This window comes from Aedes aegypti, chromosome 3 (assembly GCF_002204515.2).
Source record: "Aedes aegypti strain LVP_AGWG chromosome 3, AaegL5.0 Primary Assembly, whole genome shotgun sequence".
Lineage (NCBI taxonomy): Eukaryota > Metazoa > Arthropoda > Insecta > Diptera > Culicidae > Aedes > Aedes aegypti.
Window position 1 is genome coordinate 23,922,770 of NC_035109.1, and position 263,750 is coordinate 24,186,519.

General features: G+C 38.5%; 15 protein-coding genes and 3 long non-coding RNA genes across 24 annotated transcripts in view; 6 read left to right on the forward strand and 12 right to left on the reverse strand.

Moving 5' to 3' along the window:
• Positions 1-598, reverse strand: part of LOC5576650 (stress-associated endoplasmic reticulum protein 2) — an 8,286-nt gene extending 7,688 nt beyond the window's left edge. The window contains exons 1-2 of one of the 2 annotated variants that reach the window (XR_002501104.1): positions 343-598; positions 143-246 (exon numbers count right to left, since the gene is read on the reverse strand). The gene's annotated coding sequence lies outside the window, so the exon portion shown is untranslated. The remainder of the gene's footprint in view (positions 1-142; positions 247-342) is intronic. The other variant, XM_001656139.2, reaches the window with a different exon arrangement.
• Positions 599-14,204: 13,606 nt separating this feature from the next.
• Positions 14,205-14,863, reverse strand: LOC5576653 (40S ribosomal protein S23). Its single transcript, XM_001656140.2, has one exon. The coding sequence runs from the start codon at positions 14,794-14,796 to the stop codon at positions 14,365-14,367; it is 432 nt and encodes a 143-aa protein (XP_001656190.1). The 5' UTR covers positions 14,797-14,863; the 3' UTR covers positions 14,205-14,364.
• Positions 14,864-20,209: 5,346 nt separating this feature from the next.
• On the forward strand, positions 20,210-137,778 carry LOC5576657 (G patch domain and KOW motifs-containing protein). Its single transcript, XM_001656141.2, has 4 exons — positions 20,210-20,575; positions 20,638-21,220; positions 136,877-137,009; positions 137,089-137,778. The coding sequence occupies exons 1-4, from the start codon at positions 20,427-20,429 to the stop codon at positions 137,703-137,705; spliced, it is 1,482 nt and encodes a 493-aa protein (XP_001656191.2). The 5' UTR covers positions 20,210-20,426; the 3' UTR covers positions 137,706-137,778.
• On the reverse strand, positions 36,311-36,879 carry LOC110677900. The gene is made up of 3 exons (XR_002501272.1): positions 36,813-36,879; positions 36,686-36,754; positions 36,311-36,624 (listed from the first exon to the last, which is right to left on the reverse strand). It is a non-coding gene; the product is annotated as an uncharacterized LOC110677900 (long non-coding RNA).
• On the reverse strand, positions 43,034-44,471 carry LOC5576655. Its single transcript, XM_001656142.2, has one exon. The coding sequence runs from the start codon at positions 44,392-44,394 to the stop codon at positions 43,132-43,134; it is 1,263 nt and encodes a 420-aa protein (XP_001656192.1). The 5' UTR covers positions 44,395-44,471; the 3' UTR covers positions 43,034-43,131.
• LOC5576651 lies at positions 54,683-56,363 on the forward strand. The gene is made up of 2 exons (XM_001656143.2): positions 54,683-55,748; positions 55,804-56,363. The coding sequence occupies exons 1-2, from the start codon at positions 54,735-54,737 to the stop codon at positions 56,248-56,250; spliced, it is 1,461 nt and encodes a 486-aa protein (XP_001656193.1). The 5' UTR covers positions 54,683-54,734; the 3' UTR covers positions 56,251-56,363.
• Positions 67,625-69,342, reverse strand: LOC5576652. Its single transcript, XM_001656144.2, has 2 exons — positions 68,227-69,342; positions 67,625-68,171 (listed from the first exon to the last, which is right to left on the reverse strand). The coding sequence occupies exons 1-2, from the start codon at positions 69,277-69,279 to the stop codon at positions 67,725-67,727; spliced, it is 1,500 nt and encodes a 499-aa protein (XP_001656194.1). The 5' UTR covers positions 69,280-69,342; the 3' UTR covers positions 67,625-67,724.
• Positions 81,676-99,445, reverse strand: LOC5576654. 4 transcript variants are annotated; one of them, XM_021849803.1, is made up of 4 exons: positions 99,354-99,411; positions 98,736-98,979; positions 82,205-83,106; positions 81,676-82,149 (listed from the first exon to the last, which is right to left on the reverse strand). In XM_021849803.1, exons 3-4 carry the CDS (start codon positions 83,015-83,017, stop codon positions 81,727-81,729), a joined length of 1,236 nt encoding a protein of 411 aa, XP_021705495.1. In that variant the 5' UTR covers positions 83,018-83,106; positions 98,736-98,979; positions 99,354-99,411; the 3' UTR covers positions 81,676-81,726. The 4 variants fall into 4 exon arrangements, with proteins under 4 accessions (XP_021705495.1, XP_021705496.1, XP_021705497.1 ...); XM_021849804.1 differs by having other exon boundaries at positions 98,736-98,876; positions 99,354-99,405; XM_021849805.1 differs by having other exon boundaries at positions 98,736-98,825; positions 99,354-99,400.
• On the reverse strand, positions 87,292-89,346 carry LOC5576656. Its single transcript, XM_001656146.2, has 2 exons — positions 88,022-89,346; positions 87,292-87,965 (listed from the first exon to the last, which is right to left on the reverse strand). Exons 1-2 carry the CDS (start codon positions 89,282-89,284, stop codon positions 87,549-87,551), a joined length of 1,680 nt encoding a protein of 559 aa, XP_001656196.1. The 5' UTR covers positions 89,285-89,346; the 3' UTR covers positions 87,292-87,548.
• LOC5576660 lies at positions 125,147-126,483 on the forward strand. The gene is made up of 2 exons (XM_021849807.1): positions 125,147-125,897; positions 125,960-126,483. Exons 1-2 carry the CDS (start codon positions 125,340-125,342, stop codon positions 126,413-126,415), a joined length of 1,014 nt encoding a protein of 337 aa, XP_021705499.1. The 5' UTR covers positions 125,147-125,339; the 3' UTR covers positions 126,416-126,483.
• On the reverse strand, positions 126,403-128,048 carry LOC5576661. Its single transcript, XM_001656148.2, has 2 exons — positions 126,940-128,048; positions 126,403-126,876 (listed from the first exon to the last, which is right to left on the reverse strand). Exons 1-2 carry the CDS (start codon positions 127,840-127,842, stop codon positions 126,442-126,444), a joined length of 1,338 nt encoding a protein of 445 aa, XP_001656198.1. The 5' UTR covers positions 127,843-128,048; the 3' UTR covers positions 126,403-126,441.
• A 16,923-nt stretch (positions 137,779-154,701) lies between the features above and the next one.
• On the forward strand, positions 154,702-167,515 carry LOC5576664 (sodium-coupled monocarboxylate transporter 1). Its single transcript, XM_001656151.2, has 10 exons — positions 154,702-155,197; positions 156,814-156,973; positions 165,435-165,500; positions 165,570-165,621; positions 165,717-165,784; positions 165,966-166,120; positions 166,189-166,438; positions 166,502-166,882; positions 166,939-167,120; positions 167,177-167,515. The coding sequence occupies exons 1-10, from the start codon at positions 154,995-154,997 to the stop codon at positions 167,418-167,420; spliced, it is 1,761 nt and encodes a 586-aa protein (XP_001656201.1). The 5' UTR covers positions 154,702-154,994; the 3' UTR covers positions 167,421-167,515.
• Positions 167,516-175,535: 8,020 nt separating this feature from the next.
• Positions 175,536-180,022, reverse strand: LOC5576665 (exonuclease 3'-5' domain-containing protein 2). 3 transcript variants are annotated; one of them, XM_021852590.1, is made up of 4 exons: positions 179,986-180,022; positions 179,802-179,851; positions 176,047-176,690; positions 175,536-175,945 (listed from the first exon to the last, which is right to left on the reverse strand). In XM_021852590.1, the coding sequence occupies exons 3-4, from the start codon at positions 176,643-176,645 to the stop codon at positions 175,771-175,773; spliced, it is 774 nt and encodes a 257-aa protein (XP_021708282.1). In that variant the 5' UTR covers positions 176,646-176,690; positions 179,802-179,851; positions 179,986-180,022; the 3' UTR covers positions 175,536-175,770. The 3 variants fall into 3 exon arrangements, with proteins under 3 accessions (XP_021708282.1, XP_001656202.1, XP_001656203.1); XM_001656152.2 differs by lacking the exon at positions 179,986-180,022 and adding an exon at positions 179,919-179,950; XM_001656153.2 differs by lacking the exon at positions 179,986-180,022 and having other exon boundaries at positions 179,802-179,964.
• Positions 180,023-181,896: 1,874 nt separating this feature from the next.
• Positions 181,897-182,532, forward strand: LOC110679497. Its single transcript, XR_002502530.1, has 2 exons — positions 181,897-181,957; positions 182,055-182,532. It is a non-coding gene; the product is annotated as an uncharacterized LOC110679497 (long non-coding RNA).
• Positions 182,533-188,197: 5,665 nt separating this feature from the next.
• Positions 188,198-210,510, forward strand: LOC5576666 (exonuclease 3'-5' domain-containing protein 2). Its single transcript, XM_001656155.2, has 4 exons — positions 188,198-189,043; positions 199,956-200,425; positions 207,368-207,857; positions 209,700-210,510. The coding sequence occupies exons 1-4, from the start codon at positions 188,373-188,375 to the stop codon at positions 210,382-210,384; spliced, it is 2,316 nt and encodes a 771-aa protein (XP_001656205.1). The 5' UTR covers positions 188,198-188,372; the 3' UTR covers positions 210,385-210,510.
• A 7,903-nt stretch (positions 210,511-218,413) lies between these two features.
• LOC110679873 lies at positions 218,414-219,680 on the reverse strand. The gene is made up of 4 exons (XM_021855888.1): positions 219,675-219,680; positions 219,269-219,604; positions 219,040-219,202; positions 218,414-218,982 (listed from the first exon to the last, which is right to left on the reverse strand). The coding sequence occupies exons 1-4, from the start codon at positions 219,678-219,680 to the stop codon at positions 218,522-218,524; spliced, it is 966 nt and encodes a 321-aa protein (XP_021711580.1). The 3' UTR covers positions 218,414-218,521.
• Positions 219,681-220,388: 708 nt separating this feature from the next.
• Positions 220,389-221,829, reverse strand: LOC110679875. The gene is made up of 5 exons (XM_021855908.1): positions 221,818-221,829; positions 221,637-221,735; positions 221,476-221,580; positions 221,053-221,190; positions 220,389-220,971 (listed from the first exon to the last, which is right to left on the reverse strand). Exons 1-5 carry the CDS (start codon positions 221,827-221,829, stop codon positions 220,645-220,647), a joined length of 681 nt encoding a protein of 226 aa, XP_021711600.1. The 3' UTR covers positions 220,389-220,644.
• A 321-nt stretch (positions 221,830-222,150) lies between these two features.
• LOC110679320 lies at positions 222,151-222,969 on the reverse strand. Its single transcript, XR_002502389.1, has 3 exons — positions 222,775-222,969; positions 222,618-222,702; positions 222,151-222,539 (listed from the first exon to the last, which is right to left on the reverse strand). It is a non-coding gene; the product is annotated as an uncharacterized LOC110679320 (long non-coding RNA).
• Between the last annotated feature and the right edge of the window lie 40,781 nt (positions 222,970-263,750).

The window sequence follows — 263,750 nt, forward strand, 5'->3', positions numbered from 1 at the left end:
TGAACACCCCTCGCCTAACCAGCCTACTGCCTGCTGCCTGCCACTACGCATATGACGAGAAGAGCCAAGATAAGCCACAAAATAGCCAACTCAACAAGCAGCGCACACTTTGTTAAAACTAAAACGACAAATTTCTACTTACCAAATCTGGGGCCTTCAATAGAAGCTGCTCTCGCCTGCTTGGTTCCGGAGATTTGTGGTCGGGAGGTTGATTATAGCAGCAAATAAGCAATAGATGTTGCAAGTCTAAACGAAGGGAAAAACCCATAATTACTACTTTCACCCTCTTCGGAATGTGCCCCATTTCTTGGCATAGAGCCGTGGCCACCGAATCCAACCTACCTTGTTTTCTCTGGTTCCTCCTTGATAGCTGTGAATTCTCGGGAGGTGTACAAAAAAAAGGCAATTTTTAACGAAGACCGGACCTTTCTCGAAGCGCAAACAACACCACGTAGTATCGCGAGTCGGACGAAAAGTGATCCACGACACGAAAGAAGTCAAGTTGCGTTGTGCTTTTTTGGATTTTTGCCGTGCTGGACTGTCTCTCGTCGAAGATTGGCTGGAATTTGCGAACGAGAGACGTTTCTTTGACACCTCATCAGTTTTCGTCGGCTGCGGGCCAGGGGTTGTCTGACGTGGTGATGACAGACGGTTGTCTCGGTTGAATCGTGAGCTGCAAGCAAATTTTCGACTTGTGCGAAGATTACAAGTTGGTAATGGTTCGAGCTCAGTTTGGGCAGACGAGCACTGTAAAAAAAATGTAGGGGAAGACGGGGCAAGAGCGCCCGGGTAAGGCAAACCTGAGACGAGACTCGCGAAGACAGTCTTCTTTTTCTGTGATTGCTGAGTTTTTTTCTTATTCCACTTTGTGTTTATACAAACACTGAGAAAAAAACACACGTTTGATCCGTGTGTTCAAAATTATGGATCGATTCATGAACGTCCACGCAGCGAACTGGACTATCGAATTTCATACATTTTGCCTTATGAAAGGTGGAACGGTTATTGCAATACGAACGCTTTATGTATCGTTTTAGCATCACTCCACATCAAGGCGTCGATAGGCGCGTGGTGTACGCTCGGGCCTATCGATCGCAAGGTTCTTGGTTCGATTCCAGGTTGCCGCATAAACGTTTTTTGTTTTCAAATTCTGGTTTCATAAGGCAAATTTATGAAAATCAACCCGATTTCTTGTGGCGAATTTTCATAAGGGGTTCCTATGTTTATCGATAGTCCATTTGCCTGAGTGTCTATATTGATTTGTTGTGATTTTCTTACAAACTTCGTGTGTGTTACACATTAAATTCTTTAGTTTTGGTTCATGAACTGATTCATCAACCGACAACATGAATTTCATAATTTTCCACATAAGTTCCTGAAGCACTCCATTTCAAATTCGTATGTGTCAACCTATGGGTGCATAGATCATCACCCAACACGGATTCAGTGTGTTTAACTTATAAGTATGACTAGTAGATTCACTGAGTAGAAATAAATGGCGACAATCTTATTTTAATATGGTTTTTACATTGCCATAATAAGAAATACCTCTTTTGTAACAGGGGTATAAATATTAAGGTTGTTAAGAAAATTTTCCGGTTTGCGGTAGCCGCAGAGTTCTACCGCAGGCTTCGAAATCATTCCATCATTGAAGCAAAAAATTCAATCATAGTATGCATGAAAGAGAAAACGTATGAAAAATAGCAACAAACAACAATCATCCAGACGGTATCCAAGGTATCATTGAAGCCTACTGATGATTTACCAGTGCAAATCAGTGATGTGACAGCTGCGGTAGCTTTTCATTGAATCGTAAAACGGAAAGTTTTCCCTGAAATTGCAATAATCTAATTCCAGCTTCATTTTCGCAAAATTTACAAGTAGAAAGTAGGCGTTGTGAAGCATTGCATTTGCCACCGAAAAGTGAATCTTGTAAGAGACTGTAATATAAGCCTAAGGTAACTTTACTCTTCAATATTCACTATAAAAATGACTATAGTCTATAGACTATCCAGGTTTTTAAAAGCGATAATGGCTGCCGCAAACAGGCTCGTTTTCTGGTAGGGACATGTCGAATTGACGTTTGGCTTGGGACGTTTTCTATTGAACGGACCCAAGCTAAACGTCAAATCGGCATGTCCCTACCAGAAAGTGAGCCTGTTTGCGGCAGCCATTAGCGCTCGTAAAAAGCTGGATAGACCATATATGGAAAGTAAGACGCTGAGATCGATCATTAGGGTACACTTGCTAGTTTCGAAAAATTGTTGAACAGACAAGGAAAGCGACTTTTTTCTTTAAGGATATATGAACGTAATGACCAATAAATACTTTTAACAACAAAAATGAAATTAACTAGAACTACTACTAAATGGCCTAATTTTGTTAAGACTTGACGACAATTGACATTTAAGACTCTAATCTTACGTAAAAGACAGGAGTACCGTAAAATCGGGTGTAATTGATCAGAAGGGTGAAATTGATCATCGAATCACAGGATTTTATTTATTCGTAATGGAGCAAAAATATCAATGTAAGCTGCAGTAAGTGAACGTTGTTTGTCGTAACTATTGTCGAATTGTGTGTTGTGAAGTTTTTTGCGTTAAAGAATGTTCATTACTATGAAAATAATGTAAAATTTCAAAATCATGCACAGTGAAGTATTGACAAACACCTATGAACTTCTATTTCTAAGCAAGGATTTGAACATGGTATAAACCTGAAAGTTTGTGAGGATGCTTGAGATATATCCCCATATCAGATTTCATCACCAAAACTCGTACCAATTAGCTCATGTGGTTGAAAAAAAAATGAATTTCTGTTAGGTATCATTGAATTCCTTACGGAATTGCATACATTTAAGCGTTTTCCGCGTAATTCTTGAAATTTAACTATTCGTTATTTATATAAATATTGCATTGTTAAGAATTTGACAAGCATATTCGGGTTCAGGGAGCTCAAATTTATAATGTAGAGTTGTTTTGAGAACTACCAATAATGGCATTGACAAGTGATCAATTTCACTCCGAAATGAGATCCCCTGATTTTTTATTTTAGATATATTTGTTAAGACTAAAATGACATTTGTTAGAAAATTTCGGTACATGAGTCGAAGAGGCTCATCTTCGTACTTGTTTTCCTGCATTTAGTTGTTTTGCTTTGTTAATATTATAGAAAACATACTAGAAAAAACGTGGAAAACGATCAATTTCACCCGAAATTACGGTAATCAGAATAGCACTTGAATGACAAAATATTCAAAACCATTTCGACTAGACAGTATTAGTAATGACACTACTACACTACTATTTCAAACAAATTCTGATGGAGCTGCTGATTTTCACAATGTTTCCTTTGCTCAGAAGCAAGGGAATATGGGTACTTTTCAAAAACTACCACGTCACAATACTAATAAAAAAAAGCTATGTATGTGGGCGCCATCGCCTAGTCCGTCTGAGTATTGGTCCTGGTAGAGGGGAAACTTGGCAAAAGCCAGAGCGAGAGTTCAGCCTTGACAAGTTAAGCTGTCAGGCAGCTCCAACTGAATACCATACAAAAAAAAATAAAGGACTTAGTTTTATGATTTTGTTAATATGAACATTGTTTTTTTACTTCCATTTTCTATGTGACGTAATCAAAGGTGGCATTGATCAGTTTCTTGAATAATTATTTAAAACTAGTGGTCCCGGCAAACTTCGTCTTGCCATCAAGTAGGCTGTTGAAAACCGATATGAATCGTTCCATACAAAATGACAGTTCCGTTCATTCTCGTTTTTCCTACTTTCCCGGTGAGTATCCTGGAACTTTTATACACACAAACACGTCGGAACCCCTGACGAACAAAATGGAGAAAGAATTATCCAAATCCGTTGCCCCGTTCGTGAGCCATTTCGTGACATACAAACACCATTCCATTTTTATTTATATAGATTTCAAATTTCGGCCTTAAGATGATTGTATAGACGTGGCCAAGGACTTTATGCACTCAATATTGCCAGTATTGCCTCTGATTGAAATAAATATAAATTTTAGGTTGACAAAATCGGGCCAATAAGGATGCTAAAATCGGGAGTAGACAAAATCGGGTTATTACTGTATAACTTTGTGAAGGAGCTGAATAATATTAGCACATTTGCTCAAAAGGACACGCGGCGATCCCCAGAGGAAAGGAACAACCGCGGTTTTGCTCTCTTTTTACTTCATTCTTATAGGAGATAACATTGCGGTGATTCATCAAACGCGGTTGTTCCTTTCCTGTATCATTCGCCGCGTGGAATTTTGGGCAAATGCGCGTTTTTGGAAACTTTACAACAGCCGCGCGGTGTATCATATCCAGCGCACCAGTCAATACCGGTGTTATGAATGTTTGCGCCTCGGAACAAATGATCGCTGACATACTGACGAAGCCATTAGCAAAAGTCAAGCTGCAGCTGTTCCGAAAGAAGATTGGCCTTCAGCAATTCGAGCTTGAGGAGTGAAGATGTCTGATGAAGCAATTCGATTGAAGACACCAATCACGGTGTACTGGTGATATACACGCAGCGAACTGGACTATCGAATTTCATACATTTTGCCTTATGAAAGGTGGAACGTTTATTGCAATACGAACGCTTTATGTATCGTTTTAGCATCGCTCCATATCAAGGCGTCGATAGGCGCGTGGTGTACGCTCGGGTCTATCGATCGCAAGGTTCTTGGTTCGATACCAGGTTGCCGCGAAAACGTTTTTTGTTTTCAAATTCTGGTTTCATAAGGCAAATTTATGAATTTCAATTCGATTTCTTGTGGCGAATTTTCATAAGGGGTTCCTATGTTTATCGATAGTCCATTTGCCTGAGTGTATTCCGAAAACTGATAGCTAGGGTAACTAATATAATTTGGACATGTATATAATTTGGACAGGCTAGTCGTTCTATGCTCATTTTCAATGAGATGGCGAGGAATATATGTACGGGAAATCATGTATTGCATTATTAATACACTATGCTACTTATTAATGATGACCATTTTCATAACAATTACAAATTGGCTTCAAAAATATCAAAATTGTAAATTGTATCAACAGAACACCTGTGAAACCTACGAATGCAAGAGGATGTGCATTTCAAGAACATACATTAAATGCAATAATAGCGCTCAGAATTGACATTCATAAAAAGTTTAAAAGTGGCAACATGATAAAATATGTCTAAAATTTAAGCTAAGTTTACCTAAAATCTTAACATGAGTATATGAGGCATAAATCAGGTGATGTCCAAAATAGATTATGGTTTTTGTTCAGTTGATATAATTTGGCCATCTGATGAAACACACAGGAATGTACCATGCATGCATACTTGCAGGCGTTTTTTCGTGAATCTGGTGATATTTGCTTGCATTAAATGAAATTACTGATTATCACTAATATATACATCCAATAAGTGAAAAAAATGCTGAAGTCACTTGTAAACTCTTAACATTTTATGTTATGATCGTCTTTTTAAGAAACCATTGTATGGATATTGAGATAGCGCCCCTGTCCAAATTATATTCACATGAGGGTGTCCAAAATGTATATTTGGTGTCCGAAATGTATAACAGACAGGCCACCAAAAAACGCTATTTTGGAAGCTAATACTATAGTTTGTAAGCTTTTTCTTCCCAGAAACTCAAAATACAATGGGACATTAAGCATATAAGTAACATTACGTAATAAAATATTAGTATCTAATGCAGTTAATCGATCGCCGTTTCCAGACATATCCTTAGCTTGTCCAAAATACATAATTTACCCTACTTGAAGACGTCATTCCTATCCATCTCGAACAAATTTGCGAAGAAATGATCTAGTGGTCCGTAAGGTATATGGTACGATAGGAGTGACGTCACATGTTTACAATCAAACTTGATATTTACATCAGTAAAGAACCTGCCTTATTAATTTTTATGTCGTGACATCAATCATAGTACACGCAAACAAATTTTGTTGTATAATCTACCGAATCCATAGTAGAATTAAGAACAGCACCAACGATTTTCAACCGACTACAAAATTCTGTAAAGTTTTACTACACTGAGCAGTGTAGTAAATGTGACTATGTCTATAGTAGCCTCAACTACAAAGCATTGTATTTCAATCCGTGACACCCACCGTACAACGCAGTATGGTGAAAAGTACAATGCCAAACTTGTCAAATCTAGAATATTTCTAGTCATAAATACTACAACTCTGGTCAAATAAACAGCATATATTTTCTTGTTGACTATGTTATGGTAGAGTTAACAGATTAATGTAGTCGGTTGAAAATCGTTGGTGCAGTTCTTAATTTTACCATGGATCCAGTAGTTTCTACAATAAAATTCATTTCAGTGTAGTCTATTATAATAGAACTTAGGGTCGATTTCTTCACCCTCGCTTAGGCCTTAAACCTAGTTTAACTATATGGGTAAGCGTGGTTTACTGCTTGAGCGAAGGTGAACCACGCTTACCCATATAGTTAAACTAGGTTTAAGGCCTAAGCGGTGGTGAAGAAATCGGCCCTTAGAGAATAAAATTCAGTTTATGCCAATCACTCAATACACTGAAATGAATTGCATTGTAAGCCGAACGTTGTTTGAGTAGTTAAATTTAAATCGCATGGTTGTCGTTGAAAATACCATAGAATCAGTGAAAGTAACTGCAATTTCATTGTTTTGAGAATGTTTATAGTCATCTAAATATGTTAAAACCACAGACAAACAGACGTCACACTCTCATCATTGTCCATCGACCACCTTTTTAACGGTCGATTCAAAAATATGGTAGGTGACCAATCCGCCATCCGCAGCGCTCGCATCGTTTTTGTTCGCGTTTGACGTTTGCACACTACCGCCATCTGTTGGCCCGTCGGCCAAATACAATAATTTTAGCATTGGGCGCACATGTCCTCGTGACTATGATTTTGATCGAGATTTGTTCTAAGTGTTACGTCTGTTTGTCTGTTTTAAAACTAACGACTAACTGCAGTCGAAACAAATATGCAATTTGACAACATTTTATAGTATACACAGCTACATTGGTTTTAACTTTGAGCATGCATCATTGTTTGAGTGTTCGATGTTGTAAATTTTACCATATTCACAGTACAATTAAGAATGTGTGACCAACAAAATTCAACCGAAGTGGCTTGACAGTCAAATCAACTGTAACAAGGTAGTAATTTGTCTGAGTGTTTTGTTACGCACGAGCCGCCATTTTATCATTCATTGCCATTTGCGAGTAAAACCGTACGGACATTTTTCAACACCTTTGAAAATTGTGGAAATTCGTGCGAAAATGGATAACAAAGAAGATTGTGAGGTGAAGTTGGTGGAGCTGATTATCACTAATCCGGAGGATATCGAATTAATCGATGGTAAGGCTAAAAATTATCATTATTTTTACATTTTAAGATTACTTTTCTATTGTTGTGTTGTTTATTTTGGATGTCGGTTCGGACTCGCAGGCGACGCAGAAGCTGTAGTTACCAAGTTCCAGTAAATAACGTGGCAACTTCATCGGCAGTCGTATCACCGAAACGTAAACTGATACAGACAAGTGCTTCGAGAGCATGTTGTTTGTAACAAAATAACGAAAAAAAAAACATAAATCATCGAGATTATTTTATTTTACCATGAAAATACTATCAAGAAAGCTATTTTACTATGTTGTACTGCCGTGAATCGCAAGTCAGTCCCATCTGTAAAAAGTAGGCATTGAGAAAATGGGCTGTGAAGTTTCCAAACTCGTTTTCCATACGAATATTCAAAAAACTCCAGAGGATTGGAACATGTTCCAATCTTAATGAAACTTTCACAACTTGCTTTTTACTACGATATCTTTCCGAGAAAAATATAAAGATGATCGAAACATGGTTCATTTTTGTGTTACACGGTGCGGAAATCTGTAGTGGGACTGACAAGCGGTTACTTTTCATAATGGGACAATTTGACTTGCTGTTTTTTACTATTTTTTCCGAACAAAATAATATAATCTCATTAGTGCAGCTGAAAAAGAATTGAAAGAGATGTTGAAAACTGAGCTCAACTCAATTTTGAGGAAAATGCAGATGGGACTGACTTGCGATTCACGGCAGTGTAGTGTTTCTATAGAAATATAGATATAGAAACGAAATTTCTGTACGTCATAGTGAGCCGAGATTCTGCTGTCACGAACTGTCACTGTGAGCCCGGATCTTAAACAACGGACAAACATGGAAAAAGCGCGTAATTGATCAAAACATATTTTTGAATTACATCAAATGTGACAAAAAATCGATTGATAAGCTATTCATGCCTGTTCAAAAGTAATGTCACGATAGCACCTTTTATTCTGATTGAATATAAAGTATTCAAATACGCATAATTTTACTTTTTCTAATAAAAACGAAAATAAAATGCATAGAAAACTTTGGCCCTTTTTTCATGTTTGTCCGAAAAGTTCGAAGGTACACAACAAAACAAAACTAGCGATTTTCATCAAGTCTGCCTTGATTGTCGTTGACAAGCTGGAGTTTTCTTGCAGTTTGAAAAAAAAATGTGTCATATTTCGTGTGTAGTATCGGTGCCTCCCTCCCAGGAAATATCCATTCTAACATTTACTACAACATGATATAAATTGTATATAATTACTTGAATATTACAATTACTGGCTAGTCTTGTTCATAATTTACTATGGTCAAATGAACTAGCTAATAGTACAGCTAACAGTTAATTTTACTACAATGTGATCAAAATTACTATCTTCATCTTAAACTGCAATGGTAGTAAAATATACAATAAATTTTGTTGTTTTAAAGTTAAAATGCTGTTCTGTTGATAGTAACCCCTAAAATGGTATTTTTAACCACAAAGCTTGTTTCAGTGTAGCTTCGGTTGTATTTCTTTCACCCTACACAAGCAGGGGTGGTAGCGGTCAGACATCAAAATAATAGTGACTTTAGTGACTAGAAATATGAAAAAAGTGACCAAATAGTGACTTCATAACTACAAACAAAATATATGTTCATAAACGAAAATATGGTACTTATTATCAGAAAGATTACTAAATCTACATTTTAAGTAAAATTTAAAATAAATTTGCTTTACACGTATACAAACATGTCATCGAACTACAAAAGATATGAAACATCAACAAGGGGCAGAGTTTGGTAAATTTTCACATCACGTAAATTTTGGGGGCAGGGTGAATAAAAACTGGCCATTTTTTAATCCTTGTTGAGTATTCAATACACTGCGACCAGTTAGATCTATTGTGACACAAAAAATATGCACAAAGTGACATTTCAGTTTTGTCACGCCCACTTTTCACCGAAGATTGTTATCTTGAACTTTCCCAATTAAGCCAAACTGAAGGCAATTTTATGCAGCACATAGACTAAATCACGAGCAACACCTTTGCAAGGGCAAGTTGGTTGAATATGTTGCATCAGCAGAATTCGAAATGTGCTTGGATCAGGGCATAATAACACCGGAATAGAACAGTAGCCTGAAACTTCAAATTTCGGATTCCATTCAGTAGAAAAGAACTCTTGGAAGTTCCAAATTCATTAACTCCGAAGAAAGAAACTCGTGAACGCATTTATTGCAAAATAATTCATCATTATTGGATTATTCGCCAAAATGCATTGAAGTTTTCTATATGCCATAGAATCGCAAAAAAAATCTGGAAAAAATGCTTTGCGCTTTTCTAGAGAAATTCCAGGAGTTCGACTGTAAATTTACGACGGTAGTTAAAATAAGAATAATTGACGATATCCTCAAAAAATGTGGATAACTTTTTTGAACGTTTCTGTGGAATTCCTTGAATAAAGAATTTAAAAGTAGCAGAAGGAAAAATGTCAGTGAGAATTTATGCTAAAATTACCGCTCTTTTTCCTAGGTAGCTCCGAAGCTTACAATTAGTTTTTTTAAACATGGGAAAATTTAAATCAGGTAAATATTATGCCATTGTAATTAGAAAATCTAGTTCTCGTTCATTATTCGAAGTATCTTGAAAATCATATGACAAAAGACTAAAAATTAACACTTTTTTAATTGATTCCGAATGCTTGTTTAACCACCCTTAAGAGGAACGCCTATTTGGATTAGAATACTTAATTCGCGAATGAATGTCTGGCTCATTTTGTTCAAATTTGTAGTCAATCTTTTGGATTCACGGAACGAATTTTGTTGAATTAGTGAGTTTAATTTCTGAATAAGTTTCTGAGTTGGAAAGAAGTTTAAGGCTTCTTTCCTGATAGAATGTTGTTGAAATTTATCAAAAGCTTGGCCAGCTTCTGACTGTTCGTCGTTGATAACTTCAGAAATACAACCATAAATTCAGTTAGCAGTTTTGTCAGAAATTTGTCCAGGTTTTCTGTCCAACTCCTTCGCCAGTAAATTCAGCCGACATTAATATTTGTAAGTTTTGAAAAAACTATTATCACACATTTCACACATAGTCTAACGAATAAATTTCAAACATTCTGCAATTTTATCCTGAATATATCCATAAAGTTAGCAAAGAATGCCTTTTCTCGGCACTTTGATATTTAGATCAAAATATGTTTTAGGGATCATGCACAAATTACGTCACGCTCCAAGGGGGGGAGGGGGTCGAGCCAAGCGTGACAAGCCTTACAAAATTTTCGCAGGACTCATACAAAAAGTGTGACAAAGGGGGGGAGGGGGTCAAAACAGTTGAAATTTACCGTGACATAATTTGTGTACCATCCCTTATCAGAATAACAAAAACCAGTAAAACATTATTTGGGTTTCACGCCGAGGACCTGGGATCGAATCCCATCCCCGAGTCACTAAAAAGAAATTCAGTGACGACTTCCTTCGGAAGGGAAGTAAAGCCGTTGGTCCCGAGATGAACTAGCCCAGGGCTAAAAATCTCGTTAATAAAAAATAAATTATTTGGGTTTAGGAAGTTGATTCAGTTTATCATTACTTTATCATCAGATTACGAAAAAAGTGACTCTAGTGACCTTTTTGCTAAAAAAAATGACTTTAGTGACTTTTTGTTGCAAATATTGACTTTTTAGTGACCAGGTCGAAAATAGTGACCAAATCACTATTTTCACTATCACTATCACTATCAAAAGTGACCTGCTACCAGCCCTGCACAAGAATATATTGGTCCTGGTTTTCTTAAATCAATACAGAGTCAGAATTTGGGCGAATGTGAACACTAATACATTGTCAGTAAAATCGGTTTGAAGTTCAGCGGATATAAATTCAATTCTATATTACGTTTCCGATCGATTTAATCGCATGATGCATTTTTGTATGATCCATTACAATATTACTTTTGTAACAAACCATTTGATTTATTTTCATATTATGAACAACATGTTAAAATAAATAAAAAAGCATCATGCGCCATTCATCAAAATTGAGGATTGTTGCGCCCCTCGGTTTTTCGTCTCCTTCAGTTTGACAGCAGCGATTGCGCCTTTCTACCTCATCCTTCTGGTTTGACTATCATCAGCTTCGCCGTTTTGCTACGCTCTTTCACACGAACCTTCTTCACTATCGACCTTCTGCACCAGGGCCGTACATTTTCATTTCATTGAAAGCATTTTCAGTCCCCAACTGACTGACTCAAGCTTGCCTTTCAGTTGAAACTCTACTGTTTCGTTTCAATCCGACGAACCTTTCCTTTCATCGCAGCAAGCGTAGTCTCTCATCTCTTTCGTGCTGCTTATGCGTCGCGCGTCATAAATCGGAGCCTCACCGCAGCGAGCTGGTCTTTCAATCGGTAGTCTCTAACTTTAGGAGCTGATTAATTCAAATGAACGACGTGGTGGCCCGTATAGTATCTCTATCTTAATTAATTACTCAACAAGTTACATAATTACACTGCAAAAAATAGGTAAAATGCAATTTGAAACATTTTAATAGATTTCAATGAAATTAAATGAAACGAAATTCTTATTCTTTCATTTCACCTTTCTTGTTCGTTGCTTTCAATTCGGATAACGAAACGAATGAGTGTGGAACGAAAAACGAAGCGATGCAGTTGTTCGTCACCATCAAGACGACACAACCAAGCCTTCGTGTTTCACAAAATGCTTTCGAAAATGCACAGCACTGTTCTGCACACTCAGTTTTAAATGCCCCCTGCTGCCACACTCAATCGCAAATGCGCCCGGTTATCGCAGGGGGGAAGGTGGGCGAAATTGACATCAGAGTTCGTATCGAAAGAGAATATCAAATGCGCCTTTATGTTTTTCTCATTTATTTCGTGAAAAACGTTATTTTTAAGAAACAGTTGTGCAGTATATGATTGTAGTTTATCAAATAAACTGTTAGGTGAATAAAACTCAATTTGTTTACATTTGTCAGTTAGGCCGTTGTTCTGGTACTGTATCGAAATATTCGTTCGCATATCTTCCCAAACTCGTTTCCTAAGTTTGGTAAACTTTTCTTTAATAAAGATTCCCAAAGAAAATATTATATTTTCCGTTAGAAGCTTTCTTGAAACTTTGATTTCCAATATGTTTGTCGTTAGATTAACAAACATCTGTTTGATGCTGTTTGACTTTGAAAAATTGACCCAGCCATTAGTTTATTTATCATCAGTTCACGAGAATAGTGACTTTTTAATGCAAGCAGTGACTTTTTAGTGACCAGGTCGAGAATAGTGAATCACTAAAAACTGATTCACTACCAGCCCTGCAATAGATTTGGAAGCAATCCTAATATTCGGCCGAATAATACCGACTAATTTCTCTAAAATTATATTATTAATGCTGGATAAAGAAAAAAAAACTAGTTTGCTTAAGTAGGCAAAGCTTCTACGGTGAAAATTTGAACGGATTATGAATGAAAAAACGGGGCCCAGATAGCCGTAGCGGTAAACGCGCAGCTATTCAGCAAGACCAAGCTGAGGGTCGTGCAAAAATGGTCATTGGCATAGTAAGCATAATAAAGGAAGAACGTGAGCAGGTTTCTCAAACCAAACAATATCGAAAGAATTGAAAGTGCTGTGCTAATATATGTTAACGGTTAAAATTAAAAGCATTGCATACGCATCAAACTAGTCTAGTGATTCCTTACAGCCCCAGAAAAATGATCATAAAGCTATCAGTACACTATGGCAAATATTTGGCATTGATTGATACAGAGCCAAACAAATGTTTGTCATCGCATAGATTTGGTTAGTGTTGAAACCTGTTTGTCCTTTGGTTCATACCTAGCGAAATATTTGCTCAATTAGCAAAGCTTATAATGTTAGCTTAAGGCTCATTTGCAGAGAATGCCTTGTGTATTGAGCAGCACCGCAGATCGGAGAAATTCTCACATTTTTGTTAATATATGGCATCTAACTCCTTTCATACAAAGCAACGAAAATTTTAATGTATCATCATTTGAATAAATTCTTTGATTTTCTAACTTTTCTTAATTAGTTAATTTTGTTACTATTCGGCCGAATAACAGAATTCATTATTCGCAGACCGCAAAATCAAAATAATCGAGATATTCGAGAATTGCTGGCACCATTGATAGTGGAATTGCTGGAACGATCCCTGAAGTAGTCCCTAAATGTTCCAGATAGAAATCTCTTCAGAAATCTTTGGAAGAATTCCCGAGAAATCTGAGCAAAAATTCCGGAAGAACCTATGAAATAGTCACGTTATAATCGAAATGTATCTCTAAATACTTTAGAATGTTGCACCAGGATTCACTACAAACAGTATAAGTAAAAACTTTAGATTTCAAAAACCTTCCAATGAAGTAGTGACCAAGTCTTCCTGACCTGCCCAGCTCACAACACAAACCAAATTGAAAAACAAAGCTCCGATTTAGAATCATTCACTATTGACTGCGAATAACTTCTATTCAAATGGGAATCCATTAACAGACCACCGGAGCCACTTTTCTTTTGATTTCTGGAAAGCAAAATCAATGAGGATCTAATTTCCACTAAATTGTTTTTGACAATCAGTTGTTCAATTTTATAACGTTCCTGGAGATAATTCCTAAGGTTCTTCCGTTCTGAAACTACAGGAAAATCTTCCAGTGGCCAGCTCCCACAATAGATTTATCCTTAAAGATCCGTCTAACTTGTAAACAATCACTTGCACTTGCGATTTCCGACGACCACACAAATATTCACCAGAACCCCAAGGCGAATGCCGCTTCAGGTATCCGGCCCTCTCACCTGACCGTTCCAAAACAGGGCCATATTTCTCTCCGATGCAAACACAAACGCCAACAAATTCCGGATTCCGGTAGGTTCAACTTTCACAGAAGCTTGTATTTGGATTTTCCTCCACTTGTTTACAGAGACGCATACTTATCCGTAAATCTAACTCGTTATATTCCTAGAGAATCCGAAAGTTCGACCAGCGGATTCCGTTTTTTGTTTTCTTCCCCTTCTTACGATCGTGGACGTTCCTTCTTCTCCTTGTACAGGGCCAGCAGCGAAACGTTGGCCACCTTGACCACCTTGAAGCGGACTCCGGGAATGTCACCGACGGCGTGACCCTTACGACCGAAACCGGCCACCAGGACCTCGTCGTTTTCCTCGATGTAGTTCAGGCAACCATCCCGGGGAACGAAGGCCGTAATCTTCTTGCCGTTCTTGATCAGTTGGACACGGACACACTTGCGGATGGCAGAATTGGGCTGCTTAGCTTCGACGCCGACCTTTTCCAGGACGATTCCCTTGGCGTGGGACGCTCCGGCAAACGGGTTGGACTTCCAGCGCGTTCCCAAATGGGCCTTCTTGTAGTCCTTATCGGCCCAGCGCTGGTCCCGGCGGTGACGGATGTGCTTCCGAGCGGTACGGATTCCACGTGGTTTACCCATTCTGCGTAATGGCGTCTGAACCGAGCGAACACTTGAATAGAAAAGAGCTCCCCAACCGGCGGTGACAGGCACTGTCAATGATGCACGCCCAGGATTGCCAACTGAAGTGTCAGCTTGACAGGTGTCATGTCAACTTGTGAGGGGAGTGCGTTCAATGATTGCTTTGAACGCCCTTTTTGTTCAATCCCGCCATACATACGCTAATTTATTTCTACTCAGTGATTCTTACACTGAAACAAGCTTTGTTATAAAAAAAACACCATAGACCAATCCAGTTGCCTGCGTAGTAGTGCAATGTTGACGAAATTTTCTTTGTTTGCTGTGAGAACTGTCACAACATTGCTTTTGTTTGCTGTGAGAATCCAAATATAAACAGAATTGCTGCAAAACAACCACTTCCTTGTTGGCCTGCCGTTGACCGAAAGCTGAATGACGTCAAACAAACATCGATACGTTTTCATTCTGAGGAAATCGACTTGTGTAAGATTAATTGTGCGTTGGTGTTCGTGGCAGTTTGCTTGGGGACCTCTATTTTAGGGATTTTGGTTATCAAAGGGATGCTTCAAATATTACGTAACGCAAAATTATTATTATTATTATTATTATTATTATTATTGCGCACTTTGTTCACTACTGGACTCCGCACTTCATAAGTGCGACAGCTCATGGAGTGCGGGATGAAGTGCGAAACGTCAAACGAAATGTCATGTTGTTTTGTTTTGATCGTGTCTGCTGCTAAAAGTGATTGTGTAAAGAAGCATTTGATGCGAAATTCAAAGTATTTAAATTATGTTTAATCAAGTTTCTAACAACATTATTTCGAATATTCAGTACCGGAGAGCTAGCTTAAATACAAAATACCACTGTTTGTATGGCTACTATTTTCTGGGTTTGTCTAGAGCCCGGTTATCCGTCGTCTACCGGAAAAGTAAAACTACGATCTCATGCTGGATCCACGAATATGAAGAAGGAGGATTTCTCACGGAAGCGCAAAGAGCAAGGGTGTTCCGGAAGTTCAACGTCGAACACCGAAACTGGATCATTCAACTTTACCTCTCACAACCCGTGCTTTTCTTGGACGAATGCTGTGAACTCTTCTTAAAGCGTTTCAACATAACTATCAGCGCTGCTAGTGTTTGTCGTATATTGCATGCGGAAGGACTAACATGGAAAGTCTTGGAAAGAAGGGCCATTCAAGTAAGAGAAGATCAAATCTTTCATTTCTTTGCTGAACTTTGTTCTATAGAATGGGATCTGTATAACTTGGTCTTTCTCGATGAAGTGTCTTTAGATAGCAGAGATATGCTTCGTAATCGAGGTTATGGAGTAAAGGGCAAGAAAATTATTTTCCGAGGTGAATTCGTGCGGCGACCGAGGGTTTCGTTTCTTTGTTTTTTGGGACTGCAAGGGATGCTAGATAGCTTCCAGACCGAAGGAACTTTCACACGACAAATATTCTTCCAATGTTGTCGATCGTTTGCCCTGAATAACGAAAATGTTCGTAGTTATCCCGGTCGTAATTCCATATGGATCATGGATGGTGCCAGAATCCATTGTGATGAAAACATCATATACTATTTGCGGTCTATTGGAATCATACCAATATTCCTCCCACCATACTGCCCATTCTTTAATCCAATAGAGATTATTTTTGGTCTTACGAAATCTCACATGCACCGACAGTACAAGGAAAACAGCAATGAAAACGCCTCACATATAGCTATTTCGGCATTTACTGCATATTCAACATTTGACTGTACCAATATATATCGACATTGTGGATATCTACCTAACGGAATTTTTGATCCCAGTATTGGACTTAAGCAGAATACAAATAATTTTGATTTCGATGCATCAGAGAACTATGATCACAGTTAAAAATAAAAAAAAACGAAATGCAATAAATATGGAATATGTAATCATTCAAATAACTTTATTGAACATTGAACTTGAAAATAAAGGCCCAAACGCAATGATAGCGGAACCGCAACGGAAACGGAATTGGTTTAAGTCGACAAGCATGCTATATTTAGTTCATACTGGCGAACCAATTTCGTTTCCGATGCCGTTCCGCTACCATTGTGTTTGGACCTTAATGCTTACATATGATCAACATCTAACATATCCGAAACGTTTCCAGAAATAATGCGACTAAACTCATTTTCTTCGGGTCTTACTGCAGAACTCATAGCATCCACAAGGCTTGAATTTACTGACGTTCGAGTGCGCAAATCCACTACACGATTTTTCAGGCGCTGTGCCATAAATAGCAGCTGTTCAGCATCTTCCTCCAGTGCTTCCAACGCCGAAACAAACCCTTGGTTGATTGTGTTGGCCACAGTCAAGCCACTCCGAACAGACTCTAACTTGACAGCTTCGGAAATCGGAACGCTCCGAAAGAATTTTAGAAGATGTTGTGGTGGCATTTGAGACATCCTATGGTCGCGTTCGTGTGCCGGCCCTGCATGGATGTAGTTCGCCCACAATCTCCACGCACTTGATTGGGCTTGAAAATGATGATCATGTTTACGTCGAAGTTCCTCAGCCAATGAAGTTAAAGCCTGGGTGTTTGGCGCACCTGACCTATCCGCATTTTGATGACGCACCAGCTGCTTTTCGACAACTTCCCACAGCGACTTGCATGAAATTGAGGTAGAATAAACATGCACGTGGATGCGTATTTGTTTCGATCTCCAGCTAGCAAGTAGTTTGCTATTCACCTTTTCAATGTTCACTCGCTTTTTCTGGCTTTGGTCCTGAAGAACAATGAACTTGGTCATGTCCTCGAACACTGGTTCTTCATCAGCCCATGTTGGAACTTGCACTCCGTTGTTTTCAATAAAAATCACTTCGCGACACAAAACAGTTTTAGACGTTTCCCAGATGCCTGTTAAGATTTCGTTAACAGTGTTTCCCGAAATCTGTCTGGTTGCAACTAATCCTCCAGATGTTTCCCCTCTCCTCCAATGTTTGGCGGTCAAAAACGAGCAGTAAATTCAAATCTGTAATCGATTTGAGCCTGCGATTCCAAGAATTTTTAAAAAATCCTGAGGATTGAAAAGTCCTTAAAATTTTCGTTATTGCAACTTTAAGGCGCAAAAGAAAATGGCACAAACGTCATAACTGAAAAAGCAGTTTTTTCCTTTTAAAACAACAAATTGATGAAAATAAAAACACACAGCCTTTTTATTTGGCAAATAAAAGAGCTGTGTGTTTTTATTTTCTTCGATTTGTCTATTCAAAAAGAGAAAACTGCTTTTTCAGTTTTGACTTTTGTACCATTTTCGCTTGGGCCTTAACGAGTTGTTTTTCATTTGTTATTTTATGTTTATAAAAAAGTACCATAAGACAAATCTTTATATGCTACAAGAGAATTAAAAAGTTCTTCAAACTTTCGCTTATTATATTATAATAGAAAAAATACAATGAAACAAATGTACATTTTCTGATGTAAACTACGTTAATAAAAGAAAAACATGACAAACAATATAATTTGAAAATAAATGTTTATCCACTAACAACGTAAAAGATTAAAAAAGGATATGATTTTATTTATTGGGGGTTTACGAGCTTTCTTAAATCTTTTACGTCATGATGGATAAACTTTTCTTATATTTATATAGACTCCCTTTTCATATATACTGCTTCACGTTTAAAAAGTTAATCAACGTGTAAAGATTGAATTGTATTCAACTTGTCTGCGTTGCAATTCAATTCTCAATAATGCATCATCACGGTGAAATGCGCACTATTGGGAATCGAGTTGCGACGCAGAAAATTGATTGCAGATTAAACGGATCAACGAGAAGCAGTATATAACACTGCTTATTATACGTTAACAATCTTTTTATTGACCTATTCAAAACCTATTCTTTCAATATTTATAGCCAAAACCGAGATATTTCCAAATATTTGTACTAAAAGAGCATTCTTCTTTATTGGTAAATTTTACCCAAAGATAGGTATATTTTACTCAAGTTTGACTTAAATTTAAGCATTCGAATTTACCTAACGGATGGTATCGGGCATATACCCAAAATTAGGTATTTCCACTTAAACTCAAATTTGGCTTATTGGGCCAAACTCTCATTGTGGGTTGAAACAACCCAAATTTGAGTAGAATGGTTTTTCCGTGTAGTAAATGTGACTATGTTCATAGTAGCCTCATAAGTGGGCTATAGCCCACCTAAAACGAAGACAAACGTCATTTTCTGACATAAGAAGCAATTTATCAATGTTGGTAGCTCTGTTTTTCTTTTGTTCTATGTTATTTGACAGCTCGAAACTCAGCCCGATTAGTGGAAGTCTTTCACTAAGTGGGCTACAGGCTTAGTGCAACGAACGAAAGTTGACTGTAGTCGGTTGAAAATCGTTGATGCAGTTCTTAATTTTACCATGGATTCAGTAGTTTCTACAATAAAAATCATTTCAGTGTATGCGACAATATAGGCCTTTTCGCCGAGCGGTGTCACGAACACGTGCGCAAATTTGCTGGTTGAAAATATTGCCGTTTGATTTTGCTGGGAACAGCTGATCTTTGTTTATATTTTCAACCAGCAATCTTTAAGTAGTGTTGGTGTCATGTAACGTGTATGTACACGAACGCAGAAACCACTATGTGACAGGACCGTCTATGCATTTGTTTACATCGGTAGAGGACCGGTGCATACACGAAGTGTCATTTTCATAGAAGAACTGTGCTTCCCGATCAGCTGTTTTGGAACGTCATGTGAATCTAGGACAGGACGTGACAGCTCAACTGCCCCGTTGTTTTTCAGTTGATAACCTTGACGATACAAAAGCCAGTGCTACCAGTATCCTTTTTAAGTAAATCTTGCGAAAAAATTCAAATATCATGAATAAAAATTTGGTTGTATCTTGCACGCTTCATTCATTTTGTGCAATAGAGGATGTATGCTTATTTAAAAATCAAGTTTATATTTAAAAACGGTGAAATTTTTATAGTAAATTTACACCATTTCCAATATATTGCTTTCAATTAGGTATTTTTTATTCATTTTATCGTTGTTGGAGCACATGCTGTATACCTAATATCGATTATAAATGGATTTGAAACAAAAATTTCATGAAAAAGTTTCAATCTCTTGATAGAAACTCTAATTTATGAACTAGCAACACGACCAGGCTAGCAACAAAGTGCCCTGTTGCAATCCAGCTCATCGATGTGTAAGTAGACCAGTGAGAAGTGGTCTCTTTTGACTGGCAATTGGTTTCGTTTTTGTACTTTGACCTGACGCGTCTTGTCCTAGGTTTGAATAAGTTTTCGAGATTTGAATTTTTGAAGAATTACGACAAATAACATTTGGTGTGTAAAATGAATACGTTCAAAGCCTGTTTTAAGCCCGCTCGGCATTCATTAATCCCGCTCGAATTGTCATTCTTGACATCGATTTGTTTCTGTTTTGCGTTTCATCGTCCCGGCCCGGCGTTGTTTTGGCTCAGCAACGGAGCAAAATCGAATGCGCTACGCTTGTTCCTCTGTAAATCCTCCGTTCGTTCCGCGAGTTGTTTACCGGTTTCCGCAGTTCCGTGATCGGTTCCGGGTTTAAAGTGAAGTGCTTTTCTATGTGTTAGCTTGTGTGTCGTGTTTTTTCTTTCCCGATATAATTATGGAAGCGAAAAAGATCAGTTTCGGCTTCAGCAAGATCAAGAAGCCGAATCTGGCCGGCCCTTCGGCAATCGGTTCCCAAAAGAGCAAGGATGGTGATAAGGTTGAGCTGATATCCTGCCTGGAGGGCCAGGCGATAAAGATTGTTGGGTGAGTTTGAGCTCTTTCAGTTATCCTTGTGAGGATTGTGATTCTGATTTTATATATTTCAGCAAGGAGAATGACGAAGCTGGGCCTCCTCCTTTGGTGATTCCGCTGAGGGAACAGGATAAAACGACCATTCCGGATCGTTTAGCAAAGCTGCAGGATATCATCGAGGGGAGAGAAGGGGATCAAAACGGTGTGAACAAAGATGTGGAAGTGAAACCGGTTCCGGTCGGGAATGAATCGCTTGAGCAAAGGGCGGCGCGAGAAATTTTGGAAGACTTGCAGGAACGAAAGTCCCGTGCCAGTGAGAAAGACAGTATGGTTGTCCCTTTGAAGCCGGAAGATTTACCCCTGGATGGTGGTCGTGAGTCCACGATGGATGATTACGAATCGGTGCCGATTGAAAAGTTCGGTTTGGCAATGTTGAGGGGGATGGGTTGGAAGGAAGATCCCAATGCTCCGAAGAAGAGTGATAAGTTTCCGGAAGGGCCGGTGCAGAGGCCCAAAGGGATGGGATTGGGAGCGGAACGGGCGCCTAAGGATAAAAGTCGGCAGTTGATTCCCCCGGCGAAGGATGAAGTGCTGGTGATGAAGAAGGGAGCGTTCGTGAAAGTGCTGACAGGGAAGCATAAAGAGACCTACGGAACGGTGAGTACTCGATATTTATTGATCTTATTAGTTTACGGTTGGTAATAGGCAGAGGCGTCGCGTCCACATGTGCAACATGTGCACTGCACAGGTGGGAGCTCGTTCATCCTAGACACCTACCAGTATGTACTACTTTTAAAGTGCAATTCGATAATTTTCTCAATAAAATTAAATTTATTTCTTTTCAATTATCTCTCATTTATAGCTTGCAACGGAATTTTCATCTAGCAAAATATCTGTTGTTAAATTTTTGCTATGCAAATGAAATGAAAATGCTGTTTCGTGCGACGCACGATCTGGGACCTAAGTTTTTCTTCGCGCTCATCGCGATGCATGCTACGCAACACTTTGTTCCACGCTACACTTTGTTGCTGTGACGTTGAAAACCAACGCGTGCACTCTCATCGGGAAACGCGCTGCCTTGTATCGTACACGCAGTTCGGTCTATGTGGTAGAAAGAATTTTGAACCGCAAATGAGAGTGTGTAAGTAGCCAAAGCGTAAACTCTGGCCGGTGCACAGTCTTGCCACATCAACCAACTCGATCAGTGCAAGCGTGCGGATGAGAGAGATAAGAGAAAAATCAATCTACGGGAGAGATATATTTCGCGTGCTCTTTATTACCCTAGCGCCTTCAGCATTACCACGCTTGGGGTATGAAAGCAGGTCAGGTGCGATTTGTCAGGCGGCTGTCGGTAGGATGTTTTTTTTTCAAGCTTGGCACTCTGTACTCGCGCTGCTATTTTCTGTACAATACTGGTTAAAAACCTCGCTTTTAACATACAATATTAGCACGGTGGTACTTGCAAGCGATAGTCAATCGGATGACAACCTGAAAATTAACTCAAGAGCAATTGTACCCTCCATCATCGCCAGCATCTTGACGCTTGTGGTCTGTTTAAAAAGCGAGCATGTTTCATGATGCGTGCCCTCAGAACACGATGCTACCGATTTTTTAATTCTATGTAAAGATATGTAAGCTATGATTACGGTTTAACAATATTAGCTAGAATCCAGTGCAAATCGTCACTTATGACCCGCATACCTAGAATTATTTTCATACTCAATTTTACAATTTTACCATAATGATGACTAATCCTTAAAATTGAAAAAATGTTGATTGAGTTGATAAATTAAACTAAACAACTCGATTAGTCTTAAATATTTTGAATCAACTGAAAGATCAGAAGAAAATTGTATTTAAAAAAAAACGGTCAGTAGCCACTGGTTTATTAACTTAAAAAATGGTTTGAACCCAAGGTACCTAATAATGACAAACATAAAATGACACTAAATTATAAGTGCACAGGTTGATAATTAGACCACGCGACGCCTCTGGTAATAGGACACTTATTAACGATCAACGCTCCGTCATCGTAATCATCGTCATCATCGAAACTTCAAAAGCAGTTTTTTTGTTCAAAACTGAATATTATTCTATGAAAATGTGTTCACTGTGTTTCGGTTGGAGAATAGAATACAGTGAACACATTTTCCTGTAAACATTCTTGGTTTTGAACGAAAAAACTGCATTTGAAAATTCCGAAATCAATGACGGATCCTGCCCCCTTAAGTGACTTGATCTCTATTTTAATGAAAGGTTCTAAAATGTATATTTTTTAACGGAAGGTCTCTATTTTAACCAAAATGGTATCTTTTTTTCCTTGCTCTGCTTGTTGTGAATTCTGCTGTCAAATGCTAGAGGTTCCAGAGAAACCTTCAGAGACTATTACGTGACTATTTTACAAGTTCTTCAAAAATTTCTTCTCAGATTCCACGAAGAACAGCATCAGGAATGGCTCTAATAGTTTCTACAAAGATTTCTTCTTGTAGAATTTTATAGACTCCCTCCGAGATCTCTTCAGAAATTCCTCTAGTGAATTTTCCACCAGAAATTTCTACAACGGTAGTTCAAGACACGCTTACAGGAATTTCCACAGAATTCGTGCCAGGAAATCACTCCAACGTTTCTTTCTCTACCTAATTTTTACAAGAATTGCTATATAAATTTCCCCAGAGACTAACTCAGGGGCTCCTCCAGTTTTTTTTTTAATCTATTAACTATATTTTTAGCCCTGTGCTAGTTTACTCGGGACCAACGGCTTTGCTTCCCATTCGAAGGAAATCGTCACTGTAACCTGTACGATCATAAGTCATTATGTCTGGGATGGGATACGATCCCAGATGTTCGAAAGAATTTTTCAGTTATTTTTCCATAGTTTCCTTAAGTAATTCATCCACATTTACCCCAGGAATCAGAGGCGTCCCGTGAGGAATTTGATTACCTGTGCACTGACTCGCACAAACCGTTTATTTTTAATTATGAATACGAATTATTCAATTGATTTTTTAAAATGTATTTCAGTACCAAATAAATACACCTTAAAATGTAATTTCCAATACTGTATGTATAAAAATGTATATTTTCAGTGAAAATAACCTTTATATACGTAAATTTCAAGCATTGTTCGTATTTTGCGAATTGAGAAAATAAGTTTAATATCATATTATTAATGCAAAATTTAAAGTACCGTGATGCTACCATATTTCGCGCACGCTCCTAATTTCGCTCACTGCCATTTTATCCATATTTGTTGATACATATTGGACCATCTAATTGCATGTTATGTAACCATGGCTGAAGTAGATATGTTCAAAATACTAGCCAACAAAAATGTCTTTCGCAAAACATGTTTAAAATGTCAGTGAGCGAAATTAGGAGCGCGTGGATTTCGCGAAATTCCGAATTTCCATTGTTCTTATTGTTGTTATTCTTTATAATAATTTTTATTATTTACAGCTTGTTAATTGTATTACGATATCTTAGCTTTTTGACGATGTCCAGCGCTCCTTGTATACTTTTGTTGATACATCAAGGCTAAGTGAAACGATGACTGACTGGTGAACGCTGAAACCCACTTTACGCCCACCGCAATTTATCAGTTGTATTCACACATAGTTTATAAATCAATTCAAAGCCACATAAATTTGGTTTATATAATAAGATAAAACAATCAATTTGGCCAATATGTTTATAACATCTAGTTTTGGGAGTTTTGGTTCCAATCAATATTGCGCCTAGTATCGCGCGACACCTGGAAGCTCCATGCAACATACATACACACAAAGCATGTATGGCGTTGACGCTTTCTCTTCCAACAGCAGACGTCGTGACGCCAGTTGCGCGCGCTTAGGGTTGTCGCAAATTAATCGATTATTTCGATTAATCGAGTTCGGTTTTGCGTCGTCCGATTGATTTTGCTGACGAATTCGCGCGTGTTTTCGTCGCCGGAGTTATGATAACATATTTTTTCTTGAAAGCGTAACTTTTATGTAATATTAAAACAAACTTTGTATGGTTCGTCACTATAAGTGTCGGCATTATGCTTTTTTCTTATACAACTACAATATACATATATTTTTCTCTTTTTGACATTACTAAAAATTATCTCTTGAATTGTTCGACATTGTGAATGTTGACGTATTTTCTAAAACTTCTACCATATCGAGACAAAATGCACAGTAATACTCATATGTAATTTTCAAACAAACTATGTATGGGTCGTCACTACAAGTGTTGGCATTATTCCTGTTTCATTTAAGTTAAAATATATACATGCAATTTCCAGTTTTCGTCATTAATAAAAACGTCTTTTGAATTGTTCGGCATTATAGATGTTGACGTATTTTTTCCAAAAACTTCTCGAGAAAAAAAATACAAAACTAGCTTTAAATATAAGTCGTATGTTTCCCCCTTGTCCATGGATCGCATCACCGACCAGAGGTGACTCCCAGATCTTTTCCTCCCTCACTAATAAACACCCTTCCCGTGGTGATTGTGGAGATGCAGAGGTATTCTCGGTCTCTAGAAGCAACAATCATTACACCCTAACATTCCTTCCCCATCCCAACTGACTGTAAGGACTTGGCCGGCGCCGTTATTGATCAATAATATTAGATCTGCTAAAATTGCACTTCGAGAGTAAGCGGAAACTCCCATCCCTTATTCATTTGGATCGTAGTGCAATTCTTACCAGTTCCGATCAATCACGGAGTAGCAAACATTGACATCTACAGTCAGTGTATGCTATGCTATGCTATTTCGATTAATCGATTAATCGACTCACTAATCGATTAATATTTCATCGATACCTGGCGCACTCAATAATCGAGATAATCGATTAAATGACATAGATTATTTGTCGATTTTTGCCAAAAAAAAATGTCCAATTCAAACGACGATGATCTTTTCCTGTAGCTGTGTACGAAAATTTATCGTACAATCATAAAACCACGAATATGCTCATAGATCTAGCAGTTATTCATTTTTATATTCTCTGTGCATTAATCCCAAATTGTCGAGATTTTTTTTTCCGATGGACACAGTCCTACAGTCCCGTCAGCATTTTTGTCAAATTTGAGTTCATTCAAGTTTTCAACATATTCCTATGATCTTTCAGCCACACTAACATTTTGTTTTTGCCACTACATAGTTTGTTCGGTAAAATTTGAAAAAAAAAAAAACACCGAGTCGAATTGTCCCATAATGAAATGAGACCTTATTACAAATCCATTGCATAGTTTTACAACGTGTTATACACAAATTTGCGGTGTTCTGATCAGTGATCACTTTCAACGTTTTCTTAGTCTTCCCAAAGTATATTTTGAGATTCTCCCACATTTTTGAAAGAATGTTTACAATGAATTTATCAAAAATTCTCATAGATTTTTTTTTTGCTTTCTTTGTACATCGGGGTAATTTTTAGCCATTGGCACTGAAAAGAGATAGTTCTGAATTTTCCTTACTTTAGAAAACGAACATAACATATTTCAATGACCTCGGGGAGCGGCGCTACAATGCTTTTAAACGTTCTCAAAATTCCATTTTTGAACTAGTTTTTTTTTCGCTCTAATGAAAAGGTATGAGACCCTTGAATAGAGTTCTGAACAGTTTTTTTTTTGTGAAATTGTCATGCTGTACACAAGGAAGTGGTATACACCTATGGTCAGAATTTATAAACGAGTATGGCTCATATTTTCATTCTGATTGACAGGAGTATAATCAAATCATGGTTTTGGCCATGTGATATCAGTTCTGGTAGATCTCTGTGTGCACATTTTCTGAACATCATGTTGTAAGTACCATCATTCGACAGCCCAAAATCTATTATTTTTATCATTCTTCAGAGAAACGTCATACCATAGAGCAAATATGAAATAGGTTATATCCGAATCCTTTATTTTACGACAAAACACAAAAATAGAACGAAATTTATATTTTTTATCCAAAAGTAAATAAACGTAAAACCTGCGTCCAATAACCAGGTTCATAGAATCAGTACAGATAGGGCTATAGAAGATTCTCCAGAATTTTTAACAAATATCTCATGAAGAATTTGCGGAATGTTTCTCCCGGCAATTTATCCAGGAATTCCTTAATTAATAGATAAATCCAAAAACTGCTCCAGGAAACACATTGCGAAGATAAAAATCATTATCCATAGAGATCTCCAGGAATCTTTAGAGCTGTATAATTCCTGTAGATGTCTCTAGGAATTCAATGTGAAGCTAAAATATGAAACCCCTTCAATTTTTTTTTCAAGGATCGCTTCCTTTCCTAAATTACTTCGTGATACATCCAGGCATTTCTTCAAATGATTCTTAGAATTCTTCCAGGAAGTTGGTAGAGATTGCCCCGAATTTCATTTCAAGCAATCAATTATGTTTTTTTGGAGATTCCAGAAATTATTTTCAAAACGACTCCTCCAGGCATTTTTTCAAAAAAAATAAAGCAAAAAATACTGTCTAATAAATCTCCAGCGATTCCCAAAAAAATTCCAAAGTATTTCTCTATCACTTCGTTCCAGGATTCCTATGGAACACTCTACAAGAAAACCCTCATGTATCCGTAGGGGAACTGGGGGTAAAATGAACACCCTAAGCAATTTTCTTGTTTTCTTGCGTATGAAGCTCTCAGATTATTTTTCAATTGCTCAGAATTGAAGAAGGATGTTTATGCAATGGATGCAATGGAATGAAGAAGGATGTTTATGTGATGGAAATAGAATTTTATCAACATTATTATAATTTTGAAAATTTATTTCCACAGAGTCAGTGTTCCAAACATATACTTGGGGGTAAAATGAACATACAATGGGGGTAAAATGAACATGTAGTGGGGATAAAATGAACACCATTCAAATTGAACGGGTGGCGGTATGATTCTCGGCATCTGGTATATGATCAATGTATATCTCACATACTTTAAAGATATGGTGTGCTACGCAGTTCAATAGATTTTTGATGATTTTAGTCATCAAAACCTTAAATTCCACGAGTGAAAATTTAAATCATATGAGAAAACGGAGAGGCGTACTTTGTTTTTGTTTTTTTTTTTTTTTTTAGCTTTTGATAGTTCTAGATCGCGCTAGAGTTGTCGAAATAGTTCCTTAGTCTGAGGATTAAGGATGGTACTATTTTTTGCATAGATTTATAGCAGAATTACCGTAAAACACAAACCTGTTAATTTTATCCACAGTTCCCCTACACAACGTCCTCTAGGTGCACTTGCAGTATTTACCCTAAGAATCCTTACAGAAAATCCTCCAAGAATTCCACCAGAAGTTGTCCACAGATTCCCCCTGAATTCTAGGAACTTGAACAATTCCTGTCCCCAAGGGACCCAAAAATCCCCAAATTTCAGCTCGCACAATGTGGCATTCTTTTGGGGTGCCCTCCGACACTCTGGTTTTGTAAGCGCATTAAAATGTTGCGATAGTGGTTCCTACCGATGGAGTTGGATGAGATTTGTTTGACGTTATTTGGACCGAATGATCTTGTTCTAGAAATAAAAAGCAATTTTGGAAACTACTGAAGAAATTCCTGGACGAACTCTAGAAAGAACCACAGGGAAATGTTTTGGAGGACCCAAGTGATATTTGTGGAGCAATGTTTAGAGAAATCCCTAAACAAATTTCTAAAATAATTATTGAAGGCATCCCTAGATGAATTTCAAACAATATACTTGCAGCCATCTCTGAAGACATTTCAAAAGGATGCCCATAAGTAATCCACATAAGTTCTACTGGAGCAATTTATAAAGGATTCCTTGGATGAATTATTTGCATACTTGCAGGAATTTCTAGAGGAATCCCAAAAGATATTCATAGTAAAATCCGAAGAAGAAAATTTGTAGCATCGAAAAAGAAACGGCTCGAATAATTCCAAAATTCTTAAGAAGCAACTGACATAAAATGCCTAAGGGAATCTTTAACAGACATTCTGAAAAAAAAAATGCAAAAAAAAACTACAAAAATCTCTTAAGAATTTCTGAAGTTAAATCTGGAATAATATGTTCAGGAGGAATCTTTGGAAGCATGAATGACGTTGTAATTATGGGAGAAATTCATAATAAAATTCCTGTCGGTAGCATCCCTGACGATTCTTCAAAGAGGCTATGGTAAAATTCCTGCTGCAATTGTTTCAAAGTCATTGGTCATTTTTGCTCTCAGTGATATTTTGTTCAATACATAACCTTAACAAAGGACCATCAAAAAGAAAATTTCCAGGTTTCTTGAGGAAAAAGAAGACATATTCAGATCTTACTCTAAGAATTCTACCAGAAGTGTCCATTGATTTTCTCTCCCATTTTTTTTAATTCTTCAAATGAATTCATATAGGGTTCAATTCTAAAAATTTACCCAACATTTCCTTAGGGATTTTTCTTGTAGATTTCTCCAGCAGTATTGCTTAAAAATTTTCTCAGGTCGAAAGTCTTTGAAAAGTATCAAGAAATTTATTTTTAAATCACCGTCAAGTTACTATTTCCCGTGAATTTAAAAATAGCTGCACTTCAAAAAATGGTATATATAAGCCAAATAATTTAAAGGGAACTAGACTACAAATACGAAGCGTTGCACGCAAGAAAAAAAAAATTCGTGATGCATAACAAAAAAATACTCAAAAATTATGTTTACTAATGTCATGTTAAGGTCGCCTCGTTCCGTTCTATGTCACCATTTACCGTGCGTCTAGTTTTTTTTGCCCACTTATTTTTAAAGGTATTCAAATCTTTATTCACAAGTTAAAAAAATGGCATTTTTCATTGTTATGAAATTTGATCAAAAACTAAATATAAAGTACCATAACGACAATAATTCCAATGTTACTCAATAATTTCATGCCTTTTTATATTAATGCGCGGTAATTGCAACCATACATTATGAAAAGAGTCCATACACCTTGCATTTGTGTCTCGACCTAAACGCAATAAAAAAATCTAATTTGTATAAAATCACATGGCTCATACGATGAAATACATCTTACTAGTGATACTACATCGAAAATTCCCGCTCCAACCGATGAAAATTTTTCGTCAAACGAAAAAAACATCACTACATCGCTGCAATATATTTCATGTTGTTCTTATCCTTATGTTTGCGATTGTTCAGTTTGTGCAGCCAGTGTTGCTCAGACTCATTTCCCCGAAAATAACATTTTCCGAACTACGAAGCCACGAACTACTACAACCATGCTCTATCCTCCTAAGATAGAAAAGCAGATGGTTAAGCTTGAGTACTGCACACAAAATCGATCAATTTTGATCCCAGAGAGCCACAATTCAAGTTTCGGTGAAATGAAATGAGTGAGTGGTTGAGTGCGAATCATTTCACCGAAACTTGAATTGCGGCCCACCGAGATCGAAACTGTCGGATCCCATGTGCAACACTCAAGCCCAACCACCTTCCCCTCCATCTCAGGAATACAACGCACAGTTATAACAGTTCATGGCTTCACAATTCGAATTTCGGGGAAATGAGTCTGGTCAACACTGTGTGCAGCCTATTTTAGCTAGGGACGATGTTAATTTTCAAAAATATCGATAGTTTTGTACGACTACAATACTGCCGTTCTACGCATATTTGTTCCGCTGTCCATAAGGTTTACATAGAACATGGGACAAGTAGGCGTAGAACGGCAGAATATATCTGTTATTTTTCCAGACAAATTGATTTGAATTTCTAAAATAAACAAATCCTAAGGATTGTTCCATAAATTTCCCGAGGGATTTTTTTTTTTTTAAACTTATTTAGCAATTCCTCTATTAATTCCTCCACAAATTTCTCTTGGAACTTCTCCAGCATTTAATCTTAAGATTACTCCTTTCAATCTTCCAAACATTTATCTAGTGATTTCTCATATAAACTCTTCAGAGTCTTCATGGATTCTCTTTTTTTAAGTTTTTTTTTACACCAAACATAACACCAATATCACAGCAATTATTGAAAACACAAATTTCCTGTTCTGTCTGATGTTTTTAAAAAAAAGCTACATAATATATGAATGATTTTTTTATTCAATTATCTTTGGAATTGATCAAGAATATCTTTTTATACTTTTTCAAAACAATTGAGTTCTTTCAGTAAACTCCATATGAATATTTTAACGATTAATTAGAATTTACAAAAGTTTTATTGAAGGTTACTTTAAAATTTTCTCTAGAATTTGCGTTTATGTTTATGTCTAGAACTAATCTAATATTTTCTGAAAAAAAAACCTTGACATTTCTCTGGAGACATCCTTAGAAGAATGACTGGGTAATTTTATTTATTGCAATTTTAGAGATAACTTTCTTTTCGACATTTGAACAGAAAGCTACACACTACTTATTTCCAAAAAAAAAAATCTTCAAAATACTCTTAAAGAAATGCCTGGTCAGATTTTATGATGAATGGATCTCATATCCCATTTTTCCTGTTAAGTTTCTCTTTGTTTTCTTAATTTCTGTTTGGTTTCTTATTGTTTTATTTCTGGTTCCAGTTTGGTTTCATTTTTCAGAAAAGAACTTAAAAGTTCCACTATTATACCAGTCTTGGTTTACATGAGAACGGGTCAACAGATTTGCATGTTTTTTTTCACTGGTGCATTTGTCCATGATGTGCAATAAAAAAAAACGAATAGATTAATAGTAAAAATTCTATTAATCTTTGCCGTCTTTCTCCTTGCAGAATTGTGAAAAAAATATTCCAGAGGTAGAAAATTCTGAAGTAACCTAAACAAAACTTACCTGAGAAAACTGAATATCAATCTAAAAATGTTTAGTAGATATTTAAATTCTTGAAAAATTATCCAAAAGTTCATTCGAAAATAATTTTAGTTGTTCTGATAAATACGAATTGTTTTAGAAATTCTTTAAGTTATTCCCTACAATTTACATTGAATCATGACACAAAATATCAATGGACACTCGATCAAATTATTCTCCAGGAATTAGGAAAGCAAAACAGAAATTGTCTACAATGCTTGGGGTTCATGTATGTTTTGAATAAATGGGTCAGTTCTATGTGTTTTTTCATCTCCATTATAGAAATCATGAAAAAATGGGAGAGGAAGGGATTAGCTTCAGAATTATAAACATAGGCCATAGGTTCTACGAATATACTGAATTACTAAACATACTGAAGTTCATCTTGATTTAAAAAAAATAACTTAAAGAAACAATTTACTAACCCATGAACCTCATCTTCATGCTTCGGAAATTGGATCAGATCTATAAAATTTTTGAAGAATTTGATCGTGCTATTCGAATGAATGAAACAGACTTAGAGGAACGAAACATCTGCTCACACTTGTCATCATGTTCAAAACATAGTATTACATTTTGCCCAATCCGTTTTAACTTACTCCGGTGTACCATATAGCAGCAAGAACTCATATAAACAAAAAAAATGTCGATTAATTCGATTAACCGGAAAATACTGGTCGATTAATCGTTATCGATAATCGGTATTCTTGGACTGTAATCGATTACCAACTAATCGATTAATTGTGATTTTGCGACAACCCTACGCGCGCTTGCTCAATTCTCGCAAACCAATGCGAGTGTCATGGACAATTTCTCTCTCGGGTGCACAAATTTGAGTGAACCAGATTTTACCTATACAACGCCACTGTTGCTCTAGAAATGCCAATACAAATGCACATTCCTGCTGTGTCCATACACGCACAAGAAAGAGTGCACGGCTAAAATGGACATTCTCTGCAATACGATGGAGACGCATGGCAGTTTGTCTTATTTGCTTTGCTGTTTTCGCTTGCTGGTTGAGCAAGGCCATGGGAGGTAGAATCAAACGGTGGAGACTGGCTTTGTTCACTGAGGGCGATGCACTAATTGAAGGTGAAGAAAACAAAGAACATTTTAAAGCAACTACACATTATGAATGTTGGAAGTATTAAGAATTATAATATATTTAATTTGTTAAGCGAAGTATGCACTTCAACGGAAAAGTAATCGCCTATCTCTATGCGTGGGAAATTTCTTGCAAGAAATGCTCAAGAAAAGCATTTTACTTTGATCGCAGTACGCAGTTGAAAAGAAATCTCGATTACTTTTTCAAATCGGCGTAAGTAACTTTTATATGGTTTTGAGAAAATTAATTAGGAAAAATCACAATCTATCTTCTAAAACTGTTTTAAAATGAATCATTTTTTAACATTTTTTTGCCGTGTACTTCGCTCGAATTTTGCATACACTCAGCTCACGTTCAAAAAGTAGGTAGTTTCTATTATTTCCCACAAAAATAATTATAAGAAAATGATAAGCCGTTTCATTCAGTTACTTTCGACGTTTTTCTACCAGTGTAAAATCGGCTCAAGTAGTGTTTTGTTTTGATTCGTGGTTAAGTCACTTTGTCTCTCCATACAGCGGGGCGGCGAAAGTAGTGGTTAGGTTGCGAAAGTTGAAAATGTTACTTTCGTCGTTTTGTAAATCCGGAAATTAAACGTTCTAGAAGTGAAAAGTTGAGTTGGTACAGAGCGGTACGTGTAGAATTCCGCCTGCTTAACACGTGGGATCGATAAAGTAAGTTTGTATACTTTTTTGTCTTGAGTCTGTATGAATAAGTTTTCGAGAAATGTCAATTCAAATGGAGCTCACTGTAGGAAATTTCTTGACCATTTCTTGGGCAGAAATTTTTGCTTTTCTTGAGCGGAACAGCATACTTTGATTGTGCAGTGCACTAAGTGCACCTTAGGACGAGACGCCTCTGCCAGGAATTGCTCCAAAAAATCCTTCAGGGGTTATCTGAATTTCGGGAATAGTTTATTATTACTATTCCCAGAATTCTTTATAAAAATCTTCCTTCGTGAAGTTCATCTTGGAAATTATCTAGGGATTTATCTAACATTTCGTCCAAAGATTACTCCTTCTGTTTTTCCAAACACTTTTTCGTGTGTTTTCTTAAGTGAAAACTCAATGGCTTCTTAAAAAGTTCATTTAAGGTTTCACACAAGCTAATACTACAGTAATTAATCGTGTTCCAGCGTGGCTCGTTCGGAATCGACCCACAGCTTGCTCATCTGTAGATGGACACAGAATCACGATAACTGCTCTTTGGGGAAGACAAGCACCAGTTTTGGCTCCAGCCAGGTTCCACGATATGCAGCACTTCAAACACGTGACTCAAGCGAAACACTTTCCATGGAACAAAGCACTCATTCGACTCGAACAAGTAACCACTTGATTGGGCGAAAATATGACTAAAAACGCATTCATACTGACTAAAACTAATTTTATTAACTATTTTATATAAAGCTTTACAATTCGCTAAAGGCTTTCTTCTTCTGTGACAATTTTTTTCACTTCTGATCATTTTATTTGAATTTTCCCGCTTGCTTGCTACGATTGTGGGTGCGCCGTTGCCACGGCAACCTGCTCACCTTCCGCTGAATGGTTCGCGGCACTGCTTACCTTGGACACAAGGATCGCAAAATCCGATGGGTTTGGTTATAAATTGATTCCTTCAACCATGTCGTGCTGTATTAAGTTTGCCATCGCCTGTTCGCTGAGGTGGCCAAGACGGCGATGCCACAAGTCACTAGTCTCAGTTTTACATGCGTTCGCTACTGGCGGTTCCCCGCTGATTTCCAGCTCGTACAAGCTGCTCTTCAAATGGGCCGTTGCAATCACCTGGTTGTTACGTCGTTAATATTTACCTGCACCCCTTTGTTGCTACGGCCATTGATCACAACCTTCGCCTTTGCAACGAGAGACTCGCCGTCCTTGGCAACTTCAACATTGATGGGCTTGGACAATCTTGATAATGACAAAAAAATCCGGTTTCATTTACTAAATGGTCGCTTGATCCGGAATCTAGCTTGAATATGAGCTTCTTTTGTGACACTTGCCACTGAAGGATTTCCGTTTCGGTTTACCTCTCTGTCCAGCTAACGCTGTCGACTTTTCCGTCGTATCCTGCTGCCGGTCCCGCTGTTTCACCTCTTCTGCCAAAAGACGTTGCTTCACCGTATCAAGGGTTACATCGTCACCGCCTAGGTTCTCGATCAACGTGATCAACGGATCATAAGACTCGGGAAGAGTCACAAACAACGTCATGATTAGGTGAGTTTCCGCCAGTTCCGCGTCCGCTAATTTTAGTTGCCGGATCAGGTCCTCAAAAACTACCAGGTGACTTAGCATGGAATTTCCATCCTTCATTCTCAACCGTCCCAGCCGCCGTTGTGTCCGCCGGGGGATCTTCCGTCAAGGTCTTTACCACTCCGTTTGCGCAGTGGAAGCGTACTGGGCCCATAACCTCTTGAGTGGACACCTTCTTGAAATGGAAGAGCTTCGGAGAACTTGAATTGAAAGACTGTTGTTGATGCAAGCAAATGACAGAATGACCTTTATTGAAAAATTAACAAGCTTTTACAGGGGATAGGCAAAATGATTGAGATAGGCAACATTTTGCCTAAATTCAAATGCTTATAACTTTATCAGGGTGTCTACTACCTGGAAAAACCTGGAAAACCTTGAATTATCAGGGAATTTTATTCAACCTGGAAAAACCTGGAATTCTCAGGGAATTCCGCCTCCACTCAGGGAAATTATTTTGAAACAGCAATAGATGGTATAAAATGTCGTTTTTGTGACAAAAAATGTCCTCAATTTAAAAAATTTTCGGCTGCGCCGCTATAAAAACGCTAGTTGATATGTTCAGTCTTTTCAACGATTTTTAATTAATCAGCGTAAAACATATTTAGACAAGGACACTTAAGATTAGCAAATTGGTAAAGGCAAACAGCTCCAATTAGGTGTCGTTCATAAGCAGTTGATAAGTTGAAAAAAATCAAAAAATTTTACAAAAATGTTTTTTTGTCTTTTATACCAAAATAATAAACTTTGTAAGGAAAGATCAAAAATTACAATAGACACGAAAAATATTGCATTTCTCAAGTAAGCAAATTTTCTTTTAGAGTCTAGATTACTGTTCAAGTCTCTATTTTTGGTTATGGTCTCTAAAGTCTATTTTAATAAAAAATTATCTCTAAAATCCCTTGTTAATCTACTTGCAGTGAATTCTGGTGCAAAATTATATTATAACTATTAGGCTTTTAGGCGACTAATCCACAAGTTCTTGATTCTCGCGAGGAATGCTTCAGTCATTCTAGTAATTTTTCCAGTGATTTCTTCTTGAATACTTTCAGAACTGTCTCCCCAGATACTACCAGCGATTTCAATGAATGCTTAGAGGCATTTCTTCAGAATTTGGTCCAAAAATTCTAGAGCACTCTAACGCTTCCTCAAAAGTTTATTCCAGAGTTTTTGGAAAAAAATGTTCCGACATTTTCCTACAAAATCCTAAAATAATTCCTAAGCCGTTTTTTCATTTATTCCAGGCATTTCAATAAGGATTTTTTCAAATATTCATCTACTGTTACTCTCAGGAATTGCTCCAAAAATCCAAAAATATATATTGAAGATATATAAAACAAGATTCATGGAACAATTACTAAGAAAGTTCATGACAAATCTCAAAACAAACTCATGAAGAGATCTGCGGAGTAATATGTGAAAGAAATCTATACTAAATCGAGCTGTTATACTTGTCGTAATGTCATAAGAAATTCCAAACAGGGCCTTAGGTCTATAAAGCTTTTATTTGTAACACGGTCATACTACTAACCCTGATTTCCCCAAAGAAAAAAATACCGAAACGCTCTCCAGAAATCCTGAATCCCATTTTAAGGGAAATAATATTTTTTCCTTTAAATCGAATAGACTATTTTTTTTATGACTGATGATTTAAGGCACTGTTGGGATTTGCCAACTAATTGCACGGGATAATTTCCGAAATAATAATACCGGTAGGAACAACCGGGACAATGGGTATTACGTTCGTAATTGGAGTATTATTATATTCCTGGAATGGCATTTTACTTAAATTAGTCTACAATTTTATATGGCGATGTTACCATCAAAGATCAAACGGAGTTAAACAATTTTTTACCATTACTACTTACGTTTAGTCCCACTGTGCAGGGTCCACGGTAAGTTTGTACAAAGGGTCAATGATAAAGATCGATGCTTGGCGCTGTCTATGCTATCTTCTGTGATCGTACATATATCTGTACCGGAACAATATCGTGTAAATACTCAATTGGAACTACTTTAACTATTTATAATTACCTTGCATGTATGTTTAGAGTAGCGTAGCTTTAGGTTAGAATGAATTCATTTAGTTTTAAGCCGGCACTACTGTAGAGAAATGGTTTTTCAATAACTTCAAGTAAGCACTAATTCAATAATAGTTTACCTATAAGTTGCCACGTTACAAATCAACGTAAATATACAATAAAGTTATGTTTAGATTTAGTTAATTTATTGGTTTGCACAACATCTAATTCAACGTGGGGTTGTCTTCTGTTCGCTCTATTGTTCCTACAATAACATATTGCCTATGACGTTCGGCCAACGTTCTAGAGAAAAGAGGGACTGTACTATACCTGGTTGGGCTGGTATGAGTGGGCCAGATCGTTGGATGGAAGATGCGCAGCTACGCCAGGGGCGTACTCAACACTCCCCCCCGGTACGCCGGTTCCCTAAACGGCTTACAGTTCGTCGCGCCGTACATCCAACACCGCCAACTTGGCTACCGGACGCTCGAACACTCCGGTTGCAGTCTGTACGGTTGCGGCCCGGATTTGTTTGTCCTTTTGGTTGATGCTGGTTCCGATGACCTTGCCCTTAGGCCAGCAGTTGCGAGGCAGCTTCGGATCGACGATCACAACGACGTCGCCAATGGTGATTGGTTTCGTATCGGTGTACCATTTTGTTCTTCGCGTGATCTCCGGCAAGTACTCAGTAAGCCAACGTTTCCAGAACAGGTTGGCTAGTTGTTGAGACATCTTCCAGGACCGCCGTAGAGTCATTCCGGTGTCATCTAGGGTACATAATGGTTTCGTACCGTCGGATGTTCCCAGGAGAAAATGATTAGGTGTGAGAGCGGGTGCGGATTCGTCGTCGACCGGGACGTGAGTTAGGGGCCTTGAATTAACGGTGCTTTAGATCTCCATTAGAAGGTTTTGTAGTACCTCATCGTTAGGCTTATGCGGAGGTCGAATTGCCATTAAGTTACGCTTCACGATACCGATCAAGCGTTCCCAACTACCACCCATGTGTGGTGACGCTGGAGGGTTGAACTTCCATGTAGTCTCAGTACCGAATTATCTCATCATATGCTCCTGGTTAATCGTTGTTGCCGCATCTCTCATTTCACGACTCGTTCCGATGAAGCAAGTGCCGCGATCACTGTAGATCGTTTTGGGTGTGCCTCGACGTGCTGCAAAGTTGCGAAGACCCATGATGCACGAATCAGTACTCAAAGTGTACACCACTTCGATATGGATTGCACGCGTAGTCAGGCATGTAACCAGCATGCCCCATCGTTTCTCCACGCGGCGTCCTACAACGACTTCGAGGGGGCCGAAATAGTCGACGCCAATATGGGTGAAGGGACGGGCGAATGCGTCGAGTCGCTCTGAAGGAAGGTCGGCCATTATAGGTGGCTGCGGTGCGGCGCGGTGGTTTTTGCAGTGTTGGCAATTGTACCGTACCTTGGCGTAGGCCACTCGTACACGGGAAAAAATTCTGTGGTAAAATTTACTATTTTAGCTGACTACGCCCATTCTTGAAACTACCATGCAATTTCAGACCAATTTACTATGTTTACGGTACATCCCACCACATTACTGGCACATTTGACAGAAATAACTTACAACAATCTGATCTCGACTACAGACATGGTAAAATCAAGCGCATATCTGGTCTGCTGAGAATTGCCGGTGCGAGCGCTTAAGTTAACCCCCTAAAATGGTAGTTTTTACCGCACAATTTTTTTGCGTGTAGTCGCGGTATGAGCCTATGCATGCTATAAAACGTTTGACTTTTACTGTGCGCCCTGTTTTCAAATTGCCCGTGAGAGAGAGCGAGACAGCACCAACACACGGCGCACAGTAAAAGTCAAGAGAACAAAAGAATTTATGGCACGTACAGAGGCTCATGCAGTATCTTTGGCGGAGCTCATTTATAGCGGTTTGGTGGTTAAGGTGGTTATACTTATAGTGATAGTGTGCGATAATAAGTTTGGTGGTATGGTGGTCTCGTGGAAGGATAATTGGGTTCTTAGCGTCTTCGGTGACTTGAAAACAGGCGTCGATTCTTCCTCGCATCCGCATCAATCCGTCGTTATCCATCCAAGGAGATAGTTTAAACAAGGAACTGGTTTTGGGAATGGGTTTCGACGGCTTCTGCAGAATTGCTATTTCGTCTTGGTAGGCTTCTCGTTGAGCTTGACGAATCACGTAGCGTTCGGCGATCTGCTTTTCTTCCGTGGAAGGAGGCCCAAGAATGGTGGACTTCTTCTGGACCTTCAGACGACAGTTCGTAACGAAACGGTGCACGAGTGCGGCTACCTTTATCATCTGCTTCCAGCTGGAGAGTTCTGTTGATGTCTTGCTACCTTTCGTTGATTGGCACGGCCATAATTCTTCCGAATGCTGTAAAAACTCTGGCCCGATGAACCACCTGGACTCTGGTGTCATGTCCGGAAATTTCTCCCACTTCGTGCCTTCGTCAGCTACGTTAAGCTTTGTTGGGACCCACCGCCATTGTTTCTGGTCCGTAGCTTCCAGAATCTCGCCAACACGGCTGGCAACGAAAGGTGTGTAACGACGATGGTCCGAGTTTATCCAGCAGATCACATCCCTGGAGTCCGAGTGAAAGAACTGCTTACTTGGAGTGATTGACAGAGATCCGGTGACCTAAATACTAACATAATCTTAAAACACAACTCCTTCGCAAGATCTTGATAGAATACTAAAAATTCTTAGTAGGATGCTCAAAAACAGTTATTTCAAATTTGTTTTCCAAAATAATTATGATTAAAAATGGATTTTTTTTGGCCCGCCGTACAATATTATTGCTGGAATGTGGCCCGCGGCTCAAAAAGGTTGGGCAGGCCTGGCTTAAACGGATGTTAGGTTCTCCAGATTCGTGCTCTTGAAAATTTGAGGTTTGGCTTCGATTCATCTTCACCTTAAATAAAAATCGCCTTTTTCCTGTATATAAGGTACAGCGGGGGAAGTGTATCAGTGGGGTAAGTGGATCATTCGTCAATATTAAGCATAAATACTTGAGCATGTTCAATGTTTTCGCGCCATTGCTTCGTATTAGGTTATATTCTTACGTCCACACTGATACTATTGCAATACTGGTACTACACATACACTAACACAAGCAAACTTATTAGCTGCAAAATTTAATTAATTTCAACATTGTTTTTCATCAATCAAAAATCCATTGTATCTCTGTCTAATATCGAATTCTATTAGTTTTTTCGACACATGGTGAGCATTTCAGTTCTAATTGAATGAATCACAATGAAAGATATGTGATTTTTATAAATAAATACAGATATATTGTACAAGATACACTTACCCCTACTTTTTAATGGGGTGGGGTAAGTGGATCAAGTATTATTATCATATATTGGCAGACCGCTAACGAGAATTATAACAAGATTTAATATCCGCAAATGTTGTTTTCCTTCATTTTATTCATTCCCAGCTTAAATTTGTCAAATTGACCATAGAGAATTTGAATTAATCCACCTAAAAGTTTTTCTAACCTTTCTGATAAAATAAAATTTATATAAATAAACATAAACAAATAATAATTTCAAAACTCACACGAAACTTTTCGTGGTTTATCTAAGCTGAGTAGAAAAAGAGCAAAATATACTAATTCTCCAATTGAAAACATATTGTCGTATCTTATTTGACCATATAAATTATTCTAGGCAGATGACACAAACATGTTCATAAATAGAATAAAAAGATTTCAGTTTGTTATTCAAAAATAAATGTAACTAATATTTTCAAACTACGAGTGTTTATCGAAAACATCGTTAGGAATAATCCTACAATGCTTCTATTTAACTTTTGTGTATAAATGAATGAATTTTCTCCAAATTATTCTAGTTACAATGTTTTTTTGTTGTGCGAATTAGTGTAAAATAATGTAAACATATTTTTAAATATATTTTGATTAAATGAAGATTTTTCTGTATCCACTTACCCCACGGTACCTTACTAAAAACAAAACCGATAATTGTTTTTTTTTTTTGAAGCGAAAAATACTTTGAAATTTATTGTTCAATAAATTTATTTTCAAGGATACTTTTCATTTAAAAAACAGTTTTTTTGCCAACTAAAATTGACTATTTGGGTATTTTGGAGGATTTGCTCATCCTGGAATTATTTTTTAAAACCTGGAAATCTCAGGGAATTTCATTTCTGTAAATGAGTAGACACCCTGTTTATGAAAAATGGATGAAATTGGATGCATCTGGAAGCAGTCGACGGCAAATTTAGTCCAGTTTTAGGAACTTTCTTGGCCATGCACATTGGCCACTGGACACCGGAGATGTTCCGGATTTTCTGAGGTCATGTCCAAATGTCATTTTTTCTGTCGCTTGTATTTTTGTGCGGTGTAAAGTTAGATAGATGTTTACAATTTTCCTAGAAACTAGAACTAATAGGAAGTTGAATGCCACTGGACGCATTTTCACCATTTTTTGATGTTTATACCCATATTGATGTGTTTTCGGATGTTTTGAATTGGCCACATCCCCCGGGGCACCTGGAACCTACTATAAAGTAGTCATGGCAGCCGGTGATGCTGGAAATGCTTCGGAAAGCATAACCTTTGAAAATCATGAAGTTTGATGTCCATATTGATATGGTTCCGGATATGTTCCTAATTGACCACTTCCCCCAGGGTACCTGGAACCTTCTATAGAGTGGTCTGTGCATCTAATGGTTCTGAATACGCTGCAGGAAACATCATTTTACAGGTTGGTGTCCGTTTGGATATAGCTCCGGATAATATTTACATGATTGGGAATACAAACATGACTAACCATGCTTTCCGGAACCAGTTTTACGGAAATGGTCATATTTCTGAAGATTTCCAACCAATCTTAATGCGTCCGGTGGCATTCAACTTCCTATTAGTTCTAGTTTCTAGGAAAATTGCAAACATCTATCTAACTTTACACCGCACAAAAATACAAGTGACAGAAAAAATGACATTTGGACATGTCCTCAGAAAATCCGGAACATCTCCGGTGTCCAGTGGCCAATATGCATGGCCAAGGAAGTTCCTAAAACTGCACCAAATTTGGCGTCGATTGCTTCCAGATGGATTCATCCATTTTTCATAAAGTTATAAGCATTTGAATTTGGGCAAAATTTTGCCTATCTCAATCATTTTGCCTATCCCCTGTATATCTAGGAATTGCTAAGGGGGTTATTGGCTTGCTAAGGCGCTAGCTGTTTTAATTGGAGATGAAGCGCCGCCGTATCGCTAAGGCTGATGAGCTGGATGCCTACTTGATTACACCCCCTCTCAAACAGTTAATCCTCAGACCCTTGAAGCTCCTTGAAAGACCCTTGAAACTCGAGCACTCGACACTGAAGAAGTCTGTAAGTCGCAGACGAAATAGGCCTATATGTCAAGATAAGCAACACATATTAGAGTTTAAAGGTATTTGCTCGCCTTCTAGTGATTTTAGTATTTTATTTTTTGCAAAAGGTGAAGTGTTAAAGTTCAATTAGTAGTTTTAAACATACTCTAATAATCCTTCCCCTAAGTTTAATTAAAAAGTGTAGTATTTAGAATTCCCTGGAAAAATTTCTTAGGAAATTTTTCAATAAATTTTGAAGGACTTTCTGGACGAATCTTAAGAAAAATATCTGTAGTAATTCTTGAAGGTATTCTTAGAGAAATTAGTGAACGACAATTTTGGAGGAAATCCTATTAAACAGTAAAGGCAGCCCTGGAAAAAAATACTGCTTGAATGCTTAAATATTTCCTAAACAAAAATCTTGGAACAAATGCTAGCGAAATCGATGGAAGAATCACTGGCTGGATTCCTTTAAAACTTCCTTGAGAAATTTATTAAAGAATCTTTGAATGATTTCCTGAAGACTTTCCGGATGAAATCTCAGGAGTGAATTCTGAGGTTATCCTTAAAAAACAGGGGGAAATAATGTTTAGAAATCTTGGATTATTTATTCAGGAAGTCTTTAGATTTACTAAATGAATTCCTGAAGGAATTTTCGGAATACAATCTGAAGAGAATTTTGGGTAAATCTGAATTGTTTTTTTTATGAAATTCCTTAAAAAATACATACAGTAAAACGAGCAGTAATACTTGTCGTGATGTCACGAGTCGTTGTTCCTTTACAATTTTTAGAAATATCCTTATCTTTTGATTTTTTTTCTTGGTTCCTGTTCGGTCTCTTTTTAGTTTTTTTAGGCATATTGTCTCTAAAGTTCCTATTTGATTGGCAAACAAAGCTCTCATTTAATAACTGTGGGAGTGCTCCTAAGAACACTAAGCTGATAAGCAAGCTCTGCTCCAGTTGGGCTATATCGCCAACACAAAGAAGAAGAACAAGTCTCTTCGTTTTTTTCTTGGTATTTTTGGTCTCTTCTAATTCCTTCTTGTACTCTTTTTGGTTTCTTATTTTAGGCATCTGATTCAGGTCTCTTAAAGTTCCCTGTATTATTTATTCTAAATCGTCGAAATGAGCCGAGTCGCGACAAATGTCCTTCATCAGCTGTTTGTATCGATTGAACTGCGGCTGGAACTCAGCTTTAGACCGATCCGCGGTTTTATCGAAGAATTCTTCGGGGAGTTGCGATAGGATGGGAAAGGCAAAGGTAGACATCGTGAGAACCTGGGCCCCGAAGAGTTTCATTTGCTCGTGAATCGCCTCGAAGGGGAAGGATTTTTCCGGTTGTCCACCCAACGCTCGGAAGGTTTTGGCGAACGAAGTGTAGAAGGTGTCTATCAGATCATTGAAATGTTCTCTTCGCAGGTCGATTTCACCACAAAGATAGAGGAAAGACAGTAAGTCCAAAATCGGTGAACCGTATCGGGCCATTTGCCAATCTAATAGCACTATTTCCTGGACTCGATTGGTGGACTTGTCATATCCAAACATGACATTGTTAGTCCAACAATCGCCATGGTTGAAAGCACCATACGGTTCGGCCTTTTGGCTCGCCATGAGCGTCTCTGTCTTTTCCCAAATGCAATCCTTCAGCTCCAAGAACCTGTCCCTCCAACGCCTCTCGTCAGCGTCTTCTTCGATGAAAATCGATGCGGCCAGTTCGCAGTTCCTCCGGGCCAAGGGCTTGGTCTGCTCGGTCATCATGACAATGCTCAGCAAGTCATTCAAACGTTTGAACCTCTCGAAAACTTCCGGCTTCTGTTCCCTCAGAGCAAAGGAGCACGCATTCATCTTCCCAAGGGCCACCATGAGCACCTTCACGTGGTCATAATCTACCAGCACGTACTTATCCTTGAGCTCCAAATCTCGCTCCACCAAATCTTCCATGATCAGCATCGATTCCCCTTGATCCGCATCGAACGAAGCCCAGTAGCATCTTGGGAAGTTCCAGAATCCCACCTCGTCACCTCGCCACAGTCCTCGGGCCAGCTGCAGACGTTCGAATTCCGGCAGCACCTCGTTGTAAACCAGCACTTCCCTCTCGAACAGTAGCATCGAGTTGAACTTCTCGCGCTGAACCGGATCGTCCAGGGGAATCTTGCAGATCAACTTCAGCTCCTGATCGCGTAATAACTTCGTTCCGTCCAACAGGCGATCACCACGAATGGTAGCGCGCACCATCTGTCCAATGAATCCATCACCCGTCTTGGAACCGGGTTCGAACCGGATTTCGTACGTTCCTCCGACAAAGCTATGATCCCACGCAATCTCCTCCAGCTTACTGCGGACGTAAGAGGGGACCGATGGATTAGACATGTTACGTACTTCTGTGAGTAATAGCTGGTGTAGGTACTTGATCGTTGTACCTCACCCTGACATAGACTGACTTCAGAGAATGGTGTGCTGATGAATGGTAAACGTTGATTTTCGCCTTTATCTGTGTGTACACAGCGCGCGCTGCAGAGTCGTATTGTTTCAACGACTACGGCCAGAGGTTCCCAAATTTTTCAAAACCGTGGCACCCTTAACAATTTCTTGGAGTTGGCACGGCGTATCAATATAAAATCCATTGAAAGTGACCTAGACAACCAGAGACCGTATTATAATTTACGTTAAAAGTAGTTTTGTTGTATGAATTACATCATACCGGCACATTTAGTCACCATTTAAATTGTTTGATTCACGAGTTTTATCGCATAAAACACTATTTTCTGAGATTATTTTTTTTTTCGATCCGTATGCACGTACAAAGTAAGTCGAGTTGATCCATAGTAGCTGTCAAATCTATTATAGTTGTTATCATAGAAAAATTGTCATAAGATTACAGATAAGTTCGCAATAAAATTCATACACTAGCATTGTCTGCCAATTTTCATCATCACTTTTGTACGTATGAGGCCTTTTGTCGACATCATATACATAATCCTTGCACATATAAGCATCGTATACCTGTTGATTTGGTTATACATACATTTTCGTTGTCTGGGGAAGAACCTTTCATCACATGTCAATGCCTTGGGCTCCATAAGTATCACTTTAATCGAAAAATACTGTGTTATGGTTAGCATACGGCTGGCCGCAGTCAGTGTTTAGAGATTTTGCCTCTATTTAAATGCAAGTCTTCAAAAAGTATCCATTTTCATTTTTATCATAATTTGTCTCTAATATCATTATTTTCTTCTTTCTCCTGGATTCATGGAGTTTAATTCTAGAGGTTATTGGGGTCTTCCTTAGCCGAGTGATTAGAGTCCGCGGCAACAAAGCAAAGCCATGCTGAAGATTTGGGTTCGATTCCCGGTCTGCCCAGGATCTTTTCGTAATGCAAATTTCCTTGACTTCCCTGGGCCCGATTTACGTATGCAAAAATGGCAAGTTTGGTAAAGAATGTTCTCAGTTAAAAACTGCGGAAGTGCTCATTGAACACTAGGTTGAGAAGCAGGCCCTGTCCCAGTGAGGACGTAATACCTAGGAGAAGAAAAATTCTAGAGGTTCCAGAGAAACCTTCAGCGACTGTCCCACAATTATTCTCCAGAAATTTCTTTTGAGATTCCCCGAGGAAGAACTGCAGAAAATTTTCTAGTGACTTCTCCAGAGATTTCTTCTGGAATACTTTCAGCAGCTCCTCCAAGCATTTTCTGGAAGAGTTCTTGTAAAGATTTCCCACAATTCCTAGGAATTTGCTCAGAAATTCCCCCACGAAGTTATGTGGAAAAATTAAGGGAATTAATCTGTAATTTGCTTCTGGAGATCAACGTAACTACTTCCAGTTATTTCCACAGGAATTACTCAAAAAAAAAAAAATCCATATACTATTCTAGAATTTTAGCAGATCTCGATGTCTTACAAGAAAATCCTCAAATTTGATTCAGGGCTATTTTTAGAGACCTGGTCTCTATTTTAATAAGTAGATGAAAAAACCGAATTTAGTACTATACCATTCAATTCCACTAGAGTTTGTATCCTGTGACAGATACGTGTATTTCGACCTCAACTGTAAGGCCGTTCATAATAGGCATTCGGACAACAGTTTTCCAAATGTATATTCCGCTGGAAAATCGAATGATTTTGTATGTTTCATAGGCGTACTATGAAGTAAAGACATTGAACTTGTTGTGAGACTCCACAAAATGTATATCCGTCTGAGATATCATTGCGGAAAAGCGTCGAGAATGAATTTCAGCTACTAAGGTGTCCATTACTAGCATTGAAACCCTATTTTAATCAAAATAGTTCATTAAGAATCATTTTTCCTCATTATGCTTATGCACTGTCGGAAGAATTTCTATGGGTATCTTTGTGAGACCTCTTGAAGTGCCAATAGAGAATTGGGTTGAAGTGGATCCTCCAGAGGTCGATTAGTGTATCCTCCAGATATTTTTCCACTAATCGACTGATCCTATCGTACGTCTTTTCATCCATGGTTGCTCCTATAAATTGCTGAAAAAACTCCTCGAGGATGTTCTAGGAAATCTATGAAGAACTTTTCTAAGAATTCCTCTACATTTTTCTAGAGAATTCTCCACTATTTCATCCATGGATTACTTCCGCAGCTTTTCCAAAAATGTCTTAATTTATTTCTAATAATAAATCATCTTGAAATCTTCAACAGTTTATTTAAGGATCCACATGTAACACTACAGTATTTCATAGGGAATCCCCCGATCATCCCTACATAAATCTCCTTAGGGTTACCGTCCGATGTTTTTCAAAGATTTCCTTCAGAAAATCCTCAAGCTTCATGTGTATAACAATACTTATCAACAAATTTCATAACACTTTCGATGTTCAAAAGTTCTTTTTCGTTTGTTTAGAAAAGTATTGTATTTTGCCATATAAGAGAAACGAAGTATTTTGTATGAAGACTGCAAGCATGTTGAAAAAATCTATTTAATCTCAATTTAATCGTGAAATTTCAACCGAATTATATCTGAAATAAAAAATTGAAGTCCTATTTTACATGCTTGATGGATTAGATCACGTAAAAGTTTAATAAACCATTCCTTAAATTTCATGTAAACATCAATAAAACAAGTATTTTATACAACTTTGGCGACCTGTAGTCAAAAATTGTGACGTGCTGGAACATTTCTGAAACGGCATCAGATTCAGCAACCCCAAATCTACTGGAGACACATAATTTGATTCTTGAGACACGCAAAAATGTCATTTTTGTTGCGCTGTGTAATCATTCGATGTCGAAAAATCTAACAAATCTCTTAAAATGTTTTTCATTTCCTCGCATTCCTCATCATCGCTGATCATTTTCGCTGTTATGGTAATAAGCACTTGGTCCACTCTGACTGCATTTATTGATTTTTATTGATCATCCAAAGCAGTGTTGATATACTTACTCTCAAATCTCAATCAATACGCTCTCCCGTGAGAGAAAACTCATTAGAGATCTCCTTCGCAAATCTCTCGCTTGAGATTTTGATGCAAAATCACTCAAACCGTAAAAAATGATTCAGTCGCGAAATCCGCCAAAAATTCGTGACACCCGAATGTTGTTGTTCACGTTAGAAACGATTACTACACCAGAATAACAAGAAATTATTGCCATGTGTGAGTATACTGTGGTAAAACGAGATAATGAGTCAAAAAAGTGAACCAACTCATCCATGATTTTTTGACTGCTGAGTTGCGTGATTGGCGTGAGAAAACTCAGGCGTGAGTTATGAGAAATTGAGTTTTTCACAACACTTTACATCATTCATCAAATCTGATCAAAGTGAAACGGAGGGAAGGTAATTTCGCTTCTAATGAGAAAATAATCCTATTTTCCCAAGTTTTGCACTTGGTTCCCTCAGACTTAACACCGACCAATTTATCTAGAAATCCGCGTAAATTCCTCCAGGCATGGGAAACACTTACTCGATTGTTGCGTTTCCCTCGCTGACTTCCACACGCAATCAAGAGCGAGGTTGCCGTTTCTCGTACCAAGCTGAGTGTTTCAATTCCCAATGCGCTTTCTACTTCTTCGCCGAGCGATACATTAGACAAAAACGGCAACAGAATGATTCACTACCGACTCCGAGTGCCGAAAGCATCCGATTGCAGTAGCGAATTCACTCACTCACCCGAACGCTACTGATAAATAGCAAAGTATCTGCTTCCCCCGAAAGCTTAGCGACAGCCGAACGCTACTAGGGTAAGCGCATCCCGAAGAATCGCAAACGATTGAGATAACCCGAAAATCAAAAGACTCACGAAGCGGAGAGAGAGCCAATCCGCTCTCAACTGGGAGACCCGTAAGAACGCGTTCACCATTCAATTACGGATTTCGCGTTCACTGAACTATTCCGCCGGGTGTATTTCCAGTCAGTGTGCGCTCATCAGCACTCAAATACGAATGCCACTCCAATCGGAATCGGAATGTAAATAATAATTCGCTACTGCAATCGGATGCTTTCGGCACTCGCAGTCGGTAGTGAATCATTCTGTTGCCGGTTTTGTCTAACGTATCGCTCGGCGAAGAAGTAGAAAGCGCATTGGTAATTGAAACACTCAGCTTAGTACGAGAAACGGCAACCTCGCTCTTGATTGCGTGTGGAAGTGAGCAAGGAAAACGCAACAATCGAGTGAGTGTTTCATATGCCTGGTACTATTTTATGAAATTTTTCAAATATTTTGTGTAGGACTTTCTGAAGAAATCTTGAGAGGAGTCTCTGGTTTCTGAAGGTATCATTACAGGGTGATTACTATTTCCTGTCAGTAAAATAAGTAATCATAGAAAAAAGATGGTTGTATGATTTTTTATTACCAGTGCATATCCAGTTCTGGACATCTATAACATTTGCCTTCACTATACATAAATAACATATTTATTTTTTACCTTAATTTCCAGCCACATGCGTTGTTTCAGAAGCATTACAGTAAACACGCACGTTATTCAGAAGCACATATTTTAGCTAAAAAAGATATATTTTTTTCGCTAAAATTTTCAATAATCATTCTTATGCTATTCCCTAGTAAGTCTAAAAGATTGTTGTAACATGCTGTTTCAATCAGGCAAATTTTTCAGCGGAGTTTAGTCAAAAATACATATCTGTGGAAAACATGCGTGCCAGGTGCAATGCCTTTAAAACAACATATATGACTAAAAACCAAGGTAAATGAAAAAAGATTTAATCTTTACATTGTCAAAACAAACTTTATAGATGAACAAAACATGATGTACACTGGAAATCAAAATTCATACATAGATACATCTTTCATCTACGATCATTTACTTTACTGACAGGAATTAGTAATCACCCTGTAGAGGAATTCCTAATAGAAATCTAAAAAAAATCCTCAACGACAATTTCGTAGAAAATCTTAAGAAATCAGTGGAAGCATTGCTGGAGAAATTACTGGTTGAATTAATGAAGATGCCTTTAACAGATATCATGGAAAAATCCTAGCGGAATCGATGGAAAAATCACTGCATGAGCAACAGTGAACTATCCCTAACTCGATATTTCATATCTCAATATCGAGTTAGATAACCATAGTAGAATATAGTTTTCATAGATTCTTCGATGGTCCTTTGTTGCACTTATTCAATATCATGTAATAGAGGTGAGGAGAAAGGCGCTGTATGACTTTATTAGTGCAGTGTAATTTCAAAATAAACAATGCGTGACGTCATACGAGTTCATTGGGAAATGCTTGGAGTGAGCACAACGCGCTCCCTAATCAAGAGACAGGAATAGAATGGAAAACCTCTAAAGCAGACAACTAAGAGAAAAAAATGTAAAACTTCATTCAAATATCATCTTTCATTGCATATCTGTGAATGTCTCTACTTCTTCCAATTAATAAAATTTCATCATTTGTTTAAATAATTATGATCATGGTTTACGGCTAACCAGCCGAGTGGAAGTTTAACAACTACCAATATAATTTGCAATTGGATTAAATGGACAAATTGATGTAAAATTTGCGAAAAAGTTACACGTCTTCTCGGTGAAAATCGAACTAATGACTCCCTGTTCTCTAGCTTCTCTTTTTCGCAAATTCCACATCTATTTGTCCATTTAATCCAATTGCAATTTTTCGGTAGTTGTTAAACTTCCACTCGGCTGGTTAGCCGTAAACCACGATCATAATTAATTAAACAAATGATGAAATTTTATTAATTGGAAGAAGTAGAAACATTCACAGATGTGCAATCTGAAAAGAATGATATTTGAATAAAGTTTCCTGCGACGAATTATGCTATGTTTCTGTTTGAATAACAGCACACAGAACAACCTTGATAACAACAGTGTTGTTAGTAACGATACCTTGAAATGGTTCGATAACAAACGGTATGTCGTCACGTATTGCTGGGATTACACAAACGCATCCCCTCACCTCTATTATAGCACATAGACATTTATTTTATCTTCCGTAACTCGATATCTTCCCAACTCGATGTTCCTTTCGATTATGGAGACTTACTGTATTCTCCTTCTTCTTCTTCTTCTTCTTGGCTTTAACGTCCTACTGGGACATAGCCTGCTTCTCAGCTAAGTGTTCTTATGAGCACTTCCACAGTTATTAACTGAGAGCTTTCTTTGCCAAAGTTGCCAATTTCGCATTCGTATATAATGTGGCAGGTACGATTATACTCTATGCCCAGGGAAGTCAAGGAAATTTCCAGTATGAAAAGATCCTGGACCGACCGGGAATCGAATCCAGATACCTTCAGCATGATTTTGCTTTGTAGCCGCGGACTCTAACCACTCGCCTAAGGAAGGCCCCAGACTTACTGTATTATGAGACGTAGAATTCTCATTCTGTGTATGAAACTTTGCAGGAATACCTGAAAAAGAATCTCTGTAATAATTTCAGGAATTGACCTAAACAAATCAAGATAAAATTTTAAGGTATCCTTTAAAAAAAATGGAAGATTGCCATAAGAAGGCCGTTAAACAATTGATAAATGAATTCCTGAAGAAATCTTCAGAGTAATATACCTGACGGAAACTGGGGCACTGATTAAATTCTTGGAAAAATTTTGAAAAAAAAAACCGTCCACTAAGTCCGTTTACAGCAGATTAGATTACAAATCGTACAACGAGTTACAAAAATTATGTAATTCGCCATACGATTTGTAACTCCTAATACTTGTCGAAATTCAAATATTTGAAAATATCTCATAAAAACTATTATGTTCTGGTTCTTGTATGACCTCTTTTTCCAGGCATGATGTCTCTAAAGTTTCTATTTTCAAGGCACTCAGTCGCTACCAGCCCTGTAGTATGCTTTTCTCAGCGCAACTCCATTGATTCGTTATTACATTTAAAATAAAATTCACTTTCAATTATGGGTTTTGAACAACGTTGGGATCTTTAGCCGACAATCCAATATCAGAAAAATTTGCAAATGAAATATGAAATCATGGAGATCGTTTTTAATAAGTCAACATTAACCTAGCTTCAGAATTTTACTGTATGGACCCCATAGTGCAAATTTTATCTCTACTTTTGCCAATATTCAGACGGAATAGGCTATGTTGCCCGCTTTAACACTATTTTGTTTGAATATTGTGCAGAAGTAGTTTTATTGAATTGTTTTTGCTTCAATTTCCCTCCCGTAGTCATGTTTGTATAGTCAGCCTTTAGTCCTGAGCAATTCAGATTCTTGTTTACGCTTGGAGAAGCGACATGAACATATATGTTGTCAATGAATGCAGTTCTTGGAAATAACATACATAGCTATGTTGTAGTCTATGTCGACAAATTGTAGCACAAATGTCATCTCCAAGCATTTTTGACAATGATAGACGGAAAACGTTGGTCGAATATCAAAACGATAGCGATTTGATGGAAGATCTTTTTCCCGAATAAACGTTATTGAAGTAAAAAACAAGATATGATACAATTTTACGAAATAAATGATTTAATTTAAGGTAAAACAGTTTGGAATCTAACTTCTAAGATACATAGTGCGTTCATTAGCAGTCAAATTCCAAATTAAATGAGGTACCATCAGATAGTGCTTCACCTCCAGAACAACTTTAATAAAGACCCCAAGTTTCTATATTATCTGGATTTTAAGATATGACGATTTCAAACTGTGGTTTCCTCGAACCGTACATAGTGCGTTCATTAGTATGCGATTTCCATGTAAATTTGTTGATTTTACCGTATTATAAAGGGCCATACTGTAAATAAAAACTGTCGAGTATTGTTCTTAAGAAAATTCTTGAGGAATACATTTTGGTTTGGTGTAGATAGATATCTTTGTTGCAAAATGATAGCATATAAATCACAACTGTTGTACAAAGTACAACAGCGCGACAGCCCGAAGGTTAAAATAAGAAGATCAGGAACGTTTGCCTACTATTTCTCAAGTTTTGTGCCTTTGAAAACGTGGGAGTTCCGAGATGTTTCACCTTGACTAGCCATCAAATTGCCACTATAACTATTGTTTCAATAGTTTTTTTGAAGCATAAATTTGACCGTGTTAGAATAAGCTTCCTAAAAATCAACAGCAATAAAAAAAAATCATATATTTCACCGCCCCTTGACAAGTGCTACATCGCACAGTTTGGGAAGCACTGGACCATGGCGATGGGGAGGTGGTAGAAGAGTTGAAAATGCTTAGCAAAGCAGCGATAATTGTACGGCGACGGCTATATAGGATGAGATACGATAAAGGAATCACCGGGCTTGAACAGAAATTGAACATGTCCCGCCGCCTGGTGATAATGTACGGAAGTGCGATTGGGAGAAATTGTCATTCAATAGTGTATTACGCATCGGAGAGTGAAGGGTTAGCCCCCTTCCAAGGGCGTAGCCAGAAAACATGTCTTTCCCTTGAATTTTCTAATAATTGTCCTAAGTTCTGATAAACTTCTTGGGATGCTAAAAAAAATCGATATTTTCTATAACTATAACTATAAATTTCCGTACATTGTAGGCTCTCTGAGTTTTTTCATTCCTTTATTTCGAACATTACATTTATTTCTTATATTAACCTAAAGTGTACGATTTGACAGATAGCTTTGGATTATTCTTACAATGTATGTTGGGAAATTAAAGTTTTTTAACTTTACAATCAAGCTTCCATACCAAACACGGTCGAATGCTTTTTTATGTCTAGAAGAGCAAGACTAGAAGAATAGCTTTCGGATTTGTAGGAACGAATCAAATTTGTTACATAGAAAAAGCATTCGACAGTGTTTGGCATGAAGGTTTGATCGTAAAATTAAAAAAAAACTTTAATTTTCCAACATACATTGTTAAAGTAATTCAAAGTTTTCTGTCAAATCGTACACTTCAGGTTAATTATCAGAACTCCAGATCTGAAAGACTTCCTGTAAAAGCTGGTGTTCCTCAAGGCAGCATTTTGGGACCAATGTTATACAATATTTTCACATCTGACTTACCATCTTTGTTTGCGGATGAAACAGGCCTCTCTGCCAAAGGACGAAGCCTGCATGTCATCTGTAGTCGATTGCAAAAAAGTATTTTTTTTCTTCATACTTGCAAAAATGGAAGATTTCTCCTAATGCTTTCAAAACTCAACTAATAATATTCCCACATAAACCAAAAGCTCTTTATTTGAAACCTTCAAGTTGTTACGTCAAGTTGTTGTCACGATGAGAGGAATACCAATAAATTGGTCAGATGAAGTTAAAATTTTGAAAATGATTCTGAGGCTTTCTCCCTGGTATAACATTGGAACAAATTTCAAATAAAATAATTAATCATTTCAGGCAAAAATCGTTACAATCTTCCATTGAAACGATTAATGCGTATTTAAGTTAAGTAAATTAAAAACGTGTTTTTTTCTCTCATAAGCAGGTGAAATCAACTCACCTGTAAATAATCTGAACTGCTACGGCAAATGAAATGTAATATGTTGTTAACAAAATGTTAATAAATAAAATCTTAAATTTGTTTTACCAAATTAGGATGATAGTGTTGTCTAACACAGAACACCTAGATATAAGAAATGAATCTAATGTTTGAAATGATACTAATAAAGAAATTAAAAAAAAAAACAAATTTGTTACTAATGTTGTTGAGCTAATGAACGTTACTTGGGCACAATGAGGTCTTAGTCTATGATCCACTTTTCGTTAACTTGACTTGTTTTTGGTTCAGACTTCATGAAAAGTTTCGAAGTGACCACCAATACGAAATAATGACTCCAGGTTGCTTCTATAAGTTCTTATGTTACGTAAATGTGTGAGCAATCGAGAGAAGCGTAGATATACTCCGTGATTTTTCGAATCGAGGATTCAACTTTTTATTTAAAATGATACCTGTTGAACTTGAACTGATAGTTGGAATATTAACATAACCTAGGTGAACCAGGAGATGGATTCACAATTTTACTGCCTCATCCACACTTTAGATGCTGCCAGATCGATACGGTTGAAAATACGATCTGTTAATGATTGCGTGATTTCACAAGTATAACGATGAATTGCAAAAATAAAGTAGCTACATCAAAAACAGACAAATCATGTCAACACCTTCACATGGACCACTATCTATCTAATCTTTGCCTAAGTTCCAGCAATCATCTTACAGTTCTGAGCTTTGATAAACGAATTAGTTGAGATAACGCCACAGATATCGCCAGGTAGTCCCAATCGTATTGAATAAAAATGAAAGGTCCGATTGAAGTAGCAGTTTCAGTACGGCTTCAAGTTTCGGTCCAAGAACACATACAATATGGGTGAAGAAACTGCATTCCAAGAAGATTCCGTTCCGTCCTCTACAGTGTCGACGGAGCCCGTCGTAATCGTGGAAACGGTGGAGGAAGTCAAACCCACGATTGAAGCGAATGCCGAAGGCAATGCCGTAGAAGATTCGATTCCTCGAGAGGTTCAACCGGAAATGGCCTCAACGGCAAAGCAACCTGTTGCATCTGGAATGACCTACGAGAAGCGGTCGGATGGAATGCCACAGTTCATGTATGATGCCGTGGCGCGGATCGCTCCCGAGCAAGGATTCACTCCCGGTCAGTTCGAGATCCGCTTCGAATCCGGTTCTGGTAAGGGTGATGGCTTCATAGCGGAAATGTTCCGAGCCACGATCACTGAAGGTGATCGCAAGTTGGTAGTACTGTGCAAGATTCCTCCGATTAACGATGCCCGTCGACACCAGTTCGAATCGATTTCGGTTTTTGATCGTGAAGTCACGGCGTACTCCAACTTGCTCCCGATCATGTACGAATTTCAACGGGAAAAGGGCGTTACCGAAGAGATGGACATTGGGTTCTTCAATGCTCCGAAATGTTATCTGGCTTATGCCGACGCACCGAAGGAAGAATCCGTCATCATTATGGATGACTTGCGCCTGAAGGACTATCGAATGTGGAATAAAATGGTCCCTGTGAACTACGAGCACACTCGTCTACTGATGATTCAACTCGGTAGACTGCATGCCGTGTCCCTAGCGCTGAAAGATCAACGACCGGAAGTGTTCGAACAGTTCAAATTATCTGATCCGTTGAGTGCCATGATGGGTGCCAACCAAGGATTCACAATGATGATGAATGCTTCTCTTGACCGAGCTCTTACTGTCCTGGAACCTCACGAGGAGAAGGCGCGGCAAAAGTTGGCCAAGCTCAAGGAAACGTTGTTTGACGACCTTGTGACCTTGACAAACTCGGAAATCGCCGGTCCGTATGCCGTTCTGGGACACGGCGACTGCTGGATCAACAACATGATCTATTCCTATAAGGTAATCTACGCATACTCGAATATCCACGGTTTAAACTAATCTGAATCCATTTCAGCGAGGCGTACCAACCGGAGTCGTCCTGCTCGACTGGCAAATCTGCCGCTACGTATCGCCCGCTCTCGACCTGCTGTATTTCATTTTTGGATGCACGGATGAAGCGTTCCGTCGGCAGCACTACGACGAAATGATCCGCATCTACTACGATTCGTTGAAGCAGCTGCTGGAGAAACTCGGCGGAGATCCCAGCCGGCAGTTCCCGTACACGGCCCTGCTACGGCAGCTGAAGGCCTGCGGCAAGTTCGGAATCCTGATGGCGATGTTCATGGTGCCGATGCTTTGCATTGACAACCAGGACCTGCCCGATATGGACCAGTTGGCGGAGAAGCACCTAGATTCGCAAGAATTCGACGCATCGTTTATTCATGACGTCAAATCCGAAGATAAGTACAAGACTCGCATGGCAGCCGTCATTCGGGACCTGATAAGATACGGGTATCTGTAGGGAATGTGTGGGCTTCGACGAAATAGGCGAATGAACTGTGAAGATATCTGATATAACTTGCAAAGCAATTTCTAACAAAATTCGGCTGACAGACAGATGATATGAAAATTAAATAGAAGTTCCTATCTTTTGTTACCTTCAGAAATTTCGCCCTTTAAGCTTATTATCAGGGTCTTATGCATCTTGTCGTTAGAAGCTTGGAATGCTTCACCTTAGAAGCTAGAAAACCTTCACCTCAGAAGAATGTAAAGCGTCTCCTCTCAAGCATGAGAAGCTTTTTTTTTCAAAGGCATGAAAAGCTTCTCCTCAAAAGCTTTTTCCCAGAAGTTTGAAAGTCTTCTCCTCTGAAGCTTGGTATTGGGATGCTTTACGTCAGAAGCTTTGAGAGCTGCGGTCCAGAAGCTTAGAAAGTCGGTATTCAGAGGCTCGTAAAGCTTCTTTTCAGTAGTTTAGGAAGCTTCTCCTTAGAAGCTGGGGAAGCTTCTTATAGGCTTGGTAAACTTCTGCTCAAAACCTTGGGAAGCTTTTTCCGAGACACATGGGAAGCCTCGTTGCAGAAACTTGGGAAGCTTGTCCTTATAGGCTTGGTAAGCTTCATCTCAGAACCTTGTAAAGCTTCTGCTCAGAACCATAGGAGGCGTCCTCTCAGAGGCTTAGGAAGTTTCTTCTCAGAAGCTTGGGAAGTTTGTTCTCAGTAACTTTCAAGAAGCTTGAAAAGAACATGAAAAGCTTTGCCTCAAAAACTTGGAAAGCTTCTCTTCAGAAACTTGGAATGATTCTCCTCAGATGCTCAGAGCTTCTTATCAGAAGTTTCGGAAGCTTGAAAAATTTCTCATTAGAAGCTTGAGCACCTTCTTCACAGAAGCATAGAAAACATCTCCTCAGAAGTCAGGAAAGGTTATCTTCAAAAGCTTAGAAAGCGTTCACTCAGAAACATACAAAACTTTCCATAAGCTCAGAAAGCTTCTCCTCAGTCCCGCTGTCAATTGTTGGTCTTTATATTATTCATTAATGACAGCCGGCGCTAACTTCAGTTAAGTCATGCAGCATTTCTTAAAAGCGAAGAGGCTCGACTCTCGTCCAGTCCAGGATCTTGTCGTGATCGAAATCATGTGAGCCACACCATATACGAATGCAAAATGGCAACTTTCGCAAAGGAAGCTCTCTGACAAGTGGAAACGCTCGTGTAACACTATGCTGGGGAGTAGGATATGTCCCAAATGGGATGTAATGCAATAAAGCCAAGAAAATAAAGTAGAACTAGTGAGGCTATTTTGAGTTCTGTTGAGTAACTCCGGCATTTAGTTCCAGAATCAGGCTTGATAGAAACTCCTCTGCGATGCAAAGAGAAGGCAAATTTGCCGTTTTTGTGAGGAGGAAAAAATGAACCCAAAATTTTCAACATAGATCCTCAAGCGATTCGACTGAGAGTAAAAAAAAAGCAAGGATTTTTTTCTGGTACTCTCTCTTGTTACGATGCTCACCTTTACTCACGCTTCAAAAGAACTCTTGAGCGTCCCGCTCGAACAAGACAGTTCTCTTTGATGAAATTTTACTCTGGTGTGTTTTGTGCTGTATCTTCCTCGCTCATTTTTCGTTGCATCTCTGCTTAGCATTTTTTCGCTCTCTCGCAAAGAGGTAAAGGCAGCACGCTGCTCTAGAGTATGTCACCGAACTCTGATGATGTTGAGGAGTATTATCAATCCTGTCCGGAATACAACTATTTTGAAGAAAGAATTATCTTAAGGCACAAAAACGCAAATTAGAAGTATACTCTCATTATGAGATTTATAAAATCCAACATTTTGATTTCGAAAGCTTTATTTTAGCTATATTATTGAAATTCCTATTACACTGGGTGGGTCCTTGTGAGAATCCTTAAACTATTTCATTATGAATCCTGAAAGGATTCTAATGAGCATCCTGGAGAAGCTTATGAGAATCCTAAATGGATTCTTCTAAGAATCCTAGAAGGCTTCTAATGAAATCCCGAGAAGCTTTCTGACAGAAATCCTGAACCGTTTCTTGTGACGATACTGGAAAGTTCCTGATGAAAAGCCTTCTGATGAGAATCCTGGAAATATTATAATGAGCATTGGAAGAATCCAGGATTTTCAGGTGAGATCTCTGCAATGTTTCTGATGAGATTCCTATGCGGTTTGGCAAGACTCGTGGAAAGATTTAATGTAAATACTGGAAGAATAACGATGAAAACCTAAGAAGAATTCTGATAAAAATCCAAAAATGGTTTCTGGTAACACCTACAAAACCTGGTGAAAAGCATGCCGAAACGCCTCCAGCAAGTCCTTAAGGCCAAAGGAGGACACATTTACTATTAAATTGCTTTTTATTTTTCTTAAATCATCTTTTCTAGGGCCAAGAAGGAAGTGGGCACTTTATTTTGTTACTATTTATTTTTCAATACAAATTGATTTTCTTTCTCTTTGAGTGAAATTCTTTTTTTTTATCAAAATTTCGTAAGTGCAACTTTAAAAGAATAAAAAAAAAAATATCAAAAAAGATTTAAGTGTGTTAACTTTAATATGAACCAAATCAATGAGAGAAATTCGAAAACTGGTGAGGTGGGCACTTCATTTTGCCTATCAGTGTATCTGCATATAACACCCCCATATAGATGGCTCTTTTGATAACAATCAATCAATGCTTCAACTTAGCCCAATATCTCGAATCAGTATTTCCACATCTAGACGTTGCATTTTTCAAAAACATAATTATAATTCTGTTGGGATCGAAAATCGGAGATACACACGATTTTGGGAACCAACCGTTATCGGATAGATCAACTGTAATTAGAAGATAAAGTTTAAGTTTAGATATGAATAAGTTTAGCACATAACAAATTCCGAATTGACTACACTCACCATTTTTGTTTGCTTTTCTTCCCTAGTAGCTTTCCGTCCTTTACCTTTTTGAGAACTCCTTGCACAGACTTCTAATTCAGCATGTTTATAGTTAATGAGGGTTTGAAATCCAGTATTATTTTCCAAAACTTACTATTTCGTTGACCGTATAACATGTCGCTGCACAGGGCACTATGGCTTATCAGGTGGCCAATAATCAAAAAAGTGATGTGCCCCAAATTTCAGTTATTGTTCGCCATTTCATTGTAAACATGTCTGCTAAGAAATCCCCAAAATATTAGGACATGATTTGCATTGCACACTCAGATATGAGGTGCCAAAGTTGAGCCTATGGAGAAAAACTTGTTTTTATTACAAAAACTCAAATGAATATAACTTTTTTTTCTATAATACTTACGTAAAATGTTTTTACACCATTTGAAAGCTTACAAAAAAGGCTCCCTAGAAAAAAAAAAAGCTTCAAAATAGTGACTTTTATGATGTTTTTTATAAAGCGGTTAAAAAAATCGAATAAGCTTATAGTAAACACATCGAGTACTTTTTTGTCCCAAGTTGTCCCAGGCTTAAATTCAGTTCCAAGGATACTTTGAGATGTAAACTAAAGGATCGTGAAGAATTTAGCTGCACAAATTTGCACTTTTTTAATTTAAGGCTTTTTGAATTTTTCCAATATTTTTAACCATTTTCTATTGAAAACAGCTAAAAACTAATTCAGAAAATAACTGAATTTCGCTAAATCATTCATATCATCATTATTTATGTAAGTTTTAATATTTATAATGGTTTGCACAACGTTAATCGCATAAATGGCTTATATGCATTATTAGTAACAAAGTTTAATATTTCGCTATAGGCCCTATTCAAAAGTTAGTCTCCAAAACTTGTTTTTGAAAATAAAACATCAAATTTGTATCATAAAGCTCATAAGTACGACACGAGATGGAAAAAAATATTTTTGGCCGCCAGTCTGTATGGAAACCGCCCATAGTGCAGGGTTCCGTGTTGGTGCACGTTCTTTATCTATCCGTGTCTGTAGATTGTCTTTTTGTCCAACTCCAGTTTTCGCTCGGAAGCGGACGAAATTGTCAAAAAAGAAAGAAAGGAGTAGAGCACACAAGGAGCAGGGGCGACCAGATTAGAATAATTCTTGACAACACTGTTTCTCCAACCAATCAAGAGTCAATCTCTCGACTACCTGTCTCAGATGTTTGTAAACAAAACGGCCAGCCCTTCCTCACCTGCCCTGTCTGGTTTTCTCTACAAAGTGAGCATAATAGGACACCTTAGAGAATTGGACCCGCCTTGCATTTGATAGCTCTCTGATATCTGTCACATCTTCTTTTCTTTCATCTCACCTCTCGCTGTCAATGTTAACTAACTTACACTAGTGATCCTTTATATGAGAGATAAGCGGAAGTAAAATAGAATGATTTGGCAACAGACCAGCAGTGCTGAGTTTGCACGGCTTCGAGAATAATATTGTAACACAAACATGACTTCTTCATTGCTAAAAAGTGTATTTTGTTTCATTATAGATTTTTGAGCTACACTTCTAAACTAATAAACAGTAGAAAGAATCTACAACTAAATATCGCATGGACAAAAAATCAAAAAATGAAAATATTTCATATATTTTGTTCGATTTATAACAATTTTCACCGAAATAATTTCAAGCGAATTACATTACTTCTCAGGAAAAGTTTAAAACAAACATAACGCATGTTCGTTTGGCTCACGTTTTGACAGCTCTCTCCGCTCGATTGGCTCACACTTTGACAGAAATATCAGCTTCCGCGTATCTCTCTTATAAAGGATCACTAACTTACACATGCTTCATCGGCGCGACAGTGCTGCCAGAACAAACCCTGATTTTTTACGACCCCCTGACAATGGTCATAAAAAGAGGTTCTTGAGTGTTCAAGATTATCCAACAATTTCTTGGAGTATAGAGCTTCAGATTTACAAGCAAAAACCGTGGTCTCGGAGAGTTACGACTAATATCAATAATCTTAGGTATATGTTCAAACAGCTATGCTATTCCAATTTTCAAATCCAAATTCAGAAAAAAAATATCCAAGAACTCTAAGAAGAAAGAAACTTTTAGATTTTCTATCATTACTATGCTTGTAGATCAGAAATCAAATTTTAAAAGGAGTTCATAGATCAGCGTATTTCAAATAAAATTTTAGTATAAGGTACAATGGGGGAAGTGTAGCAGTGGGGTAAGTTTTCGCACCATTGCTTCGTTTTAGGTTATATTCTTACGCCCACACTGAAACTATTGCAAAACTGGTACTACACGTACACTAACACAAGCAAACTTGTTAGCTGCAAAAAGTAATTAATTTGAAAATTGTTTTCCTTCAATCAAAAATTTATTGTATCTCTGTTTAAAATCGAATTCTATTTTTTTTTTCGACACATGATGAGCATTTCAGTTCTAATTGAATGAATCACAATGAAAAATATGTCATTTTTATAAATAAATACAAATATATTGGACATGGTACACTTTTTTAATGGGGTGGGGTAAGTGGATCAAGAACAATAATCATTTATTGGCAGACTGCTTACGAGAATTTTAATAAGCTATAATATCCGCAAATGTTGTTTTCTTTTATTTTGTTCCATTCCCAGCTTGAATTTGTCAAATTGACCATAGAAAATTTGAATTAATCCACCTGAAAGTTTTTTAACCTTTCTTGTATAAAAAAAATATAAAAAGAATAAAAATTTCAAACTTCACACGAAACTTTTCGTGGTTTATCTAAGCTGAGTTGTAAAAGAGCAAAATATACTTATTGTCCGATCGAAAGCGTAGTATCGTACCTTATTTGACCATATAAATTGTTCTAGACAGATGATACACATATATTCATAAATAAAATAGAAAGATTTCAGTTTGTTATTCAAGAGTAAATGTAACTAATATTTTTAAACCAAGAGTGTTTTTCGAAAATATCTTTAAGAATAATCCTACAATACTTGTGTATAACTTATGCGTATAAATGGATGAATTTTCTCCAAATTTTTCTAGTTACAATGTTTTTTTTTTTTTTGTTCAAATTAGTATGAATTGATATATACATACTTTTTATAATATTTTGATTTAGGGTCGGTGTTCCCTTAGTGGACGGTCCCCTATAGTCGCACTAGTGGCTTTTTACGGCCGTTTCACTGGTAATCGTAGCAAAATAATTTTTGACATGAAGATCAGTAGCTATTTATCTAAGTACCATTGTCACACAGCTCGATTTTGTTCAATAAATGATCGAAATAAATAGTTTTGCTTAAAATTTTAGCTTCCTTGCACCTATAGTTAACCTATTGTTCCTATAGTAGCACTACTAAGAGAAACTATTTTGTTTTTAAACAAGATAGTTGATAAATTAGGAACTTTTTTACATCAATCGAACGCTTTTGATCCACACTTCAAAGGAAAAATATAAAAGTTTTGTAAAAATACGGTTTTGACTTGTGTTTAGCCTATTCCGTGAGGCTAGTGCTACTATAGGAACAGAAATTAGGAATAATGCTACTATAGGCACATGTGTTCCTAAAGTGGCACAAGCGATAATAAATACAAAAACATGAGTTTTCTTATGTTTCATAATGTTTCCACAAAGCCGAGATAAAAAGCTTTCAGATGATCTAAAAATAACTCCGCAGGCTTTATTTTTCGATTTTATACGAATATTTGTTCTTAGCTATGCGGCTATTGGTACATCGACCCTAATAAAGATACTTTTTAATTTTAAAGTATTAAAATGTAACATTAGTAGCACTAATAACAAGAGCCGAGGGTAATATCATGCTTATTAAACATAATCACACTACATTTGTTTCGAGAACAGATTTTTTTTTAAAGGTGATCCACTTACCCCACCATGGTGGGGCAAGTAGATCATTTGGCGCAAATTTTTAAGTCTCTCATACTCAATACATAACAATCAGAAACATTGAAATAAATGACGATTTGAAGTATAATAGTCCCTTATTTGTAATTCACAGAAAAAAGTTTGAGTTACATTATTCACGTTAGCTGTACATAACAATGAAGTTAACTATTGATTTTTCTGTATCCACTTACCCCACGGTACCTTAACATAGTTGTATGAGTATTACAGTGATGCAAATTTTGAAATTTGGCTCCCCTATGCTTAAAGGATTATAATTATGGTAAATAGCATCCTCCCAAAGTTTGAAGTGATTGGAAGAAATTTGACTGTGCACACGCCATTTGAAGTTTATATGGAGATTACTATGGAAAACTCCAATCTTTTGTGTTCAGCCCTCTATCTCTTCGTCATAAAATTTTATGGAAAAGTGAACCAATTCTTCTACTGTGAAATCCTCCCAGCTGATTGAACGTCAGGATAAATTGTTTTTCATCATCATAAAGTTGGTTTGCAAGTAGCATGCTTCACCAACTGTTCGGCAGGCAACAGTGGTGCTCCTGGCGGGAAGAATAGATCAAAGTAATCCAGGCTACTATGTTCTACATCAAAACAGCAGTGTTGCTCTGAAAGTAATTGAATGATCATCTCAGCATGATATAGACTTTGTTATCAATAATAACAAATTATCCTTACGTCCTATCAAAATGTGGTCTTCGGCAAAGTTGTAGCAGGGAAGTTTTGAAATGCGATGAGTGTGTCCACTTTTCCATAGATTATTATGATGAGTAGTTAGAGGACTGAACACAAAAGGTTTGTGTTTTCCATAGTAATTTCCATATAAACTTCAAATGGCGTGTGCACAACCAAATTTCTTCCGAATCACTTCAAATTTTGGGAGGATCATTTTCATCATAAATGACATCGTTTAAGCATAGGGGAGCAAAAACTTCAAAATTTGCATCAGTCTAATGAGTATACACACATTGTTTGGGAGCTGGTCCTTTCCTTCCAACGAGTGCACTGTATTTAGGTGGCCCCAGAGGCGCGGCCAAGTTCGAAACCATGGGTAGGACAAAGTTTGGCAAATATTTTGTGCACGGTGAAGCAAAGAACAATTTTAACCCTGGACTAGAAATTAAAAGTTACTATATTTAGGGGCTCTCTAGGAATTACATCAGAAATTTATTCAAGTATTTACCCAAATGCTCAGATATTACTTCGGAAATTTCTAAAGGAGTTCATATAGTGATCATTTCCAAAGGAACTTCATCAAGATTTATTATTTCAACCTGAATTTGTCCAAGCAAAACTACAAAAATGATTTTTTTTTCAAAGATTGTCTCAGAAACATCTGAAATCCTTAAAAAAAATCTTTGAGACATTTTTCCCACAGACATCCTTTAAAGCTCCCAGCCAAAACGTCCTTTAATCAAAATTTTCTCCAAAAAATTCTAGGCATTTTCTTTAAAATTGTCTATCATGATTTATATTAGATTTCAACTAGGGATTTATCTAACGATACCTTCAGCAGTTGATCCAGAGATTTCTTTTAAGATTTCTATAAAGATTCCTCCAGTAGTTCTCAAATAAGTGGTAAGTAAAAAGAAAATCCGAAATTCTTCCAGGAAGGTCTCTAGGGAAAAGCCAAGATTTTTTTCTTAAAAATAAATCCGTGAGGTATTTTAAATGAAAACCCTAGAATACCCCTTGATAAAACTATGGCAAGTTTAGAAAAACCATAGCTAATTTGCTAAGATAACCAAAAAAAATCAATCGAATCTTGGGATTGTGTTCAGCAGAATTTCTAAAGAAATTTCTCGAAAAACATTAGAAAAAATCTCTTTAGAAATGTGTGTAGAAATGATCGGAGGATTTACTGTGAGAAAAATCTGTAGTATAAACTGGTGTAAGACCTTGAATAAACTTTTGAAGATTACATGGGATTTTTTTAGATACTTTTTAAGAAATGTTTGGTAAAACTGCAGGAGTCATACTTGGATGAAATGCTGAAAAAATTCTTTGAAAAAATTTATTTGTCCAAAGAACCCCTCACGGAATTTTGGATTTTTGAGAGGAAACGTGGATGTGGATGGATTCTTGATGGAATCCACATGAACATTTGAAGAAATTCTTGCACGGTTTTTTTGTAAAAAAAAACTCTTGAGCTATGTTTTCTTAACACACTGGAATAAACCTTTGTGAATTTCCTTGGAAGAAATTTTGTAGAAGTTTTTTGAAGATCTCCACGAGTAACAACTGGAGAATTTGGTTTAAGGATTAGTGAAAAATATCTGGAGGAAATTCTAGGATATTTTGGAAAACAAATTTTAAGTAAGGAAATTTCTGAGAGTAGTAGCTTTTGAGTTTCCGAAGATTTTAGGAGCGAATTTTGGAAAAATTCTTCCTAGTATCCTTTGAAAATCGCTGGAAGAGTTAATGGAGAATTGATAGAGAAATCTTTGCAAGAATTTATGAAGAGAGGAAGTAGGAGAAAGTATTTCAAATAAAATCACTACGATAATTTTTGAAGCTTTTCCCCGGGGAATCTGAGACAAATTTCTTGAAGAGGCTCTGAAACCCATTTTATTCTCTGAAGGTTTATTTGGAGCCTGTATAATTTTGCATCAGGATCCAATGCAAGCAGAATAAGGAAAAAAAAGATTGTAGAGGCCATTTTGGCAAAAATTGAAAATATAAACTTTTTAGAAACTGGCATTGAAATAGAGACCAAGTCTACCAATCCTGTCGTTTGCATCATTCATTGAATCAAGTTTAATTATCATTTATATTGAAAAATATGCATAAATTTTATATTTCTATCCTTTTTATGCCAATTCTATTAAACAAAGTTGACAAAAATAGGTCAGAAAGATTGCCTTTGCAGCCAGTGAGGTTGTTCTAATTTCCTCATATATTTTTAAGTAACAAATGGATAAACAGCAAACATTCTGTGAATTTTGTTTTTTTTCTTTGCACTAATTTTTTTTGTTGAATCGTGGGTAGGACAATCCTTTGATTGTCCTACCCAGGTGTTTTTGTGCGTAGTACATGTCCTACCTGTCCTACCCACTTCCCGCGCCACTGGGTGGCCCTTTGATAGCTGGGGTGGCTGAGTTGGAGTAGAATCGGTAGAGCGGTCGGTCGAACGATTCTTGTTCAAATTCAATATTTCTTGGATTTATGAGCTCCAATTCAACACATCACTTTTACACTATTTGTTAACAAGTCCATTACACATTTATTTAACAGATAAACTACCACCTTTATTACTATAATTAAATACTAAAACAAGAATTTGAGATCGATTCTATTAATTGAATATCTTGGCTCCATCCGAGCCATTTGCCTACGTAATCGGCACTATCGGTTGGATGAGCGTTCACTCGATATTCTCGTCCTCGGGTGTAGCATTTCTTCCTCGATAATGATTCATGGACCGAGGGGTCTGTCAATGTAACACAGCACTCGAACATGCATGAATATCAGCCTAGTTCATTAATCTTTAGGCAATTACTGGTTACGATTGTTGATCAGAATTCTTTTGCTCAATTGAGATTTTGAATAACCCTAGAAAGCAGTTGAACTCAACACTTGATAGACTATGTTTTTTATGGTTCGAGTTTGAACCTTATTAACAAACTCTTCTCTTTTTTATTTTCGACTTTTTGCAGTCCGCTTTTTTTACTTTTTAGGGGAAAGGTATTCAATATCGGCAGATAGAGATATGTTTGCCAAATTAAGTGTAATTGTGGTAACATTGTGCTAAAAGATTATGTATCCGGCGGGACTTGAACCCACTATTTCCATTCTGTACATGAATTCCGTGTACAGAATGTAAATTGTGGGTTCAAGTCCCGCCGGATACATAATCTTTTAGCACAATGTTACCACAATTACACTTAATTTGGCAAACATATCTCTATCTGCCGATATTGAATACCTTTCCCCTAAAAAGCTTATTAACAAACGTCAGAGAAACTATGGCTACTCTTGAAAATTATGTGGTCTGTACTCAAAGCAGTTTTTAAATGGCCCTAGTTTTGACTCAAAACTTGATAGATTCTGGTTGTTTGGGCCTGCTTGAGTATAACCCTTATTTATTATCCTGTTGAATAATGAGTGTCCGAACGCTACTCTACTCATACTCAAGAGTATACTTCGTTCGTTAACTTATTTTCATCGTCCTAGGCTTGATAAACGTCTTCTTAATCGATCATAACATTCTTTCCCAATATTGGTTGATTACCGATTACTGCGATGTTGGCATGTCCCCTTTAGTAACAGTTGAACCTAGTTGAACAAGACTTCGTTCACGAAAGTCGACTTGTTTTGATTTATCAGAACGTTTCAGTTGGATAACTAAGTCGGCAATCGGAGTTCTGCCGGGTTTACCTCTTTGTAAAGGCCTCCTTTGTTGTGATATCCGACTTGGGTCGTATATTATATATAACACTCTAATGGTATATTAACCGTTATTCGTTTTCATGGCCTATTTAATCTTACACCACAGTATCCATGGGCTATAATATGTATATCACTTCAAGGGGTCGGGAAAAAGCTATACATGTTTTCGAAGAAAAACAAAAACGGTCATAATGACACAACCAATCAATTTTTATTTATCTACATTAAACAATAATATCCCTACATGCAGCGCTCCCTCCGCGTAATCTCACCCCAACCTACACATGACCTACAGGTACCCGTATCTTATCACGTCCCGAATGACGGCCGCCATGCGAGACTTGTACTTATCTTCGGATTTCACGTTGGCAATGAACGACGTGTCGAATTCTTGCGATTCCTTGTACTTCTCCGCAGCCTCGTCCATATCGGGCAGGTCCTGGTTTTCAGTGCAAAGCATCGGCACCATGAACACCGCCATCAGGATGCCGAACTTGCCGCAGGCTTTTAGCTGCCGGAGCAGTGCCGTGTACGGGAACTGCCGGCTGGGATCTCCGCCGAGTTTCTCCAGCAGCTGCTTCAACGAGTCGTAGTAGATGCGGATCATTTCATCGTAGTGCTGCCGACGGAACGCTTCATCTGTGCATCCGAATATGAAGTACAGCAGATCGAGAGCGGGCGATACGTAGCGGCAGATTTGCCAGTCGAGCAGGACGACTCCGGTCGGTACGCCTCGCTGAAATGGATTCAGATTAGTTTAAACCATAGAAATTCTATTAACCCTAGATTACCTTATAGGAATAGATCATGTTGTTGATCCAGCAGTCGCCGTGTCCCAGAACGGCATACGGTTCGGCGTAATCTGGACTGGTAATGGTTGCAATATCATCAAACATAGTTTCCTTGAGCTTGATCAATTTCTGCCGAGCCTTCTCTTCGTGTGGTTCCAGGACAGTTGTAGCTCGATCTATTGACAAATTCATCATCATTGTGAATCCTTCGTTGGCACCCATCATGGCGCTCAGCGGATCAGGAACTTTGAACTGTTCGAACACTTCAGGTCGTTGATCTTTCAGAGCTAACGATACGGCGTGTAGTCTACCGAGTTGAATCATCAGCAGACGTGCATGCTCGTAGTTCACAGGGACCATTTTGTTCCACATTCGGTAGTCCTTCAGACGCAAGTCATCCATAATAATGACGGATTCTTCCTTCGGTGCGTCGACATAAGCCAGATAGCATTGTGGGGCGTTGAAGAACCCAATGTTCATTTCTTCGGTAATGCCCTTCTCCCGTTGAAATTCGTACATGATCGGGAGCAAGTTGGAGTACGCTGTAACTTCACGGTCAAAGATCGGCATCGAGCCGAACTGCTGACGCCGAGCGTCGTTGATCGGTGGGATCTTGCACAGAACTACCAACTTGCGATCACCTTCGGTGATGGCGGCTCGGAACATTTCCGCCACGAATCCATCACCCTTGCCGGAACCGGATTCAAAGTTGATCTCGAACTGACCGGGAGTGAATCCTTGCTCGGGAGCAATCTTGGCCACGGCATCGTACATGAACTGTGGCATTCCATCTGATCGCTTCTGATAGGTCACTCCAGTTGCAGCCGAATCGATTGCTGGTTGAACTTCCACTGTCCTAACTTCCGGTTCTACATCTTGAAATGTTTCCTCAACGGTATTGTCTTCCGCACTGAGAGCTACGGCTTCCACTTCAGCCGCGAGCTTCACTTCCTCCGAGACCGGTTCCACGCTAGCGATGGGTTCCGTGACCACTTGCTCCTCCACCGTCGATGACAGGACCGATTCTTCCTGGACAGGAGTTTCTTCACCCATATTGCGCGTGCACTGTTTGCTCTCGGACCGAAACTTGAAGCCGTACTAAATTCGCTGCGTCAATCAGAGCCTTCGCTTTTGTTCTTTTCGATGGGGATTATTCGGCGATATCTGTTGCGTTATCTTATCGAATTCATTTATCACACAGGAGAATTGTATAGGTTGATTGCAAGAGGTTAGGCAATGATTAGGTCAATGATATAGACCGTATAAGGACATTGACGTGATTCGCATGTTTTTGATTCACATGAAAAATTGGAAGTTATTCGACTTTGAAGATTGTGACGAATTTACTGCAATTCACTGTTATATTGGCGCAATCAGGCAAGCAACCATTCACAATCGAAGGTGTCACGAGAAAAGCTTTCGCATCAAACAAGACGCGATTCCAACTGAGTCGCATCGCAATTACCGTACAAGTGTAAGAGCGCACATTGCCTCAAAGTTGGCCAAAGGTAAAAGAAATGATATTTAGTATTAAATATCATTTCCCCAAGGTTTGGATAGTTTTGTGTATATTTCGATTTTACACACAATGGTAACTGTAGATTCTTGGATGTTGATTTTTGTTTCAAAACTTAGCAACTTCTCGAAGCTGGTGTAAGCTTTTAAATGATCATTACTCCTCAATTGTTACGAAATGTTACTTAGTATTCGATCCACGATGGCTTCGTTCGTGCATTTTTGCGCTAAGATACGAACATTTTCAATTTTGTTACAAAGGAATCAAACAAATCTGACAAGGATGTTCTATTACAAATTGGTTCGCAAATAATAACATTTAACATTTAATTTTTAATCGATTTTGCCAAATGTACCGGAAATATAGAATATTTGTTTCTGCGATCGTTTTTATCGAGTTGCTTTCAAAAATCATTTTTTGTCAATTACCTACGATGTTTGAACGAATTAAGCAAGATTTGAACTTTTGGCTAATGAATGAAGTGCGGCCACTGTTCGGAGCGTTTCGTTTCTCCTCTGCTGATTAGATTGCTTACTAATCAGACAATATACCTACAGACCTACGCGTTGGTCACCATCAAAAATCAACCAACAACGTCAAACAACTCATTAGCATTCTCTGAGTCAGCTTCGCTAAAGCATTCCACCTTCACGTATGGATTCATCCTATGCAAAATAGGTAAATCTCGTCTAGAACTGTTGTAGTACAAATGGTCAATTGTGGTACTTACAATATTGACCAGAATCAGTCAATTCACACAATCAATTATTTGAACGCTCGTCGGTTGGAACGAAAAGCTACCATGTTTTAGTTACTCAACTTTCTAGTCGACGTAAACTATTTTTTTACGGCCTGGTTTGATAAGAGAAGAAAATGAGACCTTGGTCGTTTTGAAGATCGAAATCAGCTTTGCATTTCAACATCAATCAAAGTGAGAAGTTTTTGTGTTATTCGTTTGATCTGAGTTTACTGTAACTATTGAAATGTTAAGGTGAAAATTTCGCGACCGCTGTTTAGGATTGAATATCAACTGGTGAGCTCGTTTCATGCTCCTATTTCAAATGAGTTAATTAATGGTTTACATTACTCAATTGAGGCATCGTTATTTACTTTATTATATTGATAGTAAATCTTCGAGCTGGTTAGTGGAATACTTATAAGTAGATGAAAAACCGAATTTAGTACTATACCATTTAATTCCACTATAGTTTGTATCTTTTGACAGATACGCGTATTTCGACCTCAATTCTAAGGCCGTCTTCAGTGTCGTATACTAGAATCGACCGGGGCAGATCACTGTTTTCAACGGCCAAAACCTCTAGTACTCTGGATATGCATCCTAGAGGTTTGGTGTCTTCGACAAAGTATTTTGGAATAATTTGTACTACATTTTGACTCATTCGGAGATAATCTAGACGGCAGAAGACGGCAGCTAATTTTTTGTCTACGACTAGTCAAGAACATTAGTTCCATTGTCGTAAAGAAAGAAACTTGGGGCCACGCGCGGCTTAAAGATCAGTTTTAACTTATCTAGATCAACTCCAAATGAGTCGAAATGTAGTACACATTATAGCTAAATATTTTGTCGAAGACATCAATCCTCTAGAATCCAGAGTATTAGAAGTTTTGGCCGTCGAAAACAGCGATCTGACCCAGTGTGCGTCGTTCGTATAGGCAGCCATGGTGGAATTGCAGCTCGTAATTTCAAAGTAATACCACTCAGTCCTTATAGTTCATGCTGATTCGATACAGTATCACCAGATGCGCTTGTATGCCGAAGTGGTGCTGATACTTTTTGAGCAAAGTTAGAGCAAAACCAACTGATTTTTATTGATCTGAAAGCGCCGGATGAACTGTCAACAATCATCAGTAGCACGTATAAATTTCAATGACGGCCTATTTTGCCTTAATAGTAGTTTTTTTTTCAATTTTTTCCTTATCCTAGTAAAAAGTACAACATTGTTTGACCTTAACTTCATGAAGAATCAATCGATACCAATTTTTTAACACGCTTTTAAAGATAATTTGGTCGTTTTCAAAATTTCAAACAATGCATACAGTTTTAAAATTATTTTACCTTGGTTATCTAACAAAAACTGCCCAAAAACATAAATTGTTGGCAAAAAATATAAAACTTTTTGCCAGTTAAACGAAAATTTTAATACTAAACCTTTAAAAAGGTCCTAGCTACAATTTTCAATTGATATCATAAAAAATGTATTTATTAAAAATATATGCACTATTCAACTCGTAGTTATAATCAGATACTTTCAAAACCTCAGTAAATAGTAAACATGTCCATTTCGGCAAAAAACTTGAACAATCCAAAGATATTCGTTTTTTGTTTTCATTGAGAAATCATGTTTTTGAGTAGTTTTTGTTGAACAACTAAACTAAAACAAGTTTTCAATTAACTGCGTTGTAAACATTGTTTGAAAACAACCAAAATTGCTTCAAAATCATATTAAACGATTACGAATCGATTCATTATTGATGAAGTTATGGTCAAACAAAGATATTTTTGTAAAATGAGGAAAAACATGGAGAAAACTAATTTTAACTAAAACTAGTTTTGTTTCTAGACAGAGTGGATGCTCGACAAACTGACAATTTTATTTTGAAGAGAATTATGATAAATGATTATTATTATTAGCTTTATTATTGAGATTTTTAGCTATAGGTTGGTTCATCTTCTAGAGATGCTAAAAGATTCAAAATTGGTTAAAAACCACAAAGTTTTCAAGACTTTATTGTAGGGTACATTTTATAATTTTTTGGGCTGTTTGGGCATGTCAGGAGTTAATCATCAATGTTAACTTCCTTTTCCCGATCAGCCTAGATAGCCGCGTAGTGTCGGTAGCGGTTGTTTCAATTGGCTAAGAATTAACACTACGGACTGCCTGTTCCGGTGGTAAAAGTCCACCTAACAGGTGACCCCTAATTCATGGGCTTTAAGCTTACCGTGCCTAAGAATGAATGGTTAGGGGGGTCTAAATAAAACCTAACCGCAAACGGAGCCTGTGGAGTACCAGGGCGCCCTCTACAGTATTATGCCCTTCCTGTGCTACACGGAGCAATGGTGCAGGTGACCTTGTGTTTCTCCGAGATAATCGGCTGCCCTTCTTCAGTGTCAACCCTGAGGCTCAATAAGGGTGGGATTATTAATAAGTTGAAATTTAGTTTAAATTTTCACCTTTATGGTTTCGCATTATGCGTTTTACACAGTGTATTCTGCGCTTTTCGCCTTTGGCGACTTTTAAGAGATACCCATCTGGTTTTTACGCTGCTGGTCTTTTTCGTGCTGAGATTGTGAAAAGCTCAATCCTGCCTAGTTTGGGTAGTGGCTACGGTTAGGATAGCTTAGTTAGACCAATCTTCAGCATAAAATATCAGCAACGATCAATCTTTGTAGACTCATGCAAATGGTACAGTTCAAGTGGCGCTTGTCCAAAAAACTTACTTTTGTGAACTTTTATCTAGGTAACCTTGTGGACCCAGTTTTTGCTACTTTCAGAAACATGAAACGGCAAACTCGCGTTCTATGCCTCGTGCATGCGTGCTCGTTAATAAAGCAATCGTTGCTTCACTCATTTCTGAGTCAACTACCAGAGATGTATGTGCTGTCACAATTGATATTTCTGTTGGTGACCTCAATAGGAAATACGTCTTTCGTTTTGTGGTGTATTTACCACATGATGAACCATCCCCTATGGATGATTTCAAACGAGTTGTCGTCCACTGCCTATGAAAAGGCCTTCTGCTGATTGTGGGCAGTGATGCTGATACTCATCACATGATCTGGAGCAGCTCAGATATCAATTTGAGAAGCTCCAGTCTGATGGAATACTTAAGTAGTTCAAATCTTGGATTACTTATTATAGGAAATCGCCCCACCTTCATGGTACCTGCTAGAGAAGAAGTGTTAGACATAACGCTCTACTTGTACATAATCAGTCACGAGTTGACGAATTAGCATGTATCAGATTTTGAATCATTATCTGATCATCGCTACATCTCTATATGAACATATGAATGTAAATTCGCAGACTTTGCATTTGTTATATTCCACAAACTGGGAATTGGTTATGACCAAATTCCATGGTTTCTCTGCGTCCATTGGAAATCCTAGTAATTTGGATGTTTCCACTTCCGGTGAATTGGGACACAATTGTCCTTGCTTCGAGTGATCTCACAATTGCTTGTCACTTTGCTTATAACAAATGTTCCTCACAACTCCCTTCGCGGGACGAGTGGACGATTCCAATTACTTGGTAAACACTTATTAAGTGAAACTGATTTCAGAAACCTGAATCTTCATGACATTCTGTTATTTTAACCAGCTGTGGTAATGAGCTATAGGCTCTCTTTACGCTCATGCGTTTTGCAGTGCCCTTTTTAGGGCGCTGTTCGAACCCATTGTGGTATGGAGCTACATGCTCTCATTTCGCTTATGCGATCTTCCCTCTTCAAGGGACCCCACTCCTATTTCCTCCCATCTCTCCCTTCCCTTTCCTCTCCCATCGGGTAGATGATGAAATAGGCTCAAATATGGCGATGGCACAAATCTCCCAAATGGCGGGGAACGTGCCTCTGGAGCCGGCCTTCTGATACCTGATAAGCATTTGTAGTTTATGTTTTCATTTGATTTCAATTTAAAGAAAACGCGAAGTTTTGGTTTTGGGAAATTTTGAAAAATAAGTCACACCCTATTGAGTAGCTTCAGAACTTAGGAATTGTTAAGATTATCATAAAATTCCTACGGGAATCATCGTCAGATAATTTTTCAAGGATTTGATCTAGCTCTCACTAGAGAACAAGAGCATCTCTTGCATATTTTTCCATGCATTCCTTCCCGGACTCTTCTAGGAATAACTCCAAGCATTACTTCAAGAATCTTCAAGTATACCAATAGAAACGTCTTCAGGGAATTCTAGGAGATTCCATCAGATTTTTTTTTCAAAAAATAATTCTCGATTACTTTTTCAAATCGACGAAAATAATTTTATTACCGTTTTGACAAAATTGATAAAGAAGAAGGCAGTTTATATCATTTTTCACCAAAGGCTGTCTAGATAATTTTTAGAGAATTGTCCATGGAGTTCACTTGAAAGTTTTCCAAAAACTTTCAAAAGTTCCTCTGGCAAACAGTCCAGGAATTTAATTAGTAGTTACTCTTTGCGATCTGTAATATTTTAATTGTATTCAGAAATTATGATCAAGTTTATCTGAAATATGTTACATTAATTCAATTAGGTATTAATTGTACGATTTCTCTAAGAATTACTCTTTTTTTGTAAATACTGCTACAATCAATGTAGAATTGCTCCAGAGATACATTTCAAATTATTCAAGAGTATAATTAATCCAGGAATTCATCCAATGCTGCTTTCAAGTGTTACTACTGGGGTTTATCTAGCTATAGTATCACCCCTAAGAACTTATCTACAGAGTTCTAGGGAAATTTTTCAAATAAAGCTTATAGAATTCTGTCAATTTTCTTGGTAAAACTAATAGATAAATCTTTGAAAGATCTTCTGGAAGTAATTTGTAAAGGAATCTATATAAATCACTAAAGAAAGTTTCGAAGAATTTTTATGAAAATCCCATGCGTAAAAGAACATCACACAGAGCTCCTTAGAAAACAACAGTTCTCGATTACTTCTTCAAATCGACTTAAATTACTTTCTGTAAGAATTTGGAGAAGAACATTTGACATTTGACATTCTATCTTCACGTGTATCCTGAAAAGCTTACAGCATGTGTCCAAAAACTCGTGGCAGTGACGACACAAACACGTCAGGCATTTAGCCGCATCGTCTCAAGGAGTGTGGGTTCGATTCCCTCTCAGTCCAGAAATTTTTTCGTGAGGAATGTTGTTCGACTGTGCCCAGTGGCGTTGCATGCTAGTCAGATGTCTAGTGTGCTGCTTCCTTCAAAGGACATACCTCAATGTAACTACTTACGACGTTTTTGTACCAGTGTGAGAATGACTCAAGTAGTCTTTTGTCTTGATTCGTGGTTAAGAGGAAAATAACCATCATCGTTTTACAAATTTTCAAAACCAGTTTTTTTTGTTCAAAATCGAAGCAATGTTCATGAAAATCTATCATTGCATTACCCTTGCTATCTGGGATGCGATGATAGATTTACATAAGGATTTCTTGGAATTGGAACGAAAAAACTGGTTTTAAAGTGTTGATGATTGCTAACGATTGGATGATGGATACTTGAGCCTTAAGTCGCTTAATTGCTTCATTAAACAGAGCGGTGAAAATAGTGGTTTTGTTGCGAAAGTTTAAAATCTTACTTACGTCGTTTTGTAATTCCGAAAATTAAACGTTATAAAAGTGAAAATCGAGTTGGTTCAAAATGGAGTGTGTAGAATTTCTGCTGCGAAACACATATGATCGATAAACTAAGTTTGTTTACTCTATTGACTATTCGCATCTTTGTACACTTGATACAACTCGTGATTCATGCGTCTGCGCAACACACCATTTTCCAGTTTCCTACCGAGTATTGTCCGCTGCACTTTACGCTCGAAAACACCGAGAGCTTTCCGGTCTGACTCTTTCAACGTCCACGCTGCGTGCGCGTAGAAAGCCACCGGACGTCTTTTTTAGAGGGGACAGGCCTGGTGTAGTGGTTAGAACACACGCCTCTCACGCCGAGGACCTGGGATCGAATCCCATCCCCGAAATAGTCACTGACAAAAAAGTAATAGTGTCGACTTCCTTCGGAAGGGAAGTAAAGCCCTTGGTCCCGAGATGGATTAGCCCAGGGCTAAAAATCTCGGTAATAAAGATAGAAATAGACCGGACGTCTTTTCACTTCGCGGGAAACGTCGTTGTAACATGTCACAAGTGTTCCAAGATAAACAAATTCTTCAACAACTTCAAACACATCCCCATCAAACACTACCTCAGCACCTACACCACCACGCCTGGCTCTATCTGTACCTGCTACCATGTATTTCGTTTTGGTAGAGTGCAATGTTGAACAGTAAATTCGAAAGTACGTCTCCCTGCTTCAACCCGTCTAACGTCACGAACGAGGTTGACACCTCGTCTGCGATCCGAACACTTGATTTCAAACCATCCAACGTAGCACGTAGGGGAAGGCGGTGTAAGACCGCCCGCCTAAGCAATTTAATTCATATGTAAAAATCAAGAATCAATAAATTATTTTTCTGCTTGGCATGTCGTTTTTTGAAGCCTTCGGTATGATCAAAAAATATCACAGGTGTTGTATTTGTAAAATTTATTTATTTCTTGAAGCTTGAAAAAGTGATGTCTTATCACGATTATTTTTAGCGACGGGGCAAAACCGCCCACCCACGTGGTAAAAGCGACCACCACGATTTTCGTACACAATTTTGCAAAAAAAAAATACATCAGTTCGCTGTGATTCTAAAAAGTATAATGTTTTATGAACTCTACATTGATTAATGTGGATATTGAATCATTTTAAGGGTTAATGAATTCAAAAAACTTAGATATATCATATCCTTAAAACACCCATATTTTGGAAAAAATATGCGGATTTGGCTTGAATTTTTAACAATATTGATTTCATTTTACTGGAATAGTAATGTACAACGTAGTTACAACTTTAAAAATGATTTAGACATTTGATTTGGTATAAATTAGGGGTGGCGGTCTTACCCCATCAACAGTGGTCGCTTTTACCCCACTTACGCAAATTTCAGAACTATGGCTTTATTTCAAAGCTAAATATTTACGATTCAATTTGCACTTCACTAATGCACATTTCACATTGTTGTTCAAGCATGGACGGGTAATTTGTAATGTTTTTACAAAAAAATCCTTTCCGAAATCCTTAAGTGAGTATCTGTTAAATTTTGATCAAATTCAATATCGACAAGCAAAATATTTGTTTTTGATATTTGTTATGGAAAATTTCATAAAAGTATCATCCTAAATGCTTCGGAATGACAAAAATCTTGTCTTTATGCAAAGTGCTTGATAAACTTTCAAGAAAACCGCTATTTTTATACCAAACTGAAGGTGATTCGTCTTACCCCGCCGGGCGCTCTTACCCCGTCTTCCCCTATCAGCCTAATTAGTTTCGCTGGAAAACCATGTTCAGACATTATCTGCCTCAGCTCATTTCTTTTCACTGAGTCATACGCCGCCTTGAAATCAATAAACAGATGTGTGAGTCTGCAAGTTATACTCCCGGAATTTATCTAGGATCATTCGCAAGCTAAGCATCTGGTCCATTGTCGAACGGCCCTCACGAAAACCAGCTTGGTATTCGCCGACGAAGGACTCCTCGAGCGGTCTCAGTCTGTTAAACAGGATGCGTGACAGAATTTTATACGCCGAATTCAGCAGGGTAATTCCTCTGTAATTGGCACACTCCATTCTGTGCCATTTCTTGTAGATTGGGCGTATGAGGCCATCCAACCAGCCGGTGGGCAATTCTTCGTCCTCCCATTCCTTCAGAAGTACTCGGTGGATTGACTGATAAAGCTGCTCACTTCCGTGCTTGAGAAGCTCGACCGGGATCTTGTCCTTCCCAGCAGCCTTACAGTTTTTCAGCTCGCTGATAGCCTTTTCAACCTCTCCTATGGTCTGTGGGTCCACAGCTTGATCGTCATCTTCAATGTTCATCCTGTTCCTCGCTACATTTCCATTTTCACCGTCCAACAATTGCTGAAAGTGCTCCTTCCACCTGGCAGCCACCGCCGTTTTATCGGTCAGCAAATTCCCTTCTCGATCATTGCACATGGCGGGCACTGGTACGGTATTGTGCCGCGCACCATTGACCGTTGCATAGAATCTCCGCATATCATTCCGGTTCATAAGGACTGTTCATTTTATAAAGTGGACACCTTGTGCATGCTGTATCTTTTTAATTTATCAATGAAATTTCAATCGGTTTTCTGCACATCGTTTGAATAGTATTGTACAATGTTGTGATAATAAAAATTCTCCAAAATTAATTAAATTTCACACGAATATGGAACAACGATTAGAACGGTCGGTTTTCGGAGGTTATCAAAATCAATGATTGTTAGAAATTGGCTGGAAAATTCGACAATTTATATTTTTTATTTTCAAAAAGGGCTTGTTCTTCGAAAGTATCATCAATTAGAAGCCTGATGGAAAAAATCAAGTTATTTTTGGAACAACAATTGTACAGATATAATAACATCATTTTCCCCCTATATTTTTAGAGAAAACCATTTTAAAATTGAAGGGGATCGGTATGAGTAGAATTTTTTGGTTAAAAGTACGTCCTGACGGAAGTCCTAATATAGTATTAATATGGAAAATGACTTACGCCTTCATAGAGTTACTTATTAAGTCCCCAGGTGACATTTAAAGCACAATAGATACACAATTGCTTTATTCTTAGAAGACCTTTCAAAGTACATTGACAATCATCAAAATTGGCAACACTGCTGTAATAAAATCGACTTCATTTTGCACCTATTATTTTTGTAATATGTTATTCTGAGATTACCAATTGAAATTTTCGGAGAAAACCATTTACAATTTGCTGCAGATCGATAAATATGCGTACACGATTTTAAAAGTATGAGACTTTTTAGTAAAACTACCATAAACAGCAAAATTTGTGCTTAGGACTGTGGTTCAAACGCACGATTTGGCTCTCGTTTGCACAAATATAGTTTATTTAGTAAACCAGACCAGTTTTGAACACGCTTTTTACTTTCCTCTTTTGCTGGGAGTGAAAGGATGGTGTATCAGCAAATTTGGCCATAAATGGGTGCATCACTAAAGTTACCTAATGTCAGAGAATGATGGAATATAGTTGATTTTTTTTAAAGCTATACCTTTTGTAGAATAGTAAAGGATACAAACATACAATATGTTCATAAAAATTAGGATTTTTGTTTTACGAAAAATAATGTTAAACTTTGACGAACAGCTTTTCTTAGGAGTTTTTGGAAAAATTATTTGGCTCTTCAACCAAAAGCATTTTCTAAGATCTTATATTTTAATAGTATTGTAGAATAATAGTTGAACGATACATAGAAAACCGATTACGATTTTATCAATAAATAAAAAAGATATAGCAAAAACAAAGTGTCCACTTTATAAAATGAACAGTCCTTACTTTCTTGTGCTTCAGCTACCACACTTTCTTCGTGCTGCCTTTTCTTTCTGCGGTGGATTCGCTCTTCTTCGGCTCTCGCTGCCCTGTACCGCTCTCTGTTCTGTCGGGTACCGGCCACAAGCATACGGCTTCTGGCGACATTCTTCATGTCTGTCACTCTCTGGCACTCTTCATCGAACCAGTCGTTTCGTCTTCGTCGTTGTCCAGTGCCAAACAGATCTGAAAAAAAATTATGAAATATTCATATTCCCATAGAATAAGGGGGTGCTCATTTCGCCCCGTGTGCTCATTATGCATCTAATCCCCCTACCTACGTATTTGTTTTATCACATCATACCTACACTCAAAATAATCCAAACGTCATTGTTACGTGAAAACATACGTGGTTTTTTTCCATCGCACTTTCCACGTAGCTCTTACGTGAATCATAGGTAGCCCAGAATAAACGCATGAACTTTTGAACTTCGTGGATTTTCCGGTAGCCTTTAGGAAGCGTTTCAATAGGAGCTAGGTGTTTTTGCATTAAAATTTAACTGTAATAACGACCAACCTTATTTCTAATAGGCTTTGGAAGAAAACTAATTTCCAATTAGAAAATATAAACAAACTTAAAAGATTGTGATATTATTATATTCAATCTGAGCATTTTAAATCCTGTTTCCCAATTGCTGTGAGTTTGGTCGATCTTGTTGTAGCCTTAGCGTGCTATAATTGATAGAGGTTATAAATCAGGTATAAAATATGAAGTAATGCAGGGATTCTTCGGTATTTAAAGCATATTTACCTTGAAATCAATCTTGCACAGGGTTTAAAGTTCAGCAGCTTCTGAAGTTCTTCAAAAATCAATCGGGCGCCATCTTAGAATTTGAGCTCAACACCGAATGTACGTACAATATGCAGATGTCAACATGAACTCAGTAACCTACGTGAATTTCACGTAAGTGCGATAGGTTACCTCAGTAACAATTACCGAGTCACTGTTTGGTTATTATGAATGATTCTACCCCATTACCCCGAATCCCATGACCCCGAATGACATTGACCCGAACGCCATTACCCCGAATTTCAAAACCCCGAACGACCCATCACCCCGAATGACATTACCCCGAATTCCAATATCATGGGGAAATATCATCAATATCATCATGTCAAGATAATTTTAAATTCGGGGAAATAGCATTCGGGGTGATGGAATTCGGGGTAATGTTACATTCGGGGTAATGGAATTCGGGGAGATGGCATTCGGGGAAATGAATGGCTTAGTGATCTTTATCTTGGTCAGGTGAAGTGGAGGTAAAATGAATTTCGAATGATCTACGTGATTTTTCACGTAGCAATGATGTTTGGATTATTTTGAGTGTAAGCCTGTCACATCAGTGACTTAAAGCGCAAAAAAAAAAAAATTAAAAAATAAAATGGTTATAGGGTGCAGAACCACTTGGGCACTTTCATGATTCACTTTGGCATGGAGGGTTTTTCTCGGTTGAATGGTCTGAAATTTTGCAATAAGAAGCGCTTCAGTACGACACACATTGTGGCCAAATATGAGCTCTGTAGCTTTCAAAAAACCCCACTGCCCAAGTGAATCAAAAGTGCCAAGAATAGGATCCGGCCCTACATATAGCTTTCTGGGAAATGTTACATTCTAGGGAATGAGATTCTGGGAAATGATTCATTCTGGGGAACGGAATTCTGGGGAATGGTTTTCTGGGGAATGTTATAGACTCGGTTAAAGATGTATGAACTGAATACTTCCAATCAATTTATGGGGCTATGTAAGTGTAGGCTGTGATATTTCTCTAGAGTCATTCCCAATCACCATCTATCAATCATAAAGTCGTTCAATTCATTAATACTGTTCTACCACCATCACGCTAGAGATAGCCATATCTGACCGCGTCTCGTATGATGCCTCCCATCCGATTGGCATACCTCAGTTGCGCTTCGGGTGACGCTGCAAAACCCTCGGCCAGATCTCCTCCATTCAGGTCCGGCATTTCGGCCGGATCCGTACAAAGGATGGGAACGTCGAAGGCCGCCATGAGGACGGCAAACTTGCCGAAACTTTCGAGCTGGCCTTGCAGGGCAGTGAAGGGAAGCAGCGCTTCGGGATCGCTTCCCAATCGTTCGAGCAGGGCCGTCAACGAACTGTGGTAGACTTGGATCATTTCGTCGAAGTGTTCCGTCCGGAAGGTATCGTCTGTGCAGCAGAACAGGAAGTACAGGACGTCCAAGGCGGGCGATACGTAGCGAGCCAGTTGCCAATCGATGAGCGCCAGTTCGATGGGTTTGCCGTCCTGAAAGATAGATTTGAATCAGGTAATGGAATTGGGAACTTCTTGGGACGCTTACCTTGTATCCGTACAGGAGGTTGTTTATCCAACAATCGCCATGGTTCAATACGGCGTACGGTTCGGCCTTCGTTCCATCTAAGCATACCTCAAGCATCTGTATATGATCATCCCTCAAAGCCTCCATTTTTGTTCGTTCCTGTTCGTCATCAGGTCCCAGCAAAGAGATAGCATTTTCCAGGGCAGCTGCGAACATCGCCACCAACTGATCGCTGTTTTTGACGGCCGGAAGCAACACATCGGGAAGTTTGAACCGTTCGAAGAGCTCCGGTTTCTGATCTTTAAGAGCCAACGACAGTCCATGCCACCGTCCCAAGCTTGTCATCACCAATCGAGCATGGTCAAGGTCAACGGGTTCGATTTTTTTGCCCATTCGGTAACCCTTATTGCTTAGATTCTCCATCAGTATCGCCGATTCCTCGCTATCGGCGTCGAAAAGGGTCAAGTAGCATTTCGGTACGTTAAAAAATCCTTCCGATTCCGGTACATTTTTGGCGCGCTGAAATTCGAACACGGCCGGCAGTACGGTCGAGTACAGAATGATCTCCCTCTCGAATAGGGTCATGGAGTTGAATTCTTCCCGGCGGGCTGCACTCAGCGGAGGAATCTTGCAGAAAAGATCCTCCTGGCGATTCCCTTCGGTGATTGTGACCCGATGAATTTCTCCGACCAACCCATCGCAGTTGGAACCGGCCTCGAACCGGACGTGGAACTTGTCCGGTGTGAACCCGAGATTGACGGCTGCCCGGATGGCCGACTGCCGGACGAATTCCGGCAGCTGGACGGATTGAGACTCTTTCGATGATTCGGTCATTCCGGTTTCAGCTACGGCGCCGTTGATTGCGTTGTGATTTGATGTTGTGACACTGTCTACTGGCCGGCCGTAGCTTTCGGTGGGGTTTGCTGTAACGAGAATTGCATGGGCTCTTATCTAATCGGGCCTAGTTTTATCATAATCGAACGATTTCGTGTGGTGTTGTGCAATGGGGAGCTGTTGACATGAAAGTCATTCACCGGGAATAGTGCCATCTAGGGGGAAAATGATGACTTGTGGACTGTAATTGGTTTACGTCCATAGAGAATCAGACATTATACTAGAATTGTTTCCATCGAAAGTTCAGTAGAATGCTTGAAATTGGCTGCAATGTATTTTTTTTTTGTGAAATATAGAAGATTGTTATGTCACAAGAAGAGTTCCATGCAGAACCCGTTTAAGGCCACTTTCCCGATGGACCCAAGTCCCTGGAAGGCCTTTCATTTATGCCCAAAGTGGAAAAAATAGGCAACAACATATTTGCAACACAAAATCTCAAACCTGATCCGTGTTTGGCCGCTTTCCCGAGGGAACCAGATGCTTGGAAGGTTTTTCGAATGTGATCAATGTGACCAAAAATGCTTAAAACAGTGTCCAATGTACTTTTTAGTAAAATCTTGAAGATTGATATGTCACAAGCATGGTTCCATAACCTACTTTCCAGGAGGAATCGGGTATCCGGAATCGGATGGAAGCAACCTGGTCACTTAAAAGTCACTATTGGTGATCTAACGTAAAACTAAAACGCGTAGATTCTAACTCTTCTAGAATATGGATTAGTGCATTTTAATCAAAATTTTTAGTGATAATTTTGGAAGAAAAATCGCCACCATCAATTGACTGACAAGATTTTTGCAACTTAACCTTCCAGTCGTCGCGCGGTTTGTTACCATCAGAACCACTACGCTGCTGTTGTGAACGAAAAGCTAGGTTTTTTCAACAGTGTTGTACAAAATACAACAGCGCGACGACTGAAGTGTTAAGGCTCAGGAAACCGTAAATATTAATTTCAATTTAAAAAATTTTCGCGACCTAACCTAATTTATTGGGATAAAAAGAAACGAAAAAAAAAAAATTACCTGGACATTGAAGAGCTAAGAAAGGGAGAGATTCCTACAAATCTTTTGGGAGAACTCAAGATCGGTAGCGCATTCAGACATTATTAGTACCATATCGTTCAAGCTGTGTATGAAAATCAAGCTTTTTTTCAAGATGCGTGTACTCAGTACACGTATGCGACCGATCTGGAAGAATATTTGAAACCTACTTATCGAGATTATGAATGTTTAGGTGGAGTTATTCTAAAAAAGTATATTAGAATAATTCATAAAAAACGTCCATTAGGGACTACGCCTTAAACTACTATGATCTCAACATCTATGCACAAGATGAACTTTAACTATTTTTACACGACTTATATCGACCGTCCCTAAACCGAAATCGTGCTTCCCAAAAAGTGGTTTAGCTGTATAGTTGACAATTCCTTATTATTTATAAAAAATACAACCAGCTGAGCAGATCAGGAGCTGCTATAGAGATATATAGAGGGTTAATGATTACAGTAGTGCTGCCAGAAATTACCTAGAGGTTCCTTCCAATTAACTTTTGAATTTTAGATTCTGTCAAGGATCCTTCAGAAATTTCTGAGAATTGCTTACTGTTTCCTACAAATTTCGTGAGCATTGATTTGAAAGTTAGAGTTGAATTTTTTTTTTTGCACCTCTGTAATATCTGATGTGTTCAGATAAGAATTTCATCGAGTATTATTGTTCGCTATAACAATTACTAGGAATTTAGCCAGTGATGTCTTCACGAGCTTCTTTCTTCTGAGCTCATGGATTTGGAATTCCTATGAGTTTTGCTGACTGGCTAGTATCCGACTTACGTCAACTTACGTTGATGCTGATTTTGATTTGTGGACCTAAATCTCAAGAAACATCCATAAGAAGCAATCAAGTATTAACCCGGAAAAGTACCAGCTAAAAATTTTTCAATTTATCATATCGATTGATTATCGTATCGACCTGTATGACTTCTGCCATGTGGCCAAAGTGACAAAAAATGCTTGAAACAGTTTAGTTAAAAGCTTAAAATAGTTCTCAATATTCTTGTTTTACAGAATCTTCAAGATTTATGTATCGCATGCATGGTTCCCTAACAGAGCCGTTATGCACACTTTCTTGGAGGAAATCAATTATTGGGCAGATTTCCGGAATGTGGTCAATGTGACCAACAATACTTATAAAAGTCACCAATATACCAGGACTAAAATTCATTGATATGTTGCACGCATGGTTTCATAACTGATCAATTTATAGTCATATATTTTAGGGAACTAGGTGCCTGGAAGGCTTCCAATATGTGACTAATGTGACAAGAAATGCTTGAAACAATTACAAGTGTATTTGTTTTGTGAAATCTTGAAGAATATGTTGCAATCATCATTTCATAAACACTCACTAACTCTGCCATTCTAGTGTTTATCAGAGTGCTGCTTCCACCTTCTCATTCGTTCTTCCTGTTTTGTCGCGCGGCATTTTGCGTTGAGCTTTTTTATCAGAAACTTGCGGCTAAAAAACCGTTTGTCTCATAAGATGGAAGAAAAATTAAACAAAAAGAGGCTCTCAATGTTAGATGGGGGGTTTAGAAAAAATCAGGTATTTTCCATTTCACTCACTTCATTCCTTTTCATCCTATTCGTCAATTTTATCAGTTTTATTCCATTTCGTTTATTTCATCCATCATTGCATCATCGTAGATGTATCCCTGAAAAAATACTTGAAGAAATCCCAAAAGAAATTCCTTAAATAATTTACAGAAAAGTTGAATTGAATGATTTGAAGAATTCCTGCTAGAATCCATCGAGAATGTTCTCCATAAATCTATAAATTTGCAAATAAAAACAAATCATTACCCAAAACGTGCTTAGATCGATTTTAGATAACTTAAAATTATATTTTGATCGAAAATTAAAATTTGTGTATTAGAAGGTTAATATATGATTGATTTTACATATTTCAGCAAAAACTAAATAAGTTACAATCACAATTTATTTTGTAGTTGCATGCAAATCATGTCATCGTCATATCTCTACCATTTTTCGACTATTTTTGATAGTCTATGGATGATTTTAACGTAAATAATGTTGCGTAATACGGTCAAAATCTTACAAGTGCTCTTTAAAAATAGGAGATTACAGTTCTTATGCCGCAAAAATTTCAAATTTTTGTCAAGCCAATTCTTAGAATATTAGTTTTTTTAGTGTATTTTCGAAAAATGCCATAAGTTTAAGTAAAAAAAACAAACATAATTCAAAAAAGTGTTTGGTTCAAATACCTACGAAGTAACATTAACTCATTACCTTTCGAATAAACTATAGAGAGTTTTGATTAGACGTGCTTCTTCTTCTTCATCTTGGCATTAACGTCCTCACTGGGGCAGAGCCTGCTACTCAGCTTAGTGTTCTTATGAGCTCTTCCACAGTTATTAACTGAGAGCTTTCTTTGCCAAAGTTGCCATTTTCGCATTCGTATATCGTGTGGCAGATACGATTATACTCTATGCCCAAGGAAGTCAAGGAAATTTTCATTGCGAAAAGATCCTGGACCGACCGGGATTCGAACCCAGACACCTTCATCATGGCTTTGCTTATAGCCGCGGACTCTAACCACTCGGCTAAGGAAGGGCCGTGCTATCACAGATAAGTAGACAAATGTCACAAGGGTCACCCCAAATTTTTGAACGAGATTGTTATGTTCTCAACGAAGTCCATAATAATTTATATCACGCGTTCAGTATCATAAGATCGTATATGCAATGATCGATTTCTCTTTTTAGATTTTCTCTTACACTAATCACTTAGCCGGGCAACAGTTTTCTATAGCTACTTTTGTTTCAGTAGAAAGTATTTATCGTCTTTTGCCATGCAGTATCGCAAGATGTTCAGAAAATCGGTTGAGTTTCGAAAATTAAGAAAAAATCCGCGAAGCTAAATCGATCACTTCAAATACGCCTGTACGATACTAATTGCAAGAAATGATCCAACATGTAGCAGCAAATTTACACTTGATCTCATTTTGTATACCTCCCTTAAATCTAGTAAGCACCTGAAAAGCATACATGGCATCAATTATGGGTGGTACGGTCTTGAAAAAACTGTCATTCTGCTTCTTCTCGATCTAAATACTTTTCAAATTACTAATTCCAAAGTAAATTTTAATTGAGCATTTTACTTCTCAAGTCTGTACTAGAATAGAAATAGAAATAAGCTCAACTTAAACTTCACAATTTTATCACATTTCGTAATAAAAATCTGACAGGCACTGTAGATAATCTCCGATATCGAATTCCTGATGCAAATTTTCGAAACAAATCAATTCAGCCGCCGCAAGATAACAGAGAAGAGTCGTTCCGCCCCGAACATCAGAAACCCGAGGCTCGTGTACACCTTTCGATGCCAGTGGGATTATGCCGGGGTAAAGATAACACAAATCTCCACCAAAGACTCGTCCGCGCCGTTTATTTTCCATTCCTACAAATATCCGTACTTAATCGCATCGCGAATGACGCCGCCCATGCGATAGCCGTAGCGCCGTTGGGCCTCTGGCGAAGCGGCAAAAGCTGCTGCAGCGTCTCCGTGGCTCTGAATTTGTGCCGGATCGGTACACAGAATCGGAATGTCCAGGGCGGCCATGATGACGGCGAACTTCCCGAATGTCTTCATCTGTCGCAACAGGGCCGTCAAGGGGAACAGATCCATGGCTTCGCTGCCCACCTTCTCCAGCAGGTCCTTCAACGCAGTGTAGTAGATGCGTATCATTTCGTCGTAATGCCGCTCACGAAGTGCCTCATCAGTACAACAGAATATGAAATACAGCAAATCCAGGACCGGGGATCCGTAGCGGACCAATTGCCAGTCCAAGAAGAGCACGTCTCGGGGAGCACCGTCCTGAGAAAACGTATAGTTCAGACTTCGAGTGTTTGAAATGTTTCAAATCATCTTACCTGATATCCGTACATGAGGTTGTTGACCCAGCAATCGCCGTGATTCAGAACCGCAAATGGCTCCGCTCGTTCGGGATCTACGCAGCTCTGCAGCGTGGTAAAGAACTCGTTCCGCAGACCTTCCATCTTGAAGCAGGCTTTCTCCTCGCTTGGATCCAGCACCGAGATGGCAGCATCTAGAGCAGTCGTAAACATACCCATCAATTGTTCATTCTCTTCCATGGCAAGAACCATCACATCCGGCAGTTTGAACGGTTCGAACAGATCTGGACGTTGCTCTTTCATCGCCAATGAAAGACCATGGAAACGTCCCAGCTGAACCAACAGCAGCTTTGCGTGTTCATAATTGACCGATTCCAACTTGTTCCACATGCAGAACTCCCTGTTGCGCAGATCTTCCATCAGGATCAACGCCTGCTCGCTTTCCGCGTCGAAGTGCGTCAGATAACACTTCGGGACATTGAAAAACCCACTGTTGAGCTCTTCGGTAAGGCCTTTCTCGCGTTGAAACTCGAACATAGCAGGAAGCAGGTTGGAGTACATGTTCACTTCTCGGTCGAACAAAGCCATCGAGTTGAACTGTTGCCTGCGCATTGGATCCAGGGGTGGTATCTTACAGAGGACCTCGAGTTGACGTTCTCCCTCTGCAATGGTGGCCTTATGCAGCTCACCGATCAATCCTTCGCACTCGGAAAGCCTCTCGATCGTGATGGAAAACTCTCCCGGTGTGAAACCTTCCTGTGGAGCTATGCTCGCTATCGATTCTTCGATGAACGCAGGGAACTCCATCGGTGCGTTGTCTATGATCGGAACTTCTTCTTTCAGTACGAACGATCCGTTTTGGTCTTCTTCGGTCGAAACAATCGGAACGTCCTCTCTCAAAACGAATGATCCGTCACCTTCCTCAGTCGACACGATGGGGACTTCTTCCTTGAGAACGAATGATCCATCGCCTTCCTCCAGTGACACGATCGGCACGTCTTCCCTCAGAACAAAAGACCCATCTCCCTCTTCAGTGGACACGATCGGGACGGTCTCCTTCAGCACAAACGATCCATTTGTCGTTGTCGTATCCACGATGACCGGTTCTTCTTCCCGCAGCACAAACGAACCATGTCCGGAGATGGCGCCGTCCTCGACGGGGCCCGCTTCGTGGTTCAGCGTGAACGATCCACTGGTGGCCTCCGGAGAATCCCATTCCGGTGGATGCACCTCGGATGTAACCATCGCCGAGATGGGTTTGGGCTGCGTTGCTTCCGACATTGTGTGTTCCCTACCGTACGGATATCGACCTTAGACTGTGGGAAGATAACCGGCGGCGGGCGATTCTTAAATCTACGATAAAATCGGGTGCGATTTTATTTCGCGATTTCCTAATCTTATCGGCGTAGCATTTTTTCATCACCGATGCAAAAAAAAAAAGCTGGGAACGGATAAGGGACACTTTCGAAGAAATTCAATCGCAAAACATGCTTTAGGTATGCGCTGTATGGAAATAGAATCAATCTGTTGCAAAACAATTGCGATTAGGGGTCGAGGGGTTCCCGTTTGGTGTGGATTGATAAGTTCGCGTGACTTCAGCAGAAAAATTCGGTTAGATGATGCTTGAAATGTGTGAGGAACTATACGAGGTTCTCTGATCATATGCAATTTGTTTGAGTTACGTCTTTACTGGGATAGAGCCTGATTCTCAGCTTTACTGAAAATTTACTGACCGAGGTGGATAAAAACTATCACCACTTGGAGATAGAGGATGATCTTGTTTTCATCGTAGCGTTGCTAAATAACTTGTAAATCCATTCGTTTGCTCAGTAACAACAAGGTTGGTTACAAATAGCTGTTAGGGTAACAGTCGTATTTTGGACCCCCTAAGGAAGTGATTTTAGTTGTTTGCCCCAATCAATTAATTGCACAGCGTAATCAAGTCAAAGAAAATGCCAAAATGCAGAGAAAAACTTCATCTACGAGACAAAAATGCCCATACGGTCATGTAGGATCCAAAAAAACGTAGAAAACAATTAAATTGTGAAGCACTGTTTTTCATCATTTTGGACACACCAATACATTTTGGACCTTCAAAGTATATATTATGGACCCTCGGCATTTTTTATCGTTTGGCGACAAAGTCCACGGCACTGGTTGTATGATATGCTTGCCCATAGTCGAATTATTCGATTGACAATGGAAAACCGAAGAAATTCTACGCTTTTTGTTCAGAAATTTGAAAAAAGTTTTTGTTTACATTTGAAAAATTTCTGACGGCTTCAATTTCTGTGTGTAACGTATTGTAACGGTTGCATATATGCACCAATTAAACTAAATTGATTTCAGGTAAAATAAACACGTTTTCAACGTACAAACAGTTGATGCAAGTACGGAATAGTCCTATCTTTCCTAATGGCATGCGAATTGAGTTGGTCTCTCGATTTTGACTGGGAAATTTTCAGGAAAATGGCCCAGGGGTCCAAAATATATTAGTTACCCTATTGCGAGATCATAAATTAAGCGAGATATGTTAAGGTGCAAGTAAAAATGGAGCAAATGTCAAATATAAAAAAGCAGTTTTCGCCCTTGAAATCAACAAATTAAAAAAAGTAAAAACACACAGCCTTTGTATTTTGCAAATAAAACAGCTGTGTGTACTTTTTTTTTGATTTGTAGATTTTAAAGGAAAAAAATGCTTTTTCACTTTTGACATTTGCTGTATTTTTACTTGGGCCTTAAACAATGATTTTAGATGAACTTGCAGGCTCACCATCTGACTATTGATTTCAAGGCAGTGTACAATTCAGAGGAGAGAAATGAGCCGAGGAAGGTAATGTTCGGGGGTGGGTGGTTTTACAGCTCACACAAAATTTGGAAAATGGTCTTATAAAATGCGTTACGAGGGGGTGGGTGGGTGTCAAAAATGGTCATTTTTGGCGTTATGAAATTTGTGAAAAAACCCTATGTATAACATTGGATTGCTAACAAAGTGTAAGTCTCATTTGTGCCGTTAGACTCAATAGTGCTCCACAAATCACGTAACGCTTGAAGAGAAGTGGTCTCAAGCGTTATGACCAGAGCAGGTGGAAGAAACAAAATTATAACAGAATGTGTTCCCCTGATATTTTTTTTCACCAGTTGTTATAAAACATGGAACAGTAGTTCAAATAATAAAAAAATCTAACAAAATTTGCACCAAATAAAAGAAACATATCTTCTTCTTCTTCTTTGCATTAACGTCCCCACTGGGACAGAGCCGGCTACTCAGTGTAGGGTTCTTATGAGCACTTCCATAGTTATTGACTGAGAGCTTTCTTTGCCAAAGTTGTCATTTTCGAGTTCGTATATCGTGTGGCAGGTACGATGATACCCTATTCCCAGGGAAGTCAAGGAAATTTCCATTACGAAAAGATTCTTTACCGACCGGGAATCGAACCCAGACACCTTCAGCATGGCGTTGCTTTGTAGCCGCGGACTCTAACTCTAACCATTCGGCCCCATCATTACAAATATTGCGCATTTCTTTCACCACTGGACTATCGCAGAAGTTTTTACAAGTGCGGAAACGCTAATAAAAGTGCGCAATTGCATCAAATCGGGTAGGGAATCCGATTCATTTTCGCGCGCTCGGAGTGTATTTCGGTGGCTTCGTTCGTTTGCCCAGTGCTTTGCAGAGGCCAGAGCAGAGTGCGTGGTCTTTTGATTTGGTTGCGTGTTCCGATGGAACGCACGACGGAATCAAAACAAAGCGTGTTCGGTTCGCGTCATTAGAGTGCGGACAAAAAAAACGACAATAGTGCGTGGTCTTTTGATTCGGTTGCATGTTCCGGTGGGACGCGCAACGGAGTCAAAACCAATAGTGTTCGGTTCGTGTTGATCAAGTGTGAAAAGCTTCGTGTTCAGCCGAGGACGATGTACTGGTGAGATCGTTTCATGCTTATGATAATTCATTTTTATCGTTGCTATAAGTAGCTTTTATTTTATTTTCAAACAAGCTATGAATGGTTCGTCACTACAAGTGTCGACTTTTTCGTGTTTCATTCAAACTTAATATACCATTATGTTTTCGTCATTGATCAAAATAACCTTTGAATAGTTCGACATTATGAATGTCGACGTAAGACATTTTTTTGTTGCAACGTAACTTTTTTTTTTAATTTTATTTTAATTTTCAAACATACTTTGAATGGTTCGTCATTACATGTGTCGACAATACCCTTATTTATGTTACATATACTTTTAAAATACGCAATCCTTTTTGTCTTCGTTATTACTAAAAATAACCTCTGAATAGTTCGATATTATGAATGTCGACTTTTTTATAATTTCTCTCAATATATTTTTACTGCGATACAAAAATGCAACACTAGTTTTAAGTTTCGTATTTTCCCTCCTAATCCATGGATCGCATCACCGACCAAAGGTGACTCCCAGATCTTTTTCCTTCCTCACTAATCAACCTGTCCCGTGATGATTGTGGAGATGCAGAGGTATTCTCCGTCTTTAGAAGCAACGATCATTACCCAATAACGTTCCTTACCCTTCCCAACTGACTGTAAGGACTTGGCCGGCGCCGCTATTGATCAATAATATGAGAGCTGCTAAAATTGCACTTCGAGAATATGCGGAAAATCCCATCCCTCATTCATTTGGATCGAAGTGCAATTCTTACCGGTTCGGATCAATCACGGAGTAGCAACCATTGACATGTACAGTCAGTCTATGCTATGCTATGCTATGCAATTGCATCAAATCGGGTAGGTGACTTCAGGGGACTTATTCTTCGTAAATCAAAGAATAAGTGCTCTAAAGACACCAACTGGATTCAATGTAATCCCGCACTTTTATTCACACTTTCGCACTTATGAGGCCGCACTTCGCAGTCCAGTGGTGAAAGAAATACACAATACATCTTTGCATTACTTCCGCATTGAAATATGTCGTGTGTCTGCCATGACGACAGTTTTCATTTCGCGTTCAATTTTCAGCTCGCACGGGTTCAAATTAGAGTTACATATTTCTCAGGAGCACATAATTGTACTGACGAGCCTCCAACCAAACCGTCTCTCAGCTCATCGGAATCCTAGTGTGCTGCGCTAGACGAAGGCTCACGAAAATTCTGAAAGCGCGCGCTAGGTGATGTGCTCTCGGGGAGACTCGTCTCATGCGCTGCTCGATTACTGACTGATTAAAACTCCATCGAGAAATTTCTTCGAAACATAAATTTATTTTAGACTTCTGTATTCAAAGTGATTATGGGCGTAATAGATATATGATACCATTTTTTGTCGTGCTTTCATTTAAAAATTGCCTCTACGGCGTCTAAAATCGATAGCGAAAAAGATAATAACTACTAAATGACGTTTTATTAAGGATGTCCTTTTTTCAGCACTGGGTATTTCTTGAACTTACTATGAAGGAATATTTCGATCATTATAATTTGTCCTTCTTTAAGACTAAATTTTTCTTTAAAATTTAGCTTCGGGACTCATTGTTGACATGCTAACATTAGTTGACTACTATTTATGTTTTCGGCCAAACGACATTCGGCCAACTGATATTGGCCCAACTGACATATTCGATCAGATGAGCATCGGAAGCCTTTCTGATCATTTTGAATGCAAGATACCATTTTATGTTTTGCTTCATAACCCCGTTTCTAATTAAAAAGCCCGAGTTTTACCATTAAAAAACTTCCAGTATGCAAAACATCAAATAACACTGTTTCAGCGAATTGAAACTTTTAGAGGCACTGTTGGGACATTCTGGAAGTTGGGTTTCGTTCAGTTCAGCCTCGGTATTTGGATCCGGAATTTCATTTTAATTCATATTTTTAAGGCAAAGTAGACCGTTGTTGAAATCTGTGCGTGTCGTTGATGATTGTTGCCACATCATGTCACAATTTCGAAATAATGAATTTCAGTTAATATTGCTCTTCCGCAGCTGAAAACGTATAAGCATAGTTTTTGAATGTAAGCACATATAGGGATACTTTTCTGGATCAATATCAACTATGAGGACCGAGTTTTATTACTTTGAATTTACGAGCTGCAATGTCAACATGGCCGCCAAAACGGGCTACTTCGCCTTAAAAAAATAATAAACGAATGAGAAATATCAAATCAAATCCAAATTTCCTTCAGTATTCTCTCAGATTTCTCACCAGAATTTTCTTAAGATTCACATAACAATCCTTTTGGGATTCGCATCAGAATCCGCTCAGGAATCTAATCAGAATCTTTTGAGGATTCTCAACACAATTATTCTAGCATTCTCTTTTAATTCCTTATACAAGTTTTTCATCAGAATTCTTCAAAACATTTCCTTAAAATTCTAGAGTTCTCATCAGGATATTCTCAGGATTCTAATCAGAATAGTCTCAAGGCTCTCATTAGAATCCTCTTAGCAATCTCATTCGAATCCTCTCAAAATTTTCATCAGAATGTACTCAGGATTCTCGTTAGAATCCTCGCGAGATGCTTGTCAGAATACTTGTAGGATTGGCATCAGTGTTTCATCAGCATCTATGACGAATTGAAAATAGAATCGTTCCAGGATTCTCTTCACAATCTCTGAAGCATTCTCATATAAATTCTTTCATCATTCTCATCCAAACCCTTCAAAATTTATCTTCAGAATACTTCCTTGATTTCCATCAGAATCAGTTCATTTAATCTTTTCTTCGGAATCCTTCCGGGATTCTCCACGGAATCCTTCCATGGTTCTTAACAGAGTTCTTCAGGAACACTCAACAGAATCCTTCGAAGTTACTTATCAGAATTCATCCAGGATTCTCATTTAAATATTCGCAACAGAATCCGTCTAGGATTCTTATTCACATTAATTAGGATTAGCTTCAGATTTTTTTCAGGATTCTAGCCTAAATCCTTCCAGTATTCTGATTATATTTCTTTCTGGCTTCTCATCAGAATTCTTCATGGATTTTCAACTGAACCCACATTAAATATTTCCACAATACATATCCATCAGAAACATTGCAGAGCTCCTTTAAAATCAGGATTTTCATCGTAAGTCCCCAGGATTCTGAAAGTGATTTTTCCAGGATTTTCATTACAATATTTTCAGCATTCTAATCAAAATCCTACCAGTATATTCATCAGAAACCTTCCAGTATTGACACCAGATACTGTTTTTCATCAGAAACTTTCCAGGATTCTTATCAGAAACCTTCAAAGGATATCATCAGAAAACTTTCATGAAATTCTTCAGAAACCTTCTAGGGATTTCTAAGATTCTTATCTGAATCCATTTAAGATCCTTCAGGACACTCATTAAAATACTTTTAGGATTCTGATTTAGATCGTTGAATGTTTTCCACAAAGACCCTCCCAATATAATATAAATTTCAAAAATAAATCATGGAAATCACGAATTGAAAAAGTGGGAACTTGTTATTAAGCCTGAGTTTTGGCATTACGTTCGACCGTGTCCTAAATGCTGTTATTTACTTTCCGATAGATTTACTTATACGAAACAGTGGTATTTTATATTTCTCATGATGATTGAAAAAATTATTTCAATTTAATTTACATATTAGTGGCAAAAATATTAATTTCCTAAAAGAATCAATGTCTATTCCGGTATCAAATACTTGAGCTACTGAGCAAACTCAAAACGGCATCTATACGTCCAGAATGTCCCAACTGTACCTCTAAAAGTTTTAATTTGTTGAAACAGTGTTATTTGATGTATCGCATAATGGCTGCCACGCTATACTTACCAAGGTATCACGTAAAGGTAAGCTATTCCCGCGTGTAAACAACAATTTTGAATCAAAACATGTGTCGTCATTCTAATCGTCAACCATGAGGCTTGGATGATAGTAAAAGAGCGCAGGCTTTGGTTTCTCTTGTACTCGTTCGAGTTAACGATAGGAATGACGTCACTTCCAAATGTCATTCTGCTTTCCAATGATGAATAACCGATAAACGGGGTTATGAAATTAGACTTAGAATGGTCCTCTGCATTTAAAATAACCAGAAAGGCTTCCGATGGTCATCTTTTGTCGAGTATGTACATTATGGAAATCAACATTTGATTTGGGTTGATTTTCCGAGATCCCATACTATGGCTTCCGGGTTGTGCCTGATTGTTAAATGACTAAGTGATTATTGTGGTTCAAAAATAATCCACATGAACTCTCAAAAGTTGATACACATGTTGATGTTGTGAAATGGATGATGGTTTTTTTTTTATAAAATCGTCCTATTCATTAGGTATGGTACACAAATTACGTAACGCCTTAATCGAGTTTTTTTACTCCCCTATGCAACAATAAGTAATGTTCCACCGAACCCACTTCCTTCTAATTACGAAACGCTAACTCAAAACAACCCCCTCCCTAATATTTAGATTTTTTTTTATAAAAAAACAGGTTACACCTTTAAATAAAAGTTCTCCCTTCCTCGTCTACCAAACGCATTTTCTATAACCCCGTCCCCCTTTTGTAACAATAAGTAACGGAAGCTCAACCCCCCTTTCTCTCCTTCCTTAGGGTTATCATTCGTCCTGATTCGGTAGGACATGTCCTGATTTTGAGTTTGATTTGGAGCGTCCTGATCTATTTTTGCTATTTTAGAATTTGTCCTGATACTTTGATACTTTGTTTTAATTGATTTCAATGAACATCATATCAATTATGATACTATTGAACTTTCTCTTCAAAAATGATTATGATATTTATAGGGTAAGGTGGAGCAAAAGTTTGACCTTACTGAAATATTCAACATTTCCAGCAGAACTATAGAGTTTGAATAGAAACAAACACTACATAGAAGATCTTTGTTCTATCAGCTACAATTTTACTGATCAAACATATGCCAGAATATTCATACATTTTTAGTTATAATAGTGTGCAAATTATTTGTCTTTAACGATATTATATGCCACTGGCGGAGTCAAAGTTCGCAACTTTCAAGGGGCGAAAGTTTGCAGAATAAAACACAGAATATTGGTGACATGAATACTTTATTCCAGCCATGAAGTGATGTTTCCATAAAAATACACACTATATTTCGATTGTAAATTGATCAAAAATAGTGTTAATTGGAACACGTGAATAGCTGTTTTTCGCAAAACTAGAAATTTTAATTACTGTTTTCGCCTGGTCAAGCATACTCCTCGAAATTCAAATAGTAGTTTACGGAACGAGTTGCAGAATGATGATTTTTACAGCACGAGTCGTAAATTTAGATAATTATGACGAGTGCTGTAAAAATCGAGTTCTGCAACGAGTTACGTACAACATTTTTTTTTTGCAATTTCTCATCGTAATGGGCTGTTTTTCATCACGCCAATCTGTCATAAAACGGCCTACTTTCCTGCACTGAAGTATGCAGTGCGGGAATAGTCATTACGCAACTGAAACCAGTGCTGTAATGGTTCATTACGCAACGCTTTCTCATTACGCAACTGTTTTGAGTTGCGTAATTAATCATTACACAACAATTTTTCAGGAATTGTAAAATAATGGCGAATGCATTCTGATACCCTCAAGCGGTCTTCTACAAAATTGCAAAAAAATGTTGTACGTAACTCGTTGCAGAACTCGATTTTTACAGCACTCGTCGTAATTATCCCACTCGGCAAACCTCTTAGGATTAATTTACGACTCTTGCTGTGAAAATCATCATTCTGCAACTTGTTCCGTAAACTACTATTGCAATTTCGTAGAAGACCACTTGAGGGTTTCATAAATTGTATCGGAATGCGCGGTGAATTTTAATTTTTACTTCTTATTTTGTAACAAGTTTTGGAAAACATGTGTTCAAGTATGTAAAAACAATTATTTGCATTTATATAAAACAGATTTCGTTAGTAGGATATTTTTCTGAAAACATTTTCTGAATTTGGTATACTGAATTTTTGCTTCAAGTTGTGACAATTTTCAAAATCACACTTAAAAAACATGGCTAATTTTCTCAGCATTGGACTGACCAAAATTTTAAATCAATGTGTCATTAGAATCATAATCTTATGTTCTTTGAAGAGTACTCACGAAGTTTTGGCGGAAAAGTCGGAAAACTATTCAAAATCAATAAAACGGTCATTCAAATCATCGAGCAAAAGTTTGGGTTCATCCTTAGTATGAAGTACGTATCGTGCAGTTTGAGATCACTTGAGCCGCACGCAAATCATTTTTGTCAATATCTCTGCCATTTTCCAACCGAATTTAATAGTTCATAGCTTTTTCGAACGCAAATAATGGCGCGTACATGATTGGTTTGAAATTTCATAGAATTTTCGTGTTTCAAGTAAGTTCAGGTGAAGCCAAACTTTTGCACGATGACTTGCATGACTATTTTATTCAAAATAAATAGTTTAAGTAAAAACTTTAAGTAAAAATTTAGCATAAAAAAGTTCGAAAAAAAAATGTTAGAAAATACCTACGAAGTAAGCAGCTAAAAACAATTTAAATAAGAATGTTTGTTTCTAACATCAAACTTGTTTGTTTCAAACAAAACATATATGTTTGTTGCAAACCAGTCCTATAATCAGTCCAATTTGAACATAATTTGAGTTTACCTCAAATATAACTATTTGTGTCTTATGTAGATTTTTCTGCTTGATATTAGTTTTGTGGGAGCCTTGCGTTTTTCGCACTCGTACTTTTTGTTCTAAATCGTAACAATTGACAACAGAACCCGCTAAACGGTGATGTATAGTTTCAAGCTTTTTCATTAGCACTTGCTACCGCGCAGATACTTACGGCTGATGAGTTTGTACTTCCTCTGAGAATTGTGTTTCCGAGGCAGCAATTTAACCGCCTGAACGTTGCTATTATTATGTAAATCTTGCTCTTCAACAAAAAAAAAAACCCAAAACACGTTTCAACCGAGCTCACGCGAATCTGGACCGGGTCAAGAATACGGTGCAAAGGTTGATAATGAAGATGATGATGGGTGTGGCTCCTGTGGCTCTGAACCGGTGCTCTGCTGCCAATAAAAGCATAACTGTCCCAAATAGAAAGAAGTAAGCATTGAAAAAATAACTCTCAAAGTTATAAATTTGTCTTGTGTTTATAATTTTCTAGTACAGTTCAGCATGTCATATTCATTTAGCACCACCACACAAACAACTCATTTGCTACTATTGATCAGCAAGAATTTTAAACTTGAACATAATTCACTTTTTGCAGTTGTTATTGAGGTTTAAAACTCATATAGAGACCGTTATGTCGTAATTTTTCAATATAGGACTATACTCAGTTCATATTTTTCCATAACATTTTCAAACGAAACTAAACTAAAGTTTATATAAATATTGGACAGTTATGCTTTTATGGGCAGCTGTAAATGACAACAAAAAGTCTATCTATCACTCGTACAGGGTACACTCCACCAACCGGCTCAATCAACGTTCTACGGGGTACTGAATTGACGGCCTGATTGCGCCACTGCCCGCAATAATAGGTTGCAATCGTGCTCATACGGCTAGTTTCGCGCGCAGTCCAGCGCTGGAGATGATCGAAAACCACCTCCACGGTCGTTTGGTTTGAACTTTTTGGACATCTTTGTCGTAACATAAGGCCATCTGATTAACCGATTCGCTCTCATTCAAAAGAATTGCAATCAACAATTGTTGATTACTTTTTCAAATCAACGTAAGTAAGTTTAGAACGGATTTGAGATAATTAATTAAGAAGAATAAAAAAGAAACCTCTTCCAAACATTTCATCGCATGTACATCGCTATTTTTTGCATGCAATCCGCTCGCGTTCAAAAATATTTTCCCACAAAAATTTTATGACAAAATGCTACACCGTTTTATTCAATTACTTGCGACTTTTCTGTACCAGTTTGAGATCTTCTCAAGCAGTGTTTTATTTTGATTCGTACTTTATCTCTCAATATAACGGAGCGGTGTAAACAGTGGATAGATTTCGAAAGTCAAAAATATGACTCAAGTTGTTTTGTAAATCCGGAAATTAAACGTTTTAAAAGTAAAAACCGCGTAGGCTTAGAATTTTGTCTGCGGAATAAGATGAATCGATAATGTAAGTACGCATACTTTTCAGTAAGGTTGAATACTTTTTCGAGAATCACTGCTCATCCCTAACGAACGACATCTTCATTGGTGAAATTATTGTCAACCTCCCGTTTGGCCTTTTATGCTGCGATCTAATTTGTGCGGACACGAGAACATGGGGACTGGTATTGTAGTGGACCAACTGTAGACTCCAGAGTACAGATCTATCAACTGTGTGAAACATCACACCGCATCACGAAACGAAACGGTTATGCATTGCATTGTCTCTGAACGTGGAGCGGTTAGTTCATTATATTGCTAGCAAGGCCAAATAGCTAAAAATACTGTGGAATATCCAAGTACAAACATTGACGAATACGTTTATTTTAAAGTTAATATTTAGATTCTAGTGGGGAATCGAAGGGTTCCACCGTGTTCACTGTAATCGAATTCGCTGGATCCGGCAGGAGATTTTGAACTTTGTTTTGAACTACTGGAAGGGGCAAAAATAGCGTAGCGGTAAAGGTGTAGCTATTTAGAAATACTATGCTAAGTGTAGCGGGTTTTAACCTCTCCGGTCGCTGATATTTTCGGGTAGGAAATTTTCTCGATTTTTTTATCTTGATAGAACTACTTGTGACTTCCAAAATTCAAAAGTAAAATATTAGTTGCTTTGACACTATTAATTATAAGAAGTGTGTTGCTCGAAAAAACTGCCCTACGTTGAAAGAAGAGAATATCTTTGGTCTCTAGGGTCGCACTTATGAGCCCTATACTTCAGTGTTGTTGGTAACTAAACTATTTGTAAGTTCATAATTCGGCCAAATGCAGAGCTGTTACAACAGTCGTAGCGGATTTTTACCGTCAGACGCGAAACTCGCGAGTGAATGAAAAACTGTCACGAAAATCGCGGATTTGTCAAATCATGCCTTGAAAGTTACGTACAACAGACAGACAATTCAATTCATTAGTTTTGAATTACGCAATTCAATTTTGCAATAATTGTGATTCTGTATATTGGAAAAGCAGAGCTTCCAGCTCATAGTGTGGTCACCAAATTTCTATTTTGTACATTTTTCAATGTCAATCTTGGAAGTCTGAAACTGTAGAGCTGTTTCTGCCTTATTCTTAAATTATTGAATCCTAGTTCATTTAATTTCCTGGTGAAAGTCAAAAATCCTTAATGTGGCAATACTCTTATGATTTATCGAGCGTTTTACCATAATTAAACAAAGTTGTCGCTTCAGTATTTTTGAAACCAAACAGTTTAGAAAAATAAACACCGTGACCGTGGTCCTCATGTAAAGAACGAACGGAAATTTGTATTGAAATTTACTATTTCTTATGAGTGTGCTACTTTTCCCCGAACGTCGTTCCCCGGAACTCCAGTTCCCCGAATGTCCCGTTTCCCCCAATAGCCCATTTCCCCGAAATTGATGTTTGCACTCATACTAGTCATACCTACATACATTTCAGGGTAGTGAACGTACTGGTCATCTGATATACACCCTTCTTTATTTGATTCGCGGTTCTTACGAGTTTTACCGTCCTCAGCATTTTTGGCAACATGTGTATAGTCAAGAATGACCAAATACCTCTTTCTTTTGATTGCTTACCGTGCTTTCTAATTCACCATCCTGTCACTGAGGCATCTATTTGAACTGCAGCCACTTTTCGGGGAAACGGGTCATTCGGGGAACTGGCATTCGGGAAAAGTAGCACAATCTTTCTTATGCTTCTATTTGACAACATTTAATAATTAGGAGGTGTCCCAATTCGCATAAAGACGATTCGAATAAGGACGTTTCACATAGAGCAGTTTCATACAGGAACATGTAGCATTTTAAAGACGGTATATATTTCTCTTTATGCCAATCGTCCGCCCATATAATTACGCAAAACGTATTTATGTGAGACATCCCTCCACCTAATAATAAGCACAAGAAAATTATCACTAGAAGCTTTGTGTGGAATGTACAAAATTCTTTACATATAGAGAGCCATCTTGATCTTTTTACCGATTGTTAAAATATCCATAGTATAAACAATTCTTAAAATGTTACAAATTTAATTTAAAACTTTTTTTTACGCTTCCCGATTAAATGGCCTACAGGCACTAATGGAATAATTTATTATATTATCATCCTTATGACATGAAAAATCATGTAGACAAATGTAGGAAAATGAAATGGAGCCATTACCATAAAAACTGCTCTTAAATTACTAAATGACCAACATTACCTTACAAAACCAAAGACACATCTAAAAGATATAAAAACTGTGACAATTTTAATAATTCGTCCATATTATGCTTAGTTCGACTAAATACACGAATTTAGTACATTAAATTTATGAAAAAAAATTTCATTATGCGGATATGGTCAATTGCTTTCTCGATGTTGTCTTAACCAACCGATTTTTTTTATTCACTATAGATTTTTTTGAATTCTGACGTGTCACATCAGATCACCTTTCTGAGACTCTTAAAATTTACTACATGGCCATTAGGAGGCCACTGTTACCTGAGATAATTGATTAACTCTTTATAACATTCTGCAAACTTTGACCTCTTGCATGGCGTGCCGTACCATGGTCAATGTTTGATTCCATCCGAACAAGAGCAAAAATTTCATTTGGGTTTCCGCTACAAATAGTGGATAACCTGAGAACAAAATAACAAAAAGTCTCATCAAGAGTCCCATAGTTGAACTTTTATGTTTAACAAAAGATTCAAACATCTAAAAGAAAAAAAAAGAAAAAAATAATTATGTACATGATATTGCTTGAGGCACTTGGTACTTCGGTTTCGAACAAAATATTTGATTTACACATAGATTTATTTTTTTCTCCTCGTAGAAGCAATTGAATACTTTCAAATGGTGCATGCAGATCATCTCTATGTCTTTTTTTAATTCAATTCATCTATTTGTAACATTACTTTCATTAGTTGAACCACTAATGCAACACGACAGTAACTACTGTGGCAAACTAAGTTAAATCTTTGAGGAAACTTATTTTTAATACGACATTTGGATTACGTTAAGCTGATATTTTGCAAATCGACTGGACTAAAAGTATTCTTCTGGACGGAGAATAGCATATGTCGTTTTTTTTTATCTTAAACTACTGGTACTTCCACTACCATTGGAGCAGGAATCCTAGATTTGAATTTTTGAGTATATTTTTTGTCGCGGATTGGTGCCTTCAGCCACGGATCGAGTTTTGGTAGTCGCGATTTTCGCGGATAAGTTTTCGAAGTTTTTGTAACAGTCCTGCAAATGGCATTTGGCCAAACGACCCATTCGGTCAAATGAATTCGAAACTTGCAACCTTTCGAGTTATTAGGTCACCAAGTGGGTTAGTAGCTTAGTTAGTAAAGCACTCGTCTAGCATGCAAGAGTCGTGAGTTCGAATCCCACCTGAGCACGTGGATTTTGTTTTAATTTCACTGATACCATCTTTACCATAATTCAAAAAAAAAAAACATATCGTTTGGAATACCGATCAACTCAATACATGTGTCAATATAAAATCAAGATCTATCTTTTGTATGAAATGCTTTTGCATGAAATTCTCATATGTTTGTATAGGCCGTAACGCTTTCCCCCCCCCAGGACCTCTGCGAGTTGGGGAGTTGCCCAGGATGTGGTGAAGTTCGCAGTGGGCTCTGATGAACCTTCATAAAAACCACAAAAATCCGAATGCAACTCTGTCACAGCGACCGGTGCCGCTTAAAGTACCATAGCCCAAACTAACAGGAGTGCCAACCGGCACATCAGGATTGATACCAGTGAGATCCTGATTATGGCATACTGGTCGCGATACAAACGGACAAGGCATGGAATTACGAGTAGGAGTGCTTCGAGCACATTGGGACCAACGCCAGTACGGCCCCAATTATGTATACTGGCAGCGCACGACAAAGGACAAGTAACGGTATATGTACTGGATAATATGCTTTGAGGCTGACAGCGGCGACATTCTACTCCCTTAGTAGGGTCGGGTGACACTGGCCCGAAACGGCGAGTGGGTTAATGGCGCAGGCTGCCCCCGTCCCGTAAAACCGTGGCAGGCCTTAGAGTACGTTCCAAATCCGTCGCCTGGTTGTTCCAACTGGGCGGGAGTAGGCTCAGATGCCATTACCTGACCTGCGCCGATCCGGCTCTGAACATAGTACCCCATAAAGGACTATGTCAACCCTAGCATGGCCTCCCTGCTTGCATAGATAACCATGGGATTATAAAGGCGACTATTCCAGCGGAGATGGATAGCGGCTCTTAGGGGGACCCATAAGAGATGATCAACCAAAACAAACAACTAGCGGAATGTGAAGGAGAGGCTTCTGGACCTATCAGTAACCGGCTAAGGTTCCCGCCAAGGAAGGAGGCGACCAACTTTATTGAAAACAGTGTGGGCAAAAGCCTAGATACTGTGACGACGGCAGGCACTGGCCGCTCCAGTGCAACATGTGTGGTGACCGATGGCCCGGGACTAATCGAGGCCATGGATCGCAATAGGGAGTACCTCCCTAAAATGCAGGTAGCTGCTGAGCAACTTGATGTCATCATCGAGTATGTTAAGAGCAAAACAAATATCAGCAAAGACTTGAAAACAAGTCTACTGAAATTGCGACAATCAGTCCTAGCTGCAAAGCAGGACTACGAGAAAGCCAAGGAACAACTTGGCAAGGTAGAAGGCCAAAAAGACACTAGGTCGTGTCAGACCGAAGTGTTTTCCTTCACAGGCAACGCGAATATATCTGATGATATTATTCGATATGCGATGCGGAAGAGGGAAGCTTCCGGGGATGAATACGTGGCGAAAAGACGTATGGTTGCTAAGGGAAAAGTGACCTACGCGGCCGTCCTCCAGAGCGGAAAAGCTGGCACGAGCCAAGCACCGCGATCAAGAGGACATGGCAACAAAGGAGAGGCCAACACCAAGCCTAAGGCCAAGAAAGCCAAGAAAAAGGAGCCACGGGTTAACCGGAACCAGGCAGTGCATCCACAGGAACCACGGGCGCAAGGCAACAGCAACCCGTGGATACGAGTTGGAAATAAGAAAAAAACAGAGGAAATCGAAAACGGAGCCCAAGGAGAGCGCTAAACCGAAAACAGCGAAACGTAGGAATTTAGGCGAAGCCCTCGTTATCAAAACGGAGGAAGCAAAATACGCCGAGGTTCTGAAGGCGATGCGAAGCACAGAGAAGCTATCGCCATTGGGCGCAGACGTGCGAAGCATAAGGCGAACTAGGATTGGTGAAATGATCCTAGTCTTAAAGAAGGACGCCAAGGAAAAGGGTGCAGTCTATAAGCAACTGGCACAAGAAGTACTTGGTGACGAGGTTGATGTAAGATCCCTTACTGCTGAAGCGACTCTCCAGTGTAAAAATCTGGATGAGGTCACCGATGCAGCGGAGGTCTCGGCTGCCCTCAAAGAGCAGGGTGACATCGACGTAGCCAGTAAAGCCATCCACCTTAGAAAGGGCCCGCAGGGCACCCAGGTGGCGGCGATCAGGCTGCCGGTCGCAGAGGCCAACAAAGCGAAGAACTTGGGCATACTCAAGGTAGGCTGGTCGGTTTGCCGGCTGAGTATACAACAGCCTCCTGAAGTTTGCTTCAAGTGTTTCGGGAAGGGCCATAAGTCGTGGAATTGCAATGGTCCCGACAGAAGTAAGATGTGCAGAAAATGCGGCGCTGAAGGCCATAGGGCAAGCGATTGTAAGCAAATCGCTAAGTGCCTAATATGTGTCGACAGAGCAGACAACGGACACTTAACGGGCGGACCCAAATGTCCGGGCACAAGCGGAGTATCAAAGCAGCCAAAACGGAAGTTACACAGTTAAATTTAAACCACTGTGATGCAGCCCAGCAGCTGCTTTGGCAGTCAGTCTCGGAAACCAAGACTGACGTGGTGTTATTATCGGACCCATACCGCATACCAGCCAACAACGGGAACTGGGTGGCGGATAGGTCTCAACAGCTAGCAGCTATAGGGACGACAGGACGATACCCAATCCAAGAAGTAGTCTCTAGCTCAAATGACGGTTTTGCGATAGCAAAAATCAACGGCGTGTTCTATTGCAGTTGTTACGCGCCCCCAAGGTGGTCGATTGAGGAATTTTCCCACATGGTTGACAGGATGATGGCCGAACTAGCTAATCGGCAGCCAGTAGTGATAGCTGGCGACTTTAATGCATGGGCAGTGGAGTGGGGTAGCCGCTGCACCAATCAAAGAGGCCAGCTATTGTTGGAATCCCTGGCCGCACTAAATGTAGAGCTGGCAAATGTGGGTACAGTGAGTACCTTCCGCAGAAATGGTGCAGAATCGATCATCGACGTGACGTTTTGTAGTCCTAACCTTTTAGGTACCATGAACTGGCGCGTCGATGACGGTTATACTCATAGCGATCATCAATCGATTCGCTATAGTATAATACCAGGCGGGCAGAAGGCAGCGCGATGTAACTCGACCCAAGCCCGAGGATGGAAAACAGCGCGCTTCGACGGCGAAGTATTCACTGAAGCCCTGAGGCGCGAACGAAACACTCTGGACCTAAACGGTGAAGAGCTAGTTGCTGTGATATCACGAGCGTGTGATGCTTCCATGCCGAGAAAAGCCCCTCCTAGAGAGAACAGGCCGCCAGTGTATTGGTGGTGCGAATCAATTGCAAATCTTCGAGCAATCTGCCTTCGGGCTAGACGAAGAATGCAACGCGCACGCACAGAAGCACAAAGAGAGGAACGCGGTGCAGCATTCAGAGAGGCAAAGTTGGCTCTCAAAAAGGAAATCAAGAGTCGAAAACGGGCATGCTTTGAAAGTCTATGCGAGAGTGCCAATTCTAGTCCATGGGGTGACGCCTACAGAGTGGTAATGGCTAAGACCAAAGGAGCCATAGCGCCCCAAGAGAAATCGCCCGAGTTGCTGCGATCGATAATCGATGTACTCTTCCCGCACCATCCCATAAGCCCATGGCCCCCAGCGCCGTATGCGGCAGATGAAGGAGAAGAAGTGGCGAGAGTGACGAACGAAGAGCTGGCAGAAGTCGTGAAATCATTCGCGTCAAACAAGGCACCGGGACCTGATGGTATCCCGAATGTTGCCTTAAAAGCGGCAGTGAACACGGATCCGGACATGTTCAGAACCACGATGCAACGCTGCATTGATCAAGGAATCTTCCCGGATGTATGGAAGCGACAGAAATTGGTGCTACTACCAAAGGCGGGGAAACCACCAGGTGACCCGTCGGCGTATAGACCTATCTGTCTACTAGATACGACGGGCAAGTTATTGGAGAGGTTGATTCTCAACAGACTAGTACCGTATACGGAGAGTGCGGACGGCCTGTCCAACAACCAGTTTGGATTCAGAAAAGGTAAATCTACTCTGGACGCCATCCAGTCGGTCGTTCAAACAGCTGAGGTGGCAATCGAGCATAAAAGGAGCGGCATCCGTTACTGCGCGGTTGTCACTCTGGATGTGAAGAATGCGTTCAACAGCGCAAGCTGGGAAGCAATAGCACACGCGCTTCACCGCCTCAAGGTACCGGTGCAGTTGTGTAAGCTTCTAGAAAGCTATTTTGATGGTAGGATTCTACTGTATGACACAGAGGAGGGGCAGAAAAGTGTTCGAATTACCGCGGGAGTACCTCAAGGTTCAATCCTGGGCCCGCTGTTATGGAATGCGATGTACGATGACGTACTGAGGCTGCCCCTTCCGACGAGTGTTAAGATTGTTGGCTTCGCCGACGATATCACCCTAGTGGTCTATGGTGAATCGATGGAGGAAGTAGAGTTGACAGCAGCGCACTCTATTTCCCTGGTTGAGGAGTGGATGAAGTCTAGGAAACTAGGACTGGCCCGTCACAAGACTGAGGTGGTGGTGGTCAACAACCGCAGGTCCGAGCAACGGGCGCTTATCTCGGTAGGTGATTGCACCATAGAGTCCAAGCGATCCCTTAGACATCTTGGGGTAATGATCGATGACAAGCTGAGCTTCGCTAGCCACGTTGAATATGCCTGTAAAAGGGCATCTACGGCTATAGCGGCGCTTTCGAGGATGATGTCTAACAGCTCTGCTGTAATTGCCAGCAAACGCAAGCTGCTGGCAAGCGTGGCGCTATCCATACTAAGGTATGGACCCAGACAACCAGAAATCGCATGAAAGTTCACGTTCCAACTCGTTTATTCATACTAATTACATCAAATCCGCAAAACACCGTGGATAAACTCGTCAGATTGATGACCTTCCTCGCATAAAACACTTTTTTTATGAGTTCACTTGTACATTTTGTTTCGTCTCGTACACTCGTACAAACAAAATCGGATCACTCCGTAGCAGCTGTCAAATCAACATTTGTTATCATAAGTTAAGTCGGATAAGATCACAGGTTAGTTCGGTAGAAAATTTATACACTCGCATTGTATGTTATTATTCATCACATAATGTATGCACGCATATCGCCTCCACTTTTGTACGTAGAAGGCCTTTTCGCGACATCTTATAAGTGAAATGTTGCACATACAAAGCCTCCAGGTGATTTCGTTATACGTACATTTTGGTTGTCTGGGGAGGACCAATCTGGTCAAAAGCGCTTAGAACGAACAGAAACCTAAAGCGGTTGGAAAGCACGTACAGGATAATGTGCTTAAGAGTAGCAAGTGCATACCGGACGGTATCTAAAGAGGCCGTGTGCATCATAGCCGGGATGACGCCCATCGGGCTCATCATCAAGGAAGATGTTCAATGCTTCAACCAAAGGGGTACCAGAGGAGTCCGCGACACGTGTAAAGAGGAAACGCTCAGAAGCTGGCAGCAGGAATGGGATAACTCCACTAAGGGTAGATGGACCCATCGACTAATACCAAATGTGTCAGATTGGTATGGTAGAAGCCATGGGGAAGTGAACTTCCACCTGACGCAGTTTCTGTCAGGACATGGTTGCTATAGACAGTACCTGCATAGGTTCGGGCACTCAGAATCTCCTGCGTGCCCCAATTGTGCTGGTGTAGAGGAAACAGCGGAGCATGTCGTGTTCGATTGCCCCCGTTTCATTGTTGTGAGAGGTCGCATGCTCACTACATGCGGAGGGGACACGTCCCCCGACAATATTATAGAGAGAATGTGTGCGGATGCCGAGTGCTGGAATGCAGTAACCACGGCTGTCACTCACATTATGTTAGAATTGCAGCGTCTATGGCGCGCCGACCAAGAGTTGGCTGCAGAGGATTAGCCCTGCCGAGGCTGGTCCCTTGTAACATTGTTTAAGTCGGCTAGGAGAAGCAGTTTGCCTAGGCTACTTCTGCTACACGTGTTGTGCTATATGCACTGGTCCCTTCCCGAAGAAATACCGTAAGGTGGTTCCGGGGAGATGAGGGTCTGAGTCCAAGGGTCATGTCGATGCACTGTTCACCACTTGAGCAATTCTAAATGAATTGCTCATGCACAGTGCATAGGCTGGTTTTAGCGGGTCGTCGTTGGTGCGTCATCCCCGCATTCCCTGAGTTATCTTCTCAGGGGATCTGTTTGCAGATTTCCCCCTTGTAAAAAACAAAAAAAAAAAGGCCGTAACGCTGCAATCTACCCTTACTTGAAGCGTGACGTAATAGTTTTTTATAGTAATAGTTTTAGTTTTTTTTACATGGGGGAAATCTGCAAACAGAGGCCTGATAAGGTAACTAAGGGATTGTCGGGAGTCCCGCACCCACGACGACCCACTAAAACAATCCCATGCACTCGCTGAATTGCTCAAGTGGTGTACATAGTGCACCGAAATTACCCTTGGCCTCAGACCCTTATCTCCTCGGAACCACCTTACGGTTTTTCTTCGGGGAAGGGCCAGTACATATACCACAACAAATGTAGCAAAAGTAACCTAGGTAAACTGCTTCTCCTAGCCCAGTGGTCACCAAATTGCGGCCCGCGGGCCGCATGCGGCCCTCGTAAAGGTTTTGTGCGGCCCGCGAAGCCATTTTGAATGTTAATGTGAAGTGGCCCGCGTGTTACATAAAAGAAATAATGAGGCTTATATTCTTTTAACTTTGCAACTATGTTTTCGAAAGTTGATCATTATTATATGAAAAATTTTCCTGTAGGATTTCATTAGGAATTTATGGAATATCGGCTGTATTTATCAGCTCAGGAATAATCAGTTAAGTGACAGAAGCTCCTATTCGATGCAAAGAGAGATCGTAGTAACCCGCGCGTAGATAAGGACGTCAAAAATTTTCGCTCGCGTTTTTTTTCTGCTCATTATGATAATTTAGTGAATTTAGGCCGATTGTGATTCGGAAAGTAAATAGTGGACGAAAAATTTTCTTTGTTCGGAAGTGTTTATCGCGGATGAGCGGATGGACTGAAGTTTGGTGCTGACTTCCCTGAAGATTACGAAGGCTCGCGTTTGCAGTTCCTTGGGGAGTTTGAATTTAGTATTGAAGTTAACGACAGAAGTGACTGAAATAATCAAGAAAGGTTCAGCTGCTGGTGCTGCAGTTTAAACTTCATCAGAAGGCTTCTGAAGCTGCACCAATGCCTTCAGATTGTGGAAGCTACTTAAGGAACTTGGTGAGAGATTTCCAATTAAAACTTTATTTCTTATATTAATAATTGTTTTGCATATTTGCACATTTATTTTAATTTATAGTTTCAATTTCTGTATAACGGGAAAGGGGCAAAATAAATTTTCATCTCATTTCAGAGAGCGAGTAAAGGCGCTTAAACCAAGGCTGTAAGGCCAGGACATGAGGAAGAAATGCCTATGTCCCAGCCCAGGAGAACAACAATGGAGTGTGCATCAACTTTCTTAGCCACGCCGCTCCCAACGATTTTACCTATAACCCTGAATCGAAACGGTTGGTACGGTTGTCCCCGTTTCTTCCTTTCTGAATTGAAAATGTTTTGGCTATCCGTTTATTTATGCGTGAATAACCTGATCGTCATGATTTTTATCAATCATCTTCAACCCTAAAATCTGCACAGTGGGCCTGGCCATTTTAATATTTGTATCATATCGTTGATATTCTGCAAATATTAATGCTGACAAGAAAATACCTGAATAAATTCAGGTATTTCCAGGATGCTTTTCAATATTGGCTGTGCAAGCGCTTAGATTAGATTAGATTAGATTAGAAGCTCCTATTCGATGCAAAAATGAGGTTTCTATGCTCACCTTTACTGACACTTTAAGATAACTCTTAAGTGACTCGTCCAAACAAAACAGGCCTCGCAGAATTCACTCTTTTTTATGGAATTTTCCTCCGTTGTGTTTTGTGTCGCGTCTACCTCGCTCATTTTTTATTGCCTCTCTGCTCAGTATATTTTCTATCTTTTACAGCAGACTAGTTTAGAGCATGCTTACAAACTCTGGTCATGCTGCGGAGTATTATCAAACCTAGGGATAACTAGAAATCTGTCTGAGACCGTATGTCTTTAATATATCTCGAATAAAAAAATCTTAGATAAGCCAAGAGTTTAAAATTAACTTCAAGTGCCCATAAATTTCCTCGCTTCGCGAAAAATCTGCCTATCGGTTTATTGATAAAATTTTAGTTCCTTTAAAGCAGTGTATTCTTCAAGGTTCATAAGTATTCAAATTTAAGGAAGGATTTCAGGGGGCCTAGATATATCTCCAACCCGTATTAATTAGGAGTCTGATTTTGTTTTTATGGGACCATACCATCTGTATTGTTTTGGTCAAGACCTTCTTTTACAAGAGATAACCGAAGGACCACAAAACTTATGTTAATAGAAAAAGATTCATATTTTTGCATTCTCATTGAAAATAAAAAAAAATCTCAAACACGTTGTGGCCCGCGCTATGTTTAGAAAACACCTAAGTGGCCCGCATAAGCATATAAGCTGAGGACCGCTGTCCTAGCCGACTAAGACGTAATATGTGGACAACACCAAGGGCCATATTTAACCCTACCACAGGCAGCTCCATTTTTTCACCACAAAAAAATTTCAAACAGCAATAACTTTTTTGTTTTTCTATGTTTTTGTACCATTTCTTCACAGCTCTTTTATTTTAAGAATCTGTGTCGATATTGATCATTGGTCATCTGGATCCGGAGATATTTCGAATTTCTGGGGGATCGACTATTTACTATAACCCACGTAAAAATCTTAGGCTATACTTTTTTTTCTCTTGTTTGGGTATTTGCTGTTCGAAACAATACCTCAATGAGAGTCTGTTGTGAAAAACTGAAGCCAAGTGGTGCAACCGTTTTGGAGTAATGAACATTTTTGTTTCTGGCACCAATTTAGTCGTATAAAAATCTTGAAAACTTGAAAAAACATTTTGTAATTTTCAGATTTCTTGACGACAACTCAACTGGTTTGTATGATTTTTTCAGAGAAGCTCCTCATAACCTGACATTGAAAAGTCCACATTTTAGGTTTTGGATAAACTGAATTAAAACGAAACAACGGCCAAAGAATTTTTATATGGGGAATGTCGGTCCCCCAAGGAACACCTGAACATCTTCAAAACCATATGACCTATGATTGACTCTCAAAATAGGAGAGAGTTCAGAGTTTGTGTAAAATTGGTGCAAAAATATCGAAGAACAAAAGTTATCGCTGTTTGAATATTTTATTGAGATAAAAAATAGATCTACCGATAGAAGGGTTAAAAAAGTAACCTTCAAAGACAGTGATCACCACAAAGCGGCCCGTGAAAAGACCTACAAACTGAATTTGAATATTAATCAACATATTTGAATTTGAATATTAATCAACATAGTGTAACTTGTTGATGACAGGGTTTATATTCAAATAATCTTGCAACTTTGTCAGCATAATCCCATGTTGGATAATTGCATAAATTCAGGGATGAATTGGTCGGTATTCCGACTACCATCAGTGCACCAGTATCCGCTCATGTTCCAGTAGCCCGCTCACACTGAAAAAATATAAGTTTGCACTAACTAAATTCGAAAACTATAGCCGCTATACTGTTCAAATCGACAAATTGAACCATACTGTGGATATTGTTTTGTGTATGTACTCAAATTATACCTCACTTTTTATGCTCGTGAGCGGGTTATTGGAACATGACCGGGTACTGGTACGTTGACGGTACATGATATTGGCCTTGTAAAGATATGTTAATCACTTCGACAAAATTTGTTCTTACGATGCTATATTGATACAGACCTCTTATCGTACAGATAAGTTCCAATATTACAGAAAATAATGCAAATATTCTGATATTTCGAATGCTTTGAGCTAGTTTCCTAGAAACCACTGAAACGTACTTGGTCCAGTCTGAATAATCACCGACCAATTGGAAATCTAAACTGTATAATATCAAGAAATCTCTAAAAAATGTATGTAAACCTAGATTTTACCCTGTTTAATTATCTCTGGATTGTTTTGGTTATGAAGTTCTTCAAACTCTAAAATCAGAGTTCATAGAAAAGAAAAACAATTGCAATTTCAATGAAAGTCGTTAAAAGAATCTAAATGAGTTTTGCAACCCTAGACATGCTTCAAAAGTATTAATGTGGCCCGCATTAACAATTAGGTAGAGGACCACTGTTCTAAGATATTTTCTTTTCCAGGGCTCAAGAGACTGTAAACAAAGAGCCGAAGTGTTCCAATTGGATTTTTTTTTTTTACTTTTTTTTACTTATTTTTTTTATTTGACAGACTTGATTCCAAATTTACTGTCAATGTCATTGCAATCGAACTGGAGACTTGTCAAGTGTTTTTATACGCACCCCAAAAATGGGTCGCGCAAAAGCTTATGCCATTCACGAAAGATAGTCTTCTGAAGTTGTATATTTTTTGTGTAAACATGTGCCGGTTCATGATATTTAATGTTTTGCTTGCAGTATGAGTATTACCCGATTTTAACGCTCAACGCTCCGTCATCGTAATCATCGTCATCATCGAAAATTCAAAAGCAGTTTTTCTGTTCAAAACTAAAAATTATTCGATGAAAATGTGTTCACTGTGTTTCGGTTGGAGATGAAAATACAGTGAACACATTTTCCTGTAATTTGTTTTTTGATTTTGAACGAAAAAACTGCTTTTGAAAATTCCGAAATCAATGACGGATCCTATCCCCCTTAAGACGATAATATCGATCGCTTAGAGCTGTGGAAAATCATGGACGACAACAGCTTTCCCGGGAGGCTCATTATGGACATTATCGATTTGAAAACGTGGCAGACCTGTACACCCGCCTGGAACGCGAGGCAGCGAAAGTTTGAACGGAAGTGCATCAACAGTGGAAGCCGCGCCTACACAAGAAGCTGCGGTAAAAATGATTCACACCCGCATCAAATGTACCATGCACAAAACGCTCATAAGGGCGGTAGTCCTCTACGTGCATGAAACGTGGACGATTCTCGAGAAGGACTTGCAAGCACTATGAGTCTTCGAACGCCGGGTGCTTAGGACGATATTTGGCGGTGTGTAGGAAAACGATGTGTGGTGCCGAAGGATAAACCACGAGCTCGCCCAACTCTACGGCGAACCCAGTATCTAGAAGGTGGCCTGGAAAGATACGATGGGCAGGGCATGTTGCAAGAATGCCAGACAGTAACCCTGCAAAGATGGTGTTCGCTTCGGATCCGGTTGGTACAAAAAGGCGTGGATCACAGCGAGCTAGGTGGGCGAATGATGGTGTGAATTTTGAGGTCAATTTTTACACCTCAGAAAAACTTCAAAATAACCTCATTTTTGCATCGCAGAGGAGTTTCTGTAGTCTGTTGATAATCTTTCTTGGACAAACCGATTCGAGTGAGAGTGCAACGAAATGCAAGGATTGTTTTTTCTGGTGCTTTCTTTATCTTTCACTGCTATGATCACCTTTACTCACACTTGGAAAGAACACTAGAGCGACCCGTCCAAACAAAACAGGCCTCGCAGAGTTGTGAAAGCAATCCTTTTTGATGGAATTTTCCTGTGTTATGCCGCATTTTCCTCACTTATTTTTCGTTGCCTCTCTGCTTAATATTTTTTCACTTCCTCACAAAAATAGCTTTGCCTCTGTCAACAAATTCTGATGATTTTGAGGAGTATTATCAAGCCTGATTATCACCACTAATCTCGCTGAACTTTTCTAAACGACGTAAGTAGCAATGAGAGATTCTCTTTTCTTTAGCTCTCATTTCATAATAACAGTGCAAAACTGAAATTTTTGGTAAGTTTATCATTATAGATCGAAAGACAATATGCTTTACTAGCTTTTCGTACAAAGAGTGCATCAGAGTATGTAAATGCGGCTTAGGTATTGATGAAAGATGAAGCAAACAAACAGTGCGCATCGTACCTTCGTGCTGTGCGTACACGAATTCTCTCTGCTCTTGGAAATTTTCTTAAAAACTACCTAAAGCAATAAAACAGTACTTTTCAGTGCTACAAAAACAGTACTTTTCAGTGCTAAAATTAAAAACGGTACTTTTCAGTGTTACTAAAACAGTACTTTTCAGTACTATTTTTTCTACTATTGATCCCTTTACGATCCTTGTTTGGACCCGTGCCTTCGATTTTTCGTTGGACCCGTTGGCGAAAGCTAGCGGTGGTAATCCTTCTTGGACACCGTCTAGGGAAAAAACCTCTCGAAGGTCACGTCTTCTTTCGTTTATTAACTAAACATGGTATCAACAACAAACAAAAGGAAGGGTGAATCTCTGAATTCACTACTTCCTTCCAAAAAAGTGGGTTTTAAGACTGTCACTACACGTGGCAAGAATGGAAGAAAGGATGTTTCCCCGGAATGCGAACTTTCTTCCAAGGGTGAAATGAATAATTGTATCGAAATGAGCAATCAGTTCGATGCTCTAGACAAATTTTCCGAACACCAAATCGAAGCAGCCTCTAGCCCAGGCTCTTTGATTCAAGTGAGGAAGCAAAGAGTGCCGCCTATCGTGGTCAGTTGTTCCGAATTTGGGGAATTTAGGCAGGAGATCTTGAACTCCATTAGGGGAATCAAGGTTTCCTTCCAAATCGCAAAGAAAGGAGACTGTCGCGTTTTGCCGGAAATTCTTAAAGATCGTGAACTTCTTCTCAAACATCTTGAAGAGAAGAAGCACAATTTTTTTACTTATGACGACAAAACTGAACGTTTGTTCAAAGTTGTCTTGAAAGGTCTCTCAAGTTACTATAAATCACCTGAAGAGATCAAAAATGGAATAAATGATTTACTTGGATTTTCTCCAGTCCAAGTAATCATTGTGAAAAAGAGAACCCAATCTGGCATTGTTCGGAAAGGGCTTTCTCAAGAATTTTATTTAGTTCACTTTAACAAAAAAGAACTAAATAATATTAAAGCTTTAGAAAAAGCAAAACTTTTGTTTGATGTCCGTGTGACATGGGAACATTTCCAGAAACCTGGAGGAAATTACCAGAACCCCACTCAGTGCCGTCGGTGCCAAAAGTGGGGTCATGGTACAAAAAATTGTCGTATGGATGCTAAATGCATGATTTGCGGAGGTTCTTCTCACGCCAAAGACGTCTGTCCAGTGAAGGAAGATACCACCAAATTCATATGCTGTAATTGCGGGGCTAACCATAAGTCCAATTTTTGGAATTGTCCTTCACGCAAAAGGGTCACTGAGGCTCGTGCCAGGCAGATGAAAGATAATATCCGTTACGATAACGGTCGTTTCCGGAATTTGCCTGGTAGAGTATCGAACAATGCTCATTTTTCAGTTAACGATCGCTTGATCATGAATCATACCCATCAGGAAGATCATAATCATGCTCATTCACAAACTAATCGTAGCAGGAAATTCGAACTCCTCCCCTGTTCGATCCATGGGTACCCATTCTACTTGTTTCAAATCAAATGGAAAAAACCCTACCGCCACAGGTAACTCCGCTTCTTCGTCTACCGGAAATTCCAATGGGAAATCACATGACATGTCTGCCTCTGATTTCAATTTTCTAACTGAACAATTGAATCTAATGATTGATGCAATGTTCAAAGCCACCACTATGACTGAAGCAGTCCAAGTAGGTGTAAAATTTACAAATCAAATTGTTATTGGATTACGTTTTTCTAATGGATCCAAATAATAATTTAAATATTTTAAATTGGAATGCTCGTTCTCTGAATGGTAAAGAGGACGAGCTGTTTAATTTTCTTACGATTAATAACGTGCATATAGCAGTTATTACCGAAACGTATTTAAAACCTGGATCTAAACTCAAAAGAGATCCTAACCAAAGACAAATTAAAGACCTCCATGTCCCTTGCAGTTGCCCTAAATTTTATGGCTCATAAGGTAATCTAGAATGCCGTGAGAAGTGTACTGCAATCTGTCAAACTTGGGTACTTTTTGCACTACCGAGGGACCAAATGCAGTACTAGAAGTGGTACCCAATCTGAGCCCGAGTGGGACGGACCTGTCCTAACTTTTTTGTTTATCGTAATGATCGACTTGATGGGGCATGTGGGGGAGTTGCAATCATCATTCATAGGCGTATAAAACATCAACTGTTTTCATCATTTGAAACTAAAGTTTTTGAAACTTTAGGTGTTTCTGTTGAAACACAGTTTGGTAAATATACTTTCATAGCTGCCTATTTGCCTTTTCAATGCTCTTGGCAGCAAGTTAATTTGCTCCAAACTGACTTGCGTAAATTGACTCGCAATAAGTCAAAATTTTTTGTCATTGGTGACTTTAATGCCAAACATCGGTCGTGGAATAATTCTCAAAGTAATTCCAACGGCAGAATTTTATTTGATGAGTGCTCTTCAGAATATTTCTCAATTCAATACCCTGATAGCCCCACATGTTTTTCCTCTTCTAGAAATCCATCTACGATTGACTTGGTCTTAACCGACTCTAGTCATCTTTGTAGCCAACTGATTACTCATGCTGATTTTGATTCTGATCATGTCCCTGTTACATTTCAAATATCCCAAGAAGCGATTCTCAATCCTATCTATATACAACGTATGTTGACTCTAATCTTGATGTTAACATTTCTTTAGAAACTAAACTTGATATTGACAATGCTCTTGAAACTTTAACCAATTCCATTGTTGAAGCCCGGAGCATTGCAATTCCTAAATGTGAAGTAAAATTTGAATCCGTGATTATAGACGATGATCTTAAACTCTTGATCCGTCTTAAAAACGTGAGGAGAAGGCAATTTCAACGCACTCGTGATCCTGCTATGAAAATTATATGGCAGGATTTGCAGAAAGAAATCAAGAAACGTTTTGCTCAATTAAGAAACAAACATTTTGAAAATAAAATTTCTCAATTGGACCCTGGCTCTAAGCCCTTTTGGAAATTATCTAAAATCTTGAAAAAACCTCAGAAGCCAATACCGGCATTGAAAGAGGAAAACAAATTATTACTAACTAATTGCGAAAAAGCTCAAAAACTTGCTATGCAGTTTGAAAGTGCGCACAATTTTAATTTAGGACTTACTAGTCCAATTGAAAATGAAGTTACTCAGGAGTTCGAAAATATTCTCAATCAAGAGAACGTTTTCGAAAATGCCTGGGAGACTGATTTGGAAGAAGTGAGAACTATTATTAAAAAATTCAAAAACATGAAAGCTCCTGGCGATGATGGAATTTTCTACATCCTCATCAAGAAACTTCCAGAAAGTAGCTTATCATTTTTAGTTGATATATTTAACAAATGTTTTCAATTAGCATATTTTCCTGACAAATGGAAAAATGCTAAGGTTGTTCCAATTTTAAAACCAGACAAAAATCCTGCAGAAGCTTCTAGCTATCGTCCAATCAGTTTGCTTTCCTCCATCAGTAAACTTTTTGAAAAGGTTATTTTGAACAGAATGATGGCCCACATAAACGAAAATTCAATTTTTGCCAATGAACAGTTCGGATTCCGCCATGGACATTCGACCACTCATCAACTTTTACGTGTAACAAATTTGATCCGTTCCAACAAATCTGAAGGCTATTCTACTGGTCTGGCTCTTCTAGACATAGAAAAAGCATTCGACAGTGTTTGGCATGAAGGTTTGATTGTAAAATTAAAAAACTTTAATTTTCCAGCATACATTGTTAGAATAATTCAAAGTTATCTGTCAAATCGTACACTTCAAGTTAATTATCAGAACTCCAGATCTGAAAGACTTCCTGTAAGAGCTGGTGTTCCCCAAGGCAGCATTTTGGGGCCAATATTATACAATAAAAATCCTTGTTTGCGGATGACACAGGCCTCTCCGCCAAAGGTCGAAGCCTGCGTGTCATCTGTAGTCGATTGCAAAAAAGTTTGGATATTTTTTCTTCATACTTGCAAAAATGGAAGACTTCTCCTAATGCTTCCAAAACTCAACTAATAATATTCCCACATAAACCAAAAGCTCTTTATTTGAAACCTTCAAGTAGACATGGGGCCCAAATAGCCGAAGCGGTAAACGCGCAGCTATTCAGCAAGACCAAGCTGAGGGTCGTGGATTCGAATCCCACCGGTCGAGGATCTTTTCGGGTTGGAAATTTTCTCGACTTCCCAGGGCATAAAGTATCTTCGTACCTGCCACACGATATACGCATGCAAAAATGGTCATTGGCATAGTAAGCTCTCAGTTAATAACTGTGGAAGTGCTCATAAGAACACTAAGCTGAGAAGCAGGCTCTGTCCCAGTGGGGACGTAACGCCAGAAAAGAAGAAGAAGAAGTAGACATGTTGTCACGATGAGAGGGGTTCCAATAAATTGGTCAGATGAAGGTAAGTATCTAGGGCTTATGCTATAAAAGAATTTAACTTTCAAAAATCACATTGAGGGCATTCAAGCCAAATGTAACAAATATGTAAAATGTCTCTATCCCCTTATTAATAGAAAATCAAAACTTTGTCTTAAGAACAAGCTTTTGATATTCAAACAAATTTTCAGGCCAGCCATGTTGTATGCTGTACCAATATGGACCAGCTGTTGTAATACCAGGAAGAAAGCTCTGCAGAGAATTCAAAATAAAATTTTGAAAATGATTCTGAGGCTTCCTCCCTGGTATAGTACCAATGAGTTACATAGAATATCCAATGTTGAAACATTGGAATAAATGTCAAATAAAATAATTAATAATTTCAGGCAAAAATCGTTACAATCTTCTATTGCCACGATTAATGCGTTATATGATTAGGTTAAGTAAGGTTAAGTATATTAAAAAGGTTTTTTTTTCTCTTATAAGCAGGTGAAATTAACTCACCTGTAAAAAAACTGAACTGCTACGGCAAATGAAATGTAATATGTTGTTAACAAAATGTTAATTAAATCTTAAATTTGTTTTACCAAATTAGGATGATAGTGTTGTCTAATAACACAGAACACCTAGATATAAGAAATGAATGTAATGTTTGGAATGATACTAATAAAGATATTTAAAAAAAAAAATGAAGCAAACAAAGAGAGGCTCTCAGTGTTAGATAGGTCGTTTAGAAAAGTTCAGCGAGTAATGATTTTTTTTAGTTCCGTCAACGGGTCATATGCGAGGCACGGGTACTAAAAAGGATCGGACGGAATAAATAGGCATGAATTAGCAAAGTGTCATTACTTTCGGTAGTCTCCAAATTTCTATCAGCAGCAGGGATTGAATCCTGAGAAAATTGAGAGAAACCCTCACTTATCGCTCTCTATACCATCATACTTTGCAACACCTCATGAGAGCCTATTTATTGTAAACTGCTACAGCTCTGATTAGTTGGGAGGATAGTAGTGCACGATAAAACCCCTCTGAACGAGCTCCAAACCTGAGTGACACTATTGCTATCGGATGTTCGGAGATTGTTTATCGTGCCAGTAAAATAAAACACCTATCCCCAATAGTAAACAAGCGAGAAAACTTGATTGATTGATCATCACTCTCTTGTTGGGGCACTTGTTCACTGCTCTTATTTATCAAACTTGTTACAACTTGCAATACATTTCCGATCATGGGTCGCAACAGACGGAATGTTTTTCTTCGCTTGTTTTGATCGTGCTTCAATATCACAATAATGCAGAAAGTATACTTTTATTTACCTACAGATTTGCTTTCTTTCAAATAGAAATTATTTTTTTGAGTTGCACTATTGGAATAAATTTTGACACTGTAGCACAAATTTACCCTTCTTTCAAATATTGATTGTTCTTTTAATATATGATGTAACGACAATTCTCGAAAACTTATTCAAACAGTCCCAAGTCAGAAAAGTGAACAAACTTACTTTATCGATCCTACGTGTTTCACAGACGAAATTCTACGCGTTCCGCTTTAAACCATCTCGATTTTTTACTTTTACAATGTTTAATTCCGGATTTACAAAACGACGTAAGTAAGATTTTCAACTTTCGCAACCCAGCTGCTACTTTCACCGCTCCGTTGTATGAAAAAAAAAGAACTTAACCACGAATCATAACAAAACACTACTTGAGTCGATTTTACACTGGTACAAAATCGTCGCAAGTAACTGAATAAAACGGCTTATCATTTTATAATGAAATTGTTGTGGTAAATAATAGAAACTAACTAATTTTTGAATGCGAGTTGATTATAAGCAAAATTTAAGCGATACACACGGCGAAAAAGGGTAAAAAAGTTGATTAATTTTAAAACAGTTTTAGAAGATATGTTTGTTTCTTCTTAATTTATTTCCACAAAACCATATGAAAGTGACTTACGTCGATTTGAAAAAGTAATGGAGAATTGTAGTTATTACAACTGTGATTTAAATTTAAATAAATTTTACCTTCTTTTAAACATAGGCTGCTCTTTGAAGCTATATTGTTCCGATAATTATTGGTTTTGAAGCTGATATAGAATTTCATTGAAATAAGAGTGACAAACGGATACGTTAATCAAGTTATCAGTAATAAGGCAAATCAATAAAGGGATATCGATTGCTACCGTTACTCCAATTATACTAAACGCAATTTTTACTACTCTTCAGTTTTCTTATGCTGCAAGTGTTTTTGAAGTTGCCTTCAAAAGAAGATTTTTTGGCATTAAAACTATTTTCGAATAATGCTGCAATAATAGGTTTTTGAATCGAAGCTTTCAATACTTTGCATGTTTTTCCTTCTTTTTTCGAAAACTAGCATTGTAAAAGTACCAAAATCCGGAAAAATAATAAGCGAGTAGTTTTTGACGGGTTTTGCAGTACATATTTGATAGATATCATTCTTCATCATCTTATCTTTTTCTTTTTATTTCTGACATAACATTCCAGTTTTTTTTTTAAGGCACTCCGTGCTCGTGGCCACTGCTGTGCCGGAATCAGTTTTATCTGTATCTTCCTTACCGATACAGTTCTATTTTTAATTAATCTATATTTACATCTGCTTTCACTCTCTTCTGCTCTTTTGCTCTCACACCGAGCAGGTAGGAGAGTGCTCTGCTGTTGGTCCAATCGATTTCCATAAGCCATAGTCCATTGCTCTTGCGGTGGTTCGTTTTGCCGTGTTCCTGAGTCGTTTGAGGCTAGCTGCCTGCGAAGTGGGTCAATTTGTCTCAGTCACCATCTGATACTGACGGAGGATGGATGTGCTCCCCTATGCACGGTCCTCCGTGCGGCGTCTTCTGGTGGCTGGACGGGTTATTTTTTGGAGGGGCTGGGAAACATTCCAGTTTTAGCATAAAAATTTATAAAAAAAATGCAGTTCAGAACTGTCTTTCATTCTTCGTTATCACAAATGATTTTTTTATGATTTAAAAAAGTATTCTATCTGCCCATATAAAAAAACGACGAATTGTGAAAATTTAAATTAAATCGAAAATATTCAATCGTACTATGTCTCATACAAAGGTTCAAATCCTATTTTGCATGCTCGATGGATTAAACAGCCAAAAAAATATTTTAGTTTAAATTTCCTTTAAACATCAATTAAATAAAACAATCTCTATACAATGTTGACGACTTGTAGCAAATAATTGTGACGTGCTAGATTATTTCCGAGAGCGGCTATGGATTCAGCAGCCCAAAATTTACTGACGACACATAGTTTGATCTTCGATGTACGCGGAAAAGGTATTTTTGTTCCGTATTGTTATTAGGGTATCGTGTTATAACCAACATTGCACTCTACATGGCTGGTAAAAAGTCGCTTTTTAGTTACCTGGTCTCTAAAAAGTTACTATGCATTTCCAGAAAAAGGCACTAAAGTCACGTTTTCAGAAAAGTGGTCACTAAAGTAACTATTTTTGTGATTTGATGTTAATAAAAGTTAATGTCATGGTTACTTCGATGGTTCCTTGAACCGCATTTGCAATGGTTTTACGTTCTTCTTGTTGTCCCAGCATACGTTGAATTGCCAAGCAGTAGGCTGTGAAGTATGCCACGCAAAAATCGCTTACTATATGTTAGTGTATGGCATTCTGATGTGTTCTCTTTTTTCCGGTTGATTATCATCAATGTTTCAGGAACAGGAATTTCGCTTAAAATTCTATCACGAATTTATCGGAGTTCATGTACCTATTTAAACTAGGAGTTATTTTTTCCACTGAAATCAGATATATAAAATATTAACCTAGGTATAAAGCTAATACTCGTCTCGAAATATTTATATATACACATAGAACGTGTTTTCATTTCTTGTCATTTTTATGACTAAGACTTGTAAATTTAAAGTCACTTTTAGGTCACTTTTTGATCACTTTTTTGATCGAGTAGTGTTTGATCCGTTGAATCTTATAAATGCTCCTTTGTGGGCGAGCGATGGAATACGGATCAATTGTGCCCGGTTCGCGTTGTTCGGGTGAAAAAAAAACAGAGTGAGTAGTGTTCGGTTTGCCTAGCAACCGCACTGTCGGTATCGCTCATCCGTGTGTATGATCACGTATTCATTTCAAATTATATCTCTATCGTTTACCAAAACGAATCCTTTCCCATATCCAAACTCCCTGTGTTTTCTTGTGGAAATGCAGAGGACTCCTCGGCAAATTGACTCCATCCCCAAATTGACCTGCATTTGAACGCAGCTAGCGCCGGTATTGTCTGTTATAATAATGAGAGCACCAGTATTTACACTTTGAGGATGCTGCTGAACCTGAGTATCATCTGTTGATTCCTTGTGTAATTACAGCCAAGGTATCTAGAAGGGAGGTATTTCAATGTGTCAGAATGTTGAATTCGCCATTTTGAAATACCAGGTGACAGCTGGCGAGTTTGTTTTGGTTTGAAGGTGCTAACTCAAGACGTACCTCCAAATATTTTTCACAGCCACACGCCATCTCGTTTCGTTCGGCTTTTAATTTCACTTGTCGTAGAAGAAATGTAGCATCCTGGTAGCTTTTCCTCACTTTAATCAATAAAACACTTGCATTTTACATCCTCTAAAATACACGAAGAAAGTAAACGTTACTCAGAAATGCGGGAGAATATTTTCACTTACCGGTAGTATTTGTTTTCTGTTGTAAACAATCCCTAACATTCCCATAGAAACGATACATGAAAACATACTCGCCAGCTAACCAGCTCGCCAGCTGCCACTTTCACCTCCCCTGTAGCTGACCTCACTTCGCACCCACTGACTACTTAGATCACTGAACCTTCCTTCAATCAATCTTGATTACAGCTGTATTTGCAATAACGGAGTAACAACTACGGGCGATCAATCATGCTCATGCTCATGCTTACTATGTGGTCACTATTTTGTTCATTTTGGTAACTAAAGTTCCTTTTATTTTGCTGTCTTGATAGGTACCATGCATTTTCTGAAAATTTTAGTGATTATAATGATAACAACATGTGCTTTTTAAAATTCTCGATTTTGGAGTCATAAAATTCACGTCTTGTTGCCAAAATTGGTAAGACACTGTATTCAAAACGAGTGTGCAAAACTCAATGAAGCGATTCCATACTTTTGTAGGGTATTGTATTTACTGTGAGTTTTGACAAGCAAAAAAAAAATTTGAGCAAAAAGCAGAAAAAATACCATAAAATCGTGTCGAATCCCTCTCTCAACATCTGGGCACACTAGTGAATCAGATAAAATTCCTTAAAATCAATATACCTAACTGTCTACGGCGCGAGAACCACGCCTATGTAACCCGCCATAAATCGTGCCTTGACGGGTTCAATGCTGCAATTATCTCCGCAAAGTGGTTATAAATTTCCCAGCTTCCATCAAACCCCCTGAACACGTGACGTGAGGTAAGCACAACTACTGCAAATAGTGCACACTTGCGATGATTTGCAAAATGATACACGTCCAGCAAATGCAGGTCAGTTCTCCAGTGTCCTCGGCCGGTGATGGATAATACCACGGAGAAGGCGTAGACATTCGCATTGAACCGTGCAACCCTCGAGATGGCTTCATCGGACAGCTGTTCAGAGTGATCCTGAAGCGGCAGGGATCGCCGGACAAAGGCTTGATCTGTAAAATTCCGCCACTTAGTGCCGCACGGAGGGAGCAGTTCGACGCTTCGCTCATGTTCGAACGGGAACCGTGGTTCTACGAGAGGATTCTGCCGGAGTTTGAAGCCTATCAACGTGCGAAGGGAGTCGGCGAAAGGGACGGATTCGTGGCGTATGCGAAGTCGTACGTGGCGTACTACAAGTCTATGGATCAGGGCACGGTTCTGGTTATGGAAGATCTGGGACGCAGAGGCTTCCGGATGTACAATAAGCTGCTGCCGCTGGATTATAACCACGTGAAACTGGCTATGGTGCAGCTGGGGAGATTCCATGCCGTGTCGTTTGCCATGAAGCGCGATCGGCAGAAGGTTTACGAGTCGTTGAAGGTTTCTAACCCGATCGTTGAAATGTTTAGGAAGAATAGATACTGTCGGTTTCTGGTAAGCGAATCTCTGAAGCTGGCACTGGAGATTCCGGGTTTGACGGAGATGGAACGGACGGTATTGAACCAGTTGAAGGATAACGTATTGGCGGAGTTTGAAGCATGTCTAGATATTGGACAAGCGGAACCCTACACGGCGATTGTTCACAACGATTGTTGGATCAATAACTGTATGTTCAGTTATGAAGAGGTGGGTTATAAAGGTTGGAACGATCTTCGTATTCTAATTAATGTAACTGTGTAATTTTCCAGGACGGTCTTCATCCAAAAGAATTAATCTTGATAGACTGGCAGCTGGGGTGCTGCGCAGCACCTGCCGTGGAACTAATTTACCTGTTCTACCTCTGCACGGACACTCAGTTCCGAGCCAAGCATTTCGAAGAAATGGTCCAACTCTACCATCAATCGTTTGGCATTCTGCTACGAAAGCTAGGTGGAGATTCAGATGTGGACTACCCTTACGAAGTGCTGAAGAAGCAGCTGAGACGATTAGGACGCTATGGAGTAATGATGGGATCGTTCTTGGTTCCGACGATGTGCATACCCAGCGAGGATCTCCCAAATCTGGACGAATCGGCAGCTCGGCAGAAAAGTACCGATCAGTACGAGTTACCCTACAAGCTGGATGAGAAATCGTTGCCTGTATACCAGGAACGAATGCTTGGAGTTATCCGGGATGCAATCAAATTCGGTTGTTTTGATTTGTAAAGAAATGTGTATTTTACCTGTTCAACTCACAAATAACCTAACCTGAATACATCTTTGAGGAATCCGTTCATTCGGCTATGATATTTGGCATCGATTGGTTCACTACTCCTGGCCCCTTTGTTCTCCTTTTCTTTTTCATCTTCTTGGCCGGTCTCTTCTTCGCCAGCCTTGAAAATTGTCATGGGAATGTGCAGAACTGCTAGCGACACTGCGTACTTGGCCTGTGTCTTGATCAGCCTCATCAAACTGGTCAGTGGGAATCGCTCCGTTGCGTTCTCCCCTCCCAGTCGCTCCAGATGACCCAGCAATGCGTTGTGGTATGTCTGAAGCATGTTGTCGTAGTGGTTCCGCCGGAAAGACTCGTCCGTACTGAGGAACATGAAGTGCAGGAAGTCCAAGGCCGGTGAACCGTACTTGGTCAGTTGCCAGTCGAGCATCACCAATCGGTTCGGAAAGCCACTCTGAAATCATTTAAAACCGTCAGATTTTACCCCTCTGTGTAACAATTCTTCATTCGTACTTACATTGTATCGATACATGACATTACTAGAGCTGTAATCTCCGTGACACATCACACAGAATGGTTCGCTCAGTTCGCTATCCGCCACAATCTTTAATTCCTCCACGAAATTTGTCTTCAGTTTGTTAAGCTTCTCCTTCTTCGTCACTTCGTGTACACTCAGCGTTTCGATCGCTTGATCGAACGACAGTTCCATGATTTCCCTGAACCCTTCCATCGTCGTCACTTGATCACGCGTTACGTCCTCCAGCTGTTGGAAGCCTTGGAACAGCTCCGGCAGTTGATCCTTCAACGCCAACGACACCGCGTGGAATCTTCCCAACTGGATCATGGCCAATCGCCCGTGATCGTAGTCTATCGGTTCGTACTTCTTCCGGTTGCCGAACAGTCTCCTTCCTACGTCTTCCAGAATCAGCAATCCTTCGCGTTTCTTCGCATCGAAGTAGGCGTAGTGACACGTCGGAGCGTAGATGAACTCCTCCGTCCCTGGTAGTATGTCATGTTCTTCCTGAAACTGGCTGAACGTAGGCAGTAGGCGTTGGTACACGAACACCTCGCGTTCAAACAGTGCCATCAGGGTCTGATCCACGTTCGGTGGTGGAACCTTGCACAGCAGGGTTACCTCTCGTGGCTCTTCCCGCAAGGTAATCTGGTAGACTACGGAGACACAACCGGAACTGTGGCTCCCGGTTCGAAAGTCATAATCCACGGTGTAACCGGAGCCGAACTGCAAACTTTGTGCGGCCTTTTTGATGCCATTTTGCACGTATGCGGGAACTTTCGTGTCGGATGTCATATTGCCGCGTCGTTGCCGGTCGGATGGGCCTTTGCCTATAGACTGAGCGATAAGAGTTGCCTGATTAGGGCGGGATGCTACCTTTGCTTGCGATAAGATTACGATGGGCATTATCGTTGCGACTGCGCAATAAATGCATGTAAGAGTGCCATGAATTTTTCGAGTCTGGGGGGTTTTCGGAAGTACAGTAGCCTACTGTGATTGGTATGCAAATGTGGCGAAATTGTGTATTAAAAAATGATATGTCTGTGTACTAAGGTCACTGACCGAGATTGTACCCAACCGAGGGAATTTTAGCGTAATGGTGTTTTTGAAATAAATAGTTCGAACTGGTTCAGTTTGAGAGCTCAACTTAATAACTTTTATTTTAAAATTCGATCAGACCTTCGTCTGCTAGATCATTTGACAACTGATCGTATTCTATCGGCTCCCGTTAAACGGAATACCTTCGTGCGTTGTACTCCCAATTCTCTAATGAACATTTCAGAATATTCACTTTTCTTACACGCTAATAATAATCACTTCAGTCCTTCCCCTTATAGAAGATGGAATTCATTATAACTTATTTCAATCGTTTAATTACCATGTTTGTTAACTCTAATTCAATTATAAAAGAACATTTTGGTTTCGAGATCAAACTACTTTAGATAAACGTATTCGCTATCACGCCTGGTCTTTCGTCGTCTCTTCGAACGCCTAAGTATCGATTCCGGCGATTTATTTGGCTCTCCGGTCATACATTCATCTTTGAATTTCCTCTTCCTGTCACGTCTGATTTCATCCTCCGAGAAACCTCGGAACTCTTCCTGGCTTACAGTGTCCAGCCCTGGCTATTGCCGAACTATACGAATATTGGGTCTCTCGTGGGAATCACCACCTCCATGAACGCGAAGCTGACTTCGATGCGCCATAGTTGGCACGCTTTGAACAATTTGAACCTGGAAAGTATTACGAGAAAGCCTTTTTATATAATTTGCTTTAAGCCATTTAGCTTTATGATGAGGGTTTTGGTTTTTGTACCATATTTCATCTACAGGCGTCAGATTCTCAAAAGGATCAGGTATTTTTTTTGGAGCATTTTCTTGATCCTTCCTAACAATATCATCATGCACTGGGAATGAGTTTTCGCTAGTAGTTAAATCATCATGCAAAGTTTCATTTCGCAAATACTTCTTGTAATAGTTTCTAGGGTTTAATAGATCCAGCATTGTTTTGGGCTTGTAGGAGAATATCCTTTGTGATGGATAGTTTCCTTCAATAGTTAAACAATTGTTTCTGTAATTAATCAGGAATAAATTCATCTGGTCCTCCACCTCCAAATGAGAAAATTCTGGGTCAATCAAAAACTTTTTCAACACATCTTTTACGGTTCTTACCAACCTTTCAGCCTGACCATTGCTGGATGGATTATATGGCGGGCTCTTTAGAACATTGATTCCCTGCCGCTTCAAAAAGTCAACGAATTTAAAGGCATTGAAAGGAGGACCACCATCCGATACCAACACAGCTGGAAGACCATATCTAGCAAATAAGCTTACCAATTTTTTCAACACTTTATCACAGTTTGTACCATTGCTCATTAATTCAATTTCAACCCATTTGGAGTAACTGTCAACCATCAATAAATATGTCCGGTGTTCAAAATAAAAAAAAAATCAATATGTATTCTACTAAATGGCCTCGTAGTTGGTATCCATTTAGATTCTGACCTTAATTTTGGAACTAACATCATACTATTGCAAATATCGCAAGCTGTCACATAATTTTCAATGTCCATGTTAATCCCAAACCAATAGACACTTTGTCTAGCTAATCTCTTCATTTTAACTATTCCTGCGTGGTTGGCATGCAAAAGCTTCAAAACTCGTTTTTGAATTGCTACTGGTATAACGATTCTATTCTGATACAAAAGACAACCGTCCACTAATTCCAAATCTTGCTGATTCGCATACACATCAGCGTATTGCTTATTGACTTTTGTCGGCCAGCCATTTATCATAAATGAAATAATGTTTTGTAAGAACTTATCTTCTTTAGTTTTGCTAGCTACCACGATAAAGTCAATAGGAAACTCTTTGCCAAAGTTTATACCATTAATCAGCTCAATATCACATTCAGTGGGAACAGCATTATCCAAAGGAAAACGAGAACAAAAATCAGCGTTTCCTTTGCGCCTCGATGGCCTATATTGAATCTCAAATTCATATATGGATAGTTCTAGCACGAATCTCTGCAATCTTGTGGCGTAAATCGAATTCTTTCCGTCCTTGCCGAATATTCCAACAAGTGGCTTATGGTCAGTGTAAATGTAAAACTTTTTACCATATAAAAATTTATGAAACTTTTTTACTGTTTTTTGAAGTATTGGATATTTTTGCTGGGAGGTGTTTAGCGAAAAGGACGTGAAATAAATTGGTTTTTCGACTCCGTCCACCAAATGTGCCATTACACCACCTAAACCATATCCGGAAGCATCAGAAACAATAACTATTGGTTTGTTCGGGTCATAAAATTCTAAAAATCGTGCTTCCGTCAATGATTTTTTGCTCTCCTTGAAAGCCTCATCGCAGTTGCGGTCCCACTTGAATTTAACATCTGATTTCAACAAATTATATAAATGGTACAGCTTTGAGGAGAGATTTGGAATAAATTTATGGTAATAATTGATCAATCCTAGAAAAGATTTTAGTTCAGTCTCATTACGTGGTGCATTTGCTCTTTCAATTGTTGAAATTTTGTCGACACACGGCTTCAATACCTTTTCACTAATAACATGACCAAGATGAACTAACTCTGATACAAAAAAAATTGCATTTGTCCCAATTTACTTTTATATTAGCATTGTGAAGTCTCTCAAGAACTGTTATTAACTTATTCTTACAATCCTTTAAATCTTTTCCAGCAATTAACACATCGTCTAAGTAAACTGAGACATGCTGAATTCCCTTTAGAACCTGGTCCATCACTTGTTGAAAAATTGCAGCACTTGATGATGCACCCTGTGGCAAACGATTGTATCTATAAAGTCCTTTGATAGTATTTATCACCATAAATCTTTTTGATCCTTCCGATAATGATAGTTGGGTATAAGCGCCCTCAAGATCTAATGAACAGAAAATTTACATCCTGCCAAACCAGCAAAAACATCTTGAGCAGTTGGTAAAGGATAAGTATTTGGAATAATAAACTTGTTAATGGACACTTTACAATCTATTACCAATCGTGTTTCATTATTTTTCTTCATCACCACTATTACAGGGGAAGCCCATTCACTCGTCTTTACTGGTGTTATAACCTTTTCACTTTCCAATTTCGAAAGATATTCCAGAACTTTATCAAGCAATCTATACGGCACGTCATAAGCTTTCTTAAAAATTGGAACTTCAGATTTCAAAACCAAATCTGCTTCAAAGCCCAAAATTGGAGAAGAAAAATCCTTGATAAAAACATCTTTGTATCTGCGATCACGGACAGTAGATGACGAGGGCAATCCTTTCGGAATGGAGGATCCCTGCTTCGGCGGCCAATTCCTCTTCGGAATGCCAGGGATGATCGGCCAATTCCTTCTCCTGAAGGAATGCCTGGGGTGTCGATAGCTCAGACTGTGAATATGATTTCTTAACAACAGTCCTGAAAAGGACTACTAGCTGGGCTGCTTCGGTGAGAGAAACGCTTTGGGTATCGGTTTTCGAACTACGACGGTTTATTCGCGTGCCATACAACGGCTAGAAACTGAATGAATATATCTGTGCACGCAAGCTCCTTAAGTAGGCTGCAGGTAGAAGGACTCATTGCATGCACAGTGAAATGGCTTCGGTGGGAAATTTCCACTGTCTTATGTACTGGATGCTGCAATCGGTGGTCCGGGTGGTGTGATGATGGAGAGCTCAAGCTGGTCGGTCGGGTTGCGTCAAGTAGTGTGTGTGTGGTTCAGGTAGGAAAGGGTGTTTGTTAGTGGTGGTAGCCGAAATACTCGCGGCGACTCGAGGTTATTTACATGAATGGGAATAGGGGGGAATGGATTACATAGACAGGATCAACAACAGGGTGAAAACGATGACTGAACTGATCAGGGTTGAAATGTTGCACACCGTTCGCGTTGTGCGTGAACAGTATCCAATCTTGATTTCATCAATAATTGCTTGGCTTGGCTCATTGAAACTAATAGCATTCACAAAAAAAATCCTCCAATCCGGGTAAAACACATCTAGCCATGGCCTTCCTAATAAAGGAGTAAAATAATTGTTGCAATTCAGGACCAAAAGCTTCAAATTTGTTGAAGTTCCTTTAAAATTAACTAAAACCTCAACTTCTCCCTCTATCACAAGACTGGAGCCATTAACAACAATCAAATTTCTTTTACTTTTTGATAAAACTTTTGTAAAATTGTCAAAATATTGCATTCTACTCATTACAGTCACAGAAGAGCCACAATCCACCTCCATATCAAACATAACATTATCTATTTCTACTTTTAAAAGACAAGGTTCACTTATTTTACCAATACACGATACATGCATACATTGAAGAACATTCTTTTTCTCACCATCCGCATCATTTTCACTATCAGAATCCGTTCGCATCCTATTCACCATATCGCTCAAAAACTCGTCCGGGTTCGATCCTGAAGTATTTGGATCAATCATGTGCACGGCATCTCTGTGCATGTTCTTCAGTTTGCAGCACTTCCGCTTAATATGTCCCTTGACACCACAAAAATCGCATACCATTTGGGAGTAATCAGGCCGGCCATATTGACGACTCCTTTCTTGTCCTTGGTTTCGCGATTGCCTATTTTGCCATTGCCTTTGTTTCCAACCTTCTTTTTGATATGGAGTATACCCTAATCTGCTCTTGACTGGTCCACGATTTCGATCAACCCCTGAACTTCCCGCCATCTCTATTGTAGCTGCTAAATTTTTTAGTCTTGCCCCAGGGAAACCAGTAGCCTTTAAAGCCGCTATTTGATCCGCACCGTTGCTATACTCCATGTTTTTCGCATTATTTTTGGCAATTTCCCAAGTTGCAATTAACTTTTCCGCTGTTTCCAACGTTAGGTTTTCTTCGTTTAGCAATCTCTGCTGAAGAGATTTGTCCCGTATGCCAGCGACGATGCGATCACGAATAGCTAATTGCTTAAAGTTTTCAAAATTACAAAACTCGACCTGAAGCTTAACAGACAACACGAAATCCTCTAGCGATTCATCCGGCTGTTGCACTCTCAAATTAAACTTCAGTCTTTGTACAAGGTCGGATTCCGTTTTGTCCAGCCTTGCCTTCAATTTAGAAAGCATTTCTGTATAAAGAACTTCTGCTAAATTACTATTGGGGAATAACAGTTTAAGTTCCCTGAAAATTATAGGGCCACTCAATGTTATAAAATGGTCCCGTTTATCTTCGTCAGGAATTTTGTTCATACTGAAAAAGAAGCCCAAACGTTCAATACAGTCCCCAAAGGAATTTCCCTTGCGAAAAGGTTCTAGGGTACAATTCATATTGGACTGAGACATGTTAATATTAAAGTTGCAGAAAATGGTTACCACTGGTAAGTAAACCGATGATTTCAGTGATAGAAAAACGTTTTCTGATGTAATTTACTGGCTCCCAAAAGTAAAAAGGAGAAAAAAAAAACTCACCGGAAGGCCCTTCAGCCTTTGCTGATCTGGTTTAGGGGCAGAGTTTCGCTACTCGCGGTCTTCGCCCTTCGGCAACCTCGCAAGCCGTCAGTTGACGTCGTGTTTTTTTTTTGGATCTGCCTGAGCAGGAGCTGCCAACAAGATGGACCAAAACCAGCAGACGATCGAATTTGAATCACCCTAATTATGCTGAAGAGGTCGTGGAACACCAGCACCAGCAATCCAGCGCGCAGTAATGGATACTCCAGTAGGTGGCCGGAAGCACTATCTTACCAATTTGGATTAACAATCTTTCGCAATTTGCCTGCGGATGTCATTCACCAAGAAAAATGAACGATGTCACCAAAGATTTCGGCAAATTTTCTTCCAGTGCGATGGCGTCTATACCTGCGTCTAACGTACTAGGAAAACCGCCGCCAGGATGGTGCCCGCCTAAACTGTTTCGCTCGTGATGAAAATTAACCGCTCTGCTATTGGATGAAATGGCTGCTTCGTCGATCACCTAATCGCTTCACTTTCCAGCACCTAGTCACTTTTTCACTCGTCGCCGACTGATATGTCTGTGTACTAAGGTCACTGACCGAGATAGTACCCAATCGAGGGAATTTTAGCGTAATGGTGTTTTTGAAATAAATAGTTCGAACTGGTTCAGTTGAGCTCTCAGTAATAACTGATCTTATCTTTTATTTTAAAATTCGATCAGACCTTCGTCTGCTAGATCATTTGACAACTGATCGTATTCTATCGGCTCCCGTTAAACGGAATATCTTCGTGCGTTGCACTCTTAATTCTCTACACTGTAAACCTGGCATTACCCTTTAAGCTTAGCTTAGCTTAGCTTAGCTTAGACTGACTACACATATCAATGGTTGCTATTCCGTGATTGACCGAAGTCAGTGAAAATGCACAAAGAATCAACTAGAAGTTCGGCTGGGATTGGCCATAATCTTCTTCAGTGTGCATAATTCAGTGCCTCTATTTATACAAGGTCAATAACGGCGCCGGCCACGTCCTTGCAGTCAGGTGGGATTGAGGGAAGGAATGCTAGTGTGTAACCTTTGCTATTTGGAGACCGTGTTTGCCTCTGCATCTCCACAAAGGTTACTAGGAGGGATGTTTGTTAATGGGGAGGATCGTTGGGTCAAAGGATTCACTTTGATAAGTGATTAGACCATGATAAATAGTTATTTGTCAAACATAAATATGCTTTTATGAAAATATAATATTTTCATTTGATATTAACAATTTCTATGTAGAGGAAAATTATGCCGACACTTGAGGTGACGAACCATTCAAAGTTTGTTGAACAAATACCTAAATGTAACATTCCTACAGCTGTCAGGACGAAAGCATGTGTTATTATATTTTACTTATTTTAAAAGAAACAAAAACTCAATTGTCTGGAACATCATAGAACACTCTTATTCTTATGCCGACACTTACAGTGGCGAACCATCCAAAGTATGTTGAATAAAGTGAACCTTTCGCAAGTCTACACTTGTAGTGTCGAACCATTCAAAGTTTTTTTTAATTACAAAAATAAAGATAAAAAGAAATGAGTGTTTTGAAAACAAAAAAATGTTAAACATAAATACTTCATGAATTAGAGTTTATGTCGACACTCACAGTGACGAACAATTCATAGTTTGTTGGAAAATCATATTTACGTCCTACCGTTGTATCGGTTAAATGTGCATTCATACATATTTTATAGATTAGAAATAGTAGCATGAAACGAGCTCACCAATTGATCCGTCATCCTTGACTGAGCAGCAACAATCCACTTTCAGCTTAACTCGTTTGCTCGGCTATATAAAAGCACTCAGAGAAAATAGGCGCACGACTCGAGAGGGAAAACAGCTGACGACTGCTCGGGCTTTCTTGACGCACTGCCAAGGTCGAAGATCAAACAGAACTAACCGATCGCGGAACTTTTTCACTTCACTCGACCGACGCGCGACATGTTCGATCCTGCCCTCGTCACCCGCTCCCACAGGAGCAAGCGTCAAGGTCAAAATATCAAACAGAACTCGCAAAACCGAACTGTCCTGCTTGGGCTTCACAAAGCACTCTGTAAACCTGGCATTACCCTTTAAGGTGTAAAAAGTACCCTCTATTTTCTGATATATGAAGCTGTCAAAATAAAGGGTAGTTCAAAATTTTGCATAGTGGGTAAATTTTGCCCATTTGTAAGTTCCGATGGTTTACCCTTTAATGAGTGAAAAAATTCTTAAGATATTTTGGCGGATGCTGTCAGTCCGTTATGTTTCATTGTAACTAAAGTCGCATCTGGGTCGTTGATATTGGAGGAGTATCTAGAATTTCAGGTGAGTCCAAAATCGAAAAACATTATCCATCTCATTTCTTCGCTGTTGTTTTTACAGAATAGATTGGGGAACCAAAAACTTCGTTGCTGTTCGTTCAGTTAGGAGCATGATACCAGATAGGAAACTGCGGCCAAACGCCCGATAGCCGGTCGTGACACGCAGCATCCCAGAAGAAATTTTACATTACTTTTATATATAACTTGATGCTAATATCAAACAAAAGCAATATTTATTGAACTTAATAAAGTGCAAAACTGCTGTATGTTTTTTGTCCCTTATTCATTATTATTATTCATAAATTGATTTCGAAGAATTATTATAAGTCGTAAAACTAGAAAAAGAGTAAAATTTACTCTCTTCCCTAACTGAATTCATTTCGAATAGTGGGTAAAATTTACTCGTTAGATTGACGTACAAGCCGTTTACTCTTTAATGGGTACAGTCCCTTTACTCTTTTTATGAGTTAAACTAGTTTCTCTCAAAGAGGGTACTTTTTTACCCTTTAAAGGGTACTTTAGTCTTACAGTGATAATGAACATTTCAGAATATAAGCCATTTTATGAGACGTTTCGAATCATATGGTTTCCGTTTGTTTACCAGCTTTGAAAGTTTCTGGCGGGCCGATTTATTTACGTTTCTTCTAGCGCTACATTTGGAAGGAGCTTATTCAACAATGGCGCTGGTGGCAGTGTAACAAAGTTTTTAATTTTCGCATGTAAAATTGAAATCAGCAGCCAGAGAAGATATTTTTCATTTACAGGTAACATAATACATGGCAACCGAGTAGAAACATGCGCTGAAAGAGACGGGGACATCATCGCCAACAAAAATGTGACCCGCGCCATTCAGATATCAGGCTAGTTTTTTGAACAACAACAATGAGCGGCCCGCCAGAAAACGTCATTCGAACGTCTCGTAAAATGGCTTATGCACTTTTCTTACACGCTAATAATAATCACTTAAAAAAAAAGTATGTATTAAGCCTTATATACATTAAGAAATAGTTACACACTATGCATTAGCAGTCCACGACTTTGGAATGATCTAGAAAACATCAAATTACTATCAATATATGTTTCGCATGCATTCCAGTCGGCTGGAAAATTATTGAATGTATAGTTTAAACAACTCGTCCTATTTACTATCATTAATATGATATTTTTCTCTTTCTTTTCCTTTCAGGTTGAAAGTTTAGACGAGGAAAATGCTCGAGTGGTGGTTCGGTTTTCCATAGGTGGAGGTCAGGAGTCGCTCAATGAATATCTTCTGCAGTTGGTTTCCAACGCCGAATACAAGAAATATTCCAAGGTTTTGAGTGAGTTCTGTTTTATAAGAATACACTTTCGTTAGAAAAGAAACACTTTTTCACGTATTTTTCATTTTCCATTTCCCAGACAACGCCAAATACGAAGAGTTCAAAAACCGTACGACCGATACCAAAACTGCCATCAAAGAGGAAAAATCATCAGCGGATCACAAAATCATCAAGCGTGATCCATCGGCTTCGCCGTCACCCCCGCGGCCTTCTTCCTCCGCCAAATCTCAGCCATCGCGATCACACCGGGACGACTACGATCGTCGGGAACGCTCGCCGGACACACGTGCCGAAGATCGTCGGCAGTATCGTCAGGATCGACACGATCGCAACGATCAAAGTCGTCGCGATCGACGAAGTCCCGCTCGGGAAGATCGCCGCCGGCAGGACGATCGACAGCGTCGGCGACCAACCAGCAGCAGCAGCAGTGACGACGCTTCCGACTCGGATGAATCGAACGATCGCGATCGCGATCGGCATCACCACCACCGGCACAAATCGTCCTCGTCGACATCTTCTTACGCGCGAACGTCCTCCGGGACGAAAAAGAAGTCCCACAAGTACAAGCAACGGCGGGATCATTCGCGGGAGCGCGATCGCGATCGGGGCCATTCCTCCGACGAGGACGATCGGCACCACAAGAAGAAGACCAAAAAGAGCAAGAAACAACGAAGTCGATCGCGGAGTCGACGATAGGCGGGTGCGTGCGTGGTGTGGTGGCCGTTTTTCCTAGCGAAGTATGTAATAAATTGATGCAAATAATTGCGGACACAAGACTATGCTTAATCATCCGAAAAATTCCTTCCGATTGGATGAATACCAAAAGTAAGCGAAAGTGTACAGATGGTGCCAGGCGATGAAAGCGAGAAACGGTCGGGCGACTGGGATCAGTGTGCATGCGACACGAGGTAATTAAAAAACATTTAAGATTGTTGGACGATTGCCCAAGTCTGCTATTGCAACGATGCAATAGTAGAGTAGGAAGCAGTGATGGCAAATATAGGTTTGCTTAATACTAGAGATTCATGGAATTACCAAGTTACTCCACGACCACTAATTTTCCAGATTTTAATCAGAAATCTGTAGATTACTTTGTTTAGCTCCACGAGTAAGAAGGGGTTATACCGACTTGAAACAGTGGGTGGGATAAGCGATGGGCGGTATTAAATCTATTTTTATCACTCGATTTTTTGTTTCGATTCGAAAGGATGAAATTGATTAGATTTTTTTTTATGAGTTGATGATGTTCATAATGATGATAATCTATTGTAGCAAGGAATCTGTCTTTAGCCCTGGAATAATCTGAATACCGAAATGATCAAGCTTGTAGGTACTGTTGTTTGTGAGCTAGCCCTCGATTTATAGAATACTTCCAATTAGAGTGTCCATTGCCCGTCCCTTTTGCTAGTCCCGGGATTCGGGACAAAAATTGATGCTTGTCCCGGGAAATCCCGGGATTTTTCAGATTTTCAATAAAACCTGTATTTTTGTTTTTTTGTACACCTGTATTTTTGAGTGTATTTTATTTGAGGAGAAAATAAAAAAAAATCCGAGATAAGTAGTTAATTACACATTTAATTTATTTCTATATGACTTTTATTATTCTGAACAAAAGTAAAAGCTAACTTTGCCTTATTACAATTTTGCTGGTGGTTTCTATCAATTCTCTATAATATAAATGAAAATATGGTGAACATTAGAGTCATAATGTTAAGCAATTTCAAAAACACAAAAAAAGTCATCAAAAATTTGAAGAATTAAACAAAAGTTTTATGATCATTCTAGTAGATTGTAGTAGAGCATGCTTAATGTTAATAGGCTAATATTTTCAAAGCTAAACAATCACTTCGACATCTGGTGGCTAGTACGAGAACCGTCAGGTTGAGTTGGGAACGCGGCGTGTGCAGCATAGGAAGGAGCACATATTTTACCGGAATAGTTATTTTGTAGACGGTCAGAGAGCATTGATGAACATGATAAACTTTTTTTTCCTTTGAAAACGTACAGATCCGGTTAGTGCTCATGTTCGATTAGTGGGATAAAATTGAATAATTGGTGTTTGGTAACATAGGTTATAAACTTCCGTATTCTTTGTTAGTGATTAAATTTGTTGTGGAATCATGCGTATCGCAAGAATAAAGGGTTAAAATGATTATGCCAATCAAAAATAGTTCAATAATCAATTAATAGTGTCCTAATTTTTGAATTCAAATTTTGCATATTGGACGTAAACAAACATTTTCAGTGACATTTCTCTCCATCTTCCCGAGTGACCTCTATGATGGTGGCGCATTATATTTGCCTATAACGGAAAATTATTGTCAGATGTCAATGTGTACCTTCACATTAGCTTTCTTAGCCTAGGCTTATCGAAACGGATTTATTGAAAAAAAAAATATACAAATATTCACAACTAGACAAATATGTTTGCCTTATTCGTTAATTTGATCTCTTCATGATATTAAGGTGAAGATGAATCGGAGCCGAACCTCAAATCTTAAATCTTCAGGAGCACAAAACTGGATAACCAGACAACCATTCGCGCTGAAAATTCGATCGGTTGGTCACCACCAGCGGGTGGTGGTTTTAGCACAGACGATAGTCTGATTGTCTAGATGTGTGCTCTTGGAAATTCAAGGTTTGACTTCGATGCATCTTCATCTTAATGTTCAATTCATTCACTTCCATTTATAGTGCATTTCTATTTAATCGAATAAAGCTTGAGTGAAGAAAAATTCCATTGTTTTGCAATTAACTTAAACGGTTTTAATCAACGTTTATATTCATTTCGGAATTCCCGGGACGTCAGTTCTTAAGGACTGTTCATTTTATAAAGTGGACACTTTGTTTATATAATATCTTTTTTATTAATTGATAAATTCGAAATCGGTTTTCTGTGCATCGTTCAACTATTATTCTACAATGCTATGAAAATATAATATCTTAGAAAATGCTTTAGGTTGAAAAGCTAAATAGTTTTTCCAAAAACTCCTAAGAAAAGCTGTTCGTCAAAGTTTAACATTATTTTTCGTAAAACAAAAATCATAATTTTTATGAACAAATTGTATATTTGTATTCTTTACTATTCTACTAAAGATAAAGCTTTGAAAAAATCAATTATATTCCACCATTCTCTGACATTAGGCAACATTAGTGGTTTACCCATTTATGGCCAAGTTTGCTGATACACCATCCTTTCACTCCCAGTAAAAGAGAAAAGTAAAAAGCGTGTTCAAAACTAGTTTGGTTTACTAAAGAAACTATATTTGTACAAACGAAAGCTAAATCGTGCGTTCAAACAATAGTTTTAAGTACAAATTTTACTGTTTATGGTAGTTTTACCAAAAAGTCTCATACTTTTAAAATCATGTACGCATATTTATCGATCTACAGCAAATTGTAAATGGTTTTCTCCGAATATTTCAATTGGTATTCTCAGAATAACATATTATGAAAATAATATGTGGAAAATAAAACCGATTTTATTACAGCAGTGTTGCCAATTTTGATGATTGTCAATGTACTTTGAAAAGTCTTCTATGAACAAAGCAATTGTGTTTCTTTTGTGCTTTAAATGTGGCGTGGGGACTAAATAAGTAACTCTATGAAGGCGTAAGTTATTTTTCATAATAATACTTTATTAAGACTTCCGTCAGGACGTACTCTCAACCAAAAAATTCTACTCATATCAGTTCTCTTCAAATTTCAAATAGTTTTCTCAAAAAATATAGGGGAAAAATGATATTATTATATCTGTAAAACTGTTGTTCCAAAAATGTCTTGATTTTTTCCATCAGGCTTCTGATTGATGATGCTTTCGAAGAACAAGCCTTTTTTGAAAATAAAAAATATAAATTGTCGAATTTTTTTAGCCATTTTCTAACAATCATTAATTTTGATAACCTCCAAAAATCGACCGTTCAAATCGTTGTTCCATATTCGTGAGAAATTTAATTATTGTGGAGAACTTTCATTATCACAACATTGTACAATACTAGTCGAACGATGTGCAGAAAACCGATTGAAATTTCATTGATAAATTAAAAAGACACAGCATGCACAAGGTGTCCACTTTATAAAATGAACAGTCCTTATTTCCCGGGAAACGGAAAATCCCGAAATTCGTCAAATCCCGGGATTTTTTGTCCCGGGACGGACACTCTACTTCCAATAGATCAGTGGCGCGGGAAGTGGGTAGGACAGGTAGGACATGTCCTACGCACAAAAATACCTGGGTAGGACAGTCAATGGATTGTAACAATTTTTTACAGCCAGCCGTAGATGTATTTCTTGACGAATGACTGGATTGCAGGAAGAACTATCAAGCAATTTTTAAAGAATCGTTAGAGCAATTTATGGATTAACCCAAGACCGGTAGCATCGTGTACTGAGTATATGTATCTTAAACAAAGCTCGCTTGTTATACACAGCACTAGTGTAGTACTGCTTTCTCAAGTCATTCTTAAGGAAGAAGCTGTTGACGATCTGTTGAGCAATTCCTACAGAACTCCCGAAGCACATTTCATAGAAATTCTCTGCATTACCACAAGACATTCTTGATGAATTCTTAGAAAATGATAAGATTTTTCATTTTCCATGATTCATCAAAAATAGAGTAGGGGCAATGGGGGCAATATGAATATACGGGGCAATATGAGCCACCCCGGTTTTGACCTCAAAAACAGTGTTATAATGTCTAGTGTTATTATCATCTGCTAAAGGATGGCTCAAATAGCCACCACAATAAAAACCGTAAGAATATTCGTTTGAACACTCAAGATATTTACAAAAATGTACAAATTTGTCCTTCGTCATGAAAAGCTTATAATTTTGGCAGTTTTTAATTAAGCCTATAAGACAATTATATTTATAATTCTGGTTAATTTTACCAATCCTTGGAAACTTCTGATTATAATGAACAGTTCGGGAGTGAAATTAGATTTGTTCGTAAACAAAATTATTGAAAAACAATATATTATTTTCAAGATGAAGGAGCGGGGCAAAATGAGCCACCTAGATTTAAGCAAAACAAACGATGTTTTGAACATAAAAATGCATTGTCTAAACATACCAGATTATTTTTTTACTGCATAGTTATCTTTATTTATTTATTTATTTGGTACTCCGTCTTCAGTTAAACTGTACAGACTGTTTTAACTCGATAATTTTGCCTTAAAACTATATCGTAAAACATAAATCATAAACATGGTACAAAAACTTTCAACTTATAACATGTGTTCAATCACATTCATATTGGCACCGAGAAATTATAACAAAACTGAACAATAACTACGTAAACAAGCTCACAAAAATCTTTACGCATAACACATCATCACATTTTGTTCATACATAAATAATGATTACAAAAACAAATATTCCTAATTGCTACTACATTGTCATGTTTCTTGTCGATGAAGGTTTCCACGGATTTTTATTTCTATAAACGAATTCTCGAAATGTTACTCCGTGCGGCCAAGTGGTACCAGTCATGGCTAACAGCTTCCATCGTTTGGGCAGCACTATTCTAAAGGAGATGTAGTCCAGATCCTCGCAGTTTTTCCAGTTAGGTACTAGTTTGGTTACATCCATACACTCGGGTTCTGGAGCACAAAGCGATTGGGATACCAAACAGGCAATTTCTTTCTCTGTTACGTGTCGGTCGATATTCGTTAAGAGCAGCGAAAACGTATCCTCACGGTTCTCTATAGACGAGCGCGATCATTCGGATGTACACACATTTGATCTGCTCAACGAGTCAATTGGTGTTGAATGCCGTTGTTGTCGTTGTAGTGAAGCAGGAGCCGATGATGAAGCGATGGCTTTGGAAAGTTCCGTGATCGAATCATTTATGGCATTGACTTGCGATTTCAGTGCTTCTAGATCAACTGTAATTGGATCTTTATCGGCCGGTTGAGCGTTGCTTGATTCTGGAATATGATCTCTTGCCTTGCAGAACTCGATCATGCAGTCATCACTAATCCAAACGATATTCTTAGAGAGGGCACATAAATTGTTTTCGGTTACTCCAACACACGCAGCGTGAAACTTTCTGGCGCATTTACCTTCACAAACAGTATACAGGCATTTCATAAAGTCTATGTCTGTGGAACATTTCTTGCATGGAGTTGCAATTGCCGATTCACTTAAGGCTTCTGCTGTGGCACTATCAGTTTTTCGATAATTTGCAAACTTCCAGTTACTGAAACACTAATCTTCCGAGTACAGTGGTTACAAACAGCAATAACAAGCAACAGGAACGTATTCAAACGATTTATAGACAATGTTTTGCGTACTAAACATAATCGAAATACGGAGCAATAAAAAATCGTCACGGTTTATCGTAAACACACATACACATGCACCATTACAAGTGGAACACTTTGCTAGAAAATACGTTGAACCAAGTATTGCAATTTAGGGCCCTATTTTATAAGTCGAGTCGACCAAAAACGACTCGACTGGAGTCACTGTCGACCAAAAATGTTGCTCGACTCGGCTTTGTCACTCGAGTTTTTCGACAGCCCTCACTCTATGTGACTGGATTACTATGGGAGTCGACGGGTGACATCTGAAATATGCATGCTTACTTTGATCGACAGTAATTACAGACGAGTCACTTGAATCAGCTCGATTTACAAAATAGACCCCTTAGTACTAGTATAAGATGGTTGTTTTACTATGTATTGTGTATCTTTAAAAAATAAGCCGCTAGAATCAATAATTTCAAGTAAAGCTAATACAATTTTCTTTCCAATAATGTACTCTTCACAACTAACTCTTCTCTATACTGTTTTAAATAAAAATCATTCGATTGAATGAGGTGGCTCATACTGCCCCGTAGGGTGGCTCATAATGCCCCATATGGTTGGTGACCACGTAGAAAAACATGGTTTTCCAAAAAGTTCCTGAAATAATTTGCAAGTTGATGTTAACATTAATTATCGACGTAACATGGAAGATAACATTATATAGTACAAGTCACTTGCATTTAAATCATATTTTTCGCTGTTTTTCTATGCATTCCATGACGTTTTCCTTAGGCGGCCCATATTGCCCCGATCACCCCTATTTTTTTCATCTATTCTTCTTTCTGGCGTTACATCCCAAATATGACAAATCCTTGTTCTCATCTGTTCTTAAACGCACTTCGACAGTTATTAATCGAGAGCTTGTTTTGCCAATTAGCCAGTTTTGCATGTATCTATCGCATGAAAGGTACGAAGACTCTATGCCCAAGGAAGTCGAGAAAATGTCCTTTACGAAAAGATCTTCAACCGGCGGCATTCAAACCCACGAAACTCAGCTTGGTCTTTCTGAGTAGCTGCTTCGGCTACCTAGGTTCATAAAAAGAGAGAATATTGTGAAGAATTTTTGTCGGAAACATTAGAAATGCTTGCAGAATTGTTGGAGAAATTCCAACGAAATATTAGATGGAGTTCCTGCACGTTGAACCATTTACCAATAAAATTTAGATTTTGAAGTAGAGTTGCAATTATTGCCTGAAAGTTTCTAGATTCGGTGATATCAAATTTATACCATTGCTATGAATCGCAAATCAAATTGAGTGGATATCATTATTCATCATATTTTCCAATGACGACTAAGAATAGAAATAGATGTGCTTATTCTGCGCGGCGTGTGAGGTGAGACGAGTCGAATGAGGTGACAATTGTCGACTCGCTCCCATTTGATTAACATTAGTCGTCTCACGTCACTCGAGGTGAGAGCGACTCGTCTCGATTCACACGCCGCGCAGAATAAGCACGAGAGAATAGAAACTTTAGAGACAACTTTCCTGAAAAAAGAGACCAAACATGAATCAAAAAGAGATCAGAAAGCGACTAATAAGAATCCAAGATAACGAAACAGAAACCTAATAGGAACCTGGAGATAAAATTATTTCTTATCAGATATTTCTCTGATAATATTTGAAACATACTTTTTCGGGAATTTCTCATGACATTACGACAAGTATTACTACTCGTATTTCTGTATGAATTTCTACATTATTTGCTCCAGGAATTGATTCAAGTAGAAATATTTGCTCGAAGATTTCTCCAAGAGTTCATTTCGTGATATTTATGGAATTTCTAAGGATCCTTAAATTTCGGTTTAGGAAATGAGGAAATCTACTAAAGATAGCTACAGTAATTACCTTCCTCCAAAGATTCTTCAGATTTTTTTTTTTTTCAAGAAAGTAATCCAAGAATTTATTCAATGATTCAATCATCCAACTCAAAGATTCTCGTTAAGAACATTTGCAAGAATTCAAACAGTATTTTATCCAGGCATTTTCCACAAAGTTGTCGTTCAAATTTGCTTTAAGATTCTTTCAGGAATTCTTCCATGAAACTTTTGAGAATTTTCTAAAATCTTAAAAAAAATCGGCTTTATTTCAGGGTCGCCTCCAAGAAAGTGTCATGATTTTTTTTTCAGATATTAATAGATTTTTTCATATATCTTGGGATGAGTTTCAAATATAAAACTCTAAATAATATCTGATGAATCCTGATTGAGTTCTAGAGTAACCCTTGAATAACTCCCACAAGGTTGGGTGTAAGAACTTCTAGACTATCGAGGAAATCTTTGAGGAATTCCTAAGCAAATTGCTAGTTGCTATCCTACAGGAATTCCTTGAAAACTATTGGATGGGTTTCCTAAAAAATTGTATAGGACAGAGCGGAAGAATCATTAAAATGATTACAGAAGTATTATCTGGTGTGAAATCCTAAATAAAGAAATTTTAAGTGAGTAAGAAATTTTAAGTAAGATTCTACATAAAAAAATATTTGCAAGATATGTAGGATAAAACTTTGAATTACTACAGCAATTCCTGTGTGAATGTAGATGAGTTATTGTAGGAAATAAAACGAAAATGCTAGGAAAAATGCTTCAAAATCTTTGAAATGAACCTTTCTGGATTTTCTTGGAAAAACTCTTGTAAACTCTCTCCTAAGGAAACAACTAGGACAACCCATAAAGGTGATAGTCGACAAATATCTGGAGCTATTACTGAGAATTACTTTCACCATAATCCATAAATTACTGAAGCATCAAAGTGTTTGAGGATTTCCATGTAGTAAATTATTAAATAATTCCTCTAAGCATCTCTTGATACACCGATGGATGATTTCCTTGTAGAATAAGTGAGGGAATCTGAAGAGGGATTTCTGGAGGAATCTCTAAAGAAGCCGTTTAAAATATGCAAGGAGGGATCTCTAAAGAAGCTCTTTCTCGAATAAAAGAATAAATTCTAAAAAAATGTGAAATAGATGCGTAATAGTCTCTGATTTTTTTTTTTCTAGAGCTGTTAAATTTAGCAGCAGGATTCACTGCAAGCAAAATAAGGAAGAAAGTGACTTAAGCTACCATTTTGATTAAAATACGAACTTTAGAGACCTACTGTCAAAATGCATTATTAGGTCTCTTACAAGAGATCCGCTTACAGTTGCAAGCTCTGTTAAGAAACCTTTCGAATCTTTATTGCAAAACTCTGCGAAGAATACAAAGAAAAAAAAAACAAATTCACTGCATTTTTATGTTTTCATAGGGAAATTATAGAACAATATCAGCTGTTGAGTCTCGCAGTTAGTTCTAGTTTTTGTCAAGTCCGTCAAAAGTAAACTGGTTCGAAAAGGATATAAATTTTTATAATATATTAAATCACTTATGAAGTTGATCATATCAATAATCTTGAAGCTTGTGGTAATAACTGATATGAAAACAGTCACGTCATATTTTATGTCAAGGATTCCATAAATTTGAAAATTTTCTGAACTTCCTTAGACATGAATATTTTGCTTACGTTTGTCCTACCCATGGTTTTGAATTTGGCGCCTCTGCAATAGATGATGTCTAAGAGTCCACCCTTAAGCCACGAATTGTTAATAACAGGAAGGAGGCAGTTCCAGACTCCCTATCCAAATCGCTTGAATCGGGTAAACCCGTTGATGCCTCTCGTGCCCTGTCATGCAACACAATATCTATGTTCATGTAATATTTAATTAATTATAATTCATCTTATCTTTATTTGCGATTGATTTTATATATTCTCTTCTTTTTCTTTTATGGCGTTACGTCCCAACTGGGACAGAGCCTGCTTCTCAGATTAGTGTTCTTATGAGCACTTCCACAGTTATTAACTGAGAGCTTTCTTTGCCGATTGACCATTTTTGCATATGTATATCGTGTGGCAGGTACGAAGATACTCTATGCCCTGGGAATCGAGAAAATTTCCTTTACGAAAAGATCCTCGACCAGCGGGATTCGAACCCACGACCCTCAGCATGGTCATGCTGAATAGCTGCGCGTTTACCGCTACGGCTATCTGGGCCCCTATTTTATATATTCAATTCAATTCAATTTGTTTCATTACAAAATCAGTAAAAATATATTGAGCGTTCTTTTCTTCATGTTTTAATGACTTTATGTGGAAAACATTAGGTCCTTAATTGACGCATCAATTCTTCAATGTGCCTAATTTGACGCACTATGTTCCTTATTTGACGCACTAAAAATAATTGCTTAAGTTTAGAATTTACAAGAGAATTTAAATCTTGTAAAAGAGTAACGAATTTTTTAACATAAAGTGCACAAATTTGTAAAACTCTTTTAAAATCATTTTTGTTCATAACTTTTTACTTAAATTTTTAACATTTTCCATGTCTTCTACAAAATTGTTAATCATCTTAAAACGCATGTTTTTGATGAACATCGCACCTCTCTATCTCGTAAAGTAAAAGAATTATCAGTCGAAGTCGTTTAATAAGGCTTATTTGTTTGATAGTGAAAATCCATGCAAAGATGCTTATAGACAAAAATTTTTATCAACTACCGAAAGGGGAGATACGGTACTTTCAAGATTTGTAAAAGTTGTCTGCGCCATTTTGCGCCGAAGCCAGTTATAGAGGGTAAAACTAAACCTTAAAAAAAATGAGTAATTCATAAATAACTTTGTTACTTCAAAAGATAGGGTGATGATATGTTCAACAAAAACACGGGGTTTTCCATGACAAACAACTTTGTAGAAAACACAAAAAATGTTAAAAATCTTGGAAATAGGTTATGATAAAAAGTATGACTTTTAGGGGCCATTCACATACAACGGCATACATCTCAAAAAGTATAAGAGATAGAAAAATCGTGTCTTCGACAAAGTTGTTTCAAATTGCCAATTCTACAACTTTGCCGAAGACACCATATGTCTATCTAAATGTTTTGAAAAAATAGTTTTTCTATCTCACTGCTAGGTGGATTGATCACAAAACTTCTTGCATCAAAAGATGCGCTTTAATACACCAAGAAACTTCTCCGAACAAACTATATCGCTAAAATTAACGGTATGAGCGCTATTCAAAAAGCGCATGAAATCCAGAAAATAAAACACCGTGCGTTCCATCAAAATGTGGTCTTTGGCAAAGTTGTAGCTGGGAAGATTTCACATGAGAAGAGTTAGCTCACTTTTCCATATATTATTAGGACGAGCAGTTGGAGGACTTGCCTTTCTTATAGTAATTTCCATATAAATTTCAAATGGTGTGTGCACAACCAAATTTCCTCCAAATCACTTCTAATTTTGTGAGAATGATTTTTCTCAGAAATGACACCATTTAAGCATAGGGAGCAAAAACTTCAAAATTTGCATCAGTTTAGTATACGCGCAGCAATTCAAAAGACTAACTGAGAGTCCTGGGTTAGAATCCCGCCTATCGAGGATCTATTTGTTATGATTTGTTTCTCTATTTCCCAGGGCATATCAATCTTAGTATCAATATCAATCAAAGGTATCAATACACACATGCATAGATGGCAAAGAAAGTTCTCAGATAATAGTAGGGTCCTAAAGCCCTGTCCCAATTTTAGTCCCAAACGCTTAAGTTTAGGCCAAAAACACATGTTTACTCAATTTACTAATGTTTTCCGTTGGTTTAAGCCATGGGGCAGGACACTTAATAATATTGGTATTAATATCTCTTAATATTAATTAATATATATCAATCCATTAATATTTTCGAAACACATCGAGGTGGCTGTGACTTTTATGAAACAAAGACATCTGACGTTTCAAGATACCAACCTACCTGATGGACTCAAACACGGTGAGCTTTTATCTTTACTTTAAATCTTAATGTAATGCATATATTATTTATAATGTTGTAGGATCATTCACATTTCTGGGAGCGAATTCAAGCAGCGGTCGGTCTGTTGCCGAAACATATTATGAACATCCTTGATCTTCAAGGGTATTCTTCAAGCGGTGCTCTTGGGGAAATCCAAGAAACTGATGTTTCCCAAATCGAGAGCTAACCAAGAAACCGATTAAAAATTTCACTACAGATAATCATATCCAAGACGACCCCTGGAATTGATATTGGCGAGGCCAAAAGGATTCTAGCGGATGAATGTAATAATAAAGAAATTCATGATGCGAACTTGATTTTTCTGAACTTTAGCGGTGTTAAATTTAAAAAAATACGGCAGTTGGGAATAAGCACACCTTCAAAATAACTGATCAGTCGGGTGTCATAAAAATATCAAAAAATCAACGCTTATATGGATGATGACACAAGAGGTCGTATGAATAAACTGAGTAAAAGCTTTTACTTTACTCGAACCCGCCTGTCAGATAATTTTCTTGAGCGTTTACTCAAGTTGGTATGCTAAAACTGAGTACTTGAGCATTTACTTTTCGAACATCCAAATTGGTATGAATAAAGGGGAAAAAGCTGAGTAGATGCTCTGAAAATCCTGAGTCACCTGCTGACCATGCTCAGTTGAGATTTTCAAGCTTGAAAATTTAATTTAAAATAATATAAATGACGGAAGTACACGGAAGCTGAACCACATTATAATTAATTTCAATTAAATTCACGGAGGAATGGGTGGAGGAGTGCCGAAAACAGTAATTTTGGAGAAGTGTGATATAGGGTGGAAGTGAGGAAGTGTTGAAAGTCATTCTTAAATTGCACTAATTTTTCAATTTATAGGTACCTCCAATCTCAGTCCTTTTTTTAAATTTACTGCTAAAAAATCGTCAACGCATTTCTTCACATATATTTCTTAAATATCACAAGGAATTATTTCAAAAAGTGATCCAAGAACTCTTATAAAGATCCATAAACTGAAAAAAATATCTTTCTAAGGATAATTTGAGGGGTCCTTCCTCCATGTACCTGTATTGACAAATGGTCAGGTTGAAAAATACCACTGCACTTGCCACAGTACCTATTTACCTTTGCTTTCCACTACTCACACCTCTATTGCCATGTACTTCTCGAAACTTCCGTCTTTAATTTCTACGAAAATTTCTATATTTCAGAAATACTTTGAAGTATTTTTTTTCAGAAATTCCTGAAGGAATTCTTGAAGTAATATTTTTGGTAAGTTTCGAAATAGTTGCAGAATACATACTTGAGGTTTATTTGAAATTTAGTTATTAGCAGTACTAAGATATCTCTAAAACAATTCTCAAAACTTTTGGAGAACTTCCTGAAAATATTTATGAAGAAAATAAATAGATCTATAAGAATACTTAAAAAAAAAATCTTGAATTTTAGGGCATTTCTTAAGAATTGCTTGAAGAGTTCCTGGATGTAGTCACAGATAAATTTTTCTTCAAATATTCATAATAACTTTTTGAAAACGCTCGAACTTATTACTTATTTATGAATTATTTTCAAATATGTATAACTTTTCAAAAACTCCCATGCTTTCGGTGATATTACTGAGAAAATTGAAAGTTGGAAACCTTAAAGGTTCCTGCACGATTCCCTGAAAGAAACCTGAATAAATTTGTTCTGAGATAACTAGGGTTAAATCATTACTTGGGCTTTTCCATGATTCGCTTTGATCTGTTTTTTTTTTCTCAGCTGGATGATGTATATCATGACCAAATAAGAGCGCTGTAGCGTTTAAAAATTCGGGGCATCCCTTAGCCGAGTAGTAAGAGTCCGCGGTTACAAAGCAATGCCATACTGAAGAAGTCTAGGTTTGATTCCCGGTTGGTCCAGGATCTTTTCGTAATGGAAATTTCTTTGACTTCCCCTGGGCATGGAGTATAATCGTACTTGCCACACGATATACGAATGCGAAAGTGGCAACTTTGGCAAAGAAAGCTTTCAGTTAATAACTGTGGAAGTGCTCATAAGAACATAAGCTGAGAAGCAGGCTCAGTGGGGACATAATGGCAAGAAGAAAAAACTTTTTAAAATTAAAAAAAACCCTGTCGAAGTTAACCAAACATACAAAGAATAGGATCATCAACCATTTATTTTTTCAACAAGCAGGTCGTGACATATTTCTATCGACAATCTGTCCTTTTGAGCGACTATTTTTCGGTATGTTCGCTCATCGCACTGGTGGGTTTAACTACGGTGTCGTCTTTTTGTTCCGTGGCTCCTTCACTTGTTGCCAATCCACTTGTTGCAGCCGAATTGTCCGCGTGAGTTTTTGCCGGTTTCATATATTCTTCCTTGTTCAGTGTGACTTCCCGTTGATATTGAGGTGGGCCCATTTTGCCGAAGGGAACTTAATTTACTGCTGCTGGTGTTGACGCTCGTCAACTATGGAAATCGATTCGCAGAGATCGGCGTTGTCGATGCTTTTTGGTTTCTATTGTGCACAATTTCCGCTGGAGGCACAATTATCTGCTGGTTCGAATTCCGCTTAACGACCACCGATGAGAGCTAATTGGGAAGGACAGAAATAGTTATATTTCAGAATATCACAAGTGCAAAACACTTACCGTTGCGAACGTATCGGTTACCATAACACTGCGGCAGCAAAATCCTTAGTTGCGTGTCCCTCATATACCTTGCAGGTGGCACAGGATGGTTCATATTTGTCCCTGGTTCAATTTGATCGGGGTGTTTGGCTCGTTTGGCTTCATCAGCAGCCGGACAAACGGCAAAAGACGGGCAATTTCCTGGAAGGCACTTCTTTCATACCGCTGGGATTCCTCTTCGTAGCAAAAATCGCAAAAATCAGATTAATCAAAACAAAAACAACATTTTTGACAGAGTAAAAGCTAAGTTCGAAATTCGAACTTACTCTGAGCAAAGTACTGTTTTATTCATACGGTTTTGAGTAAATGCTCAGAGACTTTACTTTGGTCAAGTCAGGTTGAGCATGAGCAAGTACTCGGTTTTATTCATACGACCTAAGGTCATTACCGGTTATCTTCGGATCGTATAGGCCTTTTCATGTGACAGGTCCGTCTATGCATTTGTTTACATCGGTGGAAGACCGGTGCATACACGAGGCTGTCATTTTCATAGAAGAACTGTCAAAGAGCTTCCCGATCAGCTGTTTTGGAACGTCATGTGAATAGGCCTATTAGAAGATTTGCTCAACGAGAGCAGAAGAAATAATATTTGAGTTTATTTATGATACTATTCAATAAATAGTTATTTACAATGTATTTTCATTAGCTAATTCTGTATAATCCTTTATTACAACAATACACAACTTTCATAACGTTGGAGAGGGTGAGCTGTCCTTACGGTGAAACATGTCGGAATCCAAAGATGGCCGGCTCAATGGCCGACTTGTGCTAGTACTCACGTTTTCAAAGGCACTAAACTGGAGAAATAGTTGGCAAACGTTTCTGATCTTCTTATTTTAAGCTTTCTGCTAGTGCACAAAGCCAAAATAAAAAGTGCACTTTTGTTGGGTGTTTTCTTCACGAGATTTGTGCCTTTGAAGTTTTAGTGCAATGTAAGAAGTTGATTCCAAACGGTTTCACCTTAACAATGGATGGCTTGTGTCCATATTCACGATTTCAAAAGCACTAATCTGCAACAATAATGAACGTAAGATTTAGATCATCTCCTTCTTCTTGGCATTAACAGAGCCGGCTACTCAGCTTAGTGTTCTTATGAGCACTTCCACAGTTATTAACTGAGAGATTTCTTTGCGTCAGTTGCCATTTTTGCATTCGTATATCGGGTGGAAGCTACGATGATACTCTATGCCCAGCGCAGTGAAGGAAATTTCCATTATGAAAAGATCCTGAACCGACCGGAAATCCAACAGAAATCGTCAGCATAGCTTTGTTTTGTAGCCGCGGACTCTAAACACTCGGCTAAGGAAGGCCCCCTCGACGATCATCTACCCATATGTTTCGAAAATTCAATCGAGAGAAAACTCCCAACACACTAGATAATACCTTCAATATCAATTTAATATTATTAATATATATTAATATTGTAATACCAGATCAAGTGTCTTGCCCCATGGTTTAAGCTCAAAACACAATTTTTTAGATTTTGTCACATCCTTTGGCTTAAACTCAAATATTGGGTGTATTTTGTTTTCCGTGTTCCTTACGATATGTCAGATAGGAACAACCCCAGTGGTCGAACTAAAACCCCTGTGGTGTTTTTGTCGACTAAGCGAAGGTCAAACATGATCAAAAGTGTCAAGGTTCATTAATGGACCAAATTTTTAAATTAAAGTTCAAACATGATATAGCCATTTTTTGAGCGGGAAAAATTGCTAAAGTAGTTACAGTTACATGCTCTTTCGTGTTATTAAATAAAAACAAGATTTCATTAAAAATTTTAGGACCCAATTGTGGAAGAGCTGATAACACTAAGCAGAGAAGCACCAGGTTTTGTCCCAGTTAGAACGTAACGCCAGAGAAAAAAAAAGAAAATGTGAATTTCTTATAATAATTAGAGGTGCGAGAAAAAAAATCACGAGAAAACGAATTAGCAGCTTTAGCTATTTTTGTTGAAGATTTAATCCGGAAAATATTCATCTAGATTATTGAATTACCGGCAACCACTTCCACGCACCCCATGATCATAGTCATATGACCTATAATCAAGATCTGCATACTAACATTGCTAGTACCTTCTAAATATAAAATTCATTCATCAATTCGCACCGACTGCTTGCGATGTCGGTACGATCTTTTCTGTTGGTCATGATCAAGTTCACTTTTGCTTCGAGCCATGCAAAGATGATCACATTCTGCAGATCGTCACCAATTGTGAGTCACAACAATCATTCAATAAAGTACCGAGGAGCATTCTGAAAAACGAGTCAATCACGTGCGTATGACGCAAATAAATTCTCTCCCTATTTTCTGGTCATTTGTAGAGCACCATCAGCATCTGCTGGACGACCATCATCACGGTCGTCATGTACGATCAATCAAGAAAGTATAACGATGTCCGAGACACGGAACCAATTGAGGTGCATCACCATAAGTACCAATCCTCGTACTAGTGACCAGTCAACGGATTTGCATATGGGATCAGCGCGCAGAACACTCACCTACAAAGTGCTGATCATTGTCGTACAGTGGTTCTCAAACTGGGCGGCAGAACTACGGTTTGGTGGATCGCAGGAAGCTTTGACTGCAACTGATAAGATGTGATGCAAGTACTCTCACAACAGTAGGCTTTGCGTCGATAGTGAGAAGAGCGTGAAGAAGGTTACTACAACCTTACGATTCGGAAGCTGCTCACGAATCATGATTCAATTAGAACTACGCGAATTTGAAGTCGAAGATTGCGGACCGCTGCCAAATCCCGAACAAGAAAAACGACGGCAGGGACCGTACACCGAGTGAGCCCTAAATTGAATGTAATTCTCTAATTTAGTTTAAACTAATCTCGGACTAGCGCATTCGCCACCGTTGACAACTACACACCGAGTAGATACCTACCTTTTATTTTTCGTATCCAACACATGGACCGAGCGGCGATGATCCTCTTAGTTGATCGATCGACCGAGATTATCCCGCCCCGGCCTCGGATTGGTTAGTTTGAGTTTGGCAGTGGACCGGATTAGACACGGATTCTGCGGTTTGCTGCTGGCTTCGGATGTAGTAGTTCGGTTCGATCGGGATCGCGATCGCGCAAAAATAGATTATCCGGGAGACGACATAAGCTGGCAAGGGTGGTAGCACGGATCGATCGATTCGCGACGGATTGGTGTGCGTGAGATATTGGATATTGGGAAGGAAGTGTGGTCAACATGGGTCAACTGGAGGATATTGTGGAACACATGAGGAGGTTCTCCTGGCCGGATTACCTGGTGTTTGTGACGATGCTGTTCCTGTGCATCTTGATTGGAATCTACTTCGGATTCATGCAGCGGAAACCTAGCACCGAATCGGAGTACCTGATGGGTGGGAGAACTATGTTGGTGTTTCCGATTGCACTGTCGTTGATCGCTAGGTGAGTTCGAATGTTTGAAGGATCCCAGAACCCTAATAGTCGAAATCAAGTGATTAGTTTTTGGATGTGATTCTTCTGTGATTTTTTTTTTGTCTGTTGCTCAGGCTTAGACCATGGGATTCTTCTGTGATTTCTGATTCTTGAAATTTGAGAAGATTCTCCTAGAAGCTTGGGAAGCTTCTTTCAGAAGATTGGGAAGCTTTTCCTAGAAGCTTGGGAAGTTTCACCCAGAAGCTTGGGAAGCTTCTCCCAGAAGCTTGGGAAGCTGCTCTCAGAAGCTTGGGAAGCTTCTCCCAGAAGCTTGGTAAACTTCTCCCACAAGCTTGGGAAGATTCTCCCAGAAGCTTGGGAAGCTTCTCCCAGAAGCTTGGGAAGCTTCTCCCAGAAGCTCAAGAAGCTTCTCTTAGAAGCTTGAGTAACCTTTCCCTGAAGCTTGAAACATTTCTCCCAGAAGCTTGGGCAGCTTCTCACAGAAGCTTGGGCAGCTTCTCTCCGAAGCTTGCGAAGTTTCTCCCAGAAGCTTGCGAAGCTTCTCCCAGAAGCGTGTGAAGCTTCTCCCAGAAGCGTGTGAAGCTTCTGCCAAAAGCTTGGAAAGCTTCTCACAGAAGCTTGGGCAGCTTCTCTCAGGAGCTTGAAGAGCTTCTCCCAGAAGCTCAGGAAGCTTATCTTAGAATCTTGAGTAGCCTTTCCCAGAAGCTTGAAACATTTCTCCCAGAAACTTGAGCAGCTGCTCCCAGAAGCTTGGGAAGCTTCTCCCAGAAGCTTGGGAAGCTTCGCCCAAAAGCATGGGAATCTTCTGCCAAAAGTTTGGGAAGCTTCTCCCAGAAGCGTAGAGAGTTTCTCCCAGAAGTTCAGAAAGCTTCTCTTAGAAGCTGGAGTACCCTTTCCCAGAAGCTTAAAATATTTCTCCCAGAAGCTTGGGCAGTTTCTCCCAAAACTTTGGGCAGCTTCTCACAGAAGCTTGGGCAGCTTCTCACAGAAGCTTGGGCAGCTTCTCCCAGAAGCTTGGGAAGCTTCTCCCAGAAGCTTGGGAAGCTTCTTCCAGGAGCTTTGGAAGCTTCCCCCAGAAGCTGAGGAAGCTTCTCTTAGAGAAAGGCTACTTCCCAAAAGCTGGGTCAGCTTCTCCCGGAAGCTTGGGCAGGTTTTCCCAGAAGCTTGGGCAGCTTTTCCCAGAAGTTTGGCCAACTGCCCACAGAAGCTTGGGAAGCTTCTCCCATAAAGCTTTCACTGCAATGGATTGCGTATAACAGTTTTTGTAGTTTTGTAAGAGGCCGCTTGACAGCACTGCAATGAATTGCGTATCACAGTTTTGTAAAAGGATATTTGAGAGTCATTTCAATATGCATTCACAAATATTGTGATGTTTTGTGACATTATTGTGTAATGATTTATAACGCAACTTAAGAGTTGTGTAACGGAAAAACGTTGCGTAATGAGTCATTACATCAGTTGCGTAGTAACTTTTACGACACTGCATACTTCAGTGTAGGCAAGTAGGCCAATTCATGACAAATTTGTGATCAAAGCAGTTTATTACAAAACTACAATTGAAACATTTAGCTCTGTTCAAGTTTGTAATGTTCATTGACTAAACCGAAGTTTGTCCCATCTTTCAGCTTCATATCCGGCATTACGCTACTTGGGCTACCGACAGAAGTCTACTCGTTTGGCATACAGTATGTGTACGTGTCGCTGGGCGTCATTACCATGGGTTTCGTCATGGGATTCATCTACTTGCCCGTGTTCCACAAACTGAACATCACATCAACCTACGAGGTAAGTGCGAACTTTTATACGATGTTATTCCATTAACTGATTCTGCCCAAATGTGCTTGCTACAACCAAGCGATTATCTAATTGAAACTAATTTACAGTTTTCGAACACCGAAATAAAGTACAATTTTGATATCAGCACACGATGTTGATGAACGGATCGAAGCAAGCGTTCTAATGGTTAGTTCAGTGCACCAACAACCTAGCCAACTGGGTTTTCGTTGGTTGCGCATGTGTTTGCCGATAATGACGTCCTCGCGCAAACGGGCGCGACTTTAGCTTCAGAAGGGGGTGGTAGAGCGATGCCGTTTAATCTCGACAATATCCCGCCCAAACCAACCGGTGTTTTTTCGTCATAACCACAACCGAAAACGGTCGAGAGCGAAAGTTGATGAGCTCTTTTTCAATAGAGCAGATCGTCGTTTTACGGCACGTGCTTATGTCACATTCGTGGCAATCATAGTAAGCGCCGTGGCGCGCTGTTCACGATTTGCTTCACTTGCTCTCACGAAGGGTTAGTAAAAACAGTAGAAGCATTAACCTAAGAATGCTAATGTCGCTGCTGTTCGTGTTACCAACATCTAGTTTGCCACGAACTAACAGCTTGAGCACCGGGCCTCAAAGTGTCAGATTAATTTTAAGAACCAAAACAACATCATGGTATAGAACAAATAATGAAAAACCATAATTTAAGGTAATAAAAATTGAAATCAATTTTGTGACAACTGCGCCATTAGCGTTCTACTACTAATATTTCTATTGTAAAAACCTGGGAGTATGAACGAACTGATCGATTGAGAGGATTTGAAGAGGGCAGGATCTGTCATTGATTCATGAATTTTCAAATTCAAGAAAATTTACGCGAAAATGTGATTAGTGTATTATTCTATTCTCCAACCGAAACACAGTGGACACATTTTTATCGATGTTTGGATGATGACGATCGATTACGATGAGGGATCCTAGAACATTACCATTTATTTATTTATTTATTTATTTATTTATTTATTCATTTATTCATTGAAATAAGTAACTTAAGACTTTTGGTCTTATATATGCTACATTGTTAATATTGCAGAAGCAGTGCCATATTTCTAATAATTTGTAATATTGATGTTTTGTTGGATAACATATTATTACTTCTTACAATCAAATCTATTATTCCTACCGGCAGCTTCATTTTTTACCGTCAAAAAAAATATTCAAATCGCGATAACTTTTTAGTTTTATGATATTTTCGCACCATTTTTTCACAAGTTTTCAAAAAACTCTTCTAGTTTTAGAATCTGTGTCAAAATTGAGCATTGGTCATCTGGATCCGGAGATATCCAAAAATTCCTTGGGGGACCGATGCGTTAACCATAACCCACGTTAATTTCTCAGGCTACAGAATTTTTATCGTGAATATTCACTCCTCGGAATGATACATTAATGCGAGTATATTGTGAAAAAATGAAGCAATTTGGTGCAGCCGTCTTTGAGTAATGAGGATTTATGTTTTTGGTACCACGCTGGACAAATAAAGATCTTGAAAACTCTAAAAAACCTCATATCCTAATGTTCAGATTTATTCAAGAATACTAAACCGATTTGTATGATTTTTTCAGAATAGCTCCTTATTACTTGGCATTGTATAGTACACATTTCATTTTTGATAAATTGACCAAAAACAAAATGCCCGTCAAAGACATTTATAATGGAGAATGTCGGTCCCCGAAGGAACATCGGAATATCTTCAAAACTAGATCACTAATGATTAATATCGACACGGATTCTAAAAACTAAACTAGAAAAGTTTTTTGAGATCTTGTGAAAAAATGGTGCAAAAATATTGAGAAACAAAAAAGTTATCGCGATTTGAATATTTTTTTAGTGGTAAAATGAAGCTGCCGGTAGAGGGGTTAAAGTGCTCAATACATGACAACTTATTTGTCAGTTAATTGGGAAGGTAGTTCCAAAAGGCAACATGCGATAAGGTAACTAATGTTAGAATCAAGAGCTGAACAATAGGTCGTATGAATAAAACCAAGTACCATCAGTGCACCATTATCCGCTCATGCTCCTATTTCCGCTCACTAGTGTAAAAGTAGGTTTTTCGATTCAAAAACCAACATTTTTCGCATGGATATATTCTAGCAATATTAACAACTTTCAAATGAAGGATAACATAATTCTTTATATTGAAAACCCAAGATCTCGTGAGCGATTATTGGATTACTATGTACTTATGTGTGTTCCAATAACCGTTCATGCAAAATTTAAACAAAATTTTAAATAAATGTCGACTTTAGTATACAGACTTTTTTATTGCAGTAGTAGCTATGATTTGACCTTAAAAAATATTGGGATAATTCGAAATTATGATTTTTTTTTTGTAAGTTCGTCACGAAATTTGTTTACCGTTAGCGGAAATAGGAACACTTAAATGCAATTAAATATTTTTTATGAAAGTTTTTCAAATTCTTTTTATTTTGCCGCTGATTACCTATACTTGGAGCTACATTGTGACATAAAAATAGTATTGATTGACACAATAGTTGTTTTATAATAAACACTTGAACACACAACTTCCCTTAAATGAGCGGAATCTGGTGCACTGATGGTACATGCTCATGTTCATCCCGATTTGAGCAAAGTAAAGTCTCTGAGCATTTACTCAAACCCGTATGGACAAAACAACACTTTACTCAGAGTAAGTTCGAAATTCGAACACAGCTTTTACTCTGTCAAAATTTTGTTTTTGTTTTGGCTATCTGGTATTTGCAAAGAAGGACTGGCATTCTCCTTCGGTGCAAATCGTTGTGCATAGTGTTTAAGGTGAATCAACTTCTAAGATAGCACAAAAACTTCAAAGGCACAAATCTCGCGAAGAAAGATTTGTGCCTTTTTTACAGATTCTCCTGGTTCTGTAATTTAGCTTGAAATTAATTTCAGAATACTTCGATGATTTTCTACAGAATTTATTCAAAGATTCCTTTCAGGATATCATTCCAAGCGTTATATTATCCAGATATTTTTTATGAATTTTGTTGTGGATATTGTTTTCTTAATCATTGTGCTTATTCTATGAGTGTTAGGTGAGAAATGTACGTGTCGTATAGCGAGGTGACAATTCTCGACTCGAGTGAAGTGACTCGTTGTGTGAATCAAACAGACACTCGTAGAATGAACCAAAATATTATGTTCTCAGGAGCTTCTCCCTTGGGGTTTCTATCTTATAGGGAAAGACGGACCCAATTTAATTTATATGTTACAATCAAGAATCAATAAATACTTTTTTCACGCAACATGTCGTTTTTGAAGCCTTAAGGCTGTTTGGCTACTGATAAGAAAAGGAGTCGCCTATCTCGATACGTGATAATTTTTTTCCCATTAGAAATTCACATTTTTCTGATCGCAGTACACGGCGTGTATAAGGGAAAGGTTTATCACAAGAAAAATAGGCATCGCTAAACCTTTCACCATTCGAAAACATAGGTTTTTAGCTTCCATTTTACGTGTCCCTCAAAAAAATCCACCGAGGGATCCCGAACATTTTTTTTTATTTTGATTCCTACTTCGGAATGGTTGGTTCGACGACGAGTGTCAGACGGTTTTGGACGAGATGAATTCAGTGCGGGCGATTATGCTGCAGCAAGGCACCCGTCAAAACGTAGAACAATACAAACAGAAGCGAAAACAGCAAACCAACCCATTTATTCCGGGATAAAAAGCGCCGCCTGGAAGAGATGGAGCAGCTGGACACCCATGGGGGTGTCCACTTTGCCCCGCTAGCTTGATGGCGACTACCAAATATAAGCTTTTTTTAAACCTATTTTTGAAAACAAAATATTTTTTTCCCAATTATGCAACCATGTTTAACAAATGCTTAAGAACTCTAAAAAGCATACTGCACATAAAAAACAGTATAATGTTCATGTACTCACAGTCAAAATTGTCAAATTCCTTAGGGTGTCCATACTGCCCCGTGTCCCCCTAACTTTGATAATGGAGTATGATTCGAACAAAATTGAATGAATAACGAACATTTGTAGGGCATTGCATACCTCTAGGCGTTTAACGTTATATGGAAATTTCTGACTTAGATTACAAAAATGGTCCCAATTTGTGAAAATGCTTTTCGCTAAGAGATTTGAGACCGATTTCAAGTTCTATGATAACTAGGCTGTCAAAGATAAGTGGCCAACTATTCAAAACTATATCAAATAGTGATCGTAGAACAGATTGTTTGTAAGCGTTTCGAAAATGCTAAAATTGTGTAATTTTTTTAAATTCGTATAAAAAGCCTAAAATGTTCTTGATTCAAATGAAAATCGCTCTTACATGAAGTGTCATACTAATATTCTTTAGTTTTGCATTCGTTTTGCTTAACTCATTAACAGAAATTATGATATTTCGTTTAGTATGTGGGTTACGCACTATCAAAGTTACCCGCATTATCAAAGTTACCCCGTTTTACGGTAGCTGGAGCTAAAAATGCCTACATTATGATTGAAGAAATCTTTGTTTCTATGCTGTTTCGTTCTTAAGTAGTTTTGTTGAAAATAAGCTTTATAAACTTATAAATGTACAAATTTGTAAACAGCTCATCTTGGCAATATTTGATCATGTTTTAGGAACGAAAAATGAGCGTATTTTAAAAATGTTTAGGATTGGATCTTATTGATCGCTCTTTTCAAATATACTTTGTTTGTAAGCTGGTTTGTAAGTTTTGAGAAAATTTGATTCCGATTTGACAAACAAAATGTTTCTGTGACGCTTTTATCTTCAGTTATGATTTTCGAACGAAAAGACTTGTACGAGAAATCTGGGCATTTTTCACAAAACTATGACCTAACGCAGGAATTAAAAAGTAGTACATCTTAAAAATTTCAGTGATTGAAATTTATAAAATTCTGTTCTCAAAAATATTTCTTTGTAAATCTTACACGAGTTGGAATGTAGTTTTCCCGGCTTTTCTTTACGAATTTTCTCAACGGTGGAAAATTTTGTGGAAAACTTTTTCCAGTTAACATTTTTTTCTATTCCTTAAAAAATTTGCTTCCATTTTCATAAAAAAAACTTTGTTTCTACGATGCTTCTTTCTTGAGCTATGATTTTTCAAAGAAAAGGCTCAAAATGGCACATTTGCACATTTTTTACAAAATTGGCCATAACTCAAAAACGAAAAAAAAGTACGTTTCAAAAATTTCAGCGATTAAAGCTTATGAAATTATCTTCTCAAAAATATTTTTTTGAAAATTTTCCACGAGTTGGAGCATAGTTTTTCCGGATTTTCTTTACGAATTTTCTCAACGGTGAAAAATTTTGTGGAAAACTTTTTCCAGTTATTTTTTTTTTTATTCCTGAGAAAATTTGCTTTCATTTTCATAAAAAAAAACTTTGTTTCTATGATGCTTCGTTCTTGAGTTATGATTTTTCAAAGTAAGTAGTGTCAGGGGAAAACAAAAAATTTCCAGCTGAGTTTTCCGGGAAAATAGGCGACCCTGAATTTTTCTCAATTTTAAATATCTCAAAATATGCAGGTTTGGCTTGTATTTTCAACAAAATTGATCTCATTTTACTTAAATAGTAATGCACAACGTAGTTACAACTTTTAAAATGATTTAGACATTTTATTTGGTATAAATGGGGTGGTTTTACCTCATCAACAGTGGTCGGTTTTACCCGCTTGCGCAATTTTCAGAACTTAGGTACCGTGGGGCAAGTGGGTAATGAAATCGTATAGTTGAGATTCTTCAAATTCTAAAGACTTGATATTGAAATAAATGGATTAGATGAAAAGTTAGACGTTTTGAATAATAAATTGAAAATTTGAAAGTTATGTTCACGATTTCTATTAACTTCAATATTAGTTAAGGCGTCCTAATTAAGAATAACATAAGTAACATGTAAACAAAGAAAAAAATTAATCTTATCAATTAAATTTTCTTCTGTTCAGTTACGTTTGTTGAAATGATTCGACAACATTATAACCACAATATTTTTAATGTTAGTTCTTACATCATGGGACAGCAATTGCATGTCGGCTCTGTAGAATTTACAACGCTCGTTATTTGTTTTTAAGAAAGTCGGATATGACGTCAGATAACTCTTCGGGAGAAATCATTTCTTGGAACGGAATTCTTCAATAAAGTTTTCGGATTCTTTTTTGTGTGGATAGACCTATACCCCAATTTTATGTTATTAACATTTCACGAGATTCCCGTGCGTTCTCTTATACTGCAACTTATCAATCAAAGTTTTTCTTTCAATCGACTGTCCGAAGTAGACACATTAATATCGTAATGTTTGGCAACCTCTTATAGAGAAGTTCCATGATTTACAATAGCTTTTATCGCTTTGAGTATAGTGTTTCTCGGATTATCAGCACATTCTGTTTTTCTATGATAATTGCGAAACTTGTTTACTTATAGCTATCTAAAGAGAAAACACAAATTCAATCTTAAATGAGAAACTTTTTACTTGCCCCACGTGATTAGAAAATTGACGGTGTTTCAATTTAGTTATTTTTAGGTCTACGTCGAATTGATTTCAAAACTTTTTTTTATTTCAGTTCAACACTGTCAGAGAGGACAACTTAGATGTGGTACAGAAAATTATTTTCCGCAACATTTTTCCACTGAAAATATTAAAACAAGATTGCACGCCGCCAACTTGTTACAGAGTAATAGTTGACAGGTTAATGGTTGAAAAATTGCAGGAATCTCTTACCTATCGTAGTGTTCTGAATGGCCTCAAAGGTTTAAGCATGAGTTTGAAACGTTAATTCATATATACAGTAAAATATACAAATTATTTTCACTTACCCCATTTACCCACTTGTCCCGCGGTACCTTATGACCTTATTTCAAAGCTAATTATTTATAATTCATATTTCACATCACTGAAATATACTTCACATTTCTGTTAAAGCATGGACGGGTAATTTATTATGTTTTTACAAATTCTTAAGTGAGCATCTGTTAAATTTAGATCAAATTCAATATCGACGAGCAGAAAGTTTGTTTTTGGTATTTGTTATGAAAAATTCAATGTAAATATCACCCTAAATGGTTCGGAATGTTAAAAATCTTGTGTGTATGGAAAGTGCTTGGAGAACTTTTAAGAGAATCGCTATTTTCATACCAAACTGAAGGTGGCCTGAATTGCTACAAGTATTTATTTGTAGTTCTGTCAGAGTTTACTTATGAAATTACTTCAAGAATTTCTTGAAATTCAAGGGACGTGGGTGCAAGGGATCTTTTCAGAAATCAATTTTAATTCTCTGAGATTAGCCGGAATTTCAAGAATTGCGTTTACTTAAGGAGCCTAAAGTAAGTTTGTATAGAATCTTCTGAAGAACTTTGTAAAGTACCAGTGATGACTTCTAAATCGATCACTGAATAATCTTTGAGTGATTTATAGATTTGTTCTTCGAGTAATTATAAGTTTCAATTATTTTACACATTACTATATAAAATAATGTAATGAAGTTTGATACCCGCCTTTTGACGTGCAGTTTCCAGGGCTTTTCGCAAACCATTGAACTATTAGAAAATGCAAGATAGAACATAGTCGCAATAAACTAAACTTTAGTTATTCTGATACAAGGTTCCAGATGAATGTTGAATAATAATTACATCAAACCTGTATTGAAATGTAAGAAGGGTTAAGTCTCACCATCGGTGGATTAAGTTAGGTTTCTATAATGATTGAATAATTTGGCTTATTTGCAACAACTTTTGTTTAAGCACTTTTTTTTAGAATACTTATTTTGACAGTTAAATTGTCTTACAAAGCTGTGAGAAGAAAAGCGTTAAACCATGGTTTCTTCCATACCTGCTTGAGAAAGGAACGTAACCACCTGCCCATGTCTCTTGCATCTAATTTTTGTTGTCATTTTGCTGACAAGCAATTTGAATTTGAAGGCGGTTTGTCTGTCATAAATGCCATCTTCTACAGCGCCCACCTTGGCGAGCGAGTCCGCTTTCTCATTGCCCGGAATCGAGCTATGAGAAGGGACCCATACCAAAGTGATGGTATATGATTGATTCGATAGAGCACTCAGAGTAGATCATATTTCGCCAAGGAAATACGGGAAGTGCTTTACCGGCCTCATTTAACGAATGTACTGTATGGAGCTAAGGTTATCCGTGAAAATGAAGTATTGATCAGAGAAGAGAGGCAATTCGCTCTAATGCGTAATGTATAGCTGCAAATTCTGCGACATATACGGAGAATGCACTTCTTATTGTCTGGATTCCATTGAGAAAATATCCTCGACCGACCGGATTTTAACCTAGACACCTTCAGGCTAAGGAAGGCTACCGGTCCCTTCATACAATTTGATATCTCGATAATCGATATCTTCTTGATATGTGTTGATTGTGTTTTTGATGATTATTATTCTCAATGTTTTTCGTTTGTCAAGTAATAACTGTATGAGAATAATCTCGGAACAATCACTGATTCATCTTTTCAGTATCTGGAAACCCGCTTCGATCGGCGCCTAAGGATGTTCGGTTCCGTAATGTTCACCATAATGAATGTAAGCTCGCAGAAATATTTGATCGAAACGTTAAGATTGATCACTCAAAATGATTACTTTTGATTCCAGATTGGCTATCTTCCGATTGTGATCTACGTTCCAGCACTGGCATTCAATCAAGGTACGGAAATTTTTGGTTTTGGTCGTAAGCACAGAACGGTGTGGTGATCGTACAGCAAACCTATTGACCCTACATTATTCTGTTTTCCCCAATAGTGACCGGCGTCAACATCCATGTGATTACTCCTATTGTTTGTATCGTCTGTGTGTTCTACACCTGTGTGGTAGGTGTCCGTGCTTGTCTATGTGTATGATACATATGATTTTGAACTGTAGATTTTTCCAGGACTTGCGGCCTGTTGCATGCGACTTAGTACTTGTTAGTGCATGAACTTCTTAGAATGGTATGATCGCATGAGTTTTCAAGATGGCGGAACTTACAATATGGCGGATTGATGTTTTCAGGGTGGGCTGAAGGCCGTTGTCTGGACGGATGTCGTGCAGACGTTTTCCATGTTCGGTGCGCTGATTCTGGTGGCCATCAAAGGAACAATTGATCTAGGAGGCTCGGATATTGTGTTCCGAAATGCGTGGGACACGGGGCGTCTGGAGAGGCCCAAGTAAGGGATTCATGGGACTAGGATAAGTAGAGCAAATGGAGAAAACATAACATCTAGTTTCGTTTTAGCTTTGACATCAACCCAACTACCAGGCACACGCTGTGGTCACAATTGATCGGCGGGTTCGTGTATTGGCTGCAGACCAATGCCGTCAGCCAGAACATGATCCAGCGCTATCTATCGCTGCCGTCGGTCAAAGCAGGCCGGAAAGCTCTGTGGATCTTTGTATTCGGCGTGTGCATTTTGATGGCGCTGTGTAGCTACAACGGCCTACTGATCTATGCCACCTACCGGAATTGCGATCCACTGACTACGAAGGTAATGGTCGAGTATTGAAATCTGCCATTCATCGCAACCTATCATGCAATATCTTTTCCACAGTTGGCGAAGGCGAAGGATCAACTGTTGCCGCTGTTCGTGATGGACATCCTTGGAGAACTGCCCGGCCTTCCCGGGCTCTTTATCGCGGGTGTGTTCAGTGCCGCTCTGAGTTCGCTATCGACCTGCCTGAACTCGATGTCGGCCGTCATTCTGGAGGACTTCGTGAAGCCGTTCGTCAAGAAACCGCTTTCGCCGAGGGCCGTCAACTGGATCATGCGATCGGTGGTCGTCGGAGTGGGTGCTCTCTGTGCAGCTCTGGTCTTCGTGGTGGAGAAGATGGGCACGGTTCTCCAGTTGACCATGAGCCTGGAGGCCATCACCAATGGACCATTGTTAGGAACGTTCACACTCGGAATTCTGATCCCATGGGTTGATGCAAATGTAGGTAAACCGATGGAAAGTTTTAGCGATATGACCCCAACTTGAATCAATTTCAGAGTGCCCTCACGGGAGGTATTATCGGAGTCCTGTTTATGTCCTGGCTAAGTCTGAAGGCGCAATATGCCGTTGCGACCGGAGCCATTGTGTTCCCCCACAAGCAGATGTCCGTCGAAGGATGTACCTACGAGTTCGATCATTCTCTGGCGAATGCTACGATCAGCAGTACTGTTACGGCAGAGTAAGCCCCCGATGACAAATTCCGAACCCGTGTTAATAAAACCCAACTTTTTCCAGAGAAATTTTCCCGCTGTTCCGAATATCGTACATGTGGTATACCTTCCTGGGGGCTGCGGTTACCATCCTGGTGTCCGTCTGCTGTACGTTCGTCTTCGGACGCAATGATCCGAAGAAAGTCGCACCAGATCTAATGGCGGGATTCGTTCGACGGTATGTACATCGGGACGTGAAGAGTGATCAGGATAAACTGGCGCAAAACAATCACGACAATGGAAAAGTGGTAAAGGAGTCTCAACTCTGAACGGGTCATTCCAGTAGGCAAAGGATCCATTTCGAGACGGTATGGTATGCGTTCCTATAAATTCGTTATATTAAAATATAATTTCCTGGTGGACATTCGTTTTGTACATTTTGTTTGAAGAATCCATACAATATTTGACTCTTCTACCGGCAGTATCATTTGTATCACTTGAAAAAAATATTTCTTCATAACTTTTTTTTGGATTTTTGATGTTATTTCAGTGTATGAACCACCCTGAGAGAGAGGCACAGATACTACTAGAGTTACACATTTCTCAGCGTTAGCGTAGTTACGGTATACTTCGTAGATTGGATACTAGCTATATTCATGTTTTTATCTTTGATAGTCTCATCTAGACTGCTTTCAAGAACAAGGCTTGGGAGTTAACCTTGATCTAATCTGAAACAAGAATACCAAAACCATGAATATCGCTATTCCCGGCCACGCCCATCTTTACCGTAACTTGGGATTGGGGAAAGAAATGTTGATGTAGCACTTACTAAACGAGAGGCCTCCGACTCAGTGCCACCCTCATAAGTGCTACGGAGTTGGGGGTTGGGAAAGGTAGTAGGTCACTAGGATTCGCTTGAAAACCGGGCGATGGACCCAGAGCATTTGATATTTAATTGTTTTTAATTTAATCTTCTGAATGTTCCGGCAATCAAAAGAATTCTGAATAAAGATGCTTTATTTACAGTTTGAACAATATTGTTTCCCGTGAGAGAAAAAGAGATAAAAAAAAACTGCGCTTTAACGATAGTGAAATTCTGCTCGATAAAAAGCAGAGTCGATCCCTCCAGGGTCATCGAAATAAACACAAAAAAATAGAGGAGAAGAAATACGCACACGCCCGAAAAAAAAAATGCATTTACGAGAAGTCATCTCTCGCCCCCTACGAGCAAGCAACCGAATTGAATGACCAAACACTACTGACGAACCTCACGATGTTTTTTAGTAACCGTACAAAACGAAATCGAACACGATTGATCACGATTCCGTCTTCCGCTTCCCGTAGGAGCAAGCAACAGAATCCAATGGCGAAACACTACTCCAGGCACGGATATCTTTGTTCCGTGATTGTAAACCGACAATACACAAAATTACAAAAAAAAACATCGAATCGTTCCGGTTATAGCTATCAAAATTCAACTGTTTCAATTGTAAACTGAAATCCGAATAATAAAATGGAACAAACTCACCAAATTCCTCCAACCGGATACTTTCCGGTTCCAGTAAGGGTTTTCGTTTTACCACTAATAGCGAAACTTCGGACGTTCGGCACGCAACACATTTCTTTTCCGACAATATCTCTACTACTCATCCACGTTTCAAACAAAATTTTTCACCAAAACACCTTGCTAACGATTTTAGCTATAACTATAGTGATCCTTTATAGAGAGATAAGCGAAAGTAAAATGGAATGATTTGGCAACAGACCAGCAGTGCTGATTTTGCTCGGCGTCGAGCAGTCTTGGGAACTGTGACCACAATTCACTACAGTTCATCGATTCTGCCATTCAACCAAAACACAAAGCAGCAGCAGCCAATGAGAATATATACCGAGGTGAGGAAGAAGACATTTAGTGTGCGTGACATCCGTGTACGGTGCAAAATGTTTCACTACTACAAGCGAGGGAGCTCCCATAAGAAACCATGTAAATTAGTGACGTAGTTATTTTTGTTTACGTTTTTTCTCTTCACTAATACATACCTTTTGCTTCTTCTTCCACACCTTAGTATATATTCTCATTGAGCAGCAGCATCAATACCATCAGGTTTGCGCTGCCGACGGTTCACACACTGCTTGACTGTTTTTGTCTCTCCACTATGACCGTTTTCGGGCAGCCATTCCAAGGTGAATGATTGAAAAAAGTGTTAAATCATTCAATCGCCAATATTTCGCTAGTGTTTTCAACTAATTGAAATCTATTAGCTCTAACAGAAAGAGCACAATCATTCCGTTGCGATACATATAAACAAGTTCAATTTCATGCTACCTTTATCGAGCAAAAATGCAAGACCCCGAAAACCACAAAAATCGTGTCACCACTGTGCTTGAGTCATTTCGCATTCGGGGTTGAAAAACGTTAGGAAGAAGAAGATTACAGTTTTGAAGAGCCGTGACATTTTTTTGTTTTGAACGGTTATGGTTTGCTTTGGATTTTGATGGTCGGGTAGAAAGATGTAAATGTAGAGGCGGTAAATGTTTGCTCCAGTACTTTTCTTATCACTGATCCCAAATATCCCAAAATTTCAGACTACTCAGCCAGAAAGTTCGCATTCGGAGCACCTAGGGCAACCTCAGGGCGTTCCAATGTTTACGCTTTCTGGCATTGTGGATATCATCCTTAATTTCTTCAATGCTTCTGACCCAGTGAAGAACATTGTCAAAGGATTGCTTCCATGTGTGACTCCTCTTTTGAAGCAGCTGGCTTCTAGAATGCCCCTCCTTGCAACGATCATATCTTTTGATGGATAAATTATCCACAGAGATTTTAGAAATTAGATAGTTTTAAATTTTTAGTTAGTAATTTACAGTGCGATGTTTTTGCGTTATCAGAAACATGGCTAACACCTGATGTGACCCTTCCTTTCCATGATTTTAATATTATTCGCCTGGATCGATCCGACTCATATGGAGGAGTGCTTTTGGCGATCAAAAAGCATCACTCGTTCTACAGAGTCGATCTGCCGCCGATGTCAGGCATTGAAGTCGTTGCATGTCAGGTTACTATCCGAGGCAAAAGCCTCTGTGTCGCCTCCATATATCTTCCTCCGAGAACGGCGATATCTCGCAGAGATCTCTCTCATATCTGCTCAGTTATGCCTGAACCACGGTTGTTCATTGGGGATTTCAACTCCCACGGAACAGGCTGGGGGGAACTGTGTGACGACCACCGATCAACGTTGATATATGACCTCTGCGACGACTTCAATATGACAATTCTCAACACTGGAGAAGTTACACGAGTGGCACCTCCAGCTCAAGATGGAAGTCCTAGGGATAGCCGTTTATACCTCTCAATATGTTCAAGCTCATTATCGCTGGATTGTTCATGGAGGGTAATCCAGGATCCCCATGGTAGCGACCACTTGCCAATCGTAGTTTCAATTTCCAATGTAACACAACAGTCTTTATCCATCGATCTCGTCTACGACCTCACGAAACACATTGACTGGGGAAAATACGCGGAAACGATCATTGATGGAGAACAAGCGGTAGAAGTACTTCCTCCTTTGGAAGAGTATCGATTTTTATCCGAGTTGATTCTCAACAGCGCGCTTCAAGCACAACGCCGTCCTGTGCCAGGTCCGTCGGTTCGTAAGAAGCCTCCCAATCCGTGGTGGGATGACGAGTGTAAGGAACTCTATCGCGAGAAATCCGCCGCGTTTAAAGACTTTCGGAAACGTGGTTCAATTGACAACTATGAGCGCTATTCTTCACTTGAACGCAAGTTTAAAAGCTTGGTCAAAGCGAAGAAAAGCGGTTATTGGCGTCATTTTGTGGAAGGATTATCGCGTGAGACCTAGTTGAGAACGCTCTGGACCGTCGGAAGAAGAATGCGGAATACATCGTCAGTTAATGAGGATCGAGAGAGCTCTCCTCGGTGGATTATCGATTTTGCTAAGAAAGTTTGTCCGGATTCCGTTCCTGTTGATCGCGTACGTCGAGATATTCCGGTGGATAGGGACGCCATGGATAGACCGTTTTCGATAGTTGAATTCTCATTTGCTCTCCTTTCATGTAACAATTCCGCTCCAGGAATGGATCGATTCAAGTTCAGTTTGCTTAAGGGCCTCCCTGACGTCGCAAAGAGGCGCCTTTTGAACTTGTTCAATCACTCTCTGGAGAGTAACATTGTTCCGGATGACTGGAGGCAGGTGAGAGTAATAGCCATCCAAAATCCCGGGAAACCCGCGTCGAACTATAATTCGTACCGTCCAATTGCGATGTTGTCGTGTATTCGCAAGTTGTTAGAGAAGATGATTCTCTTTCGACTGGATAAATGGGTTGAATCGAGTGGCATGCTGTCAGATACGCAGTTTGGTTTTCGCAGAGCCAAAGGAACGAACGACTGTCTTGCGCTGCTTTCTTCTGAAATTCAACTTGCCTTTGCCAAAAAGGAGCAGATGGGTTCAGTGTTTTTGGATATTAAGGGTGCTTTTGACTCAGTTTGTGTTGATGTCCTTTTCGACAAACTCCACACAAGTGGCCTTTCATCAATTTTGAACAATTTTTTGTACAATTTGTTGTCCGAGAAGCATATGAGTTTTACTCATAGCAACTTGTCAGTTTCACGAATTAGCTACATGGGTCTCCCCCAGGGGTCATGTCTGAGTCCCCTTCTTTATAATTTTTATGTGAGAGACATTGATGACTGTCTCATGGAAAATTGCTCGTTAAGACAGCTTGCAGACGACTGTGTTGTTTCTGTCACAGGATCAACAGCAGCCGAACTACAAGGACCCTTACAAGATACTCTGAACAATTTGTCTACTTGGGCCTTAAAGCTGGGTATCGAATTCTCTACGAAGAAAACTGAGATGGTTGTCTTTTCAAAGAAACACAAACCTGCCAAGTTTCCGCTAACACTCATGGGTAAGACAATCACTCATAGCATGTCTTCTAAATATCTCGGGGTCTGGTTTGACGCCAAATGCACCTGGGGGAAACACATTGCGTATCTGACACAGAAATGCCAAAAACGAATCAACTTCATGCGAACTATAACCGGAACATGGTGGGGAGCCCATCCGGAAGATCTGATCAAGCTGTACCGAACAACCATCTTGTCGGTCTTAGAGTACGGTAGCTTTTGTTTTCAATCCGCGGCGAAAACACATATGCTGAAGATTCAGCGGATTCAGTACCGCTGTCTTCGCATCGCGCTAGGCTGCATGAACTCGACTCACAATGAGTTTAGAGGTACTTGCAGGAGTACAGCCCCTGACAGATCGTTTCGCGGAGTTAATACTCAGGTTCCTTATCCGTTGTGAGATTCTCAATCCATTGGTTATTGAGAACTTCGAAAAGCTGCTTGAACATAACCCTCAAACTCGTTTCATGAGTGTGTACTACTGGTACATGACGCTGGAGGTCAGCCCATCTTCGGTTAACACCAATCGTGACAACTTCCTAGACTTCGACTGTTCCACTGTATTATTTGATTTGTCCATGAAGCAAGATATCCATGGTATACCAGATCACTTTCGTTCAAAGTTTATCCCTCCCATGTTTGCAAGTAAATTCGGGCATGTCAGCGAGAACCGACAGTTCTTCACTGATGGGTCAAAAATGGATGATATCACTGGTTTCGGTGTTTACAACGTTTTTCATAGCGCCTTCTTCATGCTTCAAAAGCCATGTTGTGTATATGTTGCTGAGCTAGCAGCTATACATTACGCCTTAGAGTACATCAGTTCTCTCCCACCCGAGCACTTCTTCATTTTTTCCGACAGTCTAAGCTCTCTGGAGGCTGTTCGATCAATGCAGCCGGTGAAGCACTCAGCGTACTTCTAAGGTAGGCGCTAAAGAAGGCGATGTTTACGAGCGTCAAATCGCCTTCGATGATTTTTTTGCATTGGCCCGTCGGGAGACATTGATCAGCTGGCAACAGAAATGGAGAGGCGGAGAATTGGGTAGATGGCTGCATTCCATATTTCCACAGGTGTCGAAAAAACCATGGTTTAAGGGGTTGGGCATGAGCCGTGATTTCATTCGTGTCATGTGTCGACTTTAATGTCCAATCACTATTCGTTAAATGCGCATACCCACCGTATTGGGCTCTCAGAAAGTAACCTCGGGCCTTGATTTAGAATATATGAATTTAATCTATCTGTTTTTGAAGCGAATCAATATCCGAGTTTGATTGTGTTCGTTCCCTGTCTTTCTTTTTCCCCTTCAAATTGTCCTCTTCTCGTCGTGTCTCCCACAAACCGTTTACCTACCCACAAACCAAGTCGTACCTCGACGGCAGTGCGAAGCAGCTAATGAGTGCTTTCCCGATTTCCGACGCGAACTACCAGAAAGCGTGGGAGGCGCTCACGAACTTCAAGAAAAAAATGGCAATTGAATGCGTTCGACGAGATATTATGCATCCGGTAGAAATCAAGACCAACATTTATTCAAAACTATTGTTTTCTCGGGCCCGGAGCGTCGCAGCTAATCTGTGAATAGTGCGCTGTGTTCATAAAAATCGTAAGAATACAGCGCCACGCTAAAAAACTGATTTCAAAATCCGGCGAGTTGCGGCGCGTCGCGAGTCTCACTGGCGCGATCCGGTTTGGTGGCGGTGCGACAATATACAACACACGTGATCCGTGGCTCCCGCAGATAGAGTTGGCAACACATCTACCTCCTTTCTCCAACTATAGTATACCTTGCTGCTGAACGAGTAATTCAGTAATTTCTCGGCCTATCTTGATGCATGGGAAATTTCTGCAAGGAATCGCTCAAGACTGCGCTTTTTTCTGATCGCAGTACGCAGTTGAAAAGAACTGTCAGTTCAAATGGGAGTCGCTGTAGAAAATTTCCGCAAGGAATCGACGAGAAATTTCTTTAGCGATTCCTTTTTAGTAGCAAATCAGGCTTCAAAGTGAAATCCCTTTTCGGTTCTTTTTTCGTTTAATTCGCGTTAAAGTGGTTCTGCCCACACGTACAACCCCATATAGATGTACCCTTAAGGCTAAGTAGCCCGTAATTCGTTTTGGCAACAATGATGACTTTTCAGCTTGCATTTCAAAGTGATAAAACTCAGTCTTGATAGTTTATATTGACTTGAAAATGTATCACTGTACGCGCTAACATGCGTAAAGTATGCTGATACTTTTTCAGGTGTGTCAGTGCAAAACCAACTGATTTTCTTTGATTCGAAATCGTGAGATGAATTAGCAACAATCATCAACGACGTGTACAAATTTCTATGACGGCCTACTTCGCCTTATAGTTTTTCATAGATCAAACTACCGTAATTTCGGGTGAAATTGATCGCTTTTCACGGTTTTTCTTGTCTGATTTCTGTAATGTTGATAATGCCAAACAACTGAATGCAGGAAAACAAGTATAAAGGTGAGCCTTATTGACTCAAGTATTGAAATTTTCTAACAAATGTGATTTTAGTGCTAAAAAATATGTCTAAAATAAAAAATCGGGAGGTCTCATTTCGGGGTGAAATTGATCACTTATCAATGCCATTATTGTTAGTTTTCAAAACAACTTTGCATAATAAATTTGAGCTCCCTGAATCCGAATATGCTTGCCAAATTCTTAACAATACAATATTTATAGAAATAATGTATGTTTAAATTTCAAGAATAACGCAGAAAGCGCCTAAATGTATGCAATTTCCTAAGGAATTTCCTGATATATACCAGAAATTCAATTATTTTAACCAAATCAACGAATTGGTACGAGTTTTGGTTATGAAATCTAGTTTGGGGATATATCTTAAGTATCCTCACAAACTTTCAGGATTATACCATGTCCAAATCCTTGTCTAGAACTAGAAGTTTATTGATGTTTGTCAACACTGCACCGTACAAGATTTTGAAATTTTACATTATTTCAATAGAAATGAACATTTTTGAACGCAAAAAACTTCACAACACACAATTTGGACATACTTACGACAAACAACGTTCATTCACTACAGGTTACATTGATATTTGTGCTTCATTAGGAAGAAATAAAATCGAATGACACAATGATCAATTTCACCCTACTGATCAATTTCACCCGAATTTACGGTACTCAAGTTAGATTATTTTGCAGATCAAACACCCTCATTCTTGTTTACGGCGGATCCAACTTTCGATCGAATCCTATTCGTTCGCCTTAAAATATTTGAATAAGAAAATTCAAAAAAAAAATCATTGAGCTAAAATGTTTGTTCCAAGCTAAATTAAAAACTAAAACAGTTATCCTAATATGAGATGTATGATATAATATGATATATGAGTAATAATAAGAGATATGAGCAATATGAGAAGAATCTACAAAACCTCCGCGGTCGCACAAAATGGGGTCGGAAGCTACACGTTGGGCAGGCCTAACCTAACTAGACAGACAATTTGATTTGCTTATCATGGCACTTTCTTCATAAGCTATGAACACTGTTTTCAACAATAAATTCTTTTATATTTCATCTTAATACTTATCTCTTTTAAATACTACACTAAAAATTAAAATAACAATTCGAATTTAATTGCAAAAGCTCATTGCTCGCAGTTGGCAGTGAGTACGAGTATTCGTTGAAACAGTTTCCCCACAAAATAGAAGATAGATATTCATAGAAACCATCATACCTTATACCTTAATGAACATAGTTCCTAAATACCTTCATCAACCTCATCAAAATTCCGTATACAGATGTCCCTGCAGTTGCTGGGCCTGCCGTACGTCTAGCCTCATCCGTTTTGCATGCGGTTTTTGTCTTTTCTGGGGCCGTTTTGGTGGGGGTGGTGGTTTCTTAAGCTTCGGAACTTTCGGAATCTGGTAACGAACGTCTCGGAACGGTTCCATTTCACTGAAAAGGAAGAAATATTTTTTTGACTTTGAACTTATACCGGTATGATCCGTTGAGTCATCGAGGAGTTCGGTTCGGTCTCGTCCGTTTCCATTACTTACCATAACTGAATCCTTTGGTTGAACGCCCGGAAAATCTCCAATCCCACAATGGCATCCTTCGAAGCGTAATCGATTTGTCTCTTCGTTAGCAAAGGTCTTTCCCAGTTGGATAAAATGACGTTTTTCTTTTTGTCCATCTCGAACCCAAGCACACTCTTGGCCAAAGCTTTCATACCGTACGGCACTGGAACGTCCAACCGTTGTGCCAGCGTTTGCAGATCCATTGTGCCTCTTAGGGCCAGACCGTAATCCTGGTGTAACTTGATACCATCAGCGAGCGGTCCAATGCCCACTTTGAGGATACGATCGTTGTGCAGGAGATCGCTCAGTTCTTGCGGTATACTGTGCAAACGCGTCATCTGCACCAGAATGCAGAGACCTCCGGCGGACGCTAGTTGCAATAGGGCTACCTTTCGGTTGTTGCCCATGCTACTGGTACACCACCATTCACAATCGAATCCCAGAACCGGGTAATCTTCGCAGTGGAGCTTAAGTTGAAGCGTGAAATCCTGACACGTCGCGTAGTCGCCCACAACGTGGACCTTGTAGCGACTGATATCTATTGCCAGGGGTGGAAGCTGACAAGAGTTGTCGGTCATTCTCCTGAATTTATGTAACTATGCGCGATGAAGATTTCCGGTATCCTGGAATTGATTGATAGTACAGACTCATGTAAAATTATGCTTTGATCGAATGAAATATGACTTTCAAAACGAATTCTAACCGGAAAAACAGAGCAAGTAAAATTTAAAAAGGTAGATTACTATAGGTTACTGATTCAAATCAAATTAGAAACAAATGCCACATTACGCCATGACTGCTTGAGTCCTCTGCGCTGTTAAGACCTCCATGTCCCTTGCAATAGAGCGCTGCATATGACGAGCCTAACCTCACTTATTTGACAGCTGCTGGTCCTGTTGTTTACGTTTCGGACTTAGTCGTTTTTTCCATCATTTTTTCATCTTCGCATTTCTATCACCAGCATGCTGATGGTGACGATTTTCCACGGTAAGAAGATAGAATTATACGATCTGTGGGTATCTGCAGTGGATTTGACCTCTCCTCGCAGCAAACTTTCACGAAATTAAGAATGATTCGAAAAAAGTACTAAGTCCAAACTGTAAACAACAGGACCAGTACCTGTCAAAATTGATGCGTGACGTCACAGTGCAGTGGAGTATTGCCCAAAATGTTATGGCTCATAAGGTAATCTAGAATGCCGTAAAAAGTGTACTGCGATCTGTCAAACTTGGGTACCTTTTGCACTACCGAGGGACCAAATGCAGTACTAGAAGTGGTACCCAATCTGAGCTCGAGTGGGACGGACCTTAAAGTATTCGTCATGGTGCTGCTTCCACGTCTGTTCTTACGCGAAGCTCGTTACTTGAGACAATGATCTGTTGATAAGTGGATACAGACATCCTATATATTTGTTTTGCTTTGAATGCTTTACCGTGCTGCATCAATACCCGGACGCTTAAGCTGGGACACATGTTCAATCTCCGTTTTAAACCATTTTTCATCGAATAAGATGTGAGTTCATTATTTATACACATAGTTTTATACTAGAACTTGATAAGAAAAGTAAATTTTATGTTGAAAATTATAATAATTACATGAAAATCATTAAAACAATCGAGTTTGTCTTGTCTTTAAATTCGGACACCAGAAGCGTTACCTGTCCTTAAATCCGGACACTTGTGAATCAAAATCCGGACAGCATTTCTTCAGTATGGAGTATTGCAACTATATCAATAAAAATTTCATCTGCATTTAATCGTATTTCACATTTATAAACACTACATGCCGGCCTTTGATCTATGATGTTTATGATAATGGAATGATTGTAAATTTGTGGTTCAATCACTTCAACTGAATCCAAACATAAACTGCTGGGCGCTTGAAGCTAGAACCGTAGAAATATTTGAATGAGACTGTATTTCTGTGTAGAAAACGGCATTCTAATCACTGATAACACTTAACTGATAATGTTTGCAAGTTTTCTTTTAGATTTGCCCTCCAAATATTCACTATAAGATGTAAAACACTGTGCTCTTGAATTATGTCCGGATTTAAAACCAACTGTCGAAAATTCCGGACAGTCTATTTTGCACCGCAATATTCCTATTTATACGAATTTCACGATCGTACAGTTTCCGAATGCATATAGAAACATTTATTTCACTGGTAAACTCGAAATACTTTGTGAGTAATGCAATTTAAATGCATAAACTTAACACATAAACACAACTGAATGTTAAGGCACGTTCATCTCCACTTTCACCGAAAATGATTCACACTGCAGAAAAACCCATTGCAACAGGAGCGACTTTTTTGTTTTGATTATCATTAATGTTTAGGCAATGGTAACTAGATAACGAGTGATTGTAAAATGATCAGCAAAATTGAAAGTGAATGTTGTGTATGAAATATACCACATATATATTTAATTTAATATTTTATTAACCTATTTTATCAGTGTCCGGATATTGGTACCGTCCGGATTTTGATTCACCACGGTATTGGATACCGCATTTCGGGATTAAAACGATGAGTTTTCGAATATTGATTTATCATTTCGTTTTGAAATGCAAAAATGTTGCAAGTTTTATGGTACTTCAACAAAAAAGTAAACGCCTATCTCGATGCGTGGGAAATTTCTTGCAAGAAATGCTCAAGAAAAGCATTTTTTTATTGCAATACGCAGTTGAAAAGAAATGTCAATTTAAATGGAGCTCACTGTAGAAAATTTCTTGCGCAGAATTTTTTTACTTTTCTTGAGCGGAACATCATACCTAGCTTTAAGGCAGGTTTGCTACTGACAAGAAAAGGAATCGCCTATCTCGATGCGTGGAAAATTTCTTCTCAGAAATGGTCCAGAAAATCACATTTTTCTGATCGCAGTACGCAGTTGAGAAGAAATGTCATTTCAAATGGAGCTCTCTGTAAGAAATTTCTTGACCCATTCAGTCAAGGAATTTCTTTACATTTCTTGAGCGGAACAGCATACTTAGCTTTAGAGGGGAAAGAAACCCAGAACGTAGAGTACACTAAATTTATTTTCCAATTCAAATTCTTAAGCTAAGTATGCTGTTCCGCTCAAGAAAAATAAAAATTTCTGCGGAAAGAAATGGTCAAGAAATTTTCCACAGTGAGCTCCATTTGAAATGACATTTCTTTTCAACTGCGTACTACGATCAAAGAAAAATGCTTTTCTTTACCATTTCTTGCAAGAAATTTCCCACGCATCGAGATAGGCAATTACTTTTCTGTTGAAGTGCATACTTCGCTTTAAGCCTGATTTGCTACTGAAAAGGAATCGCTAAAGAAATTTTTCGTCGATTCCTTGCAGAATTTTTCTACAGCGACTCCCATTTGAACTGACATTTCTTTCAACTGCGTACTGCGATCAGAAAAAAGCGCATTCTTGATTGATTCCTTGCAGAAATTTTCCATGCATCAAGATAGGCCGTTGTCAGCAGCGAATCAGGCTTTACGGTCTACTATGATTATAACCACCGAATTGCTTCGATCTCCATCACAAATTACTTTAAATGAATTTACTCAAAATTAAATTGGATTTAGTTCCAGTAATTTAATTTTTTGGAAATAAATTCCAAAATTCAGTGTTGGGTTTTTTCAAACACCGCATTTTTTTTACGGTACACCTCAAATAAATCGAGGTGAGAAAATCGAGGCATTACTGTATATAAAATCCTTTCAAAAAATAACAATAAAATTTATTTAATACTTACCGGCGATGGCAACTTCAAAGCACGGCGACAGTGGCGATACTACGATACGACTGAAATTAGAATTTAAAAGTAACTTGAGAATTTAGAACTGCTTGAGCCCTTAGCATTTACAATAACCATAATTATTTACAGCTAAATTTAAAGTAAACTGTTGTAACAAAATCCTGATTAACAAACTACTTACCACGAAGTATATAAGAAATGTAAACAAAAGCAGCTGTGGAAGCTAGAGGTGTTCAAGTTTTATTCTAAAATCGTTGAGATATTCTTGTCACTACACGGAGAAATCAGAATACTTAAAAAATGAGTTCTTTTTACTCAAATTTGGGTAAACTGCATTTAGTTTTTACCCACGGTTGGGTTGTTTTGCCTCTCTCGCAACAGCAACAAGTCCATCGCACTCGGGCTCAGATTGGGTACCACTTCTAATACTGCATTCGGTCCCTCGGTAGTGCAAAAGGTACCCAGGTTTGACAGATCGCAGTACACTTTTCACGGCATTCTAGATTACCTTATGAGCCATAAAATTTTGGGCAACTGTAAGGGACATGGAGGTCTTTTGTCTTTGACAGCAATGTTGTCAAAAACAGAGAGAGGCGCACCGACCCAGCGTCGAAGTTCAATGGAATAAGCCAAATTTGGGTTCTTTCGAGTTTACCTAACGTTAAGTTGTTTTAACCCATCAGGGAGACTTCGAAAGCTAACGCTGGGTAGATTTTTTTTGCGCTTACACGCTTAAATAAATAAATTCTAAGATGCTTAAAACTCATACTAAAATCATATTCGGTCCATTCACCCCATGAGATGCATATCTTTCTTTTATTCTTTCAAAGTATAAATGATATTTAAGAATGATAATGCATAATGAGGCAATTTAATTTAGTTGCCGCTATTTTTGTTTACATTTAAAATCGAAAGCCAGGAATATAAAAATCACATAAAGTAAAAAAAAAAGATTTAAAAAAATCATATTTATTTCGTTAAATATCAACTATCGCTTTTTGAGTCCTACGACAATACAGTGTTCCTACGTTACATAAGTTTCATGAGTGTATCCTATGTGTAATCGGAACGGAATCCTTGACAGAGTCCCGGTGAGTATTAAATACCTTCCGGCTCGCTTCCCGGTATACAAGGGCGTTGGTGGACCTTCCTCTGGAATCGCCAATTAGTTTAATTTGCCAGTCAAGAATGATTTGTGGAGTAGAAGATAAAATCCGCTAACATTCTCAGGAGCGTCTGCTTCGTTTAGCTTGATGATCACATCCGGAAGGCTGAAATGAATCCAATTCTTCCTACATGATCTCTTATTATTTACTGTAGTTTTTCTTACTTACTTGTGGGACCCTGGAGTCTTAGAATCATCGATCTATCGTATCACCATCGATTCTATGAAAAAATCTCGAATAAGTAGCCACATTTTGTTTTCGACACGAGCAGCAAGAGTTGAAACTGTAAAAGAAAATGGCCAAGTCCCATGTGTTGCTCATAATAGTCGAAAAGCATTGCAAATAATAATTTTCTAAAATTCATGGCGAAGTATAAAACATATGTTGATGGTGCATATTTCATATGCTGGGCAATGCATAAAATTAAAAAATGCAACGACTGTAATAATTAACACCCTTATTGGTATTTTCGAAGTTCTCCGTGTAGTTGTTTGTTTTGCCGCTGTCAACACGCTAACTTTCAAGTACCCATTAAATGAGTTCAAAATACCAATTTTATTATCAGTACAGGGGGTTGAGAACTCGGCTCACTGTGCCCGGCACAGTATTCGGCACAGCTCGGCACATCTGGGAACCCTGCTAATTGACAACGAGTTGGATTTGACAGCTGAAATTTTGTTTTTGCTAACTACATAAAATGGTCGTGCGATTCAATCAGATGGACTTATCCACGGTCTTCTTTTATTGTCGATTTTCTTTTTCTTTTCCGCTCTAAATGCGGGCCGTGTTTACATCGAATGACATCCGGACAAACATACACTGAAGGAATGTTCAACGAATGAACATGAAGTGGATGAATGTGTAGCGAAATCGTTCATTTTCTGTAAACACGGCGCGCAGCAAAGGTTTTTTTCTCGCTGGAAGTTGCAGCGTTGCAGCGTGACGTCATCGTAGATTAGTTCATTGTTGTTATCCCGAATTTGTCTGGTAAGTATAAAATTAAGAATTTATACGGCTCAGAAGACCCTTCTGTACCACCATCTCCGAAGAGGGTCAATCTAACGAATGTGTCTCTGCTATACAGGCAAACAATCGCATCCACGATGAAACCCGAAACATTATCGTGATCACCGAGGGTCAAAACGGCGCTACAAGTCCCAGAGAATTTATTTGTCCATCCCAAAATCTTGCCGGATTTCATTGTGACCCACTTCTGAAGAGAAGTTTCAAAATCTCCACCAAGGAATGCTGGGAGTAAACCTGGAAAAGAAGATCAAATGGTACTCGCATGAAATCCAGTACTCGGTCGATACAAGACCCCCCCTTGGATGAGATGCTGGCCGAGGTGAGGCAGCTGAATAAGAAGAGGAGGAAGCTATGGAGGAGTCTAATGATGAAGAAAGTGCTTAAAATTGACATCGATAATACGAGTCTGCATTGACCCGCTCCAAGTCCCTCGCCGTGTACTGCAGCTTCCACTAAGGAGCATCATCAGCGGCGTTCCATTGTCACGTCTCATCTCAAAAACGATTAAAACAGTAATAATAAAAATATACATTTTATTACAATACATTTTATTCCCTCTCCACCACTCTTAGAGGCCGGCAATACCTAAATATTACGTTCCCGAAGGATCGTCCTTCAGTGCATTGTCGATTAGTTAGTGTGGTCGCAACTCATAGTAATGACCGTGCCAGATTAGTTCTCAACAATGTCCAGAATTTCCACAATAACTTCTCATTTAGGGTTTATTCATAAACTTTATCACGCAAAAAATGGTCATTTTCGACCCTCATCCACCCTCTCGTATTGCTATTTGTATAAATAGTCTAGAGGTTTTGTATGATCTGTAAAATCAGAAGGACCCACAGCGTTATGAAATTTGTGAATGGGTCCGTACCATATGGGGCTTCAGATGAGTCGCCATTTTTGAGCAGCAGCTTTTCCTTTCGTGAAACTCCACTGTTTCGTCAGATCTTTAGAATCCTTAGCGCTCTGGTGGGCATCCAAATCTACGATCGGAGAATCTGAGCTCAAAGCAGTCGTACAGCTTGTCCATCTCATCCGGATCAGCCACGTAGTAGATCGGAAAGGGGAAATCCTCTAGCAGCTCCAACAGCCTCGTCCCCCAAGGAGTCCAACTGCCTTCCGGTCGCTCCACATCACACGTATCTTCTTCCTCTCCGAAAAATCTGCTTCATTGATTCGGACAGCGCTATTCCTGACTACACTGCACCAACTCCGTAACATTGTTTTATTGACTAGATCTACAGTGGAATATTGAAGACCACTTTGGTTACGCAGTTGGTGTATTCCCGCGTGAACAGGTGCGGCATCAGATTCGGACCGTAAGGAGGGGCAGGATGCTTTCGCACCACAAAATCACTGTCCGACTTAGAACGCCCACGGATCCGCTTAGTTTGAAACAGCACCCGATTATGTGCGTTTCGTTCAATCGCCGGAAGCAGTGCGCTCCGCTGATCAGGGTGTACGTGTTGTCCTTGATTTGTTGAGAATGTACTGGTTATATGCGGAAGAGGAGTTTGAGTCATTCCAGTTTCTCTGCCGGAGGATAATCCGAAAGACTCACCATTGTCTGTACCTAACACTTCTAGCAGTACAACGAACATACCGTAGATGGACCTCGAAGCCCGCATTTCCACGATCACGGCCACCCACTACAATAGACCATTTCCGTCAAAAAATTTTATTGGCTTATATGCTTTCTGTCAATTTACTGAACAAACTTTCCTAAGGAACCGATATGTTTTGGAGCCTTTAACTGTGAGAAAACAATGAAAAACTTGCGGCACGTTAGTGCACCCCTCGGTCCCCTACAATTTGTTTCACCTCGAAAAAATGCAGACCCCTTTTTCCCCTATGGTTTTCCCACCACGTTGTGGTGAATTTACGATCAGCTGGCATGACCAGATGATTTTTGTTTATGTTTTCATTCATCATAATGGGCTCCGTTGCGGTTTCGCTCCCTCCTTCCTTCACGGCTCCTGAAGTCTCCGTAATCACCGCGGAAACCACCTTCGCCGATTCGGCCGGTTATGACCGTACCCGGCGAACACTACACGGTTCTGTAACGCAAGGATTGTAGTCGACAGATGCCTGATCTCTCTGCTTTGTGCCGACGAGGATTGAAGGGATTGAATATGCCGGAAGATTCCCGCCTAGAGGTAGCAATAGCCGCTCAAAATTTGCTTGCGCGGCTGTTGCTGCCTCAAGGCGGAAATCTTCCGGATCAACGACCAACAGATAGATTTATGCATTTGTCGGCATGAATAGTAAAAAAATAGCCTCTAATAGAACTAGCGGTACCGTAACTGCTGGGTGGATGAGAGATTTGTTGTTAGGGGGTGGTTTTGAATTTTGAATCTGTGGAGGAAAATATATTTTCCTAAAGGAAGACCTGAATCGGGTTGGAGTTGGAACTGTGCTTCAGAACGGGTTGCGCCAGTTTCAACCTGGTTTAAAAACGTTTGTTTGAGTAGTTTCGGTGGCGCTCCTGTTTGGGGCGCCCTGACCGGGATCACGGTCAGTTTGAGCGCGCACCTGATATTGACGTTTGCAAATGTAAACAAGCATCCCAATGCAGGGGTGGAATCGAAAAACTGTTGCAAATCACCACGCTGATACCCATAGGGTTGAACAAACTGTGCCGCATCTCGAATTATTTTTCAAAAGTGGTGAGTATCCATGTTTTCAAAAAATTATAAGAAAATCAGGAGTGCATATAAACAAACTCTGAAAGCGTTAACACAGACAAACAGACGTCACACTCTCATCATAGTGCATCGACCACCTTTTTAACGGTCGATTCAAAAATATGATAGGTGGCCAATCCACCACCTGCAGCGCTCGCATCGTTTTTGTTCGTGTTTGACGTTTACACACTACCGCCATCTGTTGGCCTGTCGGCCAAACAAACCAATTTTAGCATTGGGCGTACAAGTCCTCGTGACTATGATTTTGATCGAGATTTGTTCTAAGTGTTACGTCTGTTTGTCTGTGGCGTTAATATTCATTAAAAATTGATTGTCTTTCGAAGAAAAATACAAAAACGGGGGGTTAGATCCGACGGAAATGGTCTATTCCGAAACTATTTTGCAAATCCACTATCACAGACGTCTTACGTGTTACGTCTAACACTTAGAACAAATCTCGATCAAAATCATAGGCACGAGGACATGTACGCCCAATGCTAAAATCGGTGCGTTTGGCCGACAGGCAAACAGATGGTGGTAGTGTGTAAACGTCAAACACGAACAAAAACGATGCGAGCGCTGCGGGTGGTGGATTGGCCACCTACCATATTTTTGAATTGACCGTTAAAAAGGTGGTCGATGGACAATGATGAGAGTGTGACGTCTGTTTGTCTGTGCCACTATCATCCATCGGATCCTTAGCGCACCTAAGGAATCCCTACTTGGCATTCAAATCTACGATCACAATCCGCGCGATTTCTTTGCCACTGGACTGCAAAATTATATTAATGTGTTATTGAAGGCAAAGGCACATTTTTACTTAAAACTTACCAGAAATCTAAATAGCGGCCTCCGTCAATCAAAAACCTTAGATTTTATGCTGTTTAGTCGAATTCGTTCAATCGGTGATTTTGAAAATAAACAAAAACAATCTGCCATAGATCAAACAGAGTTGCCAGTTATTACAGTGCAACCAGACAAATATGACATATCGATACGGTCGCTCACTTCGGCACAATCAGTACTAATCGGCACAATTTTAGATGAGCTGAGTTTCCCACCCCCTAGATCGCATCGTATTTGTTCGCGTTTGACGTTTACACACTACCACCATCTGTTGGCCTGTCGGCCAAACACACTAATTTTATCATTGGGCGAACATGTCATCGTTAGGGTTACCATATTTGATCTCATCGAAAAGAGTACATTTTTCCAAATCTGTAAAAGAGTACTAAAGAGTACATCAAGGCAACCTGAAAAATTGAAAAAAAAAAAACCTTTACTAATGTGGTAGTCCTAATTTCCTTACTTATTACGCCTTTTCTACATAAATACCTAATGCAAAAATATTGTCAGATTTACAATCAACGTCAATTTTCCTACATTTTAATCACTGCTAAGACAGATACAAGCTATTTTTAACCTTAGATCAGAACAGAATCTCAAGCATTGTCTTCAATTTAAGTTTTGCCAAGGAATTCGATATTGCTCCTTCATCTTAGTTTATTTGAACTCATCAATTTCTCTTCATTGATGCTCTCTTTCTTGTCAAAATAAATAAATTCGCAAAGTTTTATGCGAACGAACCAAAATTTAGTATAACCCCTTACGTACAACACTTAAATATTAAAAGTGAATCAGTTTTCTATAATAATGCAAAGAGAGCAACGATGAAGAGACATCGATCATTGCAAATGAGGCGTTATGAAAAAAATCAATGTTGTATTTATAGAACATTGTAAAAGATTGAGTATGATTAATTTTAATTTTTCAAAATTACATTTTAAAGGAAACCCCTGTAATTTCACCGGGTTTGTCCAACCATTAAATTAAAATTTAAATTGCTTGAACATAAGTTGTCAATAATCAATTGTTAGTTGATTGTGTATCAACTTTATTTCACCGTATTTCGCCGTTAGATCACTTTTTTCTATAATGAATAAGATAAATGAAGGTTTAAATACTTTCTAATCAGTATTGAGCTAATCATACCAGCTTGATTAAGCTAGTGTTTGCCGAACATCGTTTGATCACCTGTTTACATAAATAATCTGGTTTCTTCCAAAGATTATTTTATTTGTTCGGCAGACGTCAGTAATATTTGAAAAAGAGTACAATTGACCCGTTAAGCAAAAAAGAATAGTACACAAATTTCTAAGGCAGAAAAGAGTACATGTACTCTAAAAAGAGTACGTCTGGTAACCCTAGTCATCGTGACTATGATTTTAATCGAGATTTGTTCTAAGTGTTACGTCTGTTTGTCTGTGATTAAAATGTCAAAAACCAAAAAAAAAATCTTAAAAACAAAACGAAAGAAATTAAAGAAATCTCTGAAAGCATTAAAAATCAATTTAAGTCATGTTTTCAGGTGTCGCATTCTTGATCGCAGCCTGGACCTTACACGCTAAGAAAATATTATACTAGATGACTTAAATACCATTCTAAAATCATATTCGGTCTATTCACTCATTGCGATGCATTTTAGTAAATTAAGCTTGGCTAGAATAAACGAATTTTATATTGGTAAACGATTATTCGGGAATTATGCATCAAATGCTTAATGTCCTTAAACCCTGTGATATGAATAAAAATAGCCATTTTTTAATAACTGTAAACAAAGCCAGAAAAATTCAACGATGTGGATGTTTGCATGTATCTCATTTATTTAAATATTAATCATATCGAGTTCTGTCTTATTTTTGCTGCCTATTCGATTCCATTAAAATTCATTTTCCGCATAATTGCCGGAGTTCCTTCCATCTTACTCACGCCGACTGGAATGGATGAGGTTTTCCATCAAATTAACTGGAAAAATTTGACAAAATTGTGACGAAATTCCGAACTGAATACGACAAACGAACTTACCTTCATTCGCGATATTAACGATTCCATTTTTTTTTTCAAGTACTGAGATCTTGACCGCTTCCTGAGGCAGCTTTCCTGGGGAAAATGCCCTTCGAAGATGCTGTTTCCGATGAGAGCCAAACACGGCACAATCGCGAAAAGACCGGCATCGTGGCTGGCGGGGATGATTCAGAATCGGCATTTTCTTAAACACATTTCTGTTTTTTTATCAACGAGTTCAACTTAAGCCACCAACAACGAAATTCGAAATGACACAATACTTTGATTAACAAGAGAAACTTGCTAGAATGTGTTTTATTTACGGAAAATTCTAAATAACACGGTGTGACGAGGAGACTGAACTGACCAAAATGGCTTTCATAAGTCCGAAGAGTAGCGTGATTCGCTACATAAGCACAGCAAAAAATAAATCGCGGATAAGCAAGGTAAGGTATAAAGTATAATAAACCTGTGAATAATTTTTAAGCTTTCCGAAGATTAAAAGAGTAAAATATGAAAAAAAGGCATATATCGTACACTAACTAGTATTTTCGTTTTTCTCCGTGTAGCTAAAACAGCCATTTTACCCACTGAAATTTTACCTACTGTGAGTGGGTGTTTAGATTGGATTGGTCGACCGATTGAAAAAAATCGGACACCCCTAATTTCAACTGTCATGCGTGTAATTTATTTACCTCCTGCCATGCATACAAAATTTCCAATTTCAATTTCGTCTACGCAGTTTTCGGAAAATTTGTTCATTATTTCGTAATTTCTTGTAATCAATATCAAATTGTGTTTAAAAAGATAGTGCTAGTGGTGAGTTAAGAAACCAGTGTATCACAATGACTTTTACCGATCGTGAAAAAACTATTGCCACAACGGCAATCGTTGCGGCCGTCGGAGCCGGAGCTCTGTTCCTGTTCTCCAACCGGCGGAAGTTGGTTCGTCGTTTTACCGATCCGCTGTACAACCAGTCGGTCCGGATCGTCACCAATCCGGAAGATTGCCAGAAGGTGATTGGGCTACTGCGGGATCACTGCCGAGAGTTTCGGGTACTTGGGTTCGACTGCGAGTGGGTTAATGAGCAAGGCAAACGACATCCGGTGGCATTGCTCCAGTTGGCCACCCATCGGGGCCTCTGCGCGCTGATCAGGCTGTGCGAAATGAAACGGATCCCACCGGAATTGGGGGAACTGCTGAACGATCCGGCCATCGTTAAGGTGGGTGTTGGTCCTCTTGAGGATGCCAAGCTGCTGAGGCACGATTACAACCTGAAGGTGGAAAGTACCCTGGATTTGCGCCATTTGGCGGATCGGTGCGGAGTTCCGGGGCCGTACGGGATGGCGAAGCTGGCCGAGAAGACCCTGGGGGTCAAGCTGGACAAACACTGGCGCATCAGGGCAAGCAATTGGGAGAATGCCCAGCTGACGGAACGTCAGATTCAGTACGCGGCCAGTGATGCGCATGTGGCGGTTGAACTGTTCCGGACGTTTGCCAAGAAAGCGGTTCCACGGTAAGTGTGATTACAGGGTCTCTATTTTAATATAAGTCCTTTAAAAGTCCATATTTTAAAAAGCACAGGTAGAAGTGAAAGGCGAATCAACAAAAAAATTTGCCATCATTTAAGGATCTTTACGAGAAGCAAAAAATGTAGGGTTTCAGTGCTAGTAATGGACCCCTTAGTAGCTGAGATTCATTCTCGACGCTTTTTTGTAATAATATCTCAGATGGATATACGTTTTGTGAAACCTTTCAACAAGTTCCATATCTTTACTGCATAGTGCGCTTTTTAAAACACAAAAACATTCAATTTAGCCAGTGAAATACTCATTTGGAAAACTGTTGTCCTTATTCCTAGGAGAGCGGTTCCACGCGAAATCGTCCATAAAATGCTGAAATCTGACATGTACCATTCCTATTTGGATGAAACTGCGCAGATGTATTAAGTATATGAGACGAAAATTATCTCATATAATTGGGGATCGTTTAGAATCGAGAGTAACTTCTGATAAGGGCGTACCGTAAAATGGGGTGTTAAGGGATGAAAAAAAAATCACTTAAAATTCGAGCAACTTCTAGTATGCCAATAGTTGAACAAAATACAGTCCTACCATTCTCCCGGCGTGTATACCAAAAGCCAATTACAATAAAGACGATTCTATGGCAGATTTCTGAGATAATCATAAAAATGTGTGATTTTTGCGAAAATGCAAAATGGGGTGTTAAGGAATTTGAGCTTTATATATAAAACTATATTTTGCCAACAGCAACAAAAATATTTTGGTCAACATCGTTGAAGTGTCCCTTCAACTCTAAAGGTCTTGTTCAATCTAAAGATGATATTACTTCAATATAATTCAAGTTGGAACTCCTGAAAACGCTAATCGTTTTATTTTAACTGTTAAATCTCTCATACCCATTGATTCTATTTTCAAGCAAGCTATCAGTGCATCGCACAATTGGGTCCTAAAATTTTTAATGAAATCTTGTTTTTATTCAATAACACGAAAGAGCTTCTTACTGCAACTACTTTAGCAATATTTCCCGCTCAAATAACGGCTATATCATGTTTAAACTTTAATTTAAAAATAGGGTCCATAAATGAACCTTGACACTTAAGATCATGTTTGACGTTCGCTTAGTCGACAAAAACACCACAGGGGTTTTAGTTTTACCACTGGGGTTGTTCCTATCTGACATTTCGGAAGGGACACGGAAAACAAAATACACCCAAAATTTGAGTTTAAGCCAAGGAGTGTGAAAAATCTAAAAAAAATGTTTTTTGGACTCAAACCAACGGAAAACATTAGAAAATTGAGTAAACATGTGTTATTAGCCTAAACTTAAGCGTTTGGTACTAAAATTGGGACAGGGCTTTAGGACCCTATTGTTTTGAAAAGATTTTTATACTTATATGCAGTATTCGTATCCTAGAACAGTGCAGAGCAATCTAGTCATGACTTGTCAAAAGAAGGATAATTTCAACAAGCTTTAAGTGTGAATAGGGTAAGTGTCCAATTTGCCTTTTAAATAAAGCACCACACCAAATTCAGAGTTTCTTAATATCAAAAGTATCAGCTGATGGCTGATGCTATAAAACTATCAATATCACTTTGATTTGACAACCAACAGCATTGATGCGACATATAAATTTAGATCATAACCACTGCAGAATGAGTGATCACGTGGTAATTATCCATGCTTTTAAGGTTTTTCAGTGACCAACACGTAATTTTAATCTGTTTGCAGTACTGTCAAAAAAATCATACTAATAAATTGCCATTTTATTTGCCTAATTTTAGGCTAAACTTAACCCATCAGTGATATCCATAGTCTATCGCCATCAATGCACTGGTGATGGAGTAGACAGCATGATGTTGATGTGATATGGAATGATCCGAATTGTATCGCATTCGGCCTGTACAAATCAGCAAATTTTAAGCGTTGATAGTGACAGCGAGCAACTCTGCACCAAATAACGGATTTGCATGTAACACCCAGTGGCATGATCGAGAAAAATCCTAACGAAAATTTTCCAATATAGAGTGGAAATCGCTCACACTATACCGCACACTATATATTTTCCAAAAAGAGCTCGAAAATAACCTTATATTATAATTGTTTATCTAGATCCTAGGTAATGCTTAAAAGAATTAATAGCTCCAAAACCATCTCAAATAAGATAATCATTCTTATATGCAAACTTTTCACCAATGTGAACAGCTTTTGAAAATATTATCATGAAAAACCCATATTCACATTTATCAGTTTTTATCTATATTTTCCTACCAATTTTACCACATTTTGAAATAAGTCATTTTTGGTGATATTTAGTGACTTACTAAATAGATCCCTTAACTTTACGTTGCAGTTCAACTTCACTTCACTATATTGAAATATATTACGGCATAAATTTAATGAGTTTAGTTATTTAGAAAAGCTAGAATAGATAATTCCTTAACACCCCACTTATTTTCAGAACGAGACTTTTTTCCATAAAAGTTTCTAAAAATCGAAACCCAGACATAATTTTAAGAAGTTTTTGTCTGTACTATGATCTCAATTAAATTTCCTTATCTTCTACCTTACTCGCGAATTTTTCTCAAATATATTTCATGGTTTTGTAGATAAATGTTTTAGACCATAATTTTTTTTTTGTATGGTATTCAATTGGAGCTGCCTGACAGCTTAACTTGTCAAGGCTGAACCCTCGGTCTGGCTTTTGCCAAGTTTCCCCTCTACCAGGACCAATACTCAGACGGACTAGGCAATGGCGCCCACATTAACACTGTTTTTTATTAGTATTGTGACGTGGTAGTTTTTGAAAAGTACCCATATTCCTTTGCTTCTGAGAAAAAGAAGCATTGTGAAAATCAGCAGCTCCATCAGAATTTGTTTGAAATAGTAGTGTAGTAGTGTCATTACTAATACTGTCTAGTCGAAATGGTTTTGAATAATTTGTCAATCAAGCTATTCTGATTACTTCTGTCTTTTACGTAAGATTAGAGTCTTAAATGTCAATTGTCGTCCTTAAAGAAAAAAGTCACTTTCAGTCAAGTCATTTTTATAGTGAATATTTACGAGAAAAGTTACCTTAGACTTCTATTACAGTCTCCCACAAGATTCACTTTTCGGTGGCAAATGCATTGCTTCACAACGCCTACTTTCTACTTTTAAATTTTGCGAAAATGAAGCTGGAATTGGATTATTTATACCGTTGATGCAAAAGAGGTATTTCTTATTATGGCAATGTAAAACCATATTAAAATAAGATTGTCGCCACTTATTTCTACTCAGTGAATCTACTAATCATTTTCCTAAGAGTTCCTAAGTATTCCCTACGTCGTATATGATAACGATGTTTCTAGCTAGCTAATAGTAAGAGTGGCTACGGATCATTCTGGTTAGCAAAAGGCAAACTGAACGTCACCAATAGTATTAATGTCCACTTCGAATAGATTCATTATTTGAAATGGGCATCAATTCTATCAATGACGCAGAATGTCCGTTGGATCACATCCGAGATATTATTGCGTCTATGCCATATGAATTATGACGCGGCTTTAAGCAAAAAATGCCAAAATGTGATACCACCACTACAGGTTACGCCTTTGGTTTCCATCATATGGGCTAATGGATTATGCCCTCCCATCGCGGCAAGGTCGCATAACCAAGGGGAGGGATAAATGTTTTAGACCATAAAATTTGAACAAAAATGTTTTGAAAGGTTTTCAATTTCTAGAAACCACAATACTTCATATTAATAGACAGCTCCTATTACATAATGCAGTCAACAATCCTCTGAACAAATCGAGCATTTCAGACGACTTATATATCGACTTTCTAGGTTTCTGTGATTTGTCGAATTTGGTTGAAAAGTTCAATCCCTTAAAACCCCACGAGTTCTTAACACCCCATTTTACGGTATGTATTTTTGGCACCACCATTTAAAAAAAATGTACCTCGGAAACCGTTTGTTATAGAGAAATAGTGTCTGAGGAAGGATGGTAGACAATCAAATAGGCTTTGTAAAAAAAATATACACTGAAAAAAAAACTTTTATTTTCATGAAAAAATCGAAATTAAACCTTAAAACACAAATTGCAAAAAATTGGTATCTTCGAATTTTTCAAATTTTTTCTGTAAAATTTCAATGTAAAACCAGATGTTTTAAGCACAGTTTCAACATGGTGCAATCTAAAATAAAAAAGTTTTTCTAAGAGCAACTTTTGGTGCATTTCTGAAAATTCAATTTCTGGCTGTAGAAAAGACGTTTTGATGCTGTAATATGATTCTTCATCCAAAAACAATTCAAAATGCTAATAACAATGATCTTCCTAAAACTAGCAGTTTTCTAGATATTTAGGATTCAATTATATTAATATCATAAAACTTAAGAAAATACGCCCGTTTCATAAGTAACTCCAGATGCTCCACCAACAATGTTACGTTTATCTCTCTCCACATTATTATTCCATGTTTTAAGGGCAGTTTCAACATGGTGCAATTTAAAATATTTTTTTTTTCTAAGGGCAACTTTTGGTGTATTTCTGAAAATTCAATTTCTGGTTATAGAAAAGGCGTTTTGATGCTGCAATATGATTTTTTTTTATCCAAAAACAATTCAAAATTCTAATATCAATGATCTTCCTATAAGTAACCGCTTCAAGATATTTGGGATTGAATTATATTAATATCATAAAACTTAAGAAAATACGCCCGTTTCTTACATTATTACAGATGCTCCATCAACAATGTTACGTTAATCTCTTCCCACATTAATATCCCATCTACTTTTTCTTTGACATTTAGACGGTTGGATGAACTGTTCGAAAGATACAGGATGATTGTTGGAATATTGTTGAGAATTAATATAAGTATTACCACAGACAAACAGACGTAACACTGGATAAATTTCAATCGCCCACGAATTTAACGATCAGTTTAAAATACAACAGTTGTCAAGTTCACCACCAGAGGCGCGCGCGTCGCTTTCCTTCGTGTTTGACATTTCACACTACCGCCACCTGTTGGACATGTGGCACAAAAAGTTATTTCGTTCAATAAGCTCACTAGATGGTGGTAGTATTTGTGGTCGAGAGAATTTTGTGAAAAATGTTCTAGGTGTTACTTCTGTTTGTCTGTGGTATTACGATGGAAGATGATAATATGAATGATGTTAAAGAGGGGAAAAAGGAAAAACGCCTTTAAACTTCTTAACCTTATTAATTTATTCTCACGATTATTGTACATAATTTTAAGTAAGAGAAAATTGAGAGTGGGTAGATAGAAAAGTTCGATAGAATCCGCTATGAAAGGCAGGGAACGATCAGGCTCTGGGCATTCTTGTGTAGATTGTGGTCGAGATGTGACGTACGGTCACGACACCTAGATAGGAAACGCATATAAAAAATCTAGTTCAAGCACTAAGAGAACAAAGAATTCGTTGAAGTATGTATGTATCGCTATGTACCCGCTAGTGTTTCGAGCGAAACAGAATGTGCCCCGAGCGAGCCGAGCGCTTGATCAACTATTGTTTTCATTGCCTCCGTATTTGTCTTGGTTCGTTCGACGGATCATTTTGGAGGGATTGGTGGCGGCTAATAATATTGTTACATATTGTTATTGTTACTTCTCAACAATTCGTTTATTTGTGTAAGTCTCAAAGATAAAGTTGATGGGATATTATTGTGCATTTCATTCATCACTGGACTCCGCAGTTAGTTTTTATAAGTGAGGGAAGGAAAATAAAAGTGCGATTCTGCATCCAATCTTGTTGATGTCTTCAGCGCACTCATTCATTATAAATCTTAGAATAAGTGCGCTGAAGACACAAACAAGATTTGATGCAGGATCGCACTTTTATTTACATTCTCGCACTTATGAAAGTGGTGAACGAAATACCCAATAATGTGGGAAGAGATTAACGTAACATTGTTGATGGAGCATCTGGAATAATGCAAGAAACGGGCGTATTTTCTTAAGTTTTATGATATTAATATAATTGAATCCTAAATATCTTGAAAACGGCTAGTTTTAGGAAGATCATTGTTATTAGCATTTTGAATTGTTTTTGGGTGAAGAATCATATTACAGCATCAAAACGTCTTTTCTACAGCCAGAAATTGAATTTTCAGAAATGCACCAAAAGTTGCTCTTAGAAAAACTTTTTTATTTTAGATTGCACCATGTTGAAACTGTGCATAAAACATCTGGTTTTACATTGAAATTTTACAGAAAAAATTTGAAAAAAATCGGAGATACCTATTTTTTGCAATTTGTGTTTTAAGGTTTAATTTCGATTTTTTTATGAAAATAAAAGTTTTTTTTTCAGTGTGTATTTTTTTTACAAAGCCTATTTGATTGTCTACCATCCCTCCTCAGACACTTTTTCTCTTTCTCTTTGGTTTCCGAGGTACATTTTTTTTAAATGGTGATGCTAAAAATACTTACGTCCTTATCAGAAGTTACTCTTGATTTTAAATTGTCTCTCCACCAGTGGAAAAAACTTATTCTATTATATCGAAACCATGTGCAAAATTCCATTTGAATCCAAGGTAGTCGAGTTTCATCGTTTACCGATTTGGCGTGGAATGTTTACATATCTGACGTTTCCTATTATGAACCCTCCATTTGATTCCCATGTAATCCGGCTTGCTGCCAATGTGCCTATTAAGGACCCACCTGGAAATACTAATTATACTCCACTGCACTGTGACGTCACGCATCAATTTTGACAGGTACTGGTCCTGTTGTATACAGTTTGGACTTAGTACTTTTTTCGAATCATTCTTAATTTCGTGGAAGTTTGCTGCGATAAGAGGTCAAATCCACTGCAGATACCCACGGATCGTATTATTCTATCTTCTATTCACCATCAGCATGCTGGTGATAGAAATGCGAAGATTAAAAAATGATGGAAAAAACGACTAAGTCCGAAACGTAAACAACAGGACCAGCAGCTGTCAAATAAGTGAGGTTAGGCTCGTCATATGCAGCGCTCTCTTGTGTGGTTTCATTTACAAAACTGTGCATATACCGTCAAACGGGGTGACTTGCAACACATTGTAATTTACAACTAAATTTCACTATAAAACATAAATTGCAAAAGAAAATTCATTTTAAATCGGTGCTTCAATACGTGTGACGCACAATTCAAGTAAGGGCCACGCTTAAATCTGTTATTATAAATATGTTTATACAATAAACATATTTTTTCTAAATGTCTTGAAAACTGATACTTGATGGAGGTTCAAAATCGTGACCTGAAAACATGAGATAGATTTAATTTACAAAAGTAATGTTGTTTCTATAACTAATAAGTGATAATATGACGAATTTTATTTTACGAAATTGTAACATCAACTTTTTAATAAAAATCATTTTTATATAAATGTACCTATGCGGGGTGACTCGCAACACTTTATTTCTAAACAATTTAGAGTTATGTAAAAGTTAAAATTTTTGTGTTAGGTCTACTTTATAATCAAAAGAGTAATAATTTATCAATCAACTACAAACACTCGTTAAAAATATTGTTCTGTTAAGATATCACTGCGGAACACGTTTTTGTCTCAAGCATCAGAATACCTCTATTTACTTAATTAAGGGTTGCTGAATCCAATGCCGTTTACATAAATGTCATAGCACGTCTAGTTTTTGAGATACGGGTTGTTGAAAATGGAAAAATTGACTATTTCAGCCAACTTGCAAGTTTGCCAGCTTGTAAGGCAGTTTATTAGCTTAATTTGCCACATAATTCAAACTTTATGTGTATAACAATACTTATCATCAAAGTTTATTATACTTCTGATGCGAAAAAGTTTTCTTTTGATGGTTTAGATAGATAGATAGAAAATCTTTATTTGAGTGACCCTTTAACTTACTGTCTGATGGTTTAGGAAAGTATTGTATTTTGCCATATAAGAGAAACAAAGAATTTTGTATGAAGACTGCAAGCATGTTGAAAAAATCGGTTTAATCTAAATTTAATCGTGAAATTTCAACCAAAATATATCTAAAATAAAAGTTTATGTCCTCATTTGCTTGCTTGGTGCAATGCAATCGAAGTGCTCCCGGTGGATTTTCATTGGAATAAGGTTGCTTTGAGTGCTAATTTTATATTTTTTTCTGTAGGGCGTCCATAATACGCAAAGGGTCCATAACCGGCATCGACTCCTTAATTGAAGTGAAGTTGAATTAAAGCAAAACGTAAAATTTTCAAGAGTACTCAAATGGGGACCTTCCTTAGCCGAGTGGTTAGAGTCCGCGGCTACTAAGCAAAGCCATGCTGAAGGTGTCTGGATTCGATTCCCGGTCGCTCCAAGGTCTTTTCGTAACAGAAATTTCCTTGACTTCCCTGGGCATAATGTATCATTGTGCTTGCCACACGATATACGAATGCGAAAATGGCAACTTTGGCAAAGAAAGCTCTCAGAAACTGTGGAAGTGCTCATAAGAACACTACGTTGAGAAGCAGGATTTGTCCCAGTCGGGACGTAAATGCCAAGTAAAAGAACATCTGAAGAGCCAGTCAACCAATCACTCTGCAAATTTGATCGATTGCTCACTACCAGCTTGTGACCAATGGATTAAGTTTTCAGCTTGTACGGTTATCCAGATTTGTGCCCTTGAAAATTTTACGTTTGACTTCGATTTATCTTCAATTTAACAAGTATAGGGGATCTGGTGGTGGTTGGTCCCTAGTGTTAAATCCTACCTCCGTTCTGGTCACGATCTTCAGATTCACTTACCCTAACTATTTGAAATGATAAATAAGGTTGCAAAACACGTCGGACGGGGCTACTTTTGATTCCGGGGGATACTTTGGACACTCACCTTTTGTATTTATTTGCAGCGTAAATATTAATCTGAGCTATTTTGTGTCTTCAGCACTTTTATTAACCAATGTATGCTCTACCACTAAGCATGAATGTTTTTTGGAACAACATCAACAATAATAGGATAAACAAGATAATATTTCAAAAAAGTCCGAATAAATATTTACAAGGTATAAAACATTGGCTATGCAAACATTGTTTGAATTTTTCCCATGTCGTGGAAAATTATTGGGAGCATCACAAAACTATCAAATCGTCATGTTTCATGAGAATCTTGTGATTTGTTTTGCTTAAAATTGTTGTTTCATTTAAATATTCGATCAAAGGTCCTATTTTTACGACATTATTTTATGATAATGTTTTGGTTTGTATATTTTAAAACATAAAAAAATAAAAATAAATGTTTTGAAAATTGAATAGCCATAAAACACACCTATTTCAATACGTACCAATCTAATCCATAAAAAAATATTGAATTTGCAGTACAAAACAATTGCATCCTTCAATTGCTAAAATAAACTACTCTTAAGCCAGCTCTAAACTGCAAAGAAGCTAAAAGCATATTACAAAAGCAAACTGTTACTTCCTTACGATCTTGCAAAACTTTACTTCATAGATTACGTTTACAGGTATTAACCCTCTAATACCCAACCCCGCCTTTAGACGGGGTACACTTTGGAATTTTGTGTATTTTTTCGTAGCTCGGAAATCAAAATGATTTTATTTTTGGCTTAAACCTTGACTCATAACACGCAAATAAGAAAAGTTTTTTATGACTTTTGAAACTTTTTTGTATTTTTGAAAATTATTTGAAAAATTGTATTCTTATATAACCTACAAATACCCGGGGTTCATTTAACGTGTGATATAAAAAATCGTACCTTTTATATTTTTCTACGATCAACCTATCATAAAAGAAGAGCTTGGTGGTATTCAAATAATTCTAAACTTGTTTTTCCGTTAAATACACGGAAAATAAAAATATTTCCAGAAAAATATTAAAAATTTAATATTTTTAAAATTAGCGTAAAAATTTGAATTTTTATTATTGCCAAAAATCAGTAACTAGAAGAGGCTTCAAGAAAAAATGAAAAAGGGTAGGGATGTTCAAAAATAAAAATTATAAAAATCAAAAACCGAAATCCATAGATTTGCGAATAAAAATAAATCATTGCCCAAAAAGTGTTTAGAACGATTTTAGATAACTAAAAATGATATTTAGATCGAAAATAAAAATTTGGGTATTAGAGGGTTAATGTGATCCTTCTAAATATCGCTCATATAACAGTAAAAATAGAAAAGACATGTTTTCTACATAACTCATTAATCATTGCAGTACCTACTAATACTGCAATGATTATGTTTATGTCAACTTAAAAATCAAGTATTCGTAACTGTTCCATTTAGGAGGAAGTTGAAAGTTTAAGTTTCATACTGCAAACTGAAAATAGTGAATAGCATGTTTCGCTGAAATTTGTTATACATGTGTGATTGTTTCGAGCTTTGCAAGTTTCTAAACTATGTTTATCAATGAAAAAAGTTCAGTAGTATCACAATGGACGATAATATATAGAATCAGTTAGAAATTTATAAGGAAAAATCATTTCATTATCAAATTGTAAAAATGTCCAAAGTAGCCCCTTTTTTGTCTTGATAGACACACTTTTTTCGCTATTCAAGCATTTTTGTTATTTCTTGATGGATTTGACTCATATTTTGCACATTTGGTACGTACATATACAACTTAAATATATGGAAGAATTATCAATATCTATCCATAATTCTAAGAGTTACAAATCCTCAAAGTTGAAGAATGTGGAAATAATGTCAAAAGAAGCCCCGTTTGACGGTATGTTTTTTTTTTCAATAGTTCTTCGGCATTATTTTGTCAGCCTGAAGTTTTTAAAGATTACTTCAATTATTGTGCAGGATGTCGTTTGTCGATTTTTTCAATATTTTTTTCAGCAGGGTTCTCTTTAGAAATACATTCTGGATTATTCAAAGATTTTTTTTTCCAATTATTTCTAGGTCTGTGATTACATGTCTTTGCTTATGTCTAATTCTGTCTCCCGTTTCCATTTCCAGTTCGCTGTTTAGCAGCCAGAAGTCCTGGCTCACGAAAACTATCAACGAGTTGGAATGTTTCTTCGATCAGCGCTTCCACGATCGGTTCACCAGCAGCAGCGATCCGAACCGGGGTAAAAAGAAGCTTCTCTCTGTTTCGAAGAGGGCCACTATCGAAACCAAACGTGCGATGGCGACCCGTGCCAAACCGTTGTACGACAACTGTCTGATGCAGGCCCCGGACGGTGAGCTTCTGTGCACGTGCGATCGCAAGAAGGCCGAATGGTACGTCATCAAGGAGCTGGCGGAAATCGTGACCGACCAGCCGACCTACACCATCCGGCTGAAGTTCGAACCGAAAGGTCGCGCCGTTGGTGACGTGGGCAAGTACTACCAGATGGCCAAGGAGAACAAGTGCGTCGTGTGCGGCGCGAAGGATTCCTACATCCGCAAGAATGTGGTACCGCGGGACTACCGGAGGCACTTTCCTTGTGAGTATTACTTTTGTAGTTGATTGGCTTTTTCTTTGTAAATACTTCCCTGGCCAAGATCACAGGGTTTGACGGTGCCAAAGTAGAAGGTGCCGTCTGTGAAACATATCACCTTCCTATTACTTTGGCACACCTTCAACGGTTCATGATTTATCATGAAACGGCTGCTTTCAGGCGGAGGATCTTTTAATTTGTTCCGGCATATTATCAGGCGCTCTTCGAAAGGAGGGACCGCCAGGGCTTAGTAGTTGCTTATATACCAGTGCTAGTTGTTGATGTTTCAGTTCGTTTAGCACACGTCTATGGCAACCCCAATCCCACCTAATGGATTTGACAGCAGCCAAGATCATTTGAGTATCCAACGGTTGCTTAGAACATGTTGGATTCGAAAAAATGGCGGCGCCGCATACTGTTGGTTTAGCATCCTTTGTACTAATCAGTCATGGTGGTTAAGTTTCGAAGCCAACGTGTGATCAATCGTTTTATAATGCAACAAAAGAATGTGTGTTTGGTGGAACTGCGCGTTGCAAAATGGTGAATCGAACACCAGGAAGGAGCGTCCAACATAGCTCTGGTCTTCGCAAGCCCCTACCTCACGCTTCCTTGGGTCAAACGATGACAAAGACTGACAGCTAAGGGTTGCGTACTTAGCTGGTAGTGCAACCTGGGCAAACTGTTTTCCTTCTGACATCAGCTAGAGTAAAGGGGTGCGTCCCGAGCGTCTGTTCACCAGGAGGTGCGGCTAAAACAGCGTCTGTTCTGGTATCCAGCGGCTGAGTATGAAATGTTGTATCACGTCAACTAACCTAAGGTGGCAGTCCTATCAACGTGATGTAGGTAGCGCAACCCCGGTAAGGTAGCATAGCGAATTTTTCACCTACCACGAATAATGGAGAAAGAAAAAATAACGAACGATATTTTCGGCAAACGACCTGGCAACGAAATAGAACTATGAATGGAAACTTGGTATCTGGAATGTCAGGACGTTAACCCGTATAGGCCTGAGTGAAAGCAAAAATTCTAAAACCCTTACCGCTCAGCGAATTCGCAATGGATTCAAATGATTTTTTGTCAGTGTACTGGCTCACATATCTAGTTTCTAGAAGTGGACAGAGGAACGCGGAAATATTCCTGTAGTTGGAATTATTCCGGTGGGTTACTGGGTCAGATCGGGTGAGGAGGGTACTGTGTGTTTGTGCCCCTGGAGGTAGGCAAATTTCAAGTCACAGATAATTTCCGGAATCGGTCATAATGTGGCCACTATCGTTTTTGCTCCACACCACTCGTTCGATTCTAGATCAAATTCTGAGTGTCCTCTCAAAATTTGAGCTCATTTGGATTAAAACTGAGACTGCAAAAGCCCTTCAAAGTTTATATGGGAATTACTATGGGAAAAGCAAGCAATTCATTCAATCGGTCATAGTGTTTGCCCATGTGCTCTTGGGGATTAGAGCTACATTGATACTGTGAGATGCATTCATCAGCTATAACTTTGCCAAAGACCGTTTTCAAAGCGGACGCCTCAGTAATTAGTTATTGATTTATATCTAGTCACAAATTCTTCAGCAGTGCTCATTTAACTTCTGAACAGGCAACATTGTTGCACCTGGCGCGAAAGATAGCACGCAATAACCATGGCTACTATGTTTTACTGCATATATCCAGTGATGCCTGCAGAACAGCCCAATAATTATAGCCAAAGTTTTACAACTCATTCAAAAATCAATAACTAATTACTGGAGCGCCCGATTTAAAAACGGTCTTCGGCAAAGTTATAGCTAATTATTGTATCTCACAGTATCAAAATAGTTCTAAACCCCAAGAGCACATGGGCGAACACTATGAACGATTGAATGAGTTGCTTGCTTTTCCCATAGTAATTTCCATATAAACTTTGAAGGGCTTGTGCAGTCTCAGTTTTCATCCAAGTGAGCTCAAATTTTGGGAGGACACTCAGAATTTGATCTAGAATCGAATGAGCGGTGTGGAGCAAAAACAATTTTTTGAACCACTCTAGTGGCCACTACATGACAGAATTTTAAGAAAATTGCATCAAAGTAATCCTTTTGAGAAACGATTGAATTGGATAACTATGAGTTTTGCATTTGAATAATCCTACAAATGACCATTTTCGGGTCCCGGGACGCCTCAAACACTATAAAGTGGCCAATATGTATCTAAACATCTGTGCCAAGCTTATGAAAATGTATTTTAGTGCAAAATTATGTTTGATTTCTACTTTTCGAGAATTGAAACGGTTTAGTATTCAACAAATCTATAGCCGGTTCTTCCGGGCATTACGTCTGAATTGCCTCATTCGATATATTTTAAACGGTGCAAAACTCTTCATTTATAATGTTGAATATTAGATCTTAATAATTTATGCAAATTGAAATGATTGTCAAATAAATAAAAGTAACTTGGCATGCCCCAAAAAATAGCTCTTTTTTACCCGACTTGACCCAGTGACCCACCGGAATAACTCCGGCCACAGGAATATTTCCGAGTTCCTCTGGCCACTTCTAGAAACTAGATATGTGGGCCAGTGAACTGATAAAAAATCATTTGAATCTGTTAACCCGTATAGGCCTGAGTGAAAGCAAAAATTCTAGAACCCTCACCGCTCAGCGAATTCTAAATGGATTTAAGCTATTTTTTGTCAGTATACTGGCACACATATCTAGTTTCCAGAAGTGAACAGAGGAACTCGGAAATATTCCTGTGGTCGGAGTTATTTCGGTGGATCACTGGGTCAGGTCAGGTGAGAAGGGTACTGTGCGTTTGTGCCCCTGGAGGTAGGCAGATTTCATGTCACAGATAATTTCCGGAATCGGTTGTAGTGTGGCCACTACATGACGGAGTTTTGAGAAAATTGCATCAGTGTGAACCTTTTGAGAAACGCTTAAATTGGATAACTTTGAGTTTTGCATTTGATTAATCCTACAAATGACCATTTTTGGATCCCGGGACGCCTCAAACTTAAGATAAAGTGGCCAATTTGTATCTGAACATCTGTGCCAAGCTTATGGGAACGCATTTTGGTGCACAATTATATTTGATTTCTACTTTTAGAAAATTGAAACGGTTTAGTATCCAACAAATCTATAGCCGGTCCTTCAGGGCATTACGTCCGAATGGCTATCTCCAGTATATTTTAAACGGTGCAAAACTCTCCATTTATAATGTTGAATATCTGATCATAATGATTTATGCAAATCAAAATGATCGTCATTGCAAATAAATAAAGGTAACTTGGCATGTTTCAAAAAATAGCTCTTTTTACCCGACTTGACCCAGTCACCCACCGAAATAACTCTGGCCACAGGAATATTTCCGAGTTCCTTTGGCTACTTCCAGAAACTAAAAATGTGGGCCAGTAAACTGACAAAATATCGTTTGAATCCGTTGAGAATTCCCTGAGTGGTGAGGGTTTCAATATTTTTGCTTCCACTTAGGCCTATACGGGTTAAGAATTCTCTGAGCGGTGAGGGTTTCAGTATTTTTGCTTTCACTCAGGCCTATACGGGTTAAAAGCCTTTTGGCTCGTGAACTGCAGAAGGTTGGAGTGGGCGTGGCCGCCATTCAAGAAGTGCGGTGGCCTAGATCTGGAGAACGTGAATTCCGGGCGGTTGATCCCATCGCCCACACTACGTTCAATTATAACATCTACCACTGCGGCGGCGATAAGACAGAACATGGAGATGGTTTCATAGTGATCGGGAAGCAGATAAAACGCGTTGTGAAGTGGAAACCGTTTAGCGAGCGAATCTGTGTAATGAGGATACGGGGCAAATTCTTCAACTACAGCTTGATCAACATCTATGCAGTATGCACCGACGAACGACAAATCTGATGACGTGAAGGACTCGTTCTATGAAGGCCTTGATAAAGCCTATGGAGAGTGCCCGAAACACGACGTAAAAATCGTCATCGGAGATGCGAACGCGCAGGTCGGAAGAGAAGAGAGTCTTCACTACGTTACCACAGCGAACAATGCGATTCAATATCCAGCGCTTCTCAGCAGACGGTGTTACAGCGGAATACCACCAAAAGCTGGACGAGCGGATAGATAAGTGAGGTCAATGTGAGCGAAAACCTCAACAATCTATGGGATGCAATCCATGGAGTGGTGAGTGAAACAGCGCGAGAAGTGATAGGTACTGCTCGAAGACGCCCCAGAAGCGGATGGTTCGACAAGGAGTGCCAGAGGGTGACGGATGAGAAGAACGTGGCCAGACGTCACATGTTAATGTCTGGTACCAGGCTGAACAGAGAGCAGTACAGGGAAGCAAGATCAGCCGAAAACCGAATCCATCGCAGAAAGAAAAAAGAGTATGATGAGAATGTGATAGGTGAGGCGCAAAACTGTATGGAACAGAACGAAATGCGTCGATCCTATGAAACTGTCAGTGGCGTGCGGAGAAAGTCAGCGCCGTCTCTCGTCATGTGCAACGATCGTGAAGGTAATTTTCTGACAGATAAAACAATGGCGGCTGCCAGGTGGAAAGAGCACTTCGAAACGTTACTGAATGGAGGGAACAATAGAACATCGAAGAACAGAATGAACATCGACAACGACGGACAAGCTGTGGAGCCTCCATTACTAGATGAGGTTAAGAAGGCGAATAAAGAGCTGGAGAACAACAAGGCTGCTGGGAAGGATGAGCTCCCGGTCGAACTGCTCAAGCACGGTAGTGACCAGCTGCATAGAATAATTCACCATATACTACTAAGGATGTGGAAGGAAGAAGAACTGCCTGCTAGCTGGAAGGATGGCCTCATTTGCCCTCTCTAGATTGGAGTGCGCCAATTACCGAGGACCCAATATAATGTCACGTATTCTGTTCAACAGATTGAGACCGCTTGAAGTGTCCTTCGTCGGCGAATACCAAGCTGGTTTCGACGTCGGATCAAATGTTTACCCTGCTACAGATCCTGGATAAATTCCGGGAGTACAACTTGCAGACTCATCATCTGTTCATTGATTTCAAGGCGGCGTACGATTCAGTTAAAAGAAACGAGTTGTGGGAAATAATGATGGAACATGGTTTTCCGACGAAGCTGATTAGACTGATTTGTGCAACGTTGGAAGGATCGAAATCAAGTATACGGGCTGCGGATGAGATTTCAACATCCTTCGGAACCTTAGACGGATTGAAGCAGGGCGATGCACTTTCAAACCTATTGTTCAACATAGCGTTAGAAGGAGCAATAAGGAGAGCTTGCGTGCATCGGAATGGCACTATTATCACACGTTCGTATATGCTCCTTGGTTTTGCGGATGATATCGACATAATCGAGATTGATCGCTGAGCCGTGGAAGAGGCATACGTGCCTTTTAAAAGAGAGACAATGCGAATTGGGCTCATTAATACCACAAAGACAAAGTACATGGTCGCTGGTAGACACCGTGGGCCCATAGGTGGTGTTGGTAGTGAGGTGGTGATAGATGGTGATATTTTTGAAGTAGTTGAAGAATTTGTGTACCTTGAAATTCTAGTGTCTTTCGATAGTGATGTTATCCGCGAGGTAAAAAGGCGTATTGCAGCTGCGAGTCGGGCTTTTTACGGACTTCGTAACCAGCTAAAGTCCCGCAGCTTACAAACGAACACCAAGCTCGCGTTGTACAAGACTCTAATTTTTCCGGTAGCTCTGTACGGCCACGAATCTTGGACGTTGAAAAAGGTCGACCGGAGAGCTTTTGAGGTCTTTGAACGTAGAGTGTTGCGAACAATACTCAGCGGTAAATTGGACAATGGCATCTGGCGGCGTCACATGAATCACGAGTTATACCAAGTCTATAATAAAATGAATATTGTTAGGCGTATAAAACATGGCAGGCTGCGGTGGGCTGGTCATGTAGCTCGCATGTCGGAGGAACGTCAAGCTAAACTCCAATGAAGAAGGCTTCTTCAATCAACGTAGAATCAACGCAATAGCAAGGAATTGTTGCCCATCAAGTATCCAGTATGTAAGTACTTTGTAATGATAACAGATGGTAAATGGTAATAACAATGAATTTATATGAAAATGATATGATGTTATTTTGATGAAAATTTGTAACTGTGATAGTGAAAATGGAAATGGAAAGTATATCTGAAGCGTATTAAGAAAGTTGATGAGTGATAATCGGTGATATGCGTGATAGTGTCGATAGTGAGTAATGAAATGAAATGGGGAATTCACGCCAAGGACCTGGGATCGAATCCCATCCCCGAGAGAGTCACTTATGACGTTAAAGTTATAGTGACGACTTCCTTCGGAAGGGAAGTAAAGCCGTTGGTCCCGAGATGAACTAGCCCAGGGCTAGAAATCTCGTTAATAAAGATAGAAAAAAAAAATGAAATGGGGAATGAGGACCTTTTAATAAAACTGTTTCGTTCTTCACTTTAACCACTCTAGTAGCATTTCAGGCCTTATCATAGTTTGATAGTAGTCTGAACTACTAGACTGCAAAACTACGGTAACGGCTGATTGCTGCTAGGGTACACAGTGACCATCCCTCTTTTGTAGAAACTTTACTAAATTTGGTTTTTCGTTTATTCATGCGACAGTGTTTGGCATGAAGGTTTGATTAATTAAAAACAAACTTATACATTGTTAGAATAATCCAAAGTACTCTGTCAAATCGTACACTTCAGGTTCATTATCAGAACTCCAAGTATGAAAGACCGCCTGAAAGAGCTGGTATTCCTCAAGGCAGCATTTTGGGACCAATATTATACAATATTTTTATATCTGACTTACCTGAAAAACCTGCAAAAAATTTTTGGATATTTTTTCTTCATACTTGAAAAAAAAAATGGAAAATTTCTCCTGATGCTTGCAAAATTATAACACATAAACCAACAACTATTTTTGATAGTTTCAATTCGAAGAGACATGTCACGATGAGATCTCCAAAGGTCTTCAGTAAACTAACGTCCTCTCCTTCTTTTCCAGTGGTGATGAAGGAGCACATCTCGCATGATGTCCTACTACTTTGCGCACCCTGCCACCGCACCAGCAACATGCACGACGAGAATATGCGCCTGAGCTTGTCCTCACGCTGTTCCGCTCCATTCAGCACGCAGGACAATCCGAAACAGATTTGCGTGGAAGACATGTCGGATCTGAGAAAAGCCGCCCGCGCTCTGGTATACTGTGCAGGTAAGATTCCAGAGGAACGTCAGAAGGCCATACGGAAAAAGATACAAAAACTGTTGTCCCCGGGAACCGAACTGACCGCTGAGCTGTTGGAACACTACGCCAATATCAATGTGGCCATTCCGAATGAAAATTACTGCGCGCATGGGGAGAAGGTGGTTGATCATTTTAAACAGACTCCCGGGGGGCTGAGCGAGTTGGAGAAGATGTGGCGAGAGCACTTCCTGCAGACCATGAAACCCAAGTATCTTCCGGACTTGTGGTCCGTTGAGCACAACTACAAGAGGTAAGTTTGAGCTTTTTCGTCAAATTTATGTAAAACAAATTCAGTTGCTTTTCAGTGCTGGTAGAAGGTCTGTTTTTAAGACTTTTAAAGTCTCCTAATTAATTAAAATGGTCTCCAAAGTCACTTTTTATTTATTTTATTTATTTATTTCACCGTCTTCAGTTTACTGTACAGACTGTATAATCTTAAAATATTGTTTTACTTATTGCTAAACATAATCAAAACACATTTCACACAGGTACGACCACTTCGTTCAATATTTAACTACTTGAATCTACAATTTGAATCAATGTCTAAATCTACATTCAAAGACCATAACAGAAGAAATAAAAACGGGAACAGAAATTCTATAAAAGTATTAATTCATGATTCAAAACAAACGATAACAATTCAACAAGTACAACTATGTTCATGACACTGCCTATATGGTTGCATTTATATACGCTGAAGGTTTCCAGGGACAGTTGTTTCTTCGAGCAAACTCCCGAAATTTCAATCCACGTGGCCACGTATTTGCATTCAGAGCGGATTGCTTCCACCTTTCGTGCAAAGTTATCTTAAAGGAAATAAAATCCAAATCCTCGCAGCTTTTCCAACTAGGAACCAGTTTTGTCACCATCATGCATTCGGGTCTTGGAGCGCAAAGAGATTCTGACACTAAACAAACAATATCGTTCTCAGTGACGTGTCGATCGATGTTAGTTAGAAGTAACGAAAAATCATCTCTCGAATTGGGCCTTGTCGTACAGTCGGCTGTACACACACTTGCGTTGTTCGCTGGAATAGGCGAAGTGACTGGAGTTGAGTGCGGATTTGCAGAAACATTCGGCGCAACGGAAACATTTAACTTGGCAATCGCATTGCTTATCGTTGCTATTTGTGATTTCATCTCTTCAAGTTGAGCTGTGATTGAGATTCCTGCTGACGTATGAGTTTCACTTGATCCCGATATAGCATCTCGTGCCTTACAAAAGTCTACCATGCAGTTGTCACATATCCAAATAATGTTTTTGGATAGCGCACATAGCTGGTCTTCGCTAACACCAACGCAAGATGCGTGAAACTTTCCGGCACATCTTCCTTCACATACAGTGTAGAGTTGTTTCATGGTGTCGATGGCTGCGAAACAATTCTTGCACTTGTCTTCCATTGTTGAATTCACTTCGGCTCCAGTAATTACTCCCACGGATTTTATATATATTTTCAGCTTTTTAGTGATGCAAAGCAGTGACTGGTGTTGCAGATAGGTTGAGCGCACAGGAACTTCACAACATTTATTAAAACATTGAATTTAATTAGCGACGTTACACAAAAAAAACAGCGTTTAAAGACGGCGTGATGAAAAAACGTTCAACAACGGCGATCACTCAACTTTTCATGCTACAGGGTATTCTGATGCATGATAGAAAAACATTTAGAAATTGTTACTCGATTTTTGGAATTTATTTCATAGTTTTCGTTTAGGTATTTTCCAGAAACCCCTATAGGGCTTCCTTCAGAAGTTCCTATGCCGATTTTGTCCAGTGATTCTTCCAGTAATTCTCATATTGATTCCTTTAAGAGTTCATCCACAGGTTCTTCACGAATTGTCTCCATAGTTCCTCCATATATTATTATAGAAAATCTGTCAAAACTCTTCCAGGAATTTTACAATTAATTTGATCTTTCGTGGTTTAGTTGGTAACGCGCCTGTCTAGCGTATTGGAAGTCTTGAGTTCGATTCTCACCATGAAGAGGTGTTTTTTTTTCTAAAATTTTACATCATTTTGTACATTTAATCCAATTGCAAAGTTTATGCAATGTCTAGATTTTCGGCGATCTAATTGTTGTATAATCCTCCAGATTGGAAATTCGTGCCGACGAAGGTCGCGTTAACGATGAGGATTTGATCATCGCTGGAGTGCCTTTGCCATCACACAGAAATTCATCAGCGGAGAACACCAGCAGTGAATCTACCAGCTCCAAAACCAAAAGCAATGGTTACAGTGGCGAAACGTACAGTTATAGCTATAGCTACAGTCAGGAATTCTCCATATCTTCGGTGTCCAATAATGGTAATGACAGCACTACCAGAGACGCCCCGTCCTACCGGGACGAAGAAGTAGTTGATACCGAAAAGACTGCTTTCTACTCCGATCGCGAAGAATCAGAAACGATGTTCGGCTCAATTGACGGATCATCCGCTGCCAGTTCAACCACTGTCGGTAAAACCTTCCAAACGGTCCAAACTGCCACACTCACCAATGGTAACGAGAATGATCAACCATCTACGTCTACGTCGAATGGCGAGGACAACGACGAGGACGAAAGCGAATTGACCACGGGCCAAGAGTTTGCTTCCATCGAAACGCATAGCTACGATTCGGACGATTCGGATTCGACCCTCTCGCAACCGTCGATGACGCTGCTCAACTCGACGGACGACTGGGATGCCGAAGCCAACGAACCGAGCGTCAATGGGAGCGTTCTGCTGGGGGCGCCCCCGTCTGATGTCCGGCCAGGTAAGTTCGATCAACGCAGGATGTGAAATGTTGGACGCATATATAGAGTTTGACTTGAATAAGAGTTAGCAGAGTTTTTTTTCAAGCAGTTGTTTTAATCTAGTTATAGTGAGAAAAGTAAGTTCTAATCGAATGCGTTTATTACGGCTTCATCGACGTAGTTTTAATTCGGTTGATCTGGTTCATTGAAGAAGCCTACACGTTGGTATTGTCCCTGTTGCCCCATTTAACCCATTTGGACGATTTTGACCTTTTTTCATCAGTCCTTCGAAAGGGAAGTAAAGCCGTTGGTCCCGAGATGAACTAGCCCAGGGCTAGAAATCTCGTTAATAAAGTCAAACCAACCAACCAACTTTTTTCATCAGGGGATTAGATAGGTACAACTATCTAAACAGACATGACATTTTTATATTGATTCCTTCGAAAGAATTGCACGAAAAGTTGCTCCAGGGATTATCTAAGAACATCTATTAAAGACTTTTCCCGGGATTTCGACTAGGAATACTTCATGGAGTGCTTGTAGAAATTGTTCTAGGTATTTGTCTAGTGTTTTATCCTGGAAATATTTCTGCCGTTCTTCCAAACATTCCTCGTGTAATGCCTCAAAGTAAAATGATTGATTCTTCATAAGTGCATTTATGGTTTCGCACCAGCAAATGCTACAGCAATTATTCAAGTTATTTCGCCGATCAATAATGCCGTTCTATGTTTCTCAAGGAATTCCTTCAAGAAATTTTTCAGGATGTTATCCAGCGATTCGAAGCATTATTTTTTCAATATGCAATAATTATCTTGACAACTTATAAAGAAACTCTCCAAAACTTCCTCAAGAGTCTAGTTCTTTCAGAGATCCTTAGTACTCATCAAGATTTTTTTCAAGAAATTCTAATTTGAATTTCCGCAGTAATTTGTGACAGTTTGTGAAACCAATTTGACGGTTGACGAATCGGTCGGCCAAAATCAAACGAGTTTGATTTTGCTCAAACCACCGGTGGGCGGAGCCAAATGTTCGACGAACCTATCGTACCGTCTGTAGGGATGTTGCACGAGCACCGACGTCATTATGTCAAATTGAAGCTTCGACGTCCCATGAACTACCGATGCAGATGGGTGGAAAGTCAAAATGCGTGAATTTACGCAGCGTCGGTGCCATAGTGATCTATCAAATGCACGCTTTTGAGTTGTTTCTATATATTTCACTATCTCCAACCGTTTTCTTTAGCAAATTCACCAAGGATTCTTTAATTATTCCTCAACCAATTTCTCCAGAAATATCTTCAGTGAATCAATCAGCAGTTTCACCTGTGATTCAAAAAATCCATCCATGGATTGTACCTGAATTTCTCCAGGTAATCCTCTTGTAACATTTTTAGAAATTTTTCGAGAACTACTTCATGATTCCACCAGGTGTTCTTCCAGAAATTTAATCAACATTTTGTCCAGTGATTTAACAAGAAATTCCTGTAAGAATTCCTTTATAAATTCCTTCTGAAAGTTCACCTGGAATTCCTCATGGGATTCTATCAGGAGTTCCTACAGGAATTCCATCAGTGATTCCTCTGAGAATCAGGAGTTCTTCTTCTTCTTGGCGTTACGTCCTCACTGGGACAGAGCCTGCTTCTCAGCTTAGAGTTCAATGGGCATTTTCACAGTTTTTAACTGAGAGCTTTCTTTGTCAAAGTTGCCATTTTCGCATTCATATATCGTGTGGCAGGTACGATAATACTCTATGCTCAGGGAAATCAAGGAAATTTCCATTTCGAAAAGATCCTGGACCGACCGGAAATTTAAATCAGCAAGGTTTTGCTTTGTAGCCGTGGACTCTGATCACTCGGCTAAGGAAGGCCTCTAGAATCAGGAGTTATTCTAGGGAATCAAACACGATTCCATCCAGGCATCAGGTATCAGGAGAACTTCTAATGATTCAATTATAAATTTCACGAAGGTTTCATTCAGCAGTTTCTCCAGGGTTTTTATCAGGACTAGCTCTAGGGATTCCATCGGAAGTTCCTCTAGGAATTCCATCAAGAATTCTTCTGGGGGTTTCATCAGATGTTCGTCTAGGGATTCCATCAGGAATTATTCAGGGATTCCATCTGGAATTCCTCCAGAGATTCGATCAGGTGTTCTTTCAGGGATTGCACCTGGAACTCAACTAGGGATTTCATCATAATTTTCTCCTGGGATTCTATCAGAAGATATTTCAGAGATTCCACCTGGAATTCCTCCATGGACTCTATCCGTCGTTGCTCTAGGGATTCCATCAGGAGCTCTTCTCGGGATTTATACAGAAATTCCTCCAATGATTCCATCAAGAGTACCTTCAAGAATATCTTTACTAATTCTTCCATGGATTCCTTCAGGAGTTCCCCCAGGGATTTAATCAGGAGCTCCTGTAGTGATTGTATCGGGAGTATCTTTAGGGCTTCTGGAGATTTCATCAGGAGTGGAAAGTCAAAATGCGTTTTGATCCTCCAGGGATTCCATCAAGAGTTCCTTCTGAAATTTCACCCGGAATTCTTCAAGAGATTAAATCAGATGTTCCTCGAGGAATCCCATCAATGTTTCTTCAAGAAATATCAGGAGTTCCTCTAAAGATTCTATCAGGAGTTCTATCCGGAAACTTATCAGGAATTCTTCCAGGGATTTTATCAGGAGTCCCTTCAATGATTAGGAGTTCTTTCAAGAATATCTAAAGATAGAAGTTCTTCCAAGGATTCCATCAGGAGTTCCTATAGGGATACTATCTGGAATACCTTAGGGCTCATTATTTTGGGTTTTGTGCAACGTAAGAACTATATCACAATCACACGACGCGACGCGAGACAGGACACAACACTTATGGTTCTTACAAACGTTAAAAGGACATATAAATTACCTTTTTTAACGACCGGTTTCGGGCTTGATGCTGCCCATCATCAGGACGATGTCCAACTGATTGTATAGAAGGAAAACGCACATATACAGCTTCATACTTGGCTAAGTACACGTCGAATGTAGGGGGGTAAAATCATTTGATTTTTCGTCTGGTCAGGTAAAATAGGGGTGATGTTATTGGGGCTTCATCTTCGTTCATCAATGGTTGCTCAGCAGTAGCGATGTACATCGATTCCCAAGCATTCAAATGCGAAGTCTTCCTCACAGGTTTCAAGAGCTTCGCATTATCCCAGTCGACGGAATGATTGAGTTCCACTGTATGTACTGCAACGCTTGACTCATTTGTTCTGCCGTTTTCAGTGGCATTCTTATGTTCTCTCAAACGTGTTTTGAATTTTCGGCGAGTTTGGCCGATGTATACCGCAGGACAGCTTTTGCACGGAATTTGGTAAATCCCCGACAAATCTTCCTTCGGTACTTTGTCCTTCAAGCAACAAAGGCGGTCTTTAAGAGTGTTGGTACTCTTGTACACTGTCTGGAAGCCATGTTGCTTAAGGGTGTTCTTAATCCCATTGGTCACCTTCGGGTAGAAGGGTAAACTAATCCTTCGGATATCCTCTCTCTCTGCTTCAAAAGTAGTCGCGGCTCGCCTATGTTTCTTCCTCTCATGCTTGCGTAGGATTTTATTCACAAACACCTTGTCGTAACCATTCAACTCAGCAGATTGATGAATTCTATTCTTCTCTTCTTCAAACTCTTTCTTTTCCATTGGGATGTTGTACAGTCGGTGTACCATCGAATGGAACGCTGCTTGTTTTTGGGATCCATGGTGATTGGAATCCGACGTGATGTAGCGGTCTGTTGATACCGGTTTGCGATAAATGCCAAACTTCACCTTATTGTCCTCTTTTCTGGATATCAACAAGTCGAGGAACGGGAGCTTACCATCCACCTCTTTCTCAACAGTGAATTTTATCGAATCGTGACGAGAATTGAGTAGATCGAGTGTTTGGGATAAGTACCGTTCTTTTACTACAGCAAAAATGTCATCAACATAACGACGCCACACCCGAGGGAAGAGCTTTTCTTTTTCTAACTCTAATTCAAGATCGCTCATAAAAACTTCAGCTAACAGAGGGGAAAGTTTACTGCCCATGCTGAGCCCGTAGGTCTGTTTGTAGAACTTACCCCTAAAAGTGAAGTAGTTTTGCTTCATGCATACTTGTGCTATCGTGAGGTAAGCTTCGATGTGATTCAGCGGTACTCGGTGACGTTCCAAATGCCTACGTAAGCTTTCCAGCGCCTCATCAACAGGTACGTTTGGAAATAACGAAACTACATCGAATGAGACTAAAACTTCACCTCGTCGCATTTCCAAACTTTTCAGCTTTTTGGCGAATTCGACGGAGTTTTTAACGCTTTTTCCATGGGTAACGGGGTACTTCTTTATTTCATTTACCAACCATGCTGCCATTTTCTCCGTTGGGGTGCAGATGTTGGATGAAATAGGACGCATCGCTACAGGGGTTTTGTGAATTTTAAGGAAGGCAATAAAGTGAAGCCACTTTCGGATTCGGGACTAGGAACCTCCTTTCAAGTTTTTCTTCCCCCAACAGAAGAGCTACTTTTTGTCGCGTGCTATTCGCTTCCTCGATCAGTGCGTTAAGAGGGTCTTTGGGTTTGCCATTTTTGTACTTACACTCATGATATGGTCCGGATTGGATCATATCTAGAACCTTTGAGTCGTAATCCTGCTTGTTCATAATCACCACTGCGTTCCCTTTATCTGCCCGGGAGTACACCACGTCACGTGCTTTCAGTTGTTGAATCACATTTTCAACCTCTGAATCGGGTTGGCTGGAGTGTTTATGTTTTTCGGCTATGCTTAAGATGTTACGTTCAACATCGCGACGTAAGGAACACTTGGACGGATAACTGGTGTATTGTATAGAACTTTCAATGCTGTTGACCGTTTCGGCCAGGGGAGCTTGCCGGGGGGGAACAGCAAAGTTCAATCCTTTATTGAGCAAGTCATGTTCAGGAGATGTCAGTTGTACAGACGACAAATTCACCACAAAGATATCAATGATTTTCGGGGGGCGCAACACTCTTTCTGGTAGCTGTGCATGTTCAAGCGAGAGCAGTTTTTTACGATGTTTTTGCTTCGTTGTACGCACACGCTTGGACAAGTTACGGGTAACTATATCCAGCACTGACTGTCAACATTCTTTCTTCTCTTCTACACATCTATAAACAATACATTGCCTACCTAAAATTCACAAAACCCCTGTAGCGATGCGTCCTATTTCATCCAACATCTGCACCCCAACGGAGAAAATGGCAGCATGGTTGGTAAATGAAATAAAGAAGTACCCCGTTACCCATGGAAAAAGCGTTAAAAACTCCGTTGAATTCGCCGAAAAGCTGAAAAGTTTGGAAATGCGACGAGGTGAAGTTTTAGTCTCATTCGATGTAGTTTCGTTATTTCCAAACGTACCTGTTGATGAGGCGCTGGAAAGCTTACGTAGGCATTTGGAACGTCACCGAGTACCGCTGAATCACATCGAAGCTTACCTCACGATAGCACAAGTATGCATGAAGCAAAACTACTTCACTTTTAGGGGTAAGTTCTACAAACAGACCTACGGGCTCAGCATGGGCAGTAAACTTTCCCCTCTGTTAGCTGAAGTTTTTATGAGCGATCTTGAATTAGAGTTAGAAAAAGAAAAGCTCTTCCCTCGGGTGTGGCATTTTTGCTGTAGTAAAAGAACGGTACTTATCCCAAACACTCGATCTACTCAATTCTCGTCACGATTCGATAAAATTCACTGTTGAGAAAGAGGTGGATGGTAAGCTCCCGTTCCTCGACTTGTTGATATCCAGAAAAGAGGACAATAAGGTGAAGTTTGGCATTTATCGCAAACCGGTATCAACAGACCGCTACATCACGTCGGATTCCAATCACCATGGATCCCAAAAACAAGCAGCGTTCCATTCGATGGTACACCGACTGTACAACATCCCAATGGAAAAGAAAGAGTTTGAAGAAGAGAAGAATAGAATTCATCAATCTGCTGAGTTGAATGGTTACGACAAGGTGTTTGTGAATAAAATCCTACGCAAGCATGAGAGGAAGAAACATAGGCGAGCCGCGACTACTTTTGAAGCAGAGAGAGAGGATATCCGAAGGATTAGTTTACCCTTCTACCCGAAGGTGACCAATGGGATTAAGAACACCCTTAAGCAACATGGCTTCCAGACAGTGTACAAGAGTACCAACACTCTTAAAGACCGCCTTTGTTGCTTGAAGGACAAAGTACCGAAGGAAGATTTGTCGGGGATTTACCAAATTCCGTGCAAAAGCTGTCCTGCGGTATACATCGGCCAAACTCGCCGAAAATTCAAAACACGTTTGAGAGAACATAAGAATGCCACTGAAAACGGCAGAACAAATGAGTCAAGCGTTGCAGTACATACAGTGGAACTCAATCATTCCGTCGACTGGGATAATGCGAAGCTCTTGAAACCTGTGAGGAAGACTTCGCATTTGAATGCTTGGGAATCGATGTACATCGCTACTGCTGAGCAACCATTGATGAACGAAGATGAAGCCCCAATAACATCACCCCTATTTTACCTGACCAGACGAAAAATCAAATGATTTTACCCCCCTACATTCGACGTGTACTTAGCCAAGTATGAAGCTGTATATGTGCGTTTTCCTTCTATACAATCAGTTGGACATCGTCCTGATGATGGGCAGCATCAAGCCCGAAACCGGTCGTTAAAAAAGGTAATTTATATGTCCTTTTAACGTTTGTAAGAACCATAAGTGTTGTGTCCTGTCTCGCGTCGCGTCGTGTGATTAATACCTTAGGGCTTCCATTAGAGTTCTTCTGGGGATTGCATCAGGAGTTCCTCAAAAGCTCTTTCAAAGATTCCACCTGAATTGCCTCCAAAGATTCAATTAGGAATTCCTTGAGGAATTTCATCAGGACTCCTTCTAGAGATATCAGAAGGAATTCTTCTAGGGATTCTTACAAGAGTTGTATCAGAAATTCCTCCAGGGATTCCATCAGGAGTTCCTTCAGCGATAACAACTGGAACTTCTCCAGGGATTCCACCAGGAATACCTCTAGCAATTCCATTAGAAGTTTCTCCAGCGATTCCATCAACAGTTCATTCAGAGATTCCACCTGGAATTCCAGAGATTTTATCAGAGGTTTCTCTAGAGATTCCAGCACTAGTTATTCTATACTTATCAGAAATTCCTCCATTGATTCCATCAGGAACTCCTTCAACAATATATTTAGGATTTCCTCCAAGGATTTCATCAGGAGTTCCTCCAGGGATTCTATCAGGAATTCCAATAGGGATTCTATTAGAAGTAGCTTTAGGGCTACTTTTAGAGTTCTTCTGAGGATTTCATCAGAAGTTTCTCCGAAAATTCCACCAAGAGTTCTTTCAGAGATTCCAGCTAGCATTTCTTCCGAGATTCTATTAGGACTTCCTCCAGAGTTTATATCAGGAGGTCACCTACACTGAGGAAACTGTACCAGCGAAATTCACTAAAAAGCCTTATGAATATTAGCCACAAGAAATCAGTTTGAATTTCATACAGATGCCTTATGAAACTGATGAAAATAATAATAAATAGATTTCTTATGCATTTCATAGAGCAGCCTTAAGAAATTTTTAATTTTGATATAATGAAAAGTGAAAAATGGCCTTATGAACTTCTTAGTGATCTCTAATGGAATTCAATATTTTAAACTATAATCTTTTCTCGGACTATAGGGACAATAGGGTGTTTTATGTATTTTTGACATAGCGTTACGTGTATATAATTTGGCCACCTCTATTTGATTTAGTCGTAAATGGCCAAACTATATACGCGTAACGGTCTGTCCAAAATACTTTGATCACCCTAGTGATTCGGATTTTAAACTGAAAAATTCTTATCCGTCGTATATGCTGTTATGATCAATACATAGATTGCTTAGAGGAATCTTGTACAGATTATATCAGCTTAGCCGAAGAATTTTTAGGATTATGCAGTTTAGGTATAACATATTCAATACTATAATAAAATAACATAATACAATAATAAAAAAATGTGATTTTTCAAATGCCTTTTAAAACCATACATTTTAGAAAATATTTGTACGCATCCTGGAAATGTACATTTATATAAATATTCAACGGACGGATTATGTACTTTTACATGTTCTATCAGTTCATCAGCTGTCTTAAAGTTTGAAGAACATTCTGTTATGCAACACGCGATTATCTTGGCTGGGCATTCAAGAACTGAACTAACTTGTTAATGCACAAATAGCCCCCGTGATCAGATGCCACACCGTATACGAATTGCTCGATGAATACCCACACCAACTTGGAATACTTAGAAACGGGTAATCCCAAGACTATTTGAAGTTTCGCCAAAACGTCAATGCCTCGCACAATGGTTGGAAGAATGTAAAGTATGTCCTTGTACGCTACCATGCATTCCTCAGCAGCGGTGGTCAAGCTGTTTCCAATAACTATTAGCTTTGGTGGTACGGAAAAGTGTTGCTCCTCGTATATTTGAACCACCTTGTCCAACTCAACGAGAGCGCGATCTTTGCTTTCGACCAACAGAAACGTATCTTGCTGACCTGTTGCTACGGTTGGTTTAAATCCCGTCGATGCTTTAACAGGAATCAGTACAGTATTCAACGCTCTGAGTAAGTGCAACAACCGACAACCTAAAAATAAATGTTGTTTAATATTTTCTACGATGCATGACATTTTTAATATATTACCGATAGAAAGCGTGTTATCTCTAAGAGCAAGACTCAAATCCTTGGCCGATGGGTCTTTAGCATTTTTATTAACGTATCTTGCAATTGGCTCGAACAATGAGTCCCACTTCTTGAGTAACTCTCCTGGACTCCCCAGCCTTAGCAGTCTGTAATCAATATCCAGCTGGAATTCATTATAAACAGTTTAATAAATAACAATCTATAAATATAATTAGACAAAATATATTACCAGTTGATATCCACATTTGGTTTTCAGATGCGGATAGCTATTGATGAGTTGACTGGACTTGGAAAACTGTCGTAGAGAAAACTTTCGAGCAGGAAAACTAATTTCCCACTGTGTCAGAACAGTCGCCCAAGGACTACTGTTAAGCTCCAACCAAGCTAATGATGACGCTACCTCAGGCAAAACATCTGCGCTATCACAATCGTTGCTGTTCGGAGCTGTGTGCTGTTTTTCCTTCTGGTCGCGCTTACGCTCAGACTGCTTAATGTAATTTATACGACTGTATAATTTTCCAGCGGGATTGCCACGATTTTTGGCCTTTGGAATGTAATACGTTTCCTATAGAATACAAAAAATGTCATCAGTACAACCACCAAGAACATGTGAGCGAAATTTAGTACAGACAAACAGACATATGACACTTAGAAACTTTTTTGCTCGAACCAATTTAGCAGGAAAAAAGGTGTTTCTCTGTTCGCGTAGATTTTAGACGTAATGCTGTTAATAGGCTGCTCCGTGTTCAGGTTTCAATTTCGAACCAAACTGGTTTGTGTGAAGAAAATTGTTAAAATTTTATACTTTGATTAATTTACTTTTGATCTAAGTCATCATATGAGCTTAGTAAATTAATTCTGAATGTTTTAACTTAGAATGGACCCAAATAATCAGTTTTGTACTGTTTAACTTTTTTTTTGTTTTCTGTTTTACGTGAATATGGTCTTCAGAAGAGTTGTAGAGGAAGTAGAGAAGTATATTTTTAACATTTCAAGTTTTAAAAGCAAAATTGAGTGAAAATTTATGAAACATAACTCATTGAGTTGGTTTGATAACGAGTTCACTTAATTTTGCTTAATACTACAAAATGACAAGAATTACAAACTTGAAATGTATAGAAAAAAATGTGTATCATTACTTTTTCTACAACTCTTCTGAAGACCACATTCACTTAAAGTTTAGACAACAAATCTGATTATTTGGATTCGCCTAAAGTTAAAACTTTTAAAATTGATTTACTAAGCTCAAATGAAGAGTTAGATAAAAAGTGTCTTCAGCAAAGTTGTTCAAAATAACATTTTCTAAAAATTTACCAAAAAACGCAACCACAAATTTTCTCGAACAAAAAAATGTGATTCAAAATTAAAACCTAATGAGGACCAGCCTATTCAACTTTCTTCTAAGAAGATACAAATCTCAATTAGGAATAACTTCACTTAGGACAACATAGTCTAGAATCAACGAGAAAAGAGAAAACAGTTTTTCTTGCTAAATTGTCGATTTGAACCATTATGCAATGACGAAAATGGTCACTGTATATTGATTAATTTTCTGAGGTGAAATTAGGTGTGTTTGTGTTTGTCAGATATTATATGATACGGGCACTAGCACATATTATTCACTACCTTTTTTTCCTTCGTAAACAATCCTACAATGACTTCGCTTAGATCTTCCACAGCTTCGGCCGAGGTTTTGCGGTTCAAAGTCAGATGGTACCTGGCTACGGTATCTACGACTAACTTCCTTCCTGAATCCGACAAGCAATGCGTATCAGCGGTCTGCAGCAGCTGTTTTCCGTATATAGTTCGTTGCAAAAGTTCTTTCAGCACATTTGGAGATAAACGAGATGAACTTGCTTGTTCAGTAGCCGGATCGTCGCACTTTGGTGGCGTGATGTCAACTTTGTCTTCCGCGTTTTGTTCAGTTGGTTGCTAAGAACGGAATATATTAAAAATTATTAGAAAAAATATTGTTTTTGCATTATTGTATTATTGAGTTGTGTTTATATATACCTGATGCTGAACTATTACATTTTCACCGTGATATGATGCACGGATGTCTACAGTCGGTACTTCTTTCAGATCTAATAGTTTGCTACAAGTCGGTTGTTGTTCGACGATACCTTGAGTCAGATCATATGTCAGAGGATTCTGTAAAGATACAATTTGTAAAGCGAACATGATATTGTTGGATTCCTTGGACAGTAAACACCCCGACGTGATTGGTTTGCTCCCCATAGGGCACTTGCAAAATTTCAGTCGGCCTTCCTCTGAGTGAACGAAGCGCCGCACTTGAGGATGCACCGCAATGCTATTCTCCCATAAGAATCAAGTAAACAGGGTGCAAAAAGTGCGGCGCTTCGTTCTCTTCAGGGAAAATCGTGTGAAGTTTAGTGCAAATACCTCAATAAATACTTCCGTTCGTGCGGAACTTACCAATTTCAAATTTAATGGCGTTTCATGCTCATTCACGGTTTCATCAATCGGTTGGATGCTATCAGCATCAGAGCTTTCATCCGGAGATACGTCCGAAGATGTCTCCTAGCAAAACAGATAAATAAATCAAATGCTACGATTTGACAACATATAAAACAAACCTCTTTAAAAGATGTTTGATTAGGTTGGGGGAATGTACTTTGCTGAAAATCTGGTACGCCTACTGCTGGTTTTGCTGACAAAGTTACGTTTTCGAGGCCCTATGGAATACATCTAAATTAGTTGTTTCTTCCCTTTGAAATTAAATGAAAATTCTTACGTTTTTCTTTCGCCAAAGTACACTGAAAACAGCATTGTGGTAAAAAATACCATGTTGATGGTTTAAATTAAATGCACAGCACCACTTTATTTGTGCAGACTTCCCAATGCATTCATTTCGAACACCTTGTGTCGTTGTTTTTACCATGGCGGCAACGCAAGACTGAAACAGTCAAAATTACCATGTTTCATAGTTATATTGATGACGAATAAAAGTTATTTTTTCAACCATCTCTTGCATTAAAAATTACTACAATCGTGTAGTAAATTTTAATGTTGGGCCATGGTAACTATAAACGCAGCTATAAGTGAAATTTTCAACCATCATTTGCATTTAAAATAATAAGATTTGTGTAGTAGGTTCAACTGGACGCTTCTTTTATTGAATATTATCAAGTGCGATGCCGAGGTCCCCGCATGATGCATGCAGAATTGTAAATATGTGTAAGATAATAATTACTTTTAACTTATCATTGGTAATTTGTACAAATTTCAATTCTAAATAAATAAAGAGTATACGCAAATAAACATAAATTTTGCGTAAATAAAATTTGCGTTCTGTCAGTTTTGAAGTTCCATTCCATAGAATGCTGATCCAGATTTTGGAGATGATCCGGATACCACTGAAGGCAGTTGGCCATCCACGGTCGCCGGCATCAAGAGTCATTAACGCTGATCTTACGTTGCCTTCTTGGTGGACTTGGCCACTGGAGATGCCAAAGCATAAAAACCGATCCGAGGGATTTCTGTAATTCACGATAAAGCAAACGAATTCACAACATAACACCAATTATCTTAAAATAACTATTACAAAACAAACAAACCTGCAACATCCATTCAAAAATAAAGAAAACGAAATGCATCCAACAGCAACATCTCAGCCCAATCGTAAAACTATTGGTTCATGAACTGGAAAAACAAATCACCATACATTTCGGTATTGGTAAATATTTTCGATTAATCTATTCATTTTGGATATACCAATTCTAGTTTGCTTCCAAATAGCTACTGTCTTCGTTACTAAATCAATGTACAAAATGGCGTCCTTCAATGGGAGTGAGTTATGGATATAAATGCATGGTAGTAAAGATTACACATTCTCTGTTTTTATTTTTACCATGAGCATGGTAAAATCGAGAACATTTGCTGTTGCTTGTTACTGAACATGTGGTCAAGTCAACTTCAAGAAGAATAGCTCTTGACTACATGAACACAGTTACACAGTACAGTGCTACAGCTTTGTGAACATAGTAATTTGAACAACATTGTTTTTATTAATATGATTATTTCATTCAATTTAACAATATTTCGGAATAGTTGTGGTAACAACAATGTCGTTATTAAAGTTACTACAACATTATTTTCAGTGTACTATCCAAGTCCAAAGCTTCTTGGTGTCGAAATTTGGATGAACCGCTCTGATTGCTGCCAATTCGTCTTCATTTAACACCAGCAGCTGGATGGTCGTTATTTTGGCTCCTGAACGGTTATTTTGGTTCAGTTTTATGTAGTTCAATCAATAATTGTAGTTAAATTAATTATTACTTACGTCGGAATATATTGAGATCGAATCCCGGCACACCGTTCAAAAAATCTGCGATAAGTTTCAATTCGTCCACCACGATAGGCGCCATATTTACTTTTTCATAAGTTTGCGATATGACTTTTTCGCACAAGTGACAGTGTTGAATTTCTTAAGGCGAGGTTATGAAAATCGAATGTATGACGTAAGCAATTCTTACGTCATACCGAACACAATCATAAGTAACGTATGAAAATCATAGTTGTGTTATGAAGTTCAGATTTTGAGTTATTCTACAGCTTCATAAGGCAAAAACTATGAATTTCGCTAGGCCAGTTGCCTGAGTGTAAGAATTCCATCAGGATCTTCTAGGGATATCACAAGGAAATTCTCTAGGCATTCTATCAGGAGTTCCATCAGGAATTTTATCAAGAATTCCTCCAGAGATTTCATCAGGAGTTCCTATAGTAATTTCATAGGGAATTCTTCAAGGGATTTCATCAGGAGTTCCTCCAATGATTTCATCTGGAGTTCCTGCAAGAACATCTTTAGGAATTCATACAAGGGTTCCATCAGGAATTCCTCCGGATTCCGTCAGGAATTCCTCCGGATTCCATCAGGAATTCCTTCAGGAATCATCATTAAATTCTTCAGAAATTTTAACAGGAGTACCCTTAGAGATTCCATCAGGAGTTCCTCTAGGAATTTCTAGGATTTCACCTGGATCCTCGAGAGATAACATCAGAAGTTTCTTCTAGGGATAACATCAGGATCTCTTCTGGGAATTACATCAGGAGTTCTTCTGGGGATTTCAAGAAGAGTTCCTTCGGGGGTTTCATAAGCATTTGCTTGAGAAATTCCACATGGATTCAATCAAGAGTTTCTATAGGGATTCCATCAGGAGTTCCCCTCAGTCTTTCAATAGGAGTTCCCAAGGATTTATATCCATTCTAATTTTATCAGGAGTTCCAATAAAGATTCAATTAGGAATTCCTACAGGGCAAAACAACAGAAGTCGTTTTTGGCATTTCATCACGAGTTCCCAAGGGATTCCATAAGGAGTTCTTCAAAGGACTTTATCAGGAGTTCCTCTAGCGTTTCCATTAGGAGTTCCTTCAGAGATTCCACCTGGAATTTCCCCAGGAATTCTATCAAGAGTTTCTCTAATGATTCTATCAGGAATTATTCCAGGGATTACATCACAAGTTTTTCCAAGAATTCCATATGAAGGAGTTCTTCAATAGATTTTATTGGGAATTTCTGCAGGGATTCCATCAGAAAAACTTCTAAGACTTTATTATAAATCCTCCTGGGATTCCATCAGAAGTTCGGTCAGGGATTCTATCAGGAATTTTTCTAGAAGTTGCTTCAGGAATCCCTATAGGGTATTCTGGGTTGATTTATTATGAATTCTTTTCGAATTTTTTTAGGAGATACTACCTGAACTTCTTGAGAATACTTCAAGAGATTGATCCAAGAACTCTTCAAGGTAGTCCTCCTGGAATTCCTTAAGGAATTCCTCCCGGATTTAGTCAAGGGATACCTCCCGAAATTCCTCAAGGAATTCCTTCGGCAAAATCTCCAACGATTCTCGAAGATTATCAGGATTTCCTCCAGGGATTTTATCAGAAATTTTTTATAAGTATTTCATTATCGGCATTACTCAAGAGATTCCTTCCGGAATTCCTCAAAGAATTCCTCGCGGAATTCATCATGGGGCTCCTCCCGGATATCCTTAACGAATCAATCCCGGAAATCCTCAAGGGATTTCTCCGGATTTTTCAAGGAATATCTCGTGGTATAACTCCAGGGGTTCTTGGGGTTTTCAGGAACCCTCCAGCGATATTACTAGAAATTTATTATAATAGTGTTACCTGTAATTTGGGAATCTACCAGTATATCATCCAGTGACTCCATTAGGAATTCCTCCTGGGATTCAAAACAGGAATTCCTTCAGGGATTCCTCTGGGAGGTTTCGTCGTGGATGCCACCAAGATGAACTCCAATTATACAATAACGAATTTCCTATGCGATTTGACCACAATTTCCTATAAAGATTCCACTAGTAATTCCTTCAGATACTTCAACAGTATTTTCCCTAATTATATCACCTGTAATTTTTTGTGAGAGAAGTTTTTTATGGAATTTCACAAGGAGTTCTTTTAGCGTGAACACTGGGAATATCACCAGAGTTTCGCTAGAATTACCACCAGAAAAATCTACCAGAGTTTCGCTAGAAGTTCAACCATAAAATACTTCAAAAGTGTTACTAGGATTGTGCTTCAGGATTATCATAAATTCCTCCAGGGAGTTAACTGATATTTACTCAGAGTTTCAAACAACACATTTCTCTAAATGCCTCAGGATAAATCCCTTAAGTAGCCCTAAAAAAATCTGAAAAAAATCCATGAAGATATATCTTTAGAAATTCTTGGAGGTATCACCAAAGAAATCAATAGATTAATTCCTAGAGAGTTTCCTGGAGAGATTCCTTAGTATATTTCTGGAAGAACTTTTAAAGCAGTCTCTGAAGGAGTTTCTGATAGATTCTCTAAGGTAATTCCTGGTAGATTCCTTGGAAAAAATCCTTAAAGAAATACTGGATGGAATTGATGGATAAAGTCCTTGAGGAATCCTCGGAGAAATTTATATTACTGCCCATAACTGCATATTTGTAACATTCGACAAAAGTAGGCATTGAGTAAATGGAATACTAAGTGTGCATTTTGTGGCAGTGTGGGAGGAAACTAAAATTTCTAAAAATTACCAGGAACTCAAAAATGCTTATTTGAGGCTGATATTTTGTACAACTCATATCGCATACTAGGTGAATTGTCAGAAAATAATTCTGATAGAAATTTCATTGCTATCACATTACGAGGCTCATTTATAATCTCAGTGTGACTGTTATGCGGTTATAATTACCAATGTGACAAAACAACTTGGTATTTTTTTCGAATTTTCTAGAACAATCTCACAGATTTCAGTAAGTTGATCGAAAGTATTTATCATTTGATGACTCTCCATGGTATTAACTCCATTTTGTCAAAAATGTCGAATGTGACTGTTTTGCAGTTATGGGCAGATTAGATGATTGAAGTAATTTCTGCAGAAATCCCAGGACGAATGCCTCGTAAGGTCCCTTCAGAGATACAAGGAAGAATCTTTGGAGGAAACACTGGTGGAGTTTATAAAATAATTTATTGAAGATTCTCTATAGAGTAATACCGAAGGATAACCTGGGGAATTCTCTCAAAAAAATTACAAATGGAATCTCTAAAGGGATTCCTGCTGATCAAGTTTTGATGATTTTTTTTGCAGTATTTCTCTTGAATTCTTTGAAGGCTTTCTGATGAAATTCTTTGAGGAATTGTTGGTGGAATCCCTGGAGGAACTTGATGAATCCTTGGATAAATTGTGGGTAGTATCTGTATAGAAATGCTTGAAGTTTCGCTGGAGGAATTCTTAAATGAATCTTTGGAGGATTTTTTGGTGTAATTCTTGAAGGAAGCATTGGATGAACCACTGGAGAAATCCCTTGGGAAGTATTTGTATAATCTGTTGGAAAATTGCAAAAAAGAATCGCTGAAGAAATTCCTGGTGGATTTTCTGATGTAACTCATTGAGGAATTTGAGGAGGAGTCCTAGGAGCAGGCCCTTAAAAAAGTCCTGGTGAAATCCTTGGGAGAATTTTTGGTGATGATTTTTTTTTGAGAAATCCCTTTAGAAGTATCTGAAAGAATTCGTGATGTGATTCCTGGGTAACACTTGATGGAGTTCAACTTCTACAGAAATTTCTGAAGAAATCTTTGAAAAAATTGTTAAAACAATCTGGAGGAATTCTAGGAGCAACCTTAGAGTTAGCCCTGAAGAAATTCCTTGGGATTTTTTTGGACAGATTTTTGAAGGAATCAGTGGTTGAAATCCACATAATTTGTAGAGGAACCTCTAAAGGAATCCTTGGAAAAATTTCACCTGAAGGTATGCCTGAAAAACGTTCCCCGGATAAATTTCTGGTTGAATCTGTGGATAAATTTCTGAAGGAATTATTGATAAAATTCGTGGTAGAATCCCAGGAAGAGCTTTTGGTGGTATCCTTAGTATAGCTTATGAATTCCTGGAAAAATTTCAAAGCAGAATAACTAGAGGAAATGACTTAAAGATTATGAATAGAATGTTTGAAAAAAAAAATCCCTTGGCCGTTCCCTTATCAATAACTGCTCAGAATATTTCCCGAAAGAGACCCGTCATGATTTCTGAGTTTTGCCGGAATATTTCGTACGAATTATAACTGGAATTCCTCTTAAATATTTATTTCTTCCAGTACTTAAATGTTGAAAGTTTTTCTCTTCCTTACTGCGATTATTGCCAGAAAATCGCGAAAAGATTCTCCCTCACAGCCACAGCATTCGAAAAAATAATAATCACATATTCACTAGACTCTCGGCAAGTCAAAAAACATGCGAAGAAATATCCTGTTGCTGCAACCAACCTTGACAGTCGGTCAAACGGTTGTATCAACATAAGTCGGTTTGACTAACTTGGGGGCGGAGTCAATGTTGGTCAAACCGTCTGAGCGTCTGTGTCCGGGTGATGTTGGTCGTTGCATCTGCTGGTGTGGTTAGCCGCCGCTCTTCGCTCATCAGCCGCCAGCCAATACATAGTGATTGCCATTCGGGTGGGTAGTGCGTGTTTCAATAATAGGGTGTAAGGCGATAGGGTGACAACTGTTTAAATATTCACAAACATTCGCTCTGTGCGCGAACAGATACTTCATTTTCTTGTACATTCTTGTGGCTCCAGAGATTCCTAGGTGACTTTTCCATATTTTTTTTATTTTTTTATTGACACACAAACATTACATTTACAAACATAAACCTTATCTTAAATGGCTCATTCGGCGGCAATTAGCACCATCACAGAGCCGTACTTCATATAATATTATTTTATTGGTAAAGAGAAAGGAATTTACTAAAATAGAATGGAATTTTGTAATAAATTATAGCTACTTTGATTGTTTGATCAAAATAAGAATCATATTGCTGAGGGTCAAATCTTTTGCTCGATTGTTTGAAGAAACTTGTTCACATATTTTAAATACGGTATGTTCCGGGATCCTAGCAGGTCTCGAATCGGCAATCCAATAGGCATACTGTTCCTCGCTAAACTGTTGATTAGTGTATTCCTCATAGCAGTGTGACGTTCGCAGGACCAAACTATATGGTCTATGTCTTCGTAGTCTTTCTCGCATGGGCATTTGTTTTCCTGTAAAATATTAATACGAAAAAGATGGGATTTGCATCCGTAATGGTTGGAAATTATGCGAGACATATTGCGTATAAAATTTCTAGTCACAGGAAGATCGTCGAACCATGGCATGAATGAAACTGATGGGAAGATAGAGAAGCACCATCTTCCTAATTGGTCTTCAATCCAAGATCTTTGCCAGTCTAAACGTATGTGTTCTTTGATTTGTGTGAAATACTCCGATGCTTGGATTTCTCTCTGGTATAACGGTCCATTTAGAGCGCCTTCCTTTGCAAGTGCATCAGCTTCTTCATTTCCATGTATGGAACTGTGTGCTGGGACCCACAAGAATACGATTGTATACCCTATCCGAGATAGTTTGTAGACAAATTCTTTGATTTTCAAAAGAAAAAAAGAGGCTCTGCTATCGAAACGATTAGTACTGAGTGCGCTTAACTCACTCATACTATCTGAATAAATTAAATACCTAGAAGGCGCATTCTGCTGAATCAGCTGACAACAGTAAAATATCGCTAACACTTCGGATAAGAACACCGAACATGGCTCGTTTAATCTGAAGGAATATCCTTTTTGATTATGATAAATGCCAAAACCGGCTTTGTTTCCAGATTTTGAACCATCCGAATAGAATACTTGAGCATTTTTGACGGTTTTCAGCTTGATTCGCAGCGCAGAAGCTGCGACTTTAGGCATCAACCAATCGGGTATATCACGTATTACCGCATGTATAGATGTATCAACGTTTAAAGGAAAAGTATGAATTTCAATCGCGTAGTCAAAGTACTTATGCGAAGGTATTTTGTCCAGGTTCATAGTAATGGGATGTCTATATGATGCAAGCATTTTACTTGAGGGTTTGTTTCAAACAATTTGTCAAGAACTCGTATTTTTACATTCGAAACTTTGGATCACAAACACGACAGCCCAATTCAAAAAATCTAAGCGGAAGCGGAGGAATTCCGGCTAGAACTTCTAATGACTGGACGTGAGTAGATTGCATCAAGTCTAAGGAAATTCTGATACACCGGTTCTGTAGTCTACACAACTTCAACATATTGTGAGTCTTTGCAGCTTGGCCGAAAACAAAACTACCGTACTCTAATACAGATAGTATTGTAGTCTTGTAAAGTGTCAATAGAAGTTTAGGATGAGCATCCCACCAAGCTCCTGTTATGGTTCTTAGAAAATAAACCCGTTTTTGACATTTTTTCACTACGTAATTGATATGCAACTTCCAGGTTAATTTGGGATCAAACCAAACGCCGAGATATTTAGATTCAAACACTAGCTTTACTTCTGTGTTGTACAGCAAAATTTTCAAGGTTGGTGGTGAACGTTTCCGTGAAAATACCATTATTTCCGTTTGAAAATGACGCACGGTTTCTCAATCACCCCAGAGAACTAGATTATCAAGAGTTTGCTGAAGTGAGGATTGCATGACTACTCTATCCTTCTCAGCTACCCAAATGACACTGTCATCGGCATACTGCACGAGATAGCATTTGTCTACTAAACAATCGTCCATGTCATTTGTGTATACGTTGAACAGAAACGGGCTCAAGCATGATCCTTGCGGCAAACCATGGAAGCTATCTTTCGATGTTTTGAAGACGTTGTTCAAATAAAATGACAATTTCTTTTTTGAGAGAAGATTGAGCAAAAAGTTAGAAACTTTGCGAAGGTACCCCGAGAAAGTGCAATTTGGAACAAAGCTTGTCGATCAGTACCGAATCATAAGCGCCAGAAATGTCGAGGAAGACCGCGGCTAATTCTTCTTTCTTATTGAACGCAATTTGAACGTTTGTTGCTAGAAGAGCAAGACAGTCTCGAGTTCCTCTGCCACGTCGAAATCCATATTGAGTTTTTGAGAGCACACCTGATTTTTCTAACAAAGGTTCTAAACGGTTCAGAATCATTTTCTCTAGTAATTTTCTTGGACATGGCAGCAAACAAAGTGGGCGATAGGAATCTTCGGAAGATGGATCTTTGTTAGGCTTTAGAATTCCAACAACTTTGACATCACGCCATTCATCTGGGCATACGTTATAGGTAATGAATTTGTTAAATAAATCAAGTAAAAATGTCTTAGCTATTAACGGCAGTTTACGTTAAACGGTGAACTTTATGCCGTCTAATCCAGGGCAAGTATTGCTCGATGATCCTAGTACAAACTCTAATTCTTCAATCGTAAACGGCGCGGCAGTTATATCTACGGAAGCTACGGTGTCGATTGCACTGATGTATTCATTTTCAGCTGGGACGAAATCGGGGCAAATTTTTTGAGCAAAACGCGACACCCATTCTTCTGAGTAACTGTCTACAGAAGCAGAAGAATAACTACTATTTCTAAGATTACGAGCAGTCGACCATAAAGTTGCTAAAGCAGTATCTTTATCTAAATTTTCAACAAAAGACTTCCAGTATCCACGCTTTTTCTTTTTCGTGATTCTTACAAATAGAGCTTCCAATCGTTTATACTCAATATAATCTTCTCTATATCCAGTTCGACAAAATGTTTTAAACATTCTAGATTTGGCCTGCAAAGCGTTAGTACATTCTTCATCTCACCATATTGTAGGAGATCTCTTGAATGTGTGTATAGTTGGAACTGGTTTCGTTTGAGAGCTGCGAAGCGCATCAATAATCCCTCGAGCAAATCTACTATAAGTTTCATTGAGGTTTCTATTGTCTTGAGTCTTATCAGTCCATTCAGCAACTTTTAGCGAGAATATTTGCCAATCGACGTGTTTTGTCAAATCATACAATGAACAACGATCCTGTAGTACCTGTCCAGATTTACAGTATTTAATCACGATAGGTAGATGATCACTACCGAACGGATCATTTACAACTTCCCACGTGCAATTTAGAGCAATTGATGATGAACATAATGAAAGGTCCAAACATGATGGATTATTTGATTGAAGATTTATACGAGTACTAGTGCCATTATTCAAAATGCTGAAACGAAAATCGTCGATTATGTCCAAAATAATCTTTGATCTACCATCATCTCTCAATGATCCCCAAGCAACTCCATGGGCGTTAAAATCGCCGAGGATTATGCAAGGTTGCGGTACAGAATTGATAATTTGTCTCAGTGATTCTGCACTGAAACTGCAGTTCGGAGGAATATAGACAGACAGAATGGAGGATGTAAAATCTTTCATTTTGAATGAGCAAGCGACGACTTCGATTGGACAAGAGTTGGTAACTGGGAGAGAATGAAATTCAACACCATGGCGAACGCCGATTAAAACTCCGCCGTACGGCTCAGATCGATCTTTACGAAGAATATGATAACCAGGAATGTTGAAGAAATTAGCCTCAGTCAACCATGTCTCACAAATGCAAAATACGTCAACTTCGTACTCAGCTAACAAAGAGTTTAGGCCAGGTAACCTTCGGATGATACTTCTAGCATTCCACTGGAGAATCGATAACGATCGCTTAGGATTATTACACTCCATTCCCACCGCGGAAGAATTTGAGGAGTGGCGAGAGGAGGGGCAGAAGAGATTTAAGAGCTTCCCAGATCTTCGACAACACCGGGGCAACAGATTCCACAAGCTTACACCATGTAGGGTTGACGCCAAACAGAACACACAATGACTTCAAAATTTCCGAAACAGAGTCGACAACAACCTCAGGCTGTTCTACTTTCCTGAAACCTGGGATATCTTTTGTGTGTTGCAGAGGTGGAAAATGTTTAGACGACGAAGCGAAGCCTTCCGATTGTACCGACGACGCGGATCTATTATTTGTTGTCACAGAGTTAACCTTACGCTTTCTCGGTGGTCTGTAACTACAGTGTGCTTGAGTTTGAAAGTCATTCTCAATAGAGGTCGCTAGGTAAGAAGGAGAGAAATGTCATTGAAAATGTTTGTTTACGTCCAAAATTCAATTTTTCGACCGAAAAATTAGCTCATAATCAATTAATTATTAAACTATTTTCCATTGGCATAATCATTTTGACCCTTCATTGTTGAGATTCGCATGATTTCACAACAAATTTAGCCACAAACAAAGAATCCGGAAGTTTATAACCTATCTAGCCAAACACCAATTTTCCAATTTTATCCCACAAATCGTACATGAGCACTGACCGGATCTGTACATTTTGGAAGGAAAAAAAGTTTATCATGTTTTTCAATGCTATCTGATCGTCTACAACATAACTATTCCGAGAAAAAGTGTAATATGTGTGCTCCTTCCTATGCTGCACACGGTGCGTTCTCAACCCAACCTCTTTTATGACGGTTCTCCTAGTAGCCACCAGATGTCGAAGTTATCGTTCAGCTTTGAAAATATTAGCCTATACGCTTCCAATCGCAAAACGCAACATACTGTTAGCCATCTATACTTTGGTAGCGCAACTAGTCAGATGATGAGAGATTTGATTTTTCACGCATCCATCACATGCCGCTGTAGGGAAAAATATTTTATTTTCCTGATATAAGACGGTTCACAGTGAAACAGTTAGGCGGAAAAGGTAGGAATATCCATTCTCTATGTGCTACATACGTTTGTCTTTTGCATATTGCACTACTTTCATAAAAATTGAGATCCGGCTGGTAGGAGCACTAGTTTGAGGTTGGAAATCCATGATATGTGAGGTTAGTTTCATTGGAACTTTCGCCTGAGCGATTTTTGCGCTTGAATAAAACACGCTTCGGGACATTCTCCGCTGCCTCTAAAAATACCATTGGGTAGATAAATGAATTCTCTACCATTGGATCTCATTCAATTTCATACATAAGTGAAGTAAGCGGTGAAAATAAATATATTGTTCCGAATGTTTTGAAACCATGAATGAGTGTGACATTGCTCTCGTCAACCATCATCATGACGACAGCAGCACACCCCACCGGACGAATTGTCGTATTGGAAGCGAATTGAATCTGACGCAGACTCGTTTCCGAGCGGGGTGAACACATTTGACGTAGGGAATGGATCGTTTACTGCTTTCAGCAATTCAGCACAACTAGCCTTACTGCGAGCAACTAGTTTGTTCCTAACCTGCTTTTTCGGCTTTTTCACTTCTTGATATGCTTTGCACGTTGTGAGGGAATCATGGCTACCTTTGCAAAGAATGCACGTGTTCGTATTCCTGGGGCACTTGGCGGACTCGTGATCCTGACCACATTTGACGCACTTCACCTTGTTGGAACAATACTTATCCGTGTGACCAAACATGTTGCAGCGACTGCAGAGCATAATTTTGGGAGTGTAAACGCGAACTGAAATGAAAACGTTGCTGATATTTGCGAGATCTGGAATCATAGTTCCAGCGAATGTGATTCTCATTAGATTGAACTCTGTCGGATTTGTCAGCGTTCATCATGGTGATCCTTTCGCAGTCCAATACTGGCACAGAAGGAAGGGCCCTATTACGGAACCTGCCTTCACCGAGCTCCATGATCTCCTCTGGCGTGAGTGTTTCGTCATAAATGACGCCATCGACCTCGACATCCTCACATGGTATGTACACTCTGTAAACACCCTCAAAACGTTTCATTTTAACGATTTCGTTGGCCTCCTCTCGTTTTGAGAGAACGACTCTGACCTTGAACTCGTTAACCTTCTTCAATTCTTTGATGGAAGCGAACCTACTATACAATTCTGACGAGATTAGTAAAACTTTGAGCGGGACTTCAATCTTCCGAAAGTAGACTACGAAAGGACCCTTCGCACTTACCGGATATTCCCGGATTCTGGGGGGTCTTGACTGAGGTTCAGATTTTTCCGTGCTATCATCTTCCCCATCTCCGTCCATTGCAATAATGGACGGGCGGAATTCAGCGATAAATTCTAATAAAAAAAAACCCTCTCTGTTGTCTCGGCAAAGCAACTATGGATCGAACAATACTTAGCTTGAAAGCGATGCAACTCCAACAATGGTCTGCTAACAATAGAACAGCTACACACTATTGATCACGGGAGAGATGGAAAACACGTCTGCCTGCAACAACTGATGAGCGAAAAGTGTGGTGACTTTTCCATAGTTTCTTCAGTAATTCCTTCCAGTGACAATTTAGTTTGATGTTGATACCTCAAACTTTCAAGAGAACCAGATAGCGGTTCAAGCTACAAACATGATCGATTAGTCACCACCAGTCTGGTTCCCTAGATTTGTGTTCTTGTTTTTACTTAATCGTTTATTTCTCAGGCTCAACCGCCATTAGGCATAACGGAGCCGAATACATTAGTTGTTTTTTACAAAATCACATTTGCATCTTAACGTTCTATGTTGGTTTTGGGGAACCGTAAAATTCCAAACCGTGAACCGTGAATGAGGTTAGGGAGTACAATAATTTTCGAGACAGGATAGAATGATCGTTTACGTTCAACAGCGTAGTGTAGTGTTTCGCGTTGATGCTACAGGTCAACCGTAAAGTGGACATGACAACCTGTAAACAGAACATCTCTAATGTCTTCCTTATCTGGTTTCCCTCGGGCCCTGCGGTATTTACATGAACCGGATATGTCAATGCCGTATTCGGAACAGCATCACACCACATGATTAAGTCTGTGTATCCTGCACCACAACCAGAAACGGTTTCTCTCTGAGAGCCCTATTCGATAGAGGTGCGATCCCAAAGAGTTGTGGTTGAACATCAGCCAACACATAACCTTGATAAAATCTCGGCTCATGTTCAACCCTTTATACCACGGCTTCTTGGACACCTAAAAGAGAATGGAATGCAATGTCCATTTTTTGTTGCCAACTGAACACAGTTTGCTGACGAGCAATTACGAAAAATTGCCTTCTATGCTATTTGACGGCCATAAATTCCAGGTCAGAAATATGATCTTCCATAGCGCCCACTTTGGTGGGTAAGTCTGCTTTCTCATTGCCCGGTATTGAGCAATATGGAAGGATCCATACCAAGATGATGTGTTTCACTAAACCAAAATGTTTTCCTCAAGAATCTTTTTAAGAACAATACTCGACAATTTTTGTTTGCTGTATTGCCCTTTATAAAGCGATACCATCAACAATAATAATGAACGCACTCTATACTGTTCGTGTAGACTACAATTTGAAATCGGTATATCTCAAATGCCAGATGATTTCGAAATTTTGGGTTTTTCGTAAAGTTGTACTGGAGTTAAAGCACTATCTGATGATACCTCATTTAATTCGAAATTTGACCACTAGGTGGCGGTAGTGAGCATCAAACATTTACTTGTGTTTTGCAGATATCTCAGGAGCCTGTCCATTTAGGAAAATGGCGTCTTCGATAAAGTTGTTCAGTAACTCAAGGGCTATCATTAATTAGGCTAGTTGATTTAAAATTTTGCCACCAGGCGGCGCTAGCGAGCATTTTATTTTTTGTTTTGCAGGTTTCTCAGGATCTTGACCACTTAGAAAGATGGCATCTTCGGAAAAGTTGTTCAGTAGCTCAAAGGCTATCATTATTTGAGCCAAGAAAATCAAGATTTTGCCACCAGGCGACGCTAATGAAACTTTGTTTTGCGGTTATCTCAGGATCCTGGACATTTAGAAAGATGGCATCTTCGACAAAGTTGTTCAGTTTGCTAAAGGGCTATCATTGTTTGAAATAGTTGATCCAAAATTTGGTTACCAGGTGACGCCAGAAAACATGAAACTTTTATTTTGTAAATATCTAAGGAGCCTAACCACTTAGAAAGATGGCGTCTTCGTAAAATTGTTCAGTAACTCAACAGCTATCATTGTTAGAGCCAAAAAATCAAAATTTTACGACCAATCAGTGCATGTCAACATGAAACTTTTGTTTGGTGTATATTTCAGGATCCTGACCATATAGAAAGATGACGTCTTCGGCAAAGTTGTTCAGTAGCTCACGGTATATAATTGTTTTAGTCAATCTTGAATTTAAAGGCTCAAATAATAGGCTATATCGATTTTGGCAAATTTTCGAAATCTAAATCCCGCATAGTCACAAATGGTAGCAAATGGGGCAAAAAAAACCCTGCAAAATTTAAAAATTCTAAAAAATCGTTTAGCAACTCGGCAAGCGACTTGAAGTTTAGTATGGGGAAACGGAGCCTTTTAAAATAAAATAGAAAATAGTTATTTAAGCAACAAGTTGCAAAATGATGATTTTTTCAGCACGAGTCGTACATTTATCCAACGAGGCTTGCCGAGTTGGATAAATACGAAGAGTGCTGAAAAAATCGAGTTTTGCAACGAGTTGTGTACAACTTTTTTTGCAATTACGAAACAGGCCGTTATAGTTAGATCATTTCTTGGATCATAAACATATTTCAAGAAAACCCACATGAGCTTTCATGCGTAGTAACAGCACACTTTTCCTCAATCAGGTAGGCTGTGGAATGACTGTCACATATTTTCCCACTTCCATTGCCGATTCCATTTTTTGTCCAGGTTGAAAATAGCTTTCAATTGAACATTTTGGAATCCAAGATGGTGGCCTAGAAAACAAAATGGCGACTTCCGGTTCATGAGAATCATTGTATCTCAAGTTCCTGATCATTAAGAAATAGGATTTTTTCTATATGTTTGTCTGAGTTTAAAATTGCTGTCAATTAAACATTCAGGAATTCAAGAAAAATTCATTTTAGAAAACAAGATGGCGACTTCCAGTTTATGAAATTCATTGTATCTTAAGATTCTGATTATTTAGGAGCATGTTTTTCCTACAAATTTGTCCAGGTTGAAAATTGTTTTTAATTGAACATTTTGGAATCCAAGATGGCTGTCTGGCAAACTAGATGGCGACTTTCAGTTCATGAAAGTATTTGAATCTCAAGCTTTTACAAGTTTGTCCAGATTGAACATTACTTTCAATTGAACATTTTGGAATCTAGAAAACAAGATGGGGATTTCCGATTCATGACAATTGTTGTATCTCAAGATCCTGATCATTTAAAAGCATCTATTTTTTAAAAGCTAGTCCAGTTTGAAAATTGCTTTCAATTGAACATTTTCAAGGTGGCCTAGAAACAAGATGGCGACTTCCGGTCCATGAAAAAATCCTGATCATCCAGAAAGATGATTTCTTCGACAAGTTGTTTAGGTTGAAAATTGCTGTCAATTGAACATTTTGGAATCTAAGAAGGTGGCCTAGAAATCAAGATGGCGACTTCCGGTTCAGAGAAATCTTTGTATCTCAAGATCCTGATTATTCAAAAGCATGATTTTTTCTACAAGTTTGTCCAGGTTGAAAATTGTTTTCAATTGAACATTTTGAAATCCAAGATGGTGACTTCCGGTTGCAATGCATTGTATCTCAAGATCTTGACCATTAAGAAGCATGATTTTTTTTACAAGTTTGTCCAGGTTGAAAATTGTTTTCAATTGAACATTTTGGAATCCTAGATGGTGGCCTAGAAAACAAGATGGCGACTTCCGGTCCACGAAAATCATTGTACTTCAAGATCCTGATCATTCAGAAGGTTTATGGACAAAAGGTCGAAAGATAAAAGGTCGAAAGGACAAAAGGTCGAAAGACGAAAGGTCGAAGGGACAAAAGGTCGAAAATGATTTGCATGGTGGGAAATTTTTCCTTCTTTGAAAAAAGATTTTCGAACTTTTGTCCCTTCTTTTTTGTTCTTCGACCTTTTGTCCTTTCGACCTTTTGTCTTTCGACCTTCTGTCCTTTCGACCTTTTGTCTTTCGACCTTTTGTCATAAATTCATTCAGAACAATGATTTCTTCGACAAGTTTGTTTAGGTTGAAAATTGATATCAATTGAACATTTTGGAATCCAAGATGGCGGCCTAGAAATCAAGATGGCGAATGTTCATTTCCAAAATTTTACCGCGCTTTTTGCATTAATTTTTCCTGCTTTTTTCATAGGCATTTCTTCAAAAATGAATTTTCCTACACGCTGTGAACTAGACATCTAAATGCATACATTTTGCCTTATGAAATGTGGAACGGTTATTGCAATACGAACGCTTTATGTATCGTTTTAGCATCATCTCACTTCAAGGCGTCGATAGGCGCGTGGTGTACGCACGGGACTAACGATCGCAAGGTCCTTGCTTCGATTCCAGGTTGCCGCGAAAACATTTTTTTGTTTTCAAAGTTTGGTTTCATAAGGCAAAGCTATGAGCTTCAACCCGATTTATTGTGGCGAATTTTCATAAGTGGTTCCTATGTATTTCGATAGTCCATTTGCCTGAGTGTAGGTATTGTTTCATACATTATTTCACAAAATCTTCTAAAAATGCTATCAACAAACTCCCCAAGTTTCTCCTAAAATTTATCTAGGATTTTCTCCTGCATTTCATCCAAAGATTACTCATGCCGTGTCTTCCTTCAAAAAAAAAAATCCCGGGATGGTCTTTGAATTGTTTGAAAGTTTATTTAGGGTTTCACACCAAGAATCAATGTAATTTCTACATAAATTTATCTTTGAGTTCCTCCCGAGAATTTTCATGGATTCCCTCAGAAAATCCCGGAGGATATTATCCAAGGTTTCCTTTGGCAATTTTTCCAATAATTATTTCAGCATTTTTGCCCGAGGATGATCCAAAACTTCTTACTGGTCTTGAAACTCTTTTCGAAGGAATTGCAGGAGTTCTCTTTTACAGAAGTTTATCATGTTTTCACCAGGAGTTTGATCAGTGATTACCTTTACGTTGTCTTTAAAAAAATCTTCAAGATTACCTAAAAAATCATTATCAATTCCTTAGAGAACAATGACGGATATTTTGTTATGGCTTTGATGACAATTTTCTGAAAGAATCTGTTGAAAAAGGTTGAAAACACGCAAAAGAACTTCTAAAGAAATCTTCGATGTAATACTTGGACGAAATGTGCAAGGGGTCATGTACAAACTGTGTCACGCTGGTCAGATTCTTTCAGGGATCCTTTTTAAATCTGTTCTATTGTCTAGTCCCTGTCTTTGATGTAAACTAAGATCCCATCAGAAATCCGCGACGTGCAGTCAGTGACAAAAGTTAGTAATTAAATGCTTTTTCATACAAAATGCCCATGTTTGAGAGTCTGAAAGACAGAGAAGGGTCTCTTCTTCATCATAGCTTCGTTAAATAACTTGTTTAATCCTTTCGTTTGCTCAGTAACAACTAGCTACCCACTTGGTTACCAATAGCTTTTATGGCGCGATTATAAATTAATCATTGCGCGAGAGATACGGTCGAGATCTAAATGCTCAATTCCAATAATTAATCGTGCGTTCTCCCCATCAGATGGTTACCCTATACTGGCCTACGCCGAGCGGCCAGGCGCTGAGTGCATATGTCAGTCGCCACCCAGTAAAAGTGAGAGTGAGTGAGCGCACGAGCCACGCGAGAGAAAGGCCCCCTCATGCATATTCCAACTGCATTTGACTCCGATTTGCATTTGTGCGTGCACGGAAAAAACAGTTTACCTAATTTTTGGGTTCACTTTACCCAAAAATAAGTATATCGATTATTCTCCCAACCCAAAATATCTCGGTATTCTCTCTCTTCCCCACCAATGTTGTCATAAACAGAAAGAGCTGCACCTACCTAATGGGGGTAGTTTGGCCCAATAAGCCAAATTTGATTAAATGCATTGTTCTCAAGCTTGGGTTGAATGAACTCAATTTTGCGTTGAATCAAACCAAATTGAAGAAATTTTTTCTAATGGCTTCAAAGGCAAAGTACGTAATGGAGGCCTTGGAAATTTAGCCAAATTTGGGTTATTGGGCTCAACTACGGTTTTGCGTTGAAACAACTCAGATTTGAGTAGATCCGCGTTGCCGTGTGTACCGTGTCTTGTCTATTGCCATGCCATGGTGGTCTTCAATCTATACTGATACCGCGATGTAAGCATGTTCCACCATCTAGCAATAATATCGTAGGGTTAGTAAGGCACTTTCTCTGTACTAGCTGTACTGCCCATAAAGGCATAACTGTCCTATATAGATTTCTGAGATCGATCACCTTTTCTCAATATGACGGATTTTACGTTCAACGGAAAAGATTCACGCTTGGAACACAGGTGCCAAATTTGGTGATTCCCAAATGGTTATCCACAACCCACGTTACATAAATCTTTAGAAACAAACAGAAAAAAACGTATTGAGTGACGAATAACGCAACCTTAAGCTGTGACTATAGTCAAGTATACTCAATTGGAAATCAATGAACCAGTGCTCTATATGTGATTATGCTGATCAATCCATGGCAGAGCCAAAATCTTCAAGGTGGACCAGGACTAAAAGTTCACTTTTTTCAATCCTGAAATGAGAAAGAAAAAAACAGTTTCATGTAAGCTAAAGAATTATATTTAAAAATCCATTTGTAAAGGGTTATAGTAAGATTGCAGAATAAAATTGTATAGCTAGAAAACCATGAAGGCTGCTACTAATAATACATAATAATAATAAGTTTTTGGGAGAAATCTGACGAGAGATATTATGATTCTGAGAATCATTTGTATAGGATCTCTCCAAAAGTTTATTGTATGCAATTCGAGATGTTAGGCAATCGTACACACTTAAATTATTTTACGAATCCATGTGAAATTTCAACAACTGTTGGTAAAATAAATTAACGGAGTACGGTAAATTTTTACAGTATTCGGTAAAAAATCACCGGAATCCGTTAAATTCCGACGAAGTTACGGTGTTTTATTTCACCGTACTGTTCAGCTGTTGAGATTACGGTGAAATTCACCGTAAGAGCTTAGTGTGTACATCTCCTTATAAAATTTAATAGTTTCGGGCGTAGTTTTTATTAATTCGGCAATCTTGAATATTCTATGATGACAGCAATAGTAAAAGCTTTCTCATTCGATACTTTCTTGAGTTCCAAAAAGATGGCATTCAAATGAGGGAATGCCTCCTTGCGATGAATCACAAGATTAAACGACGATAGGAAACATTTTTATGTTCCCATGATTGTTACCATTTGTGCTAAACTTCGTTTATGAGAAGTTTCGGAGAACTACCCGCATAATCATGAACCGTATTTCTACTGTTCCACAAACTGTTCGTAACCACTCATAACAATATCAGAATAGTTTCAAATGACATACAAAATAACAATAAACCAACCCTTTCACAAACTGGTTTCACAGTTTGGTGAATGGTAATCGGGAAAATCACAATGTGGGAAATAGGCGGTTAAGTTATGTAACCATTTAAAAACGCCTATTTTCTCGAACAAAATTTTTCGTTTACAGTTTGCCAAATGATGGGTATATTGTTCTTTTTTCATGAAATTCACGTTAACGCAAATAGTTAGAAAATTGTTGAACTATAAAATAGAAATAAAAAAAGTAATGTATGTGTAATAAGCGGTTTGTGGTTGGTTATGATTGTTCTACCGTATGCCATACTGTACTGATATGTTTATATTATAAGAATAATTTTAATTATTTTCGTATACATTGAATTAGAAATAATGAAACTGAACTTATATACCAAATTTATTGATTTAATAATTTTTATAATCAAACCTTAAGCTATCTCACAAACGTTCTTTTCCATTAATAAAAATAATAGATGATTGCAGTCCCGAGTTGATTATAGCATCGCGTTTCACCAACATATTTTTAAGTCGTTTTGTTGCGCATCACTTTCCGGACTGACTCCATGCGGATTGCATTGCCGTAAGTTGCCTGCTGGGCGTATCAAGACTCCGGAAAAGCGCTGGTCGCTTCTGCTCGCACAGGACAGTTTTAGCAAGAGTCGGCATCTTTTCTGGGACCGCTTTCTGGCTATTTTGTTGTTGGAAGCAATTGCTGTAGACAGAAGGGGATTCACAGGAATTGCAGTCTCAGCAATTGAGGCTTCCGACGCCTGTTCTTCTTACGGCCACCGACTTAGCAGGTAGCTGGGTTATTTTCGAAGTTGCCGAAGTGTTGATCCGGTTCTTAAAGCTGCAATAATAAATGCCGTAAATACCGTTAAAACTTAAGGACAAGTTGAAATACCTACGTTTTGTATTTATTCCAATAATGTGGCACAGGAATTCGCTCCCAATACGACAATTCGTCCGGTGGGGTGTGCTGCTGTCGTCATGATGATGGTTGACGAGAGCAATGTCACACTCATTCATGGTTTCAAAACATTCGGAACAAAATATTTATTTTCACCGTTTACTTCACTTATGTATGAAATTGAATGAAATCCAATGGTAGAGAATTCATTTCTCTACCCAATGGTATTTTTAGGGGCAGCGGAGAATGTCCCGAAATGTGTTTTATTCAAGCGCAAAAATCGCTCAGGCGAAAGTTCCAATGAAACTAACCTCACATATCCTGGTTTTCCAACCTCAAACTAGTGCTCCTACCAGCCGGATCTCAATTTTTATGGAAGTAGTGCAATAATACAAAAAAACAAACATATGTAGAACAAAGAGAATGGATATTCCTACCTTTTCCGCCTAACTGTTTCACTGTGAACCGTCTTATATCAGGAAAATAAAACATTTTTCCCCACAGCGGCATGTAATGGATGCGTGAAAAATCAAATCTCTCATCATCTGACTAGTTGCGCTACCAAAGTATAGATGGCTAACAGTATGTTGCGTTTCGCGCTTGGAGGCGCATAGACGGCAGCTGTTTTTTTTTATCGCAATTTTTCTGGGACAAGAAAACGGAGCGAATTTGCAATGTCAACATTTTTATTTTTTTTATTTTCCCGGTTCGCGAAAAATACACGCTTAAAAATCATCTACTCAGTAACTGAATATTTTTCGCAAAAAAATAAATTTTTTTTTGTGTTCTATTTTGCACTTTTAGAATAAAAGGACATAAATACAGAAGTTTTAAAATGTAACTACAGATGTTATGTGAATCGTTAAAAAAAAGATAGATTTTTAATTATTTCACTTCTTGATACTGATGTACTTTTCAAACGTGCATAAAACAACACTTACAAATACCAAAGCGTGCAACAGTTTCCCAAACTGTTAAAATGAAGTTTCATATTGTAAAATTTGCATTTGTAAGTGTGTTGTGCAAATTTATATCTGACGAGTTTTTATGTTTATATTGTCCAACTATATTCGCCCACTAACTTATATTATCACAGTTTGGGATACATTATTCAAACCACTTTTTATAGTAATTATTTTTTGCGTTTCGTATTGTTCAATAAAATAGCAACTGTTTGTGGAACATTAACCCTACCAGATATGAGAAACATGTTGTTTGGAAAGAGTAACAAATTGTATTTTACTATGCGGGTATTTTATGCTGATAGTTATATAAGGAAAGCTTTTTTTTTAATTTGAATTGAGAGGTTCAAACAAAAGGGGTGTAAGTGACACTTTGATCGAATTTGAGTTAAGTCCAAGCTTTCCAACGGTCTTTTATGTGATTTTTCATCCAACAGAAAAAATAACATAATTCATAGAAGTTAAGCTTGTTTTTTTGTTCTTATAGAATTTGTATGAAATTTAAAATTGTTTTCCTTTTCCCATACAAAATTCAGCGTCCGGAATTTGAGGCTGTCCGTAAGAGATTGTTCTAATATTACGTACCGTCAAACGGGGTAACTTGCAACAGGGGTGAAACTTGCAACACTTCGACATGTTACCGAATTGTCGTTTTGTTCAGCATTGAGTTGAATTATTATAATTTATTCCGCCATTTACTGACCTTAGATAGGCAGTAGAAGATTTTGGCGAGATTTTGGGTATTGTTTCATTTTTGGTTGTTTTGCTGGAGGTGAAAATCATATTACACGTTCGATTGTATGAAATTAATGCTAAAAACGTTCCTCGTACAACACAAACACCCTGTCCTTTGGTTCAGAAAGGGGTATGGGCGCGTTCTGCCAACTCGGTCGAGGCAGATTTCTTGTGTGAACAAGTTACAACATGGACGTTCTAAAGTGCCAGAATGAAGTGTTGTGCTTGTGGGGAGCACTTGAAGATGGGATGGAAGGTCATTACTTCGCGTTCGTGCTTTACTCCTGCTTATCTTAAAAGTTATATACAATAACCGACCCTAAGTTTAACTATCGAAATTAACAGTTGCAAATACAATAATCGTTCTGAGTTCACTAACATGTCGTCGCGTTAATTTTATCATAATGATCTTTTATCTACATCCGTCGAACCATTCTGAATGGCCGTTGTGAGAATATCACCAAGAACTTCTCACATGCATTAAAGCTGAATTGTCCTACATTGAAACATTGAGGTTTTCGCTCTTTTGGATTCATTTTTTGTTGTTCGTCCTCAGTATTGTTGAGATGTCCTGAATGCCGCACATGGCGTACAGTGATAATTGCCATGGAGTTTCTCGTAAGCTGCATGGGGATTGTTATCATGGGAATCCAAAGAGCGAATTTTCTATGATTTCATTGTAGGCCAATACAGCAATAAAGCATGTAACAATCACTAACATTTCTTCTCTCTTTATCCTTGTTTTCATATCTAACCCGCCATTACAACGAGGAAAAATCCATTGGAGAGGAAAGACATGGCAGCGTATTGGCCGAGAAAAGTTAAGTATCATGTTTTTGTAAATATTCTTATTACTGATTGCAAGGTGAATCAGATTAACTAAATTTTTATCTAATAACATACTTGTTCCACAGAGCTATTTACAAAACACTACCCAAAATCCCTCCTTTCCCATATCCTTAGGCAAAACACTTCACTACCGCTATATGTATGACTGATTCATGTTCTTTTGGCCTTGCATCATTCATACGTGTATTGGAAGTCAAGAGTAGAAGCAAAACTTAAAGAACCTTCTGGTCAAAGATGTTGCGTTGCCTACTTCCTAAACTCCAAAACCCCCGGTGTATTATGGACGGTGTGAGTTTTCAAACTTATGCTGTAGACTTGGCCCCTGACCCCCTTGTACATCAATAAAATAAAAAAAAAAAAAAAACGTTCCTCGTACAACACAAACGGTAGCAATATGTCATTCGAGGCATTTAGTATCAGTTACAGCACTTAGTAGTGTACAAATTGACAATATAAAAGTTTGGATATGTTGGTGCTTAAACACTATAAAAGTTCAAAAACGTTTTTGACTACCCTTATGGGGTAACTTGCAACAGCGATTTTGATCTCAATTGTTTGATATTTCTTGCCGTTTGTTATCGAAACACATGAAAAGGCATAATTGAAAATATATTTGTTAGGTGACATTAAAATTTTCTCAGCTCAATCAATTCAATACTCGTTTGGTACTTAATATTAGGAAATTTACATACATCACATTATTATTAGATTTAGTTTTATTTTCTTCATGAAAATAATGAATAATTCAGAAAATCTGTATAAAAATTAACTTGCCGATCTGCCATTGAGAACTTTCTGCATGAAATATGATGAAAGTTATGTCAAAACACCAACAGACACCATTTTAAGACATACATGTAAATATGTGATACGTCGCTTTGATTTAAACATGTTTAATAAATAAGTGATGTGAAGTATAACCTAAAATACCATTGTATTTTATTTCAGTGCGCATCGTACCTTCGTGCTGTGCGTACACGAATTCTCTCTGCTCTTGGAAGTTTTCTTAAAAACTACCTAAAGCAATAAACAGTACTTTTCAGTGCTACAAAAACAGTACTTTTCAGTACTATTTTCTACTATTGATCCCTTTACGATCCTTGTTTGGACCCGTGCCTTCGATTTTTCGTTGGACCCGTTGGCGAAAGCTAGCGGTGGTAATCCTTCTTGGACACCGTCTAGGGAAAAAACCTCTCGAAGGTCACGTCTTTCTCGTTTATTAACTAAACATGGTATCAACAACTAACAAAAGGAAGGGTGAATCTCTGAATTCACTACTTCCTTCCAAAAAAGTGGGTTTTAAAACTGTCACTACACGTGGCAAGAATGGAAGAAAGGACGCTTCCCCGGAATGCGAAGTTTCTTCCAAGGGTGAAATGATTAATTGTATCGAAATGAGCAATCAGTTCGATGCTCTAGACAAATTTTCCGAACACCAAATCGAAGCAGCCTCTAGCCCAGGCTCTTTGATTCAAGTGAGGAAGCAAAGAGTGCCGCCTATCGTGGTCAGTTGTTCCGAATTTGGGGGATTTAGGCAGGAGATCTTGAACTCCATTAGGGGAATCAAGGTTTCCTTCCAAATCGCAAAGAAAGGAGACTGTCGCGTTTTGCCGGAAACTCTTAAAGATCGTGAACTTCTTCTCAAACATCTTGAAGAGAAGAAGCACAAATTTTTTACTTATGACGACAAAACTGAACGTTTGTTCAAAGTTGTCTTGAAAGGTCTCTCAAGTGACTATAAATCACCTGAAGAGATCAAAAATGGAATAATTGATTTACTTGGATTTTCCCCAGTCCAAGTAATCATTATAAAAAGAGAACCCAATCTGGCATTGTTCGGAAAGGGCTTTCTCAAGAATTTTATTTAGTTCACTTTAACAAAAAAGAACTAAATAATATCAAAGCTTTAGAAAAAGCAAAGCTTTTGTTTGATGTCCGTGTGACATGGGAACATTTCCAGAAACCTGGAGGAAATTACCAGAACCCCACTCAGTGCCGTCGGTGCCAAAAGTGGGGTCATGGTACAAAAAATTGTCGCATGGATGCAAAATGCATGATTTGCGGAGGTTCTTCTCACGCCAAAGACGTCTGTCCAGTGAAGGAAGATACCACCAAATTCATATGCTGTAATTGCGGGGCTAACCATAAGTCCAATTTTTGGAATTGTCCTTCACGCAAAAGGGTCATTGAGGCTCGTGCCAGGCAGATGAAAGATAATATCCGTTACGATAACGGTCGTTTCCGCAATTTGCCTGGTAGACTATCGAACAATGCTCATTTTTCAGTTAACGATCGCTTGATCATGAATCATACCCATCAGGAAGATCATAATCATGCTCATTCACAAACTAATTTTAATCCGTCGGGTAACCGTTCGAATCTTTCAATTTCGAATGTATCTACCCACGGTAAATCCTTTGCCGATATCGTAGCAGGAAATTCGAACTCCTCCCCTGTTCGATCCATGGGTACCCATTCTACTTGTTTCAAATCAAATGGAAAAAACCCTACCGCCACAGGTAACTCCGCTTCTTCGTCTACCGGAAATTCCAATGGGAAATCACATGACATGTCTGCCTCTGATTTTAATTTTCTAACTGAACAATTGAATCTAATGATTGATGCAATGTTCAAAGCCACCACTATGACTGAAGCAGTCCAAGTAGGTGTAAAATTTACAAATTAAATTGTTGTTGGATTACGTTTTTCTAATGGATCCAAATAATAATTTAAATATTTTGAATTGGAATGCTCGTTCTCTGAATGGTAAAGAGGACGAGCTGTTTAATTTTCTTACGGTTAATAACGTGCATATAGCAGTTATTACCGAAACGTATTTAAAACCTGGATCTAAACTCAAAAGAGATCCTAACTTTTTTGTTTATCGTAATGATCGACTTGATGAGGCATGTGGGGGAGTTGCAATCATCATTCATAGGCGTATAAAACATCAACTGTTTTCATCATTTGAAACTAAAGTTTTTGAAACTTTAGGTGTTTCTGTTGAAACACAGTTTGGTAAATATACTTTCATAGCTGCCTATTTGCCTTTTCAATGCTCTTGGCAGCAAGTTAATTTGCTCCAAACTGACTTGCGTAAATTGACTCGCAATAAGTCAAAATTTTTTGTCATTGGTGACTTTAATGCCAAACATCGGTCATGGAATAATTCTCAAAGTAATTCCAACGGCAGAATTTTATTTGATGAGTGCTCTTCAGGATATTTCTCAATTCAATACCCTGATAGCCCCACATGTTTTTCCTCTTCTAGAAATCCATCTACGATTGATTTGGTCTTAACCGACTCTAGTCATCTTTGTAGCCAACTGATTACTCATGCTGATCTTGATTCTGATCATGTCCCTGTTACATTTCAAATATCCCAAGAAGCGATTCTCAATCCTATCAGCTCCACTTTCAATTATTTACGAGCCGACTGGAATATATATAAAACGTATGTTGGCTCTAATCTTGATGTTAACATTTCTTTAGAAACTAAACTTGATATTGACAATGCTCTTGAAACTTTAACAAATTCCATTGTTGAAGAACGGGGCATTGCAGTTCCAAAATGTGAAGTAAAATTTGAATCCGTGATTATAGAGGATGATCTTAAACTCTTGATCCGTCTTAAAAACGTGAGGAGAAGGCAATTTCAACGCACTCGCGATCCTGCTATGAAAATTATATGGCAGGATTTGCAGAAAGAAATCAAAAAACGTTTTTCTCAATTAAGAAACAAAAATTTTGAAAATAAAATTTTTCAATTGGACCCTGGCTCTAAGCCCTTTTGGAAATTATCTAAAATCTTGAAAAAACCTCAGAAGCCAATACCGGCATTGAAAGAGGAAAACAAATTATTACTAACTAATTGCGAAAAAGCTCAAAGACTTGCTATGCAGTTTGAAAGTGCGCACAATTTTAATTTAGGACTTACTAGTCCAATTGAAAATGAAGTTACTCAGGAGTTCGAAAATATTCTCAATCAAGAGAACGTTTTCGAAAATGCCTGGGAGACTGATTTGGAAGAAGTGAGAACTATTATTAAAAAAATCAAAAATATGAAAGCTCCTGGCGATGATGGAATTTTCTACATCCTCATCAAGAAACTTCTAGAAAGTAGCTTATCATTTTTAGTTGATATATTTAACAAATGTTTTCAATTAGCATATTTTCCTGACAAATGGAAAAATGCTAAGGTTGTTCCAATTTTAAAACCAGACAAAAATCCTGCAGAAGCTTTTAGCTATCGTCCAATCAGTTTGCTTTCCTCCATCAGTAAACTTTTTGAAAAGGTTATTTTGAACAGAATGATGGCCCACATCAACGAAAATTCAATTTTTGCCAATGAACAGTTCGGATTCCGCCATGGACATTCGACTACTCATCAACTTTTACGTGTAACAAATTTGATCCGTTCCAACAAATCTGAAGGCTATTCTACTGGTCTTGCTCTTCTAGACATAGAAAAAGCATTCGACAGTGTTTGGCATGAAGGTTTGATTGTAAAATTGAAAAACTTTAATTTTCCAACATACATTGTTAGAATAATTCAAAGTTATCTGTCAAATCGTACACTTCAGGTTAATTATCAGAACTCCAGATCTGAAAGACTTCCTGTAAGAGCTGGTGTTCCTCAAGGCAGCATTTTGGGACCAATATTATACAATATTTTCACATCTGACTTACCTGAGCTACCTCAGGGATGTCAAAAATCTTTGTTTGCGGATGACACAGGCCTCTCCGCCAAAGGACGAAGCCTGCGTGTCATCTGTAGTCGATTGCAAAAAAGTTTGGATATTTTTTCTTCATACTTGCAAAAATGGAAGACTTCTCCTAATGCTTCCAAAACTCAACTAATAATATTCCCACATAAACCAAAAGCTCTTTATTTGAAACCTTCAAGTAGACATGTTGTCACGATGAGAGGGGTTCCAATAAATTGGTCAGATGAAGTTAAGTATCTAGGGCTCATGCTAGATAAGAATTTAACTTTCAAAAATCACATTGAGGGCATTCAAGCCAAATGTAATAAATATGTAAAATGTCTCTATCCCCTTATTAATAGAAAATCAAAATTTTGTCTTAAGAACAAGCTTTTGATATTCAAACAAATTTTCAGGCCAGCCATGTTGTATGCTGTACCAATATGGACTAGCTGTTGTAATACCAGGAAAAAAGCTCTGCAGAGAATTCAAAATAAAATTTTGAAAATGATTCTGAGGCTTCCTCCCTGGTATAGTACCAATGAGTTACATAGAATATCCAATGTTGAAACATTGGAACAAATGTCAAATACAATCATTAATAATTTCAGGCAAAAATCGTTACAATCTTCTATTGCCACGATTAATGCGTTATATGTTTAGGCTAAGTTAGGTTAAGTATATTAAAAACGTTTTTTTTCTCTTATAAGCAGGTGAAATCAACTCACCTGTAAAAAAAACTGAACTGCTACGGCAAATGAAATGTAATATGTTGTTAACAAAATGTTAATTAAATCTTAAATTTGTTTTACCAAATTAGGATGATAGTGTTGTCTAATAACACAGAACACCTAGATATAAGAAATGAATGTAATGTTTGAAATAATGATACTAATAAAGAAATTAAAAAAAAACCATAATAACATGATATAGGTTAAGTTTTTAATAGTATACTTTAAGAAGCACTGCGTGTTGCATGTTACCCCATATCAGCGGTAGCAATAAAAATGTTCATTTTTCGTCTCTCCTGATCCCAGAAAACCAAATACTGACAAAATTTATACCGCGTGGTATTCTTTACGTGGCGATTAGGGTACTAGATGGTTTTTGTCTCATCTGTATCCTTAAATTTTTCATACATATAGCTTTGAAGTTGAAAATTGTTGCAAGTTACCCCGTTTGACGGTAACGCAACAGGGGAGGGAGGGTCTTGCATAGTGTTACGGACCATACAAAATTTTTAAAATTTCCATGAAAAAGCTGTTACCTGGGGGAGGGAGGGGGTCTAAAACTGGCAAATTTTGCGTTACGTAACATTTTAAAGAACCCTAATATGAATAAAAACAGTTCTTGTTCTTGTAAAAATTTAATCAAAAGTCCAGGAGTTCTTTCAGAGATCATCGCAGAAACTCATCAAAGTATACCTAGAATTCACATATATTTCTTTCTTTTTTTTTTTTTACTTCATCATTTATTTACAAGGCTCATGCGCCTTCAGGCATTACGGAGCCGTATTCTTTGAAAATTATTTTGACAATTTCATGTTTTGTTCTTAATTATAGTGTTAGCTTTGGGGAACCGTAAAACTCGCGGTTTGGTCGAGGTTAGGGGTAACAATAATATACAGGAAGGGATAGGATAACGGGGCGTGACGTTAACAGTCAGCAGCGTGTAGTTTTTGCGTATTTGCTGCCGGACTAACGTAGAGAGGACTGAACAACCTGTAACGATACAAAAAACAGATTTCGAGGGGACACGAGGTGGACGAGTGGAACAACAAGACGGGGGAATCAAACGGCAATTGCGGCTTGTTTAATGAAATCATACACAAGCTTCATGTATTCCAAGTCAAGTTTACCCAACACATCTCTAATGTCCACCTTTTCTGGTTTCCCTTGGGCCCTGAGGGATACATATAAATCAGATCTGGCAACACCGTATTCGGGGCAATCCCAAACCACATGATTGGCGTCTTGATAGCCTTCACCACAGCTGCAGCGATTGCTGTCTGAGAGCCCTATTCTATAGAAATACGAGCCTAAAGAATAGTGGTTGGACATGAGGCGACACATTACTTTAATAAAGTCTCGACTTATGTCCAAACCCTTAAACCAAGGTTTCTTCGATACCTGCGGGAGAATGGAATGTAACCACCTGCCCATGTCTCCTGCATCCCATTTTTGTTGCCAACTGATCAAGGCGTGCTGACGAGCAATTGTAAAAAATTCGTTGAAGGCGATTTGTCGGTCGTAAATATTGCCTTCCATAGCGCCCACCTTGGCGAGCGAGTCCGCTTTCTCATTGCCCGGAATTGAACAATGGGAAGGGACCCATACCAAGGTGATAGTATATGATTGATTCGATAAAGCACTCAGAGTAGATCGTATTTCACTAAGGAAATACGGAGAGTGCTTTACCGGCCTCATTGAACGAATAGCCTCTATAGAACTGAGGCTATCTGTAAAAATGAAGTATTGATCAGAGGGAAGAGAGGCAATTCGCTCTAATGCGTAATGTATAGCCGCCAATTCTGCGACATATACGGAGCAAGGGCTTTGAAGTTTATGGGCGACGCTATGAACCTCATTAAATACACCAAAACCAGTGGAATCATTTATTTTTGACCCGTCGGTGTAAAACTTTTTGTCGCAACTGACATGGCCGAATTTGCTTGCAAACATTTTTGGTATGTGCTCCGAGCGAAGCAGATCTGGAATTCCACGGATATCTTGCCTCATGGACAGATCAAAAACTACAGTGTTATTGGAGAAGACTGGGAAGCAACTACGATTGGGAACATTCGAAGAAGGGTTAACCTCCAGAGTCATGTACGTGTAGTACAGAGTCATGAATCTTGTTTGAGGATTACGTTCGATTAGCTTTTCAAAATTCTCAGTCACCAATGAATTCGACACTTCACAGCGTATGAGAAGCCTCAACGACAATTCCGCGAAACGATCTGATAAAGGCAGTACTCCTGCTAATACCTCTAAACTCATAGTATGAGTCGAACTCATGCAGCCTAGCGCGATCCGAATACAGCGATATTGGATACGCTGGAGTTTGATGATGTGTGTTCTCGCGGCGGATTGAAAACAAAAACTACCATATTCGAGGACCGAGAGAATTGTTGTGCGATATAGCTTTATCAGATCTTCCGGATGGGCTCCCCACCACGTTCCTGTGAGCGTACGCATGAAGTTGATTCGTTGCTGGCACTTCTGGTACAGATACTTAATATGCTTTCCCCAGGTGCATTTAGAGTCGAACCAGACCCCTAAGTACATATGTGAAAGGCCTTGAGTGATTTCCTTACCCAAAATTTGAAGCTCAATCTCTGCTGGATTACGCTTCCTAGAAAAGACAACCAACTCAGTTTTCTCCGGAGAGAATTCGATACCCAGCTTCGCAGCCCAAGTGGATAAATTGTCCAGAGTATCTTGCAATGGTCCTTGCAGATCGTCCGCCTCTGGTCCTGTAACAGAAACAACGGCGTCATCCGCAAGCTGTCTTAGCACGCAATTTCCCATGAGACAATCGTCAATATCTCTTACGTAAAAGTTGTAAAGAAGAGGGCTTAAGCACGAGCCCTGGGGGAGACCCATGAAGCTAATTCTTGAAGTTGTTGAGGATCCATGAGCGAAATTCATTTGCTTCTCAGACAACAAATTATACAAGTAGTTATTTAGGATAGGAGAAAATCCACATTGGTGGAGTTTGTCTGAAAGGACATCTATGCAAACTGCATCAAAAGCCCCCTTAATGTCCAAGAAAACTGAACCCATTTGTTCCTTTTGAGCATAGGCCAGTTGAATTTCTGTAGAAAGCAGCGCAAGACAGTCGCTCGTTCCCTTGCCTCTGCGGAAACCAAATTGAGTATCTGAGAGGAGGCCTTTCGATTCAACCCATTTTTCCAGTCGAAAGAGAATCATCTTCTCTAACAACTTTCGAAGACATGACAACATCGCAATAGGACGGTACGAGTTGTGGTCCGATGCAGGCTTTCCTGGCTTTTGGATAGCAATAACTCTCACTTGTCTCCAATCATCCGGAACAATGTTGTTCTCCAAGAAGGCATTGAATAAGTTCAGCAAGCGCCTCTTCGCGACGTCTGGGAGGTTTTTGAGCAAGTTGAACTTAATCCTGTCCATTCCTGGGGCAGAATTATTACATGAAAGAAGAGCAAGTGAGAATTCCACCATCGAAAAGGGTAGGTCCATTTCGTTTCGTTCGAGTGGATGGTCACGACTTATCGTTTGCACTTGGACGGAGTCCGGGCAAACTTTCTTCGCGAAATCGAGAATCCATCGAGAAGAGCTTTCTCGATCCTCATTTACCGATACCGCGTTGCGCATTCTTCTACCGACCGTCCAGAGAGTTCGCATCGACGTTTCTCGTGTTAGCCCGTTGACGAAATTTCTCCAGTAACCGCGTTTCTTCGCTTTCACGAGGTTCTTGAATTTGTGATCAAGAGAAGAATACCGATCGAAATTATCCCGAGTGCCTCGTTTTCTGTATTCTTTAAACGCGACGGATCGTTCACGATAGACTCTGGTGCATTCGTCATCCCACCATGGAGTGGGAGATCGTCTTCGTACCGAAGACCCCGGGACCGGTTTACGCTGAGCTTGTAAAGCACTGTTGATGATCAACTCGGACCAAAACTGGTATTCTTCTCGCGGAGGAAGTGTACATACCGATTGCTCACCTACGGAGATGTTCTCAGCGTATAGTTTCCAGTCGATATGTTTCGTAAGGTCATACGCGACATCGATCTGATGTGTCTGACGAGAGTTATTGGTAACTGAGATTTTGATAGGCAGGTGATCACTACCATGGGGATCTTGGATTACTTTCCACGTGCAATCCAATGATAGTGAATTCGAACAGATTGAGAGGTCTAACATGCTCGGAGGATCTGGAGGTTTAATTCGCGTTGCTTCCCCAGTGTTTAAAATTGCCAAATTGAAGTAGTCACAGAGGTCATAAATAAGGGTTGCGCGGTTGTCGTCTCTCGGTGACCCCCAGGCTGTACCGTGAGAATTGAAATCTCCTAGGATCAACCATGGCGCAGGCATAGCTTCGCATATCACTGCAAGGTCTCTTCGTGACATTCTGGCATTTGGCGGAATGTATATGCTAGCTACACTGAAGCCTTTACCTCGGGCAGTAATATGACATGCAACTACTTCAATACCTGTCATCGGGGGAAGGTCGATTCTATAAAAGGAGTGGAGTTTGTTGATTCCCAAGAGCACCCCTCCATAACCATCCCCTCGATCCAGACGAATAGTATTAAAGTCATGGAAAGTAACATCTTTATCCGAAGTAAGCCATGTTTCACAAAGTGCAAATACATCACAGCGTGTGCTATGAATTAAAAATTTAAACGCATCAATATTTTTAAGAATGCTTCTACAATTCCACTGTAGCACTTCGATCATATCTCCGACCTCATTGGCTAAATTATCCATCGAAAGATATGAAAGATTCAAGAATCGGCCATTTGGAAGCCAGTTGCTTCAAAAAAGGTTTCACCAAAGAAAGTGCCATGGTAATCAGCTGTCTTGTAGCGGGTGAGATTTCCAACGTTTCGAAGATGATATCCACTATCCCAGAAAGAGTCAGTTTTCCGGAAACATCATTTTGTTCCTGCTGACGAGTTTGATGATTTTCTGGGCGAGAAATTGGAACAACTGGGGTTTTAGATGTTCCTGGAAGTGCCGGAAAGTCTCCAGCTGAGAATTTAAAGCCTGGAGGAGCTTTTTTGCTTTTTCCGTCACTTCTTAATTTTACCAGAGGGGATTGAAGAGTTTGTTGACCAGGAACGTTATGTAAAGCGTGCTTTTGCGAGTGCCGTTTTGCAACCGCTCGCTTCCTCTTCGTTCCTGTCTCAATTACGGTATATTCTTCTCCACCCTCAGAGTCAGATCCTTGATCATTATCCGGCAGGGACGTGAAGATATTATTACTAGTATTAGAATGGGCCGATGGAGCAACAGTCGGAGCAATCTTTTTCAGCATATCTGCATAAGATCGCCTAGACCGTTGTTTTAGCGAGTTAATTGTATGTTTCTCCCGCTCTATGTACTTCGGGCAAGCGGTAAGCTCGTGAAAAGCTTGACCACAAGTTGTACATTTTGGTTCCGTCTTGCAGGAACCCTCGGCGTGGTTCTATTGCTGCAGTAGAGTGCAGTGTGGCCCAACTGCCGGCATTTTTCGCAGTGCATTACCGTTGGTACATAGAGACGAACAGGTAACCGAAGACGACCAATCACCAGTGCACTTGGTAGAGCGGATCCAGAGAAGGTCACTCGAAAAGAATTTGACGGCTTTTTGGAGCCATCTGGATAGGCTTTGTTCATTTGGCTGGCGTCAAGCACTGGAACTAGTGGAACGGCACGATTTTTGAATCCACCAGCTCCAGACATGATATCAGCTCGAGATAAGTTATGTTCGGTGACCACTCCGTAGCACTCGACCTCGTGACTAGGAATATAGACTTTGTACTCCATAGAAAAGAGTTCAAAGGCAGCAATCTTGTTCGCCTGGTCGCGATCACTAACAGTGACACGCAACTTGTCCCGGCTAGGTGAGTCTACCTCGAGGATGCCTCGAAACGACTTTGACAGATCTTTTTCGATTTGTAACTTGTTTAGCGGTTTTCCATTAGCTTTGGGCCGAAAGAAAACCAGAAAGGGGCCCTTAGATCCGGGTGGATAAGCTTTTGCACGGGGGGTCGCCGGGTTAGAAGAAAACCTAGAGGATGAGGAACAAGCAGGAGATTGATTCAGACTGGCTTGTGAACCAAAATTGGTATCCATTGGCTTTTGGGATAGGTGCAGTGTATTTTGAACGATTGGGTGAATTGGATTATCTTCGAGTGGAGCAGAACTCGTTTGCGCCTCGATTCCAACTCCGGTAAGCAAGGGAGGAGCTTTGTCGTTTTCGGTAATCTCCATTACCTCCATATCATGGGTTTGGTCTGTTAGGACAGTTGTCTGAACCGGAACTGATTCATCATCCGAAGAAAAAATGTATTCCGGCGAACCCCCGCCAGTATCATTCGGTTCCATTGCTGACGGACTATGTTTGTTTTGCCGCAAAAATAAATAAGAAGCAAAAAAATAAAAACGGTAGCAAAGGCAATAGAAAAGTTATCAAAAACAAAACCTTAAGAATTATAACTATAAAGAGAAATAATCTTCACCAATAACAGAACGGTGAGCAGAATTTTTGTTTTTGAGAAAAAAAAATACAAGAAGAAAAAAAAAATAAATGCTTACAAAAAAAAAAAAAAATATTTACAAAAAATATTTAAAAAAAAAAAAATATTTACAAAAATATTTCAAAAAAAAAAAATATTTAAAAAGTATTTAATAAAAACCAAAAAGTAATGAGCTATGAGCCACTGTGATTTGGTTGTAGTGTAGCGACAAAGAGAGAGAAGGGGGTAAGCGAAGAGAATAGAAACGACGTTTGTTTACCCACAGCAACGATGCGATGATGTTTGGTGATCTTTGCCGAGATTATCACACCATGTGCTTTTGGTCCACAGAACAGCAGAACAATGCATCGACCGAGTGCCTTGCCTAGGCAACGTGTTTTTCGCACTCCGACGAGATGTGTGGTCGTAGTCAACGTTGATGACGATGATGATGACGATGTTGTTTATGCCGGTTGGCTTCCTATAAAGGCACCAGCAAACGGCGATCAGGATCGATGGTGGCCTTGATTTGTAATCTTCTCCGTTGGCGTTTGGAAAAGAACGTCCCAATTTGATGAATAGTTAACACGTCAGACTAGGCTGGCGGTTAACTACTTCCCGTGGTACACTGCGGGACACACGCGACGACTGGAAAAAAACCAACTTTGTGGTGAAAAAATCCAAAAATTTCGCGATGAACGGAGCAACAAAATAGTGCTGTTGCCGTTAAGAGTGCACGACTAGGAATGACATATATTTCATTAGATATTCCTCGCGGATTTTTAAAAATGTTCACTTAAAAAAATCAGAAAAATTTGTTTGAATTTTTCTTGACGAATAAATTGGAAACATTCTATGAAACTTGGGAAACTTTTTAAAAATGAACTTTGAATCTTAAAGATGCTTCAAACAGAAATGTTGGAGAAACTCCTGATTTCTCTAAGATATCCTATAAAAATACAGCCATAAACTAAAACCCATTTTAAGGGATTTTTTTTCTTAGGTTCGAATATACTGTTTCCTTCATATCTGACTTTGATGCTTAGAGGTTGTTTTAGATAATATCGCACGCATTCTTGGCTTATGTGGAATTTAAAACAAAATCAACATTTTTTTTTAAAGTTGTTTACACGCTTAAAGCGAACAGATATATTTTTGTATTGAAGTAAAAAATACTTTATCATTAGAATTGTTTGCTTAAATCTGGATTACTTTTTCAAATCGACGTAAGTAACTTTCATACGGTTTTGAGAAAGTTAATTAAGAAGAATCACAACATTTCTTCTAAAACTGTTTTAAAATGAATCCCCTTTTAAACTTTTTTTTACCGTGTATATCGCTTAAATTTTGCATGCAATCGGCTCGCGTTAAAACCCTACGTAGTTCCTATCATTTCCCACAAAAAATGTATGACAAAATGATAAGCCGTTTCAATCGATTACTTACGACTTTTTTTGTACCAGTGTAAAATCGTGGTTAAGTCACTTTGTCTCCCATACAACAGAGCGGCGAAAGTAGTGGTTAGGTTGCGAAAGTGGAGAATCTTACTTTCGTCGTTTTGTAAATCCGAAAATTAAACGCTCTAATAGTGAAAAATCGAGTTGGTTTAGAGCGGAACGTGTAGAATTTCGTCTGCGAAACATGTAGGATTGATAAAGTAGGTTTGTGAACTTTTCTGGCTTGAGTCTGTTTGAATAAGTTTTCGAGAAATATTTCTATCTTTGAAAATAAATGTTAAGTCGTTTAATGTGAAAAAAAACATCAATCCTTTATGTATTTTAAAGAATTTTTCGATCCTGGAATTTTTTTTAATCTAAAAATCCTGGAAACATCAGGGAATTTCATTTCTGTAAATGAGTAGTTTTGTAGGGGGGGGGGGGGGACATGAAATTTACGAAATCGATTTTTTTTTTGATGCCAGATGTCTTAGAAATGCATGAAACGTCAAGATCTGGTGTTATTTGGAATTTTTTTTTTTTGAAAAAAATCGACCTTTTGGCACTTAGTAAATTTTTGAGTTGGGGGAGTGAATTGAATTTGAAATAAACGATTTGAATTCAATTGCTGAGAAATTCAAGGCAATAGTACTGAAACATATCCTATATCATTGTTGGCCACTGAAAGCATATTATATGTGATATTTCATTAGGGTGGTTCATTTACTTTCCATTAGGGTGGTCCTTTTTGTTAAAAAATAAAAATAATAAAAAATAGAATTTTAATTGAATATTGAAGACAATGGTATTGGAACATCTCTCACATTATCGTAAGCCATTTTCTACATTTAATATGTGGTATTTTATTAGGGTGGTTTACTTATTTTCCATTAGGGTGGGCCTTTCTGTCGAAATATCATAATTTGAATGGGATATCAAAAACAATAGTATTTTATCACCTCTTTCATCATCGTAGGGCATTTCCTTCATTAGATTCGTGATATTTCATTAGGGTGGCTCTCTTATTTTCCATTGGTGTTTGCCGAAAATTAAAAAAAAATCAAGAAATTTTGAATTTGATCCTTTTAGTATTTTAACACCTCTTTTATAATCGTAGGCCATTGTCTTCATTTTTGTTTAGAGAGGCTTTAAATTCCTCTGAATTCATGCGCCTCTAGTTCCATTTGATGTCGCATAATCATCGTAGGACACTGTTAACATATTTCATTAGGGAGCTTCTCTCATTTTCCATTAGGGTGCATCATTTTTCGTACAGTTTGAAACCATGATTTTTCGAAAAAGTCTCGTCCACTTTCCTTAATTATGGTGTCATTGTAAAAATTTCAACCTTAATATCTACAGACCGAAAGATTATGGTGTGGACTACTACATAATATTTGCGTAATGTTCGACGAAAAATGTAAAGGTAACTTAGTTAACAACAAAAGAGTTTTCTAGAAAGCCTCTCATTGTTAGAAAGGTCCTTTTGAAAAGTTTTGCGTGATTTTCATTCGGAATGCAACACTTCACTAAGCTGAACCAGTTCGGAGTCCTCGTCTCATACAAAATCCGGTTGCTACTTCGCGATTTCAGATGCACTCATCTCAGAGATCAAGCATTGAGCCTCAGTGACCTTTCCAATTTAGTTTTGCAAATTCCGAAAGAAATTCCAGAGAAAATTCTGAAGGAAATACCGAAGGAAATTCCAAAGGAAATTCCAACGGAAATTCCAGAGGGAATTACGAAGGAAATTCCAGTGGAAATTCCAGTGGAAATTCCGAAAGAAATTCCAGAGACAATTCCGAAGGAAATTCCAGACGAAATTTATCAGGAAATTCCAGAGGAAATTTCGCAGGAAATTCTAGAGGAAATTTCAGAGGAAATTCCAGAGGTAATTCCGAAGGAAATTCTAGAGAAAATTCTGAAGGAAATTCCAGAGAAAATTCGGAAGGAAATTCCAGAGAAAATCCCGAAAGAAATTCCAGAGGAAATTCCAAAGGAAATTCCAGAGATAATTTCGAAGAAAATTCTAGGGGAAATACGGATGGAAATTCCAAAGGAAATTCCGAATGAAATTCCAGAGGAAATTCCGAAGGAAATTCCAGAGGAAACGAAAATTATAGAGGTACTTCCGAAGAAAATTCCGAAACAATTTCAAAGCTTCAAAAGAAATTCCAAATGAAATTCCGAATCAAATTTAGCATGAAGCTCCAAAAGGAAACTCCAGAAGAAATTCCGAAGCAAATTGCAAAGTAAATTTCGACGAAAATAACGTAGAAAATTCCAAATCAAATCCCGAAGGTAGCTCCAAAAGAAATTCCAAACGAAATTCCAAAGCAAATCCCGAAAGAAATTCCAAAGCAAATTCAAAAAGGAATTCCATAAAAATAAATCCGAATAGAGTTTTGAAGGATGTTCCGAAGCAAATTCCAAAGAAAACTCGGACGAAAATTGCGCAGAAAATTCCAAATGAAATTCCGAAGCCAGCTCTAAAAGAAATTGCAAAGGAAATTCCATAAGAAATTTCAAAGGAACTTCAGAAGCGAATTCCAAAGGAAATTCCGAAAGAAACGCCGAAGAAAATTTTGAAGAACTGAAGAAGGAAATTCCGAAAGTAATTCCAAAGAAATCCAAAATAACTTCCTGAAGCAACTTACTGAATGAAATTAATGAAGAAATTCCAAAGGAAATTCTGAAGTAAATGAGATATGAAGTTCCGAAGAATACAAAGGAATTTTAAAGGATACTCCTTAGAAAATTCCGAAAAAACAATTCGAAGGAAATTCCAAAGTAAATTCCAAGAAAATTCAACGGAAATTCTGATGAAAATTACGTAAAACAGTCCAAAGGAAAATTCCGTAAAAATTCCAATCAAAACTTCATAATAAAATTCCGAAATCTTCATAGGAAATTCCAAAGGTTATTCCAAAGGAAATTCCAAAGAAACTCTATAACTTCAAACGAAATTCCGAAAGAAATTTCAAAGAGAATTTTGAAGAAAGTAATAAAGGAATTCCAAAGGAAATTCTGAAGAACATTTGATAAGTAGCCTCAAAGAAAACTGCAAAGGAATTTTAAAGGATACTCCTAAGGAAATTTCGACGGAAATTCCAAAGTTAATTCCGAAGGAAAATAAAAAAAAAAATCCAACGAAATTTCCGAAGCAAATTTCAGAGGAAATTCTGACGAAAATTGCGTAGAAAATTTCAAAGGAAATTCCGAAAAAGATCCAAAGGAAATTCCGAAGAGGAAATTCCAGAAACTACATAGGAAATTCCATAAAAAAAATTCAAAGCAAATTCCGAATGAAATTCAAAAAGGAATTTCTAAGGAAATTTCAAAGAAAAAATCACAGCTGCAAAAGAAATTCCAAAGGAAACTTCGATGGAAACTTTCAAAATATAAGGGAAATCCCGAAAAAAAAATAAAAAAAAACTGAATAAAATTCTAAAAGAAATTCTGAGGCACGTTCCAAAGGACAGTCCGACGACAATTCTGAAAAATATCCAAAGTATATTCAAAAGGGAATTTCTAAGGAAATTCCAAAGAAAATTCCAAAGCAAATCCCGAAGCAAATTGCAATGAAAAAAGGAAGTTAAAAGGAAATTTCGTAGGAAATTTCTAAGGAATTTTCTATGGAATATCCAAAGCAAATTTGTAAGGAAATTCTCAAGAAAACTCTGTAGAAATTCCAAAGAAAATTTTAAAGGAAATTTTTAAGAATGTTCCGCACTAAATTTCAAAGGTCCAAAAGAAATCCCAAATAAAATTCCGAAGAAAGCTCCAAGGAAAATTTAAAAGGAAATTCCAAAGTAAATTCCAACGCTTCGAAAGAAATTCCAAATAATATTTCGAATACAATTCTGAAGGAAGCTCCAAAGATAATTTTACAGGAAATTCCGAAACAAACTCTAGAAGAAATTCGGAAGGAAACTCCAAAGAAAATTCCAAAGCAAATTTCGAAGGAAACTCAAAAAGAAACTCCGAAGTAAATTTCGAAGAAAATTCCAATGAAAAGTTCAGAATGAAATTCCGAAGGACACTTCATAGAAATTTCGAAGGAAATACCACAGAAAATTCAAAAGGGCACTTCTAAAGATACCGAAGAAATTTCCACAAGATATTCCGAAGCAAATTCAGGACAAATTTCCAATTTTGATGAAAATTCCGTAGAAAATTTCAAAGGAAATTTCGTAGAAAAGTTCAATAAAAAACTTTAAAAGGAATTTCGAAGGAAATTCCGATTAAAATTCCAAAGGAAACTCCGAAGAAAATTCCGTTGAAAACTCCAACGAAAAAATCCATATGAAATTCCGACGAAATTTCTATAAGGAACTTTGTTACATCTTTGAAGGATAAACGAGAACTGATTGTTAAAACCGAATCGCGTGTACTATAGCAAGCAGAAGGCAACGTACTTTTGTTTCGGGAATGAAGGAGCCCAAGGCTGAGAATCTCTTTTGAAAATATAAACTAAACACTTTTGTTGCCCTTCAAGCTATTGTCATAATTTGAATACGTCAAAAATTATTTCATTCCTTTTTTTTCTGTATTTTGATTATGGCAGTTAGAGTTGTGCTTCACTGAATTCACTGATTATTGTTATTGGAACGTTTTATTTTAAGTATTCGAAAGAAAACCTTATTGAAAATATCTTAACGAAGAGTTGCATGCCAATGAAGAATCATGATTCAAAACTATACAACAGTGGCCTACCATGACATAGGAGATGTTTAATTACTCTTGTATTTATAATTCCATTCAAATTCTCATTTTTTTTAAAGGACCACCGTAATGGAATATAAGTGAGCCTTCCCAATGAAATATCACGAATCTAATGAAGGAAATGGCCTACGACGATGAAAGAGGTGATAAAATACTATTGTTTTTAATATCCCATTCAAATTATGATTTTTCGACAGAAAGGCCCACCGTAATGGAAAATAAGTAAACCACCCTAATAAAATACCACATATTAAATGTAGAAAATGGCTTACGATAATGTGAGAGATGTTCCAATACATTGTCTTCAATATTCAATTAAAATGCTATGTTTTATTATTTTTATTTTTTAACAAAAAGGACCACCCTAATGGAAAGTAAATGAACCACCCTAATGAAATATCACATATAATATGCTTTCAGTGGCCAAAAATGATATAGGATATGTTTCAATAATATTGTCTTGAATTTCTCAGCAATTGAATTCAAATCGTTCATTTCAAATTCAATTCACTCCCCCAACTCAAAAATTTACTAAGTCCCAAAAGGTCGGTTTTTTTCAAAAAAAAAAAAAAAATTCCAGATAACACCAGATCTCGACGTTTCATGCATTTCTAAGACATCTGGCATCAAAAAAAAAATTTCGATTTCGGATTTTTCAT

What these genes read in the sequence shown, in the direction of transcription:
- LOC5576661 (XM_001656148.2), bottom strand. Translation starts at nt 127,842, where the DNA reads ATGCCCATCGTAATCTTATCGCAAGCAAAGGTAGCATCCCGCCCTAAT. An exon ending in ATGTCATGTATCGATACAAT is followed by an intron (nt 126,877 to 126,939) that starts GTAAGTACGAAT and finishes AAATGATTTCAG; the next exon opens with AGTGGCTTTCCGAACCGATT.
- LOC110679875 (XM_021855908.1), bottom strand. An exon ending in ATCAAACATCTTTTAAAGAG is followed by an intron (nt 221,581 to 221,636) that starts GTTTGTTTTATA and finishes CTGTTTTGCTAG; the next exon opens with GAGACATCTTCGGACGTATC. An exon ending in ATGTAATAGTTCAGCATCAG is followed by an intron (nt 220,972 to 221,052) that starts GTATATATAAAC and finishes TTCCGTTCTTAG; the next exon opens with CAACCAACTGAACAAAACGC.
- LOC5576657 (XM_001656141.2), top strand. Translation starts at nt 20,427, where the DNA reads ATGGAAGCGAAAAAGATCAGTTTCGGCTTCAGCAAGATCAAGAAGCCG. An exon ending in CAGGCGATAAAGATTGTTGG is followed by an intron (nt 20,576 to 20,637) that starts GTGAGTTTGAGC and finishes TATATATTTCAG; the next exon opens with CAAGGAGAATGACGAAGCTG. An exon ending in GAAATATTCCAAGGTTTTGA is followed by an intron (nt 137,010 to 137,088) that starts GTGAGTTCTGTT and finishes TCCATTTCCCAG; the next exon opens with ACAACGCCAAATACGAAGAG.
- LOC110679873 (XM_021855888.1), bottom strand. An exon ending in CCAAATGTGGATATCAACTG is followed by an intron (nt 219,203 to 219,268) that starts GTAATATATTTT and finishes AATGAATTCCAG; the next exon opens with CTGGATATTGATTACAGACT. An exon ending in AGATAACACGCTTTCTATCG is followed by an intron (nt 218,983 to 219,039) that starts GTAATATATTAA and finishes ATTTATTTTTAG; the next exon opens with GTTGTCGGTTGTTGCACTTA.
- LOC5576666 (XM_001656155.2), top strand. Translation starts at nt 188,373, where the DNA reads ATGACTTTTACCGATCGTGAAAAAACTATTGCCACAACGGCAATCGTT. An exon ending in CTACCGGAGGCACTTTCCTT is followed by an intron (nt 200,426 to 207,367) that starts GTGAGTATTACT and finishes CTTCTTTTCCAG; the next exon opens with TGGTGATGAAGGAGCACATC. An exon ending in GTTGAGCACAACTACAAGAG is followed by an intron (nt 207,858 to 209,699) that starts GTAAGTTTGAGC and finishes ATAATCCTCCAG; the next exon opens with ATTGGAAATTCGTGCCGACG.
- LOC5576654 (XM_021849806.1), bottom strand. Translation starts at nt 83,017, where the DNA reads ATGACCGAATCATCGAAAGAGTCTCAATCCGTCCAGCTGCCGGAATTC. An exon ending in ACCTCCTGTACGGATACAAG is followed by an intron (nt 82,150 to 82,204) that starts GTAAGCGTCCCA and finishes TCTATCTTTCAG; the next exon opens with GACGGCAAACCCATCGAACT.
- LOC5576664 (XM_001656151.2), top strand. Translation starts at nt 154,995, where the DNA reads ATGGGTCAACTGGAGGATATTGTGGAACACATGAGGAGGTTCTCCTGG. An exon ending in ACATCACATCAACCTACGAG is followed by an intron (nt 156,974 to 165,434) that starts GTAAGTGCGAAC and finishes TCATCTTTTCAG; the next exon opens with TATCTGGAAACCCGCTTCGA. An exon ending in AGCACTGGCATTCAATCAAG is followed by an intron (nt 165,622 to 165,716) that starts GTACGGAAATTT and finishes TTTCCCCAATAG; the next exon opens with TGACCGGCGTCAACATCCAT.
- LOC5576660 (XM_021849807.1), top strand. Translation starts at nt 125,340, where the DNA reads ATGTTCGAACGGGAACCGTGGTTCTACGAGAGGATTCTGCCGGAGTTT. An exon ending in GTATGTTCAGTTATGAAGAG is followed by an intron (nt 125,898 to 125,959) that starts GTGGGTTATAAA and finishes GTAATTTTCCAG; the next exon opens with GACGGTCTTCATCCAAAAGA.
- LOC5576665 (XM_021852590.1), bottom strand. Translation starts at nt 176,645, where the DNA reads ATGACCGACAACTCTTGTCAGCTTCCACCCCTGGCAATAGATATCAGT. An exon ending in AACCAAAGGATTCAGTTATG is followed by an intron (nt 175,946 to 176,046) that starts GTAAGTAATGGA and finishes CTTCCTTTTCAG; the next exon opens with TGAAATGGAACCGTTCCGAG.
- LOC5576652 (XM_001656144.2), bottom strand. Translation starts at nt 69,279, where the DNA reads ATGGGTGAAGAAACTCCTGTCCAGGAAGAATCGGTCCTGTCATCGACG. An exon ending in ACATGATCTATTCCTATAAG is followed by an intron (nt 68,172 to 68,226) that starts GTAATCTAGGGT and finishes AATCCATTTCAG; the next exon opens with CGAGGCGTACCGACCGGAGT.
- LOC5576653 (XM_001656140.2), bottom strand. Translation starts at nt 14,796, where the DNA reads ATGGGTAAACCACGTGGAATCCGTACCGCTCGGAAGCACATCCGTCAC.
- LOC5576655 (XM_001656142.2), bottom strand. Translation starts at nt 44,394, where the DNA reads ATGTCTAATCCATCGGTCCCCTCTTACGTCCGCAGTAAGCTGGAGGAG.
- LOC5576656 (XM_001656146.2), bottom strand. Translation starts at nt 89,284, where the DNA reads ATGTCGGAAGCAACGCAGCCCAAACCCATCTCGGCGATGGTTACATCC. An exon ending in ACCTCATGTACGGATATCAG is followed by an intron (nt 87,966 to 88,021) that starts GTAAGATGATTT and finishes ACGTTTTCTCAG; the next exon opens with GACGGTGCTCCCCGAGACGT.
- LOC5576651 (XM_001656143.2), top strand. Translation starts at nt 54,735, where the DNA reads ATGGGTGAAGAAACTGCATTCCAAGAAGATTCCGTTCCGTCCTCTACA. An exon ending in ACATGATCTATTCCTATAAG is followed by an intron (nt 55,749 to 55,803) that starts GTAATCTACGCA and finishes AATCCATTTCAG; the next exon opens with CGAGGCGTACCAACCGGAGT.